Genomic DNA, 254966 nt, shown 5'->3' on the forward strand with positions numbered 1-254966 from the left:
GTACACACGACCACACATCCAGCACATATAAGAAGTGGTCAAACACATCCCGGGACGAACACACATCAGCAGTGAGCAAGTGAAAAGCTGAGAGCACCCCACCCACCCTCTCCTCCCAGGCCACAAAAAAGGCCTGATCAGAAGCTGGTTGTGACCTGGATACACAGACTCCCAAGAGCCATGCCCCTCCCAGCAGGTGTTGAGCAGGCCCAGGTGAGCTCTGGCAAGAGCAGTGAGGCAGGTGCAAATGCAGGGGAATGTCACGCGCCTTGCTGGAGACCCAGCACTGAAAAACCCAAGCCCAGTACCCTGCCAACCGCCTCCTCTTACAGCATGCGAGGGAAGAGGAATGTAGCTACCCCTTGGCAAGCAATGAGAGAACCATCCCGAAACCACCCCCAAGGCAAGCGTGTTGTACTCTCACAGGAAGTCCTTCCACAGTGGAGCACCAGGGGTGTCAATACCACCGCCACCCCATGCCTTCCATAACTGTATACCCAGGAGACTAGAAAGTTGAGCTCGCTGGAACCTTGACAGTTTCTTCAGCACCCCCTGCTGGAAAAGGGAGGAGCGTTCATGGAATCTGCTATCGCCGGAGTTTTTGGTGAGTGTGAAGGATAAGGCTTCTCCGTGACGGCATCTTCTGGTCGAACATAAATATGGAGAGCAGCACCAGGCTACTATTTCCCTGGGCCAGGAATGGCGGTCACAATCTCCTCATACTTGGGGGGCGGGTCACTGTAAGACAAGCTGGTTTCCTCGCCACTGCTGTTCTCAGGATGCCCGGTCACCTCCTCGTACGAAGGTGGTGGGGTCGCGCTTGACAATCTCATCAGGGCAGAGACGGAAGGATCGGAGGGATGGAGGGTGCTGTCTGGCTGGCTGGTAGACCCAAGACCCCACCGGCCATTGCCAGCCCCTCTGCTGCCTGGGTCCCGCTGGCAGTGGGCTTCACTTTGACTGTGCGAGGACTCTCGGTACACCATCACCCTGGGGAGGCTGCGGCCTGCTCGGCTGGCTAAGTAGCGGTTCTGGGCATAAGAAGGACGGTGGCGCGTGGCCTTCTGGAGCTGACACCTCCATATAATGAACAGGGCAATTACTATAAGCAAAGCAACACCTAGCAAGGGCACTACAACATACATGGCATCTGACCGCCCTGTGCCTTCTGTGGGATTCTTGACAGAATAAGCATAATCTTTCCAAAATTCCATCTGCATGGGGAAATAAAACAAAGCCGTGATCAACAAAAGCTCTTCTGGCAGGTCCCAATGCCTTCCACAGGCATCTTCCTGAGTACAGAAGGAAGTCAGTGGCTATCACCAAGAGCATTATGGGAACAGGAGCTAAGGGCTCTTGGAAAGCAGCAAGGAACCAAACAGGAAAGCAGCTACAACTATTGGATGAGATCTATCTCATGGCCAAGCCTGCAGCAGCAGCTCTCTCTCCACAAAGACCACCTCAACCCCATCTTCTCACATGCCCCACCTCAGTCAATTTGGGACACTAAAAATGGCACAAAGACTGAAAAATTAAGTTAAAACCATAATAAACAATGTATTTGTCCTTACAACCACATTGTTCACAGAGTGAGATTTGTTTTCTGCAGTGTTTTTGTTTTCTGAATGGAGGCCCAAAGATCCACAACCACTTAAGTGTGCCACAGAGCCAGAAATCAGCCTTGCCTCTCCCAGATTTAGACCACCAAGCACTCTATCACCCACCTGGTTAGATTAAGCCTAGTTAGCATCACAGTGATACAATGAAATGGAAATGATGTGATCCAGAGAGGGCCATTTTTGTTTTATTGTACTTGAAAGCATGGAGATGGCTGTGATGTTGACTGCAGCAACATCTCTGGGGTGAGGAGAGAGAAGTGCAGCTATTTCCCTCATGCACACCATTTTCATGATCCTAAACAGTTGCACCAGTGTGGTGTAGTAGATAGACTAGGATATGGGCGACCCAGGTTCAAATCTCCACTCTCCCATGGAAGCTTGCTGGGTGACACACTTTCAGTCTAAACTCAGGAGCAGACTGGGAAAGGAAAACTGCCCTGGACTTAGAAGGAGGTGACTCTGCTTAGAATGGCATTTGTAAATTACCCCCTGAAGCTACTATTAGCCACATAGCAGAAAAAAATACCATTATACCATGTATTTCTCCCCCACTGTGGGTCCAATAGGAGCTTGAGGAGGGATTTAGATCAGGGAGAAATCAAATGGAGCCCCTGACACTGCTTTATGTTTTAAAAAAAAGAAAATACCCCCAAGAAATCAGATCATCTTCAAGATTAGGAAATAGAGGGGATGATAAAGAATGTAAAGAAACACAAATTCCTGTGAATGGACAGGGAGAAGCTAAGAATAAGTCACTTGGCAAGGACAGAAGAGACACCTTTCCACCTGCTCACTGAACTTCAAAACCCAGCACTCAGACCTTTTCCTCTCTCTGTGGCCACATACCGTCTTCTCCTTGTTTTCAAACACCTCCTTGACTTCTTCGTAGCTGCAGATCTCCTCAACACACTCCCGCTCAATGGTGCCCTGCCGGAATTCCTCCAAGAAGCCATTGGCTCGAGGGAAGCGCTTGAGAACAGAGTGGGCATTCTGGGCTGCCAGAAAAGCTGCAAAGCACACAAGAGAACAGCAAACAGAAGTACCCCCACTCCTCAGCATAGAGACATGGGCCACCAAGCCAGGCAGGAGTGAAGGCTGGCCCAAAGACATCCAACTGATTCACTGAAGTCTCTTTCTCTGCCCCCACCCTTCCAAACTATTGTACTACCAGGGGACCAATCCTAAGCAGGTCAACTTAGAATTTTTCTCTCAGAAAAACTGTTCATAGGATCACACTGTAGATTGTGATCTGGACAGAGAGGCCTCATCTCAAATACACTTTTTCTGTTTTTAATATAGAACAAAACATACACTTAATGTCATTCATTGCATAGGATGACTGGTTTATTATGTCAAATATTCTGTGTCAGGGCCTTGAACAGGTAGCTTGCAAGCTACTTTTAGCTCATCAGCGACTGAAGAGTATGTTGTGCAGTCACTAGAAGACCCAGGAAAAGATCTTGGGAGAGAATTCCCTTGCAAGATTTCAGATACATTGGAAAGCTCAAACAATGGACCTGCCATGTCTTTCTGGGCAGAAGAAACTGCAACCAGGGGGAATCAAATTTAATATTTATATAGTATACATATTAAGTTGGCTTATTTATTTATAAATTTCTAACATATAGATATTTAATATTAATATTTAATATTAATATTAACTATATATTGTATGTTTGAGTAGCTTGGGCTTTTAATTACTCTCATTACAGAAAAGGTTGATGGTCCCTATTCTGTATCATTTCACAGATGTGTTGTATTTAGTTGGCCAGTGGGGGACTTGTAAGCTTTTGATATTCCAGGTTGCAAATTTTGGCATTCTGTCTTGCCGAAGCCAATGTCTCAAGAACCTATTGAGCCTTACTGTCCTATTCTTTGAACCCTCATGCCAAGAAGAGAAAGAAACATAACCCAGTCTCTAAGAGAGCAGGGGTCACTTACTTGCCATGTTGGATCTTCACTCAGTTACTTGAAGGTCTCAGCCATCTGTTGGGAAGAGACCACATCAGCCACAGGTACTTGAGCTGCCAAGCCCAAACCCCAGTCCCCACCCCCACCCCGCACAGGAAGTGTCTCAGAGTTGGGACTCTTGCAGGTCCAAATCTGATCGCTCAGCTGCCTGCTCCTCTCAAGAAAATCAAGGCAATATCTAAAGAGAATCCCAGAAGTCACTACCAATTAGAATCCAGTCCAATGGTAATGAGTTGATCTTGATTGGCTGGAAACAAAATGGGTTGTTTGAGTTGAAACAAAATGAAATTCAGCAGAGATAAATGCAACGTTCTTAATTTAAGCAAAAAGAAACAAATACATAGTTACAAGATGGTGGATACTTGGCTTGGCACTAATTCATGAACAAAGGATCTTGACATCACAACTGATTGCAAGCAGAGCATGAGTGGGCAGTGTGGTGCCACTGCAAAGTACACTACTGCAATTTTATATTGTATTAACAGAAGCATAGTATCCATGCCATGGGAAGTAATAGCTTTACTCTTCAACAAATCAGTCAGACCTTGGCTGGAGCACTGTATCCTGTTCTGAGTCCTACATTTTAAGAAGGATGTAGAAAAAGTGGAACAGGTTTGGAGAAGGGCAGCAAAGATAGTCTGGGGTATGGAAAACAAGTTGTATGAGGAAAGATTGAAGAATTGTAAAGCCAACTCAACTAGCAGCCGTCCCCATACTCCACAGTAGTCAATTCCACTGCTGGAGTGAAGAAGTGCTTCTGTCAGTTTTTCCTGAATCAACTCTACACCGACTTCACTGGCTGCCTGCAAGTTCTGGCATTATGGAAGAGGGAGAAAAAGTCCTCTTTATCCAGTTTTCCACCCTACACATAATTGTATACGCTTCTATCATGTCCCACTGTTAGTTGTCTGTTCTCTAATTCCCCAAACTCCTTAGTCTTTCCTAAAGGAGCTCCACCCCTTTTGACATTTTGCTTGCCCTTTTCTGCATCTTTTCCATCACTACAATATCTGTTTTGAGATACTGCAAAGGGGCTGCACTATATGTCTATCCAAAGTCATTACAATACTGATAGCCTTATTTTCAGTCCCCTTCTTAATAATTCCTCAGTAAGTTCCCTGCTTCCACATACTGAATCAACACAACAATTCAGGATAGAAAATATGAACTAAAATTCTTTAGTCTTCCACTTACACTTCCATTCAAATCTACACAAACCTCTTGAAACTTACTCTTTAAACTTCAGCAAGCCTTGTGTTCTGAGACATAAATTGCTCCGTGTTCCCATTGGTTACACATAGAGAAATCCTGCCATTCAGGTTTCCCTAAGTCAGTGGCAGAGGCAATTACACAAAATGCAAAACCCCCAGCTTTTCAGGCAGACAAATCTGCACACAGGAGAGGAGTCTCTCAGCATGACCATAAACATGAGTAATACTTCTTGCTGTGAACAAAAAAAGGCAACTGACACCCACAAGCGATAGCAACAAAGGGTGGAGTGGATGGTCGTCAGAGGTACCCTCCCCCTCCCAAAAAAAGAGCTGTAGCTATAACAAGGAATTAATGATGTCACTAGTGAAATCAAGGAGCTCCCAGTCACGCACACAGGTTTTTGCATCCAGAGATTGGGAAGCAGCACATTGCAAAGCATCCCTCTGAATGTTTGGTGCAAACGGAGAACCTCACAGATGTCAATGGGTTAATTCTCCAGGCTTCGTAGGGCAAACAAGCTCCTGGAACCCAGCCCCAAATGCCTCCTCCTCCCCCGTACTAAAGGAGCGTTTTCCTCTATAAATATACCATCCCCATCACTAGAGGAGGTTGCCATGGCAACCGCGAGGAGGCGTGAGGGATGCAGCGATGGGGATGCTGCTGACGTCACGCGCTCCACATGCAGGAATGTGGTACCCAGCGGTCGCGGCAGGGCGGGCGGGGAGCTCTCCGACGAGCCCAGAGCCGAAAAAAGCCCTTCCATCGCCGCGTGGGATTCCCTAGTCGGCTGGCAGTCGGGATTCCCAGACGCCCCATACCGATTATGCGCGAGCCTTCGAACAAGTTTCAGGAGCATTTTCGCCTCCGAGCAAGTATCGCGAAAGGAGGAATAACAGACGGGGCGGAGGGGTGCCCTCCCGCCACAAAGCCGTTGCCCCGGGATGGAGAGGAGACCGGAGGCAGAGGCATCCTCTGCTGTGCAAGAAAGGCATGTCCCGTCCAGTTTCCTCCAATACCAGCAACATCACTTCGGGCATCCCCCGGGCACAAACACGCGCGCTCGCTCCCCCTCCCCCCTCCTTCGGCCGCCCCTCACCCTGGCTTCATGCCTCCTATCCGCAGTCCTCGTCCTCCTTCTCGAAGCCGCCCGCCGAACGCCTGCCGGTCGGGTTGGATCTGATGGGATCCAACCCGATCTTTTTCTCGCCTGCCCTGCCCAGCCCTACCCAGAGCAGTCTGCCTGGGGGGCGTGGCCGAGCCGTGCGTCCTGACCAATCATACCCGTCGGGGGGGAGGCGTGAACCGAGGCGTTCCTACCAAAGCCCATGCCGGCCGTGAGCAAGGCGCGTCAGCGAACTCGGCCTTTCCTTTTTGCGCCCAATCACAGCGCGCATCGCGAAGTGGAGGCGGGCCTTAGGCCGACCTGCCCAACCGCGGGGTGGCAAGGACGTTCAAAGGGGTGTCCCTGGGCTTTCTGGGGGCCGTAGTCTGGAGGCTGCAGCGGCGTGTAGGGCTGGGGATCCCGAGTTGTGAGCGGGGCGCTGGACTAGGTGGTGTCTTCAGTAATTTCAGCCCCTTTAGGGCCTGGGCGGCTGCCCTGAATGTCATCAGGGGGCGCCTCCGCAAGCGCGCGGCGGGCAGTGCAGCCGTCGATGCCGAATTCTCTTCACGAAATTCTGCTGCAAATGCCAAGGCGGCGGCGGCAGCTGCTGCTGCTGCTGCTGCTGCTGCTGCTGCTGCCCCCTTCTGTGCGCGTCCGGGGAGCTCGAATGCTGCAGTTCCTAGCAGCAAGGCTGAGCGCTAAGAGCCGGTGGACAGGCATGGTGCCGCTGGACCAGTTCTTGCCCCCCTCGCAGGGCGGTTGCTCAATGACGCTCCCTCTTTGGGCGGGTTGTAGAGAGGCCTGGAGATGGACGGGGCACAGCAGAGGGATGAGCGCTGCTCTCGCCTTCCCCGCGGCTGCTCTAGGGAAATGGGAACTAAAGCCCGTTGTAGGCAGAAAGAGCAGTGGACGAAGGTGCTGCCTGTCTCGCAAGCGAAGGGGCCTCGTGCTCCGCAGGCATTAAAAACCCGCTGGCGGCGTTCGGATTCTTTAAAGCTCACACTCTGGAAATCTAGTTGGTCTCTAAGGTGGTACTGGCCCCAAATACATTGCCCGGTAATTGTTTGTATACCCTAACCTGGATAGCTCAGGTGAGCCTGGTCTCATCAGAGCTCAGAAACTAAGCAGAGTCAACTTCGGTTACTAATTGGATGGGAGACCTCCAGAGAAGATCGGGATTGCACAGCCTGTGAATGGCAAACCACTACTGATAGTTTCTTTCCATAAAAACCTCACCGGGGTCACCATAAGTCAACTCTGACTTGAGGGCATTGCACAAATAGATAAGTCGTTGTGTGTTTTGAATTTTTTTTGCACCCAATGCTATCTAAGCCAATGAAATCTGCAAAACATCCTGTATTCTGATGGAAGACTCCTGCAACTGCAGGGGGGGGATTCTTTCCCACCCCTACCCCAAAGCATTTTTACACATAGGAGGCTGCCTTATACTGAATCAACCCATTGTTCTGCCAAGGGCCATCTGGTCTACTGACTGGCAGCCATTCTCCAGGGACTCTCAGGCAGAGGTTTTTTACATCACCTGAACCCTTTAGGTGGGTCCTGGGGATTGAACCTGGGATTTGTGAAGTCATGCAGCTGACAAATAAGTTCTGACTCACAAAAGTTTGTCACAATAAGTAAGTTAGCCCTCATAGTGCCACAGGTCTCTTGGCTATTTTGCCAGATGTGGAGGACTCCAAAGCATGTTAGTTTGTAATATTTTAGCTGGCCCTAATTTTTTAAAAAATCCCACAACACAGCCTCTGAGTCCAGCAATGGAACGAGAGGAGGGGGGAAACTTACTTTTCTGTAAGAGGGAATGGGCATGGACCTGCATGAATGCATTTTATGCTGTCTGATAATTCACTTCATCTGGTAGAGTGGACTCTAGCCCATGAAGTTTCTGCTACAATAATCCTTTAGTATTTAAGGTGCTGCAAGACAATTTTGTTTTTGCTGAGACAGATTAAGGTAGCTGCTGCTCTGGAATGATTAGCCCTCTTCTCTGGAACCTTCCCTTTTCCTCTGGATTATAGATCAGATGAAGTTCCTTAATGGTGAGAGAAAAGCCCTGCACATGCTTAGCAATGTGTTATTTTATGATTATGTCTTATATTACCATGCCCCACCCAGGCATAAATTAAGCTGGGTGTGAGGTACAGTGTGGAGAGCTTGCTATGGTAAGGAAGAAAAGAGAGAAAATTGTCATAGATCTGGTTCATTTGCATCCTATCCTTTTTCCCCAAGGTGCCAGGGTGGTATGTGTGGTTCCCCCTCCCCACTTTTAATCTCACAATAACCTTGTGAGGTGCCCTGATCTGGATAGTCCAGGTGAGCCTAATCTCATCAGATCTCAGAAGCTAAGCAGGGTCGGCCTTGGTTAATAATTGAATGGGAGACTTCCATTGAATACCTGGGTTGCAGAGGTGGGCAATAGCCACCTCTGTTAGTCTCTTGCCATGAAAACCCCACCAGGGGTCACCATAAATCCGCCATGACTTGAGGGCAATCTCCTCTCCAACCCTGTGAGGTAGGATAGGCTGAGAAAAGAGTGACCAGCCCAAAGTCACCTGATGAGCTTCATGGCCAAATAGGGATTTGAGCCAGCTGCACTGGCTTTCATTTAGTTATAGCTGGAGACTTCAGGAAGTAAGGTAGGGAAAACTGGCCTAGAGCTCTGTGTCAAGGAATGAGCTGTGTTCTGTGGAGGATCCTAACAAGGGAGCCGTGGACTGTGCTTCAAGAAAAAATCAGATATATGCAAGACTGCATGACGGCTATGCTCTGTGCCCACCTTCCCCAACTGTTTATGTGTAGGAACAAGTTGCAGTTCCTTGGAGGAAAGGCACTTTACACATGCTCAGATGCTTTAGATAAAAACTTTTTATCAGTTGGAGGATATGAGATGCTTAACATTTGACCATGCAGGTTGTTTCGTGCAAGGTGAGTTAAGTTTAGAAAGTTTTTAAAAAGTTTTCAAACACTGCTCTAGGGTTTTCAGCAGCGTTGCCCATTCCAACATACCTGTGTTCTTCCTATTGTGCACCTGCAGTACAGCCAACAATTTGCCACTGCATGACTTCACTTCTAAAATGAGGCACCACTCATGAAAATTCTGTGTGGGGTAGAGGAAGGAGATAGATAATACTTTTATCTCCTCCTCTTTTTAATTTGGGTTCATACAATGAAACAGGTTGGCCAGAGATTGAGGATTGATGGGGGCGGTATCCTTATCCAATTTACATAAGTAATTCATGGAATTCATTGCTGCAAGATGTAATGGCTGTGGGGATTAGAAGACTGGACAGCAGTTCTATTGTTAGCAGCTAGTCACGATGACTAAGTCTAAATGGAACCTCCAGATTAAATGTAGTATTCCACTGAACATCAGTTGCTGGAGGCACCAATGAGGGAAGATTACCACCTTCATTCCCTACTGGCCAGTTTCTGGTGCTGGGGAAACAAGAGGCTGGGCTAGGTGGCTCTTTAGACTCATCCGGTAGAGCTTTGAAGTTTTGCCTGAATGTATATATGGGTTTGGTATCTGGGGAGTTAGTTATAAACATATGCAAAAGCAATATGCAGTTGTTCTCAGGTGAACAAAATATTTGTTTATCTACTCTGCCCAATAATCTTTAGATTCTGCTTTGGTAGCAAATGTTTGTCTTGAATTGGCACTCCTGCAAAATCACCAGGCCACACCTTGGACTTCTTAGGATGCTGGGGACTGGGCAATTCTGACACCTGCACTTTGAAAAGCAGAGGACAGGGGAGCTCCAGCAGATGTTCTGGGAGTTTGGCAAGACCAAGAGATGCATACTCAGCTGAAATAAAACAGGAATCTGGTGGCACCTTAAAGACTAACAAGTATTTTTTCTAGCATAAGCTTTTGTGTGTTAAATCCCACTTTATCCGCTGTTTGTAGAGTGTCCTCAATAGGCTGACTTATATATGAGATTGTAAAGGAAAGGAATCTATAAACCCTAGGTCAAATGGCCATGAAACTTGGGAAATACAAGGTGAGATGTAATAACATAAAATTCAAGTGTAATGGGGGAGTACAGACAGCGCATCCCCCCCCCAGCTCCTCATAAATGACAATGGGCCACCTAACAGAGATACAAACCTTGTGACCAAACCCAGATGCCAACTCTGTTCCCATATCTACTTAAGCAATATTATTAGTGAACCTCATAACATCAGCAATACCATCTTGGGTTCATCAGCGTGATCTTCCCCCAATGTGATCTGTGACATCATTTGTCAACATTGCTCTTCCACTCTTGACAGTGGACAAAAGAATAAATTGACATGCATTTGATTTTCAAAATAGTAACATTCAGAAACCAACAGAGGAACATTTAAGTCTCCCAGGACATACAGTCACTGATCTGAAAGTCAACAATCTATAGGAAAAGAACTCCAAAGGGTGAAAGTTCCGGTGTGAAACTGCTGAATTCATCACAAAGTTTGACACCTTCTCCTAAGGACTTAACAAGGACATGGGATTCCTCAGTTGTTACAGATGTTAACCATCTTAGCACACCTAGGGTTATCTAGCACAACTAGATAACAACTAATTGTTATCACCAATTACTGAGATAGTGAAAGGTCTCTCTGCATTCCTTAATTACGTTTTGCATTTTACATAGTTACATCGTACCTGGTACTTGCTGTGTTTTGTGGCCCTTTGAACTGTTTACAAATGAGTTGTTTAATGATCTTTTATTTAAATGTCTGTCTGCAGTACTGCAGCCCAAGCTCTGCTCATGACCTGAGTTCGATCCTGGTGGAAGCCAGGTTCAGGTAGCCAGCTCAAGGTTGACTCAGCCTTCCATTCTTCCGAGGTCTGTAAAATGAGTACCCAGTTTCCTGGGGGTAAAGTGTAGATGACTGGGGAAGGCAATGGCAAACCACCCCGTAACAAAAAAAAAATCTGCCAAGAAAACCTTGTGATGTGACATCCCCCCATGGGTTAGTAACGACTTGGTGCTTCCACAGGGGACCTTTACCATTTTTTACCCTAACGAGGACGCACAAAGTGCACCTGACAAAGTTAGCATTAGGCTAAATCAAACATCTTTAAGGTGCCACAAGACTAATGGTATGTGATGCTGCAACAGACTACTACGGCTACTCATCTGGAATCGCATGTGTGGAGGAGGAGCTGCCAGCTTCTCATCATCCCACTAGGTCATTCCCTTTCCCTGTCTCACCTTTGCAACTGAGTGGGGGCTACAGGAAATGGAGTTTTGCCTCTTGTTCCACTTAGATGCAGGCTCAGCACTGTAAGTGTGCTTTTGGAAACGAGTACACCTGTAGAGCACTCCTATGCAGGTTAATCTAAGTCCTCCTATAGTCCATGGGGCTCACTCCTAGGGAAATGTGCAGTTACAGCCTTCCTATTTCATTCTCCCCCACCAGTGTATGCCCCTGGGAGACATCCAGCCTACTTAGGACAGGGCTGGTGCCAGTATTGGGAATGAAATGGCATTCTGTCTCTGCCTGCCTGGCGTTGTCTCTGTGGGGCAACAGACAGCACTAAAGAGGCAGAAGCAGAATGCTGGTGGCGCCACCCAAAGCACATTAGGAGGCACAAGCATGTTGGCAACTGATCACCACCATCCCGCCTCCTTTGCATTAGAGCGGCTTTTGTTTTCTTCCTACTTTTCCTGTTTGCGAATGGGATGATTCCTTTGTCTCCTGCTCTGCATTCCTTGGAGGGAGGGAGGGATATCAGTGTGAGGGATGAAATGGGGGAAATGACACGTTGCTCTAGGGATAATGTCATGGGTATGGCAGCTATCTCTTCTCAGAAGATCTATATGTGACAATAAATCAACATCTTTGAGAGTGCTGCACGGCTTAAATTAGCCCTTTGCATCTCCACACTTGGAAATGTACATGCCTGCAATGACTTTACAGGCTGTTTTCTCCTGCTAGACATCAGGCTGCAGCACTGTTAAATTATTTTTCTTCCATTCTTGTATACTTGTCGCCTGCTTCCTTGAGTCATAAGATATTTCTTGTACAGCATTTCCAGAATTGGTTCCCTTAGTAGGAGAAAGCACTGGAGACTTGGTGTTTTTGCAATATGTGCTTTGTTTATAAATATTCAAGTACAGAGCAGGTGGAGACAAAGTAGCACTCCTACGGCGTGGCAGGTCCACTACCACTCATCAGATCCCAAGCAGGGGGGGGCGGGGAATCAGACACACAGCAGTCTGTCTGCTGCTCTCCCTTCAAACTCAACTCTTTCTTCACCCACACATCATACCTCTGCCGCCTCCTTCAGCTGGGGTCACCTACCCCTCGTGCTCTAATTGTTATTTGAACTGGGAAACCACCAACTAAAAAAGATTTCACTTCTCCCTTCAAGGAATCATGCACAGTTGTTCAGGAACATTAACAATGTTTGATCGTCATAGGCTCTGACTCTCACCTCTAAAAGCATTCACACAAACCCACTGCAATCTCTGATTTACCATGGGGGACATATAGCACCTTCATATGTGACCGACAATCTAGGGTCAAACTATTTACAATGATTGCGCAGGTTGTAACAGGAACAATCAGTTGCCTTGTATAATAAGTTATTTTGCATGTTTAGGAATGTTCGAAGGGATCCCTAGAACTTTTGGGTTCTCCTCCTTCCTGCAGTTGAGATTTCTCGGCTGCCTTCCTTGCTACTTGTTCAATGCAGACAAATATATTTGTGAATAAACAAAGGATTAAAGTGGCCTGATTAAGTAAGCGAGAAGAAGGGGGTGCAGCGCCACCATCAGGAACAACGTGCTTATTGTGGCGTGAACTTTCAAAGCCATCATCAGATCCATGAAGTGGAGAGTAAAGATGTTGAATATTACGGAAATTCCAGTTGAAACAGGAAAGACTATAATGCAAAGTCAGGGGAGAGATAGAGGGACCTATTCTGAAAGTGAAGGCGCCATGCATCAATCTACCAACTGAAGTTAACAAAACCCACCTAATCTCCAGGCCTATAATCAGGTTTGGGGGGGATTTCCTATTGTTGGTCACCAGATGGCGAGATTGCAGCATTTTTGACGCACGAGCTCCCCATTTGTCTTCCTCTGTTGTAAAGCATATGTGTTGGGGAGACCTTGGCCGATTCCAGACGACTAACCTTAAGTCGCCTCATGCCGCCCTCTTCCGGATCGCGACGGGGAAAATGCGAAATATTGCGTTTCCTCGCGCGAGTTTTGCGCGACGACGCGCAAAACTCGCGCGAGGAAACGCGATATTTCGCATTTTCCCCGTCGCGATCCGGAAGAGGGCGGCATGAGGCGACTTAAGGTTAGTCGTCTGGAATCGGGGCGACGACGCGCAAAACTCGCGCGAGGAAACGCGATATTTCGCATTTTCCCCGTCGCGATCCGGAAGAGGGCGGCATGAGGCGACTTAAGGTTAGTCATCTGGAATCGGCCCTTGTCGGAGTATCGACTGTGTGCTGTCTCTGTCTGTCTCTCTCTTCTCTCTCTGTGTGTCTCTCGGCAGATTCTACTTTTAACATATGGTTGAAGCACATCTAAGGCTACAGCATAACTTCTGCGATGGCAAAGTTAAAAATAAATGCCCCAAACAAGAGAAATCTTTGTTGTGGCTCTCAATGAACCACATCCCTCAATCCATCCACTTTCATCAGGACTCAAAAAAGAGACCCACGACCACTCCACCCTGAGGCTTTTAGTGCCCTCCCAGTAGACACTGTCCCCTGAGAAGGACAGCCATCTTAGACAAAGTACTTGGTCCTTACTTCCACAGACAAGCACACACACACACGCCACCTCTGATGGAAGAGTCTGCCTGTTTCCCAGTGTACTGGGGGAGCATTTGTCTGCCATGAAGTCACAGAGGTTTGTGCCAGAGGTTTACCACTCCTCCAGCAAGCTAGCCAGAGAGTCTCTCTTGAGCATGAGATGCCTCAAGGGTTCACAGAAAAATGGCAGCATGTGGGGGTGCACATGACAGCGGTGTACCCAATATTGAACACTGCCTCAGTCAGCTGCAGTGGAGAAGGGCCCAGACCAAACAGGTAAGCTTGTAGAGCCTCTTCATGGAGGACAGCCTCACTTTGGGAAAAAAGGAGCTGTTCTAGACCGCTGGCCCTTGTCCTCCTCTTCTTCGTCCTCTTCCCCGTCACTGCCTGATTCTTCAGAGTCCTCATAGAAGCTAATGGTTGCCTGGACTGGGAAGTTCTCCAGCAGTTTCTCACCCTCTGCATATAAATAGTCAAAGGATCTGGATTTGGGCCAAAAGAGCCTATAGGGAGAAGAGAAGAGAATTGAGATGTGCAACCTCATTTGATTCCTGTTGGGAAGGAAACCCAGCCAGGAAGCCATGTTGGGAGTGATGGTGCCAGGATTACCAACTTGGAGTTCTCTTGTAAATACAACTGATCTCCAGACTCCAGAGATGTCTCCTGTAGAGACAATGGCAGGTTCGAAGGGCAAACTCTGTGTCATCATATCCCACTGAGCTCCTTCCTCTCCCCAAATTCCACCCTCCCCAGGCACTTCCCCCCAGTCTCCAGGAATTTCCCCAAGCCAGAGTTGGCAACCCTAGAGGGAGCACAGAAAGAGTACAGGAGTAGAGTGGATTGGTGGCAAGATGGCAGTGCAGGCCTAAAATAGGGAAGGAGCCAACCCTAAAGTTGGGGTTCCTGGTATTAAATGATGGGGATTGGACAAACAAATGAGCTGATTTGTTGAAAAGAAGGGGGAGGGTGCAGTTAGCAGCATACACACCTGACAGGATGTCGGAAGGATGTAAGAGGCTCCTTGCTTCTCTTGTCATCTTCTCCACTGTGGGCCTGGAGGGTGCAAATAAGACACATTGGGCTGCAACCAATGTTTCTGTGCTGTGGCAAGACAGCCTGTCCACCACCATGGGGCAAGGAACATGGCCTTCCGGAGGCACCGGGCCCAAGTCACAGGCTGACACACTGCTGGCAAGCAGGCCCCTCACAGCTGAAACACTGAGAGGCGGCAGAGCCTGGCCTTGAGTTCACAGCCAGCCAGCAGGACCACAGGCATTCTGAGCAGTGCCTTGGGACAACAAGGAAAGGGCCATGCGCAGACTGTGCAGCCAATCCTACATGTTCCAGGCAAGAGTGCAAGAGATCCTGGTTGTGTTCTCAAGTGTCTATGGGCAGTGGCTGTAGCCACTTGAGATGGGAAAGCATCTTGAACTGTCCTAGCCAACTCGAAGGCATTCCTTTTAACAGGAGGGAAAATAGTAGTCTGAGGGGGGCAAGGAAAGGGTTTATCCAGTCCAGTGGGAAAGGCCCCTTCCATGTGAACAGGAAGTATGAATGTATGGATTATTAGGTCCAATGCAGAGGTGCATGATCGACCTTTGGTCTGAAACATTTGCATGTCTTTACAGTCACGTCACTTCTCTGAAAAAATGTCTTTTAAGTTTTTTCTATTTCAAAAATTTCAGAGCATGCTAGTCAATGGCAGGAGACGGAGGAGGCACAGTTGTCACATAAACCCCAGTAAAATTCATTATAAGCCAGCAACTTTTGTATATGAGGTAAGAAAATTAATAATACGCCCAGGGCTTTTTTTCTGGGAAAAGAGGTGGTGGAACTCAGTGGGTTGCCCTCAGAGAAAATGGTCGCATGGTTGGTGGCCCCGCCCCCTGATCTCCTTACAGAGGGGAGTTGAGATGGCCCTCCGCGCAGCTTGGCGGCACAGAGGGCGATCTAAACTCCCCTCTGTCTGGAGATTAGGGGGCGGGGCCACCAGCCATGTGACCATTTTCAAGAGGTTCCGGAACTCCGTTCCCTCGTGTTCCTGCTGAAAAAAAGCCCTGAATACGCCTGTTTAATCTTTGCCTTAATGAACCCATTGGAAACAAAGGCCTCCAAATGCCAATAGAGGGCAACCCTATTGATAACTATCCCACTTTTAGGCTCCTCTCTCCCTACTTGCTGGCAATGTTTTTTCCCTCCCAGCGTTATTTCTGTTGTTTTATGTGTTGTGGTTTCTTAATGTTGCCGATTAAGAGAAATTGCCCTGGAGATAAGCAGAACTTACTAGGGGGGAAAAAAGCACTTTGGACACTCCTAGACTCTGAACAAACTCAGCAACCTTTGCCATTTCTTTGGAAAGTAATTCTATATTTTTATTTATTTATTAGCTTGTTAGTTTATTTGAGTCTTTCTTGCCTGCTCCTCAAAACATTCCTCTCTCAATTTTAAACTTGGAGTGATAACAAAACAGCATTGGAAACTGTCCTTTGACAAAGCCTCCTGTTTCCTGATCTGGATGTTAATTTCGGAGGGGAGAGGTGCGGGGGGGGGGCTTAAAAAGGTGAAATTTCCACCTGACCAGCAGCAGGAAAGGAGGAGGGCACAAGGCCAGATCGACTCTCAACTCTGGACTCCAGCCAAACCCCCTTGCGACAAATCCCACTAACACCATGAGGAATGCTGGTCTCACCAAGTGCAAGACACAGACCTTCCTTTCACTCCAAAAGCCTGCCATGGCAACAACAGCGCTTTGGGTTTACTCCAAGACCCAGGAGAGGGGCTGAGAAGATAGCAGTCTTGCTCTCATTGCAGGCCTCCTCCTACAGCAGGAACATGAAATGTCCCCCAACCCCCAGCAATGGTGCCACCCAGGGGTCATTTTGTAGAAAAAGAGCTAGAGGAACTTATTAGCATAACTCATTAGCATAGCTCATTAGCATAACTCGTTAGCATATGGCATGCCCCTTGACATCACCGGCAGTGTTCCATTAGCATAACTAATTTACATATGCCACACCCTCTGACATCACCTATCCTGGCTGTTTTGGACTCAATCCTGGCCATTCAGAAATTGGGCCCAAAATGGCAAAAAGGGGCTGAAAATGGCCAAAATGGGGCCCAAAATGGTCAGGATCAGGCAGCTGCTGAGTGGGAGAGTGATCCACCACCCGTCAGAGGCCCAATCCAGGCCATTTTGGCCCCAATCCAGGCCGAAACGGGCCCAAAATAGTTGAGAGCCAGGTGGGCGGGGCCACCTGTCATGTGACCTGCTGGAACTGCGTTCCTGTGCGTTCCCCCTCAAAATGAGCCCTGGTGCCACCCTGCCCTTGCATGCCGTGGGGACCTTCTCATTTCCTTCATTATATAAAAACCCATCATTCACAAACAATCCTTCAGCCCAGATCCCCATTTCAGTGAGAAGCAACACTTACTGGGCCCTCCTGCTTCTTGGTTTCTTGGCTGGCCTTCCGTTGGGTGGACAGCCATGGCCTCCATAGTGCAAAGGGCCTGGCAAACAGGAAAGAGACACTGAGAGTCAGGCAAAATGGCCTTTACATCTGAGAGCTGCCCAGCCGCCACTACGAAGGGACTTACATAGTCACAGGTGGAGGTTCAGGTAGGAGACCCTCCATAGACTTGGGGAGCTGGTAGTGCACAGACTAGCCAAGCCCCCACCCACCAGTTCAGAAAGAGCATGACAGTAGGGTTTCCAGGTCCAGGTTGAGAAATTCCTGGAGATTTGGGGGGTGGAGCCCGGAGAGGGTGGGGTTTGAGGAGGGGAGGGGCCTCAGAATGGTATAATGCCATAGAACCCACCCTCCAAAGCAGCTATGTTCTCCAGGGAAACTGATATGTCACCTGGAGATCAGTTGTAATTCCAGGAGATCTCCAGCCACAACCTGGAGGCTGGCAACCCAACATGACAGACATCTAGCTGGGAAATCTAACCCGGATTACACAGCCAGTGCATGGGAATGTTATGCCTGCATATCACCGGTGTTCTGTTCCCACATGTGCTCTGATCACAATGATCACCAGTGAACTCAACCTTGCAGCCACCAGAGTGCCCTGGGGAGGGGGAGGGTTGCCTTGTCTTCACAGGTCCCAGGAGGAAAGCAGCTCCCCACATTCCCACTTTGTCACTGTGGTCAGGCCATAGGGTTGCCAATCCAGGTAGCACCTGGAGTTCTCCCAGAATCACAAGCCAGTTTGGTGTAGTGGTTAAGAGCACGGGATTCTAATCTGGAGAACCGGATTTGATTCCCCACTCCTAAACTTGAAGCCAGGTGGGTGACCTTGAGTCTCAGCCCCACCTACCTCATAGGGTTTTGCTGTTGTAGGGATAATAATGACATACTTTGTAAACCGCTTTGAGTGGGTGTCATCCTCAGGGGCGGTATATAAATCGAATGTTGTTATTATTGTTATTATTACAACTGATCTCCAGACTACAGAGATCAGTTCCTTTGGAAGAAATGGCAGCTTCAGAGGGCATACTCTATATGGCATATCATAACTTCTAGGTGACATTGCTCTCCAAATTCCCCCTTCTACAGGCACCACTGCACCAATCTCCAGGAATTTCACTGGGTCAGGGTTACCCAGTGCATCCCACCTACCCCACCTCTCCCCTCTGCCTCTGCTCAGGGCAGCAAAACATTTTGGGCTTGGCTCCTCCCCCCCCCCCCCGCCACCTTCCAGGCTACCTGCATCCCTAAGAGACTTTGCATGAGCGAAGTCAAGAACCCCCTTACCTCCTCCCCTGTCTTGGATCCTGGCTGTGTTTCCTGGATTCAAAGAGCTGAGGGGTCTTCCTATCAGAGCCAAGGAGTGTCAGGCAGTTCAAGGAACCTTCCATAGCTGAGTCCTTGGTGCCCTCCTCTGCTTCCTTTGGCTCTTGCCTCAATGGCCTTTATAGGCCTTGCATGTGCACTCACATTGGGCAGGGGGAGGGAGCAGCCCAGCCTGTGAAATATGTCCCAGTTGAATAAACAGTGGTCCAGTATGGGGCTGAGGGAACTTTGTCAGCTCCTGTGACAAAGACAAACACTGGAGAGAAAAGTGAGACACCATTTGTGAGAAATGCCCCAGGGGGTAAGGATGGGAAGAGGAGGGGGGTGGTAGGGGGTCTTTCATCAGAGGTAACCAGTGACCCATTCTTCTCCTGAATGTAAAACTGAGAGAGAAAAGGAGGCAAGGTCAGGTCAAACCAATATAGCATGTTAAATAGGACACTAGCTAACCAAAACCCTGAAGAATGAGAAAACTTTAAAATACTGTGGGGATAGTTCACTCTCTGTGATACAGGATGCTGAACTAGACTGGCTATTTGTCTGATCCAGCAGGGCTGTGCAAATCTTATCTATTTATTTAAATATTTATATCACACTTTCTTCCTAAATGGGGCCCCAAAGCAGCTTACAATTGGTCACCAATGAGCTTCCAGAACAGAGTGGGGATTGCAATCTGGGTCTTCCAGAAGATCCCACTCCAACATGCTAGCCAGTGCCGAGAGTGGAATTTCTCTTCTTATTACTTGTACAGCAAGCAAGCCCCTCCTCTTTCTAGTACTTAATTTATTTACAGTATGTACATCCTGCAGTAAAAGATATCTGGCTTATGACACAATACCGTAAAGCAATCATAAAAGAAGAAAACGAACCAACCAGTGAGATAAAATAACATTGGCTAGCAAGGATAAATATTACAAAGACACCCAGACATGGAAATCTGAGTAGTACAATCAATAAACATGAAACCAGAATTTAAAACCAGCCAGCAACAGGATGTCAGATGTTTTATCACTCAGTCCCTCTTGGGGATGGGATGGTAAGGCAAAAAGAATCAGTTGTCTGTTGTTTGTGAACTCTCTAAACCTTTTGGATCCCAAATATAAATTTCTCCCCAACTGTCACACAGGAACTCATTTCTTTTGGTGTGTCATGTCGGACACAGAAAGTTCGGCCAAGTCTCGGTTCTGGCACCACAAAGGCCAATGGGAGTTGAATTATCCAAGGACTACAGGGAAAGGAAGAATCCTTTACCTCTGTTGCCCTCAGTAGTTCCATTGCCGCTTCTGGGAAGGAGAAAGGTGCAGTCAGGTGTATGTGTGCATTTCCCTTCCTCCCTTCTTTTCCCTTTAGTTATTTTTGTAATTGACATTAGATTGAACTGCCTACGGTGAGTGCCAGACGGAGCTGGCAGAGGAGGAGATGGTAAGGTCCTTCATGAGAGAAGGGGCCTCCCTCCCATTTGGAAAATTAGTAGGGCTTAGGCAGCCAGTTTGAGACTGTGTGTTTCTCTCTACTTCTTGCTTCTTGTCATGGGTTATGTTTCTAGGACTGGTATAATGAGGCATGGAAGTATCTTCTAGGAGTTGGTTGTTTTTTGCATTTTGGTCAGGTGTTGTAGACTGGGAAGCCTTATAGACTGTCTAGTCCATTACCTGCTCAGTGCAAGAAATCCTAAGCTAATGCTTTTCTTTGAAGACCTTTCAGGAGGGATAGCCTTCCAGTCTGCAACTGGTTCCATTGTTGAACTTTCTCTTAATGCTTAACCCAAACCTACCCTCCTGCCAGTTAAGCCCTTTAGATCTAGTCTTGCTCTCTGGTGGAGGAGCAGAGAAAAAGTCTTTACCCTCTTCAAGTCCTTGAAGAGCATAGCCACTTCTCCCTCTTAGGCCCTTTTCGCACTTACAGTTGAAACCGCCGTTTATGAGCACTCACCGCAATCGCAGTGGCTTCAGCATGGCACCCCTACGTTCCACACTGTCCAAGGCAGTTTCGATTTGGCATCTTGTTTTACATTTTAGATGGGCTTTGAAGCCTTCATGCAGTTTCAGGCTTTGGGGGCATTGCAATTCACGTCACACTTTTAAAAAAAAAAAAATTAAGCAGGCGTAGTAACAATGTTGGAACCCATTCCTCCCCATATTGGCTGATTGGGCTGTCCCCTGCCCACTGGAGAGGCAATTGGTGGCGTTCTGGGGAAAACAAGTACTTTTCGTGTTTGTTCCACTCTCATTTTTTTTTTATATAGCCAAGCCAGGAAAGGATTTAAACGCTGCTTCTTCATCCCCTCCCAGCAGCTCCCCTGCCACTTTGTTTCCAAAAGGCTGTGCAAAATGCCTGGGTTTTTTTTCCTTTGGCAAAGCCCAAAACATGCCTGGGAGGGAGGGAAAAGCAGCCATTTAATCCTTTCCTGGCATTGAAAACCAGGAGGAACCTTACAATGTTACAATGTTACAACTTTACAACCCATTCTTGGCTTTGAAACAAAAAAAAGCGCCTGTGCATACCCCAAGGGAAAATTTCCTCATTGAGAAAGTGCGGCTCACACAATTCTAGGACTAACATTAGACAGCATGGAGCAATGGTTGCACATAGGAGTACACATTTAAAGCTGCAGATAATATATGAGACAAAAATGGTGATGAAGTCTAGACAAAACTGATGTGACCAATAGGGATGTGCGTTTCGGCATTCAGAATGCCGAAAGAATGCCGAAACAAAAGTGTTTCGGCTTCTTTCGGGGAATGCCGAAACGTTTCGGGTAGCCGAAAGAAAAAAGCCGAAACGTTTCGGGATTCTTTCGGCTTTCTTTCGGCTTTTCTATGGGAAAATGCCTCCGTCTTCCAGGACGTCTGGAGGAGGCATTTTCCCACCGAATAAGCCCAAAATTGGTGGGGACCTTCCTCTAACCCTTCTCTAACAACCACCCAAGTTTCAGACAGATTGGACTTTGGGGGGCCATGTTATGGCCCCCCAAAGCAGGTCCCCCCATCCTCCCATAAGAAAGCGAAGGAGCAGCATATTGTTAGCATGCTGCTGCTGATCTTTCTTCATTATTTCCTATGGGGAAAAAATGAAGAGGCAGGCTTCCTTTGCCAGGGGTGGCATTTTGCATGCAAAATGCCCCCCAGCCCTCAGGGGCCCTTCTCCCACCCCTCCTCCCACCCCCCACCAAGGCTCAGCCTGCTCCCACTTGGGGGGGCCATTTCATGGCCTCCCCAAGTAGGTGCTCTAATCTCTACCACTGACAGCTGGGGGAGGCTTGTGTTGCCAGGGGTTGCATTTTGCATGCAAAATGCCCCCCAACCCTCTGGGGCCCTTCTTCCACCCCTCCTCCCACCCCCCACCAAGGCTCAGCCTGCTCCCACTTGGGGGGCATTTCATGGCCTCCCCAAGTAGGTGCTCTGCTCTCATCTCTACCACTGACAGCTGGGGGAGGCTTGTGTTGCCAGGGGTGGCATTTTGCATGCAAAATGCCCCCCAGCCCTCTGGGGCCCTTCTCCCACCCTTCCTCCCACCCCCCACCAAGGCTCAGACTGCTCCCACTTGGGGGGGGGGCATTTCATGGCCTCCCCAAGTAGGTCCTCTCAGCCCCTAAAGTCCACCCCTTACAGCCCCACACAAACCCAATTCCCCCCCAGCTGCCACACACAGACCCAAATCCCCACATTAGCCCCTCACAGACCCAAATCCACCCCCACCTGCCCCACACCCATAACCCCAGGAACAGGCTGGCAAAGGCCAGCCCTCTCCCTTTGTTCCCTATGCTGCGAACTTCTAAACTCTCTTTCCCTAGGCAATTCTGCACAGCCCAGGGGTGCCACAATGGTGGGCACACTTCTGAGTGCCAGCTGGTCCCTGTGAAAGAGCACCTGAACCACAGACACCCTCCCTCAAATTCCCCCACCACCTACAGAGATGGCTGGCCAGCCAGCCCCATTGTTCCCTATGATGGGAACCAACTGCACAACAAAGAATAAAACAAGAACAACACAAAATAAAGTTTTAAAAAAATTATATTCTCCCTTCCAAAGTACAAGTAGGCAAAGCATTATGACACATTACACCAGCAGTCCCCCACACAGAAAAATTAAAACAAAACTCACTTAACGTCAGAGAATCACAAAGCATGATTCCTGTCAAAAACACTTTATTTCTTGAACAGCTTTAGGTTACACAGCAGGGGGGAACACCAAAGGGCATGGCAGCACTATCTTACACAAAAATAACACAACTCACTTCACATCAGAGAATCACAAAGCACAATTCCTGTTAAAAACACTTTATTTCTTGAACAGCTTTAGGTTACACAGCAGGGGGGAACACCAAAGGGCATGGCAGCACTATCTTACACAAAAATAACACAACTCACTTAACATCAGAGAATCACAAAAACACAATTCCTGGCAAAAACACTTTATTTCTTGAACAGCTTTAGGTTACACAGTAGGAGGGCACAACAGGGCATGATAGCAATGTACTGCAAAAAATAAAACAACCCACTTCACCGTTTTTGACAGCAATTGTGTTTGTGTGATTCTCTGATGTGAAGTGAGTTGTGTTATTTTTGTGTAGTACACTGCTTTCCTGCTCTGTGGTGCCTTCCTAAAGCAGTTACAGAAATAAAGTGCTTTTGACAGCAATTTTTTGGGGTGATTCTTTAATGTGAAGCGAGTTGTGTTATTTTTGTGTAAGATAGTGCTGCCATGCCCTTTGGTGTTCCCCCCTGCTGTGTAACCTAAAGCTGTTCAAGAAATAAAGTGTTTTTGACAGGAATCATGCTTTGTGATTCTCTGATGTTAAGTGAGTTTTGTTTTAATTTTTCTGTGTGGGGGACTGCTGGTGTAATGTGTCATAATGCTTTGCCTACTTGTACTTTGGAAGGGAGAATATAATTTTTTTAAAACTTTATTTTGTGTTGTTCTTGTTTTATTCTTTGTTGTGCAGTTGGTTCCCATCATAGGGAACAATGGGGCTGGCTGGCCAGCCATCTCTGTAGGTGGTGGGGGAATTTGAGGGAGGGTGTCTGTGGTTCAGGTGCTCTTTCACAGGGACCAGCTGGCACTCAGAAGTGTGCCCACCATTGTGGCACCCCTGGGCTGTGCAGAATTGCCCAGGGAAAGAGAGTTTAGAAGTTCCCAGCATAGGGAACAAAGGGAGAGGGCTGGCCTTTGCCAGCCTGTTCCTGGGGTTATGGGTGTAGGGCAGGTGGGGGTGGATTTGGGTCTGTGAGGGGCTAATGTGGGGATTTGGGTCTGTGTGTGGCAGCTGGGGGGGAATTGGGTTTGTGTGGGGCTGTAAGGGGTGGACTTTAGGGGCTGAGAGGACCTACTTGGGGAGGCCATGAAATGCCCCCCCAAGTGGGAGCAGTCTGAGCCTTGGTGGGGGGTGGGAGGAAGGGTGGGAGAAGGGCCCCAGAGGGCTGGGGGGCATTTTGCATGCAAAATGCCACCCCTGGCAACACAAGCCTCCCCCAGCAGTCAGTGGTAGAGATGAGAGCAGAGCACCGACTTGGGGAGGCCATGAAATGCCCCCCCCAAGTGGGAGCAGGCTGAGCCTTGGTGGGGGGTGGGAGGAGGGGTGGGAGAAGGGCCCCAGAGGGTTGGGGGGCATTTTGCATGCAAAATGCCACCCCTGGCAACACAAGCCTCCCCCAGCTGTCAGTGGTAGAGATTAGAGCACCTACTTGGGGAGGCCATGAAATGCCCCCCCCAAGTGGGAGCAGGCTGAGCCTTGGTGGGGGGTGGGAGGAGGGGTGGGAGAAGGGCCCCTGAGGGTAGGGGGGCATTTTGCATGCAAAATGCCACCCCTGGCAAAGGAAGCCTGCCTCTTCATTTTTTCCCCATAGGAAATAATGAAGAAAGATCAGCAGCAGCATGCTAACAATATGCTGCTCCTTCGCTTTCTTATGGGAGGATGGGGGGACCTGCTTTGGGGGGCCATAACATGGCCCCCCAAAGTCCAATCTGTCTGAAACTTGGGTGGTTGTTAGAGAAGGGTTAGAGGAAGGTCCCCACCAATTTTGGGCTTATTCGGTGGGAAAATGCCTCCTCCAGGCGTCCTGAAAGACGGAGGCATTTTCCCAAAAAAAAAACCCGAAAGAATGCCGAAAGAATCCCGAATCCCGAATCCCGAAAGAGATTCTTGTTTCGGCTTTCGGCTTTAACGGTAGAGAATCTTGTTTCGGGTAATCCCGAAACAAGAAAGCCGAAAGTTTTTTCCTTGCACACCCCTACTAATGAGTTAGGGACCACAGACTATTCAATTTATATACCGCTCTTCAGAACAACTTAACGCCCTCAGAGTGGTTTACAAAGTATGTTATTATTATCCCCACAACAAGACACCCTGTGATGTGGGTGAGGCTGAGAGAGCTCCTAGAAGCTGTGACTGACCCAAGGGCACCCAGCCAGCTTCATGCAGAAGAGTGGGGAATCAAATCCAGTTCTCCAGATTAGAGTCCTGTCTCTTAACCAGTACACCAAACTTGCTCGCCAAACTTCACCATTATGTTGCCTTACATATTATCAGTTGCTTTTATTATGTACTCCTATATACTACCTGTGCTTCATGTTGTTTAATGTCAGTCCTAGAATGTATTATGTTCTGTTTCAGCATTTCTTTAGCTCTGTATTGGATCCTTGCTAATGCTATGTCTTTGTAAACTTGCATTTACTTACCCTATGGAATTGTTTATGGAAATCTCCGTGACACTGTATGGAAATGTCCTTGATACTGATTGTACTAATTTCACATGGTGTAATCTGCCTTGAGTTTCAGTGAGAAAAGCGGACTATAAATAAATAAATAAGAAGCCCTCACTAGATCCTAACAATTTTAACAACAATCAGCTTGTCTCTAGAATACTTCCCTTTCTGTGGAAGTGGATGATAACCGTACATCTCTGCATCTTACTGGGTGAAAATTATTATTTAGAGCCATTTAAGTCTGGCTAGCAGCTAACCTGTTATTCTGGCTGAAAGTACCTTGGTTGCTTTGATAGATGACCATTGCCAGTAGAGACACAGGGGGAGTGTGCAGCTGTTGGTTTTCTTGGGTCTCTCAACAGCCTTTAGTACCATCTTCCTGGGTGGGCATTCTAGGATAGGAACACAAAATGCTGATTGTTCAGATCCTACCTGACCAGCAAGGTTCCAAAAGATGGTACTGAGGGGCTTCTGTTTGGTCTAGTGGCATTTATTCTATGGATCCTGCAAACATCCATTTTAATATCTGCATGAAACCTCTGCGGCAGATCATTCAGGGATTGCAGTGAGTTTCCATTACTATGCAAGAAACATCAAACTTTCCTTTCCATCAAATTCAGGTGAGGCTATGGACAACATGAATAGGCACCCCGAGTCTCAGTGGGAGTCCACTGAACTGAGGTTCAGTCCAGAGAAGACCAAAGTTTCTTGGTTGATGATGGAGCAGACCAAGCTTTGGGATTCAGCCTACCCCGCACACACCTTACAGGATCATGTAGATGGTTGGGTCATCATTTGTGGCCTTTCTAGAAAAGCATAAGCTGACCACAATCTATGCTCACATCCAAAGTGATAAAGTGGACAGAGTGTTGGACTTTGACTGGAGAGGCCCAGCTCTAAAGCCTCATTCAGCCCACCAAGGTCAGTGGATGATTTTGGCCAGCCGCCATTTCTCGGCGTACCATACTTCCGTGGAAATTGTTCTGAGGATTAAATGAAAGGAGGGAGCTGTATACATGAGCTCCTTTGGAGGAAGAGCAGAATAACAACATGGCGAATAAATGTGAGTTATATTACTCTTCTGTTCTCTAGCCGGGGCTGCCTATGAAAGCTGTTCCTCTGGCTACCAACTTGTTCAAAGTGTGGGGCTCTGAGCTGTCTGGGACCAGATAGCTGAAGGACCTTTACAAACCTCTCCACCCCCCTCCATTAACCAAGGGAAAACACTCCAGTTCTAACAAGTGGAAAGCAGCCGTATCAAGAACATGGGCAGGCTGGCATAATATTATCTATGTCCCAAATGGGCTTTAATGTTAGATAAATGAAAATAACAAATGCTTCTGTCCTCTGAACATCTCAGTCCAAATGTTCTTCCTCTTGGACAGCAAAATTTGTCACCCCTCTTGCTTCCTCCATTTGCAGGCTGTGCAGGCCTGTTGCTTCCCCCCATTTGTTTCTCATTTGGGACAAGAGTCTTAGAATAACAAATCCTGCAGAGGCCTGTGAAGCTGACAGCCCTCGTCCCCAAAGAGTACACAGAGACAAGCAGTCTGGAGAATCATTCACCTTGCAACAAGCGCCCTCTGCTAGCCCCCCCCCCCCTCCTCCAGTTCAGCAGACCTCTGACTGGCGCAATGCTGTGCTGGAGAAGTAGCTAAGAGCCCTGCCTGGAAGTGGCACCCTCTAGCGAGAAACCCATGCCTTCTACAGCCAGATAAACAAGAACAGGCTATGCTTTGTCCATGGAGAGGGAGCAACAATCTGTACAGACTTAGAGGAGCTTCATTGTTGGTTAATACTTTTTTGAAAGAGGAACCAAAGCCTAAGAGATCCCAACTTTGCCACGTGGCGAGAAAGAACCGTCTCCTGTTTCCATCCAACATCATTTTCTAGATTGACCAAAAAAAAAACTTCTTTACAGTTAAATTGTGGAATCCACGACCAGTGGATGAAGTGATGGCCACTAGCACAGATGGCCTTAAAAAGTGAGTTGACAGATTCATCGAGAGCAAATCCATCAATAGCTATTCGCCATGATGGTCATTAAAGGGAACCTCCACAGCAAATCTCTGATTACCAGAGCAAGCAGGGGAAGTCCTTGGCCTTTATTCTAGGGAGGCCAGGCAAGTAGATAGCTGTTGGGAGGCAAATGTTCACGGATCGATCCCTGCCCCAAACCCAGTTTGCAAAGTTGAACTTCCTAAAGAATGTTCCTAAGCTATTTCATTATCCTTTGGTTTTTTTTTCTGTTGCAGAGAAAAATACTCTTGTTCATGTAATAATATGTGTGAACAGAGAAGTTTTCCCAACCACTTTCTATGATCTGAGGATCATTTCAGACACTCATATTATTAGACATAAAATGTGAGCGCCCCCCTCGGTGGGCACTTCCTCCTGCTGCCGCTCCATGGCTCCTTGCTGTGCGGGCGGGTCCAAGCCTCCTGGCTGCCGCATTGCAGCAGGCGGGGCCACTGGCTGCCTGGGAAAAGGGGGGGCTGCCTCCCTCTGCCCTGCTTGTTGTTGGCCCTCCAGGGAAACTAGTTGGCCACTGTGTGATTCAGAATACAGGACTAGATGGATCACTGGTTTGATGAAACAGGGTACTTGGTATAGTCCTTCTACAGCAATTTTGGAAAAGCCAAACATCCTGGGTAGTTCTTGAACAATCCTGCATTCTGGTTTGCATGTACAATGCAGCAGAAGCACAATGGAGTGATGGCAGGTGGGGCTTCTTCATTCATTCATTCATTCACTCACTCATTCACTCATTCATTCATTCACATTAGCTTCATTTATACCTTGCATTTCCCCCCTCTCTGGGCCCAAAGTGGGTTACACCATTTTGCTCTCCTCCATCTTATTATCCTCACAACTTTGTGAGGTAGGTTAATCTGAGAGTATGTGACTGGCCCAAGATCACCCAGCAAGCTTCCATGACAAAATGGGGATTCAAACCTGAGTCTCCCAGATCATGGTCCAGCACACCAGTCACTACAACACTGCTAGATGCTCCTATTACTCCTTTGGCCTGGTATAGCTATTGTGCTGCTCTCCCATCTTGTGACCAGTGCCTTTTGGAACAAGACTTGATTTCACACCTGGGCCCTTTTCACACTACTTACTGGCTTCCGAAACATCACGAAATGTAGCACAAAACCCATGGAAGATAGCATCTTCTCACGAGAGTTTTGCGCAATGTCGCGCAAAACTCTCACAAGAAGACGCTATCTTCCGCGGTTTTTGCGCTACGTTTTGCGATGTTTCAGAAGCCAGTAAGTAGTGTGAAAAGGGCCCTGATCTTCCCCTGCCCCCAGCTAATGGTTGAGCTGAGCCTGTCCCTTTTCCAGCTGGCATCTTGGCCTGAGATTGGGGCAGCACGTTCTGCTTAATTGTTATGTCACCAAACCACTAGCATCAGCACAGCTCAGGCTTGTAGCAAAATGTCAGGGAAAATTCACAATGTCACGAAAAGGCCTCAACGCTATGGTGCCTTCCCCACTCAAGTTCCTGCCTGAGACTTTAAATGTTACAGAATTCTAATGCAGGTAGAAATGGAAATGGGCATCTAGTCCAATCTCTTGTAACAACAGGATTCCCTAGAGGTAGATTTTGCATGGGAGTTTTCTCAAGAAACACATAACATCATTTTTAGAATGCCCCATGGCTGCGTAATGGCTTCCCTCAAATCCACAATGAAATGTTAATGTGTTATGCTCTTAAAAATATCAGTCCATAACCATTTACTGGAGCAGGACAAGCCCAGATGGGGATGACTGACAAGAAGGTTCATCGTTTAGATCACATCTGCTTACAAGAAAAGGAAATACATTCCACTGTTCGTTTATTTTTAATAACTTCATTTTTTAGGGACCATTGTTGAAGAAATGTCTGCCAGATGACACAGAGGTTCTTTATGTTTCATTAGAAATAAAAAGACTTTTCCATTGCATCACTTGTGACAGGCTTATTTGCTTCCCTCAACTTTTCTGTAATTCCAAACTGCTAATTATAAGAACATAAGAAGAGCCCTGCTGGGTCAGACCAGGGGGCCATCTAGTCCAGCCTCCTATCTCACGGGGTGGCCAGTTACTATGGAAGGTCAACAAGTCAACAACAGGGCATAATCTTTGCTGCTGTCCCATGACTAGGCCTCATTTTGCTCCCTTTTTAAAATCTAGGCCCCAAATTGAACTAGATCTCCAGCTAATAACTAGAGATGGGCATGAACTGAAATATGAACCAAAATTAAGCACGAACCAGGCTGGTTCGTGGTTCGCGAACCATGGTTTGTCAGATCCCATTTCTGATGAACCGCCACAAACTTTTAGGCTGGTTCATTTGGTTCGGTTTTTGGTTCGTCACTGCAGACAGCCTGGTGCCAATCAATCAGTTTCCAAGGCAACAGGGGATGGACTTCCTGCAGACCTTCTGCTGACCCGAAAGTGATTATTTTCTGACCCGGATGTAACGTTTTCATGAACCAAACGAACCGGTTCGCAAACCAGGGGCAGGTTTGTGAAAGTTCGTGGTTCGTGAAATTTGTCAAACCACGAACCACATGGTTGAGGTTTTTCCCCGTTCGTGCCCATCTCTACTAATAACCAGCCTGTCTGCATACATCCTTTCCCCCAATACTCAGAGGTATGCTGCCTTTGTTTATAGAGGTTCCATTTATGTATTAAGTGTCAACGTAAATAGATTTGACTGACATGAATTTGTTTTATATACAGATATGCCCAGCCTGGGATGGTGATTGAGCAAAGGTGCATTGACGCAATGCAACCCATACAATTAATGCCCTTAGACAAATTCACATACTATCTTTGACAGCCCCCCCCTTCCCGCCCAGTACACATACATTCACTCTACTTACTCGAAGGCTGCCAATCTCCAGGTGGGGTCTGGAGATATCCGAGAATTACAACTGAGCTCCAGACTGCAAAGATCAGTTCCCCTGGAGAAAATGGCTGCTTTGGAGAGTGGAATCTATGACATTATAAGCCCACTGAGGTCCCTCCCCCCTCAAACCCTGTCCTCCCCACGGTCCACCCCCAAAATCCCCAGGAATTTTCCCAGCTCAGAACTGACAACCCTAGCAACAGCAATGCACTGCTTCCCCATATCCAGCTTCTAGCATCGTTTTCAAAGGCCTGTCTTCCGGGGATCGGAGGTTGTTTGTTTCCCACAAGGAAGTCAGATGAAACCAGCTGCTCCAGATGTCCTGTAGAAGAAAAACCCAGCCACTGTTAGTTCTGAACCTGAGCTCAGCCTTGCTCTGATCCTCTCACAACCATTTGCCCCTCTTCCAAGTCCTCAGCGGCCCCCACTCTTCACATCTCCATCTCTGGCTCCTCCAGCCAGCCTAGCAGACTTCATTGCCTAATGGGGGCGGGAGAGCAAGGCTCCTTGGTTCCTCAATCTTTTATAGCCTTAAAGGGTTTAATTCCGATCTGGAATAAGCCTCTAACCCAAGCAAAGATTTGCAGATGGATTTTACAAAGCTGCAGCTGACAATCAGAATGGCCTTATCCTTCAGGCCCTAACCCTTTCTTTGCTCCAGTCAGGCACCCTCTTCCACCCATGGCTGGCCGACTCCCGTCCAATGCTCAGCTCATCCCAGGAGCCACAACTCTTAGGCTACCACTGTAAGTATTTCCAAGATGTCAGGTGTTTCTCTGAGTTCCTTGTTCGCCTCTTATAAGATCCCCCCTCCCTTTGTTCCTTAATTCACTGCTTTGAATTGATCTGTCCCAGATGCCAGGGAGGAACATTGCAAGCTGTATCAGATGTTCCCTTTACCTTTTCTTGGCTCCATCGCTAAAGCTTTCTAAGTTGCTTGTGCACGGTTTTATCAGAGCCTTTAAAAGACACTCCATAAATAGCATCTCTCCCTCCTCCTCCTCAGCTCCTGGGCCTCCTTCTGGTATTTATGGGAATGAATGTGTTGGTGCCAAGAGAAGAATCGGGCCAGCCATTGCCTGGAAGTGAGAGGGAAACAGTGCTGCACAGGACTTCCTGCTGGTGGTTTCTTTCAGACAGAGGCCCTGTCACACTTGACCTAGGGCAGGAGAGAAAAAGGCCCACACTGGGAAAGTTTATTACTATATTCGGGGGGGGGCACCTCCTTATTCAGCTACCATTGACTTTAGTAAGTAGCTGTGGGATGATCTAGCTGAAGCTTCTACAAATCTGTGGAGGGATTCAGCAAGGCTGTTCCTTCCACACTGTCTGAGAGAGCAAGAAAATAAGGCTGAGTGAGAACGAGAGGCCCTTGAGATTCCCTGGATACAGGGCTTTTTTTCAGCTGGAACGCGGGGGAATGGAGTTCCGGAACCTCTTGAAAATGGTCACATGGCTGGTGGCCCCGCCCCCTGATCTCCAGACAGAGGGCAATCTAAACTCCCCTCTGTCTGGAGATCAGGGGGCGGGGCCACCAGCCATGTGACCATTTTCTCCGAGGGCAACCCACTGAGTTCTACCACCTCTTTTCCCAGAAAAAAAGCCCTGCCTAGATAGAACCTTTGCAGTTAGTTACCTCTGCAGCAGTGCCCATCTTCCACCCACCACAAGATAGGGTTGCCAGCTCCAGGTTGGAAAATTCCTGGAGATTAGGGGATGGAGCCTGGGAAGGCACTTCAGCAGGGTATAATGGATTCCTTCCATCAGAGCAGCCTTTTCCTCCAGGAGACCAGTTGTCATTCCAGGAGATCTCTGGAGCCTACCACAAGTTGTTGCTGAGATAGGCCAAATTCTTCATCTCTGAGGCTGAAGCCCTGCCATTAGCTGAGAGCCAGTGTTATTTATTATTCTTGCTAAACTAGAATCTGGGTGTTTCTATACCCTTCTCTCTGCATTTACACTCAAGACACTAAATAAATACAATTCATATAGAACCAGTTAAAACTCATAAAATGTAATTAAAACAGAATACATGTCAACCAATTCAATGATGTCGACTAAAATTCAGCCAACACTTTAAAACAGCAAAAAAAAATGGCAACCAAGCGAAAAACCATAAGTGAAACAGTAAATAGTTAAAATGCCATATCAGCCAGGGAATAACCATTACAGTGGGAAAACCCATCAATTAATTAAAACCCTGACTAAATAAAAATATCTTGGCATGGGACCAGAAAATAGAAAGACTCAGAAGAGAAGAGGAGAGGAGAGAAGAGGAGAAGAGAAGGATGTTCTAGAACTGAGGCTTAGGGTGGGGGGGGACAGATAGCTGAAAAGGACCTGATCCTTATGGCCACATGCCATGCTTCTTTTGAAGAGACAGAGGAAGCACTGAACAAGGCCTGTGAGGATGAACAAGGGCGGTGTTAGGGATTCCGGGGTCCTGACCAAAAGCCCAAGATGGGGCCAGAATCACTGCTACTGCCACCACCACAATGCTACGACCATCACCACCCCGCCAGGGCCAAGCAAGGGGCAGCCTTTACTCCATAAAATTGGGCAAGAGCCACTGCTGCTACTGCCAGAAGCCAGCCACCCGAGCACCACATGGGCAGCTACAAGTGTCAGAAGGAGCTCTACCCCCAAATCTCCAAGAATTTCCCAACTGAAAGCTGGCAGTCCAAGGCCCCTGTTTACCCTACCCCTGGGATGAACACAGTGTTATGGAAAGGCCATGTTTGGAGCTTTATATACCAAAACAAGTACCTGGAATTTGGCCTCGAGACAGACAGGGATCCAGTAAAGCTCTTTGCACTGATATAATACAATGCCTTTAATCTATACCTGACACCAATCTTACTGCTATGTTCTGGGTGAACTGAAGTTTCCAAACTGTTTGCAAAGATAGCTACATGCATTACAGGAGTCAAAAAATCTTTAAAGTATTGAAAACACAGATAAGTAGCTAGCGTTAGTTTTGGGGGTTGGAGGCCTTCAGGGAACCAGGCAAAACTTTATTTACTTCATTTATAGTCTCTTTTTCCTGTTGAGACTCAAGGTGGATTTCAGAATTAGAAAACATTGCAATGAAGACCAGTAAAATACAATTTATAGAGCAATAAAACCAGATTAACAAATTAGAAAGTACTGGAATAAAAACAATAGAATACATACAATAAACAATTCTGTTTTACTGCCTATTTCCCTTTTTATTACCTTTACTAAATGCCCTCCTGAACAATTCCATTGCATACCACAGATAAATTTAGAGTGTCCATTGCAGATGCAGGTCTAACAGCACCCCACAGAGCAAGCATGCTCTTTCATGGGCAGTCCAATCCCATCCTATGCAGGCTGTATCCAATTCCTCAGTCGATACCATTCACCAGCCAACAGTACCTCCATCATCTGGCCCTTTATCCTTTCTGTTACTGCCTCCAGCCATCAATAGGCATCCAATAGTAGACTAGGCCAATGCAAATGGGTGAAACCCAGCCAGGAGAGATCAAGTCCTTTATAGACTGGAGTCATAAATGTATCCTTGGGAAGGGCAACATTTCAGCCAGTCTCAATCATGCCATCCTTTTTTCTCTGTTCAAAAACCAAATCTCAAACCTTAAGAGGCAGGTTGGAAGAGTTGAAGAAAATGATGAAGAGGCCAACTCTTTCAGAAGTGTCAAGATGAAATGCCCCCACTCTCTCAGTAAGTGTGAAGTATACAATCCTGGCTTCAGAAAGTGGCGGGTTCTGGGCAAGGTTAGCTTTTGCAAATCCACATTTACTGTCTCCAAAACAATGCAGATTTTTGGTGTACAGATACCACAAAAAACTGTAGCATGTGTCCCACGATCCCCTTCCACTAACATCAAGGCCATTACATTAGTGGAAGTTATGCTCTTAATCAGGGGTCATTTCGTAGAAAAAGAGCTGGAGGAACCTATTAGCATAACTCATTAGCATATGCCACACCCCTTGACATCACTGGAAATGTGTCATTAGCATAACTGATTTGCATATGCCACACCTCCTCACATCACCTATCCTGGCTGTTTTGGACCCAATCCTGGACATTCAGGGCCAAAAATGGCAAAAAGGGGCTGAAAATGGCCAAAAAGGGGCCCAAAATTGTCAGGATCAGGCCACTGCTGAATGGGAGAGTGATCCACCACCCGTCAGAGGCCCAAACCGAGCCATTTCGGCTCCAATCCAGGCCAAAAAGGGCCCCAAATGGCCGAGAGTCCGGTGGGTGGGGCCACCTGACATGTGACCTCTTTGGAAAACTATCGGAACTGTGTTCCTGCGCTTTCCCCCTAAAAATGAGCCCTACTCTTAACTTGTGGTAAGCTATTGCACAAGAAAACAGTCACTGGATCCAGCAACCTATTTCCATTCATGTAACACATGATGCTAACGAGAGAACATTAGTGTAATTGCGCAAACAAATTAATTTAAAATAGAATAATGCAGTTAATACATTTTTAAAGCAGGACATGAAAAGTGCTCACAATTGTGCAAGAATTGTGCCATGTGCTGCGCTACCGCTTGTGAAACAACCCCGGTGTTAATGGAACACCGTTAACTTGGAGATGAACTTTGTTGATGTTTCATTGGTTACACAACAGTATACTTGTCCTAGTGTGCCATGCAAAGGCAAATCCCCTATGTTTATAATGTTCAGAATTCTGCATATTCTGGCAATAGTGTTACTATGTAGAGCCAGAGCATGACAGCTGATATTCTGTTAACCAAAGATGAGCTGGAATTAAGTGGGCACTGGAAAAAGATATTCAAAGACTCAATATGTTTTGATTCTTCTCCTTTCCTGGAGGGTAAAGAGCAGGAAAAACAAAGCCAATATTATAGGTTGGTTGGTTTGCATCCAGCAAGACCCCACCCCAACTGTTGTCAGAGGTTGACCCCTCCTTCTCGGGCTAAGTACAGATGAGGAAAGAGGGTAGTTTGTGCGTCATCCTATGCCCCCCTTCCTTGCATTACTTATGATTAGAAGACAATCAGGAGATTACTGTTCCTTTTCTCCCTTTGCCCTATTTATTATTATTAGTGGGTTTTCTGCTTTTTTGAAATGTAATTTCTACTGATAACAGGGGATGAAAGGGCGTTTTGCATTTTTCAGAAGTCACTGGTCAATTATTAATCCAATGTGCCTTTTCTCCCTATCTTCTAGATAACCTTTTCTCCCCCTCACTCCAACCCACACAAAGACCAGCATACAAGGACCCAGGATCAGGGACGGAGATGGACAGGAGCAGATAGAAAGAAGAGGCTGCACCCCAGAGTTACTCATCACGACATGGGAAACTAGATGAGCAGGGAGGGGGGAAAATAGCAAGCCACGAACAAGAGACCAGAAGCTGTGAAGGAGAACGAGAAACAGAGAAAATGGTCTCGGTCGGCCTCCAGCTTGTGGGGTATGTCCTCGGACTCTTGGGCTTGTTGGGCGCCTTGATAGCCACGCTCCTGCCCAGCTGGAGAACCAGCTCCTACATTGGCTCAAGCATCGTTACAGCCGTTGGCTTCTCCAAGGGACTCTGGATGGAGTGTGCCACCTACAGCACGGGTATCACCCAGTGTGACATCTACAGCTCTCTGCTCAGCTTGCCCTCTGACCTGCAGGCAGCCCAGGCACTGATGGCCACCTCTGTTGCCGTTTCTTTGCTGGCATCCATCGTTTGTGTAGTGGGGATGAGATGCACCATCTTCTCCCAGGGTTCCCCTGCCAAGGACCGGATAGCTGTGATGGGAGGGGCAGCCTTTGTGGTTGGGGGACTGCTCTGCTTCATCCCTGTGGTGTGGAATATCCATGTAATCCTCCGTGACTTCTACAACCCCATCGTCCATGACAGCATGAAGTTTGAGATTGGGGAAGCGCTGTACCTGGGCATCCTCTCCTCCCTGACCTCCCTCATTGGTGGCTTCATCCTCTGTGCCTCCTGCCCACCTCGGGACCCCCACACAGCCTTTTATAGTCCTTACCGTGCTAGAACCTTGGGTGGCAGGAACCCACAACCACCTGGCACTGCTCAAAAGGCCAAGAGCGAGTTCAGTGCTTATAATCTGACTGGCTACGTGTAAAAGCAACTGGACTCAGCAGCCAGGGTTGCCCAGGTAGTGCCTCTGCTGCCCTCCTGTCGTGTAGATGAACTGAACAGGTAAGCAGGCAGCCATGCCTGTTCTTCCTACTCCCTTCTCTATGAGGCACAACTTACCACCAAAGCCCCAGTTTCTCCCAGACCTTGCCAATGGCACCACATGGGCGTTGCTTACACACTGCCCTCTGGCTGCTTCAGCTTCCTTGTGAATGCCAGAGATAAGTCTTCTTTGGGGAAGAGCCCTTTTGCATCCTGAGGGGCCAAACATCTTCCAGGCAACAAGCTGCTAGTGCTCAGCACGGAACAGACAAGGGTATGTCAGAGACATCTGACAAAACTCCATGGTTGTCCCGTGCTTAGGGGCATACAGGGCTGGCCTGTCCTTTACAGATGACATTGAAATGGAGAGAGGGTCGAGGAAGAGGGGCAATCTAAACTTCTCAGTGGAATTTGCAACTCTGGAGGAAGGTTCCTGTATTTCAGTAGTGGGGGAAAGAAAAATGCTGGCTTAAGCTGAAATCCAGGAAGAAATGTAGTCTGCAGAGCTGACAGCCCAACTACAAGCTTGCACCTGTCTACGCCTGTACCATGAGTGACTGAGACTGTGATTTCTTCTCACCCTTGGCTGAACCCCAGAATTCCCCCAGTGCAGCCAGACCAGACTGTCCTGTGCCCATTTCACTGGAAGGGGGTGGTTAATCCTCAGTGACACATTTCGAAAGGGGGCCTTGAAGTGCCCATAGCCAAACATTTTGTCCAGTCTTGGTGTGTTCATTTAGACCTTGGCTTTGAAGAGCGGTGCTTCTTGCACGTGGGCGGGGGGAACACACTGACCTTGGCAGATGGAATAATTCCAAAATTAAAAAACAAAACCTGAAAGGAGACAGGCTGAAGACTTTTCTACTTCGCTATAAAGGTTCTGATCCGGCAATCTCCAAACATGCTGCTCAGGCCAACGTTCTTGTCCAGTGATTTCAAAGGGATCATGTCAATGTGACTCTCTGTTTGACCCACAATCAGTGAACGGGTTTCAGCAGAACAAACGGAGTACCCAAAAAAATCAGAAAATGCATGTGCATTAGTGTTCAGGGGAAATGTTCAAAACTGATTGCTACCACCCTAATCCGAAGTTTACAGGACCTCAGGAGAGTAAAGCCTAGTTTAGACATGCAAGCAGAATTAAATGGTAGAATGTGGAAGCTGTAGAATGGACCGTACCACTTCAGACTGCATGGGAGTGGGATCATGTACTTAACGTTCCGCTATGTTCTGATTTTCCACTTACAGGGCATTATTAATCAAGAGGAATTTTGACCAATAGAGTCCCTCCCCTAAAGTGGTATAGTCCATTCTCCTTCCTCTAATCTCTGTGGTCTCCTCGCCATTTTGTCCTGCTATGTGTGCACTCCAGGCCTCAGTCACCCTGTCCAAAGCAGCAAGAAAGTGAAGTATACATCAGCCTTTTACAAATGCAAAAAATTGCACTGCTGATGCCCTCTGGGATCCAGAGGGGGAAGGCACATTTGCTCTAGAGAAGTTGCATTTCTCATTTATCTTCAACACATTATTTGTGGGAAAGTCCCAAATCTCTCGCATCTGTTGGTTCATTTCCCGCATACTGGAAAAGACTGTGTGAGAATACGGGAAGATATACACTGGGGCAGGGTAATTCTCAACCTTCAAAGTAGGACCAATTTTTAAACGTACTATACTTTTTGGACTCACTTCTAAATTTCCTGTATTTTTGGGAACTTGCAAAGTAACTCCACACTACTTTGCCTCTCCCCAACATACAATGCAGACATTCCTCATCAGTCGAGGTTTAGTATTTATGAATATATAGCACTAATGAGCAACAGGCTACATTTCCTGGACGTTTCACATATTATGCAGAGGCAAATCCTAATTTGCCATACAGTCTCCCAGAGCCTCCTGTCTCCATTCATCCTCCTTCATGGTCTCACAATCTGCCTGCAAAAGAGTTGTTGTGACCATACACTTGATAACTATTGCACAGAGCAGAAGGAGAAAGGACTATTTCTAAGGGTCCCAGGTGGATGATTGAGGATTCTGTGGTTATTTCTATCCGTGCCAGTAGGTAAGCCATAGCATCACTCTAAGAAGATCAGGTGATCTCTGACTGAAGGAATGGGAGAGGACAAGTTATATTGGTAGACCGCCCAATAATCTACATGCTGCGAAGGCGTGGTGAGCTAATGGGTTGAATCCCACAGAACATTTCCACCAACAGATTTCCATCAGTGGAATGCAACTTACATACATTCTGGTTGGTGGAAATGCTTCATAGGATCCAAGACAGTAACAGTCCTGTTCACAACTACAGCAAACTGCCTGGAAAATAATGTTGCCCTGACATTATTAGAGGTGTCAGAGAGCTGAGGCAAAAAAAGGTCTCTAAAGAAATCTCACAGTATTTAAGGTCACAAATTGTACTGGAGGAAGCTATGTTAGTGTGCAACAACAAAAAAATGGAATCTGGTGGACCATAAACATTAATTGATTTATAGCAGGATACGCTTTGATGGACGTCAGCAAATATGAACAGCAAAAGGTGAAATTGTGAAGAGCAGGTTTAAAGTACATGAAATGCAAAAGGTATAGCTTGTGACATTTCTACACACAACTCAAACTCATCCTCCAAAATGACATTTAGCTATAATCATATGCTGTCTGCACAGGACAAACAGGTCTGTCTCCATGCAAGAGAATAAATGGATAGAAATGTGAAAAAACGGCCACTTCCCGAAACCTGGGACAGAACATTTCCATCTACCAGGATGTTCTGCTGCTAATGTGAAATTCAGCATTGTTCAACAAAGGAGCTTCAAAGAGAGTCTTCCAATGAGAAACTGTTCCACTAGAATTTATTGACAGGTTTAATTGCATTAACCAGGACTTCAACAGGTCTGACACCTTTCTGAGCCTCTATCGATATTAAATTGCTTAACATAATTTAGTATTCTGTGCAGAAACAGAAGTCATTTAATACATTTTATTAGAATCAGCTCCAGTAACACATTATCTTCTCTCCTTCCATTTTTAAAATTAACATCCAGACTGTTAAGAGTTATGGAGAATGTGAAAGTTTGCACACTGACACAATTTATTTTGGTTTAATTGGGGGGTTTGGATTTTGCATTGCACCGCGGTGCCTACCTGCAAAAAGTAAGGAGTCTTTGTTAACTCAGACTACAGCTGTTGGAAATGGTCTCTGTGCTTATCTTTGGGTGTGTGTGGGGGGGTGGAGTTTCAACTTTTCCAAACCCTGGTATGTACTTAGACGGAGCCAATTCCTAACAAGACCCATGGAAAGGATATCTACAGTTGTTAAGAAGCATTATCATTCTTTTTTGTCATAAACACCAGTTCTCACAGGTATTCCACTTTAGGCCAAGGTCCTATAACGGACCCATTTGCAGTAACCATACTCCAGTTCTCAACAATATATTTTTCCTAACTGAGGTGCATCTAGTAAGTAGGCTCTAGCTCATTCTTCAAACCTGGCAGTCTTTAAAGTGCTACAAGACTCCATTTTGTTTTGCTTAAGGTCAGGAGGGGCTGTATACCACAATGGAGATGGAAACCTGGCCAAAAGACAAACTAGCTAAAGGAAATGGGACAAGTGGTCTGCAACACAAGAAGAACTGAGAAAACCACCGGTGGTGGAAAGATGGCATTAAAGCACACAGGAGCAAGCAGAACTGAGACAAAAAGCCAGTATGGAAATCACAGAGAGGGTGTACATTATTAGAGGGAGGGAAGTGGCTGCAGGCAAGCAAGGCATAGAAGCCTGGGAAGTGTGGGGTAGAAAGCTCACAGACGATTGCTAATCTACAGTCTAGACCTAACCAGAATTAGTGGTCCTCCAAGAATTGCAAGGCAGAGAACTTTGTGGCTTTTGCTATCACTTTGACTTGATTACCCTATAAGAAATTGGGGATATGGGTCAAAACATGATAGGGAAGCTGAATTTTGCATACTGATGGAAACTAACCAGCTACAGCTGGCTGAGCTAACCAGCTCCTGGGCTGCAGGTAGAGGGCTCTTGGACAATTGCCAAGGACTTTTCTATGTTTAATCTGGCAAGGAGAAAATCCTACAACAAATGAGTTCCCAGGAAAAAGAGGAGTAGGGTAGCAGACCTAACGTAACACCATTCCTGTTTCGTATATGGCTCAATACAAATGTCTAATAATAGCTTTGGAGGGTCATATCAAAAAGGTCCATCCAGGCCTGCATCCTGTTTGCAGCAGCCAGCCAGTCAGGTGCCCTTAGAGAGCCCTTGAAGCAGGGCACTGCAGTGACAGCTATCCCTGGTCATTTGATACTCAGAGGTATACTTCCACATATAGAAGCTCCAGTAAGCTACAACTGACCCTCCAGGAAAGTGCATCATTCAAAAGCCTTGGGCAGGAAAAGGACAGCAGACTTCCTGCAGCAGTGCAGAGCATGCCTGGAGCCACAGCAATAGACGTGCTCCTCTTAGACAAGCTCTGGCACCACCTAACAAGCTGAAAAGTACAGCCAGAGGAGAGCATTTTGATGAAGCTGGTGAAGCCATCTATTATCAATGCACAGCGGTGGCTTTGCCAAGATGCCATGGCACAAATGCACATTCTTGGGCAGAGGCAGCGGAGGGCCAGGCAGATGCGACAGTTGGCCCCCACAACCAACTGCATGCAGCATGCATGCTTGGCTCAGGGACAAGGCTGCAGTATGGAGCTCCCATGTCCTGGGCTCCTCTTGCAGCTACTCCTCACACAATTTTCTCACTGCTCACAAACGCAAAAGGACTCAACAGGCATAAAGTACAATTCTGAAAGATTCTCAACCATAAAGTGATTTAGATTAATACCTGAGAGGGGAGCACTGAGTTCATTGCTGTGACTCCACCATTAACCTTGCCAACCGTCAAACCTGTTTACTCACCCCTCTAATGCCCTAGATAATAGGATGACTAATGCGTTCTTCCCCTTCACATTGGGGGAAAATGTGGCCTGAGGCACCTGGCCTCAGTCGGGAGAGAGGTGCAGCTGGCTTCAAGGTGAGAGAATTCCATCCCATGGTCTGAACCAAAAATCTGTTGTGTCTGGAACGGGCACTTCAAGGGAAGATGCCAATGAGTGGAGCCTGTTCCGAACTGGCTGACTTGCACACCTTTACGCTAAGCAACCTCTGAGCTCACTGAAGCAGAGATCACGCCTCAGGTGCAGTTCCAGTAAGTATAAGACAAGGAGAGACAGAGGTTGCATCCACAGGGAGTGTTCAGTCTGGCTTGAACGCCAATGGGAAGAGTGATTCCCCCCCTGCTTCCGCACAGCTTTGTAGTGCTTTCATGTACCACCCTGTTTCCACCCAGCTCTTTTGCCATCTGTCCTAAACCTGCTTTACTAAAATCTTTTTTAAAAGATCACAGCAATGCCAAGGGGGTTGACATGTGGACAGAAAAGGCCAGATCTTTCCCAGTCCTAACCGCATCCACACAGTTTTCCTTGCACCAGTTCCCTACAGCGGCCATTCCTGTTGCTGCAGCATAGGCGAGGCAGCTCTTTCATTTTTAAAAAATTAGTAGCTGACAAATCATTGTAGTTTATAATGCTTTGGTGATCTGTGAATTACTAATTTTTAAGAAAAGGATCCCCCCCCACCCCCACCCCGCAACGCAGGGGTCATGGATGTTGCAGGACAACACACTCTACGGAAGGCCCATTGTTGTTGCACTGAATCGGCAGTCAGAGAAGCAACAAGATTTATTTATTATTTATTTACTTTGTTTATACTCTTCTCCCCAGTGGGGACCCAAAGCAGCTGACGTTGTTCTCTCTTCCATTTTATCCACAGGACAACACAGTGAAGTAGGTTAGACTGGTTCAAAATCACCCAGAAAGCTTTCACAGCAAAGTGGGGATCCAAACCTGGTTCTCCCAGACTCTAGTCCAACACTCTAACCACTACACAACACTGTCTCTGAGAAAACTGAATGTATGGGAACTACTTGACACTTGGAACTTCTGCATGGTGTGGAGAGCTGGAGTGCCAGCACTGCCCACTCCAGAGCGTGGTTGAGACAGACTTCAAGGAGTAAAGGATCTTTGCAGTGTGGGAGGCTATGTAAGATGGCCGTTGTATGGGAAAGCTGGTTGGCCAGTTTAGATAACAGAAATAAGGCTGTGCCTCGACTTGTTCTGGAAGAATGTAGATGCCTAGGTTCTCCCTAAGAATCTCCTGAGATGCAAATTCCCGCTGTTTCTGGACAGCTTGTTCCAGCGCTTAATTGGTCTGATAGTTAACATTCAATCCTAATGGAGGTTGCTGCAGCTCTTGATGTTCAGGGCTCCACTCGCAAGCAGCAGACAGGACTCTTCCCCATTTCCTTTTCTATGAGCTAGTAAAGGAGTTGTGAACTGCACAAATAAGTATACCCCACATTTATCTACAGTGGGAACCAAAGCAGCTTCCTCCCCTTTTATCTTCAAAACAACGCAGTGAGATAGGTTGAGCTGAAAGTGCATGACTGATACAAGGTCACCCAGCAAGCTTCCATGGCAGAGTGGGGGTTCGCACCTGGGTCTCCCAGATCCTAGTCTGACACACTAACCACTACACAATGCTGTCTAACAGAAGCACAGAAAGCCCAGTTGCAATTACTGAATACTGAATGGGAGTTGAAGGACCAAATTCCCTCTCCCGTTCCCACACAGCTTCAGAGTCATGGCGCCCACAAACAATTTACCTTTTACAGACTCACAAAGATCCATTATCACACCTGTTTTTGCCCCCAGTCAGTTCCTATCCTATATAATTTAAGGAGACCGCACCACTGCCACAAGCCACTGCACCCTTATGGCCTTGAGGCTTTACCTCTTTTATGGCAAAATCTTTGTAGGAAAAAAAGGTGGGAGTGTGGCAGAGACCTGCATCGCAAGAAGGATCCCTCTCAGCCTGGACAGGAACACCAAGGACGAGAGAGACCGAGACAGCAAGGCCAGGCCATTCTTGGCAATTCTGCCCTCCTATGGCTTTAGTTGGCTTGTGCAAGTGTAAAGGTGAGGTGTTAGTCTTGTCCCCTACCACAGGGGCAATTCTGGTCCTTGCCAACACCAGCCCCCAGAGCTTTTCTGCTGGCTATGCAGAAGATGCAGCCAAGGATTAGTCAAGCCAAAAGGAACAAAATGAAACCATGCGGTCAATGAAGTGGAAGGGTACAGATCAGGACGCATGCACAGAGCAAAGGCAAGTTTTACCCACTGGGACTGTGCATCCCTGAGCAGGCAAGCCAAACAGCATTGCCCAGCAAGCCATGTGGTTGTGGACTCCCTTGCCCAAACCACGGTCTCAAGTTGCTAGCAAAGTGTCATTCTTGCCTCTGCAAGGGCATCTCTCGCTGGCTTCCTGCTCTGGAGACGAGACCTCAAGGTGTTATTAGGTCTCTCATCAAGCGGAGTTTTTTCCCAGTCCTAGCATCCTTTTACCAGGCCTGCTGGGGACTGTCCTTAGGAATGTTTGATGTTCTGAGCTACAATTCCTCCACGGGACCCAGCACAATCTCTTCCCAACCTTTTCGGAAAGCCCTACCAATTTTAATGGCTTTATATCCAGAGGAGTTAGCCGTGTTAGTCTGTAGTAGCAAAATCAAAAAGAGTCCAGTAGCACCTTTAAGACTAACCAATTTTATTTTATTGTAGCATAAGCTTTCGAGAATCAAGTTCTCTTCGTCAGATGCCTGATACAGATGCTGTATCAGGCATCTGACGAAGAGAACTTGATTCTCGAAAGCTTATGCTACAATAAAATAAAATTGGTTAGTCTTAAAGGTGCTACTGGAATGGCTTTATATTTTTTCTGAACTCATTCTCTTACTTGCTTGAGTCCCCACTATGTATAATTTTTTTTCAAGAAAAGAAATTCCACCTGCAGAAAGATTATTCCTTTAGAACAGGACTAGCCCTGCACTTCCTACTAAGTAATTACAGGGATAACACAGAATAGGGGACCAGTACTAGTAAAATGCTAAATGAAAACACATTTTTACAAATACAGCTTTCCATCCGGAAAGGCCCAAAATCTTTGACAGCCAAAGAGTGCCACTTAGTGGAATGATTCACGTACTACAGATATCAAAAGATTGGAGAGTGGTGGTGATGTTTCTAATAATAGCAAAAAGCTTCCTTTCAGATTAATTCACTGGTTTCTTATTTTATCCCTTTCAGATTATATACCTTTCTAGCAGCTAGAGGTTGTCTATGCACGATCTTTCAAGACTACGATGCCTTCTGGAAGTGACTTCATTTACACATATTCCTGCTTCCCTCTTCCTAAACTGATGGGCGGGCTAGCTGGAAGCAGAAATTGCCAAGTTGCATTTTACCTAAAGCTGGCTGGTTGTGTATGTGCATTTTGCATATACACCTACATATACGATGTGGTAAAAGAAATTAGGTCTTTGGGGAGACCAAGAAAAGATTAATCAAAAGGAAGTTTGAAAGAGGGTCAAAGATGCAGGATAATTGAATCTCAAAAAATTGTACCACATCTTTAGAACCTTTGGAATGCCAGCATGGTTGATGAGCAAAATCAAGGAAAACATAAAAGGCAAGATTTGGTCCCTTTAAAAAATGGAATTCGTGCCTAAATGAGGTGGAAGACACACGGGCTCTGTCAAAACAGATGCAAGTTCATGATAAAGCAGGCAAAAAAAGATTTTGATTGCTAAAAACATTAAGTCAAACACTAAGATTTTGGAAATTACATCAAACACAGGAAACTGGCCAGTTGGACCGTCAGATGGGAAAGGAGTAAAAGGAAGAAGGCAGCAGAGAAGCTGAGCTGTGCATCTTTTTTGCTGTGAAGATATGTGATAATTACACACCCTGGAGCTGCTATTTGCAGAGGTGTGTCTGAAAAACTGAATCAAATCAAGTTGACAAGACATAAAATTCTAATGAACACATCACTGGGCCCAGATAGCATCCACCTACATTTGTTGAAGAGCTCAAATGTGAAATGTTTTTCTACTATTCAACTTATTAAAATTGGTCTCCCCAAAAGAAAGATGGAAAGTAAGAATCACTATACTAACTTTGAGAAAGGGTTCTGGGGGAAACCAGAAAATTATAAGCCAGTTAGCCTAATGCCTGTTCCAAGTAAATTGATGGAAACCATTTTTAAAAACAGAGATTATTACGCATATAGAGAAACAAGCCCTGCTGAGGGAAAAAATCAACATGGCTTCCAAGAACAAAAGTTCTGCCTTTGAAGTTTCTCAGGAATTAAGGAGCATATAACCATGATCCAGTCAGCATATTTGGACTTTCAAAAGATCTTTGACAAATACCCTCCTCAAAACCTTCGGAGCTATGGGCAGATCCTCTCATAGATTAGTAAATAGTTAAACAACAGGAAGCCGACTGAAGGAATGCATAGGCGGTTCTCACAGTGGAGGAAAGTAAGAAGTGGAATCCCACAAGGATTAGTATCAGTACCAGAGCTATTTAATTTGTTCATAAGTATTTGAGAATCAGGACAGGAGACTCGTGAAGTGGCAGGTTTATCCAGGACAGTGAAAACCAAAGCTCCAAGTGGGCCTTTGTGCCCCTGCTTCTGAGGCATACGGCTGACCACTATAGGAAAATGAGATGCTAGACTAGATAGACGTTGGCTATTCTGTTCCTGCGTTGGAGCAAGAAAAACATAGGGAGAGAGAGTGGGCAGTCCAGCATAAACAGTCTACTCAAAGATGAGGCTGCAGCCTCATCACATGAGGTAGGCAAGTGCCCCTTCCCTATACAGGTAGGTTTCAAACCTTTGAAAGGGTGGGGTGGTGTTGGAGGAAGGAAATCACATCTGATTTTGGCTTCAACCAGCTAATCATTGGATGTGGGAGAGACTTTTGGATTTAGGGGAAACATGTATACAAAAGGACAGGAGAATAAGCCCCATATCTCTAGCACTGGCTCTCACTGTGATTTCTACACATTTCAACAGAATAACCCTGCACAGTTGGGGGCTCTTTTCTGTTCCCACTGAGCTTCCATTTGTTGAGCTCCTCACCACAGCCCGTTCTCTGCATCTCACCGCATGAAGCCTCACCATGGATTCCATTGGCCTCTTTGCCTGGGCGCACACAAAAGACTACCTTAGGACTCCCACAGAGAAGGCAGAGTATTAGGTACATTTCAAAAGCTACCTTTAAAATAAAATAAGCAAAATGCTTGAGAGATTCCTGCACATAGAGAGATGTGGGTGCAAGCAGGAAACAGCCTAAATATTACTTCCTCCTGTATGCTGCTTTGCGCGCTCACGGAAGGTTCAGCAGAGGATACCAGAGTCACAGGCAGAAAGCATAATTCAACCAGACAACCCTGCAGTCCTTTAATCAGAGCTCTTGCTGTTCCAACTCCAAGGCTCAGAAAAATGTGTAATGGTTGCGGTTTAAAAAAAGGAAGTGAAGGAAACATCCACCCAGTCCTGCTTTAATCAGATTTGCTGTTAATCTCTTCTCACTGCCTGCCAACACCCCTGAAAACTTCTGCTTCAGGCAGGGGCCCAGGTCTGAGCAGAGCAGGAGGAGATGCCCGTTCCTGCCAAGTTGGACCAGGCTTGTCTGGGGTGGAGGGAGGCAGGAGGCTGGAAGGGCAATCTCATCAGACCATTCTTCACTAGAATCTGCTGCTCAATCAGCTCAAGAGAATCTAGGTCTCCTCCTCAACGGTGAACACCCGTGGTCATCTTCAGAGGCCCTGCTTCTGTGCCTACTGAGATGAGGCAGGTGGCAACCTAAGGGAGGAGTTTCTCAGCGGTGGCACCAAACCTCTGGAATTCTCTCGACAGGGAGACCTTCTCTGTCGCCTTTTGCCGCAGTCTTCTGCCAGCAGGTGAAGACATTTTCTTTTGGCGTTCTCACAGAAACCCTCCCTTTCAGCCCAATGTCTTAATTGCTGATTTTATGGTTTTGCATGTGTAGTTTAGATATGGTTTTAATGGTTTTCATTACGTGTTATAAATTGGTTTTAATGCTTTTTAAGATGTGGTTTTATTATGTATATTTTTTAATTTGTTAGCTGCCTTGGTGGCCTTTATGAGGACAGAAAGGCAGGGTATAAATTCTGTAAAACAAATAAAATAAACATTTGATCTTCAAAACGATATTGTAGCCTCAGACCAGAAAAAAGTCCAGTGAGACAGCAGGGCTGAAGAGCCTCTTGGCATGAAGCCTTGGTCCCTCTCTCAGCAGGCTGCACTCCCTAAGCTTGCTAGAAAGTCCCTCCAGTGGCAAGCAGTCCTCTCTGCCAGTCATGCACTAAGCTCCATCTTCCATTAGCAGCAGGTTTGCTCCTCTCAAGGGATAAGTGCAGGCTAGCTGGGAGCAGAGGCCAGTTCTGTTTCGGATAATCATCTCCATGAACTTCAGCAATCCTAAATTGTTTCTTAGGGAAATTCCACAATGATGTAAAAATGGCTGCTCACAACAAGTCATATACTAAGAGGCTTTGGAAAAACTACCATTTAAAAACCCTAGTCTTCAGCAGAGCGTGAACCAGAACATTGGGGAAATGACATCTCCCCGGGTAATCTTCATCAGCAAGTGCACACACGTATCTGCCAGACTCCTCCTCTTGAATGGTTTTAATGGTCCAGGCAAGAGAAAGTTAATTAACCAAAATGACTGCACCAGAATTAGACAAAACAGCAAGTTAACTTTTGTCTCTTTACTGTAACAATCAGGAAAATGTGCCAAAGCTGCTCCCAGATGTAACCGTTTTCTTATGCACTGAGATTCGCCCCACACACTCACTGAACCAACAGTGAGAGACAGCAGAAACAACTGGCCTGGCCTCACGCTCTGCATCCACGAGATCACCTGGTCTGCAGGGTACAACCATACAGAGGAAAGGGCTGTCCGCACGTCCCTTCCCCTTGATCAGTGACCCCGCTTTCAGAAGGCCACAGATAACAGGCAGGCAGGGGGCAGGACCAGTGTGCTTGCACCCACTCTCCTTCCCCCACATTCAGTGAGGTCGTCCTGTGCACTGGGCTACATGTCACATAATCCATTAAAAGGAGGGATGGCTGTTGCATTTTGGTTGCATTCTACTTACAACAAGAGCCCTTCACTTTTAACAAAGATCATTCCTATAACAAAAAGAAAATCACCTCTAAAAATGGGAAGTGGGTCACAAATGAGGTGTCACCCAAAAATCCAGCACAGCGACTGTTCCTTTGCAGTAGAAAGAAAGCAACTGAAGACCCCACCCCCTACCCCACCTCCTTGCATAGGGGCACGGACACCCCCCGTACAAAAAACGTTAGAGGAATGAGTGAGGCTACAGAGAAATGGTGATGATCATTATGTACATTACATAAGGACAAACACTGAAGAGAAAGAAATGTGTGTTTTTTTAAATATTGCTCAAAATATTGTTAAGAAAACCTTTCCTTTTTCTTTTAACAAAAAGCAAACAAAGTAGCAGCCAAGGACGAGTCATGCTGCTTGTGCCCACAAGCACATACTCTCATCGCTGGCAGAAGCCTCTGGCAGAAGCACCTACTAAGCCTGGGCAGCAGAGGCCAAAAGGAATTATGAGTATGTGCTGGGCTGCTTCCAAGGCTTTGGGCTTAAAGAAAAAGAGGCTGCGTATGTGTACGTTTGTTTGTCTGTGTGTGTGTGTGTATGTTTGTTTGTCTGTGTGCATGTGTCCCAGTTTCTGAGATGACAGTCATTCTTCCTTCTTCCTGCTATCAGGAGGTCTATTAAAACACCATACTCACTCTGGCCCACATGGAGACAGCCTCTCTCTCTCTCTCTCTCTCTCTCTCTCTCTCTCTCTCTCTCTCTCTCTCTCTCTCTCTCTCCCCCCCCCCCTTCCAGGGGAAAAAGGTTCCTCCCTGTTTTCCGCCCAAAGTGTTCCCGCTGTTATGATTCAACCCTATTGTCTGTTCTGCTTCCAGCTCTAGATTCAGGATGCATTACCCTGGAAACCCACACCGCACCTATAAACCGCCTGCCCTCGAAAACGAACTGGAACTCCCAGAACTCAGTGCGGGCTCTGAGTCAGGATGCAGCTGGCCAGCTTTGTTTCTCCCAAACTCAATCACAAGGGGCTTCCCCAGCAGGCTGAACCCATTCGCCAGTTTCAATGCAGCCTGTGCCTTCGAGACACCTGAAACCAGAGAGTAAGACAAACTCAGCACACAAGATCCCACCTTGGGGGGATGCACACAGTCCAAGCCAAAAGGAGCAGGGAGACGAGCTGGAGGTCTTCCCACCCCACGCGACACAACAGGATGCCAGAAAACCTCCTGGGTTTTGCCGACACCTGAGTGTACTGTGAAAAATGATGCTGGAGAATAACGCCGATTCAATACTCACTAGGAAACGTGATGAAGGCCTGTCCTCTCATACGTCCACTCAGTATTCGGAAATGAATCTGTGGGCTATCCTTTTCCTGGAACCTTGCAAACAACGACATGAGGTGCTTCGCCGTCACACGAGGGCTCAGGTTCTTCAAATACAACACCTAGTGTACACCCAAGAACACAGACTATCATCAGCAGGGCTTTTTTTCTGGGAAAAGAGGCGGTGGAACTCAGGACCGCACAATGACGTCACTTTGGGTCAGCGGGAACAAGGGGGGAGTTTTTTAAAGTTTAAATCACCCTTGGCGAAAATGGTCACATGGCCAGCAGCCCCGCCCCCTGATCTCCAGAAAGAGGGGAGTTTAGATTGCCCTTCACACTGCCGAGCGGCACAGAGGGCAATCTAAACTCCCCTCTGTCTGGAGATCAGGGGACGGGGCCACCGGCCATGTGACCATTTTCAAGAGTTGCTGGAACTCCATTCCACCGCGTTCCAGCTGAAAAAAAGCCCTGATCATCAGGGATTTTCAACAGCAGGAGGAACCAGTATACTTGCTCACAACACACAACCCGCTTGTTGCATAACCCACATTGAAAGACTGTTGACAAGTACCAAGAGAAAGCACTTCACGGAACTGAGTGTGATCACCAGAGATGAAGAGTTGCAACATTTTGCTTGGTTACTGGGAAGTGAGATACCTGGACAGAAGAAGGCCCATGGCTCCAAAAAGACCTCTCTGCCTGAGCTGTGGATGGCTGCTTTCAGACTAAGTAGACAGACTACTGGGACAGACAGATGACTGATCTGGTAGAGTTCATCTCTGCCAATTACAGGGATGAGACTTCACAGGGAAGTTCTCTTGTACAAGGACCACTGAAATGAACTATGCTCTCGCGCTTGTCCCAAGCGTTTCAATAGGGTTTGCCTGGTAGAAATTCCCCCTCATTTGTGCCAATAATCTCATCATTCCACATTTGCCTGAGCGTCAGAGAAACTGAATTGTCATCCACATCCTGCCCCACTACCCTCAAAGAATGACTGGGGCACAAGTCTGCCATGGTCTTTCATGTTCAATATGCATTAAATTAGCGCCACTTTGGTTAGTAGTGGCAAGAGGAAGCACCACATGGGAACAGGAAGAAATAATCGCTACCAGGAGGGTGTTCTTAAGCACTGGAAGCAGTCACACCACTGCACTACAGCCCAGCCAAGGGAAAGGAAGGGAGTTACCTTGTTTGGCTCTCCAGGCCTATAGGAGGAAAACCTGGGGATCTTGCGGATTTCTTCTTCTGAGAGACGATTCTTTAGGATCACCTCTTCTGGAACAAACTCCACCAGTTCTGTCACCTCCACAGGACCTGAAGCAGACTGTGGGGTCGAGCCTTGCCCCACTGGAGAGGCACTAGAGGGTCCTGAGCAAGAGGGGCTTGTGTAAGGCGGGGCCAATTCAGGCTGCCCTTGGCTGAATATTTCTTGATAAACGGTCTCCAGGTGAGCCATCGGGTCCTTCTCGTGTGTGGCTTTCTGCTTAACCTCATCTGACACATGAAGAGAACCAAAAGACAACACAGCAGAAATTACCAGGGGATGATGCCCTTCCACTAAAGCATTTCCTAAAGGGGCTACATACTTAAGCTGGGCGCATAATGACTGGGGACAGAATGTGCATCTGTCAAAGGGGCTGTGTCAAAGATTTTATTCTTTTTCGTTATGCCTGCTTTATGATTTCACAATAAGGAAACTGCTGTCTTATTAGTAAAAAGTCCAGTAGCACCTTTAAGACTAACCAACTTTACTGTAGCATAAGCTTTCGAGAACCACAGTTCTCTTCAACAGATACTGTATTGTTGTGTGCCTTCCCAAGGGCAATACAAAGAAGTTATACTTGTCTAAGACCATGAACTTTAAAAGGTATAACTCTGTTTAGGGTTGCACAGAAATTCTGGATGATCATTTAGCTAATTCTCAATCTGGCCCTGTCTGTGAATACTTAAACCTGAAGATTGGGGCCATAGATAGACAAGACTGATCTTTCTACAAGCCTGAGAAAAGCCTCAGGTTTGTACAAAATCCTGAAATAAAAAAAAAGAAAATACATCGGCAGGGGGGAATCCCCCAAATGATAGCAAATATAGCTAAAGATGGGGGCAGATAAAGGTACATTGGCTGATGGGTAGGAAGGAGAGTAGGAAGCAGTAAAAGATAAGAGGCTATGAGGACTGCAAGGGAAAGAGGGAATAGTGGAAGGGATAAGATGCTTCCCACATGTCCTTGAGGGTCGTCGTCGTCCCCTCCCGCTTGTAAAGGTCTATTTGCTGTCTAATAAATATGAATCCATAGCCTGCCAAGCTGTATTGGTCACAATTACAGCAAGGAAATCTATGCTGATTGTTTGGAAAAGGAGTAGTAATTTATACAGATGTTATTTTTTTTAAAGAAAAATAACTTTTTTTAAAGTTACTGAATGGATTAAGAATTATAATTTTAGATTATTTTATCTGAGCCTTGCATGTGAAATGTAAGAACAGTTTCATGACTACATCTTTGTATTTTATGAACTAGTTTTATTCTGCTTGCAGTGGCCTCTGGTTCCCATAAATCTCTGTAACAGCACTGGGGTGAAGGGGTGGAATCCAGTACCTTGATGATAAAGCATCCTCAGGAAAGAGTGGCGGTCTGTGCCCTGGAAGAGAGCGTTCTCTATTTCCATCTCACGCCTGCTCAGCTCTTTGCTGCCCGCAAATCGCTGGGGCAAGGAGAGTATGCGTTGTCGTTCTGCAATCTTCTCCTGGATAGCCTGTAGCCTGTCTTGCATTGCTTCAGGGGCTGCCCCAAGCCCAGGACTCTAGAAAGGAGTAAGAACAACAGTTTGCATCTCTCTGAAAATGATGAGAAACTTCCACAGCCTCTTTTCTTTCTTTCTTTCTTTCTTTCTTTCTTTCTTTCTTTCTTTCTTTCTTTCTTTCTTTCTTTCTTTCTTTCTTTCTTCTTTTTTTTTTGAATGGTAAAATATGATTGGATCCCTCTGGGTTACCCAGAAAACTCCTGAAACTAAGAGCATCCCTACTTTGCCACATGATTTTCACAAATTTACCCCTTTAAAAGATCCATTTGGTCAACTTCATCCTTCCCAGCAATAACATTTCTGGGTCAGAGAGGCTGCAATTCTGATTCCATTTGGCATCCTTCTTCCACCTGAAGTCAATGGGATCACACATGTGTAACTGGAGACAGGACTGTATGCAACCGCTAGAAGTTTGACCAGGCTGAGATTATCCAAAACCTCCGTACTAGAACGGTTTTGCTGTACAGGCAGGATATCCATGGAGCTAGAGCTGACCTTGCCCACCAAGTAATTTTTGGGATTTTTTTGTTTGATAACTATAAAAACCATCTTAATGTTTTGGCATCTTCTTCATAAAAGTTACAAAGCCCTAAAAGGATGGAGGTCAGTTTTCATTCCCAACATGATCTTCCATTTTATCATTTTAAAGCTGCTCAGATCTGATTCTACATGAGCTGAGGATTTAATGATGTGAAATGTATAGTCTGGTGCAAGTATCCTCAGAACCTCCAATTCCAGCCCTCCTCATTACGGCAATATCTGTGCTAGATCAAACCAAATGTATATCAGGTCCAATATCCCATGTCCCAATCAGATGCCCGTAAGACCTATGAACAGTACATGGAGGCCAAGGGGGGGAAGAATCATCTGCCAAAGGTTCAAGGCCATTCTGGGAAAGAGAAAGCTGCATAGTACTTCCCTTCACAAACACATGTACACAACCACCATGGACGTGCCCCATGTCTCCTCTCCCCTAGACTCTGCTCTTAAGGCAATCATATTAAACTGACATACTTATGTAAGCCATTCCGCATGGGATATACCCAGTAACCACAAAAACAGGCTGAAACTACCTTGCCAGCTGATGCATGGTTCTTCCAGAGGTGGATCTCAGACTCTGAGAGGCCAAGCTCCCTGAGAGAGGCAGTCTCCTTGTTGCTTTCCTGCAGAGCCTGGAACTGGGGCAGGCTATGAGTCCCTGCAGCTTCTTCACCAAAAGGCTTGTACAGAGCTGCAGGTGCAAAGCGCTGGCGCTTGGAAACACACCTGCAATGCAAAAGACCATCAGCAGAGGGACGTTTCACAGGGCCAGAAAGAAATGCTCAGACAAGTGCAGACAAGGATCGTAATCACTGGGACACCCATCATGCTTCAGAAGATTCAAAGCATGTGTGCATCCTTGCCACATGGTGCCCTGCCTTTACAGCACCCCCCACCCACCCATCCCAGCCCATCCTGCTGCACTGCTTTGCTTCAAGGGCCAGCCCTCACTCCTCGATGGAGGCAGACGTGTCAAGCTGATGATGCAGAAGGCTCTTGAGCTGCCTCTCTCCTTCTGTTTCCAAATCCTCCAAGAGGAGATCTTCCCCACTCAGGCTGCTGCTGTTGACCCTGCAAAACGCAAGCACAAGGGTGGGGGGAATGGCTCGAACAGCAGGCACTGGCCCTCCACAGCTTCTCCGTTGGAGGGGCTACAAGCCAGACTAGACGGCCTTGCTTCCGATCCATGGGCCATTTGAACATGCTACCCAAACTCTTAGATTGTTAAAACACCCTGGGCCTTGATGCTTTTCCTGTATATTGCCTTGTTGGCAGCCCAGGAACACGGGGCACGGTCTGCACTCATGGCATGAGCAGAGGTGGACAGGTGGAGTTGCATACATGCGCATGACCCGACGGGCCACTAGGGACACAATTCAGAGCTGGGACAGGCGAGGCTGTAAAACACATGTGGGGACGACTGGCTAGGCTGCCATTTCCATGTTGGGAAATTCCTGGAGATTCAGGGGTGGAGCCTGGGGAGGGTGGGGAGGGATGTCAGTGGGCTACAATGTCATAGAGTCCACCCTCCAAAGTAGCATTTTCTCCAGGGAAACTAATCTCTGTGGCCTGGAGATCAGTTGCAACTCCAGGAGTTCTCCAGCCACCACCGGGATGTTGGCAACAAGGGGGTCCACGAGCTGTAAAGCCTCCGAAATGGGGATTAAGACCAGTGGAACCACCCTCTATGACATCGTCGTTATTACTGATGCTGCGAATTATGCTGCCCTTTTAAGCGCAGCAGCCCCCCAGATCCCGACCACTGTGGGCTTGGCTCACCTCCTCATAATAGCCTGCGCCGCTGTTGTCGTCCCTTCGGACCTCAACTTCCAGAATCCATCGCGCAGAGGAGGCAGGGTCAATGGGCAGGGCGAAGCAGAGAAGGCTTCTGGGAGTTGTAGTGCAGCGGTGGGAAGAGCGACGGGCCGGCGTAGTAGCACTTGAGAACTGAAGAGGGAAGGAGAAACGGAGACGTAGCGAAAAACCGCGTGAGCTTTGCAGGCGGAGCGGGAGCAGCCGTGGGGAGGGGGTTCTGCAAGCGGGTGCAAGCCCTGCACGCAACAACGTATCTGGAGAACCCAAGAACGCCCCTGCGCAATCAGACCAAGGTGGGTTCATTTAGCCCAGCATCTTATTGCGTTCCGTATTGGTTGCAGCAGAAGGAGGATCTGAGTCCAGTGGCACTTTAGAGAGCAACAAGATTTCCAGGGTGTAAGTCACAGCTCTCTTCTCTAGATACTAAAGAATCCCTCGAAATCTCGTAACGTGAAAATCTTGTTCTCTAAGGTGCCACTGGACTCGCGTCCTGCTATGCGTGAACCACAGAAGCCAAACAAGTGCGCCGTAAGGCCGCAAGTCAAAGCTTCTCTGGTTGCTGCCATCTCCCACCTCAACAACTGGCATGCAGAAGCAGCATGGAAGTCCTGTTTAGCCACCATGGCTAATCCTGCTTGGCATTGTTGTTTAAAGCTCCTTTAAAGTCTCCTTTAAGGTCACTTGAACTAGTAGCCATTTCTACATCCTGTAGCAGGGAGCTCGATCATTTAACTAGGTGCTGGGTGAAAAAGTCTGACGTTTTCACCACTTCCCCCCCCCCCCATACACAGGACCACACTAAGATCTTTGTCCTGGTCAGTCACCATCAATTCAGATCATACTAGTATATATATTCACGACAGTGTGAGTTACTGCACATTTACACGCTGAACCGCATTTGCTGCACTGTACCACTCACTCCTCTGGGAGCTCTCCACAATTTCCTTCCGTTTTCACCGTCCTGAATAATTTTGTGTCATTTGGGTGTTTGCCGATCACATTGCCCCCCCCTTCCAGATAAATCATGAACAAATTAAATAGCCATACACCCGAACACAGCTCTCGGGGGACCCCACACTTCCCTTCCCTTTGAGAATTAACCATTGTCTTCTGGTCTCTGTTTCCTATTGTTTAACACCTTACTAAAAGATTATCTCTTCTCTTATTTCACTGGGATGGAGTAATGGTACTGCTGTGCAGATAAATTGGAGCAGAAAGTATTATAATGGCCGTTTCCACACGTCTTACCTTCTGCCAGAACGTCGTGAAAGACAGCGTCTTTTCGCGCGATATCGTGCCAGGAAGACGCGATTTCATGCAAAAATCCCGGATGACAGCATCTTCCTGGTGAGATTTCACATGAGAAGACGCTGTCTTCCGCGATGTTCTGGCAGAAGGTAAGTCGTGTGGTAACGGCCAATCTCTTACGAGGCTGAGCAGGCCGATTTCCCCTCCTGTCTCCATTTTCTTCTTTCCACCTCCCCACCATCTTTAATTGACTAACTGCCCTCAAAGCTGCATTATATACGTTTGTTTGTTTGTTTGTTTATTAGATTTTTAGTCCGCCCTCCCCACCGAACGGGCTCAGGGCAGAGCACAACATTTTAATTTACATAAAAACACATAAAAGCAGATAAAAACATTACAATAACATTTAAAACACTACATACAATAAAAACTGATAAGATGGGTTTAATAAAACATGATAAAATGATAAGCTGGGTTTAATAAAACATGACAGAAGTCCACACACGTAGGATACGCTCTTGCAGGCAGACAGCCGAGAGAAAAAGATTAAAACTTCCTCTGCCCCTTCAAAGCCCTCCTGTATGTAATATTCTAGTGCTATACTCTTGCAATAATAGCAGTGCATCCATTAAAAGGGAGGGGAGGATAAAGGAGGAGTCCAGTGGCCCCTTAAAGACTTTTTTCCATCAATCACTATTGAGAGTCAGAGCAAATGTCACCAAGTGTACATCCCTAAGGACAATGAATGCACAAAAAAGGACACTAACAACAGAAAGGAGGGAGGCAGACTTAAAATGTTAGGATGAGAGGCCAGTTTTAAAACAATTTTAAAAATCCAAACGAAAGAGATTATACAGACTCAGCACCAGATGATTTGCTACCGGGATGGAGTTCCATAAACATGGCACTTTGCTCTCTTAGCTACCCCCTTTCATTCATAAACTGGTTGCATACAGAAAGTGCCCTGCCCCCAAGATTGTTTTGTATGTCTGCAGATGAATTTAATCTAATAGTAAAGGGCTGGTCCTACAGAGATAAACAAATCTGCACAATGAGGGGACAGCCAGGACTATTTTGAAGTTTTACAAACTCAAGCAAACTCCAGGCATGAAAGAAGAGTTTGTTTTTTAAAAAAATCTAATTCGTGTGCCCTGGACCCCCTCCCAAAAAACAGCCCTTTCCTGCAATGTCTGTACATCTGCAGACATTGCAAAAAAAAGAACCCTGGGAGTCTGGGAGGCAGAAATGACACAAGGAAACTAGCCCTGGCCAGATAGCAGCCAGGAGGAGATGAACTGTACCTCTACTGACATCTGGTGGCCATCTGAGAAACGACAAGGCTCAGTTGCCAGTGTGTTCATTTTTAAAGTGCCTCCTGGTGGGAGAGGTAGGTTTTGTTGCACCAATTGGGAACAATAATCACAGGGCTACTGAGAGCCAAGCTACAAGTGACGAATTACACTTGCCTGGCAAGTGAACAGACTCACATGTATTCCTCCCTGTTCACTTGCCATTCACTTGCTCTCCACGTGATCAAGTGGAGAGCAAGTGAACAGGGAGGAATACACATGAGTCTGTTCACTTGCCAGGCAAGTGTAATTTGTCACTTGTAGCTAGGCTCTGAGTTCAGCATTTATATGAATGTCCTTTCAGGATGTTTGGAAATTACTTAAATCCACAGTAAAAGAAGCTCAGTCAGAATACACGTCACAGATTAGGAAGCATACCAGCAAGTCTAAGAGGATGTCAATGTGGTTAATGAGCAAAATCAAGGAAGCTGTAAAAGGCAAGAGGCCATCCTTTAAAAGTGGAAGCTTTGCTCACAGAAAGTGAACAAGAAGGAACACATTTTCTAGTGAAATGAATGTCGGGCAGGCAAAAAGAATATGATGAGCATATTGCTGTGACAGACCATAAGAATTTCTGTAAATAAATCAAAAGCAGGAAACTGGTCAGGGAGGCAGTGTGACTTTTGGGTGGGAGGGAAAGATGGAGGGAGGAGAGAAGGGATTGCTGAAGGAAGATGGGGAGGTTGCAGAGAAACTGAGTGAATTGATGTTTCACTGTGAAAATGTGGAACAATTATGGTCATACGAGTAGCAGTTTTCAGAAATGGTGATGAAAGAACGGAGTCAAACAGAGGTGGTGAAAGATGATATTCAATGGCTACTGTACAAATTATTCGCTGACAAGTCATCAGGTTCTTAAGCAATTCAAATATAAAATAGTTCATCTCCTAACAAAAATATGCCCCCTTCCCCATAAAGCAAATGTGATACTGATTTTTTAAAAGCACTCAGAAAATTATAGTCTGTTCAGGGTATATTGGTGAAAACCATTGTTAACAATAGAATTATGAAGCATATAGAAGAACAAGCCCTACTGAGGAAGAATCTGCATGGCTTCCTCAAAGGCAAGTTCTGGCTCACCATCTTCAAGAGAGTTAACATGGATAATGGTGTTCCAGTAGCCAATATATACTCACACTTCCAAAAAGTTTTTGATGGTTGCTGTGTAAACTTAACAGTCATGGGATATGGAGGATGAGTCCACTCACAGGGAGCAGGTATACTCAGAGATAAACCTCATTTTATTCCGTGGGACTTTACTCCCATGGAAATTTTAGGATTGCAGCCCTAGATTAGAAACCGATTAAACAACACAAAGCTTGATGGTTGTTGGGGGTTTTCCGGGCTGTATTGCCGTGGTCTTGGCATTGTAGTTCCTGACGTTTCGCCAGCAGCTGTGGCTGGCATCTTCAGAGGTGTAGCACCAAAAGACAGAGATCTCTCAGTGTCACAGTGTGGAAAAGATGTAGGTCATTTGTATCTACTCAGGAGGGGTGGGGTTGAGCTGAGTCATTCTGTAAGAGTTTCCCAGGGTGTGGAATGCTAATGGCGGGAGGCTTCACTGAATCCTGAGGAGGTTCTTTTGCATATGGATTGGTGCTTGATGTGCTAATCTTCTCTGCAGGGCTATTGTCGGGTGTGGAGTGTTTTGTTGGCCTGGTGTTTTTCAGAACTGGAGCCCATGCTCTGTTCATTCTTAAGGTTTCTTCTTTCCTGTTGAAGTTTTGCTTATGCTTGTGAATTTCAATGGCTTCCCTGTGCAGTCTGACAAAGTAGTTGGAAGTGTTGTCCAGTATTTTGGTGTCCTGGAATAAGATACTGTGCCCTGTTTGAGTTAGGCTATGTTCAGCCACTGCTGATTTTTCAGGCTGTCCAAGTCTGCAGTGTCTTTCATGTTCTTTTATTCTTGTCTGGATGCTACGCTTTGTGGTCCCGATGTAAACTTGTCCACAGCTGCAGGGTATACGGTATACTCCTGCAGAGGTGAGGGGGTCTCTGCTGTCTTTTGCTGATCGTAGCATCTGTTGTATTTTTCGGGTGGGTCTGAATACTGCTTGAAGGTTATGCTTTTCCATAAGCTTTCCCATCTGATCAGTAATTCCTTTGATATATGGCAAAAACACTTTTCCTGTAGGTGACTGTTTTTCCTTGGTTGTTTGATTCATCCTGGGTTTGATTGCTCTTCGGATTTCATTTCTGGAGTAGCCATTTGCCTGAAGTGCGTGGTTTAGATGATTAATTTCCTCATTGAGAAAGCGCGGCTCACATATCCGTCTTGCACGATCCACTAATGTTTTCATTATGCCTCTTTTCTGTCGGGGGTGGTGATTGGAGTTTTTGTGTAAGTACCGATCAGTGTGAGTTGGTTTCCTGTAGACCTTGTGACCTAACTGAAAGTTTGCTTTGCGGATGACCAAGGTATCCAGGAATGAGAGTTTTCCCTCACTTTCTTTCTCCATTGTGAATTGTATGTTCAGGTGGATGTTGTTGAGATGATTCAAAAACTCCCTCAATTCTTCCTCCCCATGGCTCCAAATGATGAATGTATCATCCACAAACCGGAACCATACACTGGGTTTGTGGGGTGCTGATTCTAGAGCTGTTTTTTCAAAATGTTCCATGTAGAAGTTTGCTATAACTGGGCTGAGTGGGCTCCCCATGGCCACCCCATCCATCTGTTCATAGAATTCGTTGTCCCATTGGAAGTAACTGGTTGTCAGACAATGATGGAATAAGGCTGTTACATCCTCTGGGAAAATCTGATTAATCAGTGCAATAGTGTCTTTTACTGGAACCTTGGTAAACAGGGATACAACATCAAAACTGACAAGTATGTCTTGTGGATTGAGTTGGTAAACAAGTGTTTACCAACCACACATCCAGACAGAAGCAGAAGTTTAACAAACTACAGGAAAAAAGACAGACAAGCCCAATGCTCGACAATGCACGCATTGTCATCAATCTGACAGACCGTCAACTCTCACCAGAAGAAACCTCCATCTTGGCAAAGGGAGGAAACTTTGCAGTCACCCCCACCAGAATTCCTGTGGAAGACATCATTGCAAATGTAGAAGCTGCCATCCGTCATCTACCGGAAGAGGAAGCTGAGGAAATAAGAGGAGAGACAGCCAGGATTCTACGAAAGGCAAAGCTTCCCACCAGCAATTTAACACGCAAGGAGAGAAATGCCATCAAGACCCTCAATGCAGATCCAGACATCATCATTCTACCAGCTGATAAAGGCAATGCTACAGTGATCATAAAAACGGAGGAATACAAAAAGAAGATTAAGGAACTCCTGGACCCCTCCACCTACAAAAAACTAAAACGAGATCCCACTTGCAAAATCACCAGGCTAACAAATGCGCTGATCAAGAATTCCTCACTACATCCCGACACGCACAGAAAACTATGCAAGACTGAAGCACAGCCACCTAGACTATATGGACTCCCCAAAATACATAAAGATTCAGTCCCACTCCGACCCATTGTGAGTGCCATTGGTTCACCGACATATGAATTAGCTAGACATCTGGCAGATCTCCTGCAGGACCATATCGGGAAAACCTCGTCTTACATCAAAGATTCAGCAGATTTCATCAACAAAATCAGTTCTCTGAAACTCAATCCACAAGACATACTTGTCAGTTTTGATGTTGTATCCCTGTTTACCAAGGTTCCAGTAAAAGACACTATTGCACTGATTAATCAGATTTTCCCAGAGGATGTAACAGCCTTATTCCATCATTGTCTGACAACCAGTTACTTCCAATGGGACAACGAATTCTATGAACAGATGGATGGGGTGGCCATGGGGAGCCCACTCAGCCCAGTTATAGCAAACTTCTACATGGAACATTTTGAAAAAACAGCTCTAGAATCAGCACCCCACAAACCCAGTGTATGGTTCCGGTTTGTGGATGATACATTCATCATTTGGAGCCATGGGGAGGAAGAATTGAGGGAGTTTTTGAATCATCTCAACAACATCCACCTGAACATACAATTCACAATGGAGAAAGAAAGTGAGGGAAAACTCTCATTCCTGGATACCTTGGTCATCCGCAAAGCAAACTTTCAGTTAGGTCACAAGGTCTACAGGAAACCAACTCACACTGATCGGTACTTACACAAAAACTCCAATCACCACCCCCGACAGAAAAGAGGCATAATGAAAACATTAGTGGATCGTGCAAGACGGATATGTGAGCCGCGCTTTCTCAATGAGGAAATTAATCATCTAAACCACGCACTTCAGGCAAATGGCTACTCCAGAAATGAAATCCGAAGAGCAATCAAACCCAGGATGAATCAAACAACCAAGGAAAAACAGTCACCTACAGGAAAAGTGTTTTTGCCATATATCAAAGGAATTACTGATCAGATGGGAAAGCTTATGGAAAAGCATAACCTTCAAGCAGTATTCAGACCCACCCGAAAAATACAACAGATGCTACGATCAGCAAAAGACAGCAGAGACCCCCTCACCTCTGCAGGAGTATACCGTATACCCTGCAGCTGTGGACAAGTTTACATCGGGACCACAAAGCGTAGCATCCAGACAAGAATAAAAGAACATGAAAGACACTGCAGACTTGGACAGCCTGAAAAATCAGCAGTGGCTGAACATAGCCTAACTCAAACAGGGCACAGTATCTTATTCCAGGACACCAAAATACTGGACAACACTTCCAACTACTTTGTCAGACTGCACAGGGAAGCCATTGAAATTCACAAGCATAAGCAAAACTTCAACAGGAAAGAAGAAACCTTAAGAATGAACAGAGCATGGGCTCCAGTTCTGAAAAACACCAGGCCAACAAAACACTCCACACCCGACAATAGCCCTGCAGAGAAGATTAGCACATCAAGCACCAATCCATATGCAAAAGAACCTCCTCAGGATTCAGTGAAGCCTCCCGCCATTAGCATTCCACACCCTGGGAAACTCTTACAGAATGACTCAGCTCAACCCCACCCCTCCTGAGTAGATACAAATGACCTACATCTTTTCCACACTGTGACACTGAGAGATCTCTGTCTTTTGGTGCTACACCTCTGAAGATGCCAGCCACAGCTGCTGGCGAAACGTCAGGAACTACAATGCCAAGACCACGGCAATACAGCCCGGAAAACCCCCAACAACCATCGTTCTCCGGCCGTGAAAGCCTTCGACAATACAACACAAAGCTTCTCTGTCCAGCTCTTAGGGATTCCAGGGGCATTTGGTTGGCTGGTGTGGAAAACAATGTTAGGCTAGAGAGCCTAGTGGTGTGATTCAGCAGGGTTTTCTTATCTTACTTTTGTATGATTTCGGTATCCCAGCACCTGTAAAACCATTCAAACAATGGAGATGGAAAGGGTTATTTCCAATTTAAAAACCTACCATTTTGTTGACTTATATAAATTGGCTGAGTGCCATCTGTGTACATAGTTTTTTAAAAGCTCTTTTATTTTCAGATAAACAGTGCAGATATAGAAGTGACTGAGAAGATAAAGGGAAAGTTAGTAACACCATCACCAGATAAATGTTAGATAAATAAGTGTGATACATAGATTTTTAATAATGATACACAGTACTGTAATATGAAGAAATATATTGATTTTGATCTAGAAATAAATACTTTTTCATATAGAGAAACGTATGAAAGATGTTTGATGTAAATGAGTATCTTTTCCAATGAATAATGATAAAGGATATTATTTTTCTAGTAAGTTGTTTTTCCCTAAATTTGTAATCTTTTTTCTTGCTGTCTTTTTCCTTCCTTTCTTTAATAGGTCTTGGTTTGGCTAAGCCATTTTTGGATAAATGAATGTTTTATTTTTGTCATTTGCACCCTTGCTCTAATCAGTGTAACAGAAATAAGCTCAGTTCTAATTAAGGGGATCTGACTACATACATGCAATTTAGAAAAAGGATTTGGGGTTGTGAGATTTTTTTTCAATACAAGACATAATTGTAACCCCAAATCTTTTTTTTATTGTGGAGCAAGTCCACAAAACAGCAAATACCTGTTCTTGGTTACTGAACACCATTTGAACTTTTGCAGGGAGAGATGATATCTGGATCATTTTTTAAACACACAAGATTGATACAGCTAGAGCTGTATCAATAGCCAGATCTGTAGCCAGATCTTACCTGAGACTTTCCCTTTCGCTCATTTCCTTTTCTCCCAAAGTGTTGAATAATTTTGTATCATTTCCAATGAAATGACTCTTATCACAGACAGATGTAGGACAGCAGCACCTGTGCAGTAAGGAACAGTGCAGTCCTAAGCAGAGTGACATCCTTCTAAGCCCATTAATTTCCATGGACTTAGAAGGAATGTGCCTCTGTTTAGGATTGCATTGTGAATTTGTTTTACCAACTTCTGAAATTTGCTGCTTCTGGAAGTAACTCACGTGCTGGAGCTGGAATCTTGGGATCTAGCTATAGAGTGTTATTTATAGCATTGTATAATGAGTTGCCACTCACATTGCTGTGCAGTCTGTTTCTGAGAGAAAGTCATGGGCCCAGCCCTTGCTCCACAAAGGAATTTACAGAGAGCAAACATAAAGCTGAAAGAGAGGCACGGGTAAACATGATTTTGCATGACCTCTGTTCAACCGTGAAATGTTTATTGTACTTTGCTGATATATATCATCTGAAAACGATGGGTGACTAAATCTGCTTCATTTCTAGATATGCTAACCCCTAAATATTTCAGTGAAGAGGTTAGACCTTTCTACCAAATATTCTCTGGTAAGAGTAGAAATATTGGCAGGTATAAATTTGAGTTTACATCCAGAGACTCTGCTCTACTTATCCAACTCCTCCTGGATGTAATACATTGAGGTTATTGGAGAAGAGGCGAGGGGTGCCATACTGCACCCTGGACGTTGGTGCATGACCACAGGGGTTGCCAGCCTCCAGGTGGTGGCTAGAGATCGCTCGAAATTACAACTGATCTCCAGCCAACGGAGATCCGTTCCCCTGGAGAAAATGACCTCTTTGGAGGATGGACTCCATGGCATTACCCCCTGCTGAGGTCCCTCCGCTCCCCAAATCCCACCCTCTCTAGATTCCTCCCGTCAAATCTCCAGGAATTTCTCAACCCAGAGCTGGCAGATGACTCAGCAAGGAAAAGACCTTTTCAAAGATACCACAGGAGTGTGGAAGTGTTTCTAAGTGTGCCAGATGCGAGACCAGACAAATGTAGCCCCATGGTTGTTTATATAGTGCTTAGGAGTGCTGCAATTCATTGTAGATCTGAATCAGGGCCCTGTGCGCCTGGAAACCGAGAGCCAAGCTACAAGTGACGCCTTACACAGGTTGGACACTTGTCAGCTTCCCTCAAGTTTTGATGGGGAATGTAGGCATCCTGGTTTTACAGCTTGGCTCTCCATTACAGCTGCAAGACCAGGATGCCTACATTTCCCATCAAGAGGAAAGCTGACAAGTGCTATCTTATATTCTTTTAAATATTTATATTGGGCTGTTTGCTATTGTTATTTTAAATTATTTTAAAGTGTAAATTATATTGTAATGTTTTTATTGAGTGTAATCCGCCCTGAGCCTGCCTGTGCGGGGAGGGCGGAATAAAAATCGAAAACAAACAAACAAACAAGTGTCCAACCTGTGCCAGGTGTCACTTGTAGCTTGGCTCTGAGTTCCTAGCAGAGAACCTGCAGTTCACAGCTGATTGAAAGTCTTTGCAGCAAAACCCAGACAAGCAGGAGGACTTTGTAATATGCAGACTTTGTAACATGCAGTTGCAAATTATCCTTAGCGCGTATCCTAAACAGCCCCATGGTGGAAGACGGGGGAGGGGGGAGGTATCTGGGTGTTTTGCCTTCACTGAGTTCAGTGGGAGGGTTTCAATTCTACTAGTGTTTTGGGCTAGTTAAGGATGTGAACCAAGAGAGTTTAGGATACCACCTAAGCCTTGCTGTCCCCACCTGCACTCCTCATTTTGTATCTGCATCTTTCTCCATCTTTCAGTCCAAAAGACCTCCCCCATTGTTTTTATTATGCCTTCTGGTAACTCACTCCACCCCCCCCCCCCCAGTTAGCATTTGGTTCTCCTCTTGCTGCAAAATTTAGGCTAGGAACTGGAAGTCTCAGGTTCAAATCCTCATTCTGCCACGAAGCTTGCTGGGCAATCTTTGGCCAGTTGCTTTCTCTCAGCCTGACCTACTCCACAAGGTCGTTGTGAAGATAAAATTGGGATGGGATAACTATGTGTACCACTCTGAGTTCCTCGAAGGAAGGGTGGGATAGATATTGTTGCACTGTGGCTATCATTCGCAGCTGGATTTTCCTGTATGGACAAGTCAGATTCATTAGTGACTGCTACGGGCAATATCCGACCCTGTATAGCCTGAATGGGGATAAATAACTGCATTAAGTGCCGTGTGGACCGCCGCTTCTGACAGCAGACCCATGACATAGGAATGGTAAAGGTCTTCGTGTCGACCGTTTTGAAAGTTACAGGAAAACATGAGAAGGCGGCGGGGGGAGGGGGGCGCCGTCTGTATATTGTGGACTATGGCAGGTACACATGGCATCTAACTTCGACTTTCCAAAGCGAGGGTCAGTCCCGGGAAGGGGCGAGCCGTCAGGCGAGCCTCCATGAGAGAGAGCCACAGGGGTCCCACCCAGGCTTGTTTCTCTCTCCACCCTCCCCGCCGCCACCCCCTTTGTCCTGCAGCGCTTCCGTGCCTCCTTCCTTCCCACCCACCGCAGACCCTTCCATAAGAGCGCTGGCGCCAGGCTCCAAGATTGGGATCGAGGGCTCCCGTCGCTTGCGGAGAAACCCGATCTGCGCCCACCTTTACCCCGCGCGCCTTGGCTCAGCTTCGCGTACCTGCTCCGCAACAGTTAAAAGGGGGTGGGGGCCGCGGCCGCTTCCAGCCCCGAGGGGTCTCCTCCTCCTCCCCCCTCCCCGCCGCCGCATGTGATGCGGGGGAGATCCGGCCGCCTCTCTCGCGGCAGCCCCGTCGAAGGAGAACAAAGGCGCGGCGGATCAAAGGATGGCTCCTCCGGCGCCTCTGCTGGCTGCCCTGCTGATGCCCTGGCTGCTGCTGGAGACCTCGGCCCTCCTGGCCGCCCGGCGCCCCCCCAGGCCCGAGGCGCTGGTGAGTTCGGGGGGTGGCAGTGCTTGCCGTCAACTCTGCATTGGGGCTTTGTGTGCAATGCATGACACGTGTCTAGGAGGTTGGTTGAGCAGGTTGGGTTTCCACCCCCGTCCCGCTCCTAATGTCCCCTCTAAACTTTCCCCCAACTTCGCCGGTTTGGGGCAGCCTCTCTGGCGACCCCCTGCTCTGGAGAGGACACAATCACCATTTCCCTGCTGCCTTCGGCCGTGCCGTCGCAGAGCCTTCGAAGAACGCTTCCTCGTAAGAAACGGGACGCATGTCCCTTTCTTTGACCGCCGAGAGCAAACCGACTTCCCTCTGACTTTCTCCCCACTGACTGGACTGCAGCGCTCTGTTTCGTTTGGTGCGTCTTTTCTTTGTTTCTCTCTCGTGACAATCAGCGCAGGGACTGTGTGCGTGTTTAAGTGTGTTTCTAAGCAGTCTTCTCCTTTACTATAAACATCGGGGCTGCCGAGAGCCAACAGGGACCCCTGACAAAGATTCCCCTTGGGCCCCCTTCAACGTGACCCAATTCAAACACCCTAAGGAAGAGAATCGGGTTGCTGGTCCAGCAATTCCAATGGGCCCCAGAGAGATCAAGGGCGCCTGGAATCTCCCCCCCCCCCCCTCAGCAGCCCTGCTAAAAATAACTCGGTGTGGCTCTCCTGGAAAGAAAAAAAAATAATGAGCTGCTCCTCAGTTCCCCTCTCCAGCAGCAGCAAATTCCCTTTCCCCAGCCCCATGCCTGCTTTTGAGTGAGCAGAAGCGGATTCATACACCAGCAGCTGCCTCCGGTTTTGCTGCTGGGCAGGAGAGAGACTTTAAAAATGGGAGCACCTCCTATGATGAAAGAAGAGGTGGGAGGGGATCCTGCCTTCTGTTCCTGTTTTCGATTTAAAAATCAGACTCTCAACTTTGTTGCAAGAGTAAATGAACTTTTACTTGTGGACACACCTGGCAAGTTGTAGCGATTGGAAAGCCCTGTGGACTTCCTGGAGTGCAATTGTTTGGAAGAATCATTAGTCTCAGACTTTGTGACTTTGCCTAGGGGTGGATTTCCCTAAAGGAAGAAACCCCATCAGAATTACTGGGATTTGTTTTGGTTGGTTTGTTTAAAACTCTGCCTTTCCCAAACTAGGCTGCTTCCACATGGTGAGGATTCTCCATGTTGTTTTAATTGCCTCTGTAAATGCAGTCACATGCGCATTGGCAATAGAGCTGCCACACCTGGACTTTACTGCACCCTTTCCTTGGTTGTCTCCTTCTCCTTTCTAACATGTGCTCTGCAATGGTTCTAGAGGCATGGCAACACACTCCCCCCTTTTTAAAAGATCCTTTCCCAAAACCTTGCTTTCTGTGCCCCACACATACAGAGGTAAAGAGCGTGGCAACCAGAGACAGGGCTTTTTCAGTGGCAGCACCTCATCTTTGGAATACTTCCCTCCCTTTGCTCCTACCTTACTCTCCTTTTCAGTTACCAAGACAAAACATTTCCTTTCACTCAGGCTTTTAACCAAGGAGTTTGACCTTTTAAAGCTGTTTTGATGGTCTGCTTCTAGCTTGTCACTAGCATTTTAGACTGCTGGATGTTTTTCATGCCATTTTTATAGTCCAGGCTTTTTTTTATGGCTTGTTTTATCATTGATCGTTCTTGTTTTTATGATTGTATTGTTTTGTTTTTCTCAGCTACCTTGAGCAAGTATCTGGAGAGCTGGCATGTACATTTTGTAAATATATAAATAAAATAACAAAACAAATAAAAAACCTATACCAGGAGTAAATACCTGCAAGAAGCCTGCAAGTCCTGCTGACAACTTACAGCAACATTGCAGGGTAATGAATGGCTGCACTTGTCTGCACATACATCAGAATGAGGTGGCAGTGCGCTAAGTTTATAAAAATAGACTGTGCAGGATATGTTAGTAATCTCCTAGAAGTAAAAAGCTAGCACAGCAAGGCTTAGGCTAGAACAGTGCTCCTCAAACTCGGGTCGCTGAGGGTACTCCAGGATTTCTGCCAGCCCCTTGCATTGAGGGCACTGCACAGTGCCATAAACAGCAGCGTCAACTGGGCAGAAATGCCCAGGATGGTGGTTCCCATTGAAACACTGGGAGGGAGGTTGTCTGCGTCACCCTTTGCTTTTTCCTGCAGTGATTGGATGCTTATTGAAGTGCCAGTTGTTATGTACATTGATTGGCTCACGTGCCCTTGAGTAAAAGTTCAAAATACTTGGCGGGGAATATTGGCCCTCCACACAGTAATTCCAGTAGTCACTGCAGTGTTCTGGCATTTTCTGACCCAGAGATTTAACAATGGAGTCCTGGCTAGCCCCAAAAATGAGTGTTTCACCAGCGGCAGTAATGTCCACGATTAACTTCATTCTACTTGCTTTTAGAAGCACTGTGCATGCCTGTGCTGTATATCTACGGATAGTATGAAGCTGGAGTTCTTACTGTTTTATCTGAAAAGTCCAGATATCTGTGCATCTGGACTTTTGGTCTCCTCCTTCTTTATCCTTTGTGGTTCTGATATAGAGGAACTCTTGATGCACCAAACAAGTGATGAGTAAAATTCTGTGAACGGTGAATTAAGTCTAAATCATTATTTCATATGGTTTTGCCATTGTTTGTGTTAACTAACAAACAAGTATGATTTCCCCTGATAGGGTCAGTACTTGAGGGCTCTGGTTATTGATTTGACAGATTTCCTTGCTTCAGTTGTAAATACTTTAGATTTGACAGAGACAACGAGGATGCACTGTTGTTATCAAGAGAACAGAACAGGAACTCCATGAAGGACCAATCAAACCATATTTTGATCAATATCAATGACACTTAGGCGCATACATCTGTGTGGGAAAGGTTCAATCTGAGCCTCTGAGGGTTTTTCTTATTGCAGCTATTTTGCACTGCAGTGCTAATTTTTTTTTAAATGTATATTATTTAGAGTCTGCTTTTCTCAGTGGGACTCAATGCAGATAATGCAGTATAAGTCAACACAGTATATGTCAATACAATCAATGACTGAGAGAACCATAAGCAATACAATAGGTTAAGGATGAATCAGAAGTAAATCAGAAGTGTGGGAAAAGATCCTCCAAGAAAGATCCCAGACACAATGGAACCAGGTGCTGGGTTATACCCATGTGCCACTCATGCTGACCCGATACTTCCCAAACTGCAGTTGCGGCTCGCAGGATTCAGCATCAGGCCTCATGTTGTTTGAGAGTCCCGTATCTGAAATCCCTCTATCTGTGGTTTCCTGAGACAGACAAGGCTGGTCTCAACTCATAAAACATGATTCTGAGTCAGAGTTGTGGTTTGTAAACCCAGACCAAAGCAGATTCCTGGTGGTTACTGGAATGCTGTATCGACGTCTTCCATGTTGCTGTCTCAGCATACCTTCTCCATCACACAACCGGATGTTTCCTGACCTTGTATTTGCATCAGAGTGGCTCGCTGATACAATCAACTGTTGACAATCTGTTGATACAATCTGAGTGGGGAAGGGGAGAAGGGGAGTTGGAGAGAAAGAGTGCATCTTCACCTCGGATTATGTGAAGAGAACATTCTTGTCTGGTTAGCATCTTTGGTGTGGAGTGAAGGGGGTTGTTATCTTTGGTCTGGACTGATTCACACATATCTTTAGCATGGCCCAATGTGCATAAAAGTTGCAACTAGGGGGGAAGCAATTGTTTCACTGTTTTGGGGAGGTGTGAGAAAACATGGTAAACTGAGGTATACATTTCTAAATCAAAATAATCTAGATTGTAAACTACAGAGTTCCCCTGCTGTAATTTCAGTTGCTGATGGCAGGTGAGTGTGCTTCAGTTTAGATTTATCTCAGGTGGTGTGTGTGTGTCACAGCTGATTTATGCCGACTCCAGCCAGGAGCTTTCAAGGCAAATGAGAAGCAGGCATGATCTGCCATTGCCTTCCTCTGTAGAGTCTTCCTAGGCGGTCTCCTATCCAAGATCTGACGAGATCGGGCTGTACCATGCTGCCTTCCCTCCCTCATCTCAGATGGTAAAGTTGGATAAATGCACGTGCGCACACACACTTTTTGCTAATCACCATGGAGGTGCCCAGCAAAAGTCTTTTCAAAGATCTCCTATATAACTTTCCTATCTAGCTCAGCAACTATGTGTGAACTCTGTCCTCCCAGCAACATTTAGGATCCTAGATGTTTGCATGAGTCTTAGCCTTATGGAGGACATTGTGTACCAACACAAACAACTAGCTGGGAGGTAGTATAATGAGCGCCAAGGGGTTCACACACTTCCCTAGAATGTGTATGAATAGCCCTATTGTGTGGGAAGTAAGAGGATTACATTTGGGGATGAAAATGGGTGTCAAAAATCTGTAGGAAATCAGCTGGCATCACAAAATGTACGGAAATGTAGGGGGCGGGCCCTGTTTGGGTGGTGCTTGAGGGTTGGTATAAGACTAAAGTCACCACAATTACCCTTTTCTATCCAACAGAATTACATGTGAAGCTATTCTCACTCATTCTGTTTCCAGAATCCTGGGTAGACCCCTCACTCTAGCAGAGTCTCTTTCGTTAGGTGGGTGGCAACATATGGCAGAGGCTTTTGGGGAGAAGCACTGAAGATTATAGAATGCCTTCCTCGTAAGGTATGGCTAGCACCCTTCTTTGCAGCCTTTCCAAAGACAATGAAAATCCAACTTTTGCACTTGGCTTCCAGGGTGCACATGGTCTCTTCCTGGTGATTCACTTCAACTGTGCGCTGCCCCTTTTGTGCATCTGTCAGCATTTTCTCTTCCCAGCAGTTTTCCCAGCCTATTTCCTGAGGCTATTTGTCTAGCTTTTCATCCTCTTCTTTGCTGTCAGGCTCCAGGATTGACAAAGCCAGTCAATCATCAGCTATAGAGAGCCAAGCTCTATCACTTATTTATTTATGTATTATACACTGGATCCAACATTACTGCTGGGGAAGCAAGTTAATGCAATTACAAAATATGCTTTCTTCCAACACAACCAAGCCAGACTTGGCCAGTCTGGCCACCTGGATCCACAACACAGTAACATTAAGATGAGACTATTGTAATGCATTCTACATAGGTCTCCCCTTGAAGTCAACTTGGAGACTCCAAATGGCGCAGAATGCTGCAGCTCAGTTAATATCAGGAACTATGTGGAGCATGCATATTGCTCCCATTCTGCAGTCACTCCATTGACTGCCCATCAGTTACTGGGTTTAATTCAAGGTATTGGCTGTCACATGCAGTGCCGTCTTGGTCCCTCATATCTCCAGGACCATCTCTCTTCCTTTGCTCTGCTATGAGAGTTTCACTCATCTAAGCAGGGCCTTCAGCAAGTGCCACCCTGCAAATAGGCAAGATCAATCACTCCATGTACGTGTGCATCTCCTGTCATGGCCTCCACTTTATGGAATGGCCTGCCTGATGAGGTCAGGAAGGCTCCCAGTCTCTCAACATTTTGCAAACGATGCAAAACTCTGTTATTCAGGAGGACTTTAAACACAGGTAATAGGGCTGTATTGTGCTGAAATGGTTCAGAAAGTTGCTTTTGTAAAGTTATAGAGACTGGACTAGAATATTGTGCATAATATGTACAAGTATGATCCTACTATGTAATTTCTGCATCATTTAATGTGTCCTGTTAATGCTTAAGCTTCTGTTTCAGATTTTTGCTTGATTTCTACAGTCCAGGTCCTATTGCATTGTTGACTGGATATCCCATCTTGTTGACTGTATTGACTTAGACTATGTAATCCACTTCGAGTCTTAGTGAGAAAGGTGGACTATAAATAATGTAAACAAATAAATTATACTCTGCGTTTCTCCCCCCTGGGAATCCAAGTGCTTACAATGTCATTCTCCCCATCTCCATTTTCTCCTCACACCCCGTGATAGGGGTAAGGCTGAAAGGAACCCTGCTTACAAGTCACAGTGAACGCTCTTACAATCCATGCACAGTGTAGATTTTTCTTCATTTTTGCACTGAATAATTCTCATATTCCCTTCAACACATGTACAATTCAACATGTGTTTCAAACCCCACATTCACCCAGGTACTGATCCTTGGTTTAATTTGTAAAAGGAATGCATGTTATCTCTTTCTTATGAATGGATGTGTGCACATACAGGCAGGATGTACATGCGTTCACTATAACTTGTGAACAGGGCTAGAGAGTGTCTGGCCCAAAGATACCCAACAAGCTTCTGTGGCAGGGTGGGGATTCAAACCTGCGTCTCCCAGATCCTAGTCCAGCACTTTAACTGCTCTTCCAACCTAGACAGCTGTTCATCTACCTCTTCATCCATGGACCTCCTCTGCCATTTCCAGCTGGGGACTATGGAGCTCCCAGGTCACGTTGACCCCTTAGAGCTGATACCAATGTTCTTACTGCCTCATGCACAAACTATAGGCTCTCCTTCACCATTGTGGCTCCTGGGCCCAAGGAATTAAGCTCTTAGGATTTTGCAACATTGAAAGTATGGATTTCAATGCGAGGAGCAAATTGTGAGGAAAGGTATGCTCATGTCTTCAAAGGCACTCTCTTCTATACTCCACTAGACCACTCCTATGCAGATTTAAGTATGCCTAAACCCACCAAAATCAATTAGCTTTGATTAGAATTGCAGCCACACCTCCTAAGGTTGAATTGAATGCCTGCAATAAAAAGAAGTGCCAGCACTCAGCTCAAATGCTCCAACCACCTTGCAGGGATTTATAGGGAGAATAAGAGAAGAGTATATTGAGGTATGCAGGGACAACAGGAAGTAAATCTGAATAAATATGGTCAACATTTTCAGACCCAGGGCCCACCTTTAATCCCAACTTGCAACTTGGAGGGGGCAGTTCTGCTATTTTTCTGCACATATATTGTTCTTTCTTTGTCTATCTTTTCTCTTGGCATACAATCTACACTGCAAAGATACTGGTTTAATGATTTTCTCTCCTCAGAGAACTCTGAAAATGGTAGTTTGTGGCAGAAGAGGGGTAGTGCAGAAGACCTCTCAGTGAGAACTGACAGCTTGGTGTCGTGGTTAAAGCATTGGAGACCCCCAGGTTCAAATTCCTATGAAGCTCTCTAGGTAACGGGCTAGTCACTCTCTTGCAGCCTAACCTACCTCACAGGATTATTATGAGAGTAAAATGAGACTGATTTATTCCACCCCATGCACTTTGGAGGAAGGGCAGGTTAAAAACGTACTAAACAAATCATTCTTAGCACTTACACCAAGCTCCAATTCTCAGGAGTTTCGAGGCAAAGCAAGAGCAAATGAACTTGCATCCATCAAGTCCCCACTCATAGTGGAATCCTGCTGCCCGTCTACCTCCACCCCTCTGTCTGCCTGCTTTCTTAAAAAATGTGTCATGGTGCCCCTTGTATGACCTGATAGTTTTAGACCAAAGATTCCTAAAGCCTCTCACCTGTCGATTAGCATCCTCTCTGGTCCCCTTCCATCCCCTAAAGTGTTGTACAACTGTAACACACCTGGCAGAGGCACAGAAGCCACAGCAGTGTCTGGAGGTGTGATTCTGGTGGGTTCTCCATCAGCAGGAAATGCTTTTGCAAGTTGAAGTCTGCAAGGAGAGCAGCTGAGCATGCCCAAAGGCAAATCCCAGCTTCCTCCCCTTGTCTTCTTTTGAATGAGCTGCTTATTGCTATTTTTCCCCCTGAAAAGCGTGCATTGACATTTAACTTGTTCAACCAGTTTCCCCTTGAGCTGAGGAGGGGGCCATGGCTACTTCCTAATGGTAGCTGAAGGGGCATCCCACGTGTACTTTAATCAAATGAAACAACTGGGCCATTTTCACAGGAGCAGATAGTTCATTTCTGTGATTTTGAAAAGGGGTTTTGTATTAAATTTTGTATATTGCAGGAATGGTTGGCTGTTAATATAAGATCGTGAATGGAAAAGAAGGTTGGGACATCTCACAGAGAAAGGCACAGTTCCTTTCCCCTATTTGACCATTCTGCCATTAATTTATATAATTTAATCCTTTCTTAAAACTTCAGATAACAATCATTACCAAATCTGTGGCATGGAATTCCACAAATTCTGTGTTGTGGGAAGAAGTGCTAAACCAGGCAATCTGGCTCAATTAAAAATCTTAACCCCTTATTTATTATCTTAGATTTTTAGTCCGCCCTCCCCACCAGGTGGGCTCAGGGTGGAGTACAACGTTTCAATTTACATAAATAACAGTTAAAAACAAATAAACATTATATAAATAACATTAAAACAACTTTATACAATAAATACAATACAGCTTCTCTTCAGATGGCGATGATAAAATACTGCTTTTCAAGCCGTGACATATGCCTAGTGGAACATCTCTGTCTTACAGGCCAAGGGGGAAAGATAACAAATCCCACCGGGCCCTGGTTTTCTCAGACAGAGAGTTCTACCAGGTCGGTGCCAGGACCGAAAAGGCCCTGGCTCTGGTCAAGGCCAGGCGGACCTCCCTTGGGCCAGGGACCACTAACAGTTGTTTATTTGTTGAACAAAGCATCCTCTGGGGTACATATGGGGAGAGACGGTCCTGCAGATATGCTGGGCCCAGTCCGCATAGGGCTTTATAGGTCAACACCAAAACCTTGAACTGGACCCAGTACTTAGCTGGTAACCAGTGCAGCTGGCGTAGTATAGGTGTTATATGTTCCCTAATCGGGACCCTTGCAATTACTTGCGCAGCTGCATTTTGGACCAGCTGTAGCCTCCAGATCAGGCCCAGGGGAAGCCCTGCATAGAGCGAGTTGCAATAGTCTAGTCTACAGGTAACAGTTGCTTGGATCACTGTAGTTAAGTCATGAGTTGATAGGTAGGGGACAAGCTGCCGGGCCTGTCTTAGATAGAAAAATGAAGACCGGGCAACCGCTGCGACCTGTGCCTCCGTGGTCAGGGAGGCATCCAGGATCACCCCCAGGCTCCTAACTCTCAAAACCGGCGCAAGCGGCACTCCATCAAGAGCGAGGAGCCGGAGTCCCGTGCCCATGGCCCCCAGACCCACATGCAGGACCTCCGTCTTTGTGGAATTTAATTTCAACCGACTCTGCTTCAACCACCCCATCACACCTTCGAAGGCGCGCTCCAAGACATCTGGGGCAAAGTCGGGCCGGCTGTCCATCATCAGCTATAGTTGGGTGTCATCAGCATATTGATGACACCCAAGTCCGAAACTCCGCACCAGCTGGGTGAGGGGGCACATATAAACATTAAACAGTAATGGGGAGAGTATTGCCCCCTGAGAGACACCGCACACCAATGGGTGGTGGGATGACAATTCATCCCCAAATGCCACCCTCTGTCCCTGACCATGGAGAAAAGAGATAAGCCATTGTAAGACAGTCCCTCGTATCCACACATTGGCGAGGCGGTGGGTCAATAGATTGTAATCGACCATATTGAATGCTGCTGACAAATCCAGTAGTATGAGCCACGCCGATCCGCCATGATCCAGCTGCCTGCGGAGATCGTCCGTGAGGGCAACATCTCCACCCCGTGTCCTGGGAAGAAGCCGGACTGGAAGGGATCTAGGGATGAGGAATCATTCAGGAAACCCTGTAGCTGCTCCACCACCGCCTGCTCAATCATCTTACCCAGAAACGGGAGGTTTGAAACTGGGTGGTAACTGACTGGGTCGGAGGGGTCCAAAGATGGCTTCTTCAAGAGAGGCCTAACCACGGCTTCCTTCAAGGCTTCGGGAAAAATCCCGGAGCTCAAGGACATGTTGACAATGGCCTCCAGGCAGTCCGTAGCACATCTATGCTGGCCTTTACCAGCCATGATGGACATGGGTCCAAGGAGTATGTGGTAGGTCTCACTGCTTGCAGGGTCCTTTCAATCTCATCCCCAGAGAGTGGGTTGAAATGATCTAATATTATCCCAGTAGACGGCCAAGGGGCCTCTAGTTCATGTACTGTGTCAATTACAGCCGGCAAGTCACAGCGGAGAGACAAGATTTTGTCAGCAAAAAAGCTCCCAAAAGCCTCACAGCTAATATCCGAATTCAAAATTTGACGGTCTCCTCCAATAGGGAGACCAGTGACCAAACCACATTAAACAGTTTTGCTGGGCATGAGCTAGCTGATGCAATGGAAGCTGCATAGAAATCTTTCTTTGCAGCCTTCACCGCCATCTCATAGGCTTTCATAAATGTCTTATAAGATTATCTTGCTTCTTCGTCGCACAATTGCCCCCACCCTCACTCAAGCCATCTCAGCTCTCACTTCGTCCATCGTAGCTCCTCTGTATACCAGGGAGCCAATCTGGTGTGGGGGCAAAGAGGGCGACGGGGGGCAATTTTGTCAATGGCTTCAGAAAGACGGACATGCCAGTCTTCCACCAGATCATCCAATGAACCACCAGGGAGTATCGGATCCCGCAGAGCATTCTGGCAACCAATTGGATCCATAAGTCTCTGCGGGCGAGCATAAATAAGCTCACCGCCCTTGCAGGGTGGGGGTGGCATATCCAGGCGAGCCTTCAGAACCAAGTGATCTGACCATGGCACCAGTTCAACTGCTTCCAGATCCACATTTATCCCCACCCCGAAGATCAGATCCAGTGTGTGGCCTGCTTGATGCGTGGGGGTGGAGAGTCCCAGTGCGGCCATGGAGGATACCAGGTCCGCAGTCCGAGTAGAGGCTGCATCATCAGGGTGGACGTTGAAGTCTCCCAGCACTATCAGTCTCGGATACTCCAAGGTCCACCCCGCTACCGCCTCCAGCAGGCGCGACAGGGTATCTGCTGGTGCGCTAGGCGGTCGGCACACCACACAGATAGCCAAACTTTCCTCGGCACCCCACACTAGGCCCACACAATCAATACCGGAGATCTCCAGGGCAGGGAGCGGTCTGAAGGAGAAAGACTCTTGGACAAGGATTGCCACCCCTCCCTGGCCACCCATTCAGGACTGATGGAGGACCGAAAACCCGGGGGGCGGGGGAATCAGTTCTTTTAAGGTGACTGTTTCGCCCTCCCTTACCCAGGTCTCAGTCATGCACACAAGGTCCGTTGCAACTAAAGCATTTCTTATACCAAAATGCTCAGGAAGCCATGCTTTGTTGCATACCAAAAAAAAAAAACAACAACCCTAGAATCACCCCCAGGAGAATCTTTCCCACCCAGTCCTTTTTATGAGTAATATTTGCTATTTAGGATGGTTTAATTAAAAAAATCACCAACAGGTATAAGAAGCATGTTTGGCCAAAGTGCTGGAAAGAATAACAGAAAATGGCAATTAGTAAGACACTCTTTTAAAGACAACAGCTCTAGTGTGTGGATTGAAAGATTGTTTGATCTGAATAAAGAGAAAAATGACATCTGTACTTCAGCACTTTCATTTACACCCTCATTCTTTGCCCCATATGGTCATTAGCTTCATGCTAAACCAGAACAAGATTTTCTTCAACAAAAGATTGAACCTAAAAACAACTAATCCACAGTTACATAATTTGGAGTTAGTTGGTTCTCTGGTTTTGTAATAGAAAGAGTGGTAATTAGAAGTCTGAAGGCAAATGGAGATGATTTGTGGCAAAGGCAAAATCATCTTAGATCAGCTGATTTAGCTGATTTATAAGCTTAGACCAGATAAAAATCCTGCCAGAAACTTTGGGGTCAGAATATAAATGGCAAAAAAGTATAAACTGAGGTAAATCCTCTACTGTATTAGATCCACAGATACAGACCGTTTGGGCTATAGGAGTTTGAGAATAACGCCCAGACAATATTGCCGAGGGCATGGATTGAAATCACAATAGGGTAAAGGATGCTCTAAGATTATGATTAGAGATGTTAGCAAGATAAGGAGAGCGGATGTGGTCAAATCTGATACATTTGAACCACGGGGCTGCTTTTGAATTTAGAATTTAGGAGCAATCGATCGATGCGTTGGGGTTAAAAATTCAATCCCTAAGTTGGAGGTGAGTGGCCAGAGACCCTATAAGATCATCAGGAGTAGAGTACCTTAAGAATATCTCATTAAGGTAAACAGAGCACTGCGAGTTATAGGCCATCAAAGAATTGAAAGTTTGTTGACTGAGTGAAACTTGGCTAGGATTTTTTATTCTTTACCTAGTATTTTATAATGGCCAGATGTGCTTGGGCTCTAAGAGAGGGGAGACCTGATTCTACTCTCATCAAAGCAGCTGGAGACCCCCTGGGGAGGGCTAGGATACGTCTTAAGAAATGGTTCTGGATTACTTCTATACTAGATAGGTTTCCCTCTCTCCATCCCCAAACTTCAACTCCGTAGAGGAGATGAGGAATGACCTTGTTCTGAAATAATTTCAAAACTGGATCTATAAGACGTCTGCCCTTCAAGTAGTAGAAATACAGAATAGACCCGACCATTCTTAGTGCTGACGATTTTACTGTTTCCAAATGGGCGTTCCAGTTTAAGGTCTCTCTAAAAGTAACACTAAGGTATTTAAAGGAACTGCATTGACTGATAGGGTTACCAAGGATGTTCCAGGAGGACAGTTTTGCCCTTTTCCTAAAGACCATTACTTTAGATGGTTGTTGTGGGTTTCCCTGGAACTACAATGCCAAGACCACGGTAATACAGCCCGGAAAACCCACAACAACCATCGTTCTCCAGCCGTGAAAGCCTTCGACAATACACCATTACTTTAGTCTTTTCAAAGCTCTTGTTATTAAGAGCTTCCTCTTTGCAATAATGCCTGAGTTGATGTAATAACCTACGCAGACTAATTTTGGTCTGGGAAATTAAAACCATATTGTCTGCATAAAGCAAAATAGACATTTTTTGTTGGCCCAAAAAAGGGGGAACAAAGTGGGGCCTGGATAAGTTCTCAACTATGTTGTTAATGTACAAGTTAAATAGTAACGGGGCCAGCACACATCCCAGCTTCACTCCTTTACCAATAACAATTCTGTCTGTTAACGAGCCAGATGTTCCCACTCTAATTTGGGCAGAAGTTGCCACTGTGTAACTCCTGTAATAAAAAAGTAGTGTTTTGTCTATGTTCAAGCCCACCAACTTTGCCCACAAGCAGGATCTATTGATAGAGTAATGCTGCAGCCAAATAGACAAATGCTACATATAAAGTCTTCAAGTGACCATGAATACCAGAATATGCCAAATGATAGAGAGTTTGGCACTGATCAGTAGTCCCTAGGCCCTTTCTGCTTAGACTGAGTAAATAATTTGCTTCTCGTCTACCCAGTCCTCTAGTCTGGAAAGAAAGTGTTTGCTGTATAGTTTGGCTGCAATATCAAGCAAGCTTATGGGTCTGTAATTTTGTGGAACTGATCTGTCCCCTTTTTTATGAATGGGGACAATAAGACTTCGTTTCCAACCGAGGGAGGGGGGATTAAACCAGTGTCAATTTGTGTAAAGACTCTAGCCAGCACTGGGCCCACCAGTCTGGAAAAGCCTTGTATAAATCTGGTGGAATCAAGTCGTCTCTAGGTGATTTGCCAGAGGCTAGCAAAACAATAAAGCCTCTAATCTCTGCTGCTGAAATGGGATCCCAATCTGGGAGGTTCGAAAGGTCCACAGGAATGTTTGCTTGCGGTTTTACATTTCCATCAGTAGAGGGGGAATGAGAACCAAAAACATCATTGAAATATAAAAACCACTCCCTTTCTGATAAAAGTTCATCATTCCAACTACCTTTGACTCCTAATGCAAGTTGTGGAACTCTCTGTATGATCTAGGGCTGGGTTCAGGAATGCATTTGGATTGATCTTAAGAATAAAACGCTGTGGGCAGTGGTCACTCAAAATGGAGTTAACAACTTCAAACTTGTCCACAGAACTAAACAGAGTAGGAGAGACAGCAATATAATCTATTGTGCTGGCCCTGCAGATGGATAGAAAAGTAAAAGTCTCACCAGATGTACCAAAATTGGTACCATGAAGAATGTGTGAGTTTGTCAAAGAAAGCAGTTCCAAAAATTTTAAACCAAACTTATTTACCACCACCACATCCTTCACTGAACGATCCAAGAAATGGGCATGCACTGCAATATGTGCAGACCAGCTCTTGGGGCTATTTCCCGTGATCTTATTCATGCATTAAAGTCCCCACATAAAATAATGTGGGAGATCGAATAATGAGAGATCAATGATTCAAGTGTGGTGATAAGGGCAGGACTTTTTTTCAGCTGGAATGCAGTAGATCAGAGTTCTGGAACCTCTTGAAAATGGTCACATGTCTGGTGGACCCGCCCCCTGATCTCCAGACAGAGGGGAGTTTAGACGGAGGGCAATCTAAACTCCCCTCTGTCTGGAGATCAGGGGGCAGGGCCACCAGCCATGTGACCATTTTCTTCTAGGGCAACCCACTGAGTTCCACCACCTCTTTTTCCAGAAAAAAAGCCCTGGATAAGGGCATTCCAAAGGCACCCTCCAGCCTGTAAGTCTAAACTTCTTGAGGAAATGTACACATTAGCACACAGAATGGTACCAAGGTGAGAACTTTTAAGTAAAAGTGTCTGAAAATTATTGAGACAGCTATTCTCTAGTACCTGAACTTCAACTTTCAAGTCTACTGTAATAAAAGTTACTAATTCTCCACTTCACCATCCCTTTGAGCAAAGTTTGATTGCTGGAACAGGGAATGCCCTATGCCCTTGCATAACAAGGAGATCGAGATTCTGGATCCAGGTTTCCTGTAAACAAAGTATATCATGACTACTAGATAAAAAGGTTAAAAAGTCAGAATCATGAAGCTTATTATTCCACCCCCCCAAATTCCAGGATAAAATTTTTAATAGTCATTGGGCAATAGATACCTTATTTAAATCACCTTCTGAGTCCAGAAAAACTCAGGGATTCTAGTATGATAAAACTTCACCCTGGTTGATTTGATTGCTAAAGTTGATGGATTCTTGAAAGTTTGTGGGCGTTACGGCAACTCTGTTGGCAACATTGGCAGTTCGATGTTGTTTGAAGGAGCTTTAGGCAAAGGATTTTTGGATGGGACCACCAAAGTTGTAGTCGATGAGTCACATTCTGAGCAAGTTTTGGCCTCAATGGTGTGGTTCTTTTAAGTTGGAAAGCTTTAATCTTAGCCAGTCTAGTCTTTCCAGTATTGCTGACTGCTCTCCTTCTGGAAGCACAGGGAAGAAGATGATTAGATCTTCTTCGATTGAGTTTTCCAGGTGTAGATTTCCAGTTCCACCTTGTGCGTCTTGGGGAGCTTTGTGGATGTCTACCTTGACTAGGACTCCTTTTTTAAAGTTGGTTGTAGTAACCCTCGGAAGAGAATCTTCCATTTCTGCTTGGGCTTTGGCTGTTTGCAGCTTGGGGAGCAGGGGAGACACTATGGTGTTCTCAGAAACCCTTACTGGGAAAATCCCTCTGGATTCAAGAGAGCTTTTTTTAACGAAGCATCAGTGAAGGTATTAAGTATTGTGATTAACAGCTCATAACAGCAACTTTATTGAAGACTGGAAGCACACAGACAGGTTCAGCAGGAGCCAATTATATACACACAAGCCACACCCCTTTTTCAAGCAACAACCAATAGGCACACATAACTAGAATCCTTAGTTTACATTAACTATATACAAAGTAACTTATTTATAGTACAGTGGTCTTTATTTTACAGCACTGATCGGCTGCTGCCAGCAGAAAACAACCAATAGTAATGAAGACTTCAGGCGCTTTAGCTCAGACAGAAGCCAAGTCATGTATTGACTTAAACAGAAGGTATTTTTGAGGTGTTGAAAGTCAACATTATTCTCTGTGTTTGATTCAGGCTGTTTAGCCTCTCATCTGAGTATAGATCTATTTGGCTACAGCTCTCTGGGAATAGTGATCTTAAATGGTTAATAGCTTGGTTTTTAGTACTCCAATTAGGTGTCTGTCCCTTGTATTGGCAAATAGTAAGGCAGAGTTTGTATGGTTTCAGGGTCAAATTATATCGCCTCCTGTTATCTTTTGGCTGTGTCGCGGGACTGCGTTTCTCTCTTTCGGCTTCAAAATTGCGTGCTCCACCAGATCATGTTAAGCTCATTGGCTTTATCACAGCCTTTAGGAGCTGATCAGGTTTGGAGTTGGGTTGCTTAAGCATGATAAAAGATAAGGTCTAGTGTTTTGGCTGTCAAAAGAGAGAGCTCTTTCAAAGCATATTTATCTCCCACGTTACTGCCAGCTTCTCAGTACTTCTTTCATCTTGAAAAATATTTTGTGATAGATTGTCAAGTTCTGCAGGGAGAGGATTCGGTTTCGTTTTCTCCGCCATGTCGGACGCTCCTCTTCGCTGGCTCGAGAGGAAGCGGCCGAGCACCCTGTCCGGGCGGCTGATCTGCGAAGATTAGCCCCCAAAACTCCCAGTGAGGGAGGCTGGGTCCGGGACGCTGCGGGAAGAGCCCCCTGGAATCAATGCGGGGGGTTAATTGCCCGTTTGTCCCTACGGAGGCCGGCGGACGTGCGCGGCGCCTCGAGTGCTGCCGGGCCATGAGAAACGGCAAAGAGCAGAACTAGGCGAGAGCCTACAAGTAAGCGAATTCCTTCTGTTATTACAAGCGTACGTGAAGGAGAGGTGAGATCTGAAGCCAAGAGGGCTCACTCTTCCCCTTTGCTGAGTCTCAAAATTTGGTTGGCGCCCCCCCCCCCCAAAATGGCAACAAAGAAACAAAGTCCTGCCCTTGGCAAGTCAGTTTCGGCTGCCTTAAAGGGAGAATCGTTGGAGGAAATTGTACGGAGGGCGGTTGGTGAAGCTATAAAACCCTTTGTTGACAAGCTGAATGAAACAGATCAAAGGGTCGGCTTAATTGAGAGCGAAGTGAAAACCATCAAGGAAGCAGCGGGGGGGCAGAGAAGTCTGCTCGGGAAAGTGCGTCACTCGTGAAGGCTACGAATAAAGAGCTTAAACTGGTGGAGAATCAGTTGATCGGGCTACAAGTGGAACGAACACAGACAATTTTGCGCCTCCAGAATGTGAAAGAGGAGGAAAACGAGGACTTACGGGGTCTTGTCTCGGAACTATTGGCGACACCCGCGAGGGCAACTAAAGAAGAAGTTAAAAGCGCCATTTTGGAAGCCCGTCGGGCTACTTCAAAGTATGCAATGAAGCGTCAGTTGCCGCGCGAGATCATCATCGATTTTTCATCTAAGAGGATCCGGGACACTATCCTATACAATTCATACAATGCGGATTTGGACTTCTTGGGCAACAAAATTAAGATATTGAAAGACGTCCCATTTCTAGTCCGGAAAAGACGTTTTAAGTATAAAAAGTTCGCAGCTCTTCTGAGAGAACGTGGAATAAAGTACAAATGGTTATTTCCGGAAGGAATCTGGTTCACCCATAAAGATCAAGCCTTTAAGATATTATCAGAAGATCAACTAAGGGATTTTGAGGACAGGAACCCAGAATTCCAGTGCACCAAGCAAGACGAAAAGGAGAAGTCTGAGGGGGAGGGGGAGGAAACGAGCAATGCGGCTGCAGTTGCGCAGAGAGAACTCCGTCCGGGACCCAGGAGGGGAAGAAAAATTTAACTTGAAATTAAATTGTAATTTGCATTTAGTAAGGTCAACCACTCCATCAATATAATATAAAGCTTTAACTTTTGAATAATGGCAGTATGAAGGGAAAACAGAAATGTAGTGTTTAGTGTTTGTAGGGTACCTTCCCCTTTTTTCCACCCCTCCCTCCCTCTCTCTTTTTAAAAAAAAAAAAAGTTCTGCAGGGAGAGTTTCCTCCAAATTTGTAATATCTGCTAGAGGAGCATAATGGTTAGTAGTTGGGATGCTGGAAGTTGCAAGCTCCTTTTGAGTGAAATAGTCCTCTATTCTTTTCTGCTTGCAAGCGGGGAGTGTAGCTTGATCCTCAGGGTCACGTGCTCTCTTACTGAGACCCATCTTTTAAAAAGTTTTTCATCAGGAGCTTAATGCTAAAGTCGGTTTGCTGTGTCTTTTACAGCTGAAAGTTTTTAGATACTGTGTTTAGCAAAAGTCAGTGGAGGAGTCAGCAAGAGTCAGCTCCTGTAGTTAATTATCACAGCTGCAATCCAGTTACCCTAGCTTGTCACAGCTGGAAGAATTCAAGGTAAGACCTCGTTGCTTATTTAGCAGGTAACAGATGTTTTCCTGTAGTTTCTTAATCGAAGAAAAAGCTAGAATTTATGAGGCAGGTTTCCTCTATGAGAACTGAGGGAAGGTGGAAGCAATTAGAATAGGAGAAATAAAACATAGTTAACTTGCAGACAGATGCGGCAGAGGCTTTCATCTCGTTGCCATCTTGGATCCTCCCCCAAAAGTTTTACTAGCATAATATTATATCAGCAAAGGGTACAGGACATGGACTTAGATCAACATTCAGATAATCATTTCAGACCATCGTTTCAGTCAGTTCTTCCCACTTGAGCACAGCATCAGCATCCGGGCACTGACTTGGGACAGAGACAGCAATATCTGGGGTGTCTGTCCCAAGACTGGGCGTCATCACCCTTCTAATAACACCTAAACCCAAAGCTCCAACATGGTCATGTTCCTTTTACAACTCTATTTAGTCCAGCCTGGAAAACAACTTAAGGGTTTTTGTATTTGCCTTGTATGACACAGCAACATCTCTTCTCTGCTTTTCTGTGAGGGTTTAGAAAAGAGGTTGGCCTTTAAATCTGCTGTTCTTCTTCCAGCCTAGCTTAGAAAAATGATTGGGCAGGAATAAAGTCTTCTACTGTGCCGTTTCCTTTTCACCTCTTTTTTCCTCCTTCCCACTATATCTGTTAATATTTGGTGTAAATGCATCCAAACTGGCAACATTGGCAAATGTCACCACAAGTGGTTTTGCATGGAGCCTGGAATAGCAAGGTTAACCTTTTCAGGGAGCCTTGACTCTCAAAAGCTCATACTCTGGAAATCTAGTTGTTCTTTACGGTGCTACTGGATCTGAATCTTGCTCTTCTCCTACAGACCAACATGAAACTTTTCTTCACAGTTGTTTCCATGCACTTCCAGATCCTAGTCCAACTATTATGTAATGCTGGCCACGAAAGGTGTGTTCTGTGTGTCCACCCTACCCACAATTCTCTTCTGTATCCAAAAGCATTCCCAACATTATAAGGGCACCTAGTTAAGACTGTATCCAAGGTGACCAGGCAATAGGTTATTTGCATATTTGACCTAACCTCTCTGCTTTTTGTCTAGGGTGGGTCTCTGAAACAGAGTCCCTGGAAAGAACAAGATGAAAAGGGCTCATCTGTCATCACTGCCATAGAGACTATCAAAGGCTTCTCTAGAACTCCCAGTGAACAGGCAACACAATGGAATCCACCCCGCTGTGGGGTTCCAGATCTACCCACCCCACCTGAGAGCCACAATACTCGGAACCGGCAGAAACGATTTCTGCTGTCTGGAGGACGTTGGGAGAAGATGGAGTTCACTTACAAGTAAGGCAAGTCTGAACTCAAAACCAGTTGCTTTGGAGTGACTTTCTCTCTGCTATTCTCTCCACACAAGGGTTCAGAGCTGTAGAAACATGAAAGGTGTGTTGTACAAACTCCTCTCCCTTTAGGCCTTTACACTTCTACCTCCAGGAATTCACTGGGTAGGAAACCTATGGATTAATGTTGCTGGACACCTACAATAACCCAGTGAACTAGGCTGCTGAAAAGAGTTGCAGTCAAGGCTTCCTGAAGTGTTGCCAGTTATTAGCTGATGTACCTGAGTAAGAATGAAGAATGACCTCTGCCAGCATCAGGAGTCAAGCAACAAAGGTATGATAGGAACATAGGTTCTTAAGGGTTAAGTCTTGTGAAATCCAAAGTTTAGAGAGAAACTTTCAGAAAGTACACAAAAACTGTGTATCCAACGCTACATGTAAAGTGCGATCTTAAAGAGTTACACCTTTCTAAGCCTCTTGACTTCAATGGACTTAGAAGGGTATAACTTTGCTTATGATTGCACTGGCGATGACTTATGAAGGTAGTTCTAGCAAGCACAGATATTGTACATCTCAATAAGATGCTGCTGTTACCAGCATTTTCACACAAACGTGATTTTGATTCCCTTACACTGCTTCAAAAATGGTAAATCCTACTAATAAATAGTGTATATTAATGGGGGGCAGGGAATCTCCCTTGAGTAGAAACACACTTTAAAGACAGTAAGTGTAGTGTAGTGGTTAGAACAGTGTTTCTCAGCCTTTTTTTTCCATGGAGGGATCCCTAAATTAATATTTCAAATCCCAAAGAACCTCTACCTATGAAAATGTTTACAGACCAGAAAAAGTTGATGGCGAAGAGCACAATTCCTACTGTTAAATTATTGTCAAGAAAGATGGTTGTTGTGGATTTTCTGGGCTGTATAGCCATGGTCTTGGCATTGTGGTTCCTGACATTTCGCCAGCAGCTGTGACTGGCATCTTCAGAGGTGTAGCACCAAAAGACAGAGATCTCTCAGTGTCACAGTGTGGAGAAGATGTTGGCATCTTTTGCATATGGATTGGTGCTTGATATGCTAATCTTCTCTGCTCTCCTGGAAAGAAGAGACTTTAAGAATGAATAGAGCATGGTTTCCAGTCCTGAAAAACACCAGGCTAACAAAATACTCTACATCCTACAATAGCCCTGCAGAGAATATTAGCATATCAAGCACCAATCCATATGCAAAAGAACCTCCTCAGGATGCAGTGATGCCACCCTCCATTAGCATTCCACACCCTGGGAAACTCTTACAAGATGACTCAGCCCAAACCCACCTTCCTGAGTAGATATAAATGACCTGCCAACATCTTCTCTGCACTGTGACACTGAGAGATCTCTGTCTTTTGGTGCTACACCTCTGGCGAAACATCAGGAACTACAATGCCAAGACCACGGCTATACAGCCCGGAATATCCACAACAACCATCATTCTCCGGCCATGAAAGCCTTTGACAATATATTGTCAAGAAAATTTATTTTGAAAGGACTGCTATATTTGTGTGTTGTGTGTGTGGGAGCTTACATCATAAGAAAAAGGTGACACGTTTTCCTGACTTTTTTATATTCTCTAATCTTTTTTTAATATCAAAATAACAAATCAAAATAAAGTTTACTTAAACATCAAAATAAAGTTCACATCCAAAGTAAATATAAAGTTTACTTTCAGTGTGGATTTGGGCTTATATATTTGGATGTTTTTTTGCCATATTTCAAATTATTTATTTATTCCATGATTTCTCACAGAACCCTCATGAGGTTTCACAGAACTTTGGTTGGGAAACGCTGGGTTAGAGTGTTGTTTAGGAGCTGGGAGAGACAGGTTCTAATCCCCACTCTGTTGTGGAAGCTTAGTGGGTGACCTTGTGTGTGTCACACTCTTTCAGCCTAACCTGCCTCACAGGGTTGTTGTGATAAAATGGAGGTCAGATGAATGATGTAAGCTGCTCTAGGTCCTCATTAAGGAGAAAATAAATGAAATAAGTAAGTAATAAATAGACATAGTAAAGAAAGTGCTCTGGTTTCACTTGACTCAGCATTTCTGTCTGCTATTGAACATTTTAAAAGATCCCATGGATTTTAGTAGAATTGGATATCAAATTCTTGTTCTGAGCACCATTCCCTTTCTTCAGTACACTTGCTCTAAGCCTTAGAGTCTAAGGCAACAATCTTTCTAAACATCTGAGAGTTTGAAAAATGTGAGTTGAAAAATTCATCCCACTAGTTTCCTTCTTAATCCCTTTTAAAAATCATCCACTTTTTAAAATAATAGCAAAAAATGTGACCAATCTTTTTCTTGCCAGCAAAAAGAACAAAATTCCTTAGACTGATTTTCCACTAGGTCATCTCTTTCAGTACAGCAATATCCAGTGTCCTGATTTCTTGCTTTTCAGATACATCAGTTAATGCTAATTCCAGATAGGTACTAGCTGTGTTTGTCTGTAGTAGCAAAATAAAACAGGAGTCCAATGAAACCTTAAAGACTAACAACATTTATTCCAGCATAAGCTTTCATGACTCACAGCTCGCTGCCTTAGAGGCATTGAGGTGTGCATCCATTACGCTGATACTTTTATATACATAACCTTTCTGTTACAGATATAAAAGCATTGACCTAATGGATGTACACTTTTAACAAAGTGAGTTCTGACTCATAGAACCAATTTTGTAGTTCTTTAAAGTGTCGCTGTCCTCCTGTTTCATTTTCCTCCACCTAACAGTTACAAGTTTGTCTCACAGAATTTGAACAGTTGCTATATTCTGCTATAGTCTCATATCTATAAATACTTAAATGAAAACTTCCTCTGGGGGAAATGAGAGCTTGTTAGTTGACTGGGATATTGACATGGTTGCCCATCTTGATAAGTGGCTTGCTGTATGGAATCACCACTTAAAATGGTCTCAGCTAGGATCAAAGAGGTAGCTTGAAAAGTGTTCTACCGAGGACCCTTAGGCTCCTGAAACTCAATCATAAAAATCCACTTTGTCAATCAAATGCTGTTAACGCTGGAGTACAGTTTATATTTACTGGGCTGCAATCTTCTGCAAAATGAATATGATCATGGGATAGGATATCAGTCCAAACCCCCTGGCTTAAACAGTCTTGAGCCTTGAAAACAAAGCCATATTCTTTACCTTTGAAAACAGCTAGAACACCCTTAGCTTGACACTTAAAATTGTGGTATTTTTAGTGCTAGGAAGTAGCAACAATGAGAAGTTACTTTCCAGCTGCACCTAGCTAAAGGAATGTAAACTCTGACAAGTTCTTTACTAAATGGTAATTGTTCATAGATGTTGTTGGAAAAGAATCTTCTGGTATGCAACTACCTGTCAAATATTCTCTCTGGTTTTTGGCTCAAATCTCCTATTTATTTATTTTATGGTATATCTCACTGAACTCAATAGACTACATATTGTGCATTCGTAGAATGATTAAAGGCGTCTATATTGCTTATTTGTATCTCCCAAATGTGTGCCAACCTGCTTACGGTGCTTGTTCTGGCTTCAAACAGAGCCTGTGCTTTTTTAATCATAATCCCCATCTTTTGGAACAAACACCTTGAAGAGGTAAGGGGGTGTTATCTCTAGAAATGTTTAGGAAGCGCTGCAAGGGTATTTTATTTGCTAGGACTTTTAATACAATGCAGGCTGCAAGCATTTGAAGGGGGTGCTATTGGAGGTTTTATTGAACCTTGTATGTTTCAAATTTGGATTTATAAGCTGCCTTGAGTCAAAAAGAAATGGTGTGGTATAAATATTTTAGTCAATAAATGGATGGTTATGCTTTTAAAAGGTTTTATAAAGAAACAGTAAATGTCCACCAAATAAGAAAACATGCTAACGGTAAGCTATACCTTTATTAAGCAATGCAGAAACCCACGGCCATGAAACGTTACTGTCAGAGGGAAAATACATTGAGTAATTAACATTGCACTCTGAAACCTGCTGACCATGTAGTGTATTTTACTGTAAAACAGCTGCAGTTACCATGGTGGAGTGTAGCAAGGCTGAACTAGAGAGCGGAGGGGTTCTGCGGATACAACACATTTTCCCTGGCTGCCCTCTAGGCAGGGCCTCTCCTGAAACCTTAAACAGTCAGTCCTCCCAAAGTGGAAGGTGCGCCCGTACCGAGGCAAGAGAGAATCGAGGCATCAGTATTGATGTATGGTGGACTCGTTGAATGACCCCCTGAGGAAATTTTCACTTTTGAAACAAGCGGCTTAATCGCTGGCCCCTTGTCGGGTCTTTGTCAATTTTGACTCCACCTGCAAAAAAAAATATATGGAGATATTAGTACATTACATTTGGATACTTACCTATTTGGACATTCATTTGTTGGTCTTGGCGTCTCCTTTGGGAACATCTTCAATGCACCTACAGAAAAGAAGAGAGAAAACACTTACCGAGGATTCTCATATGTGCGATTGGACTTTTAATATTGCATAACAGGATTTGGACTACTTTGGCCGTTCTGACTATTTTGTATTTATTGTGGAATGTACTTGATAGAAACTATTTATTACAGCAATTATTTATTGTAATTTATGTAAATATATATTAGCACTTTGTCACTTTACGCTAATTAACTTTATATATAAATTTCCATTAGATTTGTATCCATGTCCCATTGTTAGATTGTTTCTAGTCCCTTGGTTGTGGTTATCCACCCTAGGTTTAGTCTGTACTCCAGGGGAGCTTCTTGTGGTTTGTGTTAGTACTTAATATTTGCCAGTGGCTCTATAGCAACTTTTATTCCAATTGGGGGTAGAAGGAATTTATTCCAATTGGGGGTTGCAGGAGGCAAGTGGAGAATGGAAGCACAGTTCAGGAGAAGCTCAAGGGCCTTCTACCAAACTCATCCCCCTCCAGTGAGCAACTGGGTTCTGATGAGAACATAAGACTGAGGAACAGAGTTGTGAGGCTCTCCTTGTCCAACAAATCTCCCTCTTTTTCTGTTGATTGCTCTCCTCCAGTGTTTAGTTTGTCCACCACCACCACCCTTTGCTCTTCTGCTCTCCATTGTAGAATCGTGAGGTTTCCTTGGCAGTTAGTGAAAGCTAAAGTGAGACAAGCCATTGCTGAGGCTTTGAAAGTCTGGAGTGATGTAACACCCTTGACCTTTACAGAAGTGCACAGGGGACGAGCAGACATCGTGATTGATTTCACACGGTAAGTGATAGGATTTAAAATCAACACACGCACACACCCTGATGAGTTTTGGAGAGAAGCTGCAGCTGAGGAGGCCCTAGATGAAGTTGAGAAAATCATTAACAAAAGTTTGAGGACCGCTTGAAGGGGTTTAGCACTAGGCATGTGATTTGAAATAAAAGAAGCTTCCAGTGACTTCCACACAGACATCCAGGAGTTGCATGAGGATCATGGGATACTGCACCTGCCTGCAGACATTCTGACTTTCACTAGCAAATGTAAGAGCAGTGAGTTCCAGAGGTGTCACAAGCAGAAGGAAATATCCAAAATCAGATTGGACCCCTCCAGCCTTAATAGTGTTTCTTCTCTCTTTTTGTCTTTGCTGTACACAAGGTGCTTTGCTGTCAGCCTTGTTTTTTCTCCCATCTCTCTCCATCAGGCCACCTCCTCCTTGTAATCCATCTTGTTTGCCACTTAGGCACACAGCCTCCCTTTTTTCTGCATCTCCTTTCCCTACTCCAGGAACCTGCCTGTTGCTATATATGCTATGTGTTGCTATATCCTCTCTCCATCTTTGTTTATACTGTGATCCTAAAACTTTTCTACCAGCAATTTGTCTAACATCTCTAAAATGCCCTTATAACATCCTGACTTGACATATCCTTTCATTGAAATACCTCACCCTAAGCCAGGTCCTTGGTCCAGACCCTCTGGGAATAAAAGGGATCACTCTAAGTTCTGTACAGTGTCAATCACATACCCAGTACTAAAAAAAAAGTTGGTGATTACAGAAATGTACAATCTGATAAAGTAACCATGTGAACAGACATATGCTTCTCCTCCAGGTATTGGCATGGCGACAACCTGCCTTTTGATGGCCCTGGGGGGATCCTGGCACATGCCTTCTTCCCAAAAACCCACCGGGAGGGAGATGTCCATTTTGACTATGATGAAACATGGAGCATTGGGAATAACATGGGTATGTTGTACATTGTAACCAAAGATCTCACAGGAACCTCTCCGCATATGATCAGAGCATGGAAAACCACCATTTTGGTTATCCTTATTTCCATCTTTTCCCGCTTTTATCTTTTTGAGAGATGACCACAGTATTCCAAATGCAACCAAACCACAGATCTACACGAGAGTATTATGATATCGGCTGTTTTGTTTTTAGTCCCTTTCCTAATAATCTTCAGCACATAATCTGCCTTTTTTTTGTCACTGCTTCACACTGAATTAACATTTCCATTGAGTTATTAACTATGACCTCAAGAGCTCTTTCCTGGCCCGTCACTGCCACTAGTGTATAAAAGGGATTTTTTTAATCACACTATATACTTTGTTTATACTGTGATCCTAAAACCTTTCTACCAGCAATCTGTCTAATATCTCTAAAAGAGCAAACCAATATGTGCATAGTGCAAACCAATATGTCTCTCGGTCCGTTTCTTCAGAACAGTCCCCCAGTTTGTGAACCGGCAGCCCCAATTCAAATGATTCTGTTGTAAGGTACTGACATAGTGAGGATGAGAACTGCTTTCCTTTTTCTTCACCTGCAGGGACTGACCTTCTGCAGGTGGCTGCTCATGAATTTGGCCATGTTTTGGGTTTGCAGCACACAGCAGTGTCCAAGTCCCTGATGTCTCCTTTCTATTTCTTCCGTTACCCACTGAAGCTGAGTGAGGATGATAAACAAGGCATCCAGTATCTCTACGGGAAGCCAAAATCTGAAGTGAACATTGACCTAGCTCAGGAGGAAGAGCCATACCAGCCAGATATTGAAACCAATGAGATTGTCCATGAGCAAGTAAGCATCTTTGGCATATTGCTCCCAGAGGGCTATCTCCAGCTTCTGCAGACCTTCAGAAGATTAGCCGTAGCAACAAAAATACTGTGGCTGCTTATAATTTAGTTACAGAATGTCTCAGTGGTTGGTCCACAGCTGTTCAGCTTTCTTCCTCTTTGAGATTCATCAGACCATTGATACAATGCTTAAGACTTTCTCTCTGGGCTGAGGTTGGGGCTACGAGAATTAGGATGGTTAAGGGTTACTATAGTAGAAGCAATTTTAATACACACACACTCTTAAAAGATTTTCATCTGCTTTTTGGATAGGTTACGAAGCAATGTTCTCAGAATGAGGTGGAATAACAATGTAAATAAATAAATGCTTCTGATTCTCTCAGCCTACACAGCCTGATGCTTGTGATACAGATTTTGATGCCGTTTCCATGATCCGTGGAGAGCTGTTTTTTTTCAAGTCATACTATGTCTGGCGGCTCCGAAATGGCAAACTCCAGGCTGGCTATCCAGCCCTAGCATCTCGACACTGGCAGGGAATCCCCTCTTCTGTAGATGCTGTCTTTGAAGATTCTCTCGGCAACATCTGGTTCTTCCAAGGTAAAGAAAAGGCGGAAGGCATAGGACAATCCATCTCTTCCCAGAAATCCCAGAGCTTCTTCCTCTGTCCTCTCTTTTTTGCAAACTACAACCTCTGTTTTAGTCAAAATAGATTTCATCGGTAAGGTTACTGATTGTCATCATTTGTGGCCAATCCCACAGTTCCCTGCATGTGCAGATATGCTCCCTCTCATATATACAATCCACACTAACATAGACAAAGAATTCCACCTTCCCCCTGCCTGTATACAAACACCAAGAAGGCTGTTTGTTTGCCGTTCCAACCAGCCTGCTAATCTACATATTCAAAGAAAATGTTCTGTTTTGTGGGCCAGACTCCACTTCATCAGATCCATGTACTGGATCCTTAGCTGGCTGCTTTATATAACCAGATGAAAGAGTCTCTCCAAGGCTAGGAGTCCGAAGTTCAACAGCTGGGTTGGACATAGGTTGTATGCAGTAGGGTATGAAGTAATTTCACTTGCCTTTTCCATCACACACACATGCTTACTGCCCTCACCCCAACCCACGCTTATTGATTCTGCCATGGAGCGACCAGTTGTGCATTCAGCTTGGGTGGATGTGTGATTGGTTGGCTGTGTACAGGAAAGAGAAAGGGCAAGCTGCTGCGCTCAGAGTCAAGGCTGGGTACTAGCTTGATTGAAGTGTCAGCTCTGAAAGTGGCACATGTGCTGCCTCCTGCTCCACCCACAAGGCAAGATCAAAAAGCAGCATGTGCAGGTGCAAGCTTGCAACATGTGGCCTGTCAGCCCCCTGGAGGATGGCAGCCGGTACTGCACCTCCTTCACATGACCTCCCAGATGAGGATGACAAATCATGCCAGGTTTTCCCAGGTGGGGCAGGGCGGGGGGAGTGGAATAGTCACTGGAGGAGTTCAAAAGAATGAGGAAGGCTGGATTCCCATGGGTTACCATCCTGTAGCCACAAGCCTAGTTTAATCATAGCCCATATTTTCAAACTGGCCTCCTGTTTGTCATCAGCTGATAAACTGTTTTCAGCTACGTTTTGAGTGTTTTCTCCCCTTGATTCTTTTTTCTTGCCAGGTTCTCAATACTGGATTTATGAAGGTGAGAGACTCATTTCTGGCCCCTTGCCTATCACCAGACTGGGCCTCTCTGCTTCTCCTGTCCAGGCTGCCTTACTCTGGGGGACAGAAAAGAACAAGATTTATTTTTTCAAGGGAGGCAGCTATTGGCGATTCAGTCCCAACACTAACCAGGTGGACAACATCTCCCCGCGCAGAATGACTGACTGGCGAGGAGTTCCGCAGGAGATTGATGCTGCTTTTCAGGATGAGTTTGGTGAGTGCAGACAGGAGCAGAGCCTGCTTTAGAGGGGAATCAGTGAGCATTAAGGAATCGCCAGAACAGAAGGACCAACAGGCCCCTATCCAATCACTTAATTTCTCAAATGCAATCACCAGGTCTTCTCTTGCTACAACATCTCTCTCTTCCTTGGCATTTGCTCCTCTGCCAAGACACCCATTGTCCCCAGCTCTTCCTAGTGCCTTTTCTTGCCCCCATACAACAGAATGTCACAGTCAGAAGGCATAGGCCAGGAGCAGGAATGAACCCTATCATAGACCTAAATCTTCAAGTTGCATTCTTTGGAGCTGAATACCGATCTTAAGCAGTATTAGCATAAGGGTCATGAATCTCTGAATAACCCTCAGCTGCCCCTTCTTGTAGCTGCTTTAGGCCCTGCAGTTAGTTGTGTTGATAGCTGTGGAGGGCCACTTCATTTACTTGGAAAAACGCAATGTGTGAAACAGCTCTGAGCTCACCTAGAATTATAGGAGCAAAAAGTACATACAGGATAGTGACAAGGATAAAGAATGCTACTATTGATCCCATTGTTCTAACACAATTTTTGCTGTCACATCCACAGGGTTTGCCTATTTCCTGAAAGGTCAGCAGTACTGGAAATTTGATCCCATTCATGTGAAAGTGCTAGAGGGCTACCCACGTATCATTGGCCAAGATTTTTTCAGCTGTGTGTCTTCCCCCAACTCCTTCAGATAGAGTGTCAAGAAATAGATTGCCTTTTCTGGATGGAGAGAAGCTGTGATTTTAGGTCACTACCTTGACACAAACAAGAATTACCTGCAGCGACCCTTTACCTACCTTTGCACCATGTCAAATCCCAGAGTTCCAAGCGGGGGGCATGTTTTGTTTGTTTGCGTTATAATCTAAAAGATGGCGGCAGTCTTGATGTTTACTTTCTGATGCCAGTGATGGACACAAGTAAAACAGGGTGTCTTCTGTCACGTCTTCACTGTTATCAACAGAGTGCTACAGCTTGAGAACACTATTTCAAGTATTCTTCCACTAAGAGTTGTGTTTGTGAGAACTGATTTTACTGACTATCCTCTTCTTGGTATTGGTCAAGGAAATGTTGACCGTTCATTACTGACTGATACATTTGGACTCCCAAATAGTCCCATAAACATTAATGGGGAAAAGGGAGGAATAAGATGCGTTTCAGTATCATGTTTCAGACATACACTTACTTTTCTTTTTGCATTGTATTTTTCTAGGAAACATTACATTAAAAAAAAAGTAGCTCTACAAAATTACTGTATTTGTATTTATTTTTTAACTAACGTGCTAAGGCTCTATGATGCTCATCGCCCTATACTGGCAAGTCTAAGATAGCAACAACATACTAACTATCTGATCAAACTAGTTAACTAGTTCAGCCTTATAAGATATTAATAGTGTGAAGACTTACATCCTTCTAAACCCATTGACTTCCAACAGCCTAAGGTGTAATTCTGCTTAGGATTACACTGTCAGTTGACAAACCACTACACACGCCAAACTTTCTTCATCCAATGTACCCTGTTGTTTTTCCTCCTTCTGTAAATCACTTTCCATATTAAAGCAAATATCCTCCATGAAGATCTGTTGACTGGCAACAAGGATTTACAGTGCAGTTCCCTGCTGATAAGACCAGGATAAACCCTGGTTTATTTCTTTACTTCACTGATATCTCACCTTTCTCCCCAGTGGGGACCCCAACATTATCCCCTTCTTCCCCTATTCCCCCTATCTGTTTCCCCACCAAAATCCAAGTTTGCCTACTTTGGCTGACCAGCCCCGTGTCTCTATTTGTGTTTTTAAAGTTCATTTTGTCCCACCCTAATAAGCAGTTATAATTTAGGCTTTTTAGCCCAGCCCAGAAACTTGATGGGGAAAAAGCAGGAACCCTCTTCCTCTCTGTTGGAAATGGCACTGCATTGTATAACGTTCAAAAGAAACAACAACTTTATTGAACAAGCAGGGATGGAATAAGGGCAGTCAATGACTGGAAGTGCTGAGGTAAAATTCATTGGTAGAACAGAACAGAATTCTCTTCTTAGTCTTTTATTCTTATTCTTAAACAGTAAAAGGTGTTTTGTTAAATATTTTGGTTACAGCAACAATATTTCTTCAGAGTTCCCTTTTTACAACAGACCTGAGGTCCTCCTCAGAGCCAAACCCCCTTTAGACACTGGGCAGGAATTAATCTTCACCTAAGAAGATATAACCCTTCTTCACTTGGCTTGAATGAGAGTCTCCATATACTACCCAATCACTCTTGCCAGAACCCCCCCCCCCCCAATTCTATCATGGCTGTATAAATGGGTTTCAGCTTGTGCTGGCTTTTATACTTACAATTCTTAACTAGATTCCTCCTCAAGACAATGATGTTACAGTTAGGGAAAAGGTTTTCTTTTCCTTCACTTCAGAGGGGAACCTGTCTGACCTTCCCTGTCAGACTCACACACCCTCTCCCTTCAAAATCCTGTCAGCAGCCATCATCCTGAAGGCTGGTTCAGACTAGCCAATCAGAGAGAAGGGAGCAGCCTGTCACGCTCTCATTCCAGGCAACTGTTAACTCCTTCCCTTCCAGCTCCCTGAGTGCTCTTAGGAAACCTTTGAAGTGCATTCCATCACATCCCACCCTTTCAGAACTTTGTGCAAGATGAAGTTCTTCAAGCCTCTCTGAAGCAATGGGATGAAGCATGTGCATAAACAATATCAAACATCAAAAGTTAAGATATTCCAACACTTATTTTATCCTGAAAGCAATGTTATGAGGTAGATGAGGCTGAGACTGAGAGGCCCAAGGTCACCCAGCAAGCTCCCATGGCACAGTGGGGATTTGAACATGGGTTTCCCATATCATAGTCCAACTACTACACCATTGCTGGCTCTCACACCATGTTTGCAGGGTTTCTTTTTAAAGCCCTGAATCTTTTTTTTTAAAGGGCCAAACACTGGGGCAATAGTTGACCTGCTTATATGCAGCTGGAGGAGTCTGAGATAAACACAAATCTCCAATACTGAGGTGAGCGGTGGGGGTTCCAAGCAAAATCCAGAAGAATGCCATTCAGGGATGAATTATGTTCCTTGTAACAGGATCAGCAGCTGGGTTCAAAGAGAATTTTATTTCAAGCCTTCGAAAGAGGGGAGTGGGCCAGGTGTGGGATCAGATTTGTTACCTGTTTGGATGAGGGCATGGTTCAGGATCCAAGGAACGCTTACAAATAGAATGGAGAGATATCCAGATGGGTAAAGTTGTATTGTTTAGAGGCAACCTTGCCCTGAGCAGAGAAGCGTGGCTTCAGCCAGTAAACTGCCCAGGATTGGATCACTGAGAAATTAATCCAAGGAAGAATGGGAATTAAGTAATTTATTCAGTAACTGAGAGTGGCACGTCCTTGTCTGTGGACGAAAGCACATGGATTAACCACTGGGGTCTTTGATTAAAAATCTAAGCAGGGGACTCCAGAGATCAGGCTTCTCAGGATATTCTATTTCTTAGCCGGATGAGTACAGTTGCCAACCCTGGGTAGGGAAATTCCTGAAGATTTGGGGATGGAGGGCAGAGTTTAGGGAATGAAGGTAGCTCAGCAGGATACTATACTACACAGTCCACTCTCCAACACTGCCATTTTCCCCCCTAAGGGAACTGAATCTCTGGAAATCAGTCAAAATCCTAGGCTTCACCTGGAGGTTGGCAGCCTTAATGATGGGGTTGGATGTGATGCTACACTGCAGACGTTCTGCCTTTCGTGCAGGTAACAGAACATGTCGAATAGCCCAGCAGGAACATAACCAGCTGGGCACGGGCTATCCTGGAGGCGGACGAGCTTTCAACCTGCCCGTTGCATAGCTCGTGAGCCTTTCCCTCGCGTTGAAATACTACGCTGCCAACGATCCCAGCCGCAGCTGATAAAAGAGACCGGCGAGGAAACGACCATTACACAGACACCCAAATTCCAGCGCACGCGCACAAGGCACAAGCCTGACGTCTGAAAGGAGCGCAAGCGCAACCACTATAGAAGTGGGCCTTTTTTATCCTGCGCATGCGCATCCTCTCACTCTGGTGGGTGTGACCCATCAGTTTCCTCCTGCTCGTCCGGCGGTTCTTGTATTCACGGGAGCGCATGCGCGGTATTTTCGCCGCTTAGGCCACGGCCGCTCGCTGTCGCGTGTGGGGACCGGCTTGGCTGCTACGGCTTTCGCCATGATGATGATGGCGTTGAGTAAAACCTTCGGGCAGAAGCCCGTCAAGTTCCAGCTGGAGGAGGACGGCGAGTTCTTCATGATCGGTTCCGAGGTGAGCGCTTCTCCCCCGCGCTGGTTGGGCTCGGAGCAGGGGGGGGGGCTGAGGAAAACTGGCTCCCCCTCGCGCGCCTGGACCTCCAGGGAGCATCTGAGAGGCGCCTGAAGGAGCTGCGCCTTCCTGCGCCCAGCGAGGATGGGACAGACTCTGGTGCCCTGTTCTCAGCAAGGCGAAGCCCACCCGCAAAGATCTAAAGCCTCTGCCTTGTTTGCGAGTGGTAGACTGTTGCTGGCCACGGAGGCTCCATCTGGGTGCAGCTCCCCCACCTCGTTTAACATCTTTGACAGCCGTTCAGGCTTCTTTTCGCATCTTAAAAGTCTGCCTGGAAAAGGCCCATGCAGGCTACAAAGACCCAGCGTTAAAGCTGTGTAGTAGAAGAACAAAGGGATCTGCCGTCTGCATTAATGCCCGAGCACTTGTAGATTAAGGACCTTGAAGCTAGAGCCCGCTAACAGCCTGGGCAGATGTTGTTGCAAAAGGCATTCATAGTAGCTGAGGGGCTTTCCTGGAGCCGCAGTTATTTTATTTACATTAGGGAGGGTCTTTGGTAGGGTTACCAGGGGGCATGGGATCTCCTGGAATTCCAATTGATCTCCAGACCAAAGAGATCAGGAGAAAATGGCTGATACCCACTATTATTGTTATACCTTACTGAATACCCTGTTATACCCCATTATTATACCCTACTGAAATCTGTTCCCTCTCTAAACCCCACCTTCCCTGGGATCTGCCCCCAAGTTTCCAGGAATTTCCAGACCTGGGGTTGGCAACCCTAGTCTTTGGAAATTAAACGGTGTTGGGACTGGAGCCTGGTTCACATTTGCTGGGGGATGAAATGGTTAAATATGGAAATGGTAGGATGGATTGTGCCACTTCAGAATGCAGGATCACATTTTGGAATGCTGTATGTGGAAATTCTCCTTTGCGGGTTAAAAAAAAGCCTGCTAGGGCAAGCAAAAACCTGCTTGGTTTTCCATTTACATAGAACTTTATGCAAAGAAACACTGAAAAATGAACTCGACCCCTTGCACTCCATTCTGCCACTTCAGGACTGTGTCTCCTCCTTACTAACATTCTTCTGCATGTGTGAACCAGGCCTTACTTTCACTTCCCAGTCTTGTGCTTCTGTAGCCTAGTGCATGAAAAGTGCATGGATCACCCCTGCAGTCAGTCTAGCATGGTATATGCATGCTTGTTGCCGACTTTGTGACATGCATTGCCCTTTCTACATACATTACCGGTACACTCTTAGCTTGTGCATATGATGTTTGTACAATACTGAAAGCAGGCAAGAGTGGCAGAAATTGTCACACCCTGTTTACACACATGTAGAACAATTGTAATGTGCTCTGCCAGATCTCTGCCACTCATGTTGTGTGCTAAGCCATTTTCACAGTAGGCATGGGCCCTAGCCTGTGAACTGTTGCACCTGAATCGAGGGGCTGTATGCTGCAGACAATATTTATTTATTTTTATTTACGTCATTTATAGTCCGCCTTTCTCACTGAGACAAGGCAGATTACACAGTATGAGGTTAATACAAACAGTATCAAGTACATTTCAATACAATACCATAAGGTAAACGGATACAAGTTTAAAAGACTTAGCATTAGCAAGGATCCAAGACAAGGTAGAAAAAATACTGGAGCAAAACATAATCAATTCTAGGACTAACATTAAACAACATGGAGCGCTGGTTGTGGTTGGCATCTCTTGTTGCAGCAGCATATCTCTTTGCCTTGCAGGTTGGCAACTATTTGCGTATGTTTCGTGGTTCCTTATACAAGAGATACCCCTCACTCTGGAGGCGACTGGCCACAGTGGAGGAGAGGAAGAAAATTGTTGCATCTTCACATGGTAAAGGATTCTGACAAGATCACTAGTGAACCGGTTCTGCATTGAAAACTCACTCTGTTCCTTGTTCAAACAATCTATGTGACAGGAGTGTCCTGCAAAGAAAAATGAAACATGAGATTATCTTCTACTGGTATTTTTTCTCAGCAAGAGTTTGTGAAACCTGACAATAAACAAATTTAAATGTGATACTGAAGGGACAGAAAAGCGAGGTTGCTTCTATCCAGTAGAAGCCACCAGTATCCTGTGCCCTCAGTTGCTATTCATGCAACAGTTGTGCATTAAGTTCCATCATTTGCACAGGTGTTGAGCTGGTGTGTTAACATTATGCTAACATTGCACTGTATGCATACATGTGTGGTGGCCCAGTTTAAGCTAGATGTAATGGCTTAAGGGGTTTTATGTGAGAGCCCCTGGGATGAATCTATCATGAAAACAAAAACAAATATGTGGAGGGGGGATTGTAAAGTTTTGTGGAATAAAATTTTGATTTTGAATCCTGGCAGGTTTTCACAAGACAACAATAAATCAGTTGTTAAAATGTAGTTGGTTTTACAACAACTGCAAAGAAAGTCTTCATTTATTTTGTATATTTATATCCTGCCTCTCAAGGAATCTGCTAAAGGAAGATATATTATGGTTTTTAGGCATAAATGCTGTTTATAATACTAGTGACAAAATATAGGATTTTTCTGTTGTGTTTTTGCACTGTTCTTGATAATTTAGGGAAACATTATAATGTGTATTGGGTATGTTCAAGTGTACAGTTCTTATTTTGTTGGTGTTTGTATGGCTTATGGCTTCGGCCGGAAAAGCAATAAACATATTATTATTATTATAATTGGGAAAAAAATTATAATGTGTAATGGAATCATTATAGACCCAACCGGCCACCACAATTTACCTTTTACTATTTTTACTGCTGTAGTTTCTGGTAGGATGTGAACAGTAGCATGCTTGAGAATACAAGTCCTCCTGTTGGTCTCTGAATTTGCCCTTAACTCTTCACTTCTTATTTCTCTTCTCAAAGAATCTCAGCGGAGTCACAGTCCCAGAAGATGTAAGTCAAACAGTATATCTCCTTCTGGTATTACTTTGATCCTTCCCATGCTAATTCATGGGGGGGGGGAGTTGGCATCTACACTGCTGTGTTCTGATGTGGTCTTCTCAGTTGGGGCTTCTCCTTGCTGCTATTGAGGCTATTGAAACTCCAGATAGTACCATAGTTTTGACTCTCCAGCCATGGTATCTTTGGATACTTTGATTTCTGGGATGTTGGGCTGTGATGTTAGCTAGTTGAGTCCAAACATTAGCTACCAGTTGTGATCTCTGGTAGCTCCGGCTTTTCTTCTTCTTAAGGCATTGATGCAGAAGTAGACAGATATTCATTAGGACTGAATTGCCTTGGACCAAGAAGTTTGCAGTTTGTCACCAGGAAGGGACAGCAGACCTGGGTGATGGCAGATGGGCCAGCAAAATGCTTTATAGGCCTTTCCCAGTGAAACTAGAGGGAACTTTGAGGGCAGGAAGAAGTTCAGTAGGCTACATACAGCTTACTTAAGCTGTTTGCGCTGAAGGTAATTGACTTTCCCTGAGCATTTGTAGAAGAAATGCAGGGACCTTCCTTCCTACCCAGGTTACTCCATAAATTAGGTGAATGCCTGTATTTGATCCATCTGTTGGCTGCACAAGGGAAGCTGCCTTGGGAGGGCTCTCTGGCAGTTGACATTCTAGAAATCCACACCTCTCCTTCCTTTTTTTGATTCTAGATCATGGTTATACAACACTAGCCACGAGTGTGACCCTTTTGAAAGCTTCTGAGGTAGAAGAGATCTTGGATGGAAACGATGAGAAATACAAGGCAGTATCAATCAGCACTGAGCCCCCCACATACCTCAGGTAACAAGTGGGTGCATCTCTTCCTTCCTGGGGAAACACAGGAGTATAGGAGTCTAGACTTCCTTTAGGAGGCTCGTTGACACACAGAGCTGGAAGGGATATCCCACACGTCCTCTGATCATGACAAAAGGGTGGTGGTTCAGAGGGCTTAAGTTGATAATACTCAATTTTCCTGACAAGAAACTGTAGCTAAGCCTATACTATACTATACTTCATACTGCAAATGAATTGATCTGGTTTTGAAGGGAAAGCATATTTGAACTTGGTGCTCAAGCTTTTTTGCATTCTCAAAACAATCAGATATAAAAACGTTGATACTTGTTTTCCATTCAGCAAGTGATCTCCTCTTTTAGAGAACAGAAGGCAAAAAGGAACAGCCAATGGGTTCCAACCCTTCCAAACAGCTCCCACCATCTTGATGCCGTACCATGCTCAACCACTATTAACAGGAACCGGATGGGTAGGGACAAGAAGAGAACATTTCCACTCTGGTGAGTGTGTGTTGATAACTTTTGAAGAGGGCTTGGTGGGGTATAAGAGGTGAGTAAGCATGGAGTGACTGGACCTCTGAAGTCTGAATTCAGATTTGAGTTGTGAGATATAAGTATCCCAGCATCCATTTTCTTTGTGCAAAAGGGTGTAGTGATAAGATGTACAAGGTTCATCACAGACAGAGGCCTACATCTGGCTCCAGGACTTAGCAAAACTTCTAGACTGAGACTGATGACTACCTCAGTGGCCCTCATGATCCAGCAAGAATGAGGAAGTACTTACTTTTGAAAACCTGATGGGGCTTGGGTCACAAATCCTGGGATTCCCCCCCCTTCTCTCTCTCTCTCTCTCTCTCTCTCTCTCTCTCTCTCTCTCTCACACACACACACACTCACACTGTCACACACTCACACTGTCACACACCATACCCCATCAGCAGTGTGTGTAGATGGACAGCAATCTGCCAAGGCTGAGAAACAAGTGCTCAAATCCATCCTTGTCTTTATCAGTGACAGGAGCTAATACTTCCTGCTTGCTGGGTGACTTTCATGCCTTATTTATTTGCTGCTACATTTTGTATTTCAGCTTTGATGACCACGACCCAGCTGTAATCCATGAGAACGCCTCTCAGCCAGAGGTGCTGGTTCCAATTCGACTGGACATGGAAATAGATGGACAAAAACTGAGGGATGCTTTTACATGGAACATGAATGGTGTGTAAGAGGCAGCATAGTGCATGGGGTTTGGAACAGGATTATTGATTCCTCTTCAGATCTCCTGCAGTGTAAATTGAGAGTAATTAATGAAGAGAGACAGACAGGAATGGGCAAATTCCTATGTTAAAAAGTAGGCTGTAAAATATTGGGAAGCAAGGTGCACACACACCGTCCCCTGAGGGGATCGCCATTCCAGCATTCTAGTATGAAAGGAGTGTTGTTGTCGCCCTGAAAGCTGCACAGTTCATGAGACTTCCTTTTGCTTTCAGCTAGAGACCCTCTAAAGATTTCTGACTAATGATAAAAACAAAGATTTTCTTTACCTCTGTCAGAAAAACTAATGACTCCAGAAATGTTTTCGGAAATTCTCTGTGATGACCTGGATTTGAATCCCCTGACCTTTGTTCCCGCAATTGCATCAGCAATCCGACAGCAGATTGAATCTTACCCTACAGACAGTATCCTGGAGGACCAATCAGATCAGCGTGTCATTATTAAGGTAAAGCGAGGCAACCCCAATTGCAGAAGTTCTGCTTGTGGCTGTCTAGTGAGCTTGATTAGCTCAAGCTAATCACAGCTGTTTTCCAAGGAAGTGCAGAGGGCCAGTGCTGCCAGAGATGCCGCTGAAGATAGATGCATTCCCAATAAGCACATCCAATTCTCCTTCCATTGTACTTGATCCTCTACTTGCCTGCTTGCAGGATGCCCCCTACTGTTCATCTGTCTTGAGCTAGCCATTCTATGCTCCCTTGCTGTGAATAAAAGTATATGAAGAATGGGTGGCTTGACAAGGGTGCTGGCCAAACTTTAATGTGTAGGAAGGTTGAAGTTGGTATTTTAGATGAAGTTATCTCTGTAGCGTTCTGATTAGTCTTCTGAGAAGTGTTTTTACTACCCCAGTGCATCCTAGGTGTGGAGAGACAAGGCTTCCTTTTTACCTAAAAAAATTTCATCTACACTCTTCAGAGAATAGAAAAGCAACTCATTGTAAATGTGTCTGTTCCGGCCAGTGCTTTTGGAAAATGTTTTGTGTTTAATACCTGGTATTTGATGAGAAGCATACTGGACTTGGGTTTCTGGAGGCAAAGTGGCAGTCTTAGTCGTAGCTTTGGGGAAGGGCCATAACTCAGTGGTACAGCACCTGCTGGGCATGCAGAAGGTCCCAGGTTCTATCCCCAGCATCTCCAGTCAAAAGGATCAAGTAGTAGGTGATGTGAAAGACCTCTGCTGAGAGCCTGAAGAGCCACTGCCAGTCTGAGTAGGCAGTATTGACCTTGGTGGTTGATGGTCTGATTCCGTCGAAAACAACTTTGTGTGTTTCTGAAACTAATCAGCAGTAAACTGTAGCAGATTATGGAAGAGAATGAGAAATCGGTTTCCTTTTTATTCCTAATCCTGCACAAAAGGGGTGGGAGAGTGTTGGACTAAGGTAATCTGTAATACAGGCAATAATATTCTAATTATGTGACGTTTTCACCCAGCTCAACATACATGTGGGGAACATCTCCCTGGTGGACCAATTCGAGTGGGATATGTCGGAGAAAGAGAATTCCCCAGAGAAGTTTGCACTGAAGCTGTGCTCAGAGCTTGGGCTGGGTGGTGAGTTTGTCACCACTATTGCTTACAGCATCCGGGGACAGCTGAGCTGGCATCAGAAGACGTATGCATTCAGGTAAAGGAAACAACTTGTTCCTCAGCAGGGTCCCACAAGAGGATCCTATACTGCTTGTTTGGAGCATAGACCTTGTGAGACTCCAGCTATTATGCTGTAGAGAGGCTCTGCTTCATATCTGAGAATCAGTGTGTGCATTCCAGGGTATGAAACTTGGCTTGGCATGTGCAACGGAGTTCAGTCCCTGTTGAAAATTCTCTTGATGGTGGATCTGTGTTACAATAAAAACTGTGAAACTTATACTCTAGACTGCTGCTTCGTTTCTCATCTCTTTTTGCATCATGTCCTGGTCTTTTTAGTGAGAACCCTCTACCAACAGTGGAGATTGCCATTCGTAACACTGGAGATGCTGACCAATGGTGCCCTCTACTTGAAACCCTGACAGATGCAGAGATGGAGAAGAAAATCCGTGACCAGGACAGAAACACAAGGTGCTACTACCTGTTCATATGGATTTCATTGTGCCTTTGTTGGTAAAACACAACTTAAATCTTTTTGATTTTCCTTGTGCCCCATTTGTTAGCATGATTTCAAAACTGCTTAGCCAGTAGGGGGGAGGGGGACTTATTTCTCTTGTTCTCCAAAATATTAAAATTGGTGATCCATCATCATCCAGTGTTCCATGTCATCTGATTCTCAGATCTGTAGTCTAACGGAGCAGCATTTAGTCAATCAGGAGCTGTTTTGAAATAGGGTGATCAAGATTTAGATATCATCCTGGCGAACGTTCCTTTTGTTAGTCTGATTTCATATTAAAAGAGCCACCAATACTCTGCCAGATGCTGCACTATGCAGAATTGGTTTCTACTCGGTGTGCTTAAAAATCAGGTAGTATGTTATTCATGAAGCAGTACAAACCTCACAGAGAAGCAATGAGAAGTCCTGCATTTATGACTGATTACATTGGAGTGGCCTTTCTCACAGTTGAGCTCTTTTTAAAATAAATCCTTAGAACATACACACAGAACAGGGGCAGTTTGGTCTGATCAGGTTTTTTTCTCCTGATTATTTTACTTTTGGTTAAGCATGAATTGCCTTATGTAGCATAAAGCAATCTTTGCAAGAGGCCAGCTATCAGAATTTTTAAATTTTGGAATGGTTGGCATCGTATTGAAGAGGGGCACATCATTCTTTTGTCAAGCTTGCTGAGGACTGAGATTGAGAGATCAAGAGGAAAACCTGGGTGCCCAGAGGCTTACCGTATATAGTGCAGAAGTTATAGCATGTACCCTAACATTGTTAATATTGTATTTAGCTATGTCAACTTCATGGAGCCAGAAATTGCATTTTTGAATTGTATGAAGGAAAGCTCTCTTTCCAAACTGCTTGAAAATGTCACTGGATGACTGAAGCTTTGACACTGGGAGTATCTTTTGCATTCATGCTCCTTTGTATTCTCTTTTCCTACATCCAGAGGAGTTAGCCATGTTAGTCTGTAGTTGCAAAATAGTAAAAAGTCCAGTAGCACCTTTAAGACTAAACAACTTTATTGAGGCATAAGCTTTCGAGGACCACAGCTTTTTTCATCAGATGCATCTGACGAAGAGAGCTGTGGTTCTCGAAAGCTTATGCCTTAATAAAGTTGGTTGTCTTAAAGGTGCTACTGGACTTTTTACTCTTTTCCTAGTCTCCCTTCCTTTTTGTCTTTCCCCATCTCTCTATCCCTCCCCAGTTCTATAGTCTTTAAGCTGGCTGTTCATGCTTGTCTGTCACCTCCCTTGCAGGCGTATGAGGCGTTTGGCCAACACTGCTCCCGCCTGGTAATTGACCTGAAGCAACGAGAGTTCAATCTGCAGACTGTGACCTTGGAAGGACTGAGCATTTAGCCTTTGTCCTGCTGTAGTTGTCTACCCTATGACTGTGTCAGCACATGCATTCTGCTGGCCCAGCAGGTCAGGAGACTTGGAGACCTCTCCTTCCTCCGCTTCATGGCTACGTGTCGAGCAAGGGGTCCAACTAAAGACCAGAGGTGGCGGTCTGAGCCTTTATCTCTTTCTTCCCATCCTCACCTAGTTTGAACAACTTTTTAAATAAAAGAAGTGAGTAATATTTTGGTTTCTATTAAGTATCTCCAGTGTGTGCTTCCGCTTTCCGGCTAATGATTTTTCTGACTGCTGTACAGTGTCACTGTGGTTTGTCCCTCTTGCATGCAGGCTGCTAGTATCCCAACCTTCCTTGCAGGGAAGGGGAGTTCTGAAAATATCTCTGCCAGCAGTGTGACGTCTGGGCTGAACTGCTTTTTCTGTCACTGTTGCAGGTATTTAAGCCTGGGTGTGGCCAGAAGCTGTGTGTCATGAGTTTGAAGGGGTCTGATCCCTTGGCTGTTAATTTATGGCCTTGAGAACCTGGTATGGAGGAAGGTGGAACAGAAAAATTTAGGAGTGTTCTTAGTCTGACTCTTAGCCGGTTGGAGGAGTGAACCCAGTGGGGGTTTCTCTTTCTGCTGAATGTGGATCTTTTAAGCAACCGCAGGGATGGTCTGGGTTGGAACCTTGCCTACTGCTACAGGGTCACAGTTTTTGCTTCAGCCTAATTTCACAATACTGTGTGCAAATTAAACACCTTTCTCTGGCAGGAAAAATGCCTGAATACTATACCATGCTGTTTGCAGTTTAAGAAATGTTAACCAGATTTGATTTGATGTCACATCTTCCTGAAAGAGGATCCGTGAGTTTCAGTTGGCTTCAGTTTTCTTGTGTAGTTCCTCTTGACTTTAACTGCTCAAAGCAGTGCATGCACCCTGTGGATAGCCTACGATCATTATCATCTATTTTTGATCCCAGAGTTCTCTCGATCTATCAGATTTTTTTTTGTGCTTAGTACAGTGGGTCCTGTAGTGGCCTCCAACTACCACTGGACATGCATGCAGGCAGTTTCAGGGGAACAGTAGCACATGATGAGCATATTTTAAGGGCAGAAGAATGGAGAGTGATATTGGGAAGAGTCACTGGGTTAGAACTCAGAAGCAGTTTTCACCTTGATTATCAAAGAAGATGCCCGCTGATGTTTATGTCCATCTTATACTTCTGGCTGACACGGAGTTCTAGTGTTTGACACATGCTCTCTCCCACAACATTCTCCCCAATTTTGCACCCAGAGCAGTTTGAAGGTAGGAAACAGCCCAGTTCCTAGGCAGCTTAGGCAAGTTGCTGCCTTTCAGGGCTGAATTGCATCAAAAGATTTATCTCCCTATTTTCACTGTGAGTTCATAGTGGGGTTTTTTTTTTTTGAATGTGTGATGCAGCATTTAGGATTCAAGACTCATGTTAAAATCCATACTTTGCCACAAAGCTCACTGTGAGACCTTGGTTGGGCCAGTCATTCTCTCCCTGCATGATCTACCTAGGAAAGAGTATTCGGTGCTAAACAAAGGCTTTTTCCTTGAGGTACAAGACAAGAACAAGAATAAGTGCAAATTAAGCATGTCTGCTGTTCATAATTCTGATCGCATTTATTGGGTCTGTAATTATGGAAGGTGATTGTGGAAGAAAGGAGAAGCAGAGAGACGGGCTGTACTTGTCCTGGCCAGATGTCTTCTGATATATTATGCACCCACTTGATTTCAAAATTAAATTACAGAGCAAGGGAATGGGGGGGTCTTTTCTCTCACTCAGCATTTGAAGGCTAGAGTCAAGGCTACAGGGCTGTTACATTAATTGCTACCAAATGTCATGGTACAGGCCACAAGGAGAAGCAGAATTGTAACTGAGAGCCACAGGCAGTGTTTTTCCCCCCTGACCTGGTCAATTTGATTTCAAATTGGTTCTAGTTGTCTTGATACCTGTTGCCATCTTCTGCTCCTCATCTGTAAAATAGGAATGAGTAACTTATTAAACAGATCAGGAGGTTTTACCTGCTGTAATCCTGAAGGAATATAAAACTCAGTAGCCACACATTTTTTTTTAAAAAAAAACAGAACTTGGGGTGGGCAAAGGAAGCAAGAAAACAGGGAGCCCAGCCTGGGATGAGGGTTTCAGTAGCTCCTGCCTGTGCAAAACTTCTTAGCCACCTGAGGCCTAAAAAGCTGGAGAAAAAGGAAAGCTAAGCTGAATTGTGCCAGACCCCCATTCCATGCATCTTGGCACACAGAACACACTGCGACCATTGAAAAGGCAGCAGCTCTTTTCAATGTCTTTTAAGACACCATTAAGAGTGAAATCTCTGCTGGAAGTTGATAGTGCTCAAGATGCTGAACCACCTGATTCTAGATGCGCAGTCTGTAGAGTCTTCTGGCCATAGCTTCCCAGGGAGTTCAACAAATGCATCTTCCACTCCTTTGCATCATTCAACACTTCCATGGAGTTCTCCTTCCATCTCCTGAGCTGCAGCGTAGCTTGCCCATTGAAAGGAGAGTGGCACAAGAATACGAATCAGCACTGCTGAGATGGCAATCTGTATCTGGTTCAGCACCATATAAGGCAGGGGAAATGACTGTGCCTCAATTACTATGGTAGCTGTGGTTGGTCTGGGTCTTGAGCAGGAGCTGGAGTCTCCTCAGGGAGGGGATTGTAGTTAGGATCCTCCTCTGGGGGGTCAAACACAAGCTTCCTGTGAAAGAAGAGGCCCATCCCAACATAAGATAAATGCAACAGTGGTAACCAGGGAGGTCCTTCACTGAGTTCTGTCACCAAGAACTATCAGATCTATAATGAACTCCCAAAGAGGTGTTTGCCTCATTCACTCATTACATATGGCATGCATTTAAAAGTGTAATGTGTAAATCAGCCCTGATTTTATGCCCTGCTCCATGTTCCTTTTCTTCCCCTGAATCTAAGGGATCACTTCCACCTCAGTTTCTTGCCCTATCAGTGCACCCCAGGGAAGGAAATCATGTCTGTCTAAACCACACTACTGACTTTTTAGGAACTTGATTGTGTTTTCATGGGGGCAGTCACTCTTCATCGAGGCTGGATATAGTTTAAGTGTTAATCCTCAAGAGCCGCCTGAATGAAATTGGTTGCTGTGGACTCAAGAAAGACTTACAAGAATCCTGGTGTAAGTAGCAATTTCTTCCCTCCAGGCTGGTTAGGGAAAACATCCTCAAGGAAGTAATAGACATGGCCCACAGCAATTCCTGTAGAAAAAAGAAAGCTGCATTGGTTTCCCTTCCTGTTAAAGCAGCTTTACTTAATGAGTCAGTTTAACTAGGAGCAATGCTTTAATGCGTATGTTCTGTCCCCTGCAGGGCCACAGCCACACACCCCAATTCTTACTTGGTACAGTGCTGACTGGTGGAACTCCCTGCCTCCAATTGTCCTGTAGTTATAATAACAACAATGTGCTTATGTACCACTCTTCTAGACAGATTGGTGCCACACTTGGGAGTAGTGAACAAAGTCAATGTCATTATTCCCACCGTACAGCTGGGGCTGAGAGGAGTGGCTTACCTAAGGCCACCTGCTGAGCTCGTAGCAGTAGTGAGATTTTAACCGAGTGCTGACATCCCAACCACTTAACCACTATCTACAGCAGTTTTTTTAAAGACAGTCACAGGGAAAGAGGTAAGAGAATGTTCAGGCCTTCTGTAAGCTGTAAACGTAAGGCCTCTGTCGATGCCTCTATCATCACCATCAGCACCTCTTTTGTTTCTAAATGAATATCCAACTTGAAGATTTCTGGAGAGCTCAACTGCTTTAGTGCTTAGCATTTTTCTGTAGACCCACATGGCTGCTTAGTTTTGTGGTGTTGCTTATATTTGGTGTCTGAACTTTTCTGCCCAAGAATAAAGGGTCAACACTCCCATCTTTTGTGCCTGAATTTACAGCTACCCAGTGTTAATTCAAACAGGAGCCACAGTTTGCTCTTCCCTGTCACTGATGACAATGGATGATTGCTGCTGCAGTCAACCCACAACACTGCCTCTTGCACCTGTGCAGAAATGGGTAGGTAAATCTGCCTATCCATAGACATTTTGTGTGTCAGTGCCAGACGAATGATGTAATGGCTCCTGCCTTTAAAGCATGAGCTCTCTTACCTAGGAGGTCAATGAGAATGGAGTTGCCCAGCAGTAATGAGAAGCCCATCAAGACCCATGGTAGGAATGGGGCCTGGAAGTTCAGCAGACCAAAGAAGTTCATGCGGATGTAAGGGTTCCTCCGGCTCCACACATAAACCAGCATGATGGTGAATGCCTGGCCTAGGAAGAAGAGGCCAGCAAAGAGGCCAAAAAGCTGCAAGCTACAGAGTCAAGGAAAAAATTACATTGCTTTACAGAAGCCTGACGTGCCTCCAAGCTTTCTGGAAGGGAACATGTGTTGTCTTAAGAAACATCACTACGATTCTGCTACCCTGAAAAGAATAAACTGGTGGGCCCAATGGGAGACCATTAAGGGCAGGGATGTTTAGTTAAAAGCAATGCAGTGTATTTTAACCATTTTCAAATACACCTGTGTGGGGTGCGCCTGTTCAGGCTCCATTTCAGAAAATGAAGAGATACACGACTTCTGCTGGAGAATGAAACCAGATGAATTCTTACAGCTGAGGCAAGGTTGGTTGGATTACATTGATAGTACTGCATAAAAGATGAGAGCAAGAAGGTAATTCATTAAATGCCATTGAACAAGTGTTTAGTGTTACTTTAAAAGTTATTTTTATTTTAAAATAGTATTATTTTAAAGAAAAGGCAGTTTTCTTATCCTCATAGCTGCATAAAGACCAACTGAGCAAGACATAGACAGAACAGGAATGTAGAGAGCTTGTTTGTAAAGTGATCCTCTGAGGAAATCCTCTTTGCCATTTAAAAAAGCTGAGAATTTGTAGGCACCCATAAAGAATCATTGCTGTTAGAGTAGCAGATAACAACTACTATCAGAATATACAGTTTGGTCAGTTTGACAAAATCCACGGGTAGTGTTGCTTTTTAGCTGATAAGAAATTTCATCTGTCACTCGCCGAAGCTTCCAGCTCCTATCCCCCCCCCTCCATTATGCGAATAGTGTGAATGTTAGAAGTGCTTCAAGGGAATCCTTCCTGCCATCCATGAAGTGGGAGGGTGCAGAGATGCTTAGGTGAGCGTAACATTACGCTTTACCAAGGGAATCCTACACAGTAGCTCAACCAGAAAGGATACTGTCATGAGAAACCCTCCAAAAAGGAACATGAAGATGAAGTCTGCTGTCCTTCCACGGAAAGAGCCTTCTTCCAGCATGCGGCAGTATCTATACCTGTGAGCAGGCAGCAAGGCAGGAGGAGAGGCAGTCAAGGAAGCTAACAGATGGCTGACATACTGAACAAGATTGCTAAACTGCTCCTGTGAGCACAAGAAAATTCATTGCAGAGGATCTGAGCTGACCCCTCTCAGCAAAGGCTTGCCTTAAGAGTGGAGTGATGCTGTCTAATGCAACTGTAGAGACAGACACTAGAGGGGCTGCCAGGGGAAGCTTCTGTATGCAAATGATGAGCTTACCAAAGGAAAAACAACAACTGTGAAAGCTTACTAAGATGTCTAAATCAATGCCACTTAACCTTCAATAACCTTTACATTTGTGAAAGTGAGTTGCATCCTGATTTGGAGATTGACTTCGAGTGTATTTTCACAAATGTGTATTTTGGACATATGACTAGTACCCATAAAATTGACACTTTTGTAGTAACTATTTTATTGAAGGTTAAAGTGGCATTGATTTAGAAATGTTAGTAAGCTTTCACAATTGTTTTTTTCCTTTGGGGAAGCTTCTAGCCAGTGACTGACATGTTCCATAGGATGGAGGTAGCAAGGAAGGTAGCTCAGAATATGATTTTTTTAAAGGTCCCGTATCTACTATTGATGACAGACTAGGCTGGGAATATCTGCACAAAAGCAGAGGGTGTCCTCTGAAGGCATGCAGTTAGTTTCACAGCCTTGTTGAAGACGAGCCTGGAAGAGACACTTGGGAATTCTCTGTACATCACCTTAAGTTCTATGGAAGAACAGATTAAAATATAATGAATGAACAAGGCTTAGAGGAAGGCACTGAACATCTATGTCCCTTTTCAGCCAGTAGTAACTATTTTATTGGAAAGTAACATTAGTATGATTAGTATAATTGCTGCACTTTTCCTTGCAGAAGTGGGCTTTAAATCTGAAGTTGTGATAGCTACGTTTACTCTTTCTTGGACCTGCTAGGAAATAAGATTTCTAATCTTACCACAATGAATTTGGAAAATGCCACTTAAACAAGTTCCTAAAGCGATGGTCTGACTAGCCTGAATCAGGAGTATCAGATGTTCCCCTCTCACTTTTGTTCCTCATTTACTCTGACTTGCTTTTTTCCTTAGCAGCTTGAAGGCACATCTTTGGACTAAGTGTTCTATAATTTCCTTACTTGGCTCAAATGGAAAGCATCTGGTTTGTTTCCTGGGCACTGAATGTTTGTATTCTACTTGCCTTGTGTCATAATGAGAACTAATCTGTTTGCATTATACACTGGGCCCTTACTAAATATTTTACAAGACATTACAGATCACAGAAAAATTGTAGTTTGTATGAAGAGATCTTTGAAGTTTCATTTAAGCCACTTCCATTGCCATGGTGCTCTTAATTAAGTTCCAGTTTGCTGCTATCTATCCTTGCTAGTGCAAATCTCCTGCCTCAGCTCCCCCATATACTTATATACCTCCCATTCACTGTTCTCCCCATGTCTCTGTATGCCAAAATCTTTTAACAGCTGTAGAATACTAAACACTGTTTTTGAGTTCAGTTATTTCACATAGAGGCCACGGCTGCCACAGTCAGTGTTTGATTTGGTATGCTCAAATAGTGAAGTAGTTGTGTATCTCCAAACACAGAGGCAATAACAGAAAAAAATGCCACCTTCTTCCCATCTCTCTACAGCAAAGTACTTTCTGGTACTTGATCACAAGTTTCATAACATTGTTCCAGCTGCTAACCAAAGGAAAAGGCGCCTATGGCACCTTAAAGACTATCACACTTATTGTGGCTTAAACTCAAGCCTAACTGCAATAACTGTGTAATGGTTAAAGTGTTGGACAAGGATCTGGGAGATCCAGGTTCAAATCCTCACTCTGCCATGGAAGCTTGTTGGGTGACCATGGGCAAGTCACACTCTCTCAGCCTAGCCTACCTCACAGGACTGTTGTGAGGATAAAATGAAGGAAGAAAGTCATGAGCCACTTAGGGTCCCCGTTTGTGAGAAAGGCTGGGAATAAATGAAGGGAATGAATGCAGTTTGCTGCAACAAATTGAACACCACTCCAGCTGCTAGCTCTCCTATTTGGTGCTTTCACCTGTTAGCCCATACAAGCATGCAAAGAGGAATGGGTCCGCCAGCACTGATCTCAGGCCTTGCTGAAAGGATCAGGAGGCACATCCTTGTGCAGTAGAGGAAAGGAGAGCAGCCAAGTGCAAAGGATACAAGAATATCATGTTGAAGAAGAAGCTGAATCCCAAGGGCCCGAAAAACAGGAAGTTGGTGAGGAGCCTCCAGATCTGCAAAGAAAGGGGCAAGAAACAAGAGGCCTCGAGCAGCAGCCCTGTCTGGTCTCTCCGGCCCTCGTTTTGCCGAAGGGGAGAGCGAACTGCCTGGGCGAGCGAGGCAAGGAACGCGGCGAGGACCTCACCTGCAGCTTCCTGAAAATGAGGTCCGGGTTGAAGTACAGCTGGAAAGGCGTGAGGAGATCCAGTTGCTGCAGGCAAGGAGAGATGGAGAGGCACGTTTAGAAGGGCGCCGGCGAGATAACCGCTGCCCTCCTTGCACCTAGCTACGCCTCCTCGTCAGTCCTGCCAAGCAGAGGAAAGAGGCTCGCGGGGGCCCGATATGACGACCCCTCCCCCTGCAACCAAAATAGGGTTGGCAACCTCCAGGTGGTGGCTGGAGATCTCCCGGAATCATAACTGATCTCCAGGCCACAGAGATCAGTGCCCCTGGAGAACACGGTTGCTCTGGAGGCGGCCTCTATGAAATCACACCCCACTGAGGTCTCTCCCTCCCCAGGCTTCACCGCCAAAACCTCCAGGAATTTCCCAACCCGGAGCTGGCAACCCTTTGCAGGGAAGCGGCGCCCTCCCCACTTCCATCACCCCCCCCCCGTTACCACGGCAGCGGTGGTGATGACGCAGGCGGTGGTGTAGGCGCGCGTCACGGCGGGGATCCCCAAATACTCCGCCGTGAAGCCCTGATAAGCCATGGTGGGGGAGCGGCGAGGCAGAGCGAGCAAAGGCCGCGGCCCCTCGAAAAGCCCCCCGCGAGCCTCTCCCCCAGCCCGATCTCAGGTCAGCAGCAGGGCGCCCAGCAGCACAAGGGAGAAGCCCGGCAGAGGAGCGCGGAGCCCCGCAAGCGCACTCCCGCCCGCCTCAACCCGGAAAAGCCTTGGTAGCAAGCGACTTTAGCCATTGGCCTAAACGATGACAACAGGGCGGGCGAATGAAAGGAGCGACAAGAACTTCGACCAATAGAGTCGCGCAGATCTTGCGCGTGTGGTAATGTTGTGTCGGGAGAAGAAAGGGCCACGTGTGCGCTGACGGCAGGCGAGTGACCTATGAGCGGGAAGGGCGGGGCTTGAAAAGGGCGAGGGCTGTTGCCATTGGCGCGAAGGGGGGGATTTTCTCCATGAGAGCGGAGGTTCTATGGCCACTGCCGGTCTTACGGTTGCCAACCTCCAGGTGGTGGCAGCAGATCTGCCGGCATTGCAACTGATCTCCGGGACACAATGATCAGTTTCCCTGGAGAAAATGGCTGATTTTGAGGGTAGACTATATCCCACTGAGGACCCTCCCCAAACCTCACTCTCCCCTGGCTCCACCCCCAAATCTCCAGGAATTTCCCAACCCGGAGCTGTGGGAAGCATAATGTCCTTCAAGAGTCCACCTTCCCAGTCCAGCAGCATCACTTCCATCTTTTCTGGGTTCATTTTCACTTTCTTTGCTTTCAGCCGTTTGATCACAGAAAATCAGGCAGTGGTTCAAGACCTCTACCACATCACCAGGGGATTTGGATTGCGAAATATTCAGCTGCTTGTCATCCACTTATTGATGGCATCCAGTTCCAAAGCTACGAAGCTAAAGGCTTTACATAGAGGTTGAATAGCATGGAGGATAAGAATGTGTTCTGAGAAACCCAGCGGGATGACTCCCACACTGAAGATAGCTGGCTTCCGATAGCAACCCTTTGATTTCATTCCATGAGGAATGATTTAAAATAGCCTAAGGAACATCCACTGATATCCTGCCTTCAAATGCCTCAATTGGATGGCCATGACAGGATGGCATGATCAAAGGCTACAGATAGATCCAATAGGAACAACACAGGAGCAGGCTGCTGTTGGTCATGTTGCCAATTCTCCTATACCCTGTTGGAGAATTATTGAAAAGAGCCAAGTATGACACAAGGACAATACTGAACGATATTCCACAGTAGCCAACAAAGATGGGTTCAAGGAAGTTGCACACCATGCTTTTGCAAGAGTCCAGTAGCGTCTATAAGACTAACAAAATTTATAGTAGGGTATGAGCTTTGGCAGGTCCTCCTTAGGGTTCCCGTGTGTGGAGATTTACCTTGGGGGTGGGGGGTGGGCATTGCCCCACAGACTACACTATTTGTCCCTTGCGAGGAGTTGCATTATAATGCTGCCTGTAGGTCCTATTGGGGCTGATCTATGAGGCTCTGATCCTGCAAAGTAAAAGGCATCATTCATTTATTCATTCATTCATAGTCCACCTTTTTCACTGAGATCTGAGCCGGATTACACAGTGCAAGTGAAATACAATATAACCAACAAGTAGGACATTCACTGAGCAAGTACAATAATGAACAACAGTTTGGACATTCAGTGAAACCGATACAGTAGAGTTATAGAAGCAGAAAAAATTGAAAACAAGCATAAAGTCAAGCATAGAGATGAAGTCTTTCTGAAACAACTCATAACTAATTTACATTGCGTGTTAAGACTGGGAGTTTTCCTGTTTTCCAGCAGTAGCAAAGGTTGGACTGGCTGGTAATCCGGTCATGTGGTTGTTTCTCCTACACTAGTATAACATGTTGTGCTGACATGTTATACCATACCATGTATTGACAGATTACCTCCAAGATGGAACCCACCCACCCCCTTTCTGCCACATAAATGCTGTCCCTACTCCCGATGTGTGGGAGATACTGTTGAGGGAGGAATGGTTGTTGAACTAGTACATGAGAAAAGGAATCCCCTTCCTTACTTCCCTATGTTAAAATGAATTGTCTTTGTATCCCCAGAGCTGAAGGAGTGGAAGACTGAGGTAAATGTTTTGTACCCTGAGCAGAGCACCATTAGCCATAGGCTGTAACAATATTGTTATCAATCTCAGGTCTTTCTGCTTTTTATTGTTTGATGTGCCACACTGATGATTTTCTCTCTGAAGGCCACTTTGAATGTGTCCCATATTATTTCAAGTGGAACCTCAACATCTACTATTTTGAAAGTATTCCTAGATTTATGTTTTTTTACCCCAATTTATTCAGTAAAAGCAATAACAACAACATTCAATTTATATACCACCCTTCAGGCAAACTTAATGCCCACTCAGAGTGATTTACAAAGTATGCCATTATTATCCCCACAACAAGCACCCTGTGAGGTGGGGCTGAGAGAGCTCCAGAGAGCCATGACTAGCCCAAGGTCACCCAGCTGGCTTCAAGTGGAGGAGTGTGGAATCAAGCCCGGTTCTCCACATTAGAGTCCCGTGCTCTTAACCACTACACCAAACTGGCTCTCATTTTTATTCCAGGCCATCCCTTTCTTTTGTCTGTATTAAACATTGCAGAAGCATTCTTGAGCTTCATGTGTTTTCACTTCTCATACAGGAAATAATACCCATGTTTATCTACTAATATTAAGTATTAACCATCATAAGCTGTATGCTCCTCATTTCTGACTGCGTTCCCCTTTCACTCGTGATATATTTAACATTGCTATACAGCTTGCATGTTAAACCCTCTTGTCCGGTTGGCAACATTTTCTACCACAATAAATCTGTTAGGCATCAATAAATCACAAGACCTCTTTTTCTTTTTAGCATTAATGTGGCTTATTCAGTCAGGATTATAATTTCAATTGTTTCAATTAACTTACATAAAAAGAAGCTTCATCTCTACAATTGTTTTTCCCCAGCATTATTGTTTTGACCTCTAATAGTCACTTCCAAACCTTTCCCATAAATAGGATTAATATTTTTTTGCAAATCCATCTCTCTAATCACAGTGCCTTAGCAATGACATATTAGACTCTTTCTAAGTAGGAGGAGGGGAAGGTGGGATTTCAGCAGTAGTTTTAGAAGAAAATTCTCTTGTTTTAGGAAACTCATGGTGACGTACATGATTCGTCCCTCTTCCATTTTAGGTGGAGGCTCAAAGTTATCCAGTGAGCTTTATGTTCAAATGGGCACTTGAACCCAGGTCTCCCTTGTCCTAGCCTGACCCTCTAACCACCACACTACACGGGCTGTTAACAATATTCTTTTCCACGATTTTCTGTTCTGAGCAGCTTCCCTGAAGAAGGTTAATAAGAAACTTCCTTTGTGTTCACTTGTCTTTGTTATCTTTGGCAGGAACCCATTGAACCTAGTTGCAGGGAAATGGAAGCTTCAGTTCCCTATCCATTACATAGGAGGTAGAAACATTTCTGGGGCCTTAAAAATGGCCCATAGTCCAAAGGTGGATTTAGCAAGGCACAGCAAAGGAACTGAGGCCTATTCATCCATTATTTGAGAGCAGTGAGAATAGCAGTGAGTTGGAAGACCTGTTTTATTTATGTACTTTGTAATCCACCTTTCTCATTGAGACTCAAGGCAAATTACATGGTATAAAACAAGCATCAAATAGCATGAGAGATCTAATAAACAATGCAACAAGACTAGCGTTACAAAAATTAGAAATAGTGCAAAAAAGTATCAGAAGTGATATGTCAAGCAATGCAGAAAATGGAATTTCAAAAGCAGAAAACAATACAGTAAGAGTAGGATAATATGTACAGCAAATAGATAATGATAGCATAAATAGTGGCATAGACTACAGCTGTGCTCTCTTTATAAAAAGTCTTCCTGAATCATTATACTGTTGCCCTATTACCTTTATAAAAATGTTCTCCTGAACAACTCTGTTTTACATAGATTGCAGAATGACAAATGTGGGAGCCTTCCCGACTCCTGGCAGGCCATTCCCCAAGGTGGGAGCCACAACTGAGGATGCACATGTATAGGCAGCTATCAGTCTTCCATTTGCAGGGTAGCACCTTCAGAAGGCCCTGCTTAGATGAGTGGCTCTGTTGTGGTGGAGCACAGCAAGGGAGATGGCCCTGCTGCAAGTATGAGGGGCCAAAACTGTGTAGGGCTTTGTATGTCATAGTACCTTGAATTGAACCTGGTAACTGATAGGCAGCCAGTTAAGCAGAATGGGTGCAATATGCATACTCCACCTAGCTCCCAACTGTAACCCAGCTGTAGTATTCTGTACCAACCAGAGTTTCCAAGTTGACCCATGAAGAATCCAATAGTCTCGTTGTGACGTTACTGTGCCACGAATCCATGTGGCCAGATCAATTGAATCAAGGTAGGGAACCGTTTTCCAAGCTAAATGAAGATGCAAAAAAGCATGCTATTTTTAAAATCCCATTTTTTAAAATTGTGTGTGTGTTGGCTGTCCACATAGATAAGCCAAAAAGTGTTGCTTTAGTATCAAATGTTAGTAACATGTCTGCATGTTGTCTTGAGTGTTTCTGCAGGGACAAACTGTGTGAGAGTTGAAGAATAAAGACCAGAGTCTCTGCCTCAGGCTACATAGAACTAGAAATTAAACAAGGAAACTTTTATGCCCTGTTCAAACTGTATCCTGGAAATACACCACGTTTAAGAGCAAAAATGTCTGGAGTTTTCCACATTGTGGTGAGGGCAATGACGCCTGGAGCTGTAGTTTTGCTACCCAAACATGAAAACTGGCATAACTTCTTTCAGCCTTAGGTTGCAAAAGTTGGAATCCACCCAGCAGCTAAGGCACAAGCATCTCTCCTCCGACCCTTGATTGTGGAGGCTGAGTGGTTACCTCGAGAAAGGGAATCTGTGTGCGCTTAGTGCCATGCTGTTTCACATACTCTCTGAGATGCTTCTAGAAGGAAGTGACTGTGAAGTGGCCAGAGGACTCCTGCCTTAGAACCTTGTGTGGAGAAATGTCCTCCACCCTAGAATGTACCCCAATACTTCAACTATTGGGACTGCATTCTGTGAACTGGAACCCCGATGCAAATGAGTAGGCTGGCAGGAAAAAAAGTGGGGGGAGGTGAGCCCTCAGGCTCCAAGAGCAGAGTGCTTTAGTGCTTACTTATGCTAATGGCTCTGGCTAAAGCAGGGCAATCGCTTACCATCTTGTGCCTTGCTAGAATGTTGCACCTCAGGAGACAGAGAGTGAAACAGCCAAATTGCTAGATGCATTCCCTTCTTCTGGGAGGCAGGAAGATCAGAATGACTTGGAGTGAAGGACTCTTTCAAGGGGCTATTATAAATTCTCTGGACACAGAAAATAAGACCTATTCCTCTTCCATCTGGAGCAGCTCTGTGGATAGGCTCAAACCACGAAGGACTACATTTTTACTTAGGGAATCCATCTTGCCCGCATGGCAAGGGTCAATGGGAGAAGTCTCAAGCTAGAGAACTAAGGTAATGCTAAACTTTAAACTACAGAAATGTCAGGTAATGCTCTCCTGTCCCATTTAAATATTGGTTAGAATAGGTACCGAGTGTATTGAAAGGGCACGGTGTATTTTCACCTTTTCTTTGTACTCTTGCTTTGTACCTTTGAATAGGGAAGCATGAGCACAAGTATTGTGGTGGTGTAGGTTCATAGAGGTTGACGCATTAAATAAAGTATCTCCTAGATAGAAATACCAATAACATGAAAATATAAATATTGTAAATAAATAGTACAATAAAAAGCAAAAAGCAGGGTCTTGATTTCAGGGGTAGTAGCATCTACACTAACTTCTCAGAAAAGTCCTGCCAGCATGAGGTGCTAGGAAAAACACAGGGGTAGGTTGGTTTGTTGCCAAACGCTGCGTGTGTCTTCTGCCCCACCACCACCTCAGAGTGGGGTAGGTAAAGCTCTGCAATATGGACATTAATGGGCAAGAAAAGATAAGTAAGTCCTATTACACTAGCTCTGAGTGTAGAAATTCTGCAATGTCAGGGTCAAATCAAGGCCAACCCAAGGACTTGGGGCACCCTAGACCAGTTGGAGAAGCTGCTCCCCCCATACTACAGGGAAGGCACCTCTTACCCTCCCCCCGCCACAGGGAGGCAGGAAATTGCCTGCCCTGCCCAGCCTCGTGTTGTGGGGAGGATGCAATGCATTGTCCTCACCCGGCACCATGCTGCAGGGAAGTGGGAGGCCGCCAAGCACCCCCTCTGCACAATACTACATGGCAGAGGGAAGGAGGAAGAGGCCCAACACACAACGGAGGGAGGGAAAGAAGAAGCAGGCTCCCCAGGGCCATCTACTGGGGCTGGGGGTCCCTTCCAGGACTGCTACTTTCTACAGCAATCCCCAACACTATGGGTAGGTGGGGCACCAACAGGGCCAGTTGGCACCCCTCTGGTTCTGGTTGCCTACATCCACTTAGTGGACAGGCCAGCCCTGGGTCATTGCCTTCTGGATACAGCAATTCCCCCAACAGAAACCACTTTGGAACCACTCAGTTCCAGCACTTGAATTCCAGAGGCAGACAAGAAGTATGTCCTGCATTTTTTTAAAATAGCAATTACTATGCACGCATGCTCATGTCACCTTCCTCCTGACCCAGAAATACAGCCTTACAGTCACAGTGTGTGGGTTTAATGGTTTATAGCCAACAAGACGGGAAGGTAGTGTACAAAATGCACAGACTGGTATGTGATAAAAACCGACAGAAAATTCCTAGTAAGAAATTCAGATTGCAGCTGCTCGGATTCTACGAGGTTCTCATTGTACTGTATCGTTATCAGACCCAAACCTTAAAGATAGGTGGCATAAGAACCAAACTGGCAAACATGCTGGTTCCTGCTCCTTACGTGGACAAAACCTAAGTCTGCAGCAATAGTTACATTCTGTGATATCCAGTCATACAGACTCAGAAAGAGACCTTAAAACCCAGCCAGTGTATTTCCTGAGCCCCCTTCACAATTGTTCATGGCCTGTTTGTGTGTCAATAAATTATCACTTGCAGGTGCCCTACCTGGCAAGTCAGGTGTTTGCATCAGGTAATGGGTGACTAAATAGATACATTCCCGCCCCAGAAGTTCAAGTAATCCTGCAGGACTGTTCCTTGGCCAACACAGACCTAAAGCAGGATGAATACACTACAACGGGTGGTATGTTTTACACATTTGCGTTCATGAATTTACATTCAAGCAATTCTTTCTGGGATCAGTGACTTGGGGAGGAATTGGGGCGGGTGAGAGAGGGACTTTGCAATGTGGGTTTCCTTCAGTATTCTGATGGGAATGCAAAAAGATTAATCTACTGAATTAGAAAAGCTAAAAAGCATTGGTGTGGTTCCAGAAGATTGACTTTGATTATATTCTTAATTCTGAATCTTGTCAGAGTTCCAAATATACAATCCTCAAATCCAGTAGAGCTATTATAGACTGGCATGTGAAAAAGAAAGTAGTAGGCTTAATCCTTGTGGGGTTTTTTTCAGCAGGGTGATGAAGCATTTAATACATGAAAGTTTAGAAGGATCAGATGTTTGCAATTATGTATATAAAGGAAGTGGCATGAAGAGATAAAAAATAGTGGCATGACCAGGCAAGGGGAAAGTAATTTGGTATGGTTACTTTCAGCTCTTTCAGGCCTGCCCCTCTTCTTTATCTTGAACTTGAAACAAGGGGTCCACTTTTAATTTTTTTTATCATGTACTTCTCTTTTTTCCCTCCTCTGCTTAAAACCCTACAATACTAAAACTGTCAAGACTCGCTTGTAGATGGGGCATGATCCTTGTGTGGATCACAATTCACCAAAGGAAGACCAAGGGGGATGATAGAGGGAAACTCAGTCCCATCTCCTGTAATTATCCTCTCTACTAATACTTCCTTAGACCAGCCTTATTTCTTCGCAAGGTGGGGGTTACCACATCTCCAAAATAAAGTATTGGAGACCTAGAGAAATGTCTTCTGAACTTCAGTTAATAAACGCAAGGACCTGTGCTTGTTTTAGTGATTATGAATTATTTTCAGGTGGGTAGCTGTGTTAGTCTGTAGCAGAAGAGCAAGATTTGGGTCTAGTAGTACCTTAAAGACCAACTAGATTTCCAGAGTATGAGCTTTCGAGAGTCAGAGCTCCCTGAATGAGAACAGGTCTTTTTAGTTCAGAAGTTTTTAGCTGCCCATAATGAACATTGTCCTCAAATAAATAACCACCCCGTGTTTAAAAAAACATTTACAAAAGGGTGTCTACAGGGTATATGAAAGCCAAGTATAATAATAATAATGTAATTGTAAAGCTCCTGATTTTACATAAATTGTATTTTTTAATTTTAAAATTTAAGATGTTCATATGTGTGATGAATGAGAGGTACCAAAATGCTGTTTATGCTGCCTGTTTTCTCAAAAATCCAATTTTGTATTTCATCTTAGCACAGAAAGGTGAAGTCCAGGCAGAGTTAGGCACTTTCAGATACTACTGATTTTATTTTTAAAATTATATTGAACATTTATTTAACTTACCTTTTGAAATTAATAAACCCTTTTTTATACTGGTCACAACAGCTTTTTTTCTGACTTGCAACCTATACAGATCTTAATGGCTGCTTATCCTAGACAAGGGAGTGCTGTGCCCAGGCCGGCTCTGGCCTCCCTGTTTCTTTTACTCTCAAAATTAAGAGAGCGGAAAGAGGCAGCACAGTTTTCCAGTCTTAGAAAGCTGGGGAGGCAGCGGCGGCGGCTGCATTTGACTACTGCAGCTCAAACCATTCTGAGGACCATTTCTACACATGCTCCGAGCCCTGTGCAGTTGTTACTTTTGCATGAACTAAACATATGCAGGATTGCACCCATTGTGCCTTTGGGGAGGTGGGGGGCGGGGTAGAACCTTTCCCCTTGAAGAGGAGTGCCACGCTCACAGCCTCAAGAAAGTGGTAGTGGAAAGTGCCATCAAGTCGCAGCTGACTGATAGAGTCCCTGGTAGGGTTTGCAAGCCAAGAGATTTTCAGAGGTACTTTGCTATTGCCTGCCTTTGCATAGCGATCCCGGATTTCCATCCAAATACTAACCAGGGACAACCCTGCTCAGCTTGATCTGAGGAGCTCAAACTAGCCTGGGCCCTCCCTGTCAGGTCATCGCAAGCAGACCAGGGGTGGTTTCTTTTCGGGATCCCTCCAGCCTCCTCGGAGCCAAAAATCGCTGGAGGGGGGCAGCTCAGCAGGGGGGCTTTTGGAGCACTAGTGCTTTTCCTGGCGCGTCGTTTTCCCGTTCTATCTCCAAGTTCTCGCTCTTTCAATAGAAGCTCGTGGGGGCGAACTGGAGGGCAGAGGGGTTCCTGTAAAAGGAGCCAGCAGAGGTTACATGGTTTTGCAGGATTTCTGATTTCTTCCACAGAATTCCAGCCACCTGCACTGACACCTGCCTCGGTTTTTGTCCCGCCCTTTGTCAAGTTGGTTATATCCTTCTCTCCTCCATTCAATTCTCACAACCCCGCCAGGTAGGCTAGACTGCGCATGACTAGCTCAAGCGCGTCTAACGAGCAGCACGGATGATCGGGATTTCGATCCAATTCTCCCCATGATATTCTCGGCCAGCTGACGTCGTTAAAAATCAATAGCAGCAGATCGGGAGTCTCCGGCGCCTGCCAACGAAGATCCTCGGGTCAGCCTGAAACAGCCGCTAGGCGCTCCCGGCTGATTCGTGCAAAAGTCCCCGAGCTGCTGACAGCTTGAGGGGGCAGGGCAAGCGGGCTAAAGGGCGCACGGGCGGCTTTGGCGCTCTGCACGCGCTCCAAGGCGCTGCAGTTGCGGAATGAGGCCGGCTGGATCCCGCCTTCCAGGCTGTACCCCAAGAGGAGGAGCTCGAGGCGTTGGCCGCCCTACCGGCCCCTGTGCTAGCCGCAGTCTCTGGCCGAGATCAGCCGTGCCCGGCGCTGCGCTTGATGGCTGTCGGGGCTCAGCCCTGCTGCGGCCGCCATCGCCAGGTGAGTCACTCTTGCGCACCTGGCCGTCGTGGCCCCCTCCCCAGCCCCCTGCGCCATCCGCTTCCTGATTGGGCAGGGTGGCAAAGGCGGCGGCGCTGTGGTCTCCGGATGGTTTAGCAGAGGAGCCTCGTCCAGGGATGCTGCAAGAGGCGCCTAAACAGCCCCCCCCCCCTCGCCCAAATCTGGTGGATCGAGCTATACGTGACTGGATCTTTAATACTAAAGAGCTCTTCTCCCGGAAGCAGGTTTTCAAATAGACAGTCCCTGACCTTCTAACTGCTGCGATAATAATAGCACGGCTCTGAGGGGCGCACTGATCTGTCTAGAAGAGTTCTATATAAGCACGCTGTTGTTGTAGTTATTGCTCAGGCACTACCCGGAAGATTTTTCCCACAGGAGCTCTTCCTTGAAATAAGGATTGATATGTCACTTGTTAATGGCAGATATTCTTTCAGCCGTTGTAATTCTTAGTATACAACATGAGAACATCTGGGTTTTCTGCAACCTTGCTTCAGCTGTTCTAAAATCTGTCACTTGGGTTGTGAATTCCAGTTGGTTGTGGCCAGTTGGCCCCCCAAGCAAGAGGGCCTGTGGCTCAAAGCCTTTCTTTCCTGTCCCAGATGTGTTTGGTCTGACAAGAAAGCAATGCTTCTCCTTCTTGCAGATTCTTCCCAGGAGCTAACTAATAAAGTTGCTAAATTTTGCCTTTGGGCATGTGAGACACACAAACAGCTAACTGAATACCAATAATTTTACTCCCCCACCCCCATCCGTCAGAGGAAGGTATCATCTCTCCACCCTCCTACAATTTGTGCTCACTGTTCTGTGCGCATCACACTGCATGTACCTCCTTTATTTCATTTCACATTTATTTTTTTATTCCTTTTATTCTTATTACTACCGTTGACTTTCTGGAGCTGGTTTTGTATTGAAATAAATTTTGCAAATGTGCTCAACTTCACTTATTTTTTACATTCTGTATTATCAGAATTGAAACTTGGCATTGAAAACAGGCACTGGGCAAAACCGAATGAATCTTGGTTCAGACAAAGTGCTGAAGGGTCAAGCACCAAAGCCAGGAGCCAACCATTCTGTATATTATAGGTTGATGTGGGTAACGAGGATACTATGGAAGTGAGTTGCCAGGCAGGAAGGCTGGCTGGCTCTCTTAGCTTCTGCTCAGGGCTGCTGCAATTAGATCTGAGGGCAGAATCCTGGGATATTGATCTGGTGTGGCGACCGCAGTGGTCTGCAACAGCCTCTTGCGAGGCAAACCAAGAAGAGTGGGACTCCAGGGTAGGAATGTGGGGCTTTGGAAGGGAAAAAGAGGACAGACTGGCAGCAGATCAAGCTGGGATATTTGAAACGGGTTGTGTAAAGTCTTCAGTAGCGTTGAAACTGATGGACGGGAGCAAATGGTGCTGTTGTCACAGTCCTTGTTTGCTGTTCTCATGGTTCAGAGCATTTTGTGTGTGCATGTATGAAACATGGGGCAGGGAGAGGCTACTTTTCAGATTTCCCCAGATAAGACTGCTTTTTTGACCAGTTTGCATCCCCTCTCTTTACATTCTCCTGTGTTTCTAAGCATGTATTTGTGATTGTTCCTCAGCTTCAGGGCAAGATCCTGATTCTCACTGTGTGTGCTGCAGGAATTGGAGGTACCTTCCAGTATGGCTACAACCTCACCATCATCAATGCCCCGACATCAGTAAGTAATCTTGAGCTGCTTCCACATGCCAAGGATCTTCTGCATTGCTTTTATCTCAGCTGTTAATGCAGAGCAGGCATGCTGCCCTCATGACCCTGAGGAGCGTGCTGTATCCTTGGAAAGTCTGAGTTTCACTCCACCCTGAGATTTGTCCCAAATGTGCCCATCAAATTATTGGAAAATCTTGCCTTTCTTATTTGGTCTTTGGGCGCCATTCAGTTGCAGCATTTGTGTTCTCAGAGGGTCTCATTTTAAAGTAACTATGGAGTACCTTGTTAGGAACCTTCATATGGAAATTCAACCTTCCAAAAGTTACAAAACTCAAGTAAATGACTCTGACTGTTCTCTCAGCCTCTGAATATGGGAGACCCATATTTCAAGGATGCAGTTGAGGGTTGTGGGGAGTGAATTGCAGCTATCAGAATCTAGACTAAATAAGGCTGCCTCCCTACAAGGGGAGGTTTTGTGAAGCCTCTGGTAGAGTATTTATTTCCCTGGTGCAAGTCCTGTAATCACTGGGCTGGCAGCTATGGCCACAACAGTATGGGTGAGAGAACAGCACTTGAAGGAGGCTATTTATTCCATCAAAACACCTTGTCTTGTCACACTTCAGTCTATCCAGGCATTTATCAATGAAACATGGCTGGAACGCACCGGGCTGCCCTTGGAAAGAAGCAGGATAACTCTCATGTGGTCTTTTATTGTCTCTGTGTTTCCTTTGGGGGGACTTGCTGGAGCCCTTCTTGCAGGCCCCATGGCCATTAAACTGGGAAGGTGAGCTGTGTTTAGATTTCTACTTCACGCTGTAGTTGCAGACTGTTGGAAAGTCCAGTATGGAATATGGGAATATGCCAAGAGCTGAGATAACAGAATTGGGAGGAGGGAGTGATGTGTGTGCTCTGGCATTCAGCCAAGATGAAGTCGCATTGCAGCAAAAAATCTCAAATATCTTTAGGAGTTGCATTTAATGCATTTAACTCCCAATCAAGTTTGGTATTAAATGTCAGAGACTTCAGGTCTGAGTCTCATCCCAAGTAACCTGCTGTGTTTTTGCGTATGAATCAGTGAGATTCTTGGCCTCCAGTCCTGATCCTAGAACAGTCTGTGCACTTGTACTGTCTGTACTTATTTTGGGCATTAGCTGTTGAGTTCATGCAAAATCAAAAAACCATTTCTGCATTTCTTCTCTTCCCCTCAAATGCTAGTTTAGTTTAAACTAACCGATCTAAGCTTGGCCATCCATACAGCTGATGTTTCACTTAGGCTGTTGTTTTTCTCTCTCTCTCTTTCTCTCTCTCTCATTACTATTTGTTTATGTTTTAAAGTCAGGCAGAGGTATTTGCACTGCTACGCCTTTAGACATTGTTACCTGGAAATCAACAGGACACTCAGGGTAATCTTGTGGGACTGTTGCACACTCAGGCTAATGCCTCTTGAACAATGTTGGACTCCTAAGTAAGATACACTTTAGGAAAGCAAAGACACAAAAAACAGGAGCAGAACAGCAAGCCAACACCCAACACCAGCAGCCACCAGAACCCAAGCTGTGCACAGTCAGCACTCCCCTATTAGCCATGCATGGAAGGCACCAATGTGTGGCAACCGGACACATTATACATCTCCACTTAACCGGCTCAGTAAGTAGTTCAAGTAGCCAAGTCCAAGTGAAATGCTCCTCAGTTGATGACAATAGCACAGGAAGTGACATCTGTAGCTTCAGCTCTTTACTTTGCTACTTGATGCCTGCCCCAAATGCCCTCTGACTTCTTCCTTCTCTCCGCCCTCCCTTCTTCTGCTGAATATAAGAAGAGCCTGCTGGATCAAAGCAGTGATCCATTTAAACCACCATCCTGTTTCACACAATGGTCAACCACTTGCCCTGAAGGGCAAACAGGGCATAGAGGACAGGGGTCTCCCCTGCTGCTGCCTCCCAGTGTTGGTTTGCTGACTCTGGATATGGAGGCTCCCTTCAGAGCTAGTAGCCATTGATAGACCTTTCTTCCATGAAACGTTCTTCCATTTTAAAGTTATCTGTGCTCATGGCCCTCACTACCACTTCTGACACTGAATTCGACCATTTAATTGCTCATTGAGTAAAGAAGCATTTTCTTTTCTCTGTTCTGAATCTATTTCCCAACAATTTCATTGGGTGTCCCAAGTGCTTGTATTACGGGAGAGGAAAAGCTCCTTCATGCCACTTTGCATAATGTATAAAGCTCTATCATGTCTCCCCTTAGCCGTCTTCTTTCTAGACAGAAAAGTACTAGCCTCTTCAGCCTTTCCTGATAGGAAAGGTACTCCAAGCCCCTGATTATCTTGGTTGCCCTCCTTTGTATTTTTTCCAGTTCTCCATTGTGATTTTTGAAATACAGCTACCAGAACTGCGCACAGTATTCCAAATGAGGTAGCATCGTAGCCTTATACAAGGGCTTTAAAATATTGGCCATTTTGTTTTCAAGCCCTTTCCTAATCATTCCTAACACGGAGTTTTCCTTTTTCACTGATGCCGCACACTGGGCCAACATTTTCATTGAGCTTTCCACAACAACTCCCCCTCCTCCCAAGATCTCACCCAGTTCAGACCTCATCTGCCTATACTTAAAATGAGGATTTTGTTTTGTTCCAGTATGCATCACCTTATACTTAGCTATCTCTGCTGAACTTCATATGGTTGCCCACTCACCCAATTGAAAGAGATCCTCCTGTAAGTCTTTACAATCCACCTCGTTTTCACTATCCTGAATAATTTAGTATCACCTGCAGTCTTGGCTATTACACTGCTCAGCCCCAGTTCCAAAGAATTTAGGAGTCATTTTTGCCTCCTCTGCTCTTTTGAATTCATCTTGCGTTTCTTCTCATCTGTCCATTACCTTCACACTCGCACTCCCCCTCCTATTCTCCATTGACTTGTCTTCACAGTCCTTTTTCTGCTTTCACTGGAAATCACAATAGGACCTATACCAGAACTGACTGGGGAGAAAGGCCACTGTATTGGCAGCCAGGGGGTGTGGATTTGAGTCCTACTCTGGGGAGTTGCCAAAGAGAGCCTTCTAGCCAGCAGCAATGACTTTAGATGCAAAGGTGGCAGGGAGAAGGAACCAGCACTGAGCTCTCCAAGCTGCAATGAAATCAACACTCACTGTAATCACCACGGAACCCTCCCAAAGCCACACTTTCATCCTTTGCCTCGCTTTCACCAATTTGAAAACATTTGCATTTTGCCACTGGGGCCAGTTTCACGGGACCAGCTGCCTCCCTCTAGAAATAACCTGATAATGTGAGCTCAAATCCCAAGATATCAAACAGGCCTTAGTCAGTAGAGTGGAGGATGCCAAACTTCCCCATCCAGGTTTGGAAAACTGGAGGTGCTGCACCCAAGCACCTATTCTCCTCTGTCTGAGCCTTTGAGTCTTTTCTCCTTTCTCTTTCTGAAGGAAGAAGTCTTTGTTGCTAAACAACATGTTTGTGATCCTTGCTGCCTTGCTGGTAGCATTCAGCCGGATAGCAAAATCCTTCGAAATGATCATGCTGAGCAGATTTTTTGCAGGAATCAATTCTGGTAGGTAAAAATTAGTGAGCAATTACTACATGAACAGTGAGCTACATCCTAGCAATAGGAGCAGCATCTAAGCAAACATTTCCAGTCCATTCCATTATGAAGCCAGCCTGCCGCCTCTCCTCTCTAGTCCCAACAAACAATTGTTGCAGTTTCTGATGAAGAGAGGGTTATCAAAACTCATGACCTGCCCCCGTCCCCAGTTCTGGCTGCAGCCTGGAGTGGAACAACAAGGATTGGCTCTGATGTTATTGATGTGCCAAGACTTAGTCCCCCAAAACGTTGGTCAAGTGCTCCACTTCTATGGCCCTCTTCAGAATGTCAAGGAAATCTCAGAGTGGCTGGGTATGTTAATGTGGCTCCCTCTGCCCTCCTCCCACACCATTTTCCTGACCTGAAACAGCCCCAGGGAATCGCTGTTCGCGCTGTTGGGGACACTTATATGTAGCCCAGCAATACATTTTAGATTCCTCAGTGAAGCTTCGCATTTTCAGGTTGGGAAAATGGTGCAAGGGGAATACCCAAGCTTCTGTCTTCCTCGATGCTTTAGTCCCAATCCAAATTGAGCCCATGAGCACCTGGGATTTAGTTTCTCAGCACACAACTCTCTGAGTACATCTAGTGGACAGGAACAGGGCAGACACACACGGGACATGAGGGGGTCATAAATTATAGTTAGGTCCTAGCAGCAGGTAGAAAAAGCCCATCACTTTGTAAAAGAGGACATATGTTGTACTGCATATAGCAGATGTCACCTGGGCACCAGAGATTATGACGTGGAAGTAATTGACATTCCTTTCCCTATTAGTAAAGTGAGTGTCCTGCAAGTTCTCGTACCAGGGGGAAAATGGCTTTAGGGAGAGAGGGCAGGAGCAGATTTCTTCTATGGGTCTGTGGAAAACCTTTGAGGATTCTGAGGTCTGTTTATAGGAGACAAGAATGGGAGAAGGACATGCCTGGAGAGTCAGGCTGTTGTTTGATAATGTAACCTGAAGATTTTGCAGGAAAATGAGCAACATTATCTGCAAGAGTCCAATGTGCCTGTCTGTATTTCTGAATACACAGAGAAACCCCATGAAACCAGTTATGTTGGGAACACAGAAGAGAAGCATAAAACCATGCACACACAGAAAAAGATGTCAAATTATGGGCAAAGATTAGAATGTTAGGGAAATGAGCGTTGGTTTGACAACATTCCAAAAAATGCAGCACAGCTAACCTTTCACAACTGGTATGAACTGTATATAACAGGGTGTGTGTGAGAGAGACAGAAAAAGGAAAGACAGAGACTGAGGGCGTAACTACAAATGTCCAATATGTGCCAGGTCATTGTGGCTGCATGACCAGACCCTCAGATGGAGATCAGTCAAAGGAACTCACCTTAAATAGTGCTTGTTTGTTCAGTGCCATGAGGGAGCACTGCCAGGGAGGAGAAGGAGCTTCTGGTTTCCCTCCCACCCCGCTGTCACCAGCGGAAAAGGTTACACAAGGCTTTCCAATGGCATGAATGCTTTTTAAGGTGAATTCCTCCAATGTACATTTGTCTTGTGAGTCCAGTCGCACACCTGTAACCTGGTGCATGTTGAGCTCATCATCGTAGTTTGGCTCTGAGGGGGAGAATATCAGCCTAACATGTTTGTCTCTCTTCTGCCCAGGGGTGAGCATGAACATTCAGCCCATGTACTTAGGGGAAAGCGCACCCAAGGAGTTCCGTGGAGCAGTAACCCTGACGTCAGCATCTTTTACAGCCCTGGGGCTGGTGTTGGGGCAGGTTGTTGGCCTGAGGTGAGATGCCTGGGAAGTGCGGGGGGGGGGGGGGGGCGCAGATGGATGTGTTGTGGCTTCCAGCCCTGCTCAAGGTTCTTCAAGGCTGAAGCCAGCCCAGAGCATTTTAGTTAGTTGCAAGTTATACCCCGCCTTTCTTCTGTCACTCAAGGCAGTGCACCCTGGAAGGGGGGACAGTCCCAGGCGGTCTCCTGTCAAGGTCCTGACCAGACCCAGACCTGCTTATATTCAGCAAGGCTGTTCCAGCATGTGCCTTCAGAACATTTCCTGGGCATCCTTCATGGTAAAGTCCTGCTTCAAGAGCTACACGCAGGCGATTGGCAGCCATTCCTTAGCTTCAAAATGTAGCATTAGAATTTTTTGCCATGGAGACTTGAAAGCTCCTTAGATGCTGTCTAGATATCTTTCCTGCTGGGAACCATCCTTGTCCTGGCTCAGCTGAAACGGGAGATGTCACTTTGCATGAAAAGGGAAATGTCACTTTGCAAACGACAGCCTGAGAAAGTTGCTCTGGGTTGTAATGCTTTTGGCTCATCTAGTTCTGCATTTTAATGCAGAGAGATACTAGGAGCGGAGGAGAAATGGCCTCTTCTTCTAGCCAGCAATGTGGTGCCCTGTCTGATCCAGCTGTTGCTTCTGCCCTGGGCCCCAGAAAGCCCTCGGTACTTACTGATTGACCAAGGAGATAAGGAGTCATGCATTTGTGGTGAGTATGTGCTTCTGTGTAAGCGTTCTGGGGATAGGGGTGCACTGTCGCAACACAACAAAGTTATGGGTGCTTTACTGTAAAGGTTTGGGGTTGCAGTCTGAAGCGGTAGCCTCTGGCTCTTAGCTCTAAGTGGAGCCTTGTCTGCTACAAGAAGCAGTCATCTTGAAACGTGGCTACACATGTCAACTGGAGATGATTTGCAGTGGCCTTGGGAGACAGCAGGTTCATAAAGACGGAGCCTCCTCTTGGGTTCTGTTCTGGGTGACCATAAAAGCACATGGCAGAGAAAAGTTGCCTTTGCTGGCCTCTCTGATATTAGCGCTCAGCTGTAGTCCTTATTGGCCCTGTTCATTGTCACTGGTGTTTTCCCTTGAAGAAGAATTTGTGCTTTGGAATCTGTTGGCAATTTGTTTTCTAATAGATTGTGGACACCAAACTGGAAGTTGGTCATTCTGTGATTGATTGTTTGAGTGGAAGAACATGGCTGGTGTCAAGAGCAGAGCTAGCCCTGATGCTACCTTTTTTTTTTTTTTTTTGGCTCTTACAGCGTTGCAGAAACTGCGAGGCAGCCATGACTTGAGCAGTGAGATGAAGGAGATGCTGGCCGAACAGGCAGCCGTCCAAGGAAAGAAGGCCACAGGGCCTTGGGAGCTGTTTTGGAACCCAGCTGTGAGGTGGCAGCTGATAACCATCGTTGTGCTCAGCAGTGCCATGCAGCTCTGTGGCAATGACTCGGCAAGTGTTGTGGAGGAGTCTGGCTGCGCTTTCAGCTTAGATCCCATCTCCTGTTTTTAGCTGGTACAATTGACAAGGACCAGAATCACAAAGAAACCGTTAAGGGCATGTTGGCATTATGAGTTCATGCTGGGTCAGGGCTGATGGAGTTGCTGTGATCCTTTTCCAAACGAGTCTGGAGTCAGTTTTGCACTACCACGGAGCAGTGCAAAACGATCTCACAGAATTGAACCAGGTACAAAAATGTGTGGAAATGACCATTCATGTTAACTCCAGTTCCGTCATCCTGGTTGCTGGTTATTGTCTGAAGTACTGTTTCCTGTGTGCCTTCCCAAGCTATTCAGTTTAGTACCAGCCACACTGGTATAGCATGGGAGTTAAGAGATCCACAGTACATTCCTAAACTGAGTGATATCCTTCTAAGCCCATTGACTTAAATTAACTTTAAAAGGTATAACTCTGCTTTCAGGTGGGTAGATAGCTCTGTAGCTATTCTGTAGTGCAATTCTATGCAATTTTATGCAAAAGTAAGTCCCGCTTTATTCAGTTGTGTTTACTTCCAGGTAAGTACACATAGGATTACAGCTTTAGCTTGCTGCTCTGTCTCTGATGCTGGGGGTTACTGTTTGAATAAAACAACAGTATTTACCTTTCACAGCTTAATCAGTGTACCAAACAGTAGATTTTTAATGAAGTTACACATCACATTTTGTGTTCTTAAACTGTCAAATAAGTTTATATCTGGTTTGAAACTCAAACCCCCATAGGGAGAAAAGACCTTTTTCTTTGTCTTCAAATCTTTACATCTCTCATGGAGATGGTACTATGCTGCCTTGAAGGTTGTTATAAGGATCATGAAGCAGTTTGAACACTTCAAATTGCTACTCACGAATGCCAAGTACTGTTGACAACATTCTCCATTGGGGATCCAGATGTTGGGCAAGCCCCCTGCTCCTTTCCCCACCTAAATTCCTAGAAGTGCATGATGACAAATCGGGGAGGTCTGATGCAAATGATCTATGAATTCTCACCCATGTTTCTTCTTTCTTTCTCTCCCCAGATGTACTTCTATGCTTCCTATGTTTTCCAGGAGGCAGGGATTCCTTACGACAAAATCCAGTACTACATTATTGGCACAGGAAGCTGTGAACTGATTACAGCCATGACTTGTGTGAGAATCTCATTGGCCCTTGGAACAAGCGCCCGAGCTGCATTGTGTGCCGTCAATGATTGCCTTAGTTCCTTTGGTGCAGCAGGCTTCAAAGCGGGGGATACAATCTATTCCCAGGGGAAATGGAGCTTCTTTGCCTCCACCCCTAGCACAGTACTTGTGTGCCTTTCCTTTCCCTCTCAGGGACCGCAGTGACGGAGGCAGTATGCCAGCTCAGCCCTTATGCTGAGTCTGGTTTGCATAGCACTGTTTTGACCTTGCTCCTTCTTGGTGCCAGGACTTCTTGTGTGTTCTCTGGCAGAGGACATACATGAACATCCTTGGGAGGATCCAAGCAATAGATATTCTATATTTGAGTGGTTCTTTAAGACAGAGGTCTGAACAATTCTGCTTTAGTTCAAAATGTGGTGGTGTGGGGTGAGTGTGGCTGCTAGGTAGTCCCTGGATTCAGCAGGTCATCTCCTGCAGCGAAGGGAGCTTGTCTTCTGGTGACTCAAACCAAAGTTCTGAGTGTGGGCCAGAAGCTAACGTGAGCATTCAGCCCTTTCTATTTTATCTCCCTCACAGGGGACCACTAAGAGGGAAGAAGGGCTGAAAGGCAGCCATTTTACCTTCCAAATGTTGTTCTGGGATTCTCCAGCCAATTGTTGTGTCAATTTAATCAGAAAGGAGGAAGAGTGGAGAGGCAGAAGGCACTCGTGTTCAAAGTGTACCAGTGCTTATTCTCCATTCTACACATCAGTGGACATAGGCACACTTCTCCCTGTTTGCATGCCTTATGCTTCTCCACAAACTGAAAAGAATAATACCGATAGAGAGGTACCCCCCACCAAGCCATCCAGTCCATTTCACAAGTAGAAAGCAGGTGCGCTATGAAAGATGGAGGAATAAGGTGACCTGGCTAGGGGCTATTTTTATGGTTGAGGAAATTAACCAGAATTAGTTTGACTAAACCTGAGATCAAATGAGAGTTGCACCTCTCCTAATTTGTCCAACAACCTGTCTCCAGTGAGTCTCCTGTAATGTTTTATTCCAGAACCTTATCATAGAACGTGCTGGGAGAAGAATGCTGGTGATCGGGGGATACAGTCTTATGGCTGTGTGGGCTGTGATCTTCATGGTGTCTTTATCCCTGCAGGTATCCTGGCAGTAGAAGTGGGGTGAATTGCAGCAGCAGGGGGCACGTACATGAATCAGACTTCTCGTTAACTGTTTTTCTACTGTCTTCTTGGGCTTGCAGGATCGGTTTAGCTGGATGCCATACCTCAGCATGGCTTGCATCTTTGCCTATATCTTGAGCTTTGGAATTGGACCAGGTTAGTCAGAGCAGGACTGCTTCTCTCATAGAAAATACGTCAAACTGAAACAGGCACAGCCTTACTTACTGTAGTGTTGGCATTTAGATAAGAATTACTGGCATCCATGAAGACTAACCACTCTCAAATGGAGATTCTTGTTCAGACACCTCTCTTCTCTGGAGGATCCCCCTCCCAAGGGGCTGTATGAAGCCTTGCAGTGAAGGGACCCAGCTATTGTTACTGGCAATACCTCTAGGCTCTGGGGGACAGTGTGGAAAGCTAGGGGCATAGATCATATAGCCTGGCTCCTCCCCTCTAATTCAGCCCATTCCTTACTACCACTGTAAAGGAAAGGTTGTGGTTTAGCCTCAAGACACTAGACTCTCCCAGCAGCCAAAAGCCCCACCAAAGATAGCAGCACATTAGTGAAATAAAATTGTGTGCTAGTTAGGGGAAGGGCTTGGGATAATGGGCCTGATTGGAAACAGCCTTGAGGCTTTTAACCATGGTCTTGGGCAAAATACATGTAAGGCTACCCATAACTATATGTTTCTGTAATCTGCCCTGAGCCTGCTGGAAATGTGGGGAGGGCGGAATATAAATTGAAAATAAATAAAATAAATAATGTGGGAGGGATGGTTGGAAGTGGGACAGAGATTTTTGGTTAGTTGTAGTACTTTTTGTTGTGGTAGTGGTTTTGGTTGTTGTTTTTGTGCTACAAAACAGAACAATAACAGAGAACAATAAATAATTTGCTCACTTTATCTAGCTGGTGTGACAGGAATCATACCTGCTGAGATTTTTGATCAGGTGACCCGCCCAGCTGGCTACATGATCTGTGGCTCTCTGCTCTGGACCAACCTATTTATGGTGGGATTGGCATTTCCTTTCATTGTGGTAGGTATATTATATACATTATATTATTCCAGGCCTAAATGTTGTGAGTACAGGGAGTGGAAGAGAGACAGTTTAAACCAAACATGCCTTCTGTTCAATGTCGCTTACATGTTTACCTTGTAGACCTATTTAGACTTAACTATTGTATGTGAAAATGGCCAAGAATGTCAAAACCATATCTGTTTCACACCCATTTGTCTCCTGCGTCCTACTCAGATGTCTTTCTTCTAAGAAGTGATGATAACATTTTCTATCGCCTTTTCATTTTCTGTCTCTCCCTTCCCCACCCCCACCCCCACCCCGCTCCAGGAAGGGCTGGGCCACTTCTGCTACGTTCCCTTCTTCACAGTTTGTGTCTGCGCTGCTCTGTATGTCAGTTTCTTCCTCCCTGAGACCAGGGGGAAAAGCTTTCTGGAAATCTCTGAAGAGTTCAACAAGCGCAATTTCAAAACTCAGACTTGTGAGAATTCCTGGACAAACCTGGAAGATACCAAATCCACCATGTTGTAACCACTAAGCAAACTGAAGAGATATTGGGAATAAGAAAATCCATCCAGGTATCTCCTGAACGTGGTTTGTATGGGTGTTGAGGGTAGAATCCTTTTTCCATTTCTGAAACATTAAGACTGTATGAAAAGGCCTCAAAATCCGTATTTCAGATTAACATATGGAAATGCTCACTTCAAAATACATAGACTCAAAATACAGATTTCAGAAATCGGTAGGAGTTTTAACAGAAAATCTGTATGTATGTAATTTCAATATTTGGACTAGATTTTAACTATCTATGTGCGTAAGAGAGGGAATAATCACAGGTGGCAGCCCAAAATCACCACTTTTGACACTCTAATATCAGTGTTCTCTGCACAAAGAAAAGGTACAGGAATTATTAGCAGCATGATTTTTTTAAGCAATTCAGTATTCTGAATGAATTTGAAACAAAATTTCTGAAAACCAGTTATGGAAAGCTCAAGTTTTAAAACGTGTAATCCTACATCTGAAATCTAAGCTTCAGATTTCAAAAATGTATTCAGTGTTCAGACTGGTTGGAAGTTCTTGATTGAGGTTGGGAAGCTATCGGTTGAGGATTTGATGCACCAAATTTAGGATTGCATTTCCTTCTAAAAAATGTAATTTAGTAGCCCCGGGTAACTGGAGGAATTGTTTAACCATATACTCCCGTATCTTCCCCCTCTCCCAATCTATGAGAGGAAAAAGGCAGGTGGCTGTCTATACCACCATTACATTCCACTCACACACAATGCTAAATATAACTGTGGGAGGTAGTATCATTTAATCAGAGAAAAGACAGGAGAGGCAAGGGTTAGATAACCTTTCCCAAAACAAAAGAGGAAGCTTGTGATATCTTAAAAACTGCACATTTATAGCATAAACTTTGAGCCAGCTATGCTAATGAAGTGAAGTGAGTTCTTAGTTGGTAGGATATTATCCACTGAGAGAAATAAGAACAAAGACCTAGTTTTAATATTTCTTTGTATATTGGTACGCATAGTGATTATTCACAACAGCTGTAATTGATCTGAATGCAAATTATGTTAAGCAATTTTAACACCTGTAAGAGTCAGAAAATTGTCAGACCTATTGAGCCTCTCAACAATACTATCAAATCTATTGATGAATTCTAATTCAGAAGTTTTCTATTTTAAATTACCTTCTTAAAGAATGCTGACCCTTAGGTCAGCAAAAAATCATGGAAGACCGAAATGTTCTCCTTTAGGTTTTTAAAAATGTTTTTCCAGTATGTCAAATGTGCATCTATTTATTCTTCTGTATCATGACTGACCTGTTTATCCTAGGCAAAAAGCAGAAGAGATCCAAATCGCAGACATTCTTTATCGGGTTTAGTTTGATATTAAGGCTAAATGCAAAATGGGTTTGGAAAAAATATTTTGGGTTGTGCAGCCGAGGATTTAATAGGCAAGTGGGATCTTCCTTAAAGTTATTGACTGCTATAGAAAAAATATTGGGCATCATTGGTGGAGACGAGTTCCAGACTAGATGGGCCTTTGGTCTGATCGTATGCTATAGTCTGATTTCACCCAGCTTCTGTAGCCAAAAAATAAGCACTAATCTATTTCTGTGCCTCCCCGAGAAGTGAATATTACATAGAGAGATGGAAGGTTAATGATCTGCTGTAAAAGCTTTCTTTTAACTTTACTATGGCATGCCAAGTACTGGAGAGTCTTCTTTCCAGTTATCTCCTGCATATATTTAAATCCTTTCTCTCCAGTAATTTTTATGTTTTCATTGACTGCTTTCTAACCAAATCTAAGAGTTCCCCTTAGATTTGATAGTACCTCTCCTAACCTGCAGTATACATTCTCTATGCTCTTCCATTATTGTACATTGAAATAATTTCCAGTTATCCACAAGGAATTTGACCATCTTTACCCTGTTTCAGTTTCCTTCTGAGTAATTTATTAAAATCAATCCCTTCATTTTTGAGAAATTTCCTCTTCTGAAATCAAATGTGGTCATATTGGACTTTGGGGGCAACCTTCCCCCAATTTAAATGCTGAACTTGGTAGCAAGGCGATCACTGTTCCCACTCTGTGCAAAAACATTTAATATCCTACAGCAGGGCCTCAGCACCATTCACAACCAAGTCAAGGGCTCCGTGTTCAACAGCTCCAAGACACAATCAATCTTCCCAGAGGATTCTGTCCTTCAACCAGGGCCGGTGCCAGGGTTTCTGGTGTCTGAGGTGAGATACCCACTTGCGCTGCTCCAGCCCTGTGCGATGACGTCACTTGTGACATCATCATGCAGGAGCGTCCCCCCTCACCTGAGGCAGGCGGCAGCGGCGAAGGGGCAGGGAGGCGGCCTGCTTCCCCACTTGCTGCCATGCCACCTGGGCTCCCAGCTCGCCGAGAGCCAAGCCGAGGCACACAGCAACAGCGAAGGGGCGGAGAGGCGAGCGGGGACGCAGCCCGCTTCTGGGTCAGGGAGGTCATTGGGGGCCGGCACAGCACCTCCTTCAGAGTTCAGCACTCGAGGTGGCTGCCGGCACCTCTTTCATGGATGCGCCAGGCCTGCCTTCAACTACTGTATGTCTTGCTTTTATCACCCTGATCAGTAGTGAATGAACTAGGTAATTCCCAGGGTAGAAGAAAAGCAAATGTTGTTTTCCATGGTTGAAGGACATGGTCCAGGCCCAGAAAATCGATCAGTAGGAGGCCCAACATGCCCTTCCAAGAGTGTAATAGTCACATGCATTATAACTCTTTGATGCCTTTTGATCCCTGATTTCGGGGTCCGGGGTGGGAGCGCTGATGGGGGGATGCTAACAAGAGGAGACGTCAGCATAGTGACCGTTCTCTCCTTGGAGGGCATCTGCTGTATGTTTGGTATAGTCATGCAGCCCTGTCTTTGAACTTGTTGAGCTCTTGTGTTAAACGTGGGCAGTACTAAGGAAAATTCTGGATATAAGATGTCTTCATTGATATGTATATTTTAATAAATTCTATGGATTTTAACCACTTTTGTGAAAAGTTAGTGCTGTTCTGGGTGAGAATGAAATAATGGTATGCCAGGAAGACAACAGTACAAAAATGCTTTGATATTATTTGAAGGACCTGATGAGGAAGAGAACAACATGTCCTTTACTTTGAACCAGCAGTGGTGATAACTGACTCCCCCGCCCCCAACCCACTGAATATTTTAGAAAGTCAGGACTGGATGGACAAAAAATATGTAACAAACACCACCTGCTTACAGTTTCTCTTCCCACATGCAGATCAGCACAGATGGAGCAAGTAAGAGATATTTCACACTCACACTTAGCAGCGTATCTGTCCCTGGTTTGCATCCCATGTTTTCAGAGTTTTCACATTAGCAAGGCATCCATGGGACGCAGAGCCGCTGTCAGTCCGGGTTATCCCCGATTTTTCTCACTGCGGACATACCGCGAATTTTCCCATAATCCGCTGCCAACTCAATGCTGATCCGATAAATCCCAGTGTGAACACTTTTGTCCCTTTTTTGCTTCTCTCTCCCCCCGCTAAGTCTTGTCGTCGGAAGCTGATTGGTCTGCATCTCCAGCTCCCCAAATGCTTCGTCCGCCATTTTTTCCCCGCTACCTAAACATTTCAGCGGTACATCTCCATTGGTGCCATCTCTATTCTTCTCTCCCCGTCTTTTGCATCCTGATAAGTTCGTGTTACGCGCCTCACATTTCCAACCCCCCCCCTTAAAAAAATGTTTGCCTAGCGGTGAGCGATTGTGGTCATGATGAACCAAACGTTTCAGTGACAACCCCTCTCCACTCAAAACTCTCTGCATTTTGACAATTCAATCAGGAACCACCATCGACATTTTCCAGTAATGAAAAATAAAATTGGCCATAACGTTTCTGCGTTCTGTGGATGCAAAGGTGCATTGAGACATCTCCAATTGTGTGTTCTACATATTTTGACTCCTTTTTTCGGGATGGGAATGGGGTTGGGGCAGTGGGTGGTGCCCTCAAACGAGGTTCAAACTCACCCCTTCTGGGATCACGTGATTTTTGTGGACCAATGGGGTGCCATTATTTGCTGGGCGGGAAATTCAACTCCTGCGATCTGTGCCACCTCCGTGCACTGCTCAACGGTTGCTCAAGGAAATGGCTGCACTAAAACCAACCAGTGGGAGAGGGGTCTCCTGGAGGGAGAAGGAGACATTGGACCTCATTGAATTTTGGGGTGAGGAGAAGGTGCAAGAGGCACTATTGCTCTGTCACAGGAACATTGATGTTTTCGAGCGCATCTCAGAGCAGATGGTGGCGAGAGGCCATGCAAGAACCGCACTCGAATGCCGGACAAAAACAAAAGCTTTGAGACAGGAGTACAAGAGGGTCGCGGCACACAATGGAAGATCGGGAAATGCCCCTGCAACATGCCCTTTCTATGCACAGCTTGCAAGAATTTTCAGAGGGGATGCAAGCATACGGCCACAAAGGGTGGCAAGAAGTCTTAACCTGCAGTCGGTGAGCAATGCCGACCCCATGGGGGAAGATCGGTCGAACCATGGCGTTCCCGCTCCATGGGAGGGATCAGAGGAACTATTCACACATCCAATGGTCACTCTACATCTTCAGGCGGTCCCCGCTTCCACTCCCAATTATTCAGGTGAGCATGCAGTTTTGACCGACATGACTGGTCCTTGGTTGGGGTGGGTTCGCTGTGCCCTCCAGTGTGCCCCGCCTGGGCAGAACTTTCCCGGAGTCTCAGGGGCATTTTTTCCTTCTGCTTAGGATTTCGGGGATATGCTCAACGGATTGATTGTGTTTGGGTTATCACTGCAGGAGAGGGATGAGGCGCAAGTGGGGGGGCATTTCCCTGATTTAACTTTTGTGCGTGGAAGGATGTGTTGTTTATTCTGCCTATGGGGACGTATAACCAATATTGTGGAAATCCGCTTCTCAAGGCAAGCTAGCGGTGGGAAACGTTTTTTACTGGGGCTGGCGCAGGTTTCAGCAGAGAAGGGCTCTGTGAAAGGAGAGGGGGACTTCACCTTGATCAGCAATGTGCAAGGTATCCCAAAGGTGGTTGGGTTATCTTCCACCAAGCATTAATCCACACCTGACAATGGTCTGTAACGTCACCTCCCTTTCCCCCCCCCCTGGAGAACCATGGTACATTAACTGTTTACCAGCCTATCACTTGTTTTCAATTACTGCAGGTTCTTCCACAGAACAAGAAACATCAATCGGAGAAGCCCCCCCAATGGACATGACCGATCCAGAGGATGAAAATGCCGCAGACGGTAAGATGCAGATAGAGTGGGGTGCTTGTGGTCAACAATCAATGCTGCCCTCCCAATGAGCCCTGGTATGCTCCGCTCCATGAGAAACATGGCTATAGTCTCAAAATAATTATCTGTTTGTGGGGGTTGGGCTACCATGGAAAATATTGGTGTAAACATCGTTCTGCTGATGTCAAGAAGACTTCTGTGAGCATGAATGAAGAAGATCAACTCATTCATTTTACAACCAAATCTTTTATTTCCAAGATCCAGATTTAACTCAGATAGAGGAGTTCCCGGAGGTGACAGGACAGGGTGCAGAGGATCCGCAAGGTAGGAAAGAGCTGAAATTGTGACCTCCGCAAACTCCTTTGTAACTACTACTTGCATAACCACTGTCCTTTCCAACAGGAGATCTGAACAATCCACCAGCAGTGGAACAACCGCAGGTCCCCACGGCACAACTGTCTCCTGCTACACGCTTAGAAAAGGCGCGCACCAGAACCAGGCGCGTCTCTGTCCTCACCAACGTTGCAGAGAGAATGCTATCTCAGGCACAGAGGGAGGAACAAAACAACAGAAAGGAACGTGGAGAAATTCTGGAGGCAACCAGCCATTGGCGTGCAGCCATGGAATCAGAGACAAGATGGCACGAGGACATTATCAGGGAGGCAAGAGAGGATCGTAGGGCTTTTATTGAGGCACAGTCACAAAATATGGAGGGGCTTAATAGGGCTGTCGGTGCCCTCAGCTCCTTGACTGAACTCTTTGTCAGGGAGCAAAGAGCAGGCCCGGTTGCAGAAACTTCCCAAAATGCCAACAGCAAAACACGCGATAACGATCATGAGAAGGCACCACTAAGAAAAAGGGCTCGGATCATTAAAAAGAGAGAAAGATATGATCCATCCCTCTGAGCCCCACATGTTTTTCCGGTGCAGCATTTGGGTTGGAATCTGCATATCACACGTATCATTGCTGTTGAAATTATGTTTGTCACAGCTGTAATTGTGTTTTTCGATGTTGGCGAGGGGTTGACAATGGCCATTGAAAAAAATTGGTTTTTGTTTCCCACCGCAATCCAGGTGCGGTTTGCCAGATCTATTTTTTGACCACGGTTGTTTGAAATGTTGACCCATGGGAGAAACTACACAGTTTTAAATTTGTTTTTTATTCTTTTCAAAACTTGAAAGATTACATGTGAGGCATCATATGGACACTTAACTAACATGCATGTTAAATAAATCTTTTCTACATCTCCTTAAACCTTGACAGCACATTATCAATGTCGGACCTCAATTTCTTGTTCTCCTCATTCAAATTCCTCACATTGTTTTCTAGCTTCTTCACCAAGGCCTGCAGGCTGTCCATCCTTCTGTTGGTTTTCTTTGCTGTGGAAACAAAAGGTGTAAGCGCAGAGTGGCCACTTCTGTGTTCACAAACGTTGTAAGTCATTGATGGTTACTTACCGCAGCTGAGGCATGTTCCCACTGCCTTGTGAACAGTCTCCAGTATCTCAAGGGGCTGTTCCCTTGCCAAAGATGAAGAAGGCACATTTACAGTGTGTAGTGGACACCGCGCTTGAATGCATTCCTCACAGGGGTCACCTGAAAAGGGGGTTTGGAGAACTTGATTTAATTTTGTTCATTGTCATTACAGAGCACGTGTTTAACATGTGGCAGAATGACGGTGTAGTTAGTTCCATTTGTGTACCTGAATGCTCAGTCAGCTGTTCTGGTGGAATCACTGCTTGCTGAGGTGTGACTTCTTCATTGAACTCGGAGCAGTTTCCCTCTTCTTGCTTCACTGCCTCAGAACTGGGTTGCAAGGCCATTTCATCCATTGGCACGGTCACCTCTGAGCCTGTTTCCTCCGTGGGCTCCTCCTCCCCCTCATGTCTGTATGATGTTGCTGGAGAAACACATGAAGAGAATTAAAACATCAGTAAGAGCAGTATTGATGAAATGTTATGAACAAGGAATTCTGACTAATTCAAAAAATGGGGCAAGGGAATGTTGAAATGCTGATCACCCTAGGCAACCGATGCTGTATCATGTGTAGGGATTTAGGGAATGCCGTTTAGATTAGAAGGCCGGTTTGGGATCTTGGGCAGGGAGGGGGGGGAATACCCATGGAGGAATGATAAGGGCTGAGGTGTGTGGAATGCTGTTTTTACTTACCGCACAGTAGCCGAGTCATCTTTAAGAGAACACATTAAAAATATGTGCCGACATAAACCATAAACCTTTCCCAAAGAACAGAAACAAAACAACTTTTAAACATGGTGGGATAGTCTTCAAGGACAGGGCACAGTCCCAGTGCCGTTCAGTGCCACGTGTTCCTGTGTTCCATGTGCTGATCCCAACACAGCATGCCTGTTCTGGGGTTTTTCCTTGAAAACTTCCATCCAACATTCCTCTCATTCAGGAAATTGGTGCCTTGTACCAACATACATTTCCATCTTAGTGAGGGGATTGGGATGGGTGAGGGGGGGGGGAAGACACGGTGTTTGATGATGGTGCAAGGGGGGCCCATCTCACTTAAAGCATGGTGAAAACATTTTTAGAGGTGTGCCTTCACAAAATAAACATCCCACAGTACTTCATTTACCTTCATGGTGGACTCCAAAACAAGGTGCCCCATTCTTCAAACAATATCCATGTTTCTATATGGAGAAAAAGGAATTCATCTTCCCAGGTAGTTCAGGGTGGCCTTTTGTAATCAAAATGCTGCCAACTTTCATGGTGCCTGCTCCCACCTGTCCTAACTTCCTCTAACATGGTTCAGGCAGATGCCGGTTGGGTGGTCCTTTTAATGGACTGAAAAATATGTTGTTCTTGGCACCCTCTTTCTCCATCATCTCCCACGTTGAAAATAAGAGAGGCTGGTCGTTCTGGGGTTAGGAATATTGCATGAAAGATGCCCAGTGACATCAGGGGAACGTTTCCTACCTGTCCTCCAACCCCCCAAGCAAGCACCAAGGCAAACCAACCTGGAGGGGGGGGGCATTTGGTTCCACCTCGAAGGGCGGTTCTCGTGCCACACAACTTCGTGCCTTTAACTGTGCGGTAGACCAGACACCGTCTACATTGGTGGTGGGGGAGAACACCAAAGGGCATCTGGAGAGCTGGGTGTGATTCCCCACTCCTCCGCTTGAAGACAGCTGGGTCACCTTGGCCGAGTCACAGTTCTTTGGAGCTCTCTCAGCAACACCCACCTCACAGGGTGACTTTTTTGGGGGAATAATAACAGTTAGTAAACCGCTCTGAGTGGGCATTAGGTTGTCCTGAAGGGCGGTATATAAATCGAATGCTATTATTATTATTATAGGGGAAAATAGGGCACAAGTCACCTCACCTTACAGAGCAACCCAAAACACAATTGCTATAAGAAAGGATTTTTTATGTCACTTGTTTGAATATAAAAACCGGTGGGTGCAGACCTAAGGCCGTGACAGCATTCCCTCAACCAGAGAGATAACACTACGTAATTCACACACAATAATCCCCCGATCAAAATTGCTGGCAGAATTTGTGCATGCTATTTGTGTTATTTGGTGTTGTAGGCTGCTTTCGTGTCCTGTTGTGCCCACCAAATGGGAACCTGAAAGACCTTAAAGAAATAATTTTTTTTATTTCCCGTGATAGAGTTTGGTTTAATTCTGCACAGTATGGTTAGTTGTGTTATGTACTGCCTGTGTTATGTCTCACACTGTCCTTCTCAATTTTAGTTTGAAGGAGAGAATGGTTTTTTTATAATAGAGTACTTTGGTGTGTGGTTGTCATTTTTCCTTTGTTCTGTAGGTGGTTCCCATCGCAGGGAACACTGTGGAAGTGTGACGTTGGGGGAGGGTGTTTGTGGATCTGATGCTGTTTCACACGGATAAGCTAGCATTCAACAGTGTGCTGACCATCTTGGCACCCCTGGGCTGTGCAATGATGAACCCTTTTTTTCACTTTCTCTCTTTGTGGAAACCCCTCCTGCTCACTTGATGCCCACCAAACAGAACATTTCTTACCATGATGTTATAAAAATTTATTTCAAAACAGGAATGGAACAATGAGAATTCACTCATTAGATCATCATTGAATCTCTAAACAAAGCTTTCTAACAAACCATGTTTCATAGGAATCCAGCACTTGCAACTGAATGCATGACACATCCAATCAAGGCAAAACCAACAAGAAACATTTTTTGAAACCGTGAGTCCAACCTCTGAACATGCAACAAGTTCAACCACAGATTTTTTCACAATCAGACTGAAGAGTTTTTTATATTGTTAGATTTCTCTGTTTCGAAACATGTGGCGTGCAAGGGCATCGCGCACCAACTTCCCCTCCTCCCGGTGCCTTCTGTCTCCCACAGGGAGTTCAAGAGATTCCTCATCCACCTCCACAGGCCTCACGGGAGAATCATCCTCTGGAATGCCATGACCTTTCAATTCACAAATGTTATGTAGCACCACACACGCGGTAGCTATGCAGGTCACATTCTCCTCCGCAACCATAAGCTGTGACCTCAAACACCTCCAGCGCCCCTTCAAACGTCCGAAACATCTTTCCACTATGGTCCTAGCTCTGGTGAGGCAGCGGTCAAAGTATGCTTCTGCGGGAGTGTGGGGCCTATTGAAGGGCTTCATCAGCCACCTTCTCATGGGGTAGGCTGCATCAGATATGATGAGTGGTGGCACGGTTACACCCTCTATTGTAAGACTGGGGTTGCCTGGCACAAACACCCCCGCATCCATTGCCGTACAAATTGCAGAATTCACAAAAACAAAGGCGTCATGGTTCCGCCCACTCCAGCCAACCTCTGCATCAATGAATCTTCCAGTATGGTCCACCGTGCCCTGGATGAGAATGGAATTGAATTTCTTGCGGTTGATGTACTCCCGTCCACGGCCTTTAAATTTGCAAATGGCAACATGGGTGCCATCAACTGCACCAATGCAATGAGGAAAGCCAAGTTTCTGAAATCCAGACATAATCTGCAATGAAAGAGAAAAAAACAAGATTGCTGTTAGAGAGAATCCCCTCTTTCTCCCACCGCCTATATTCATAATCTCCTCACTACAGCGCTGAGGCAGTCTCACATCTCCAGAATCCAGAGGAGTTAGCCATAGTCTGTACTAGTGAAATAAAAAAGAGTACAGTAGAACCCTCAGCACTTGCAAATTTTACTGTAGCTCAAGCTTTTGAGAATCACAGTTCGCTTGTTCAAACGCACAAGAAAAAAGGGAACCGCGACTCTCGAAAGCTCATGGCACGATAAAATTGGTTTAAAGGTGCAGCTCATTGCCTACATGTCAGCAACATAGTTTTTTGTGCTTCAAATTGTAATCTTTGACCAGTACAGTTTGAATGGAGACTGTTACTCTGGGAGATGAGTGCGTACTCACCCTCGCCACATCAGGTCCAAGGCACACGACTCTACTGAGTAGCTCCAATTCTATCGCCAAGCAGACCTCCAAGACGATTCCTGCCACTGTTGAAATACCCACTCCGAATTGGTTCATGCATTGACGGTAAGTCGAACAGTTGGCAAGATACCAAAGTGCTATGGCGACTCTCATCTCCACAGAGATTGGATTGCGAAGTCTGGTGCGCTGACGGGAAAGACGGTGCCCTATGGAATGAACCAATTCATTGAAAGTCTCCCTGGTCATACGAAAATTTTCAATCCACAGCTGGTCATCCCATATGGCAGTGACGAAATTGTCCCACCAGTCCCTGCTACGGGGATAAATCCAGTAGCGACGGGGGACTCTGATTCCGGCTACAGCGAGAAAACGTGCTCTGTTCATTGCTGTTCTCCTTGTTCTCCATAAAGGCGGAGGTATGCACCTCAGTGCAAGTGATTTCCTAAGCATTCTCCTTCTTCTAACCACTCGCATCCAGTAACTGTTGCAGGCATCGATCGATCGCTGAATATAGATAAAGATGATGTGAAGCAAGGCCAGTGCCAATGCTCGGACCGCAGACATAATTCAGCAGAATAAAATCGGGCTCAAAAAATCCTCCGCAATTCCAAAGTATGCCGTGAGACAAATGTGTTCACAAGAGTGGAGAACGCACAGTTCCAAGGAAAACTCCCGCCCAAGTTGGCCAGCCTATCATCGTGGCCACATTTTTGGCGGGAGAAAAATCATGACTTCCTAGAGGGGAGGAAGGACATTTGCTAGGGATAGTTGTGCTTGTGTCTTTTAGGGCAAAGAGCATAGAGTAGACTTGCAGGAGCAGATTGACCAGTTCTTCCACTCAAATGTCGCGATGACTACACATGTGATGGAGCAAAATTAAGAGGGGCGGATTACAGTGGATTGATGTGTTGACCCCCTCCCCAGTCCAGTTTTCCTGACTCTGAAACACCTAAAAAAAAAAAAATAGCGGTATGTATGTTTTGTGAAGTAGCGCTTTGTTTTATTAAAAAAAAAGTACTCGGTCCCGTTTTTTTCAAGCACAAGGAATGCAGTCAGTCTAAAGCGTTGTGTGATTCTTTGCCCTGTCAATTCGCACACGCACCACTGTCTTGTTCGGTTCCCACAATTTCTTTCCCCTTTACTAGTCACGTGATGGAAAAGAAATCGAGTTTCACGTTCATCCATCCACGAAAGAGTAAAAAACGGTGCGGTAGGGTAGGAAATCTTGTCCTAGATTTTTTTTTAAAATGGTTTATCTGTGTTCACCACGAATTAAACAAAAATACACTTCAATGTCACAGTCACAAGTCCACACGCTTCTGAGAAATTATCATAAGCCTCCACTTGATCTGTCCACCAAAATAAATTTTTACTTGAGAACATTCCATGTTTTTGGCGGGCACTAAGACGATTGGCTAAAATCGTTGAGGGGGCGGGCGGATGAAATGGGAGACCAATCACTCTTGAGAGAACTTTTTGGAATTTGTGTGTGGCGCAGTTCACTTGGTGCAAAATGATTTCCCGGCGTCATGGAAATGTCTGGGAAGTGGAGGAGGTATCTCTTCTTCTGAGGGTTGTTCGGAGGAGTGGGCATGCATCTCGGTTAATGGCCAGCACGCAATCAAGCAACCGCGGCATCTATCGATTTCTTTCAAGAGTGCTACGCAGTCGCGGATTTCATCGAACGGCCAACCAGTGTCGAAGCAAATTCCAAAAACTGAAGTCCGATTTCATTTCATCAATGGAGGCACTGCAATGCATTCCTAGAAGCAGTCGTAGAATTAGGGTGCACAACGCGATGATGCTAATCTGGAAGGCGGCAGGGAGGCCTCGATGTCAAGAAAGACCTCATGATGGTGAGTTTTTTGAACCCCCCCCCCTTCCATGGCGGACCATGCAAGTCCCCCATGTTTAATGACACCTTTTTAGTGGCATGTTCTCAAAGAGACTTCATTCCTCATTAACAAATGGGTGGTTTTTGAAGTCAACCTTCTGTTTGTCACGCTCTAATTTTAATCTTCGAATTATTTGTCACGATTGGAAAGCCATAGAGTGTTCTTAGAGAAATACCATCTCCTCAAAAGCATCTTTCATGTTAATATGCAATTCCCCCGGTCACCACTTTTATGCTATGCATCCTGTTTGATCCCTTTAACTGAATGCCTGGATCATAAAAAGCAAAGTAAGTAAAGGGAAACATTATCAGGGCGATCATTCCGTTTTTTACCATTGTTCAAATGATTTTTCATTTCAGAGATTATCTGTGAAAGAGCAGTCAAGATTGAAGAAACTTCATCTGAGGATGATGAGAATTCAGAAACTGTTGCAGTGGAATCATCAAGTGCAGCAGAATCTGATGCGCAAGCCTATGCACCTCTTGGAGTGACAACTGAAGACCCAGCAAAGATCAATACAGCAGCAGTTCCTCAAGGTAAGTTTAACTTTTTATGTGATTGTCAGCTTACTAGAGTTTACCCATGGCAAACTAATTCAAAAACCATCGACAGGATTCTTAGGAAGTCATGAACTCCAAACAAAGCCACCATTTTTAATTTGTTTTTTGATCCGTCATCAGATCAGAAAATGGTGCAATTTTAAAAATTTGCTTTCTTGTCCAAGTACTTTGAGAAGTGAGTGGTGTATTCCATGTACCAATAACAAGATCATTAATTGGAATTCTGCTGTATTAAATCACTAGCTTCAGAGAGAGAAAGAACAGATGACAGTGGATCTCATTGCCTAGAAACTGAAGAAACCGTAATCGTTATATCTTCCGGCAGTAGTCACGAAGAAGCAACTGATGACATGACTGCTCCTGAAACCATAATGCCCGGAGATGTATCTCCACAACCGAGTACCTCAGGTAATTTTTTGTGTGGTTCACACGTGCCATCAAGAGCTGCTCTGAAAATTGTGGGATTGCATGAGATTCTGCAGGAATGAATGGCCATTATTTTGCCAATCAAAGCACTATTGCCTGGGCAAAATACCATCAAGGTAACCAGATCCACTCTCAGCTAAAACAAAACATATTTGTTCTCCATGATGACTCCTTTGAAGGTGAGTGGAGTACAACTAACACCTTGTCAACGTTTCTTGAGTGGTACGTGAAGTGAACACGATCTCTTGATATAGCTCTCATCACTAGAAAACAATTTCAGCCTTTATTTTTCAAGGGTGTTTAGCAGTGTTCCCATTATCTTGTTTCCTTTGTTTTTTCCTGTGCCTAAGGCTGTTATCTTCTGCGCGGTTTCTCCGGCAGAAAAAATTGTCTCTGTATCAGCAGTCCAAAGTCTTCATAACCCAAAGTGGTGACTTATCTTCCATCCTTCATCATCGTGAATGTAAACAATGCCCAACATGTGGTGATGAGGAGATCAGTTCATTCCTTGAACAAAACACACTGCGGCTCTAAAGATGTCAAGCATAGGCTCAAACTACAGCCTTGCCAACACTTGCACAACCTTCAGATGTGGGATTCCTCTGGAAATTTCTAACAAAACCTTTTCTCTTTCTAGCTTCTTTAGCAACACACAGTGGTGCCGCAGTGAGAAAGTATGCCATGAGCGCTGAGCACAAACTTCACATAATTGAGGAAACAACTTCTTCTGATGCTGAGGATGAGGACAGAAACGCCGTTGAGGAAGGCAGAACCGAGGATGCAGAGGGAACTCCAGTTCTCTCATTTTCCACAGGCACGTTTTAGCTATGCCACATTTGAGTGGAGTTACATTTTTCGCTGATTTATTTTGCTGGGTGACACTTCAATATCTGCCTAAAATATTGACTGACTTTAATTTTGCAGGTGATACTTCAGCGGGAGGTTTGCGTGACATGATGCCAAATAAAGACCAATCCGCTGATATTGGCGAGATCTATCGTAGTATGCAGGGAATACAATCTCTATGTCTATCAAGAAGTAAGTATGACTATTCCAAGGAAAACTTGAGGCAGAGTTTGGTGTGGTGTTTCTGATCACGCGGCTCAGATCAGGCGCGACAGTACCAATCCCACATCACGTATGGAAGTCAGTAGGGAAACATTCACCGAGTCATTGATATGTGGATTCATAGATCCAGATAAGTCATCAGTTCTAGTCTGTGGTCACATAATCAAATAGTGTCCGTTCAAAACTATTGACATAACCGATGTAATTGAAGCACATTTCATGAATCACTAGACTATTTGGCAGATGCAAGTAGGCACAAAGGATACATTTTTCATAGGTTTTGAACGCGTGGTGGGTGCAGGGTGGATTCAAACAACTCCTTCCAATATGTGGATGCAAACATCTCCCCCTGGTATGCAGATCAGTCCATCCCTGTAATGGGTCATAGGAGTGGCCACGTTAGTCTGCGGTTGCAGAATAAAAGAGACTCCTCCGGCACCTCCGAGAACAACCACTTCCAATGTTGCGGATTCCTTTGATAACCAGGGCTCTCCCCACCAGATAAAGTTTGACAAAGAGAACTGTGAACACCAAAAGCCAAAATATCGGCTTTCGTGGAACACACATCTCTCCGTCAGATGCGTCCAGTGGTGAGAGCTATGTTTCTCCACAGATTTTGCTGCATTAGTTTCAGTTGGTCTGGGAGGTGAGGCCATACTCTTTTGCAATTTGCAAACATGTAGTTATAGCTTGGCTTCCATGTACCTTATCATGGGCAAAATGATCTCAATATCATAAGAATATGGTTGCATTGGCATATCAGATGGAAATGTAAGCATCTACCCCACAGTGTCCACTCCTTTTATGCACCTAACCATTATCTTTTGACCCACTATGCAACGTACAAAGAGCGCAACTCATAACGACAACTTACGCTTAAATTAAATGGGTCAGTATCAAGGGTACAACTGGACTCTGTTTGATTTTGTTTTCTGGAGCCATCTCAGCACCACCAACCGTACCTGGTGATTGTTTTGTGGATATTTTCAAACCTTGAAAAATGCCAGGAATGGCCTTCAAGTTTTCCACAAGGATTAAAAAAAATTGTTTGTCACTGGTGTGGTTTTGATAACCGCAAAGTTCTCGCAATGTCGAAACCCATCTCTTCATGAAGAAATAAATTTTTTTGCTGTTTCTCAACAGTGGGAAGATACCATGAAAGAATATGCCGATTGGAGAGAAACAATAGAAGCCTTCACAAAGAACTGAGTTCTCTAAAGAAAAAGGTTTCTGCACTTGAGCGAGGTCATCGTAGCTCAGGATCAGAGCAATCAGGAGATGACAAGAAGAATTAGCCAGTGTTATGTCAGCTTGAAGAATGTTTAAGCAATATTTTAGTTTGTTTCAGAAAGAAAAAAAATGTATGTTTAAAAATAACGTAATGGAAGGAAAGATTACAATTGACAACTCTCACATGTCAATTATTTCCAGTGCTTTATGAATCATGTTGAAGTTGTTTGCAATGTGGATAATAATTTCTCATGAACAGCAAAAGCAAGATCTTATTTTCATTTTTTTCTAATCACTGTGTGGTTCTAATGTCATGCAAAATTGGAATTTTGAATCAGTGACAAGATTTTTGTTCCTTGGTGTTGGGAAGTCTGTGTTATTTGTTTCTGATAAATAAATCTGTTTTCAATGTTAAAAAATAAGACATTGTGTGTGTTAAACGTTGTTATGGACTGAGAATTTTTCAGAGGTGTCCCCGCAGTTCACGAGCAATCTATTTATTATGCTTGACACTTAACATCTATCATGGCTCGGTTTCAATAGTTGACAAGGCCGTATGTGTCTGTGATGGGTAAACATGAGAACACCTCAAGATGTTAGTTAATTGCAGCAGTTAGGCAACCACCCCACCGGTCCCTATCTTGGGGAAAAATTGAAAAAGATGCCACACAGAGTCATTCATAACATAGGTTTATGTTGTTTCCTGAACTATCAGTCCAGTGGAGCAAGCAAACATGGAACAGTTGTAAAGGTGAAAATCTATTGACATACTGTTACTGCATGACAGAAATCCAGGGAGAAGCCGCAGCTTGCAGCAGACTCTAGAACCATAAGTTGACAGACCCACACGTCACCTCCCCTGGCATCCTCATCTTGAATTTATCCACACGGTCAAAAGAAGCCTGTTCCCCTGATCACACTAGATGCAATAGCATCTTTCATGTTGTGGATCAAGTCACATAGCAGAAACAAAAAGAGGACCCACAAGTGACAAAAGGCACAGATGGAACCAATGGTCATATGACATGCTGCTTCGATGCAGGAAGTGGGAAAGCAAGTCTTGAAGCATCTCTGCCTCAATGCTGTCAAGTGGACTTTTAAGCTGTCTGTCGTGTGGCAGAACGCACAGTCTGCTGCATTTCACATTGTAACATGAGGATCAACAACCTTGGTCCCATCTGTGCCGTTTGTCAGCTGACGTTCCATGTCCACTGGTAGTAAGAACTGACAGATGACTTGGTCATTAGCCACCCCCCCTCCCCCTTTCTGGGCAGAGTGGGCAGGAGAAGGTGGTTGAAAGTATAACTTCTAGGTGGGAGGGAACAAATATGAGACGTTCCACCACACGCGGTATAAATGCGTTATTGCTGGGACATTCTCCCCAAAAGCATCCAACAGGAGTTGAATGAATGGCCTGTTTGATGAACCCAGCTCACCAGGAGCATTACGGGGATGATCCGCAGACACACTTTTCAAGGTCCTCTGAATAAGTAACCAGGATCATATTTAAACCTTGGTCGCTGTACTGTGATGTCTGTGTTCAGCATGCACTCACACACTTTTATTGGGCGCCTGCAACTCACGTATGAATCCCACCCGTGACCCAAATTAAACGAGCAACCATGCACGGGGGACTCCTCTCAGCTAGATTCCACCTCTGTATTAAAGGTGGGGTTAATGAGCTCTCTTTGGCAAGAGGGGCACTAAGCTAAAGAACGGCGCGCCTAAGAAGACAGCGGCTATGGCTGGGAAAACAGAATAAAGCGTAGGAAGAGAAAACTCAAACCCTTCTCTCTAGCTTGCCTGCTGACGCCGCAGGCGCGGTATTTAAAAAAACAAAAAAAAAAAAACCCCGGCGAAACGTTTCCACGCATGCGTGCTTTTTTGGATAGTTTTGTTTTAATTGAGAGCCCGGAAATTCCGCGGCTAAGACGGGGTATCTCTGGTAATGTGAAAAAAATCTCGGGAGGCTGATTCGGGGATTAGTACAAGTGTGAAAGGACAGGGGGGAAATCCGCAGCCGCCTCCATCGGCGTGACTTCTACTTGACAGCGCGGTAAACACCGAGTGTGAAATATCTCTAAGAGACGGAACAGGGGAGGTTTATGTACCTGCAAGGTTTGTCAAGCAGGACTGATTCCTGATCAGCTTCCAGGGTGCAAAAAGCATGTGCTGATGTGGAGATCATTCTCAGGGCCCTGGGGCTTCAGTGGCTGGCTTGTAAATAGGCTTGTCTATAACTTTAGGTAGGAAAATTCCTAGAAATTTGGGGGTGGAGCCTGGGGCAGTAGAGTTTTGGGAGGGTATGGAGCTCTGCAGAGTATAGTGCCATAGAGTCCACCTTCCAAAGCAGCCATTTTCTCTAGGGGAACTGAGATCTGTCATCCGGGAATCTGTTGTAATTCTATATCTCCAGGCCTGACCTGAAGGCTTGCAACCCTATTGAGTGGCTCTATCTTAAAAAAATAATAGAGGGTCCATAAACAAATACAGTGGATAGTAAAAACAACAAATCAACATAACATGGCTCAGACCTGTCTGTATATGAGGCAGGTATTAGAGGTATTAGAATGCTGAGGTAGCAAAACAGTACCATTTCAGACTGTGGAGAAGGGGAGGGTTACGCTTTTGAATGTTGGAAAACTTTAAGAGAAATTTCCTGGCAAATTAAGAAAATAGCACATTGAGGGAAAGATATACCCTTATTTTCTCATGCAGTGCCAGTTTTCTATTTACAGGGAATTGTAGAGGAAATTTGGAAAAACCGGTTCAGTTCAGACTGGTCAACTGCCTCAACACTCTGACTTTAGTTCATGACCCGTGTACCCCTGGTGTGAGTTTCAGGTCTTCAATGCTGCATGAAATGTTATATGTAACAAGCTTACTTTCCTTCTTGGAATTTGTCTCTTTAATCCCAAGCCCCCTCCCCTTTTCAGCTTCTTCCAGACTTCTGACTCCCTTGTTCCATGTAGAGCAGGGGTCTTCAACCTTTTTGATCTTGTGGGTACATTTGGAATTCTGACACAGTGTGATGGGTGTGGTCACAAAATGGCTGCTACAGGAGGTGGGGCCATCCACAAAATGGATGCTAACTCTTATGTTCAGCCCTACCGTGAAGATCCTTATGAAGTGGAAGTAGCTTCTGCCAAAGCAATTTTAAAAATCTACACTGCTAATCAAATATCTAATGGCCAGCCAGAAGCCATGCTTAGCAAAAGCCCCACCTGGCCCCAGCCACTTCTAAAAACACAAGGTGGACACCAAGAAAGGTATCAGCAGGTGCTTTGGTGCCTCACAGGCACCATGTTGGAGAACACTGAAGTAGAGTATGTCAGTCAGATCCATTTACAGCAAGCAACGATGAAATCAATCACATTTTTTTCACATATACATTCATCCACTTTCTGTTTCTGCAGATAATAAAAGGTCAAGGGAAATTAATTGGGCCCTACAAGATAGAAAAGGAAATGAAGGGCAATGTATTTGATATAACTGATGACCACAAAATGATTATCCATTCTCTAGAGTTTATAGTGACCAAATGTATAATTCTACCCCTAAATCTCCAGGAATTTCCCAACCTGGACCTAGCAAACTTAAGTCCCCCTAACATCCACCATAAAACACAAATCAACTTTGTGTCCAGAGTACATCATAAAAATTATGGATAATGCTGCTGTGGCTGAGACATGGCTCCTCGTGATTTTTACTGTTGTGTGGCTCTCTCTTGCTAGAGGGGGTAAGTAAGGCTTTCGCATGAACTCTCCAGGCCCATCTCGGGCACCATTGTTTTGTGTGTTGTGCTCAACAGGCCATTTCTGCAACAGTAGCATGGTATGAGAAAAATATTATTTAACAGGATCTGCTAATAGCAGCACTAATATCCAAATCACACAACCTAAAGACAGCAGAGTCTTCATTCCTTTGCACTGATGTAAAATGCCACTCTGAGAAGAAATAAGCTTGCAATTCCCAAACTCTCAGGCCACTACACCCTTGGTTGCATAAAGTCATCCCCAGCGCTCCCTACCCTATAAAAGGCATTATTCAGAATAGCAGTTTACACTACCCACTAAGGAAGATAAAATTCAAACCAGTAAACATTAATTGCACAATGGTTGGGGGTTTTCCGGGCTGTATTGCCGTGGTCTTGGCATTGTAGTTCCTGACGTTTCGCCAGCAGCTGTGGCTGGCATCTTCAGAGGTGTAGCACCAAAAGACAGAGATCTCTCGGTGTCACAGTGTGGAAAAGATGTAGGTCATTTGTATCTACTCAGGAGGGGTGGGGTTGAGCTGAGTCATCCTGTAAGAGTTTCCCAGGGTGTGGAATGCTAATGGCGGGAGGCTTCACTGTATCCTGAGGAGGTTCTTTTGCATATGGATTGGTGCTTGATGTGCTAATCTTCTCTGCAGGGCTATTGTCGGGTGTGGAGTGTTTTGTTGGCCTGGTGTTTTTCAGAACTGGAGCCCATGCTCTGTTCATTCTTAAGGTTTCTTCTTTCCTGTTGAAGTTTTGCTTATGCTTGTGAATTTCAATGGCTTCCCTGTGCAGTCTGACAAAGTAGTTGGAAGTGTTGTCCAGTATTTTGGTGTCCTGGAATAAGATACTGTGCCCTGTTTGAGTTAGGCTATGTTCAGCCACTGCTGATTTTTCAGGCTGTCCAAGTCTGCAGTGTCTTTCATGTTCTTTTATTCTTGTCTGGATGCTACGCTTTGTGGTCCCGATGTAAACTTGTCCACAGCTGCAGGGTATACGGTATACTCCTGCAGAGGTTAGGGGGTCTCTGCTGTCTTTTGCTGATCGTAGCATCTGTTGTATTTTTCGGGTGGGTCTGAATACTGCTTGAAGGTTATGCTTTTCCATAAGCTTTCCCATCTGATCAGTAATTCCTTTGATATATGGCAAAAACACTTTTCCTGTAGGTGACTGTTTTTCCTTGGTTGTTTGATTCATCCTGGGTTTGATTGCTCTTCGGATTTCATTTCTGGAGTAGCCATTTGCCTGAAGTGCGTGGTTTAGATGATTAATTTCCTCATTGAGAAAGCGCGGCTCACATATCCGTCTTGTACGATCCACTAATGTTTTCATTATGCCTCTTTTCTGTCGGGGGTGGTGATTGGAGTTTTTGTGTAAGTACCGATCAGTGTGAGTTGGTTTCCTGTAGACCTTGTGACCTAACTGAAAGTTTGCTTTGCGGATGACCAAGGTATCCAGGAATGAGAGTTTTCCCTCACTTTCTTTCTCCATTGTGAATTGTATGTTCAGGTGGATGTTGTTGAGATGATTCAAAAACTCCCTCAATTCTTCCTCCCCATGGCTCCAAATGATGAATGTATCATCCACAAACCGGAACCATACACTGGGTTTGTGGGGTGCTGATTCTAGAGCTGTTTTTTCAAAATGTTCCATGTAGAAGTTTGCTATAACTGGGCTGAGTGGGCTCCCCATGGCCACCCCATCCATCTGTTCATAGAATTCGTTGTCCCATTGGAAGTAACTGGTTGTCAGACAATGATGGAGTAAGGCTGTTACATCCTCTGGGAAAATCTGATTAATCAGTGCAATAGTGTCTTTTACTGGAACCTTGGTAAACAGGGATACAACATCAAAACTGACAAGTATGTCTTGTGGATTGAGTTTCAGAGAACTGATTTTGTTGATGAAATCTGCTGAATCTTTGATGTAAGACGAGGTTTTCCCGATGTGGTCCTGCAGGAGATCTGCCAGATGTCTAGCTAATTCATATGTCGGTGAACCAATGGCACTCACAATGGGTCGGAGTGGGACTGAATCTTTATGTATTTTGGGGAGTCCATATAGTCTAGGTGGCTGTGCTTCAGTCTTGCATAGTTTTCTGTGCGTGTCGGGATGTTTTCCACACTGTGACACTGAGAGATCTCTGTCTTTTGGTGCTACACCTCTGAAGATGCCAGCCACAGCTGCTGGCGAAACGTCAGGAACTACAATGCCAAGACCACGGCAATACAGCCCGGAAAACCCCCAACAACCATCGTTCTCCGGCCGTGAAAGCCTTCGACAATACATTAATTGCACACTTATTCAAAATTCAATTAAAGTATTTTGGTTTAATTAATTCAACAAAATTAATTATCTTGATCCAGTGATACCCGTTTTTCAAAGTCAGATTGTCATTTAGCAAGAATCTTAGATACCACATTTAGTAACTACTTCCCTGTCTGGGTTCCACCAGATTTCACCACCATGTAGAGTCAGAAACTTGAAGTGAGGAAGGTGTTTCACTCTTGGTTCTACTTTGGTCAATTGTAAATAAGCAAACAATCTGCTCAGAGGGGCCCATCTCCAGCACTCCCTGCCACCCCTTTGCCTCTTAGAGCCAAGCTACAAGTGACGAATTACACTTGCCTGGCAAGTGAACAGACTCACGTATATTCCTCCCTGTTCACTTGCCATTCACTTGCCCCCCTAGGTAATCCCACCCTCCCCCAGGGGGCAGTACCACTCACTTTGGGAACTACTGCCTTTAGCGCATAGAAGGGTTTGGACAAAGTGCTGGTTGGTTAGCGCATAAAAGGGTTTGGACAAAGTGCTGGTTGGTTCACAATGACAGAGGAAGCAGCTGGCTGCTCAAGGGGGTGTGGTACAGTAGAGATTCAAATTACAGCCAAGAAGAATGGGTTAAAAATCCTCAGTGGTGAAGCACACGGAATGAACTCATGCCACTCAGTCTCAGCCTAACCTACCTCAGTAGGTTGGTGTGAAGATTATGTAGAGCAAGGGATAAAATATGTACTATGGGCAGGACAACAATGTTGAGGCTAGATTTATAGACTGGGTGGGGGTGGAGGGCTGGCAGCATATTTTATTTATTTTAACATAGGTACATGCCTGCTTTCTTCTGAGAACCTCTGTATGCCATGGGTTCAGCCATGACTAGGAAGGGTATGCTGCTATCTGCAAAATAAATTGCTGTTACTGAGTGTTCAAGTGTATGGTAGATTCTGCCTATATGCCCTTTGATGTTGAATTCCACCATCTCCCTTCCTTGACCAGCTGGGCACAGAACTTGTTCATAGATTTTCCTATTCCAAGTACCACAGGCAACTTGCTCTTTCCTTTTGGGCATTGAAGATGCCTCCTCGCAAGGTAGAAGTTAGGGGTCAGTGGCCTGCTCAGTCTGGCAGAAGAAACCTGAGGAAGCATTACACAGCATTCCACACCAAGTCAGGTATTAATACGATGCCCACTGTTGAGCTGTCCTCGTGATGACCCAGGGTTGCCTCCTCTGCTTTTTGAAATGGTTAACCCAAGAGAATTCTCCCTCAGGCATTTGCCGATTAGGTCATAATGCACTTGAATCCTAGGAGTCAAACTTCAACTCCAGCTCCTGCTTTTGAACCAGAAAGGACCAAACAACTTTTGTCGGACAAACTTCTTCCACTAGCCAGAGCTTGGGCAGGATTTTCCAAAGACAATGACAATTGGTTCTCTCTCAGACCTGGTGAGTAGCTGTACATTCAGCCTGCTGGAGCTTCAAAATCAACCTGGCAATCGGGCTAGATGGGGCCGGGGGTGGGGGTGGGGTTCCGCAGCCTTGTTGAGTCTGGGGCACTTCTGGACAGAGATGTCAATCCTAGGTTGGGAGATTTCAGGATATTTTGGGATTAGAGCCTGGGGAGGGGAGGAACCTCAGCGGAAGTATAATGCTGTAGAGTCCACCCTCTAAAGCAGCCATCTTCTCCAGGGGAACTGATCTCTGTAGTCTGGAGATCAATTGTAATTCTGGGGATCTCCAGGCCCCATGTGGAGGCTGGTAAACCTACTTCTAGAATTTCAAGGAAGGCTGATGGGAACCACCACAAAAAAATGTCTGCCAAGGAACAGGGCCAATCAAAAATATTTGGAAGGCTCCAGAAAATATTGGGAGGTTCCAATTCAAATATATTATGGCAGCAGCTATTTCAAAATGGGTACTGCTTTTTGATGCAAAGGTGATGTTTCCTGAGCTCTTCTAAAGCACTTTCTACACTATGGAGACAGAGAAAAACTAGGGGTATCCCTTTCTTTGGTTGGTTTGGTTTCAGTTTCAAAGAGTCTGCTCCCTCTGTGGCCACAGGGAATGGTTTCCAAGCTCAGAAACATAAGAATGTCATTCTAGGCAAAGCTGAGGACACGTGGTTGTGGCACATGTGCCCAAAATAAGCTCAGTGCCTTTGATGGTCTGGAATCTCATAGGGAGTGACCTGAAACTCCCTGTTGTTTCAATTTTTCTATATTTTATCTCCAAGACACTGATGCAAGAGGGCACCAGGAAACCAGCAGGTGGGCACCAGGAAACACACCAGTGTGTGCCATGATGTGCTCAGGCATCATGTTGAGGACCACAGCTTCTAACAGAGTTCCCATATGCCATTTAAGTGCTTTTCAGTCCTCCTCACACTCCCTGATGAGCACATGTGAAAGGCAGAGCTCGATATGGTCATGCTGGATTTATTATTTAATTGCTGGACAGTTACCTAGGACCTTCAGGAGGACTAGAAGGCACAGACAGGTTTTCCATCATGCAGCCAGGCTTTCCATTTCCCAGTAGAGCAGTTGAGTGTAGGAAGGGCTTTATAGGCAGTAAGATTTCCACAGCAACAAATTTTCTACACAACACTGCCAACCATCTTGCTCCCAGCCTCAAAGTGCCAAATCCAATACTGCATGGAAATAAATGGTCAACTGGCTGTATGTGGCATGATTTCTGTTGCATATATCAGCGTGGGGTATCTTTATTTTTTGCAGATACAGTACCAGCGACTGTTCCAACTGATCATTGTGTTAGGAGTGGGTGGAAACCTCCTTATTGGCTTCCAGGTTTCTGTGATCACATATCCTTCTGAGGTAAGCAATGGCTTCTTATTTATATCTGTGCAGACAACCTTCCAGGTTACAGGCTTGTGGATGCTTATCCAGACAATGGCCCCAATCCAGCAAGTGTACTTCATGAGCAGGGGACAATGTGCAACCTATGTGCTATGTGCCAGCTGAGTTCCGTGGAATGATACACAGACACCTCTGAATGGCCACAACTTTATTGGTTACAGCTTATTAGAGCATTGGTAAGGCATATGGGCAGCGGATCCCTTGGCATCAAAAGGCCCCTTGCTGTTCAATGTGTTGTTCCCCAGCCCTGTTGCTGGCTGCCATGGGACAACAAGTGGTGTTCAGCCACTAACAGCTGTTGGACAGTCCTTGCCTCCCTATTAATTGTAGGGGTGAGCCACCCAATATGTCCTGCTCACCCCTTAAAGATCTAGCCCAGTGCCTCAAAACCGCCTAATCCTTAAAGTTGTGACTGGCCCCTTGCCACCCTGCTGAAGCAGTGGGTGGGCAGGAAAGCACCCTGCTCCTGTCGAGGCGCTGATAGAGGCGCTGACAGAATGGCGCCAACCACGTTACTGCTTGCAGAAGAGGATCGCCTGGCTGGCTCCTCCTCTTCCAGCGCTGGCCTCTCCTCTACCTCGGCCTTGCCCTCGGTTGGAACTTCACCCCCGTGAGTCTGTGAGCTTCCTTTCTGTGAGTAGATCACTTGTCTGGATGTGTGTGGAGCAGCAAAACTAGGGAAATAACATGGGGAAATGGCTTGGGCGGGAAGGCAGAAGCTTTTCCTCCCCCATGGTGGGATTCCAAGCCTGTTTGCACTTGCCTTTGATTTTTAAAAAGCCATTTCCTGCAGCTGCTGTGCAGCCACAGGGAACCTAGACTCAACTCATAAAAAACCTGAATGTGTAGTTTAACCACTACAGGATGCAGAACAAGTGAATAGAATGGGGCATGTAATGTGGGGAGAAGAGAGCAAGAGAGCAGAAGCCAGTTGGTGAAGAAATGGAGAGTGCTGAAGAAGGATTTGAGAATCAGGAAGAAAATGAGAACAAAAAAATATCAGCATTCACCAAAGATTTTCTATGTCCTCAGGCCCTGAGGCAGGCTGATTAATCCTCCCCTCTCTGTTTGTCCTTTCATTGATTCTCAACATTCTACCCCTTCTGAAGCATGCTCAGTCCTCAGCAGGACGTTTTTATTGTTGTTAATTTACGTCATATTACTCCGTATACATGGGGAATCCCTCAAGAAAGTAGAGATGCCTTCCTTGCCTGTGGGTGACCTGGGTTTGCTGCATTTATGTTTGATAGGGGGCCAGCCTTTTAACATCCCACGTAGTAATATTTACTTAACCCCCTTCATAGTTCATAACTGCATCCTGAGCCCTTAAGCAAAGCTTGGCAACTCTCCATGGGTTCCCCATGGGAAGTTAATACCTCTGCTGCTCTGAAAACTCAGACAAACCCTATTTCTGTTCCAGGCTAAAATACAAGCAGCGGCCGTGGGTCTGCCCTATGGCCACCAACACCATTTGAAGAGCAGTTGTTCTTTTAATATTTCTGGGAGGCCCTGATCTGAATCATGGGTGTGGTGGCTCCCAGAGCTTTGGTCCCCATCCTGCACACACACCTTAGCAGATGCCAAAACAGCAAGGGAGGCGGTTTTGGCAACTGAAAAGGCCCAGCAGGGGGGACAAGAGCTCCTGGGGTCAGTGCACCATGCGTACAATCTGGATCAGGGCTCCACCGCAATTTTTAAAGAACTACGATTGTTTTTAAAATGGCCTCGGCAGCAGCCATGTGATAAACCTGTGGCTGCTGTCACTTGTAGTAAAGATGTTCCAGTGCAGATATGGGAAGACAGGGCTTTTTTTCTGGAGAAAAGAGGTGGTGGAACTCAGTGGGTTGCCCTCGGAGAAAATGGTCACATGGCTGGTGGCCCCGCCCCCTGCTCTCCCAAAAGAGGGGAGTTTAAGGCGCGGAGGGCAATCTCAACTCCCCTCTGCCTGGAGATCAGGGGGCGGGGCCACCAGCCATGTGACCATTTTCAAGAGGTTCCGGAACTCCGTTCCACTGCGTTCCTGCTGAAAAAAAGCCCTGGGGGAAGAGAATTATTATATAATCAAGTTGTGCTGTTACATATTTTGAATATATTTTTCTGTTGTAGTTTAAATCTAACTCAAATTTAGTGCTTTGTATAAGTTTCTATGCACTTTCTACTGTCATTCCTATCTTTTCTTTTTAAATAAAACCTTTACTTAAAAAAAAAGATGTTCCAGTGTCAATAATCTTGAAATGTTTCCTCCAAAGAACCAATTCTGTAAATATACTCTTGATAACAGCAAGAAATACAAACAGTAGGGCTGGTTAATTTTATTTAGATTTCTGCTTGAAACTGTAAGCAGCAATCCTATTGGGTTACATTTCTGATTATCCAATTACATTATGTTCCTCTGTCCACTAGAATAAATGATGGTTTTGTAAATGGAAATAGGGAGGGGGTTCCCTTAATTCTTCTTTTCAGATAATAATGGTTTTAATTGATAAATGAGGATTTAACTCTTTTTTTAAAAAGAATGAGCCGCACTGAAGTTGTACACTTTAATTTTAAAAAGTCTTGTTTTTTTCTTCCCAGGATATAAAGAGATTTATCAATGCAACCTGGGTAGAACGGTATGGCTATCCCCTTCATCCCGAAAGGCTCTCTTTGCTCTGGTCCTTCATTGTGTCTATCTACTGTGTGGGAGGCGTGTTGGGCTGTCTGTTGACTGGGCCTCTGGCAATGAGATATGGAAAGTAAGCATCTTTCTAACCTGTCAGGATATATTTATCAAACACATTGTTATGATCATGAATGAAGGCAACCTTTACATTATTCTATGTACAACAAGGATCATCAACATTTTCTTTCATGAGAGCCTCTTCTGAATAATTAAAAATAGCCCAAGCTACTCCCCCGACCTTGTGGCATGTTACCTAGTTTTGTTCTGCCCTATAAACAGAACAAAAACTAGGGAAAGTACCAGAAATGAAGATATCCGCTTAGTAACACAAAGAAAAATCCTATGAAGTAAAAAGTTTTTTTAAGGGGGGCGGGCTAGAGCAGATCTTTTTATGATAATTTCTTTGGTCTTCTAGGGCATGCACGAGCTACTCTGCAGCAGCCAGCAAACTGCTGGCAGCTCATGGGCAGCTTTGCAATATTTGGCCTGACATCTCCAACAAAGTATCTTGCAATAGAATTAAAACTGCACAGACAATGAAATTAATTTAAATCACTCAGCAGCATTATTGTATCTGGAGGATGTTAGAGGCAAACACAAAGATACTGCTGAGAACCTTTTATTGACACCACTGTTTTTGTTTCTTACAGAAGGAAAAGCTTCATGATCAGTGATCTGATCATAATTGCAGCTGCCCTTCTCATAGGCTGCAGCAGAATGGCAAGATCTTATGAAATGATTCTGATTGGACGCTTCCTCTATGGCATCACTGCAGGTAGGATCTATCAACCCTGGCTAAAACCAAATTCAATTCAGAATCAAGGCTGGGAAACCACAAGGAATTTCAGAAGGGGAAGCAATATGGAAATCCCATCCAGTAAAGGACATTGTTAACTGTATCTGAGCCTGTGGAAACCACAAACTGGTACCAAGAGGAAGTTTGGGGATGGTTGAGGGCTAGCAAGCTGAAACTTAATCATGACAAGCCAGAGGTGCAACCCGGGAACAGAAATATCGCCTGTTCTAGATGGGATTGCACTCCCTAAAATGGAAGAGGTTTGTAGCTTGGGGGTGCTGCTGGGCCTAGGCCTCCTGTTGGATAAACAGGTGACAGCAGTGGCCAGGGGCACCTTTTACCACCTTCAGCTGGTGAGCCAGCTGTAGCTGTTCCTAGGCAGGAAAGATCTTGCTGCTGGTGCATGCTACTCTACATAGGGCTGCCCTCGAATGGTATCAAGAAGCAACAGTTGGAACGGAACACTGCAGCCAAAACACTGACTGGAATGGGTTGTATGGACCATATCACTCCAGTCTTTTTGCATCTACACTGGCTCCCAGTTTGCTTCCAGGCTCAGTTCGGGGTGCTGGTATTGAACTTTACAGCCCTATATGGCTTAAGGGGGAGAACACCTGAAGGACCACCTACTCCACATGAACCTACCCAACCACTCCAGTCACCTTTGGAAGTCCTGCTTCAGGTGCCTCCATCTGAGGCTAGAAGAGTGGCAACCCAAGAAGGGGACTTTTCAGTTCTGGTACTAAAACTTTGGCACTCCTTTCCCAGGGACATTTGTCTGTCTTCCTCTGTCATTGCCTGCCTCCAGCAGGTGATCATTTTTATTTGATATTCCCTCACTAACTTATTAGCTTCCTCCTTGCTTATGTGTTATTTAATGTATATTATGTTTTATTTGATTATTTTAAATATTTTATATATATTTGTATTTTAAATGCCTGAAATAATATAATATTTGCCACCCTGGGGAGCTTGGGTGGAAAGGCAGCATGGAAATCTCTTTAATAAATAAATAAAGACCACCCATTGGGTTCTAAACATAATTCAGCTCCATGAGAGGGGGAAATCACCCAATGGGAGTTTGTTGTTTTCTGGCAAGGAATCCACACCTGCTCACTAGGTTGCTGTTGCCCCCCAAAGCTTTTCTGTCCCTTCCAACTTACCCCAGTAATTTACAGATTAAAGGGGCAGGATTTCATAGATAGGTAGTATACTACATAACAATATAAGATAGAGCATAATATATACCGCTGATGGCATGTAAGGACTGTGTATCTGTTGACTTCTTACAAAAATAGTTCTAGAAATACAACTGTTCTCCTTTTCATTGAAGGTGTCTGCCTAAACATCCATGGACAGTACGTTGGAGAAGTTTCACCCAAGAAGCTTAGAGGCTTTGCAAACACTACATCATCTGCATTTTTTGCACTAGGAAAAGCCTTGGGGCAATTGATGGGCTTAAGGTAAAATCACCCAGACCGCTGACCTACTAAACAATCTCCGTTGTTCCCATCCATGCTTTTGCTCTTCCACATTTATTTATTTACTTCACTCTATAGCCCACCATTCTCCCCAATGAGGACCCAAAGTGGCTTACATTGTTCTCCTGTCCTCTATTTTATCCTCACAGAACCTTGTGAGGTAGGTTAGGCTGAGTGTCTGGGACTGGCCTACAATCACGCAGTGAGCTTCCATGGCTGAGAAGGAGATTTGGACCAGGATCTCCCAGCTTCTAGTCCGACATTCTAATCACTTTGCCACACTGGGACAGATAATCATATTAGATAACCCATAGTGTGGCCAGATCGCTGTATCTAATCTTGACTTTTCTTCCTTTCTCCATTTGGAATAATTTTGTCACTCTTTGTTGTTACATGATGATTTGGGCAATTGGGTTATTAATCCGAGGGAACTCAGGCCCTGTCAAAGGGTTGAGCTGATGTAGCACTGAGTTTCTTTGGTTTATAACCATGAGGACTAGATATATCACTGAGATTTTTAAAAGAAGGACATCTAGTTTTTCTCCCCTTCCCCATCAAATAATCATCTGTGAGCATAAATAACCATATTTGTGCATGTTCTTACCAGAGAAATTTTAGGCACCAAATCTTTCTGGCCTTTGCTGTTGGCTTTGTGTGGATTCGCAGGCCTGGTGCAACTGCTGCTCTTGCCGTTCTTTCCAGAATCCCCGCCGTATCTGTTGATTCAAAAGGATGACAAAGAAGGTTGCTTACAAGGTAATGTGGCCTTCTCTATTCCCAGCTTACTGTTTTCTTTGTTGATATCCACTATAAAGGGAAGACAATGCACTTACCCTGCCTATATGAGGCCTCGTAATTAAACTTTGTGAACAAGGATGAAAGTTTGCCTTATTATATGTATTCTCCCACCTTTCTTCCATCATAGAACTCAAGATGAAACACTCTTAGGAGAAGAACAATGTGGCCTTTATCTTACATCTATCACATTTGTTCTTCCCAACATCTGCCTTAAGTCTTTTGCACCCTAAGAAGCAGAAATGACAAACTTGTGATATATGTAAAGTATTGAAAGTATCCCTTGTGAGAAAAGAATTAAGGATGAGTCAATTTCCTCAGCTGCACTGTTATACATCAGCAGTTCCAATATATATTATATGTATTCTCCCACCTTTCTTCCATCATAGAACTCAAGATGAAATACATATAGTAGGCCTCACCATCTGTCTTCCTAAATGCATGGCAGGGTTGATATTTTTGCCTCTGTGAAGACCGCTGTTGTCAGAATTTGTTGGTGGGTCGGAACCAGGCCTTTTCTGGCTCATGTTAGAAATAGGGAGCCAGCTACAGTTTGAAAGAAAAAAAAAGGGAAGAAAGAAAGAAATCTTCCGAAGACTCTCCCTCCCTCACTGCAGAATTAAGTTGCAGTTCCTGGGAAGGTCTCACCCCTGCACAGGAAAAAGATAAGACCATAAAAGTTAATTGTTTGAGACCTCGTCAAGGGTCCTCTGGCCTTCTACATATAAATCACCAAAAGGGTAAACAACAAACAGCTTATCTTTAGGAAAACAAGGTGTCTAAAATCCTCAGCCAGTGAAGTGTGAACATTCATGTGTAATTTACAATGTAGTCAAATACATATCAAAGATGCAGTCTATCACAGAGGTAAAGGATGTGTACACTTGTGTTTACATGAAGGACTTTCGACGGAACTGTCTTTCAAGAACAAAGACAATGCGATTGAATAAGATGTTAATGAAGCAAGTCTTTGATATTTTCCTATAAAAGAGGGATGGAACAAGAACTCGGGACCCCTCACTTGCCAACACGCAAAGGCCAGATTGAGCTTGTGGTTGTGCAACGGAGTGGTCCCAGAGCTCTGGAATGGGAGGGGGAGGGAAGGTTGTTTTTCAGTAGTCATCTTATAATATTATTGTATTATAACTTCGGGTTTGGGATTCATGGAGGTCTGACACAGCTCCACTTGCGGAGCTGACCGGACTGCCGTTTTAAGCAGCCGGCGGGGGCAATTCAGCCCGCGGCCGACTGCTCTCAGGCGGAGAGCAGGCAAAGAACGCTCAAGACCTCAGGGCGCGTCGATCTCGGGCGAGGGGGGGTTCTGCGCAACGGACCCTCTCCCGACCCTTGAGGTCCCACCCTGTGACAGGTCGGCTATGATCTCTGCGGCAGTTTCGAGGCCAATGCGGTTGGCATAAGACCTACGTACCCAAGCTTCAATAGGGGAAAGAAGAGTAGAGGAGAAACTAAGATTGAAACAGTGATTACAACCCAAGGAAAGTGAATGAGAAGGTAAAGATCACTATCTTCTGATATGGGACAGATTGTTAAAAGTAAAGAAGAATAAAAGTAGATTTTCAAACTGCAACAGGCTAATTACAAGGAGGGAAAAATTCAGCAAGAGTTGTATTAGAAAAAAGACTAAGTTTAAAGAAGTTATTAAAGAAATTGGACTATTGTTTTGAATACTTGCGGTTATGGAGCTGTGAGAAAATTTTACCATCGCGAGAGCTACTGTGGGAAGTCGGGAAACAGGAAGTACATAATAACAATAGAGTTGCTGGAGAGAAGCGGCCCCTGCCGGAGGGCAGGAAGAAGGGAATCGCCATCTTTGAAAGGGGAAGAGTCGCGGCTTCAGCGGAAGAGGAAGTAAGCCATTTTGGATTACAAAAATCATAGAAGAACATTACAAAAATCATAGAAGAACATAGAGAAAAGACGCCCGACATTTTGGACTTTTTAAAAGTTTTCTTTGCAAGAAGACCGGGACATTTAAATTAAAGAGACCTTAAATTTTATGCCACGGAGTTAAGGAAGAGAGCGGACTCGTGGGAGCGAGCCAAAGCAAGCCCCACGATGTCGAAAAAAGAGTGGCAATCGGCAATAGAAAATCTAGACAAAAAACTCTTAGAAGTGATTAAAGAACTTAAGGACATGAAACCGGAGCTGATCAAAGAGGTTAAATAGACAGTGAAAAGTGAGCTGACAGAAGTGAAGAAAGGTATGGAAACAATGCAAAATGAATTGCAAGGAACACAGCAGAGAGTCAAAGTAGTGGAAGGCGCGGTGGAGAATCTAGCTGATACGCAACAAACAGAGATGAGACTGATGAGAGGAAGAATGGCGGTTGCGGAAAGTAAACACATGGAGAAGCAGATGAGATTTCGCGGCTTGCCGGAAATGGAAGGAAAGACAGCGCAAGAACAGATTACTGAGGTGTTAGCTGAATACCTGGGAAAGGAGGAGGAGGAAGTTGTGGCTATCCTGGACGTGGTATATCGTGTAAATTCAAGAATTGCGACCCAGAGGAAATTACCAAGAGACGTGATTGTGCAGTTCACGACTTGAAATATGAAAGAGAAGATTGTGACTAAACAGTTTCAAGATCCATTGGAGATTGATGGCAAGACGATTATCATTATGAAGGAATTACCCAGATCAGTGTTACTAGATCGGAAAAAATACAAAGCGCTAATTCAGATTCTGAAGGACATGAAAATCAGGTATAGATGGGAATTACCAGAAGGAGTGTCCTTTGAATTTGGAGGGGCCAAAAAGCGTATCAGATCTGAGCGAGAGATGGAGCGATTTTTAAGGGACAATGAAAAGGACTTACCAGCAACAAGATTATGATTATGGAGTGTAAAGTCTTATCTTGGAATGTAAATGGACTTAATTCACCGAATAAGAGAAAAAGCATTTTCCACTGGCTATTAAAACAAAAATGTGATATTGTATGTTTGCAAGAGACCCATATTCGAAAACAGGACGTAAAATATTTAAAATCGAAAAAATTGGGTAATGATTTTGCAGCGGCCTCTAATAAGAAAAAAAGAGGAGTGGTGCTGTATATAAAAGAGGAGCTGCAGCCAACGTTTGTAATGAAAGATGTGGAAGCCAGATTCATAGCAGTGGAATGTATATGGAATTTAAAGAGAGTGCTGGTAGTCGGAATTTATGCACCTAATGGAGCAAAAGAAAGCTTCTTTGAGGATTTGAGGAAGCAACTAGATGAACTTTCATATGACCAGATAATTCTTGCTGGAGATTTCAATGGAGTGACAAATTTGGAATTAGATAAAAAATCACCAACTGCACAAAAGAAAAGAGGACTGTTACCAAAGCTCTTTTTTGAATTGATACAACAGGAAACCTTAGAAGATGTATGGAGAAGACAAAACCCTAAAAGTAGACAATTCACGTTCTTCTCCGCAAGACATTCTACACTATCGAGAATTGACATGATCTGGGCCTCAAAAGACTTAGCGTTATGGACTAAGGAGGTGGAAATAATGCCGATGGTAGGCTCGGATCACAATCCAATTATGTGGAAATTGGGGAGAAGGAGCAAAAGGAAAGGATGGAGAATAAATGAGGACTTGTTACAAGAGGGAGAGAACATGGAGATGCTGAGAAGAGAGACAAAGTTCTTCATACAATACAACATGAATAAAGAAGTACCAACCAACAAGGTTTGGGACACCTACAAGGCGGTAATTAGGGGCATACTAATGGACTTAAATGGTAGAGCCAGAAAAAAGAAAGAGGAGAAGAGACAGGAGATTATGGAGAAAATAAAAGCCAAAGAAATACAGTTAAAGAAGAGACCAGGGAAAAAGAAAATTTATCAAGACATCAGAATACTTCAAGAACAGCTGACAGCAATGAATAACAAAGAATTGGAGTGGAATCTTAAAAGATTGAACCAAAAAGCGTTTGAAGGTGCAAACAAACCTGGGAAATATTTGGCATGGCAACTGAAAAAGAGAAAGGAAAAGAAAACAATAAATAAAATTTGTGAAGATAACAAAACGTATTTGGAACAGATAGCCATTAGTAGAGCCTTCTATAAATTCTATGCTAAATTGTATAATAAGAAAGAGGTGAACAAAGAATCAATAGCGACATATTTGGAGAAAATGAAACTCCCAGTAATTTCGGAAGCTTGGAGAGAGAGATTGAATAACGAAGTAACGGATGAGGAAATAAGAAAGGCAATACAGTCAACAAATCTGGGAAAGGCGCCAGGGCCAGATGGACTTACAGCTAAATTTTATAAGGTAATGGCCAATGAACTGGCACCATTCCTAAAAGAGGTGATCAATGGAGTCTTAAAGGATCAACGGATTCCAGACACCTGGAATGAAGCTAACATATCATTGATCCCCAAAGAGGGCCAAGATCTGACCAATGTGAAAAATTACAGACCTATGTCGTTACTTAATAATGACTATAAAATCTTTGCGAAGATACTGGCGGAGAGAGTGAAGGGATGGCTTTCGGAAGTTATTGAGGAGGAACAAGCAGGCTTCTTGCCAGATAGACAAATCAGAGATAATCTAAGGACAGTGATTAATGCTATATTATTGAATATTATGATAAGCGTTGTGATAAAGAGGTTGGTTTCTTCTTTGTTGATGCTGAAAAAGCGTTTGACAACTTGAACTGGGACTTTATGTTTGCCACTATGGAAAAGCTACAAATGGGAGAAAGATTCATAAGAGCAATTAAAGAAATCTATAGAGACCAGAATGCAGCAATTGTGGTGAATGACGAGGCTACTAAGATACTGACTATAAGTAAAGGAACAAGACAAGGTTGCCCGTTGTCTCCGCTGTTATTCATTTTGGTATTGGAGATTCTGATGATACAAATACGACAAGATGAAGAAATTCGTGGAATAAAAATAAAGGACTTTTCTTATAAGGTCAGAGCATTTGCGGACGATATAATGTTAATTGTAGAAGACCCAACGGAGAACATGCCAAAAGTGATAGAGAAGATTAAGGAGTTTGGAGATTTGGCAGGTTTTTATATTAACAAAAAGAAGTCAAAGATATGTAAAAATATGACTAAGCAAAAACAACAATTGTTAATGGAAATAACAGACTGTGAAGTAACAAGTAAGGTGAAATATTTGGGAATTGAACTGACTGCAAAGAACATAGATCATTTATTCAATCAATTATTCAATTATTCAATTATTCAATTATTCAATTATTCAATTATTCAAAAATAATTATGAAAAATTATGGACTCAGATAGAGCAAGATCTGATTAAATGGAACAGACTGAATTTGTCATGGTTGGGAAGGATTGCAGCAGTTAAGATGAATGTGTTACCAAGAGTAATGTTTTTGTTACAGACAATACCAATTATCCGAGACTCTAAGCAGTTTGAAAAATGGCAGAGGAAAATATCAGATTTTGTTTGGGCAGGCAAGAAGCCTCGAGTGAAAATGAAAGTTTTACAAGATGCAAAGGAGAGAGGCGGAATGCAACTGCCCAATCTAAGACTTTACTACGATGCAATCTGCCTAGTGTGGTTGAAAGACTGGATGATGCTGAAGAATAAGAAATTATTGGCCCTAGAGGGTTATAAAAAAATATTTGGATGGCATGCATACCTATGGTATGATAAAGTAAAAGCGAACTCTATGTTCTTACATCATTACATATGGAGAAGCCTATACGCAACTTGGAAGAAGTACAGAGACTATTTACAAGAAGGAACCCCCCTATGGGTGGTTCCATATGAGGTAATAGATCCGAGAGCTGTCGATACTGAGCAACAGTGTTTAACGAACAAGGAGATAACCCGAATAGAATCTTCTATACTTAAAATAAAGTCACAGGACGAGTTATCACCAAACTATGATTGGTTTCAGTACAGACAGATCAGAGATCTCTACAATTCGGACTGTGCAAAGGGAGGCATAAGAACAGAGAGTTCGGAACTAGAGCAGACACTTTTAAAAGAGGACAAGAAGGAAATTTCCAAGGTATACCAAGTACTGCTGAAATGGTATACTGAAGATGAAATAGTTAAAGTACAAATGGTGAAGTGGGCCATAAATTTCAATCTAAATTTCAACAAAGAAATAACAATGGAGGCATGGGAATACTTGTGGAAGAATACAATGAAGACTACGACGTGTACTAATATTAAAGAGAACATTTACAAAATGATTTATCGATGGTAGATGACACCAAAGAAGATTGCGCTAGGGAATTTGAATACTTCTAACAAATGCTGGAAATGTAAAAAACATGAGGGTTCCCTGTATCATATGTGGTGGACGTGTGAGGTAGCTAGGCAGTACTGGGGGGAAATAATAAGAGTAATAAGTGAGATTTTACAATTTCAAATTAATAAGAACCCAGAACTCCTGCTACTGAACTTGGGAATGGAGGATATTCCAGCTCAACACAGGACATTGTTATTTTACATGACGGCAGCGGCTAGACTTTTGTATGCGCAAAAATGGAAAGTACAAGAAGTGCCAACTATTGAGGATTGGATTTACAAATTGCTGTATATGGCGGAAATGGACAAAATGACAAGAAAATTGAGAAACCTTGACCCAGGACAGTTTAACACAGACTGGGAGAAGCTGAAACAATATTTGGTGAAGAAATGGGAGGTGGGAGGAGAACTGTGGCAGTTTGAGAACTATTGAAACATAATAAAATGCAGAGGGGGGTGACTTTACCGGGGGGTGGAGAGGCAAACGAGAATTTCTAAGCAGTGACTTTGTTAGATTATTATATATAGAATAATACATAGAATATTGATAAAAAATAACTAACTATAAGGACTGACTAACTAATATTACTTTTGGTAAAAATTGTATAATGTACTAAATTGAATAAGCCTACCTGAAGATATATATGGGTTAAATTGATTGATAACCTTTGATGATAGTTATATAGATGTATAATCAAAGTAGAACAAAAATAATAATATAATTAAATATAACTAAAGTAGAATGAAGATAAGATATGCAGAAAAAGTAACATATAGAGTATAAGTTAAATTGGTTGACTTATATGACTTATATGAATGTATGGTTTATATGGTTTATGGTTTATAGAAATATTTGAAATATTTGAAACTATGAAAAATGGGACAAATTGTTTGTCTAATATGGAAGAAGGGACTTAAAGATAGGGTACAGAGCATTAAAAATAGTTAAAGAATTATTGCTTAGAATAAAGGGAAAGTATATGTTTGATGTATTGTCGAAGGCTTTCACGGCCGGAGAACGATGGTTGTTGGGGGTTTTCCGGGCTGTATTGCCGTGGTCTTGGCATTGTAGTTCCTGACGTTTCGCCAGCAGCTGTGGCTGGCATCTTCAGAGGTGTAGCACCAAAAGACAGAGATCTCTCAGTGTCACAGTTTGGAAAAGATGTAGGTCATTTGTATCTATTCAGGAGGGGTGGGGTTGAGCTGAGTCATTCTGTAAGAGTTTCCCAGGGTGTGGAATGCTAATGGCGGGAGGCTTCACTGTATCCTGAGGAGGTTCTTTTGCATATGGATTGGTGCTTGATGTGCTAATCTTCTCTGCAGGGCTATTGTCGGGTGTGGAGTGTTTTGTTGGCCTGGTGTTTTTCAGAACTGGAGCCCATGCTCTGTTCATTCTTAAGGTTTCTTCTTTCCTGTTGAAGTTTTGCTTATGCTTGTGAATTTCAATGGCTTCCCTGTGCAGTCTGACAAAGTAGTTGGAAGTGTTGTCCAGTATTTTGGTGTCCTGGAATAAGATACTGTGCCCTGTTTGAGTTAGGCTATGTTCAGCCACTGCTGATTTTTCAGGCTGTCCAAGTCTGCAGTGTCTTTCATGTTCTTTTATTCTTGTCTGGATGCTACGCTTTGTGGTCCCGATGTAAACTTGTCCACAGCTGCAGGGTATACGGTATACTCCTGCAGAGGTGAGGGGGTCTCTGCTGTCTTTTGCTGATCGTAGCATCTGTTGTATTTTTCGGGTGGGTCTGAATACTGCTTGAAGGTTATGCTTTTCCATAAGCTTTCCCATCTGATCAGTAATTCCTTTGATATATGGCAAAAACACTTTTCCTGTAGGTGACTGTTTTTCCTTGGTTGTTTGATTCATCCTGGGTTTGATTGCTCTTCGGATTTCATTTCTGGAGTAGCCATTTGCCTGAAGTGCGTGGTTTAGATGATTAATTTCCTCATTGAGAAAGCGCGGCTCACATAGACCGCTATGTGACAAAGGGTTGGAAAACTGTTGGAAGTCTACAAAAAGGGGGGGAAAGGGAGGGGGTTAGAAATTGGGAAATGGGGGAATTGATTGTAATGTGAAATTAAATGATTCTAATCCAATAAAAATTTTATTAAAAAAAATATTATTGTATCTTGCATGCTAACGTATTCTGTATCTATCTCTATAGTGCTCTCGCGGCCAGTGAGCTGGGCCCATATCTGGTGCCTTGCTCAACTGTTTTCTTGTTTGTTTTACCTTTATAAATAAAAACTTCCAGCTTTGCTTAAAGATCTTCTTGCTGCTGGCACGTTATTTTTAGCAGAGACATCAGTTTAGTACTAGGGAAAGATCAAGGGAGGTTGCACTCTTTACATGCCTGTGGTAAGAGGCAAAACCCAAGCAGCAAACCGACAGCAACTAATGGACTGATCCCTGGTTGCAGAGAGACCATTTCCACAACAACCGCCTGCAGCCTGTATTGAGATTTCACTTTTTGAGAGTTTGACCACTCAGTATCTACATCAGCAGCTATAGTACATGCCTTTCCCAGCTATTTTCCTACAACTAAATGAGAAAATAATGTGAAGTTTCCTTCACTTCTTTACAGTGAAGTTCCTTTCCCATAGGAAATCAGGCAGATCCACAAGGATTGTATATAAGTATAGTTCCTTCTTTGGTAGGCCAGTGGCCTTCAAAGTACAATTTCTGGCCTTTTAAAAAATGTATTTTCTTCTCCATGCTTTCAGCCATCTTGACAGATGTCTTTTTTTCTCTCCTGCAGTTATTTATTTGCAAAATTTATAGCCTACCTTTCTGCCCTTGTCAGGGATACCAAGGTGGCTAACAAATTAAAAACACACATAATAAGATGTCTTAAAAACCATTAAAACAAAACAAAAATACATCATTAAAACAATTAAGCCAAGCTAAAATACATATACGAAAACACAGAAAAACAATCTAAAAACTCCAATGCGTATTTGATTGGCTGTTGCCTCAGTTTGGGAAGACTTAACCATTTCCTGCCTGTAAGGCCAACTTCCCTAATAGTAGGTAAAAAATCTGTGAAGTATTGTGTGCAGTAGTATCAGACGTTATCAGAACCTGTTGATGGGGAGGGGACTACTGTTTGTCTTTTGGAAGTGAACAAAAGTTCGTTCCCCAGTTGTCTGACATTTTTGGCCTTTAATTTAGGAAGCATTAACTAATCTTAGACCTCAAAATACGACCATATACATGTACCAATGGTTTTTGTACATACATGGTAAGGCTTAATTCCCACCCCATTTTGGAGACCATCAATTTTTTTTCAAATTTCAGATCAAATCAGGAAGTTCTGGTGGAATCTAAAGTCTAACCAAAGATAAAGAGACAAAGCTGCAAAAGAAAAGGAATCTTTAATAGAAAGAAAAGGAATCTAATAATAATTGCACAATCCCTTAAATCTGAGGTTATACCTCCTCAGCTCTAAAGGTTGATTCTTCAGTCATCTCCTGTTCTGTCTGTAATTTCTCCTTTTAGAGAAAGCCTTTGAGTTCAGCTGATATATGAACAATTGAGTTCATCAATATTTGAATAACTGTCCTCTGTTCATTCTTCCACAAAGCCATGAAAGACCTCTGGGGTGAAGGAAATCACCAAGCCGAGATGGATGACATGATGAAGCAGAAGGCAGCCACAACGAATTCCAGGAGCTTAAGCATTCTAGAAGTGATGAAAGAGAAATCCCTACGGCCATCTTTATGCATTGTCCTTGTGCTGATCATGAGTATGCAGTGGTGTGGCCTGAGTGCAGTTGAGTACCGTAAATACAGCCTGCACCTTACAGTCCCATGTTCTCCCCGCTGGTGTGGCACTCATGACATAACAGTCATGAATCTTGTAATGTAGAATGTTTCCAAATAAAACAGTTGATACATAAAAATAGGCCACAGGAACAAGTTCTGCCATGCAAGTTGCTGTTCTCCATAGTGGATGTTAGTTTTTGGATGCTAGTTGAACCAAAATCCCACCAATGAACATGAAGGTATCCATGGCCATTAGCCAATGGGACTGACTCCTTTTAAAATTTTACTTCATTTATCTGCCACCCTTCTCCCCAATGGGGACCCAAAACAATTTACATCATTCTCCTGTCCTCCATTTTTTCCTCACAACAACCAGGGCTTTTTTTCAGCTGGAACGCGGGGGAACGGAGTTCCGGAACCTCTTGAAAATGGTCACATGGCTGGTGGCCCCGCCCCCTGATCTCCAGACAGAGGGGAGTTTAGATTGCCCTCCGCACCGCTGAGCAGCGCAGAGGGCAATCTAAACTCCCCTCTGTCTGGAGATCAGGGGGCGGGGCCACCAGCCATGTGACCATTTTCTCCAAGGGCAACTCACTGAGTTCCACCACTTTTCCCAGAAAAAAAGCCCTGACAACAACCATGTTAAATAGGTTAGGCTGAGAGTATGTGACTGGCCTAAGATCACCCAGCAAGCTTCCATGACAGAGCAGGGGATTAAACCTCAGTCGCCCAGATCCTAGGCTGTCACTCTGGCCACTTCACCATAATGGCGTAAAATCACCAGAACTCTAATCCTCCTTCATTAAAACACATTATGTGATATACTAGTAAAAATCATGGCCATGGCCTCTGATATGTGTTGCTTTTCCCTTTCCAGATATACTTCTATGCCTTTGAAGTTTTCCGCACAGCCAAGCTGGATGATGTCCTTATACCCTATGTCGCAGTAGGGGTTGGCACCTGTGAATTCATCTCTGTGATTCTGTGTGTAAGTCACACTTGTCCAAAGCCTGTAAAGGGAATATAGATGTGGCCTTGCGGGGGGGAGGGCTGAGGTGATACTTTTGGGGGGTGAAGGTGGCAAAGGCCTGCTCACCTACTGCCAGTCTCTTATCCTACCTGCTTCATCTCTGCCACCTTGCCTCTCCACCTGGGGGCCAGGACATCTAATTTCCTTGCCTCTACAGGCCTCTTTCAAAACAGCACAGCAAGATAGCTTCTTGACCTCTTGTGAGAGTCAGTCCTCTCTTGAGATGTCAGCCACAATTTTGGTTTCCCTGGCAACAGGCAAACAAAATGGTAACAAAACTCTTGTGAGAAACAGGAATCTTGTGGGAGTCTGGAAAACCCTTTAGGGCATGCAGGGGTTGCCACGCCATTTTTAAATAGCTCTGAAAGAGTGAAAAGGCAAGAAGAACTGGGCCGTTTCCACACGGCTTACCTGGCTTCGCAATGTCCCGGTAGATCGCGCAAAAACCGCGGAAGATCACGTTTCCTCGCGCAAGATTTGCGTGACGTCACGTGACATTGCGCAAATCTCGTGTGAGAAAACGCGATTTTCCGCGGTTTTTGCGTGATCTACTGGGACATTGCGAAGCCAGGCAAGCCATGTGGAAATGGCCCTGGTGCTCTAGCTTCTGGATGAGGAGTCGGCTGGCTAGCTTCAGACAGAACTTATTAATGGAGTCAGTGCTGCGACAGCTCAATGCCTTTCTTTGTAGCCCTGTTTCCTTCCTTATGACACAAGGGCTTGGTTCCAAATGGAAAGAAAAAGATCAAGACAGAACCAACATGCTAATGTAGACATTATTTCACAACATCCCCTGTCAAAGTGACCTTGTGTTGACTTGAGGGAGCAGTCTAACAGAGCAATTCTGTCTTGTCGTGTGTATCATACACCATGGCTAGAAGTCCTTTTGAAAAGTAATCAAAACAAGTGGTGAACTGCAACTTCAGTTTGCAGTTACTACTGCAAATTCCTCCACAATCATCTGGTGGTAAACTTAGCACATGTTCATCGAAATCTGTCTAGTGTCCTTTTAGGTTTGAGATTTTGCCCTTTGTCTGCCTGATGATGATACTTTTTTGAGCCAAACAGAGTTCCATAATTGACCACGTTGGCCGAAGAGTTCTGCTGTGGGGAGGTTATGCAATGATGGCTTTGATGATGACCTTCCTCATAGTGACTCTCTCTCTTCAAGTAAGTACCTTTCTGTGCTTCTCTCTTAACTAGTTACACTTAACAGTTAGTGGTTTTTGATTTGCTGTGAACTTCTTTGTCCCCCTTGGTGTAATGTAGGAAGTTTTCTTTTGGTTCACAGGACTGATATTTTCATAGCTGAAATATTCCACCTTTCCCTGTTTCTGAGACTCCTGACAGCCACACATGGTAGATGCTGTGGTAACTGGACTTCATTGAAACCAAGGCAGCTGTGGACCCGCTATAGACAATCTACTCCCCCTCCATTCTTTCTTAATAGGGTTCAGTTCTTCAACTACACTGAATCTCGTAGTCAACAGACAGGCCTCAGATTGCTTCTCCTCTGCCTCTAGACCATATTAGTGAAGCTCTTCCTCTGATAGAAAGCAGGGCCAAAACACAGAAAACTTGATCCCCTTTCCCAGGTGTAGTTGACAGAACAGCCTATCTCACTCTGGACCTGGATTGTCCTCACCAACATTACTGGGTGTGTGGAAGTGGTGAATAAAGTCTCCAGCCCTGCCTGCCCCACCTCTTCTCTCCATATAACTGGAGGGACCCTTCCACCCAGAGTTCATTGGGTGGATAAATAGACTGTGCTTAAGATGTGGCTGCTACTTTTACCGAAGTTAAATGGCTCAAATAGAGGAGGAGGGATTATGTTACACTCCCTCACTGCCATCATAACAGAAATAAAAGCAGGCAACCAATGAACCAGGTATTGCATGCTCTTTTCCCACAGAGATAATCACAGTGGGGTCTAAAGAATCACCCCACATCCCTACACAGAAGAGCAGGGGCCACCTCTCCTTCCCTCGTTTGAACACCTAGCTCCCAAAATTCTTGCAGGCAGGGTGTGGTAGGATGTCATATCTGAGAGGAGATGCACTGGCCATATATGTATGGTTTCTTGCCCTGAGCTGTTTAGGCAGAAATTTGCTTCTGCATTCCCTTCTGCCCAACTTTCCATTTTGCACAATTGGTAAACATTTTTGCATCCTTTTAAGCCCACCTCTCATCAGTCACCATAAGAGGGCTTTGGGAGGAGGGGGCTAAAATGTTTGTGAAAAGAACCTCTCATTTGGGTTCAATCCTAAATGGGCCACAGCTCAACACATCAGTTGTATGAAGAGGTCCCAAATTCAGTGGCTAGCACCTGCAGTTTAAAACAAAGCATCTCTAGTAGCATGGCAGGTTAATACCTTTGTGCGGGAGCTGGTCAAAGTACACAGTACAGGATTAGACAAACTAATGATTTGGCACCAGGTAAGACAGCCCCTTGTGTAGTGCCTTCATCTAGATATGCCCGCATATTGCAAACCTTCTTGATTTGGTTTGCAATAATGTTCAGCGTATCCCCAAACCTAGCCTGACTCTATCAAGCATCTAATGAATGTATATTTTCTGAAGTGTTCTGTGGCTATTATGCCTTGGATAAGCTGAAAATATATCATGGTGACAGCAAAATCCAATTCACAGCAGACCTCAGACCACTTCTGACCATCTAGCTCAGCTGAAATCCCTCCACTCAAATCATAGCACAGTGAAAAAAATGTTGCTGCCTGATTGTTGTCTGAATGAGGATAGAGTTATCTCAATACAATTTTTCCCTTCCCATGTATTTTCTTCCAGGATCAGTTCCCTTGGATGTCCTACTGCAGCATCGTCCTCATCTTCTTGTTTGTATTCTCTTATGGACTTGGTCCATGTGAGTAAATCAGTGTGGGACAGTAGGATATGGACAAAGTGTTATTTCAGGAACTGCTGGTGGCTTCTTTCTAGAGTTGCTACAACAAAGATTTAAATAAGGAGGCATAGGTGTCTGGCACAAAAGTGATCCAAAAACAAAAAAAATGGGACTTTCAGCATGGTGCTTATGTTCTCTGGCCTTCATTTGCCAGTCCTAAATATATCACTGAGCTGCAATTGGCCAGACAAACAGCATGCTTCCTATATGAGCAGCTAGGGTTGCCACCTCTGGGTTGGGAAATTCTTGGCGATTTGGGGGTGGAGCCCAGGATGGTAGAGTTTGGCCAGGGGAGGGGAGCTCAGCAAGGATGTGATGCCATAGACACCACCCTCCAAAGCAGCTGCTCTCTCCAAGGAACTGATTGCTGTAGTCAGGAGATCAGTTGTGATTCTAGGAAAGCTCCAGGTCTCACCTGGAGGCTGGCAACCCTGTGAGTTTCAGGAGGAGAAAGACTGATCTTTTCCTTCATCTTTTTTTTAAACAACCAGGAGCTAAAATTCCCAGAGCTCTAATTTTCTGTCACCATCTCCTTTTCAGGTGGAGGTGTCATCTCTGTCATGGTAGAGATTTTCAGCCAGTCAGCGAGATCGTCAGCATTTGTCATTGTGGGAACTATCAGCTGGATGAGTCTTACTGTAGTTGGGATGGGGTTCCCCTTTGTCGTGGTAAGTCACCTTCCGTGGTGCTCAAGCGGGAGCAGGATGCATAACTCCTGTCTCTGCACAGTGATCCAACAGTGATTAGAGCCAGGCTGTGTGGTGAAAAGTAAACATGGGCTGATTTCGCACACGTTGGATAATGCACTTTCAATGCACTTTATCAATCGTTTGAGGTGGATTTTTTTTTCCGCACACGAAAAAAGCCGTTCCAAATGATCTATAAAGAGGATTGGAAGTGCATTATCCGACATGTGCAGAATCAGCCACTGCTGTGTTATTTACCCATTGAGAAAAAAATCAGAGAGAGATCACTGATTTGAGATCACCACATTTTCATTTGGGTTTTCTTGTTTTTTTTCTGAGTGCGCACAATATGAATATCTGTTCAAACATTTGTTAAATTGGTTGATGCTTTACTTGCCCACACACACACACACACACACAATTTTTTACACTTCAAGAACTGCTCCAAGACATCTTAGAGGAGTAGTTTCACAACCAACGAAAGATCTGGCCAATCTATACTGTACAAATCCAACTTCTGCAGAAGAACCTGGTTCCTCTGAGTTTGAAGAAAGTTGTATGTGTGTGTCTAAAATGCAGTGAATGCATTTCCACAGCAGGCTCTCTGCAGAAACTATGTACTTACTCTAAGGGCCAAAATACATGATGTTTCTTCACTAGGTGGCTCTCCCAAGCCCAACTCATTTCCCTGCAGTCGTCCATCAGCTGCAGGACTGTCATTTTAAAGATCAGAGGTAATGTTTTTTCCAGCTTAGGGGAGAGGAGGACATCACATCCCCCCCCCTTGCAGGTCATTTTCAGACACTGAAACCCAACTCCTAGGAGGATCAAACTAGACATACAGGTTTTTAAAGAGTTAGATCCAGGTTCATGACCACTCCAGAGCAGAATTTAGTCTGAAGTCTCTATTAATTTCAGAGGTTTAGAAGAGAAATTCATTTTTCTCTGCGTGTGTTTTCTTTCCCCAGGAGAACCTCGGTCCCTTCACCTTCCTGATCTTTTTGGCAGTGCTCATTGGGATAGTGATTTTCATCTACATCTTCCTTCCTGAGACAAAGGGGAGGTCAATTGCAGACATCACAGAAGAACTAGGCAGTATACATTTTGGAAAGAAACTCCTACTGACTGCTTTGGGAATGAATTCCATCAGAGACCATGGTTTAAGTACCAAATTATGATGGGTCAGCAGGGTTAGAAATCAGTTCTCTACTTGAATGAAATGGACTTTCATTGAAGAAACCTTGTCTTGGAATGCAGGTAGCTTTCTTTTAAGTTATCATGCTCACATTTCATACCCTGGGACTTTAATTTATTGCAATTCTATTTCCTCTGCTGTGCACAAGGTGAGTTGTATACATTTAGATGAATGTTATCTTATTATTTTTAGCAATGCAAAGGTATCAGTTGGCATGAGACAGAGCTTCTGATGCTTCCTGGGAAGGGGGGGGGGGTTGTCATATTGTCATAAAGCATAGAGATGGACTAGAAGGATAGTAAAGAGTCCAGTAGCACCTTTAAGACTAACCAACTTTACTGTAGCATAAACTTTTGAGAACCACAGTTCTCTTCGTCTGATTCATCTGATGAAGAGAACTGTGGTTCTTGGGCTTCAATAAAGTTGGTTAGTCTTAAAGGTGCTACTGGACTCTTTACTATTTTGCTACTACAGACTAACACGGCTAACTCCTCTGGGACTAGAAGGAGAGATTGAAACATGGATAGGTAAGGAAACAGGTCCATGTAGGCGAGCAAGAAGAAGACTTTGCTTTGGGGCATAGTAAACACTGCTTGGCAGTCACTTTCATCTTCTAAAACCAGGATTAGAAACTTGCTCTGTAATTTCAAAATGAAACAAGGGATACAGATCAACATGCATTCAGAATGATGTGCTGAAAGCAATACCATGTGTGTTAACACTTCAATCAGGGGGAAAGCAGTGTGCAGTTGTGGGCATGCAGCTGGGTCCCTCCCTTGCTCATATGTTTCCATTATGGCCCCATTTCATAGCCTCCAGTTGCTGAAAGGCAGATGTCTTGCCCACACCCTGCATGGAAAGTAGAGTTGCCAACAACCCGGAGAAGAAATGTCTTGCCTCTTTAACACAGGCTTAATATACAGAAGGAGGCAGCTGAAGCTTTTAGGTAAATAACATCACCTGGTAAATAACATCCCATTAAGCTTCTGTTAAAGAGGTAGGACCATTCCTTAAATCTCCATCTGCCAAATGCTTACTCAGCCTTCTTTGAAGTATTTCCAAGGCTGATAGTGTTGTCATGCAATATTGCTAAGAAATTTCTGAGCATTCCAGCTTTGATAAACAGACTGTATTAAAAGTCAACTACTTTTGTAGTATTTGCACATTCATAAAGTAAGCTCCTGCTAACGATCAAAAAGGAATCACCACATGTTCCATGTTGAATTATTGTTTGATGTTTGTCATATATACAGCTGAAACAAGGGGGGTAGGTGGGAGTCTGTGTTAATAAACAACAGTTTCAGTTTAAGAATCTGAAAGAGACAGGAAAGATGCAAAGACTGCTGTGAACTGGCTGAAGCAGCTTGGAAGCGCAGGATCTCTTTCTCTTTCTGGTGCTTTGTGGAGCGGCGTCTCTGTTGCCCTCGAGTGTCTACCTATGCTCTACCTGTATATTTGCAAATAAAGTAAAAATTTCCAAAATGTCATATAACTGCAGTGCTTTCTTCTCTATAGTAAGTGGAGACCCTGGAACTTCTCAATGTTTGGAGAAATGGAGGGCAAATCACAGAAACTTTTCCATTCACAAAGCAGCATGCAAAAATAAAAGGCAATGAAATCAAATACATGAATGCAAATTATATAAAATACAATCTAAAAACTATAAAAGCAGACATCAGATTAATACCCCTGTACATGCATGCTGAAGTAAAGGGCAGATTTCCATAGTTATCAGCTCTGCAGGCTGGTCTGAAAGGGAAAGGGGAGGTGTTGTAGTGTATCAGTCTAAGGCTTCCTCAAACGGCTAGTCCTCCTGACTAAAGATCTCTGCGTACTTGTGCAAGCCTTTGACATCATTGGTATGTGACAGCACCCACAAGTCCCTACACAACCCTCCACCAAGCTGTTATCCATGAATATGGGGAGTGCCTAATCTCTGCAATGCAGGACATGGTTGTAATGTTTCTATATGCATATGGTAAATTTGGGTTTTAACAGCATCGCTAGAACTGTAGTTTCCATACACAACACATTAGGTGTTTCTGTGTAAGATATATCTGCAACTGCTGCATCCTACTTCACAGGGGACAGGTTGTACTCATATCCTCTGCCTGACAGATGGTAGCACAGAGGCAACAGGCAGTCCACAGACGATTGCAATGTCAATGACATCATCAACCCATGCCAGTACAGGTACCATGCTGGAATGGATGAGAGTCCCTGAGCCAGCCAAAGCATGCTGCAGAGCTCAGTAAGTAGTTCTACACCCCCACCCCCACCCCGCCTTCCCAGATGACTCCACCCATGTGAAATTCCACATTTCCTATATAGAATTTCAGATGAAACACTGTAGCCAAAATCATAGCATGGATGCAAAAAAGTCTGAATACAAAAGGAGAAAAAATTCAACTCAAGCATTGTTTCTATATACAACTGGCAGATCTGTTCAGATTTTATGTCTAAATAATGTTCACCTTTCCCACTATGATGCATCTCCCCCCATGTGTGGGTTAATTGTTGATTAATCCAACACTCCCCACTCTTCCCGTTGCATATCAGGGCACGTAAATTAACTCAAGTGTCATGGTTTCTATCAGTGCCACCCACAGGGTAGCAAGGAAGCATCGAAAGCCAAAAGCCAGCTGCCCTTCCAGCAGGGATCCTTTCTTGGTAAAAGCTAATGCAGGCTAGAGGGGCTGTCTTTGGTGAGTACTGTGGGGGCAGACACAGCAAGTTTGGTGCGTTGGCAGATGCCAACAACTGTCAGTTAAGAAGCAACCTTCAGAAATGCAACCTTCCCACCCACACAGTATGCTTTGGTTGCAATCTTTCAAAAAGATTGTGTCAAACTAGTATCAAAGCAGGGGAAAACTCAGAAAGTGGACAATTAAGGGATGAAAATTAGAGGGCTAGAAAACTTATGCCCACTGTGGAAGCAATGAGCGGAGTGAAGGTGCACAGGGTTGAGTCTGTATGCCCCATCCCTGTGTCCCTTGCTGCTCCCCTTGCCTCTCTCCTCCTGCCTCTCATCTTTCCCTTCCCAGATAAACTGCAGTGTTCGAATCACTGTGGTTCAGGTAGGGGGTGGGGAAACAGTTATGCCTGCAATCTGGAACGTCAAAGCAATACTTAACATACAGCATCCGTTCCTGTTTTAGGCTTCTATATGGCTGTTTATCCTTAGCATGCTGAAGAAGTTTTTCCTAAGAAACTGCAAGGATTTGCAAATACTGCATCTGGAATTTTGGGGAGATCACTGGGAAAATCCTGGGGCTCAGGTAGTCGTTTAACATTGTCCTTCTGGGCCAGGGGTGACAGAAGCATTCAGCAAGCATTTGTTTGGCTCTAACACAACATTTCTCACTCTTCTGCTCTCCAGAGAACTTTTGCAAACAGAGTTCTTGTGGCCTCTAGTGATGGAGGTCACTGGGTTGGTAGCTCTCCTTTACCAGCTCACCTTTCCAGAATATCTACCATACCTCTTAATTCAGAATGGAGATTAAGAAGGATGCTTGAAGGGTACATTATTCTTGGTTTGCCAAGAGAAAAATGGGCTGGTTTGCTAATGGCAGACATAGAAATTTTCTTGGAAAACATGCAGAGGGAATGTGAATGTGGGAGGGGGCGTTTCCAGAGAAGGTTTGGCAGGTGGGTGGGAGGGAAGAGCACTTAACTCCTCCTGCACCTGACGATTCTCCCTTGAAATGTTCCCTAATTTCAGTTCACTTCCATTTTTGAACCTTATTTGGAAGGGTAGGTCAGAAAGGCATTTGCAGAGAAGAATCAGCAGGTGGGGGGAACTTTAAGGATCCCCCTTGCTGATTGTCCCCTGCAAATACCCTCCAGGGCTAGGAGTCCCATGTTTGTCATGTAATGTCCAGTTTGGAGCTTAAGCAGGACTAACTGAGGCTGGTTAAACAATTGTGAACACAGACCATGGTACCCCAGTCTTTCTAGCAAGGATATTTAACCATGGGCCTTTTTTTTAATGCTCGCAATATATGTCCGTTTGCAATATATGTCCATTTCAGAGTTAACTTTTCTGTTTTTAACATGACAATACACGACACTGTCAAAAAGAGCTGGCTCAAATGTCATTAATTTGGTCCTGGGTTTCCTCCTCTGGCCTGTGATTCACTTCTCGACTGTATAGAACTCACCCAGGTCCATCATTCAGTCGGTCTAAGAACCAAAGCAGAACCAAGTCTGGAGTGGCTGGCCAGATCTGTGAACTCATCATGAACAGAACTGTCTCCAGTGTCATGATGTCTACACACACACTTTTGGTTTCCTTTTTGCTAAACAAAACATAGTCCAGTGCCAACTTAAAAATTAACAGCATTTATTCCAGGTGGGTAGCCATGTTGGTCTGTAGTAGAAGAGCAAGATTTGGCTCATACCCTGGAAATCTGGTTGGTCTTTAAGGTGCTACTGGACCTGAACATTTATTCCAGTATAAGTTTTTGTGAGTCAGAACTCAGTTCCTCAGATACATTCTTTTCAGCTGCCATGAAGATGGAAGATGCTTCATCCTCTCAGTAGCAGCCAAACTAGACATGATACTTTCCATGCGCACACTTACAGGTACAGGTAACTTTACTTATTTACTTCATTTATACCCTGCCTTTCTTCACACTGGGGATCTAAAGTGGCTTACATTGGTCTCTTCTCCCCCATTTTATCCTCACAGCAACCCTGTGAAGTAAGTTAGGCTGAAGGTGTGTGAGGGCCCAAAGTCACCCAGCAAGCTCACATGGCAGAGTGGAGATTTGAACCTGTGTCTCCCAGATGCTGGCCTGGCTGTCTAACCACAGCACTGTGCTGGTTCTCAAATCCCAGTGCTTTTGACACTGTCATCCCAGGTGCTATGACCTCAAGGTTAAGATCCTGGAGTGAGGAGAGGAAGATGAAAACAATAGATACCTGAAAGTGTCTCTCTCCGCCACGACACTATGCTGGCTTTCTCCATCAGCTTAGACCTATTATCATCACTGAATGTGTACATGCCATCAGCAGCTGAGAGGGCAAAGCACAGTAGCCTTCAACAAGTACCTTCTCCACCATCACTGTCCTCCCATTCCCTCCACCCCCTCCCTGCATGTACCCATATAAAAACTCCCCTAATGGATGCAGCCATGAGGTAGCAAATGTCACGGCACACACCTGTTAATTGTTCACATATTTATGTCTTTTTCTAGGAAAGTTTGTGCTGCTTCTGTTTCCTGACCTTTACCATCGTTCCTGTGGGCTCAGGAATGTTCTTCTACTTGTTCCTCTCAGACACAAAAGGTAAATTAATTGTGGAAAACAAAAATGAATTCAAAGTATCACTGATGTGGGGGGGCGGGCAGGGCTTTATTTTCTGGGGAAAGAGGTGGTGGAACTCAGTGGGTTGTCCTTGGAGAAAATGGTCACATGGCTGGTGGCCCCACCCCCTGATCTCCAGACAGAGAGGAATTTAGATTGTGGTGCGGAGGGCAATCTAAACTCCCCTCTTTCTGGAGATCAGGGGGCGGGGCCACCAGCCATGTGACCATTTTCAAGAGGTTCTGGAACTCCGTTCCACCGTGTTCCCACTGAAAAAAAGCCCTGGGGGCAGGGAGCATACTACTGTTTGAAGAGAAGGTTTGTATGAAATATTTTCAATCTATACTAGTTTTTAATATATCTGATCAACAAGTGGGAGTGGTCCACCGTTGCTCAGTTTGGATTAATTGCCCTCAACCAGCTCACTTTCACCTGGCCTCTGCAATGTCATGCAATGTCCCTGTGTCTAGAAATGCTGGGCCTACTAGTCTCCCTTTGTAATAATGCCTCCTCCAAAGCTGTCTTTCCTCTGTTGCATTTGATAAAGTGTCTTTTCACCATGCGTTTGATAAAGTGGAACCTGGAACATGAAAGCTTCTACCAGAAGAAACATGCTAGTCTTTAAGCCGCCATAAGACCCTTGGTTGTCTTGTCATTTTGACATTATTCATTTTGGTCTGAATATGTCTCTCAGGACCCATATATATGTTCAGGCCCCAAAGGTGCAGCCCCTCCCCAGGCTACTGCGCTGACCTCATGTTTGGCTTCCTGGCAAACCCTCTTCCTCTCTTCTCTCTATCTCAAGGCATAATTATTTGTTCTGTTAAGCTTCATTCAGACATACTTAAAAATATAGACAGCTTAACTTCTAGAGTTACCCACTGAGGCTTGGGAAATTCCTGGAAATTTGGAGGTGATACCTGAGGAGGGACAAAAGCTCTGTGGGGAGGTGATACAATAGAGTTTGCCCTTTGAAGCTGCCATTTTCTACAGGGGAAGCGGTCTCTCTAGTCTGAAAATCAATTGTAATTCTAGGAGAACTCCAGGCCCCTTCTTTAGGCTGGCAACCCCAATTCAATCCTTTTGTTGGGAAATCATTTGTTCTTGTATTTTGTCTCCTTTCATGTACTTGCTGCACATTGTTAATCTTTATTAGATGAAGGCTCTGTTCAAGCTTTCATTCCTGTTGGTGTCTGTCACATCGCTTAGCACTAGAAGTTAAAAAAATTAACAATAGCTATTGGCAGGAACCTGAACATGAGATGTCATTAATATTATTTAGGTTACAGTCACTAACTCTTTCAGTTGCTGATACCACAATGTGTCATGAAACACCCACCTCAAGTTTCAAAGTAATGCATCGGAGATCAGAGAGACGCTCAAAACGGCCTTTGAGTTTCCTGCATATTAGCAGTGACATTGTACAGACTTTTTTTTTTGCCAGCTCCAACACCCATTATGGTGGATCCAGAGCTAGAACTGGTAGTGATGGGGGGTGGTTAGCAAAGCTAAGTATCAGCCACTTGTGTGTGTCCTCAGAACAGAAAGGTTGCTCCCAGCACCAATGCTGTCCAATTCAATATGAATCAAGGACTCAGAGTTTTGTGCAAGGCAGGAGTGGGGGGATTTTTCTGCATATAATTTTATCCAACCATGACCTGGATAGCTCCAGCAAGCCCAAACATGTCAGAAGCTAAGCAGGGCTGGCCTTGGTTAGTAGAAGACAACTAGGGTTGCAAAGGCAGGCAATGGCAAACCACTTCTGTTAGTCACTTGCCTTGAAAACCCCAGCAGAGGTCACCAAAAGCCAGCTATGACTTGATGGCATTTTCCACCACCAATAACCTTAGTCCAGCAATGATGAGAAAAGCTGCCCCTACTTTTTAGGCTGGTGAACAATTTAGATGAGATTTCTGCTTGGATGACATAGTGTCACAAAGGAAATGATACTGTTTTGTATGAAATACCAGAACCCAGGAGTCATGCACCGGAAATTACAGGCAGCAGATTTTAAGACCAGGGATTAGTCACTGCTTAGCCCTGTGCCTAAAGTCCATTCCTCCACAATTCAATGATCACTCACACATTAGTAAAAATTTTCATGCCAAGAAACCTCACCCACCTATTGGATTGGACTAGATGCAACTAGCTGATGTACAATTAATCCAATTTTCTTCCAACTGCTGAAAAGAACCAAGCGCATTGATTAAAAATTAACCTTGGCCAGTTTGGAGCCAGGTCATTTTGGCCATACCAAAGAAAGTGGATATTGAGACAGCAAAACTGGGGCGCACCCACCCCCTGAAGTAGCACTGAGGAATGAAGAAGCTCTTGAGCAGAAATGGTTCATTCTCTCTGGGGTTCAGGGAACAGTTATCTCCTTTTTTCATCCCTTTATTTGTATCTCATCTTTTGGGCCAAGAGTGGTTCATAACCATCAGTTATAGGACCTATTTGCATGGGCCAAGGCCTCTTTGAGAGGAGGAGTCTCTGAATGCCCAAATGGAGTTCCTGAAACCTGTGCTTTCACAGGCAACTGTTTTCCTCCCCTTGAATTCAAGTTTCATCTGTGGTCACATCTTCCTTGGCCATCAAAACACTAGGCAAAAAACCCTCAGTTGCCTAGTCTCACTTCTAAATCTCATACGACATTGAGGTCTGTCTTTCTTCTCCCTCCCCAGGTGTTGTCCAGATAACAGCACCAATGTTTGGCTCTATCTACATAGTGTCTCTGAGTCCTGACTGAGTTTGCCCCACCCAGTTCCACCCTTGTCACCTTGGAGTATATCTTCAGGAGGTAGTCCTTTCAAATAAGCACAGTAGTGTATTCTGTAAGGTTTGACCAGAGTTTTCTGCAAACAACACTCTAGCCATCTCCCTACCTTTTTTCAGTTCACCAAACTCCATGATAAACTATGGAGAAAGGTCCTTTCTCCTCAATGAAAACAAAGAACATGGAGCAACCCTGTCTACCATGCTGCTGCTTCTGATGTTATAACTTTGGTTCTTAGAAGCCCATCCAAATGTTATTCTTATCTGTCATAGAGCACATACTGTCACCATGATATTTCCTGGCACTTTGGAGGTGGTTCTGCTGGTCTCCTTCCTGGATCTATTCTGCTAGTTCTATACAAACATGGGGTTGAGCTTTCCTACCATTTCCATCGTGGCAATTATTTGTAGATACACAAAACACAAAACTAACTGTGGATGAGCATAAAAGGCTGTTCACTCCCTAGCTGTGAGATGAAATTACTTTCTGACAGATAGTTACATGCAATGACTTCTTTTGTATATATTTCAAATGACTGCAAAGAAGGTTAAAGCTTCCCTCTTTCTTCATTCTGTTTTCCTTCTTGATAAAGCAGGGAGTGGGCTGTATTTCCAAAAGACAGTTGTTTAAATTTTCCTTGGAAGAAACAGCTGTCATGTGTCACTGACACCCTAATTGATTGCATCATGAATTTGTTGGAAATTAATTTCCTTCTACATCAGATGGATAGCCATATTAATTCATTGCACCCCCCCCCCCCCAACTAACCAGGAGTCTATGTATTTGTTTATTTACTTACAGGCTTCATTTAATCTACTTTTCTTACTGAGGCTTAAGGTTGACTGTGCAATTAAAAACAATTTAATAAGAACAGTATAATACAGACAAGAGCAGTATAATACATGCAATACATGACTCAGAGCTCACTTCCTCTGGTGCAATCAGTTTTGTTAATTTCAACTTTTATTCTGTTCCACTTTCCCATGCAGCCCAAGCTCAGGTGATTCTTGGCATCTCTGCCTGGCACCGGGGCTTTAAACCATGCCTATTCCTCCTCCTGGTGTGAAGCCAGGATACTAGCCAACTGTAGAAGTGGCACATAGCCCCAGTGTGCCACTCTGGGAGAACTGACCCACACAGACTCAAAAAAAACAAGCTCAAATGGAAGTCTGGCTTCCGCCAACGAAGCAACTCAGAGCACTTTAGTTCCTATAAGCAACCTAGTAGATCTGCCTGCTTGAAAGCCTTGAATGGGCTGCTCAGTGTAGGCCCATCCTGTGGCAGCAGGAGGCTGTTTCCCTCCACCCACATACAGCCCTTTGCCTCTCTGGGGGCGAATGCCCTTGGTCCCAGGGTGGTGAAGGATGACAGTTTGATCAGCTGCCTCATTGGCCATGGGCAATGGGCAGCCACTGGCTAACCCGCTTGACCAGCCACTCTGGACTTTGCTCGACGGTTGTTAATGGGCAACTGGCAGACTAAAATTTAACAGGGGCACCATGTGGTGGCTTCTGAGATGTGGAGGAGAAGCCGGCTGCAACCAAACATCTTCTAGTCATTGCCCAGCAGTCCTCGTCAGAGATGGGCAGTTATTATTCCAACTTGGTGAGTTCAGCTGACTTCCTCACACTGTCGCGGCTGGGAGCTTAACTGGCAGTGCAAATTCTCTGTTGTTGTTTAAGGGCCATTGAAATGAAAGGGTTTAGGCAGGAGCAGCTTAGCATAGGATTTTAATGCCCACAGGTGTCGCCATATAAATCTGTTGAAGGAAAATTAAATGGAAGTCCAGTGGCATGAAGCTGGCTCTGTGACCGTGGGCCTGACACTTTCTCTTCCCTCACCTACCTCATAGGGTTGCTGGGAGGATAAAATGGAGAAGAGGAGAATGATGTAACCCCCCGAAATCCTTGGAGGAAGGGCAGGATAAAAAGTCTACTAAGTAAATACATAAAACCAAAAACATTTTATTCTAGCATAAGCTTTCCTGAGAGGTCATCAGATGCATTGCATTGTACATCCACATGTACTTTATACATACATTGCTGGCCTTTCAAGTGCTACTGGACTTCTGTTGAATTCAGTGTAGGATTGTAGTCTCTTTCTGGCTGCCTTCCTGGTCTGTCCTCTCTGCCAGTCTTGCTATAACACCCTTGTGCATTTTCCTTGTATGCGTAACAGCATCCTTATTAACAACTTCACAGGACTTGTCAGGAAAGGGTCCCTATATTCTATGGTAGCTTTCTTTATCTCTGAAGTACTGGTGAATGGCAGTGGAGAAATGGCTGCAAGCAGCTGCACTGCTCTGGAGCTACATAGGAGCCTATGTTACATATTTTATTACGTACTTTTTAATTTGTTAGCCACCTTGGTGGCCATTATGAGGTCAGAAAGGTAAGGTATAAGGTCTGTAAAATAAAAAAGAGTATGTAGCTTTGCTCATCCGAATAGGGCTTTCTACTGATATCACTCTGCAAATGGGCTAAATTAACAGCTGCCCGGACATGTGCATTCTCTGTGGTGTCGCCCATCTTTAGAATTGCCAGCCTGAAGAGGTCAGGAAAGCTCTCGCTCTCTTGGCTTTCCACAAACTATGTAAAACCAAAAGAAATTTTGGCAGGACATACTGTCTCACATTAATCTAATAACAGGCCACTTTCTTCCAATGCAACAGGAACAGATATTACTTAATTTATGGACAGATACAGATCTTCCAAAGAAAATGAAAAAATGAATAGCTATCCTTTCGGCCAAATCAACTATTGGAAAAACTGTAATCCTCCATCACTTTATGGCACGAATAGAAATTTGGTTTCCAATATTAGAGTATATGGCTAACCTGGGTTTAAATCCTGGTAAATCATTCCCGGTTCATCCTTTTATGTTATAATTTTGTGATTATGTTATTGTAATATTATCATCATTTCTGATTTATACCGTTCTACTCTTTACAGTATTGTGTGTGTATGCGCGCGCGCACACACACACACACACGCTAATTATATATATAATTATATATATATATATATATATATATATATATATATATATATATATATATATATATATATATATATATATATATATATATATATATATAATTAGCTTGTTGTTTTAAGATATATAACCTACTCAATATGTTTCAGGTTGTTAATTGTTAAAGTTTGTAAATTTGATTTTCACAATTTAATAAAAATTAAAAATTAAAAGTTTTTTTAAAAAAATATGCAAAACCGAATTATTCAGGAAAGTTTTTTTTTTACTCAAATAATAGATGTGCACTGTCACAAATGGCTCAGAGATATGATTTGGTAAAGGGACAAGGATTGTAGACTGTATTACTGAGTATTGCCTGTTGACGGAGCTATGCTCTTAATGAGTAGTTTCCGTATTGTTTAACACGTTGCATCAAATTAATTATGTTTTGTTGCAGCAATGTTTCATCTCTGTATTTGGATTTATGCTTGTTTACAAATTTCTACAATCCATACCCTAATGTATTGTTTATTGTATGCCCTAGCCTTTGGTCATATTGATTTACACAGTGTAATCCGCCTGTGTAATCTGCATACAGTCTCGGTCAGTCCTAGCATGTTTAATTTCATTGGGCAGTTTGGTGTAGAATTTTGCTTTTATACTCTTTTGTATCTTCATTTTCCCCTGAGATGTTAAAAAAATTAAACTGATGATCAGGAGGCATGAGGTAGGCTCTGAATGTCTTTTTTGCCTTTACAGATCCAGTACCGAGGCCTGATTCAGATGATCCTAGTGCTAGGAATAGGTGGAAGCTTCCCTTATGGGTTTCATATTTCATCAATTAACTACCCCTCCATGGTAAGCCAATAGTTGGTGGGAGGAAAAAAGGTGATTTCCATCTTGGGTAAAGATACACAAGAAGATTCATTCATTCATTCATTCATTCATTTGACCAATCATATATCACAGTTACACTAAAAATGAAAATTCAAGCCATTACAATAGAGCAAATAAAACAATTTGAAATTAAGATCTAGTTACAGGAATCCCTTTCTTGTAGGCTCCTCCAAGGTAAAAATTTCCCTAATTGCTGGCCACCCTTGTGTCTTTTGCAAACTACCTTTTCATAGCATTCATCAAATTGTCTAGCATAGCGCACCTACACAGCCAGCCGTCTTAGGAGCTTCAGCATAAGAGACCTCCTAAGCTGTGAAATCATAATGCACACATTTATAGGAGGTGCACTGGTACCCAGCTAGCTTGAAATCACATTTCAAGGTGCTGGCTTTGAGCATTACCATTACTCCTAAATTCCACTGTCTTTTTTTTTTTTACACTGAATTGGCCTTCGTTGGTTTGTATTAGGTGCCTTCGCCTTTTTAAATAAACTGTTTTCAAGAAATGCTTTGATGGCGTGTTTATTTAACTATGGTTGAGTAATTGTTTTGTGGCTGGCTTATTAGTTTTACGGTATGCTCAGCATTTTAATTGTCTGATTCTGATTGTTTTTGTAATGAATCCAGAAGCTGTCTTGCAAGCTTTTTTGTGCTCAGAGATAGGGATTATAAATGTTCTAAATAAACAAGCAGGCTGTCTTTGGCTTTCTGCAACTTACCTCTGATTAGAAAAAATAAAAACCTCATGAGGTAGGCTGTGAGGGGTGGATTTAAAGAAACAAACTACTGTGTTGCAGAATGTCCAGATCTCTTCTCTTGAATGGCAACTCAAAACTGGCAAAGGAATATGAGGAAAATCCATGTTATATGTAAAATACATAATTTTTGCTTACAGCATATTAAAACCTTTATCAATGAAACCTGGATGGAGCGTCATGGCTCACCCCTCTCTCAAGAGACTATCCTCTTAATGTGGTCCTTCATTGTGTCCATCTATGGTCTAGGAGGTCTGATAGGAAGTGTTTGCTGTGGGTACCTTACCACAAAATATAGGAAGTAAGTATTTCCAGCATCCAGAACATTTGGTTGCGGTCTTCACAATTTGCTCAGCACGGTTTCTGAAATGGGACTCAGTCATACCAGAAATCACCCTCCTGCTCTAGAACTTGGGTTCAAAAGTTAGTAGCATTTTGGCATGAAAAAAGGCATCCCTCTATATTCACAATCCCCTACAGCAGGTCCCTGAACTTGGCAAAGGTGACTGGAAGTCTCTGTCCCACATGATGTAGAATTAAGTCCTGAAGCTGAGGTTGGACTCTGGGTGTGTTATGATTTAGGGGGAATACAGAGTGTTTACCTCAGGAATCAGCAGCCTTTTGTCATTAAGGAGTCAAACTACATTAAAATTCAGAGCAAGAGATCAACAAAGAGCCAGTACAAGAAAACTCATTTGCCTAAATGAAATCATACAAATTAACATTACTCACCATTGACATCTTGGTTAATAATCCTTAAAGGTTCTGTGAGCCCAAACACTGGTTATTGTGGGTCTATTATTAAGCAGTGGTACACATAATGCATGAACACAAGAGCACCATGTGCAATTGTTTCAATGCTCTGGCATAAATCTGGTTTGCACTTGTATTCCTGGCAACTGTTCACCTCCATCATTTCTCCTTCCATAAAGCATCTCTAAGAAGTGCATTAGTCTCATAAAATTTTTTGCCATTCCTGCCTTTTGTAGAATCTCACATACCTCTCTAAAGTACCACCCACTTAAAGATTTCCTTTTAATTTTTAAAGAACCATCTTTGATTCTGTACTGAGCCACATTTGGCTCTAGAGCTATAGGTTGCAGACCCCTGATTTACCAAGTGATAGCTTCCTACTATATGGTAGGTTAGTTGATAGCATCATCCCACCAAGTGTTGGGGAGAATTTTTCTTCACTTTTGTACTTGATGAAAATATGAGGAAGCAAAGCCAATGTCAGTTCCTGGCAGGTAGATCCCTCAGCCCCTCTCCAGTGAACACACATTGGTTCCAGTAGAAAAGCTTTATTCAGGATTTTACAGTTCAGGTCTGCACTCCATCACGGAGCTTGGTAGAAGTGATAAGGCAAGGCAAGTAGTTCTGTTATACTTGATTTTTCCTGCGTTCAAATAACTGTTAAGGTTTTGGCGTGCAGCATACATGGGTCCTGTGAGAACCCTTTTTAGTTATAACAGAGAATCTTCCATGTGGTATTATGTCTTCACAATTGTTTTAATAAAGGATATATTAATTGAGTACTGTTTCACAAATTTGTTTATACAGAGTAAGGGATGTAATAAACAATTTGTATATTCTTTTGTTTCTCTTGACACAACCATATACTACACCATATATTGCAACCTCCCTAGACCTCAATTATACAGGCATCTTATGCGTTCTAAAAACAATTCATTAAAGTGTCCCGTGCTCAAAGTGCTATCATGGATGTTATTAAAGTGCAATTGCTTTTGGCATCCTATGACACTATTTCTCATATAGAACTCGATTTGCCTTGCATACAGGTACAATACAGGTACAGTATAAGGGTAATTCCAGACACTGTGAATGTCACAGATCAAAAAGACCTATAATCATAGGTACACGTAGTTGGTTCTGTGACTGCATTCTCTAACGGACGGTCCAGATCCTTGTAAGGTCCGTTTCCAAGCTTCTTTCTCAAAGAGCACAGATGTCAAAGATTCATCATAGTTAACCTTCCATATCCCTCTTTGATTTGTCAATTACTTCCATTTAACTATGATGAATCTTTGACATCTGTGCTCTTTGAGAAAGAAGCTTGGAAACGGACCTTACAAGGATCTGGACCGTCCGTTAGAGAATGCAGTCACAGAACCAACTACGTGTACCTATGATTATAGGTCTTTTTGATCTGTGACATTCACAGTGTCTGGAATTACCCTTATACTGTACCTGTATTGTACCTGTATGCAAGGCAAATCGAGTTCTATATGAGAAATAGTGTCATAGGATGCCAAAAGCAATTGCACTTTAATAACATCCATGATAGCACTTTGAGCACGGGACACTTTAATGAATTGTTTTTAGAACGCATAAGATGTCTGTATAATTGAGGTCTAGGGAGGTTGCAATATATGGTGTAGTATATGGTTGTGTCAAGAGAAACAAAAGAATATACAAATTGTTTATTACATCCCTTACTCTGTATAAACAAATTTGTGAAACAGTACTCAATTAATATATCCTTTATTAAAACAATTGTGAAGACATAATACCACACGGGAGATTCTCTGTTGTGACAATTACATTACCGTGTTGCTCTATTTTGTTGTACCCTTTTTAGTTATGGCTAGACTTTCAGTATACAATCATACATTCCCAGCATCTGGGCGAAGTAGCAAGAGCTGGCATCTGGACGCTCCAAGGTCAGTGCTAGCTTAGAAGAGCATATTTCTATAAGATAACAGGAGAGGCCCACTCTGGGTCTCAAAAAGTAACATTTGTATTAAGGAGAGAATACATCAGGTTAATACTGAGCATTGTGGTTACAACATACAGACAATCATGGCATGACTGAACACAGACATGACAGCCAAGAAGCAGTAAGATTTTCTCCTCTTCAGTAGGATGATGCAGATAGCTGGCTTACCAAGTGGCTGCTGTACACAGTAACATACCATCCTCTGATTTCATGCCATAAAGTAAGAGAGAGACATACTATGATAGATGGGAGTGGTCAAGGTATTGCTCAAAAACCCACTGGAAATATTGGCTAACCATCTTTTTTCATGCTGACTTTGTTGCAGAAAGAAGTGCCAGATGTTCACCAACTTAATCATGCTGGTTGCTGCACTGTTCATGGCTTTTAGCAAGAGGGCCAAATCCTTTGAGATGATCTTCCTCGGGCGCCTCTTTTGTGGAATTGGCATTGGTACACTGAAAACATTGCAGATGCCATCATGCTGTGCAGGGTCATAAAAACCTATTGTCGATGTGTACTCTGGTTTTTAGCCAGATTGGCTCCTTAGGAAGTGTTGCAGTTTAAGTCCAAAACAATATACAACTCAAATAATGACTGGTAGAATTTTGTATGGCTGATGGAATAGCAGATGAGAGAAGGCTTGGCTGGGTAGGAGAGGCAGTGAGTTATGCAATGGAAATGGGGAAGAGATTATCTTTATAGGATGGCACCTTTGCTTATTCCAGACCTAAAGTATTTGATTCTAATCATTTTCCAAGACATGTGCTGACCAGCAGCTACTGCAGCTGGACTATCCTTCTCATTATTGTTTTCGTGAACAGGAGTTCTATATAGCTAGGATGGTACAGTGGTTAGAACATAAGATTGGAGGTAGGGGGAACCTTAGTTCAAATTCATCCCCCCATCCATTAATCTCACTGGACCAGTTGCTCTCTCTCTGCCTAGTCTACCTCGTAACGTTGTTGTGAACATAAAATAAAGGAAGGGAGAGCCACGTAAGCCACTCTGACCTCCTTGGATGAAAGACAGAATAAAGATGGGATTGATGGATAGAGGCTGTTGTCAATGCAGGACTCCTTTGAATCAAGAACCATTGTTTATGCAAGCAGGGAATCCTTGCTATAAATTTAACAGCAGCCACTCCATCATAAGTGTGAATGGTTTTGGTACATATCCAGATTGGAAGCTCAAAACACTGGTGTGTGTGTAGGGGCGGGGATTTCTTCAGTATCTGTCATGTCACATCCTGACTATGTACTGAACCATTCACAAGTCAACTTTCAGAGGCGCAAAGTCACACAAAGGCCAGTTCTGACTGACTGTTAAGTTAACCAGTTGTTACAGGCATACTGACATGCAGTGACTTCATCTTTTTCCCACCTTAAGGATTTTCTTTCAATATACACCCTCAGTATGTGGGAGAGATTTCACCCAAGAAGTTCCGTGGCTTTACAAATGCCACAGTGGCTGTTTTTTTAACCCTGGGCAAAGTCGCAGGGCAAGTTACTGGTCTCAGGTAAGTGCCGCCACTTCAGTGCTACATAAAAATGCACCTGTAAAACAATTTTAGAAAGCCTTTAGAATCTCTAATAGTTCAATGTAACAATGAAATTATTTAAAATGCAATAGATTTCTTCAGTCATTAAAATGTTGAAGCTGCACTACTTGACTTTGGAGCACTCATACACAGAGTTCTGGTTTCAGGTTTAGAATGCAGATTGGGCATATAAAGTGCCACATAAGCTTCTTAAATTTTGCTGATTGCACAGCATGACATTTGAATGTGCAATTTTGCATGCTGATCTATTTCTATCAAATTTAATTCAGCCCTGCTTGTACTTTAATCTTTTTAGGATCTGCTGAAGCTAACCAATTACCTGTTCAAAACAAATTCTGGTCCAAATGATGGACAACAATCATGAATGTTTTATTTCTCATCTGATTTAATACACGGAACAGAATTTGAAACAGTAATAAATGAAGTAACTATGAAGCCATACTGCACCCACAGTCCCTTGAATTTCTTAAAATACATCATCTTTCGTTGCACCTCAAATAAAATGTGTTTGTTTCTGGAGGGGAAGAAATGTGTATTGGAAGTCTCATATCTTAAAACAATGCTGTTTCGACATGCAAAAATACTGGATTTAATTTTCTATTTTGACACTTGAATGATGAATTAATATTCTGTTTCAGTTTGGCGGGGGGTGGGGAGAGAAACAGAATGTTTAAATTTTGGTGCTATTCTGATTAGCATTTTCACATTCGATACAAGTCTGAACTCTGGTGCCTTGCAAAGCTGGGCAGGAAGGTGAACTTGGGCACACGTGTCTTTTCTCATGGTAGATACGTTTGTAATGTGTTCTTATTAGCAGGGGTCATTTCGTAGAAAAAGAGCTGGAGGAACTCATTATCATATCTCATTAGCATATGCCACACCCTTTGCCATCACCAGAAGTGTGCCATTAGCATAACTGATTTGCATATGTCACTCCACCTGACATCACCTATCCTGGCTGTTTTGGACCCAATCCTGGCCATTCAGGGCCGAAATTGGGCCCAAAATGGTCAGGATTGGGCCACTGCTGAGTGGAAGAGTGCTCCATCACCCGTCAGAGGCCCGATCTGGGCCGTTTCAGCCCCAATCCAGGACGAAACAGGCCCAAAATGGCAGAGAGTCAGGTGGGCGGGGCCACTTGACATGTGACCTCTTTGGGGAACTGCTGGAACTGCGTTCCTGCGCGTTCCCCCTCGAAATGAGCCCTGCTTATTAGACAAGGATTGCACAGATTCATGGGGGAGATCTCCATGAATGACAATGACCCATGGTGACTAAAGGGAACCTCTGCATCCAGAAGCAGTTAACCTCTAAATACCAGAGCTTAAGAGGCAACATCAGGAAGATGGCCTCCGTGTCCTTGGCCCTTCAGAACAACTCATTTGCTTCTGTGTGAAGCAGGATGCTGGACTTAAAGGATCCCTTGCTCTTCTTATGTAGCACGACAGTAGTGGTAGAAGTTAGCTTCCTGACTATCAGCCCTGCTGTACTTAGTAAATCCTGGCTCTCAGAAGAAGGAAAATGCCTATTGGATGGACAATGATTCACTTCTGCTCATTGCCTCCTCAGGGAAATTTTAGGAAGTGAATCTCTGTGGCCTTTACTGCTGGCTTTTACTGGATTCACAGCAGTGATTCAGCTGGTTACTCTCCCTTGCTATCCTGATTCCCCACCATACCTTCTGATACAGAAGGGCAACGAAGAAGCCTTCATGAAAGGTAGGAGGCCCGCCTTCCCCGAATTTATTTCAGAGGATTGCTAATTCTTGTAACTGTCCATGTAGAAAAGACAATTTGGAGGCCACGGTGGAAAACATGGAGTGTCCAACAAATAGGAAAGGATATGTTCACACGGCTGTCATTTAGGGAAGGGATTGTTGACAGAACATAAATGCAACCCATGTGTTCAGTGCATTAATGCACATCTAGTTGAAATGATTGCAGGTAGCAGGGTTAGGAGCCCTAGTGCTAGGTGACTATTTATGTAAAGCTGGTAGAAATAAGAGTACCTTAGAATTTGGTCTAGAAGATACTTGGGTGCCATGCCTTACACTGGGTAATGCTGTTCAAGTTCTACCTGAGCTTTGCTTAGCAATTTGCTACGTCGTTGTTCTGTTGATTTAAGAGGCTCCATTGATGGGAGGGGGAGGGCAGTTTTACCCTGTTCTCTCTCCTTACTGCAGTCCCCTGTGCCATGTGGCTTTTGGGGAGTCCTCAGCAATGCCCTGCATGTGCAGTTTGTAGGATTCAGCTTTAATATTATTGTAGCAGAAGTGCTGTGGACTGAAGTCCACTTTTTCAAATGCATGAAACCTGTTCTCAGTTGGTAGACATATAAAACAAACACATATATACATAATGTATGTGTACATAAACTCATAGACCCAGACAGAAAATGCTGTGGTAAATAGTGGGGTCAAAAGCTCCCACAATGCAAGAGGAAGAGATTGTGACACTTCTTTACAAATCTTAAATGTTTACAAGGTTGGCGAATAACCATAGTAACAGTAATTGGCGAGATGAATCCACATTCCTTTCTGAGCCCTAATTAGATAGTATGATTACTGGTAAATTCTTATTCAGCAGTGTAACTCTGAAGTCTCTGGTTTGAAGTTCTTTTGTTAAAGAATGTTGACTTTTAGATCTGTTGTAGGAGCCTGAAATGCTCTCCCACTGGCGGCCCAGTGTCCCTTTTGATATTAAATGTGTGTTCATTTTTTCACATGCTTAGAGGCTGACCTGTTTGTCCTATGTAAACAGCAGAATGCCATTAATGGCATGTTAATGGTAAACACTACATTGGAACATAGACAGGTGAATGAGTCCTGAGGGAATGGCCAATAGTATTAGGTTGTATAAAAGATCTGCTTGAGTGGATAGAGCTGGCATCAGGGTTTATTGCAGGATCTTGTCCTTGGGCTCATACCTGTCAGATATGTTACCACTGTTGTTGGTAAGCAGCTATTTTAGATCCAGAAGTTGTCCATAACTGAAGAGAGGCCTGCTAGCCAAAAACTATGACAGAGAAATGTCGTCATCTGGGGTTGGACCATATATAGTTAATCATCTGTTGGTGAGACTTTAGCTTGGAGCTGTAGGTGACAATCGGTGGTGGTCTGTCATCTTTTGTCTGGGTACCCGACTGGCCTCAAATGTAATCACAGATGCCCTTATCTCTCAGCCCCTGATGAAGCAGCTGCAGCTTTAGTTCCTAAGCTTCCATATAAGTCAGTTACAAGTTGGCTGGGCAGATGGATGGATTCAGACATGTAGGTCCTTCCGTGCCACAGCTATCAAGCAGCTCTGGGGCGAAGGTGACCATCAAGCTGAGATCGAGGACATAAAAAAGGAGAAGGCAGCCATGGCGAGCTCCAAAAGTCTGCGGGTCCTTGAGGTTATGAAGACCCAGTCCTTGCGCTGGCAGCTCTATGTGATGATCACCGTCATGACCACGTTGCAGCTCTGTGGCATCAATGCAGTTGAGTGTTTGTTTACCACGGATCCAGCAGCTGTTGGGTTCCTACATTCCAAGAAGGGTTTTGTGGAATTGAAGAATCTATTCAAGAAAGGAATCTTAAATCGTCATCTAAGAAAATGTGGAGAGCTTCCTTGGTTGTGTTTGCAGCCACTTTGGCAACTGAACCAACACGATCTGCTCTTGCTTTAAATGAGTTCTATGATAATGGCATCCCAAATGCACGTTAGCTGTATCGTCCCCCCACCCTGCCTGGTTGTAGACTTCTCTCTATTGAGAACAAAGTAAAGTTATTAAGTTTTAAGGAGTCCTAGGAAGATTTAGCCTAGTATTCAAAACTCCAAGGCAGTAGGAGTATCCCTTTAGTGTTCAAGCAGTGGATCTCAAACCTTGTAAAATGGGATACACTTCTGACTTACTATATTTTTGAGTTCCAGTTAATTTTACGTATTTGTTTAATTTAGAGTTTGTCATTCTTATTGAGACTAAAGGTGGATTACATGCAAAAGAACTCCATACTGCTTTCCCCCTGCTGATCATACAAACTCAGGAATCTCTCAGTAAACCTGTTTATATTTTTATGGGTATATAAAGCAACAGACTATATTTCATCATTTTGCACATTATGCAGAGACAAATCCAAATTTGCCATTCAGCCTGCTCTCCCAGCTCACCCTGTTCCTCCTCTCCCCCCCACTTATGGGTCCACAGTTTGAGAACCATTTAAGTAAAAAAAACGATCTATGATGCATGCACAAGGACTCCTGTCCTTACTACTGCATATGCAGAATATTTCCCTACTTTCAGAGGAAAATGGGGACAGAGAATCCCTGCATATGTAGAACAATATGCACCCATCAGAACTTCTGGATCCAGGTCTCTCTTTGTGAAACGACTCAAGCCTCTTTCTTTCCTCCCTTCTTCCTTTTCAGATCTACTTCTACTCTTTTGAAGTCTTCCGCACAGCCAAGTTCGAAGAAGACCTCATCCCATACATATCTTTGGGTGTTGGCATTTGTGAATGCATCTCATCCATACTGTGCGTAAGTTCAGAGAACACAGAAGAAGTCTCAAAGGGGAAGCAATTACTTTCCTTGTTCCATTATGGGGAGTAATAGCAGGTTCCTCTAATCTTGTATTACATTTCTGAAAGAGGTTGGTGACTTACTGCTCCTCCAGGCAAAAAATTAACCCCCCTCACCCCAAATGTCCTGATTTTCTTTTCTAGAGCTCCCTTATTGAGCGTTTTGGCCGGAAGGTGCTGCTCTGGGGAGGCTATGCGTTGATGGTTTTTGTTCTTGCTCTACTCACAATGACTCTCTCACTCCAAGTAAGTAGAATTGCCCCTACCATGAAGGGAGAGCCTTAAGCAGCCGATTTGGGGAGCCATTAAGATTGGTACAATGAGAGAGGCATCTGGCCTGTGACGACACCATCCAGATGTAGATGATACATTTCAATGTCTCTCTTTGTGTCTGGGCCTCAAGAGATTGGCACCACCTTAATCTCTTTTATCACCCCAACTTCAGCTGTCTGGGCAACAACCATGAAGTTCATTTAACCGATCACAAGCTTATGCCTTCTTTCTCACTCTAGCATCGCTTCTTTTGGATGCACAACTTCAGTGTCATTCTCATCTTCTTGTTTGTCCTCTTCTATGGGATTGGACCTTGTAAGTACCTCAGCACAGGGCACAATTGGGGACCAGGGAATTTTAAAGCCCAGTGTGAATGCTTGAGCGGTTTAAGCTGCCAACTAGAGCCAAAGATCTCTGGATAGATCTACCTTCTGGTACAGAGAGCCCCTGGTTACTTGGCCATGAGGAAAGAATGACTTGCTATTGCTAGTCAACTACCAACTAACTGTACATCTGGCATCTGGATTAGAGGTATGTCCTTGTTATTCTTCCCCAACCCCCTCTGGCATCAGCATCGTGCTCTGGGCCTGTGTTTATGTGAGAGTGGGGGAGATTGAGAATGGTGCTCAGTGGGTGATTGTATAGAAAAGGTGTATCTTAGGGGTACCTAAAAGGTCTGCAGGTCACAGCCATTCCGCTTCATCTTCCCACTCTCCCTTGTGGGTGAGTTGCAGCAGCAGGCTGTGAACAACCAAAAAAAGCTTTGCTGGGGGCAGATACAGCCCACTGTTTTAGATGCACCTGTCCCAGTCCCATGTGGAAGAGCAATGAGGAATTAGTGCCCTACAGATTTATTCTTCTCTACTTTCCCCAGCTGGAGCCACAATATCTGTCATGGTTGAAATCTTCAATCAGGCCTTCCGCCCATCAGCCTTTGTGATTGTTGGGTTTATCAACTGGATGGGTCTCTTTGTGCTCGGGATGATCTTCCCATTCATTGTGGTAAGTGATCTAAAACTGGTAACCGAATGACCAATGCACACAAGCCATGTAGAGAAGTAATAGGTGCTCTGCTGTTAAGCTACAGCAAAATCATTACTGTAATAGTATCGTTTTTTGAAGCTGAAAAGCAGGATATTGTTCATCTGAATTACTGTCAGACTAAAAATTCAAAGTGTGGTCCAGATCCTGTCCTGATCTATACACTGGTCATAATACTTAGAAATGCTTTGGCTTTGAAGATGCTTTAAAAGTTCTTATTTTTTCCCTCCCTAATTTCTGTTTTCAGGAACACCTTGGACCCTTTTGTTTCCTGATCTTCATGGGAATTCTTGCTGTTTCAGGAGTTTTCATCTATCTGTTCCTCCCAGAAACAAAAGGGAAATCTATCATGGAAATTACACTGGAGTTTGATAAGTTAAATTACAGCAAGAAAAAGGTTTTGGCTACAGAGATCAGTTTTCCTAATACAACAGACTTTTGCACCAGGCTATAACTATGCAATTGCATAATTACCCCTGGGGGAGAGGGGTCAGGTCATGTGTGCTGCTGTTAAAAGTGAAGCCCCCGCATAAACTGAACTCAGCTTTTTGCACTGCTCTGTTGGAGGGGCAGTGTGGTGTAAGGTTAGAGTGTGCTGGACCTGGACTTGGACCTGGGAAACCTAAGTTGAAATCACCACTATGAATCTCACTGATTGACCTTAGGTTAATCACTCTTTCTAACCTACCTCACAGGGTTGTTGTGAGGATAAAATGGAGGGGGGATAACCACATATGCTGCCTGAATTCTTTGGAGGTATTCAAGATGCTGTTCAAGGGCAGAATCACAGGAATGAAATCTAATTATAAAACATATGTCCATGAAAACTTACTAAATAAAGAATTCCAAAAAATTCCACTGTACAAAGATAATTCATTGTAACAACTCCATAAATATAAGCATACAACATCATTGTAAACAATCTATCAAAGATTATCTCAAGAATAATTCCACAGGAAAAAAAATCTGGAAAAGGGAAGGCAAACATTAGGTGAAAGCTGCAGCGATGGTGGTCCTGCAGCTTGTTTTAACTTCTGCTGAATTCCATCAAGCCAGAGCCCGGAAAAGGACTGACTGGACAGTGATTCCCTTCCTGCCAGAAGGTGTCGAGGCTCTGTGTTCTAGATTATTATTTTTTTCACTTCAACGCCAACAAAGATCATTTTCTCATGCAGAAAAAGGGGTTTCGTCCTCCCGCCCTTTTAAAGAGGCGATTGGTTTAGAACGTGGAGCATGCTGCCTCTCACGGACACCCTTCAACCACAATGCCCCTCTTTCCATGGGAATGGCAGTGGGAGTGAATCTCTTGGCTCTGTACCACTTGGCCTGCTTAGTAAATGCGGCGCGTTGGGCATCGATTTTAAACATCCCGGAGAAGCCAGACTTCAGAGGGAGGGTCTTAGATTGCCCAGATGCGCTTTGTTGTCTCTGACCTCCGGATGTGGTTCGCGGGCTGCCATTGGTGATGTGCAGCCGGGCACGGCCACCCTTTTTGGCGGGGCGGTCTGCAGATGCGCAGCGCGGGCAGAGCCGGCCAGGGCCCTTTAAGCGCGCGCCCGTGAGCAGCCTACAAAACAGGCGCGTGCTCAGCTTTCCGCTCCGTGATCCCCGCTGCCGCCAAGATGCCGATGCTCGTGATTAACACCAATGTCAGCCGCGAGGCCGTACCGGAGAGCCTGCCCGGGGAGTTCACCCAGCAGCTGGCCAAGGCAACCGGCAAGCCAGCCCAGGTGAGGGTCTGCATCGGAGCCTGCCTGGCGGGGTTCTCCCGCGCAGCGTTGGCAAGCCAGCGCGCCATGGGGAAGGAGGAAAGGGCGGCGGGGGTGGGGGTTGTCTTCTAACCCTGGTTGCATGAATCTCGTGAGTCCTGACTCGGAACCGAACCGAGACTGGAGCCTGAAGCGACGCGGTATTTTCATGCAGAAATACATCCACGATGATTTTAGCTGAAAATGCGTTCCCACGTTTCTAGTTTGGGGGCAGGGGCCAGGATGGCGAAGAACGCTGCGTGAGCGGAAGAGCGATTCAGCGCTGCCCTAGATTGCAGTTTTAAGGCTGATCTAAAAACCTGCGTGATTAGCTCAGCCCCGGAACAAAAGGAGCCTGACCCAGTGTCTTTCTCCTTCACAGTATATCGCGATCCACATCGTGACCGACCAGCTGATGTCTTTCGGCGGCTCAGCTGAGCCTTGTGCCCTGTGTAGCCTACACAGCATCGGCAAGATAGGCGGCCCGCAAAACAAGGCTTACTCGAAGTTGGTGTGTGATCTGCTTACTAAACACCTGCAGATACCAGCAGACAGGTGAGGTATACAGTTGCATATATATTTGTTTTGTTTGTTTACACTCTGCTCCTCTCATTGAGGCTCAAGGCATATTACACAGTAAATCAAGGCAATCGGTATGTGTTGGCAATGCAATTGGAGTGGGATTTCAGAAATTTGAAACAAAGGGGAAAGTATTAAACATGGTATGTTAAATGATGCAGAAAATGGTATTGCATAAGTAAAATGTGCATATATATACAGCAACCAAATGATAAAGCAGCATTCAGCATGAAATGCATAATCCATCTTTGGTCAAGTCAGTGCTGTCTGCACACGGGGCCTGGGTTGCTAATGGGAATGATTTCTAGTGGCCATTGCTCTCATCTGCTCTTGGTTTTCTTTCACAGGGTCTACATCAACTATTACGATATGAATGCTAGTAACGTGGGCTGGAATGGATCCACCTTCGCGTAAGGCTCTTTGTGAGCAATCTCTCTAAGGCCTTCTTTAGGCACATCAGCCATCACAGCCAAGTTCTCCCTACTGCGAGCTCCTTGCTGGTCTCTTGCGTGCTTCGTAGTTGTAACATTTCTTCCAGTGGAAAACAAATAAAAACCTAGAAGGATGTTGTGTTGACTTTTGCTGAAACATTTTTAGGGCAGCCTTGCCCTGTTCCATAATGAAGAGGTACTCTTAAAAGGGAAATGTTATTTTACAATATTAGAGTGGCTGGGGTGCCAAGGCAAGCTACTGTGGGTAGTTGAGGGCCAAGCATGAACTAGCTATTGTTTTCAGCACAGAGACTGGAAATGGCAAGCTATGGCTGGAGACCATGTGTTTCAGGAACTGGTGGCCAAACCTTGCAGTAAGGTCTGCAGACTTCAGTTAAGATTGCAGACCTAAGCACGCCTAATAGTGTGTGAGCCCTGATCAGTAGGACTTCCTTTTGAGTAAACACTTGTGGGATTGCACTGTAAGTGACTAGAATTGAAATGGGCTTTCCTGGGCACAGGCATGAATATTTGAGTCCTTCCCTATCCCCTTATTCCAGTGATGTATCAAGAGGGCCATGAACTACCACCTCAGGACATTACTCCATATCTCTTTATAGTCAGTTATGGCACACAAACAAGTTTCCTAAAGCCTTTCTACCATGTGACTCTAATCTAAAACATACAAATGCAACTTGCTTGTTCAGTGCACCTTGGCCTATGTCAAACTACAACATGGCTTAGAAAAGCTAGCCTGCCTTTGTTTTCTGCTCTCTCTGAAGTTCACGCTTGTCTCTGCGGTGTTGCATCCCCTGGAGGCACAGTGACAGCTGTAACTAGGCTTTGGTGCTGACATTGTGCCAAACCATAGTTCATCTGTCTTTATCCTTTGAGCCTTTGTTAACAGCACTGCAAGAGATGATGAAAATGGTGAAGAACTAGATACCTTTTGTAAACCTATTTGTATGATCTTCAGTATGCTGGGGAAAATGCTTGGCTGCCTTAAATTCTTATCACAGAGTGGCTGTGTTCTGTATCCCTTGCAAAATACTTGACAAAATCTATTTTTCCAAGCCAACTTAATATTTTGTCATTAAAACAAACATTTGCTGACCATTGGCCTGACTGGCAAAATGAACAAAGATTAGATGCTTGTGTGTGTTTGTAGCGCAATAGCTTTGGCAAATTGCACTTCATGCAAATTATGCCCCGTGTTCAGCAGAAAGTACAAAATGGGCTGGAATTAAAATTGGGAAGCTTGTGGAGTTTGGCTTGCGCTAGTGCTTCTATGCTGTCCTTGGATCTATGATATATGAGAACTCAACCAGAGGGAGGTTTCTTACTCAGAATTTTGAAATTGGATCTATAACTATTTTACTTGGATTTCAAAGCTTTAAAAGCATTGGAAATTCTTTAAAAAATGCATTACTTTTAAAGGTGGAAAGCCAAGATTGGGATAAAGTTCCAGGCCTTTGCTTTTCTGTCATCTATCTTGCTGGAGTTCATTTTATCTATTTTAAATAATTATTCCTCTACATTTTTACCACAATTGGCTTCTGTAACAATTTTATTGCATGATTTAAAATGAGAAAAACTACAAAAAGGCAGCAGAACAACAGCTGAATGAGCAAGGCACCAGCTCCTCCAGCGTGATACATGGAAAGCCTCTGTCCTCATGTGTGGCGGTCCTATCTTTTATATTGCATGGAGTACTATTAACTCAGGGCAAAGACTTTTCCAGGGCAAAGTCTATGAACAAAGAAAAGGAGAGCACACAGCCTTTTCTCCCCCCACCCCACCCCATTTTGTAATACATAAGACAGACCTTTCCCTAGAGACACATCCACACCCAGCTCTGCTAGTCAGCCCACTGTAGAACAGTGTGTGCCCTCGGCTCATTAAAATGAATTCTTAAGCAGCACTTACAAGTGGAAGGCTATCTAAAACCAGCCAGCGCTCCCACACACACAGCACAGAGACTGGAAATGGCTTCCAAACAGGATTGCCTGGAGGTAAATAACATCCCATTAAACTCGTATTGAAGGGATGGGACTTTTTTTTTGTAGAAAGTTGGTATGCTACTCCCAAATAGTCTCGCGGGAATAAAAAACCAATGAAAATCACATCCCAGCTCAATATTACCCTTCCTGAGGGAGGAGATGCCAAGCAAAGCGAGGGAGGGGAGAGGAAAAGGATTCCGGGCAGTCGGTCTTTGCGCCCCGTGGTTGAAGACGAGAACACGTGTCTCCTGTGCGGTCTCGCATGGAGTTGATACGGGGTTGATACGTTGCATTTCGCAGCTTGAAGTTTTTGCCGAGTCTGTAAGAATTAAACCAATAGGCATTTTAGAGCCTAATGATTATTACATAAGCTTGCTTCACTCAAAGCGCTATTCATACAAAGGCCACGGCGTCTGATATTTAGCTAGGCTTTTGCTGTTTCGAGGAGGATTCCCACCCACGCTCGCCCCGTTCCACCAAGAAAAGCAATTACGCAGGGTTTTTAGGGTTGCCAGCTCTGGGTTGGGAAATTCCTGGAAATTTGGAGGTGGAGCCAGGGGAGAGGAGGGACCTCCTCCGATTATAATACCGTTGATTCCACTTTCCAAAGCAGCCATTTTCTCTATGGGAAGTTAGGAACTATTCTGTCATCTCGAAATCAGTCCCCAGCCACCACCTGGAGGTTGGCAACCCTAAGGTGCAATGACGCCTGCACCCTAAATCTAAATCTGCAGCCAGGGCGGCTTGCTGAGACTCGTTCGAATCTCAGAAGACGCCGCCTTCGGTGTTGGAGCCTTGATCAAGCCCTAGTTGGCGCACTGCTGTTTCGTCATCAGGAAGTGCCGAGGAGAGGCCGCCGATCCGGCCCGCGATGGCGCTGTTCCTCGTCCACAGGTAAGAATCACGTGGCCGCGTCAGGCGCGTGGGGAACCCCTGTTGAGGACCGGGAGGTGGCAAGGCCGGTGGGAGGCAGGTCCAGTCCGGTGTCTGTCAGGTCAGGAGTCAGTTTGAACGTTCTGACCTGATCCGGGTCCAGTGGCATCTTAAAGACCCACTAGAACTCCAGAGTTCGAGCTTTCGAGAGTCAAAGCTTTGGAAAGCTCATACCCTGGAAATCTTGTTGATCTTTCAGGTGCCACTGGACCCGGCCCTTGCTCTTCTGCTACAGACCAACAGAGCTACCCGCTTAAAACTGACATGTTTTGTGTAAGTTTTTTTAAAAAGGAGTGTATGCATTTCAGTATCCCTAAATAGTATTACCAGTACCCCTGAATGGTATTACCAGTGTGGTTTTGCTTCATCCTGATATGTTCCAGAAATTCTCAGTGGTCTTCCCTGTGGGAATTCCTTGAGTCAGTTTTGTTTCTTATGTTGTTTTACATCCATGTGAATCCAATGGGAAAAGTCATCTGTGTGGATGAAGTGTAGCATTAGTACTGTGCTTATGTGAAAAGTTGTTTCTGCTTGTAGCACAATCATCCCCCAGATTAATTCCTGGGTTCAGTAGTGGATTGGCTGTGCGTGAAGCTCAATTCAGTCAAGAGGAAAGTTTGTACTGTGGGACCCAGTGGACCAGTTGAAAGGGGGCAAGCCTTTTGGGGCGGGCTCTCCCTTGTGAGGTCACATTTGTCATTGGCAATGCTTTTACCCATCCTTGTTTTTGGATCGCCAACTAACAGGTACAATCTGGAGTACCTTTTTATCAGTCTTGGACAGTGTGTCAGTTTTGCCCTGGAAAAGAGATACCTGATGCCTTAGTCAGAAGTGCTGGTCTTCCGCTATAAATCCCTGAATGGTCTGGGACTGCAGGGTATCTGGGAATATCTACCCTCTTTTGCAAACATCCTAGAGACCTGTAATTTGCCAGTTAAGCCTTGCTTTAAGGAGATCAGGCCTGGTCTTCACATTTTTGGTGGTTGCCATGGAGCTTTGGTACTCTTTATAATGGCATTCTGGGAGAAGCTAAAAAGAATATTATACCAAATGCCTTTGTAGGTCTTGAAGATGTTTAATGGAATTGTTTTTCATTCCATTTTGAGAGTAGAAGCTGAAAAGCTGTTTAGAAATCCTATAAATAAAGAAATAATAAATGACTCTTGTGGTCAACAGAAGACCTGTAGTTCCTGATTTTTTTTCTAATTCCCCTTTAAAAACATCATAGGACAGAGGCTTCTTGCAGCACATTATGCGTGTTCAGAATGTGTGAAGATGTACTTTCTCTCATGATGATTCTTTACTATGTGGCGGGTCATTTTAATTGGATGGCACTGAATCATGGCATTGCATGAGAGACCAAAATCTCTCTACCCATACTCTCCATACACTGATAACTTTATGGACCTCTCCCATGCACCTCCTTTTTTCCCCCAAACCAAAAATTTGGTATTTTCTCATAGGCAAGATGTTCAAGTAATTTTTTCTCATTTCTTCCAACTCTACAACTCCTTTTCTTTTCAAGATGGGGCAGCCAAAACAGTACAAAGTTCCTGCTGGAGGTTGACACAACACTACAAGTCACAACGTGATTATATAGTGTTCTGTATTGGCAGAATCACATCTGGGTTAGGATTAGAAGCCCCTTGCTGTTATTGAACTTTATGGCATCCAGAAACTGAAGTTCTTACTTGGAACAGCTGGAAGACACCTTTCTCTGACTTCCTGATGACTCGTTTGTTGCAGCAGTGCTGATACAGTTGTAACTGTTTTGAAATCCACAGGTACGCTGGTGATGAGGAAGGTGAGCAAGAAGACCAGTCACAGGTGCTCTTGCAACAGCTGCAGGAACGGGCAAAGGCCCGCCAGCTCCAAAAACAGCAACAGGGTCAGCCAATTTCTACAGAGCTAACAAAGCAAGAGAATGAAGTTTCTGAATTGAACTCTGAGAAGGAATCAAAGCAGGTGACCAAGAAGAGAAAAAGGAGATCAAGTGATGGATCACCCTGCATAGAAGGCCAAAGAAAGCAAAACAGGCAGCTACAAGTTGATGGGAAGGAAAGACCAGAAGAGGAAGATGATTCAACTAGGAGCAGAACTCCAAAGAGCAGAAGGAAGTCCAAAATGCCACCAAGAAGGACCGAACCAGGTATGTAGATGGAGGGTAAACTTGCTTTCAGGGAGCTGTACGCATTGTATCATTTTTGCAGCTGTCATTTCTATGAGTGGCTTAGTCTGACCCACTTGGTATGGATTGGTCCTAACTTACATAAAGCGTAGTTTGCAGGAGCAACCTACTTATGTAGCAATGTAGTGTTCCTCTGTCACACTAATATATTTCACTTCATTTATACCATTCCTTTCTCCCCAGTGGAGCCCCAAAGTGTCTTATATTGTTCTGCATTTTATCCTCGCAGCAAACTCGTGAAGTAAGTTAGGCCGAGAGTTTGTGACTGGCCCACAGTTACCCAGCAAGCTTCCATGGCAGAATGGGGATTTGGACCTGGTTGTCCCAGTCTAGTCCAACACTCTAACCACTACACCACATTGGCACACAGTAGTCTAGGAGTTCCTCCTGCAAACATCAGCCAACACCATCCCAAGCAGGGTAATCGTTCCATTGCTGTTGTGTCTTTCATAAGTCCTCTTGTGTGAGCTGCTCTGCAGCTGAACTGGTCCTAGTTTCTCTCCCTCAGTGTAAAATGGGAAGCTGTGTACCTCCTTGACTTTGGGGGCAGTGTCTCCCTCCCATAGGTATAGGGAGGCACATCTTGGGTTCACCTCCCCAGCCAACTTTGCCTTTGATTTTTGAAGTCCTGTGGCATGAGGCCCTTGAGATTACTGCAATAACCTTTTCCTCCTAATCCTCCTCGAGATTCATATAATTTGTCTTATTTTATTTTTTTCTTACCAAAACGGTGGCCAAACAGGAAGTGATGGTAGCTCTGAGAATCACCTGGACAATAGCTGTATGGCAGCGGGAGGGAGAGAGGATAGCTCTAAAACTAGAGAGAAAGAAAGCCAACGAAGAGAGGAACAGAAGATGTTGAATCAGAAAGGAATCCTTCCATCTTCTGATGTGATTATCCTTGGCAGTTCTCATCGAAAGGTTGTGCAGAAGGTAACTTTCTGTCTGGAGTTGATTGCAAATATTCTTTATGCCCCAGTGTCTGAGATACTGTATGGAAGCAAGTTGACTGAAGTAAGTTATATTTGCCTCTGATTATTGAAGATTAGGGTGCCAGGATGTTTCCCCCCCCCCTAAAGCATTGACTTAACTCTGTTGTAAGCCATTGAAGATGGACTCGCATTTCTGCCCTCTTCCCTTCTCTTTTCTCAGCCAGTGCCAAATTTGGAGTGGGGGGGGGGAGATCCTTTAAAAAGCAGGTTTTCATTTGGGAGGCTGTGAGGAGGAGGCACATTATCTTCAAGACCGCTACCAACTATGCTTTGTACTTACAGTAGCTGACAGATGGGCACATCTACACATGTGCTTCCTTGGGTCACAGTTTTAGTGTCTTGCCTGTGTGACTTGCAGGTCCAGCCTTTTTTGCCACAATGGCTTGCTCAACCCAAGGTAATCCAGAAAAGGATCAAAGAGAACCTTATCCCACTCCAGGACATTCCAGAAATCCACTCTAAATTGAAGAAGAAACTACAAGCAAATGGAATAGAAGCTTTGTTTCCAGGTATCCCAACCCCAAGGACCCTATAAGCAAGAACATCTTTTATTTCATATTCTGTCTGAGTTGTTTCCAAGCTGCGTTTAGTTGAGGGCCAAATTCTGGAAGATGAGTGCAGAAGGGTTGTGCCTAGTGATGGAAATCAGGGTCGACTAAATAAGTCTTGGTAGGAGTTGTTTTTACATTTGCAACTTGGGACCCAGAGTAGACTCCCTGTAGTGTGAATTGGCGGGGAGAGGGATGATACTTCCTGGCTGCCAGACAACTGATCTCTTTCAGAAGTAAATGGGCCTTTTCCTGTGTGGGATAGCTTTCTGAGGTCAGATCATACAGAAGGGTTTAGTGTGTCTTCCAAGGTTTTAATTGAGCAAGGACTATGTTATATTTAATCCGTAGAACATTTGGGGTTGGGCTAGAAACGTAATTAAATACCTGACTATATAGTGGATCTGAATATGCCATCATATTCTGGGATGTGTTAGTTCTTTAGATGGGCATGAAGGAGAATTCAGACAGTGGTGCCCATGTGTGTGTTGGGATGAGAGAGAGAGAAACAGTTCCATTGCCTGAGAAGGTTCATTGGGGTAGGCAGTGGATGACCTACTAAACCTTCTGCTGGAAAAGTAAGCCCATGCTAGTACTTGAGGGGTTGTGGCTCTGATTTTCATGGCACTCTTTCTCTTCACTTTTCAGTTCAGGCGGAGGTGATCCCAGCCATTTTGGAGAGTGTGTCTAGTGGGTTTTTGGCCCCGAGGAGTGGTTACCAGCCATGTGATATTTGTGTCTCGGCTCCTACAGGCAGTGGTAAAACATTGGCCTTTGTCATCCCTGTGGTACAGGTAAGCTTTGGCTATAACAGGCAGCTGCTGGATCATAGGACTTTGTGAGTTGTGCAAAAATACACAACCTGCATCAAGTGTCGCAATGTCTGTTGGCGAGAGGTTGAAGGCAGAGTTATGAGTAGATTGCAGACCTGAGCCAATTGTGTGCTTTCCAAAGAATTACCTGTACTGGCAAACTCAAGTTCTTTAGTTTCAACATACGGTGATATTTTGCAGAGTCAGCTTGGAGGTAGGCAATTTCTTTGGCTTTGGCCATAGGGTGCAAGTGCATCACAAGATCTACCAGCTTTAGGCCTTCCTCTCTCCTTCCTCTTGGGTATCTGGGTCTACTGCGCAGCCTCGGTGAGGTTGTAGAAAGTGTGCTCTTCACTTTGAAAACGGTACTCCTTTGGACTATTCCATTGTAGTATGCCACAGATGGTCAGAGGTTTGATCGGCTAATTCAGATCAAGATGTTGACTTTAGCCCTAAGCCTCCTTTGTCTCTGGTCTTGAAGGATGCCATGGTGCTCCTCTACTTTCCTGCCTAAAGCACCAAAACAGCCATTGTGCTTTATCCTTTGTCACTCTTTTGTCTTCCCTCTCTCACCTCTATCCAACTACAGCCCTGCTATTTTGGCTATGTATCCTGCTACACATTCTGCTTCCCCCTGGGCCTTCCTTCCTCCACCAAATCTTCAATCATTTGCAAAAGGGGGAGGGGGAGTGTAGCCAAAAGAGATGTTGTGCATCTTTGCATTATGCACAATATGCACTTTGCATACTGCACATCTTTGCGTTATTTAATTCTGTTGCAAAATTTGAATTTCCTGGCTACAGCTCCTTAGACAGTTTTGTGCCTGGTTCAAAGTCACTTAGGTAGGAGGGGATGTAGAATGAATTTGAGAGTGGATACCTTTGGCTAGTTTATCCAGATCACCCAAAGAACGGGCTGTTGTATTTGGGGAGTGCTGTATGAGAAGGCAACTTAAGGTAGAAAACTTAAAAGCATTTTGAAGTGTGTGTGTTGCTTCTAAATATGTGTTTGAGCAGATTGAGAACAAGACCTTGCTAGCTATTCATGTTATTTTGACTCTGTCTTGGCAGGCCCTGTTAGAACGAGTCATTTGCCAGGTGCGAGCCTTGGCAGTCTTGCCCACTAAAGAGCTAGTACAGCAGGTAAGTTCCTGAATCCTGTCCTCTGCCCTGAATCCTCCCTAGCCAAGAAATGGGCTCTTTCAGCATGCCTTGTGTGAGATTTGGAGTTGGTGGTCTTTGTTTCCCGTCTGTACATCTGGGCTGTGTGATGGCAGATGTCTCATTTGGAAAGGGATCCCCCATGTGAGACACAAAGGAATGGAAATTCAGGGACTTGATTGTCCCTGTTTCTTACTCTTCTGTCGCAAAATAGCCCCAACAAGTGCCTCTGTTGTCCTGGGAGGGAAGTGGAACACTTAGGTGTCCTAGTAACTAAACCTCAGTGAGGATTTTCTCTCTTCAGCCTTGTTTCACTGTTTCCAGTGGGGTGGGAGGGAGTCTTTCTGCTTGCCACCACTGGAGGCTAGTGGAGATATGCAAATTTAGCTCCCTCAGTAAATGAAACCATATCTGTAGGTGGGGTGGATGGCCCTTAGGCCATGTGTGTAATGGAGGTGTGTAGCTGGCTTGTGGGGAAGGGTCACTGGTCCATGCCTGCTCCCACAGACTTCATGGCCACAGGTGCCTTTTATTCAACTTCTGGCTACAGGTACCATGTTTTCCAGGCATGGCTCTTAGGAGTTATATCACTTCACTCACCATGCCCTCCTCCTACTCCCATCTACCCCCAGAAGCCTCTGGATCACTGCATCCATCCCACGGGTTTCCTCCACTGCACTGGTTCTTCAGCCCAGACTTGTGGGTGGGGGTTAGATCACTCCCTTCTTCCAGTCCTTCCATGCTACTGCTTCATTCAGGAGGATGTAAGCCGCAACCTCTCCCAGCCACAGTCTCTTGGGGGGTTTCTTTAAAGACTTCAGCTTACGAATTTCAGGCTTTTCCAGGCTACCTGCCTTGAATCTTGATAAGCATGGGCTCACTGAGTGACTTCGGTCAGTCACAACTTCTCAGCGCTCTCTCAGCCTCACACACCACATAGGGTGATTGTTGTGAGGATAATAATAACACACTTTGTAAACTGCTCTGGTGGGTGTTAAGTTGTCCTGAAGGGCGGTATATAATTCAAATGTTGTTGTGATCTTCTTTTGCAAGTCCTAAAATTTATTTCTCTATGATAGCAAGTTAAGAGGTAGACAGAATAGTCTTAATGCTACATAGTAAACAGTCCAGTAATACCTTTAAGACTAACCAACTTTATTGTAGCCTAAGCTTTCAAGAACCACAGCTCTCTTCATCAGGTGCATTTGACGAGGAGAACTGTGGCTCTCAAAAGCTTATGCTACAATAAAGTTGGTTAGTCTTAAAGGTGCTAGTGGACTCTACTATTTTGCTATTGCAGACGTAACACGGCTGACTCCTCTGGACTTAATGCTACACAATTACTATTTTCATCTTCTTGTGCTACTTCTCCCTAGATCACATTCTTGAAGCTCTCTTCTTTTCCATTAGGTCAAATTCTTAGTCTGTCTCTTTCTCAAACAGGAAAAACCAAAATAGCCATAACTTTTTCTCTGTCTCTCTCAGAGCTTTTGTGCCATTCCAAATCATCTGTCCCAGCAGAATTCCTTCCTTTAAGCTTCATCAGACCTTTCTGCTTCTACCTGTGGAAAAATTACAAGGCTTTTGGCTGTAGGAGATGTTTAGGAGTCTGTTGCTTATATGAGGGTTCTGATGCCACAGCGGGGGAAATTTTTCTTTTATTCTGTTGGAGACCCCACCATTAACATCAGTTGCCATCATCTCAGGCAGGCAGGCTAAAAAGAGAAGCTGGTTCCACAGCCTTTTATCTACCTGGGAAGGCTATGTTAGCTTAGCCTCCAGTTATTGGCAGAGTACAAATTAAACATTACTCTCCCAAAGCTGTACTTCTTATGGAAGTTATCAGTGGGGTGATGAGCCACTTCAGTATCTCATACACAGATATTGTTTGTCTGATTGGGTTTTAACTCAAGTGTGTTAATTATGTTGTTATGTCTCCTGCTGCTGCCTCGTGATCCAAACATGCCGTAAGGGTGGCCACTGGGGACAGAGATTGGCCAGCCATCAAACAGAGGCAGGTCTGAGCCTGGTCTAACTGCTGTGTAAGGCGCTCTTGCCTCTCTTCCTCATCCTTCTCATTCGTTCCTTTCTGTAGGTGACTAAAGTATTCAATATTTACACTGATGGGACGGGATTGAAAGTTGTTCAGCTGAGTGGGCAGAAGTCTTTTGAGAAGGAGCAAGAGTCTCTTACTGAAAAAACGTAAGTTTAATCCTCGTCTTGGCATCCCTTATGTAGGGTTGGCTCCTCAGCTGAACAGATGGTGGTCTTAAAACCACTTGAGCAACCGGCTCAGACGAGAGCTCATCTCGCTGTGCTGCTCTTAATCACTCCAGCCAGGGTTCTTGGTGTGGTGTTTTCCTCCGTGGCTTTCCATATTAAGAAATCTGGTATTTGAATCTGAAAGGTGTCCTGAATGTTGGAGTTCAAAAAACCATTGTAAGCAAATATGGTGAACATATTTGGGATATAATGTGTGGGATATAATGAGCGAATGATCCCTGGCCTAGAAATAGCTGTGGATGGCCTTGAGGAGTCCTGATCAGACTGATTTCAAGGCCTCCGAAGTTAAGTAGGGGCTTCTTACCATTTCCTATCCTTCTCTGTTTGATATGTGTGCACACATGCGCATGCACACAGGGTGACAGTTTCATCCCATAGAAAGCACTTCTTCACTGGCATTTCTCAGGCTTGCTGGGTTCCACAGTCTGGCAGACATTGTTGTAGCCACCCCTGGGCGCCTCGTGGACCATCTTCAGCGAAGTCCTCAGTTCAACCTTAGAGAACTTCGATTCCTGGTGAGTGGCAGGTCTGCTTGTACAAACTTGTTGAGAATGTTTCAGGTTCATAGCGACCACCCGGCTGTTTGGTGACACTGAACTTCTGTTAGTTATGCCATGGCATTTCCTTTATTCCTTTCTTCAGCATTCAAGTCCTCATTATCCTGAAATATCAGAAAGTAACCTTTCATTGTTGGTTTTAAGTAAATGAGAGAGATCCCATTCCTGCAGCTACTAAAAATAAAAATGTTTTTTAGTTTTTATGTGATAAAAATGTTGGCCATCTCTCCATTAGAAAATGATTTACAACATTAAAGACAAAATGCAAAACTAAATCTACAGGCAGTCAACAGCTGAAAAAGCAGTGGAATAAAAAGAATATTGAAAAGCAGTTTAAAAGCAGTAACAGTACGACCAGCTCATGTTTCAGTGTTTCCAGGGGATGCTCAGGGCAAAAAGAGTCCCACAGCTTGGGGCAAACCCTGAGAGTCTCCTTCCATATATCTTTGTTGAACATAGACAGGATGGTGAGGACAGTTTCAGATTCCAGATCCCAAGGAAAAGTCAGCTGGGCCAGATGTGCCCTGAGCAACTCTCATTTCAGAGACCCTTGCCTGTAAAAGGTGGACTCGGGAGAAAAAATATCTTCTTGAAATGCCCTCCAGCTTGTGCACTGCAGCCGAGATGATGCCGTCCCCTGCAAACAAACGTTGTGTTTTCACTATGTGGGACTGTTTAGGGAGGCTGTACAAGGGTTCCATCAGTGGGGTGCATACAGGCTGCAGTCAAGCCAATGTTAAGCCCTTAACAGTGAAATCCTAAACAGAGTTACTCCAGTATAACCCCATTGAAATCAGTGGGCTTAGACTGGAGTAAGTCCGCTTACGATTTCACTGTAAGTCCCCTTGATTCAAATGGGAATGTTACAAGCATTCTTCAGTCTTTCCTGGGATGTTCACTGAACCATTTTCACTGCGGTAATGTACATGTTGGGGAGAGCAGTTGTATGTGCATTCTGTGGGAGTTTTGTGACCCCTCCACTGGCTGGGGCTGTTCTGTTCCCATGAAGGGTTGATACAGTCCTTATTCCTGAGCCCCAGCTGCATGGGCGTCTGAAAGCCCCTGCATGGTTATACTAGGCAAGGCTGCAAATCCATTAGGAGTGCGGGTAGAGGTTATAATCCATAATCGTGGACTCCCTCTTTTGCTCAATGGTACATGAGGACAGATCATTGATGAAGCAGACCGCATGATTGACAACATGCACCAGGACTGGCTGTCGCAGGTTTTGAAGGCTGTGTATGGAGCTGAGGAAGGCACTGGACCCGGGCGGCTGTTCAGGAGAGCAGCTCAGGAGCCCATCACAGCAGCCAGGTGAGTGAGCCAGCCAGATCTAGGAGAAAGGGCCAAAGATAGGAGATGCTTTTTTCACTTTATACTGCGGAGCTCCTTTGCAGATGAATGCATTTTTCCCCAGAGCCTTCTGCCCCCAGATCCCTCTGCAAAAGCTTCTCTTCTCAGCCACACTGAGTCGGGATCCTGAGAAGTTGCAGCAACTGGGCCTCTATAAGCCTCGCCTCTTTACTTCTGTCTACTCCAAGACACAGTCGGATGACACCGAGGCGCAGCAGGAGAAGAAATACACCCTCCCCGAGGGGCTGTCGGTAAGAAGTGGCTTTACTCACAGTGGTGATGTGCGTGATTGGGACAAAGTCTGGCACCTCTGACCAAAAAAGTGGTAGCACGTTTGGAGAGAGCCTGAATTTCCTACTTAGATGGGGTGGCGGCGGCATGGATCTTTCCAGCATTCGGCTTTATAGGAGGCAATGAATGCGGTCCAGGAGGTGTAAATGGAGGTCAGTATTTCAGTCAGCAGCCTGGAACTAGAAGGCACAGGCGAGGTAAGGGCGGAAGGGATGCAGAAGTCCTTGTTAACAATAGAGCGGCTTGACCTGGGAAGCTGATAACATTCAAACTGTTTGGAAAATGAGGTGCAGAACTCAGCAAATGTTTGGTAGTTTGCCAGGCCAACTGGTTACACCATTGTATGTGTTTGGTGGTTTGTTACAGGAATGCTGCTTTTGGGACTAAGCCTCTGTGGTTTATGGGTGAAGATCTTGTGGGTGCAGAGATAGGAACCGTGATTTCTAAATCAGTAACACATATTTGAGATATTAAAATCCAGAATCTTAGCGTGGGACACAAGTTCATATCGTTGGTGGCAAAAAAAATGCATCAATTTGATTTTTAAATGGATATTTGAAAATGAGATCCTTTGAAAGATGCCTGTTAAAGTCATCCAGTTGAGAGTGAGCGGTTTGGTCTGCCAGCAGTTTAATGCCTTTGATCCTATAGAGGGAAACCAGAACTCTGTGGGCAGTGGCTGTTTATTCTTGTTCCCTGCAGCAATATTATGTGCCGTGCAACTTGCGATCCAAGCCGCTGTTTCTTCTGCATTTCCTGCTGCGAATGAAATTCAGCCGAGTGCTGTGTTTCACCAACAGCAAAGAAACTTCCCACAGGTGAGCATCAAGTGAGATACTTGCTGAGTGGCTTATATCTTGGCTGGCCCAAGTGCATCTTTCTCATTTGCTGTCCCTTTCCCAGGCTGTTTCTGCTCATTCGAGCCTTTGGTGGAGTGAATGTGGCTGAATTCTCTTCTCGATTGAGTCCAGGAGAAAGAAAGCGGACCCTGAAGGAGTTTGAACAAGGGAAGATCCAGCTGTGAGTGTCCACTGGAAGCCTGAGTGGAGCTAATCCATACTACAAATTTGCAAAACTGCCCATTGATAGGATGGGGCTGGAGAGGGGTGGGGTGCAGATAACTTTCTTTTTATCAGTCTCTTTCTCCAAGGGAGTTGAGCACAGCAGACAGGCTTAGATGCTTCAGCCCCTACATCACACTGGCTCTTCAGTCAGCAACAGAAGGTGGGGTGGGGTGAGGTGAGGGGTTGCATTGCACCCTCCAAGGTTGCATTAAGAAGTTCCTGGTCTTTTGTGACCTCTACAGAAACTTGCATCAGTCTTTCCCTGCATTTCTAAATATGGAAAGTCGTAGCTGCAAATCTATGCAGGTGTTTAGAAGGCCCCAAACCCCAGCTCTGTCCATCCATGGTCTGACATGGTCAGAAATCTGGAGATTGGCAGTCATACCCAGATCTGCTGAGTCACTGTTTGGGCTGTGACAGGTTGATCGCTTAGTACCTTTCGTTTCCAACAGCTTAATCAGCACAGATGCCACTGCTCGAGGACTTGACATTGGAGGAGTGAAATACGTAATCAGCTATGATGCCCCTCAGTTTATCCGGACCTACATTCACCGGTAACATATCCTGAGGAAAGGCAGGGAGGGCGGTGTTCCAAAAATGTGAATTCATTTGCTCCATAGAGCGTATTATCTTTGAAGTCAGGAATGCTTCACTTACTGAAGTGGAGGCTGACCAGAACTGGGCTGCTTGTGAAATGGGCCACTTTTCTGCTGTCTTCTTTCAGGGTGGGCAGAACAGCTCGTGCTGGGAGAGCTGGCCTGGCCTTCACCATGCTGCTAAAAGTGCAGGTATGCTGTCCGCTGGCTCCTGGTTTCTCCCCAAAGTTTCACTCATTTTGAATTGTGTTGGGCTGGCTGTGGAGGGTCTTCCCTTGTTTGCTCTGCTTCCAAGAAGAGTTTCAAATGTCATGGCAAGACTTGGGGTAGCAGCAACCCTAAAAAGGGAACCTGTGGGGGTGGGGGTGGGGGTTCAGGACTGAAGCTGTGATCCCTGGATGCTATGCCCAGTTGGGCAAGGGGCATTTGCTGACTGGCTGTTGTTACCTAGGAACGCAAATTCTTGAAAATGCTGAAAGAAGCTGGCCTTCCTGAGTTGGAACAGCAGCTAGTGAACAGCGAGAGCCTCAAGCCTCTTCTCCATCAGTATGAAGAAGCGCTGGCTGAACTCCAGAATATTGTCAAGGTATCACTAACTTCTGGGAGGGGACCTCGACTGTGGATAAAAGTAGGAGCCTGTCAGTTTGGGGTCACCAGCATGGGAAGAAGCAGCCAGGCATAGCTGAGAGCTAAGAGGCCAGGCTTCATTACTATATCAGAGGTAGCCTGGGCATTATTAGAGAGAACCATGTCTGCATTGAGTGAGCATAGTTTCTGCACTCTCAGGCAGAAGTTTGGGTAAGGGGCTGCAGTCAGAACTGTGATTGTGGGTTTCTAGGCATGTGGAACTGCTGCAAGAGAAAAGCTTCTACCAGCAGGCTGAGAAATTGGAGCCCTGCTTTGTATTCCAGAATAGTGGGGATCAAGGTTGGAGTCTGGTAGGAGAGTCAGTACAGTGTGGTAGTAGAAGTATTGTACTAAGACCTGTGGGACCTGAGTTCAAATCCTAATCAGCCATGAAGCTTGTGTTAGTTATTTATCTCTAACTTGCCTCATAGGGTTGTCGTAACAATAAAATGGGGGGAGGGCCAGAATAAAATAATAATAAAACAAGTTAATTTGAAGTAAAAATGCCACTGGCTATCTTTGTTCCCCTTCCTGAAACTGATCCCAAATTCCATAGCTGCTTACCCAGGTCCTCTGAGAACATTACTCAGGCATTACTGCTTCTTTGTCTCAACAGGAGGAGCGAGTCATGAAGCGATTCTGAGCAACCATGGGAACGGGTGCTGTCTTTTTAGCTGATACAAAGAATAATCAGGGACTGGAGAACTCCGCGGTCATGGGTTGGGCTCTGACCTCAGGGGTGTACAATGTTCAGAAGCAGGCACCATTACCAGTTCCCTGGAGAATGGAAAAGTGAAAGAGGAACGCTGATCCAAAGTGTGAGCAGAGAGAGCTTGCCAGCATGCCTTTATCCTTAAGGTGCACTGAGACGACCAGCAGAATATTTTTAGACGAGAGGCTCTTTCCCAATGGGCCTTTAACCCAGAGTGATGGAAAGAGGAGAGAGCCCACAGCCTCTTCCTGAGAGGGAACTGACTCCTGTTCAGCCTTGCTTGAGAGAATGCAGCTCTCTTGTTGCCTTGTTGTTTTCTCAACATGGTGTCTTACAGTCCAGCTGTTGCTGCTGCTACTGCATTAGAAGCACTTTCCCTGGAGGAAATTTTATTTAAATAAAAATTGCCTTTGCTTTCTGGTGCAGGCAAGATTTTTCTTTTGGAAATCTGTGTTTGTGAGTAAGATGGTTAATTAGTGTAATAGGTGTACTTACAACGAACTTGGAAGCATGAAAATGTTGCTAACGCACTTAAAAGCAGTAGAAAACAGCAAGAGTCCAGTAACACTCATAAGACTAACAAAATTTAAGATTGGATTGACATTGAAGAAATGTTTTTGTCCTCAACATCAATGGAGAACTTAATTTGGAACTCAGCAAAGGAGATAGCAACTTTAATAAAATCACTTCCATTCCTGAATCCCGCTCTACAAGTGTGGGACATAAAAAGAGCAAAGTTGGCTCCTAGTATCTCCCCATTATCTCCTTTTTTACATCAAACCAGGTAACCACAAGGAAGCTTTCCCTCTTTGGAGATCACTTAAACTAACTCAATTATGGGATGTTACCTCTAAAAACTTGTTAAAACCAAAATCTCAATTAGAAGTATCAAGTAGTACTAAACTCCCATGGCTTGAATATTTTCAATTAAATCATTTAATCAGCAGTCCAAAGATCCAGATACAACTTAAAAGAAACCAAACTGATATTGAAAGATTGCTAATTTCACGCAATAGAAAGGGAAAAGGCTTTATATTCCTTTTATATAAAATTTTAAAGCTAGATATCAACTCCATTGGCAGTCTGACTGCAATATACCCATTTGCGATGCACAAGATTTTTGGAAGACCAGATTTGGTCTTCCAAAATTTGCTCAACCAAAGCTATTAACATAAGAACAACCTTTAGGAAAATCATGTATAGATGGTACCTCACCCCACTCAAGTTACACTACATGAATACCTCTTACGATCCACATTGCTGCCATGGTTGCAAACTGTTATGGAATATTTTTAAGTGCTCTGTTTTAATTTTATTTTCCATAACAGCCATTACCCTCCATTAATCAAGACACCAAACTGTGATCAATGAAGAAATACGATTTTTATTTCGTTAATAAAACCCAGATGCAATGCCTTGTTCGGACATATGCAAAAAGATCAGCCATAACAGAATCGTATATACTTTTCAAAGCTAATTGTTATACAAAACTAGATACAAACAATTCTTCAGAATCAAATTCTTCAAGAGACGGCAACAAAACAGGCCTGATTGACAAGACCGTAAAAGCTCTGTGTAATATAATCTTCCCCTACCCTGAGGTAAAACTTTTCCTCTCTAAGCCTATGAAGCTGTATATTGGGCTGGGAAGCCTTTAGTAGTGTGGTTGGTATTTATTTCTTGTCCCACCCTTCAGTAACCTATAAGTAGTATGTTACCCAGCCAAGTCCATAGCCATAGAATAGAAGGAATGTAACTGTAGAAGAATTTAACTTTACTATACCTGTGTATTGGCCTAACTCTCTGAAACAGACACAAGGAAGAGGCCCTTTGTCTTCATCCCTCTAGCCTCGCATTTCGGCCTGGGTTGGCTGTAAAGCCAAAAGAGCATTCTAGAGATACAAAACAACTTCCCCATCCTGCCTGGTCTCTGCCAAATCACAACAGATGCATTCAAACCTTGATAACAGAGTACTAGCTCTAGCTAAACTGTATTGTCATCTTGGGAAAGATGAATAGCCAAGCATATGCTACATATTGGGGTACTTGTTTATGCTGATGGTAACAGATCGAAGACTAACAATGGATTCTTGTAGCGTTAAGGGATGGGAACAGGCAAACTGAAGGCTTTGGGGATGACACACAGCTACTGGATAGTTACTTTATTGGCACTACAGGTGCCAGAAAAGGTCTGTTTGTTCTTTGAAATGATAAACGACTTTTGCAAGTGTTAATTGAGTAAGGGGACAACCCCTAATTATGCCAAACCAATGGAATGACGTTAGGTCATATGTACACGTAACTAACTTGGCCAGTAACTTATTGAATGCATAATTTCTGCTAATGAACCAAAGGTGATAAAAGTTCGTGTAATGGCTTTGAAACTCTGAAGAGCGCTTGGGTTCTGAGGGGCCTTACTACACTCTCTATCCACTCTCTTCCGTCTGTTCAAATAAACCAGTAAGTTTTACCCTTGTCACTGGACTCTGCCGTCTGCTTCTTTTCTGAGGGCCAAGCTACAAGTGACGAATGACACTTGAACAGCAAGTGTATTTCTCCCTGTTCACTTGCCCTCCACTCAATCCACTTGCTGTTCAAGTGCCATTCGTCACTTGTAGCTTGGCCCTGAGTCTGGCCTAGAAGCAGTTCAGGACACTTGTTTGCGTGTAACAAACTGGAGGTTCCACCGAGATAACCAGATCACACCACAAGGGGGCACTGCTGTTTGAGACCAAGGATCCACAGGAGAAAAAGGTGCACCTCAACTGTTTTCAGTTGCCCACAGATTTCTCGAGCTCACTCATAGGAGTAGTGCTTTCAAAAGATGGCGTACATCTTCAATTAGAGTCCTGTAGTGAGGGACTGAGCCAGGAAGCCGGCATATCAGGTAGTTATTGGGGCATGTGAATCCTTAGGTCAGTCTCCTTGACGGGGGAGCAGGGTATTGCCAATCTGCAGCAGGGAGGGGTTTCAGCCCACAGGAACTGGCTCTGGCCCAGCCACAAAGTTCCATAAGTTTGTTTCTGGGAGCACTCATCTGCAGCTGAATCTGTTTTTTAATTATGTTTGTTTTGATCGTTGGCTGAGTGTGTGAGTGTGCAGTGTGTGTGTTGGGGAAGGTGACATAATGGGAAAAGAGAGGAGGAAACTGCTTGCTTGCCGATTTGCTGGTCTGTGTATATTTGCCTGGAAAAGACTGTGTGTGCGCACGTGTGCCTGTTCAACTGCACTGAAACCCTTCCTCCTTCCTTGCCCTTCCCTCTCTTCTCTCTCTGTGTTCAGTTCCTGGGAAGTCTCCGTTTGGAAAAAACAAAACAAACAAAAAACACCTGTGCATGAAAGGCACTGTGTCTGTCTTGGATTGTTGACTGCTCTGTCTAATCTTTTGTGAGTGAGAGTATGTTGTTCATGTGCTATTATTGGGGCATGTGAATCCTTACTGTTGTTTGTTTAGTTCTGGCTGTCTCTTGTGTCTCTGCACCTGCCTGGACCTCTGTATCCTATTTTGTCTCAGTAAAGTGTCCAGATTCCTGCAAATCCGTGCAAGGGTCCCCCTCCAGACCAGAATCCTTCCATGCCTCTGGAATACCATGAACCTTCTGTGTCCCTGCAAGCATCTGGACTCCTGTATGGGTCCCCCGTCCAGATTGGAACCTCTGTGTGTGTCTTTGTGGAAAGTTTTGTTTTTGAAATGGTCTGTGAATGTCCTGCCTGCCCTGGTCCATCCATTGGAATGTGTGAAGTGAGTGACTGGTTGATTCCGCACACGTTGGATAATGCACTTCCTCTTTATAGATCATTTGGAACAGATTTTTTCATGTGCAGAACAAAAAATCCACCTCAAACGATTGATAAAGTGCATTGAAAGTGCATTATCCAATGTGTGTGGAATCAGCCATTGTGAACTTTGTTGTCCTTGTGGAAGGGAACTGAACACTGGGTTGGAAAAAGAAGAAGAAAAAAATTGCTTAAGGAAAAAAAATCAGGAAACTGCACGCTTACATTAGCCCATTGGTGTGCCTGTTTCTCTTTGTTTGTGTGTTTGTGGATGCAACCTGTCTCTGCTCTTAAATCTGTGTCCTGGTCCCTCTGGGAAGGTTGTGTTTGTTTGTTTATTTATTTATTTATTTGTTTTACAGTGTCTCTACTGAGTGATTTCTGTTGAACTGATCCTGACTTTATGACTGTTCTGTTCTTAACTTTTGATAACTTGAACCCTAATTGTATGCCAGAATTCTTGCTAGTCTGATCATATGACCACCATTCAGTATTACCCCAAGGCTGTACACCCTATAACATTTCAAACTCTAAAGTCAGAGCCCGGAGTTAAAGTAAACTTTCAGAAAATCTTCAGCTCTGTTTTTCTGAACAGCTAATCGTGTTTTGGGTTTGAATATTTTTCTTTTAGGGGTACATAGAACGCTCGTAGGCAAGACGATATGTGCAGGCTTCAGTATTCACCTGACCACCAATCGCTCTTTTATTTTTGTATTTGACCTTTCTAAATTGTTTTTTGTAGAGAGACGGCTGGTGACTCCTTCCTAAAACCCTCATTCCTCAAGAAACCCTTCCTTCTTCCTGATCCAGGTCCTGGAACCAGAATCTAATGTGACGAATGTGGGGAATTGCAGTGGTAAGCTATAACTCCAAACCAGAATGACTGCTTGATTGTGATGATGATAAGACATGGGGCTCTCAAATCCGATGTGTTTCATATCAATACTCAGCAGAAAAATGCAAAGGAAATTGAAGCTTATTATGCTGCTGCCCCTAAATCCTGGATGGCAACTTCCTGGTTAAAAAAAAAAGAGTCCTGAGAGAAAATTCCCCTCCTGATACCTGTATTTCATCCCCTTTTCCAATGTCCTATCCAATTCATCTGGAGTCTCTGTCACCTCTGAGAGCTGTACTTCATCCTGACCACCTTGCAGGAATACCAGGTAACCCACCTGCTGGCATATGCCCTCCTGGTTTCAGGAATTGCATTTTTATTAGCAAGTATTAAACCAACTGGCTTAACTTTTGCCATTTTTCACTGATCTTGCTGTAGTTTTGCTTATACAGTGGTCTGTTCCCCCTTACAAAGGGTAAAATTTGGTTTGGAAATATATATCCTGCAGTCTTGCCTGTACCTTCTCTATTCTCTCTTTCTAATAGAGATGGGAATTAGTTCTTCTTTCTCACATCCTGCCAGTGACTCTGTTCTGTCTCCAGTAGCCTAAGGTACCACCATCCACATTTCTGTAACTACACCTGTGCCTGTAAGTGACTTGTCTTCTGTGCCTGCATTGAACTGCACTGGAACGTGACCTCTGTAGCTGTGCCAACCTGATCCTGCAATTGATCCAGCCCCAGCTGTATTCCTCCCTGTTCCTGCCACTACACCACACCTGCAACTGACCAGTTTCCTGTACCTACACCAGCTTGTGACCACCTGCAAATAGCTGCACTCATTTGTTCCTGTGACTGAGCCAATCGTGCAGCTGCACTCTTCCACTCCAAGAACTGGAGTTTAAGCTGCCTTATCTTCAGGCCGGTCCAAGACATGTTAGACACCGCCAATGCCAGAATGCCCGGTGGAGATGGAGATTCATCCAGGAAGGCTCCTAAATTCCAGAGTGCTAAATCCGTTCTGCTGTTCTGCTTTCTGATCCCTTTTTGCAGCCTGCCTTGAGGACTTAGCTGCTACTTGGGGAACCAAGTCCAAAATTTGAGTTGGACCCGCAAAACGGCTGAACCTGTCATCTTTCTGCCTGCACAGTGGTCTGTCCAGAGATGAACTGTTCTCTTGCCTATGGGGAGTTCCATTCCAACATCTGTCTATCGAACTACCTAGAATTTTGCCTGCATCTGACTGCTTTGTTTCCTACGTGTACCCATCCAAAGGGGAGCTGTTTCAACCTAGCCTGTGGACTCAAAGTTAAACGCAACTTGATATACCTGCTTCGACCTAAGGAAGGCAATGCCGAGCTCCCCACCAGATGGTTCATGCTGTGTGGACTCTTAGCCTTCTCTTATATCCCTGAATGTGCAACCAGTGGCCCATGCGCCATTGGAAGACTGCTGGTTCCCTGGAAAGGAACACCTGAAGTGCAGGACACCCGTCCAAAACACAGCTTGGTCCTGGATAAAACTTGTAACTCCCATGTCTCACTCCTCACCGTCACAGAAGCAGGCTTGTTGGCTGGTTTCCTAGTCGGTGTTCCCGGACTTTCCGTAGGGAACATTCGCAACATTGATGTCTTAGCTTGTCTGGTTGTTAAAGGCATGAACAAGACTTCCAAGGCACTAAACAATATGCTGCAAGATCTTAAAGCAACTGAACGTGCCACTATACAGAATCGCATGGCTATTGACTATTTGCTTTTGAAAGCCAATCATGGATGTGAGACGTTTGAAGGCATGTGCTGTTTGAACCTCAGTGACCATTCACAGACAATTGAATCCCACATCAAGAAGCTGCAAGATATGGCCAAGCAAATCACCATCAGCAATGGGTGGTTTAGTGATTTTTTTGGTTGGGTGGGAGATTGGTTTCATGAGTTTGGGATCTGGACTGAAAGCAGTCCTTGTTTACATTGCTATTGGGATCTTGATTATTGTTTGCATCTGTACCTGTGTTCAGTGCATTCCATTCATAAGCACACGGTTAAAATATGCAATTTGTTCTATGATACCTAAGCAGCCATCCCGTGCCGAATGCATGATGATGGTGGCCAGGAGATGTGCTGAGCTGAAAGCTGAACAAGATCAAAATTAAGTGGGTGTCAGTGAAGAATAACTTTCACTGACCCACAAGATTGTGGGACACAGTCCTGACCTCCACTAAATTCTGAGTAGTAAGCAGGGAGCCTCAGAGTACCTGAGTGATATTTTATGCAACTCTAGATATAGCACAAACATGTATCAGAAAGATGACTATATGAATGTAGATGTAATCATGTTTTATGATTTTTGTCTTTACACTGCCACACTAAGAGAAGCCCCTTACCCATCTTTCTCTTGTCCTTGCAAACTAACAAAAGTGCTGACAGTAGAAAATGAAACTGCATTTCTAGAATCTGTGAGAACAAAACAATTAAGATTCAGGCCTGTAGAATCTCAGTTCCCTCACTGGCAACATTGCAAGAGATAATGGCCATCATCCTGCCATAGATTGGGGCACTTGTATTAAAGCCTTTGTTTCAGGAATTCTGGGAAATGTCCTTTGCCCAGCACCTATATCATGTAATGGAATAAATTAACAATGGGTAGTTGTCCTGCTAGTTACATCAAGAATGGGAACAGATCCAGGCTAGTCGTGAAAATGACACACGTCTGCCCAATGGATACTTGAACTGATATCAGAGTTGCCAAAGAAAGAGTGTTTGTTCTTTGAAATGATAAACAACTTTTACACGTGTTAATTGAGTAAGGGGACAACCCCTAATTATGCTAAACCAATGGAATGATGCTAAGTCATATGTACACGCAACTAACTCAACCAATAACTTACTGAATACCTAATGAACCCAAGGAGATAAAAGCTGATGTAATGTTTCTCAGAACTCTGAAGAACAATTAGTTTTACTGGGCTTTTATCGCCCTTGTATCCACGGTCTTCCCTCTATTTGAATAAAGTAACTCAGTTTCCTCTTCTCATCAGACTCTATCTGCTTCTTCTGAATTGATCCTGATGGCACATACCTGACGTTGGGCCTAGTCTGGCATAGTGCTCCTAAAGGAGTATACTGATTGATCACAGGCAAAGCCAGAGGACATGTGATCAACTTAACTTGTTTAACTCTTTAGACACACTTGTGCCTTGAACATCATACTGCAGCATTGAAATAAGCCAATTAGCTTGGATTACCATATATGGAATAGGCTGCCTTCAGTATAAAGGGGGAAGCAGCTTTGTTTTTCTGTGAGGAACCTGAGGTAACTTTCTTTGTGTTAAGAACCTGTTCCTCCCTTTATTGCAATAAAGACTTTCTGTACTCCTTCTACTCCACCTGCCTTCTCCTTAAATGGGCCAGGAGTGGGTGGGGCCCTATTTGGGCTAACAGTTTCTGGCGACCACGAAGGGACCTCCACTGAACTGACAGGCGTGGCGGAATGGCAAGGGACGGCCAGGCTGGTAGTGCACACCATGGATCCATTGATGTCCAAGGCTTGGAACTCCCTTGACTAGGCCGCAGCTCCTGTGGTGCAGCGGACGTCCCCAGTGAGTAGAAGGACTGACAGACTCCCAACTACAGGGATTGGTGGTAGCTGACTGGAAAAGGTAGGCCTTGGTGGGAAAACGGGATCCTGGGCAGATCTGCATAATCCCACTATAAGTCCTCAGGTAACAGAAGAGGCCCTGGTTGCATATCGCAGGATGGAAGGAGGGCAGTCTAAAAAGGAGAAGTGTACTCCTCTAGGGTGTATGGTAAAGAACTGGGATCAAATTGTGGGATCACAAGATGTTGACCTGCCACAATATCCTGTTAGTAGACTGGTTAGGTACTGTACTATTGAGTGGCCCCAATATACGTTTGATAATGGTAGGCTGTGGCCAGAACAAGGAACTTTTGATTTTAGTACCCTGAGGGATTTATTAAATCTGACATTTCAACAGGGAAAGTGGAATGAACATGATTATGCTCAATTTTGGATGTATACGGCTACCAAAGCTGATTTGTTACAGAATTGTAAATTAAGAAAGAACGATATGCAAATGTTACTTGTAAATGCATCTAAGACTCCTGTACCTTTGCCCCCAGAGGGATTGGGAAAGGGCAGACCAAAGAGGCAGGGCCAGGGAGAAATAAAGGAGAAAACCCCTGAACAGGATGATGTGGATCCAGTGGATGGGTTACAAGGACAGGCGTGGGAGGGAAGACAGGCAGTGAGGGATCCATTGCAGGTCCCCCAACTCTACCCTGAATTACCCCCATATCCCGGCCCATGTGATTCCACCACCTCACCAGTTTCAAGTGCCCCTTCGGCGGAGCCAGTGCCACCCAAGACCCCAACTTCCACTTTTATTGACAAGAAAAAGCACATCCTTGAATTGGTGGAAGAGCTTGAGTCCCCAATTAAGGAAACTCCCCCGGATATGGGACTCAAAGGAGAAAACATGACTCTGAGGCCACCAGAGGCCCGTCACCCTCCTGATAGACTACAGCCGGGACTCCAATGTCCATTAAGGGAGGTGATTGGGGCAACAGGTCTGACTTATGTTTATGTACCATTCACAACCAGCGACCTGATGAATTGGAAGAAAACCATCCCCTCCTTGAGAGAGGACCCTGATATTGTCCACAGGGAATTTAGTAGCATTTTTCAAATGTACCAACCTACTTATCAAGATTGCCAGTTGCTACTGAATAATATTCTTACACCAGAGGAAAAGAGATTAGTGATTGAAAAGGCAAGAGATATTTATGAGGCTAGACAACAAGCGTCGGGGCTAGCAGCAGGAGCCCACAGTGTTGACCGGGTGGTGCCAAGAACGACTCCAAATTGGCCACATGATACAGATATAGGATGGGGCCTTCATGCAGCTTACCGTGAGCTAATTTTGGAAGGGTTGAAAAAGGCAGTTCCCCGCAGAATAAATTTGAATAAGGTCTATGAGGTAAAACAGAAGAAAGAGGAAGACCCCACCCAATTCTTGCAGCGATTAATGGAGGCTCTTCGGGCTCATGGAGGATTGGATCCAGAAGCCCCTGAGAATCAAAGAATGCTTAATGCCTTGTTTGTGGGACAAGGATTTGATGATATCAGAAGGAAGCTGCAGAAACTGGAAGGCTGGGAGACGAAGGGAATTTCAGAGCTGGTCGAATTAGCATATAAGGTTTATTTAGGAAGGGATCGGGAAGAGAAGAAGAAAGAAATGAAAGCACAGGCAATAATGTTGGCACAGGCTATTGGGGGCATTCACTTGAAGCAGCCTGGAACCAGGAGACCAGAAAAAAGGGAAAGAGAGGAAAGAAGAAGGAAGCCATTGAGAAAAAACCAGTGCGCCCTCTGTCGACAGGAAGGACACTGGAAACGAGAGTGCCCAAATCGAAGGCCAGAAGACAAGTTCCAAATGCTAGAAAAGGAGGAAAGTGAATAGGGGGGTCAGGGGCATAAGCTAACTTTAGCCCCCTACCCTGAGCCCCTGGTAAATGTGATGGTAGGGGGAACAGCAATACCTTTCCTTGTTGATTCTGGAGCAACCCATTCAACGGTGCTTCAACCCCCAAAGGGAACAAGAGCTACTAAAAAGCAAGTTCATATTGTTGGGGTAGATGGAAAACGAGTATCCCAGAGTTTCCTTACCTCCTGTGATTTTGAAGTTTCTGGAACCCAGCTGCATCATGAATTTTTGCTTACCCCTACTTGTCCTATTGCCTTATTGGGAAGGGATGTGTTGTGCAAACTACAGGCGACTCTGGAGTTCTCTGATAAAGGGGTGAAGCTGACAGTGCCTAAAGGCAATGGATCTACATATTTGATGGCTTTAATGGAACAGAAGCCGAATACCTTAAGTAAGCATTTACCTGAATGTATGCTTGCAGAAGTGGATCAAAGTATGGGCTGAGGAAGGATCACCTGGATTAGTCCTTGAAGCTATACCAGCGTCTATTACTGTCAAGCCTGGAAAAGGACCCATCCGAATTCGGCAGTACCCATTATCGATGGAAGGAAGACGTGGATTGCAACCAGTAATCACTCAGCTTCTAAAGGAGGGGCGGATAGAACCTTGTCAATCGCCATGGAATTCACCAATCCTAGCCGTCCCCAAAGGAATGGAGAAGAAAAAGTGGCGTTTGGTCCAGGATCTTCGTGCAATTAATGCAGTGGTGAACACCCGACATTCAGTGGTCCCAAACCCTTATAACATCTTAGCTACGATCCCAGGGGATCATGAATGGTTCACAGCCCTGGATTTGAAAGATGCGTTCTTTTCCATTCCTGTGCATCCTGACTCGCGGGAACTGTTCGCTTTTGAATGGGAGGATCCTGATACAGGCCGGAAGGCACAGTACACCTGGACAGTGTTGCCCCAAGGATTTGTGGACTCACCAACACTCTTCAGCCAGGAGCTAGGAAGAACCCTCTCCAAATGGAAGGGTCCTGAAGGAACATCTCTGCTTCAATACATAGATGACCTTCTGATATCTGGAAGCACAGAACAGGTAGTTGAAGAGGCAACCATATCTCTCCTCAATTTCCTTGGGAAGAATGGTTATCGAGTGGCAAAAGAGAAAGCCCAATTAGTTACACGGGAAGTCCGATATTTGGGCTATTTAATCTCCCATGGGCAACGGCAACTGGACCCTGGGCGTAAAGAAGCCATTTGCCGAATCCCACGTCCTCAGACAAAGCGTCAGCTGCGGGCCTTTTTGGGAATGGCAGGATTCTGTCAAGTCTGGATTCCAGGGTTTGGACAATTGACTAAACCTCTCCATGCAAAATGTCAAGAGAGTGAACCTGACAGTCTTCAATGGGAACAGGATGAGATCAGGGCCTTCGAGCAAGTGAAGAAGGTTTTGATGGAAGCTCCTGCATTGGGCCTGCCAGATCTACAAAAATCATTTCACTTGTTCGTCCATGAGATGAGGGGAGTTATGTCAGCAGTTCTCACCCAGAAACTAGGACCGGACCTCAGACCTGTAGCCTATTTTTCCAGGCAGCTGGACACAGTGGCCCAGGGTTGGCCGACATGTGTGCGAGCAGTGGCAGCAACGGCCATGGCGGTGGAGGAAGCCCGCAAGTTTATACTTGAGAATCCAATGCATGTGTATTGCCCACATATGGTGTGTTCCCTGCTTCAGCAACGGGGAAGTAAATGGCTGACATCGGCCAGAATGGCCAAATATGAGGCACTCCTCTTTGGAAGAGAGGACCTGACTTTTGAGAGTTGCAATCGCCTCAACCCAGCCACCCTCCTTCCAGATGAGCTGGAGTCATCAAACATGCATGAATGTTTGGAAGTGGTAGATAGCTTAACAACGGCAAGAGCAGACTTATTGGATACCCCATTGGACAACCCAGACATGGAAATATTTATAGATGGTTCAAGCCAGGTGATAGAAGGAAAACGAAAGACTGGGTATGCAGTTACCACTCTGCATGAACTTTTAGAAGCAGAACCCCTCCCATCTACATGGTCAGCCCAAGCTGCTGAGCTGTATGCACTCAGAAGAGCCCTAATACTGGGACGAGGACAGAGAGTGACTATCTACACCGATTCCAAATATGCCTTTGGAGTTTGTCATGCTCATGGAGCACTGTGGAAGGAACGAGGTTTTCTAACTGCAAATGGGGATAGAATTGCCCACAGTGAGTTGGTGTTAGAACTTCTGGAGACATTATTGTTCCCAAAGCAAGTGGCGATAGTCCATGTTAAAGCACATCAAAGGGGGAAAACTCCAGAAGTTTGTGGAAATAACATGGCTGATGAAGCAGTGAAGCAAGCAGCACTTAAACCACTTGGGAACCTGCAGCTCGCCTTAATACCCAGTTTTCGCCTACCGCCCTCACCACAGTATACCAAGCAAGAGGAACAAGAGGCCATTACCCAAGGAGCTTCTAAAAATGAAAAAGGATGGTGGATGTATTGTGGTGGTAAAATCTTAGTTCCCCATGCTATGCTGCGAAAGCTCTTATGGGACTATCATCAATCAACTCATAACAGTGGCCGAAAGATGGTGGAAGCACTTACTCGCCATATCACTGCTGTTGGACTCCACCAAACAGCCAAACAGATAGTGCAGGCTTGTCCCACTTGTCAGAGAGTGAATGCTAAGACATCTAGGATACCACGACCTGGAGCACGCACATGGGTGAATCGTCCATTTCAGTCAATACAAGTAGATTTCACCGAATTGCCTCGTCAAGGGAGATATCGTTACCTCTTAGTGTTAGTAGACAAACTCACCGGATGGCCAGAAGCGTTCCCATGTGCCTCCCCAACAGCCAAACAGGTTGCCAAGGTCCTCCTCCACCAAATAATTCCGCGATTTGGGACCCCAGAAGTCATCAATTCGGACCGAGGGACACATTTTGTGAATCAAATTATACAGCAAGTATCCCTCGCACTAGGGATCTCATGGGACCTACACACAGCTTGGAGACCACAAGCTAGCAGTCAAGTAGAAAGACTAAATAGAAGTTTGAAGACCTGTCTAAGATTTGTATGGACACAAAACTGCACTGGCCAGAAGCACTACCTATTGCCCTGACACGATTGCGGGCCACACCTAAGGGAAAATTAGGGTTGAGCCCCTTTGAGCTATTATATGGAATGCCCTATCCCATATTCCCAAAGGGGGGAGTATTAGATTTTGAGATAGGTGACATACAAATGAAAGAACATGTTATTACTTTGCAGTCTGTTTTGCATTCTCTCCACAGGGCTGCCCTCGTTGAACAGCCTCTGCCCTATGACTCTCCAGTCCACTCCTTCCTGCCAGGTGACTGGGTGTATGTTAAGAAATGGAAGCATAGTCCTCTGACTGCAGATTGGGAAGGACCCAAGCAAGTGCTCCTTACCTCACACAGTAGCGCCAAAGTGGAGGGTCATGATCCTTGGATACATCACATCCGATTAAAGAAGGCATCGGCTCCTGAGATCTTGGATGAGGCTGAATTACCAGTATCCTGGACTGTGAACCCGATTAGTGATCTTAAGTTCTTGTTTAGAAAAGTGCCTCGTTGAAGTCAAAACTAGGGGTGTGCAAGGAAAAAACTTTCGGCTTTCTTGTTTCGGGATTACCCGAAACAAGATTCTCTACCGTCATTAGCCGAAAGCCGAAACAAGAATCTCTTTTGGGATTCGGGATTCGGCATTATTTCGGCATTCTTTCGGCATTCTTTCGGGTTTTTTTGTTGGGAAAATGCCTCCGTCTTTCAGGACGCCTGGAGGAGGCATTTTCCCACCAAATAAGCCCAAAATTGGTGGGGACCTTCCTCTAACCCTTCTCTAACAACTACCCAAGTTTCAGACAGATTGGACTTTGGGGGGCCATGTTATGGCCCCCCAAAGCAGGTCCCCCCATCCTCCCCATAAGAAAGCAAAGGAGCAGCATATTGTTAGCATGCTGCTGCTGATCTTTCTTCATTATTTCCTATGGGGAAAAAATGAAGAGGCAGGCTTCCTTTGCCAGGGGTGGCATTTTGCATGCAAAATGCCCCCCAGCCCTCAGGGGCCCTTCTCCCACCCCTCCTCCCACCCCCCACCAAGGCTCAGCCTGCTCCCACTTGGGGGGGCCATTTCATGGCCTCCCCAAGTAGGTGCTCTAATCTCTACCACTGACAGCTGGGGGAGGCTTGTGTTGCCAGGGGTGGCATTTTGCATGCAAAATGCCCCCCAACCCTCTGGGGCCCTTCTCCCACCCCTCCTCCCACCCCCCACCAAGGCTCAGCCTGCTCCCACTTGGGGGGGCCATTTCATGGCCTCCCCAAGTAGGTGCTCTCAGCCCCTAAAGTCCACCCCTCACAGCCCCACACAAACCCAATTCCCCCCCAGCTGCCACACACAGACCCAAATCCCCCCAGTAGCCCCTCACAGACCCAAATCAACCCCCACCTGCCCCACACCCACCATAACCCCAGGAACAGGCTGGCCTGCCCTCCCCTTTTGGGAACCCCTAAACTCTCTTTCCCAGGGCAGTTCTGCACAGACAAGGGGTGCCACAATGGTGGCAGTGCCAAATCGTCCCTGGGAAAGAGCACCTGCCCTGGCACACAGACAACCACCCCCCTGACCCCCCCACCACCCGCAGAGAAGGCTGGCCACCTGCCCCATTGTTCCCTATGCTGGGAACCAACCTCCCATCAAAGAAGGGAACACAGACACACAATCATTAAGTTTAAAAAACCTTTATTTTCTCATTTTCAAATTACAAGTGGTCAACAAATCACAACATATTACACTTATTGTCCCTCATAGCACAACACAACACAATTAACTACACATCAGAGAATCTTAAACACAATTTTTTTTTTTGAAATGGACAAACAGTAAAGTTTTGAACATTACAACAGGTTACATAGTGAGCGGGCACAACAGGGCATGGAAACAGAAGATGATCATAATAACTACCAGCCTAATACAACTCTCCCTCCATAACATGACTTAATGGGGGGGGAACCACTGCAACAAAATCCCCCCCCAACCCTCTGGGGCCCTTCTCCCACCCTTCCTCCCATCCCCCCACCAAGGCTCAGCCTGCTCCCACTTGGGGGGGCCATTTCATGGCCTCCCCAAGTGGGTGCTCTGCTCTCATCTCTACCACTGACAGCTGGGAGAGACTTGTCTTGCCAGGGGTGGCATTTTGCATGCCAAATGCCACCCTCACCCTCAGGGGCCCTTCTCCCACCCTTCCCCCCACCCCCCACCACATGCATTCCTTGACAATCAAGAAATCTGGAGTTAAATATAATGTGCATGTAAGTCCCTCAAAGACAGAAGCAATATGGAGGTAATGACCCATTTGATTTCCACAACCTCAGACACAATTAGGGATCCGTTTCCCCTTGGTGGGGGATCCCCCACTCTCACCTATCACCCCGAAGGGGGAAAGTCAGTGAATGAGCCTTCAAGGTACGCTCCAGGGGCTGCTGCCGTGATGTCACTGATGTCATCTGGCTGCCCTGAGAGTATGCCTGTGCTTTGCAGTGGGCTGATTTGGGCCCTACAGGCCAAAGCAGGATCCCTTGTGGCCCAAATCTGCCTGCTGTGAATTGTGCGTGCTCCCCAGCCTTGTGTGATGATCACATCACTTCCTAGAACAGACATCATCATGCCAGAGCATTGCCATTAAATGATCATGCGTGTGTGAACAGACCCTAAGTATCCTGTAGGCTTCAGTGATGGTATAGTAATGTTTTCACTCACATTATAGAGAGAGAGAGAGACAGAGAAGGGGGGGAGGCACTGAAACTAGATTATTTCTTCTATTTTACTGTCCCCTTCCAAAGCCAGGGTGGCATTGGCACAATGCCCCCCTCCCCCCGGCCAGAGCCTTAGTACCAGTATGCATTGACAGGCCCATGCATCATAGTCCTTTTTTGAGACCCAGCCAAGTTGTGTGCCTTTTGGAGAAAAATGTTCAAGTTGCTGGTGGGGGTATGAACAATTTTTAGATATCCACTGTAGTGCAATGGCTAGAGAGTTGGTCTAGAATCTGGCAGACTCTGATTCTGTGCCTTGTAGGCTTGATGGATGTTCTTGGCTCAGCCTAAGTAAACAATTGTGTTGTGTTTTCCAGAGGCAGTCTAGGTGATTTTGTGGCCCTGGACAAATGTTCTGGACGGGGCCCCAGAACCAGTGCCGCCCCACCACTGGCTCCTTGCCAAGGCCAAGCAATTTGGTCACCTAGGCCCCAGATAGAGTGGGCAGGAGTGCGTTGTTTCCTTCCTCCCCCCCCTCCACCCCCTCATACAACTAAGAAGGCCATCGGTGGAGTCACTCCAATGTGAGGCATGGAGCAGCTGTCTATTGTTAGCCTGGTTGTGATGAGGGTGAAACAAATCAAGGGAGAACAGCAATGTGTAAACCACTCTAGGTTCCCATGGGGGAGAAAACCGGGGCATAAGATAAACCTTTAATTTGGTGGGGAGGGGGTATATACATTTTATGTGTATGTGTCTGTATGTTTTATGCATTCAAATCACTTGTGGTGTACTTTAGAATTATATTGAGCTCCACAGTATCCCAAAAACCTTGTCCATGTATTGCAAACCGAAGTCAATCTACCACATCTAGGGTATTCTTCTTTTCCCTACTGCCTTCAATTTTTCTTAGCATTATTGTCTTTTCTAGTGAACCTTGTCTTCTCATGATGTGACATAAGCACTATCATCAATTGATATCTTCAAGGGAGAAAGCAGGCCTGATTTGGTCTGGATGCCACTTACATGTCTTTTTCGGAGTCCATGGTACATGTAAATTGAAACTTTCTTCCCACTTCACAGTGTGAATGCTTTTTCCTCCTATGAGCTTTGTCTAAATTTTACTGTACTGATACTGCTCATTTGGCCAAAAGGCCTGCCCTTGATCAATGCCACATTAAATACTTCATAATAAAAATATGTTTTTAGAACCATTTAAAAGTGTCCTTAAGTGCCATACGCTGATTTAAAAAAACATAAGCTAAATGTTTGGGAACACAACCAGATATGTGAATGACTGAAATGCAGCCCAATCCCACTGCTACTTAAAATCCATTTTTGATGGAGGTCTGGATTGTCTTACATTGGTGTCATTGGGCTTGGAATCAGGAACCTGGAAGCGTTCCATGGGGGCTACAACTTTCATGCCAAGGCTAAGAGGGTGGGAACGGGATCTCTCTGGGGTGGCAAACTCTGGCCTTGGAAGTTACTGGCAATTTGGGGGTGGGACTTGTGGAAAGGAAAATCTGAGTAGGGATCTCCCCCAGAATCCATGGTCCGCATTTGCCCTCTAAAGAGATTGCCCTTGGAAGCAGCCAGTTTCTCTGTAGGGAACTACTCTCTCTAACCTGAACTCAAGCCCAACCAGGAGTTTGGCAGCCCTAGGAAAATTTCAGAAAAAGATGGCAAAGGAGGGCCAGCAACTGATAGAGGCATGGAAGCCCACACCAGGACAGTAGCAGGGGCCTACTTGGGCACAAGGGACAACCAGTGCTCTCATCCCCCATAGTCCACTCCTTACAGCCCCACACAAACCCAGTTCCCCCACCCCAGCTGCCACACACAGACCCAAATCCTCCACTCAGCCCCTCTCAGAACCAAAACCACCCTCAGCTGCCCCACACCGAGTACCCCAGGAACAGGCTGGCCAGCCTGCCCCATTGTTCCCTATGCTGGGAACCAACCTCCCATCAAAGAAGGGAACACAGACACGCAATCATTAAGTTTAAAAAACCTTTATTTTCTCATTTTCAAATTACAAGTGGTCAACAAATCACAACATATTACACTTATTGTCCCTCATAGCACAACACAACACAATTAACTACAGATCAGAGAATCTTAAACACAATTTTTCTTTTGAAATGGACAAACAGTAAAGTTTTGAACATTACAGCAGGTTACATAGTGAGCGGGCACAACAGGGCATGGAAACAGAAGATGATCATAACTACCAGCCTAATACAACTCTCCCTCCATAACATGACTTAATGGGGGGGAACCACTGCAACAGGGTCCAGCAGAACCTATGTCATTTCCTGTGGCTGTGCTTTCAGTTCAGACACACAAAGCTGAACTGGGCACTTCCAAGGCACTGGACAATGGTATTTCTGGAGCAGTTCTGCAGAGGTCTCCCCCCACCCCCACACCAGCCTCAGAATTTACCTGGGAACATCTGTGAGAGATCATCATTGGCCGGTGCCCATCCACCACTCTTCCCGCATCCCCCAACCATGCAAACCCAACATTAACATCAATTTTTTTTTTTTAAACATGAACATTCAATCAACTTTTAAAAAACATAATCACAACATTTTTTTTTGGTTTTTTTTCCTTTTTTTTACATGAACAGAACATCAACTTTTAAAAAACATAATCACAACATTTTTTTGGGTTTTTTTTTTTACATGAACATTCAATCAACTTTTAAAAAACATAATCACAACATTTTTTTTTGGTTTTTTTTCCTTTTTTTTACATGAACAGAACATCAACTTTCAAAAAACAGTACAACAATTCTTCTACAATTTTTTTTTACAAGGATTTCATCTGATAAAAACACCTAAGCAATCCCTATCTAACCTGTTTCTCCCTCCAGTAGCAATCCATGTTTCTGGGGCATTATTTTTCATAATAAATTTGGTCCCACAGGGTATGTCTCAGTGATGGGAGATGTTTTGAATACCCTGGGGGGGGGCTTTCAAATTGCTGGGTGTTTTCCCTTTGCCACTGGTTCCTAACCACCCTCCCTCTACTGGCCGGTTTTAACTGTATATACAGGGTTTTATACAGGGGAGAGCGCGATTCCAAAGGATTGGACTCATAGAGGATGCAGGCCACAAGTTGGGCTCACCTCAGTCACTCTGGAAGTCCAGTCCTGAGAAATCGAAGAGGCGAGAGTTGACCTTCAGGAAGGTCAACTGCTCGACTCTCCATGGGAGAAGGCGAGTGCGATGTGGGCCGACAATGTCGCCCGCATGTGAAAAGACGCGCTCGCTCTCCACGCTCGTCGGAGGGCATGAGAGCAGCCGCTGCGCCTCGAGGGAGAGGTCCGGCCAGACCGACTCCTTCCTGGCCCAGTAGCTGAGCGGATCGGTGGAGAGCGACTCGCAGGGCTCCGCGAGGTAGTCCCTGACCATCGCCTCCGCCGGATCCTCTCTCACGGTCCTCACGACCCCAGAGGGGACGAGGGCCCACCGGAGCATCTCCATCTCCATCGGCACTCCGGTGGTGGCCTCGGGGGGGGCCTGCGCAGAGGGGGCGTCAGAGGGACCCGCACGGCAGGGCCCCTCTTGCGTCCCCCCTGTCGACAGGCGTCCCCTCTTGGCCTGCCTGCGCCTCACCCAAGAGCAGAGCCCGTCTCTGGCTTGGGTGAGGTTCCCGTCCCGCTCGGCGAAAGTGCCCTTTATGCGCGGGTCACACCTGGTCGCCAACATGTATGACTCTTCCTTAGTGAGAGGAGTTAGCCTGGCAGCTATGCCCTGCTGCAGCCTTCTCACTAATGCGCGCACCGCTGGAACAAGGTCAGCACGGGGCGCGACCCGGTCTGCAAGGGTGGCCAGATTCCTCTGGAGCGTGTGCACCAGGGGAATGACCAGACCGAGGGTCGCCGTGTCTGACGAGACCGCCACAGTGAAGTCCTTGAAGGGCTTCAGGACCTCCACTGTCTGGGTGATGGTGAGCCAATCCTCCCGGTTGAACTCACCCACCTGACTCGCACCGCGGTGCTCGGAGAGCCACGCGTGGAGTGCGGCCTGCTGCTCCACCAAGCGCTCAAGCATGGCGCAGGTGGAGTTCCAGCGAGTGCTGACGTCAGTGATCAGAGCGTGCTCTGGCACACCTGTCCTGACCTGTGTCTGGCGCAGTTCGTGCGTGGCCTTCACGCTGCGCGAGAAGTGACCCGTGAGCCTCCGACATTTCTGGACAAGTAACTGGAGTTCACGGGTCCGGGTATCCACGGGTTCCTTCGAGGAGCCCAACCCCAGCGCATCTCTCACCACTAGGTGAAGCTTGTGAGCGGCACAGTAGACGCTCTCTCGGCTCACTAGATGCGCCGCTGCCCTCATGTTCTTGCCACCGTCCGTCACCATGCATCCCACGGTGGCGGGTCCCTGGCCTATCCACTCGTCCAACTGTCTCCTTAAGGTGGCAGCGATGTTCTCCGCCGTGTGGGACACGTCGAGCACCTCGGCGTGAAGCAAGGCCTTGCAGTAGCCGGCCTGGCGGTCTCGCATCCTTCCCTGTCTAGCTGTGCTAGGCACCTCCCCCCGGCCCCCACCCAGAACCGACTCGGGTTCCCACCAGTGAGCAGTAAGCGAGAGGTACGCTTGCTGCACACTTGGGCAGGTCCAGATGTCCGATGTGAAGTGCACAGTTCTCCCGGCAACCCGGGACAGCTGTGCCTTCACATGATCCCTGGCAGCCCTGTAAAACGAGGGCACCACCGATCTGCTCAACGACGTGCAAGCAGGGACGGCGTACCAGGGAAAGCAATCTTGGAGCAGCCCTGAGAAGCCGAAGTCTTCAACTACGGAATACGGTTGCCCATCCACTGCTATCATGTTGACGATGTGGCGCGTGATGCGCCTGCTCGCCCTCCGGATCCCCTCTCTGGGCACACTAGCGCCCTGCATACCAAGCATCTCCGGGAGAGAGGCTTGGCGTCCCTTTCCTGCAGGTACCCTTGGGGGGAGAGCACCAGAGGAGCCTGCCTCCTTCTGGCTAGCTGGCGGCCGTGCGGCGCCACTCGAACCCTCCTCCCGAAGAAGCACCGCCTGGTGGTGCCTCTTCATATGGTACCTCATCCCAGACGTGGAGAGATGCCACACATCTTTGCCACGGCTGACGCGCTGCCTACAATGCAGGCACAGGGCTGCTCGGGGATCCTCCGCTGCCTGGAAGTGCTTCCAGATTTCGGAGGAAAAGGGCATCCCACGCTTCCCAGGAGAAGCGCGTTCGGGACCACCCTGCGGCACCTCCTGTGAGGTGCTCTGGCCGGACACACCGTGTCCCACTCTCGGCCGGGCAGGTGGGGATGGACGAGGCTGAAGGGGCAGAGATGTGGGCTCTTCCACCACAGTCTCTGCCTCTTCCTCCCGCGTCCTCTCCTCCTGCACAGCCGCGAGAGGCCTGCTGCTGGCCTCAGAGGAAACTGGGGTGGACCGCCCCAGGGGGGGTCTCACGGGCAGTTCCTCCAACATCCTCCGGGTTCCTGGGGTGAGCGGGAGCGCAGGGAAAGTCATGTGCTCCGCGCCCATCCCAGGAGACACCACATGCTGCCCCTCCTCCAGCAGCTGGCTCGCAACCACTGGAGGAGGAGGAGCCTCAGCAGCAGGCCCCTGCCCAGTGCCAGCCCCTGCCTCACGCACCCGGGTTGGGGGTGGCCCTCCAGCAGCTGCCTCAGGAAAGAGAGTCTTGCGAACCCTCTTCCTGTCACCAGAAGCCAGGCTGGTGAACGGCAGCAGCGCAGGGGAGGGCCTCCTCCGCTCAGATGGAGGGGCTGCCGCAGCAGTCCCCCTCCCCCTCCCCTCCTCCCCTCTAGATTTCTCCCTAGCCTTTCCCCCGGGGTCCCTCTCTGCTTTCCTCTCCGACATACTTTCCCCTCCCAAATTCAACCCTAACTAATCAGAAAAGATTTAGAAAACAAAGGTCAACTTTGTTTTCAAGACCTAACTAACCTGCTCTAAATCTGTGCTTCTAGTGGCTCTGTGACTTGGAGATGAACAATCAAGTGCCTTTTTAAGCAACCCTATTTATGTCAGGGAACCTGAGCCTGCCAATCAGCTGAATTCCTCTGGAATTGAGCTGGCCCTAAACCCCAATAACAGGTGACAAAGCCTTAAACACTCACACACTAGTATGCCCGGGCCGGCCTGGCACCACCACGGGTGCCAGAGATGGGCAGTGGAACCCTAGTTATGGGGGCACTAATGGGAAGCCTATTGACAGCTATTACAAATTTATATATATATATATATATATATATATATATATATATATATATATATATATATATAGAATTCAAACCTAACACTCACTCACTAATGCTTTCCCTGCTGAGTCCCTATTTAGTTTTTTAAAAAAAACTAGGCTCGGTTTCCCTAATAATTATGTTGAGGGCAATTATCCACTGATCACCTACCAACTGGCCTACCTACCTAAGAGACACTATTTAGCGGGACCGATGTATCTGTGGTATGTCGGTGTGGGGTGTGGATGTGGTGTTTTGAAGATGAGCCTCTCCCCTCCCAAGCTAGCAAGAACCCACCCCCAAGGCCACCCAAATGTGAACCCGGACTCGCTCACAGTAACACCAGTCCTGCAGTCCAGCGATGTTCAGGCGGTCTTGCAGCTGGTCCTCCTCTCCTCCACGATGCTGTCAAGAAAATTGGAAATGTTAGCAGAGTCAACACCACACGCCGCACACGCAACCCCCAAAATTCAAGGCCCCGTTGCACAAGCCAAGTCAGCCCCCCCCCTTAAAGGCTAGGGCCAACCAGCAGCAAAACAAAACACATCCACCCAGCAGAGCTTCTGGCCTGTGCAGGCCAAAAGCTGGCACACTCATTTTTTAGTCCTGTGAAACAGTAGTTCATGCCCACCCCACACTCAAACTTGAAAAATGAAACATGAAAGAAAGCAGGCACTGCGATCAATGCTGGCCCCCCTAACCCCCAAACAATATCCTCTTGCCCAACCAGAAAATGCCCCCCCCCCGGCCCAAGCCATAAAGACAGAGCCAAAGCATATGCTCGCAGGTAGGCACAGCAGCAGACATAAGCTCAAAAACCAAATTTAACAACAACCCTACCAGTCCACCAGTGCAGATGTCCAGCAATGTTGATCCTCCACGCAGAGATCTGCAGGCCGATGTCCACCAAGTGCAGTCCAGTCCAGAAGAGGTCCACCAACGATAAACAACCTGAATGTGAAGCAAAACAGTGAGTGCCAGGCCAGCAAACAGGAAGGGTTACCAAAGCCGGAGCAGCAGGCCTGTGTGTGGGCCGAAGGCTGGCACAGTTGATCAGGACGGAGCCTGTTGGGAATCCTTGCAAGCAGGGGACCAGACACAGAAACGCAAGCCACACCATTCCAGATTGTGGAGCACAACTGTGAGTGCCAGGCCAGCAACCAAAAAGGGTTACCTTGGCCAAAGCAGCATACCTGTGTGTGGCCCACAGGCTGGCACAGTTGATCAGGACGGAGCCTGTTGGGAATCCTTGCAAGCAGGGGACCAGACACAGAAAAGCAAGCCACACCATTCCAGATTGTGAAGCACAACTGTGAGAGCCAGCCAGAAGAAAGGCTTCTGGCCTGTGAAGGCCCAAAGCTGGCACACTCTTGTTTTAATCTTAAAACAGTGGATCAAGCTTAAAGAAGGCAAGCACAACAACCAATGCTGAACCCCCCCCCCACCATCAAACATTGTCTGCCCAACCTGTCCCCCAGGCCATACCTGTGTGTGGCCCACAGGCTGGCACAGTTGATCAGGACGGAGCCTGTTGGGAATCCTTGCAAGCAGGGGACCAGACACAGAAAAGCAAGCCACACCATTCCAGATTGTGGAGCACAACTGTGAGAGCCAGCCAGAAGAAAGGCTTCTGGCCTGTGTAGGCCCAAAGCTGGCACACTCTTGTTTTAATCTTAAAACAGTGGATCAAGCTTAAAGAAGGCAAGCACAACAACCAATGCTGAACCCCCCCCCCCCACCATCAAACATTGTCTGCCCAACCTGTCCCCCAGGCCATACCTGTGTGTGGCCCACAGGCTGGCACAGTTGATCAGGACGGAGCCTGTTGGGAATCCTTGCCAGCAGGGGACCAGACACAGAAAAGCAAGCCACACCATTCCAGATTGTGGAGCACAACTGTGAGAGCCAGCCAGAAGAAAGGCTTCTGGCCTGTGTAGGCCCAAAGCTGGCACACTCTTGTTTTAATCTTAAAACAGTGGATCAAGCTTAAAGAAGGCAAGCACAACAACCAATGCTGAACCCCCCCCCCCCACCATCAAACATTGTCTGCCCAACCTGTCCCCCAGGCCATACCTGTGTGTGGCCCACAGGCTGGCACAGTTGATCAGGACGGAGCCTGTTGGGAATCCTTGCAAGCAGGGGACCAGACACAGAAAAGCAAGCCACACCATTCCAGATTGTGAAGCACAACTGTGAGAGCCAGCCAGAAGAAAGGCTTCTGGCCTGTGTAGGCCCAAAGCTGGCACACTCTTGTTTTAATCTTAAAACAGTGGATCAAGCTTAAAGAAGGCAAGCACAACAACCAATGCTGAACCCCCCCCCACCATCAAACATTGTCTGCCCAACCTGTCCCCCAGGCCATACCTGTGTGTGGCCCACAGGCTGGCACAGTTGATCAGGACGGAGCCTGTTGGGAATCCTTGCAAGCAGGGGACCAGACACAGAAAAGCAAGCCACACCATTCCAGATTGTGGAGCACAACTGTGAGAGCCAGCCAGAAGAAAGGCTTCTGGCCTGTGTAGGCCCAAAGCTGGCACACTCTTGTTTTAATCTTAAAACAGTGGATCAAGCTTAAAGAAGGCAAGCACAACAACCAATGCTGAACCCCCCCCCCCCCACCATCAAACATTGTCTGCCCAACCTGTCCCCCAGGCCATACCTGTGTGTGGCCCACAGGCTGGCACAGTTGATCAGGACGGAGCCTGTTGGGAATCCTTGCAAGCAGGGGACCAGACACAGAAAAGCAAGCCACACCATTCCAGATTGTGAAGCACAACTGTGAGAGCCAGCCAGAAGAAAGGCTTCTGGCCTGTGTAGGCCCAAAGCTGGCACACTCTTGTTTTAATCTTAAAACAGTGGATCAAGCTTAAAGAAGGCAAGCACAACAACCAATGCTGAAACCCCCACCCCACCATCAAACATTGTCTGCCCAACCTGTCCCCCAGGCCATGCCAAGAATAAACTGCAACACCTTTTTGCAGAGGCAGGCCACAGCAGCACATTGCCCAGCATCAAAAAAATTTACAAAAATTTTAAAAAGGCCTACCAGGTGTCCTCTCAGGATGTCCAGCACAGTTGATCCTCCAGGCAGATGTCCTCCAGGCTCCAGGTGCAGTCTCTCTTCTTCTCCTCTCTCGGTCACAGCTCAGCAGCAGCAGCAACAGAAGTGTTCCAGACAGTCTTGCTCCAAATTTAAATCCCCTGCTGCAGCCTCAGCCAAAGATTTAAATCTATTGGCTGGCATGAGAATGCAGCAGTGGGATTGGTGACTCCTAAAGTCCCCACTCCCCTGCCTTTCCCCACCCACACTCCAAGAGCCACCCTCCTCCTGCTCCCCCTCCCCTACCTGTTAGTTTTGGCGGGAATCTCTGCTGCTTTGCAAATGCAAAGTGCAATGCAATGCTTGCACCTTGCATTTGCAAGGCAAAGCAGGATTTCCTATCCTCCTTTGCAAGAGGGGTGGGGGGTGACAGAAGGAGTGAGTGATTCACTCCTTCTCCCCCCCTCCCCTCTTCTAAGAGCCTGCAGGAAGCCTTTGCTTCCAGCAGGATTTTGCTAGCCGCTTGCTAAGGCAAACGGCTAGCAAAAACAAAATGGCGATTCTCGAATGCCGAAAGAATGCCGAAAGAATCCCGAAACGTTTCGGGTTTTTCTTTCGGCAATCCCGAAACGTTTCGGCATTCCCTGAAACGTTTCGGGATTCTTGAAGAATGCCGAAACACTTTTGTTTCGGCATTCTTTCGGCATTCTGAATGCCGAAACGCACATCCCTAGTCAAAACTCTCTAGTAACTATTTTGGGAAGGGAGGGAAATCTTTCACAATTCCATTTAAATGAGACCTAGGCCAAGTATGTACTCCCCTTGCAAGGTAATCTTAATAATCAGTCTTTTCCAAGTGTCGAGACTCGGGGGGAGAATGGGAACATCATGAATATGGAGAAGAAAATGTGTTCCTCCATTTCAGTATGAGGGCTAGTGAATTGTTAAATGTTACTGAATGCTGGATCTGTGCCCAAATGCCTGAAAGTTCTTGCCTAGGTATGCCTTTAATAGTCAAACCTTTGACAGCTGCTGAAATGGCTGTAGCTCCCCGGCCTTGGCTAAATGATACTACCGCCCAAAATAAAACTTGGCAGCAGATAGGGTATCGAAATTTAGGATTCCTCCAGGTAGTCCGAACCCGGGGAGAGTGGTGTCTTTGGAAGAATTCATCCTCGCCACAGGGTAAGAGGTTGGGCAGATCTCTATGTGATCATATTTTTCTGGAGGAGGGGAGATATGATGCGTATGAAAATGGATCAAAACTATGGCATAAGGGTGTTATATGGAATCCCATAACCAACCTATCTGAGCCCTGGTGGTCCTATAAGGATGAGACCGTGAATGATACAGATTCATCAGATGTATGGTGTGAACAAGAAGGTATTGCCTGGAAATGCTATTACAAACATCCTAATATATCTGCAGTGGGGCCAGGTACCTTTGGAACAGGGTATTACTCAGCTCAGTGGATAGGGGCTGGTCACTACTGGGTGTGTGGGCGGAGGGCTTACTCTGCATTACCAATAAATGGAACAGGGATATGTTATTTAGCCCTTGTTTTGCCACCCTTGTTTGTTACTTCATCTTTGGGTACCAGACCACACATCCGGAATTATAGAGATGTAGAAACAGCTCAGCAGTATATGAAGCAATATTTACCTCTTACACGGTTTGGGCTATTTCGAGGACTTAATGAGGCTGTTTGGCGTTTACAAGCAGTGGTCGAAATAGTAGCCAATGAAACCGCTAGTGCCCTGAGAGACCTTGCCACTGAACAGGGGCTTATCCGACAGATGGCCCTGCAGAATCGTATGGCTCTGGACCTAATTTTGGCATCGAAAGGGGGCACTTGTGCCTTAATTAATGCCACATGCTGTGCCTGGATTCCAGACAATCGGCAGGCAATCTTTAATAGGGCTGCTCACATAGCGCAAATAGCTTATGTACCTCCTTATGAGTCATGGTGGCAGACCCTCTTTGGATTGTGGTGGCCAAATCTTGGGAACTCCCTTAAGTCAGCCTTGGTACTTGGGGTTTCCATACTTTTCCTTGTTATGTGTTTATGTGTTTGTGGCCAAACATTGCCACTAGTTATTGCAGGTTGTATTAAGTGCTTTAAACTGGAAGCTATAGAACAAAGATTTATAATGCTTCAACATTATCGAAATCAAGGTGGCCCAAGTGGCCCACTGTAGGTTAGACCTTGGGCCAAAGGGGGGACTGATGGCACATACCTGACGTTGGGCCTAGTCTGGCATAGTGCTCCTAAAGGAGTATACTGATTGATCACAGGCAGAGCCAGAGGACATGTGATCAACTTAACTTGTTTAACTCTTTAGACACACTTGTGCCTTGAACATCATACTGCAGCATTGAAATAAGCCAATTAGCTTGAATTACCATATATGGAATAGGCTGCCTTCAGTATAAAGGGGGAAGCAACTTTGTTTTTCTGTGAGGAACCTGAGATAACTTTCTTTGTGTTAAGAACCTGTTCCTCCCTTTATTGCAATAAAGACTTTCTGTACTCCTTCTACTCCACCTGCCTTCTCCTTAAATGGGCCAGGAGTGGGTGGGGCCCTATTTGGGCTAACAATCCTGAGGCAGAACAGGCCACAGATTTGTGTGGTTCACTATCTTGATCTATCTCCACTCAAAAGCAAAGCCCACTCTAGCACAGTACTTCCAGATATGGTTAGTGTAAAGAAGCTATTTCCCAACATTATATGAAAAGGCACTTTTTTTGTCCATCTGCTACTGATCAACTTCCTTGGGTGGCTCTCAGTAGTAACCATGTGTGAGAGAATTTTTTTCTCTTTCCATTATTCCTACATCATCTTGGTAGGCTCATTTTATTTTTATATATTGATAATTTACTATGATTTTATGCTGTGTCCCTTGTAAGCCACCTCAAGGGGGACTCTGGAGAGGCAGCAAAAACATTTCCTAGAGAAGTCCTTTTTGTTGTATAGCCCTTTTTTGTGGAAATGTATGGGAAAAGGTATATAACCACAATGAAATGGGCTAGAGACTAGGGATGTGCGTTTCGGCTTTCTGAATGCCGAAAGAAAGCCGAAACAAAAGTGTTTCGGCTTCTTTCGGGTTAGCCGAAACGTTTAGGAGAAAGCCGAAACGTTTCGGCTAGCCGAAAGAAAAAAAGCCGAAACGTTTCGGCTTCTTTCGGCTTTCTTTCAGCTTTTCAATGGGAAAATGCCTCCGTCTTCCCGGACGTCTGGGGGAGGCATTTTCCCACCGAATCAGCCCAGAATTGGTGGGGACCTTCCTCTAACCCGTCTCTAAAAAAACCCCAAGTTTCAGACCGATTGGACTTTGGGGGGCCAAGTTATGGCCCCCCAAAGTAGGTCCCCCTATCCTCCCATAAGAAAGCGAAGGAGCAGCATATTGTTAGCATGCTGCTGCTCATCTTCTTCATTATTTCATATGGGGAAAAAATGAAGAAGCAGGCTTCCTTTGCCAGGGGTGGCATTTTGCATGCAAAATGCCCCCCAGCCCTCAGGGGCCCTTCTCCCACCCCTCCTCCCACCCCCCACCAAGGCTCAGCCTGCTCCCACTTGGGGGGGCCATTTCATG

The 254966-nt window shown here is 45.1% G+C and overlaps 13 protein-coding genes across 19 annotated transcripts; 10 read left to right on the forward strand and 3 right to left on the reverse strand.

Annotated features, from left to right (window-relative positions):
* Nucleotides 1-680: 680 nt before the first annotated feature.
* Nucleotides 681-5565, reverse strand: PRRG3 (proline rich and Gla domain 3). The gene is made up of 3 exons (XM_054995850.1): nt 5391-5565; nt 2466-2626; nt 681-1214 (listed from the first exon to the last, which is right to left on the reverse strand). Exons 1-3 carry the CDS (start codon nt 5563-5565, stop codon nt 681-683), a joined length of 870 nt encoding a protein of 289 aa, XP_054851825.1.
* Nucleotides 5566-35295: 29730 nt separating this feature from the next.
* CLDN2 (claudin 2) lies at nt 35296-39164 on the forward strand. Its single transcript, XM_054995805.1, has one exon. The coding sequence runs from the start codon at nt 35478-35480 to the stop codon at nt 36168-36170; it is 693 nt and encodes a 230-aa protein (XP_054851780.1). The 5' UTR covers nt 35296-35477; the 3' UTR covers nt 36171-39164.
* A 7990-nt stretch (nt 39165-47154) lies between these two features.
* Nucleotides 47155-54811, reverse strand: RBM41 (RNA binding motif protein 41). The gene is made up of 7 exons (XM_054996342.1): nt 54730-54811; nt 53902-54021; nt 53484-53676; nt 52206-52410; nt 50796-51103; nt 49578-49725; nt 47155-49368 (listed from the first exon to the last, which is right to left on the reverse strand). Exons 1-7 carry the CDS (start codon nt 54735-54737, stop codon nt 49199-49201), a joined length of 1152 nt encoding a protein of 383 aa, XP_054852317.1. The 5' UTR covers nt 54738-54811; the 3' UTR covers nt 47155-49198.
* Nucleotides 54812-95995, forward strand: LOC129340955 (stromelysin-3-like). The gene is made up of 9 exons (XM_054995852.1): nt 54812-54815; nt 54904-55058; nt 85601-85842; nt 90901-91044; nt 91869-92002; nt 92586-92833; nt 93213-93426; nt 94491-94748; nt 95335-95995. The coding sequence occupies exons 1-9, from the start codon at nt 54812-54814 to the stop codon at nt 95466-95468; spliced, it is 1533 nt and encodes a 510-aa protein (XP_054851827.1). The 3' UTR covers nt 95469-95995.
* Nucleotides 95996-98864: 2869 nt separating this feature from the next.
* On the forward strand, nt 98865-107742 carry SMARCB1 (SWI/SNF related, matrix associated, actin dependent regulator of chromatin, subfamily b, member 1). Its single transcript, XM_054997038.1, has 10 exons — nt 98865-99054; nt 100806-100917; nt 101945-101974; nt 102684-102813; nt 103167-103304; nt 103891-104018; nt 104354-104520; nt 105503-105693; nt 105993-106124; nt 107418-107742. The coding sequence occupies exons 1-10, from the start codon at nt 98962-98964 to the stop codon at nt 107455-107457; spliced, it is 1161 nt and encodes a 386-aa protein (XP_054853013.1). The 5' UTR covers nt 98865-98961; the 3' UTR covers nt 107458-107742.
* A 1378-nt stretch (nt 107743-109120) lies between these two features.
* LOC129341736 (derlin-3-like) lies at nt 109121-115983 on the reverse strand. 2 transcript variants are annotated; one of them, XR_008598137.1, is made up of 8 exons: nt 115726-115983; nt 115252-115317; nt 115047-115120; nt 112763-112856; nt 111668-111863; nt 110677-110767; nt 109892-110241; nt 109121-109498 (listed from the first exon to the last, which is right to left on the reverse strand). XR_008598137.1 is itself a non-coding variant. In XM_054997094.1 (7 exons), the coding sequence occupies exons 1-7, from the start codon at nt 115816-115818 to the stop codon at nt 110139-110141; spliced, it is 717 nt and encodes a 238-aa protein (XP_054853069.1). In that variant the 5' UTR covers nt 115819-115983; the 3' UTR covers nt 109121-110138. The 2 variants fall into 2 exon arrangements, 1 of the variants encoding a protein (XP_054853069.1); XM_054997094.1 differs by having other exon boundaries at nt 109121-110241.
* A 9436-nt stretch (nt 115984-125419) lies between these two features.
* On the forward strand, nt 125420-141143 carry LOC129341429 (solute carrier family 2, facilitated glucose transporter member 11-like). Its single transcript, XM_054996621.1, has 12 exons — nt 125420-125807; nt 127417-127515; nt 128129-128289; nt 130950-131074; nt 132727-132856; nt 133414-133562; nt 134113-134300; nt 135361-135471; nt 136508-136609; nt 136712-136787; nt 137539-137666; nt 137976-141143. The coding sequence occupies exons 1-12, from the start codon at nt 125766-125768 to the stop codon at nt 138174-138176; spliced, it is 1512 nt and encodes a 503-aa protein (XP_054852596.1). The 5' UTR covers nt 125420-125765; the 3' UTR covers nt 138177-141143.
* A 324-nt stretch (nt 141144-141467) lies between these two features.
* On the forward strand, nt 141468-154425 carry LOC129341191 (uncharacterized). 4 transcript variants are annotated; one of them, XR_008598104.1, is made up of 7 exons: nt 141468-142792; nt 143346-143429; nt 143676-143741; nt 143820-151255; nt 151523-151687; nt 152343-152743; nt 153917-154425. XR_008598104.1 is itself a non-coding variant. In XM_054996237.1 (6 exons), the coding sequence occupies exons 1-6, from the start codon at nt 150338-150340 to the stop codon at nt 154066-154068; spliced, it is 1128 nt and encodes a 375-aa protein (XP_054852212.1). In that variant the 5' UTR covers nt 141468-150337; the 3' UTR covers nt 154069-154425. The 4 variants fall into 4 exon arrangements, 1 of the variants encoding a protein (XP_054852212.1); XR_008598105.1 differs by having other exon boundaries at nt 143820-150680; nt 151079-151255; nt 152343-154425; XR_008598103.1 differs by having other exon boundaries at nt 152343-154425.
* A 6969-nt stretch (nt 154426-161394) lies between these two features.
* On the forward strand, nt 161395-184813 carry LOC129341417 (solute carrier family 2, facilitated glucose transporter member 11-like). Its single transcript, XM_054996604.1, has 12 exons — nt 161395-161484; nt 162771-162869; nt 165486-165646; nt 166224-166348; nt 167703-167832; nt 168458-168606; nt 178474-178661; nt 179532-179642; nt 180753-180854; nt 182487-182562; nt 183142-183269; nt 184256-184813. The coding sequence occupies exons 1-12, from the start codon at nt 161458-161460 to the stop codon at nt 184463-184465; spliced, it is 1506 nt and encodes a 501-aa protein (XP_054852579.1). The 5' UTR covers nt 161395-161457; the 3' UTR covers nt 184466-184813.
* Nucleotides 184814-194097: 9284 nt separating this feature from the next.
* LOC129341588 (solute carrier family 2, facilitated glucose transporter member 11-like) lies at nt 194098-208734 on the forward strand. Its single transcript, XM_054996863.1, has 12 exons — nt 194098-194167; nt 196295-196393; nt 197327-197487; nt 200249-200373; nt 201310-201439; nt 203051-203199; nt 204771-204958; nt 205888-205998; nt 206184-206285; nt 206552-206627; nt 207187-207314; nt 207601-208734. Exons 1-12 carry the CDS (start codon nt 194144-194146, stop codon nt 207805-207807), a joined length of 1500 nt encoding a protein of 499 aa, XP_054852838.1. The 5' UTR covers nt 194098-194143; the 3' UTR covers nt 207808-208734.
* A 143-nt stretch (nt 208735-208877) lies between these two features.
* MIF (macrophage migration inhibitory factor) lies at nt 208878-210246 on the forward strand. Its single transcript, XM_054996864.1, has 3 exons — nt 208878-209083; nt 209484-209656; nt 210028-210246. The coding sequence occupies exons 1-3, from the start codon at nt 208976-208978 to the stop codon at nt 210092-210094; spliced, it is 348 nt and encodes a 115-aa protein (XP_054852839.1). The 5' UTR covers nt 208878-208975; the 3' UTR covers nt 210095-210246.
* Nucleotides 210247-212739: 2493 nt separating this feature from the next.
* On the forward strand, nt 212740-226674 carry DDX51 (DEAD-box helicase 51). Its single transcript, XM_054997092.1, has 16 exons — nt 212740-213005; nt 214829-215193; nt 215975-216165; nt 216583-216733; nt 217421-217566; nt 218655-218726; nt 220840-220946; nt 221434-221542; nt 222753-222898; nt 223002-223188; nt 223931-224046; nt 224132-224248; nt 224745-224846; nt 225017-225080; nt 225340-225474; nt 226132-226674. The coding sequence occupies exons 1-16, from the start codon at nt 212983-212985 to the stop codon at nt 226156-226158; spliced, it is 2058 nt and encodes a 685-aa protein (XP_054853067.1). The 5' UTR covers nt 212740-212982; the 3' UTR covers nt 226159-226674.
* Nucleotides 226675-228873: 2199 nt separating this feature from the next.
* Nucleotides 228874-233854, forward strand: LOC129341350 (uncharacterized). 3 transcript variants are annotated; one of them, XM_054996497.1, is made up of 2 exons: nt 228874-229114; nt 230747-233854. In XM_054996497.1, exon 2 carries the CDS (start codon nt 232003-232005, stop codon nt 232906-232908), a length of 906 nt encoding a protein of 301 aa, XP_054852472.1. In that variant the 5' UTR covers nt 228874-229114; nt 230747-232002; the 3' UTR covers nt 232909-233854. The 3 variants fall into 3 exon arrangements, with proteins under 3 accessions (XP_054852472.1, XP_054852471.1, XP_054852473.1); XM_054996496.1 differs by lacking the exon at nt 228874-229114 and having other exon boundaries at nt 230218-230860; nt 231442-233854; XM_054996498.1 differs by lacking the exon at nt 228874-229114 and having other exon boundaries at nt 230218-230860; nt 231445-233854.
* Nucleotides 233855-254966: the final 21112 nt, after the last annotated feature.

This window comes from Eublepharis macularius, chromosome 13 (assembly GCF_028583425.1).
Source record: "Eublepharis macularius isolate TG4126 chromosome 13, MPM_Emac_v1.0, whole genome shotgun sequence".
Lineage (NCBI taxonomy): Eukaryota > Metazoa > Chordata > Lepidosauria > Squamata > Eublepharidae > Eublepharis > Eublepharis macularius.

Excerpts from the sequence above, each read along its gene's own strand:
- DDX51 (XM_054997092.1), top strand. The coding sequence starts at position 212,983 with ATGGCGCTGTTCCTCGTCCACAG. Across the intron at positions 220,947-221,433 it reads GAGTCTCTTACTGAAAAAAC|GCTTGCTGGGTTCCACAGTC; the intron begins GTAAGTTTAATC and ends GGCATTTCTCAG. Across the intron at positions 222,899-223,001 it reads GAGCCCATCACAGCAGCCAG|AGCCTTCTGCCCCCAGATCC; the intron begins GTGAGTGAGCCA and ends ATTTTTCCCCAG.
- CLDN2 (XM_054995805.1), top strand. The coding sequence starts at position 35,478 with ATGGTCTCGGTCGGCCTCCAGCTTGTGGGGTATGTCCTCGGACTCTTG.
- MIF (XM_054996864.1), top strand. The coding sequence starts at position 208,976 with ATGCCGATGCTCGTGATTAACACCAATGTCAGCCGCGAGGCCGTACCG. Across the intron at positions 209,084-209,483 it reads CAACCGGCAAGCCAGCCCAG|TATATCGCGATCCACATCGT; the intron begins GTGAGGGTCTGC and ends TCTCCTTCACAG. Across the intron at positions 209,657-210,027 it reads CTGCAGATACCAGCAGACAG|GGTCTACATCAACTATTACG; the intron begins GTGAGGTATACA and ends TTTCTTTCACAG.
- LOC129341429 (XM_054996621.1), top strand. The coding sequence starts at position 125,766 with ATGGCTGTCGGGGCTCAGCCCTGCTGCGGCCGCCATCGCCAG. Across the intron at positions 133,563-134,112 it reads TAAGGAGTCATGCATTTGTG|CGTTGCAGAAACTGCGAGGC; the intron begins GTGAGTATGTGC and ends TGGCTCTTACAG. Across the intron at positions 135,472-136,507 it reads TGATTACAGCCATGACTTGT|AACCTTATCATAGAACGTGC; the intron begins GTGAGAATCTCA and ends GTTTTATTCCAG.
- LOC129340955 (XM_054995852.1), top strand. Across the intron at positions 92,003-92,585 it reads GAGCATTGGGAATAACATGG|GGACTGACCTTCTGCAGGTG; the intron begins GTATGTTGTACA and ends CTTCACCTGCAG. Across the intron at positions 93,427-94,490 it reads CAACATCTGGTTCTTCCAAG|GTTCTCAATACTGGATTTAT; the intron begins GTAAAGAAAAGG and ends TTTTCTTGCCAG.
- RBM41 (XM_054996342.1), bottom strand. Across the intron at positions 51,104-52,205 it reads GAGGATGCTTTATCATCAAG|ATGAGGTTAAGCAGAAAGCC; the intron begins GTACTGGATTCC and ends TTCATGTGTCAG. Across the intron at positions 49,726-50,795 it reads GGCCTGGAGAGCCAAACAAG|GTGTTGTATTTGAAGAACCT; the intron begins GTAACTCCCTTC and ends GGTGTACACTAG.
- SMARCB1 (XM_054997038.1), top strand. The coding sequence starts at position 98,962 with ATGATGATGATGGCGTTGAGTAAAACCTTCGGGCAGAAGCCCGTCAAG. Across the intron at positions 104,521-105,502 it reads ATCAGCGTGTCATTATTAAG|CTCAACATACATGTGGGGAA; the intron begins GTAAAGCGAGGC and ends GTTTTCACCCAG. Across the intron at positions 105,694-105,992 it reads CAGAAGACGTATGCATTCAG|TGAGAACCCTCTACCAACAG; the intron begins GTAAAGGAAACA and ends TGGTCTTTTTAG.
- LOC129341588 (XM_054996863.1), top strand. The coding sequence starts at position 194,144 with ATGGGCAGTTATTATTCCAACTTG. Across the intron at positions 196,394-197,326 it reads CAATTAACTACCCCTCCATG|CATATTAAAACCTTTATCAA; the intron begins GTAAGCCAATAG and ends TTTTGCTTACAG. Across the intron at positions 203,200-204,770 it reads CGAAGAAGCCTTCATGAAAG|CTATCAAGCAGCTCTGGGGC; the intron begins GTAGGAGGCCCG and ends TCCGTGCCACAG.
- LOC129341191 (XM_054996237.1), top strand. The coding sequence starts at position 150,338 with ATGATTTCCCGGCGTCATGGAAATGTCTGGGAAGTGGAGGAGGTATCT. Across the intron at positions 150,681-151,078 it reads TCAAGAAAGACCTCATGATG|AGATTATCTGTGAAAGAGCA; the intron begins GTGAGTTTTTTG and ends TTTTCATTTCAG. Across the intron at positions 151,256-151,522 it reads TACAGCAGCAGTTCCTCAAG|CTTCAGAGAGAGAAAGAACA; the intron begins GTAAGTTTAACT and ends TTAAATCACTAG.
- LOC129341736 (XM_054997094.1), bottom strand. The coding sequence starts at position 115,818 with ATGGCTTATCAGGGCTTCACGGCGGAGTATTTGGGGATCCCCGCCGTG. Across the intron at positions 115,121-115,251 it reads TCATTTTCAGGAAGCTGCAG|ATCTGGAGGCTCCTCACCAA; the intron begins GTGAGGTCCTCG and ends CTTTCTTTGCAG. Across the intron at positions 111,864-112,762 it reads TTGGAGGGTTTCTCATGACA|CTTTTTGGCCTCTTTGCTGG; the intron begins GTATCCTTTCTG and ends TGTAGCTTGCAG.
- LOC129341417 (XM_054996604.1), top strand. The coding sequence starts at position 161,458 with ATGACAATTGGTTCTCTCTCAGACCTG. Across the intron at positions 162,870-165,485 it reads TGATCACATATCCTTCTGAG|GATATAAAGAGATTTATCAA; the intron begins GTAAGCAATGGC and ends TTTTCTTCCCAG. Across the intron at positions 165,647-166,223 it reads CTGGCAATGAGATATGGAAA|AAGGAAAAGCTTCATGATCA; the intron begins GTAAGCATCTTT and ends TGTTTCTTACAG.
- LOC129341350 (XM_054996497.1), top strand. The coding sequence starts at position 232,003 with ATGAACTGTTCTCTTGCCTATGGGGAGTTCCATTCCAACATCTGTCTA.
- PRRG3 (XM_054995850.1), bottom strand. The coding sequence starts at position 5,565 with ATGGAAGGGCTTTTTTCGGCTCTGGGCTCGTCGGAGAGCTCCCCGCCC. Across the intron at positions 2,627-5,390 it reads CTCCTCTAGTGATGGGGATG|CTTTTCTGGCAGCCCAGAAT; the intron begins GTATATTTATAG and ends TGTGCTTTGCAG. Across the intron at positions 1,215-2,465 it reads TTGAAAACAAGGAGAAGACG|ATGGAATTTTGGAAAGATTA; the intron begins GTATGTGGCCAC and ends TTCCCCATGCAG.